Source organism: Ranitomeya variabilis, chromosome 5 (assembly GCF_051348905.1).
Source record: "Ranitomeya variabilis isolate aRanVar5 chromosome 5, aRanVar5.hap1, whole genome shotgun sequence".
In the NCBI taxonomy this organism is placed as follows: domain Eukaryota; kingdom Metazoa; phylum Chordata; class Amphibia; order Anura; family Dendrobatidae; genus Ranitomeya; species Ranitomeya variabilis.
The window spans coordinates 273,849,880-274,132,717 of NC_135236.1; the positions used below are offsets into that span (position 1 = coordinate 273,849,880).

A 282,838-nucleotide genomic window follows, 5' to 3' on the forward strand; every position below is an offset into this window, starting at 1 on the left:
TTAAAAACAGCACCCCTAACATATTGAATACTGGAGTCAGGTAGTTTATTAACCCTTCAGGTGATGTTCAGGAATTAATGCAAAATGACATGACAGAAATGAAAATGTGTATTTTTACCACCTAAATGCCTCTAACTTCTGAACAGGTTACAACAGCCGTCAGATTCTAAGGCCGCTATTTGGTCATGAATTGCCATGGCAAACATCAGGACCACACAATCATGATCTGAGGGCACAGATTGGGATAAAGGGGAAGCCCCCACACTCTGTTAACCATTTATAATGATGTAGTCATTATTGACAGCAGCATCTAAGGGGTTAAAAAGATTTGGACGGTGCAAACACTGATCGTGGCTGATGCAGCAAGTTGTCAGCTATAGTGTACAGCCGACAGCTGCTGGATTGTCACCTGTATGGGGAGGCTATTCTCTTATATCTCAGGTCAGTTAAAAGATGTATTGGCGGTCATTAAGGGGTTAACAAACTCAAAAAATATGAGCACAATTGCCATGAAATAATGATACTTAGATATGTATAATGTGTAAGTGGAGACGTTCTAGTCGCACTGTGATATTGGCATGATTTCTGTATTGCTTCTTCGATTTGTATGATCCACTTTCCTGAACATGCCTGCTTGTAGACCTGCAAGTTCAGAGCTCAGTGTACATTCCCGGTGAATATGCTTTTTGCCTTAATGCTCTATCCTGTACACTTTTATCTGAACACTGATATGGATGTGCAAGCTGTAGTTAGAAGTCACATGAAGAACATATAATTTGCTGCGTGTGAATAATCGTGACCTTCACAGACTCCGCACACTTCTTCAGTGGTTAGGAGAACATTATCAAGAACCTGGGCAGTAACACGTCACTGCAGGGTCAGACTAGACACGAGCTTTGTATATGATGTGCAGAACTATGGCATCATTAAGGCCCACACAGAAATGCACAGGAGAGGATACAGTAACCTACCATTCACAAAGATAAATGACTGCTCCAAGCTCATACTACAGCAATAAATCATGATTATCATTTATGGTGCAATAATATGCACAGAGGTTAAGATATGGTTAAAACGGTTTGTGTTCTTAGTGTGGTTTTAAGACTCCGTAATTGACTCCATAGTCTTCATAGCAAAACCTCTAGTAATTACAGCCAAAGTTTCTAAACTACGATTGGTTGCAGTAGAATCGGTCATGCTACTTGTCAGTGCCCATTTTGATAATATTGTTCAGCTACTCTAATAGATGATTATTTTGTTTCTCAGAATTTGGGGGGGATATGTAGCTCGAAAGAGCACAAATACAACTCTGGTTTCTGGAATTGAGGATTTTTTTTCTACACCACTTCTACCAAAGGGAATAGGTCTGACCTGCAGGACCAGAAGCAGCCCATGGACAAGAATGGCACTTTTTGTAACTAATAAAAAAATTATATTTTTTTTCATAATTGTATACAATATTTTTTGACCACTAGAAATCTGTCTTTAAATAAATCATCTTGCTTTTTTTTTTATCTAAGAACTTAGCTCTCTTTATTATCTTCTCTTCTTTAGGTGCTACATTGCAAAAAAATTAGAAGCTACAAAACTGATGAAAATAAAATAAAAATGACAAACTTTCAGAACATCAGTCGTGAACAATTCCTGTGGATGTGGCAACACTGACTCACCTTAATTTTTTATACATTTTTTACTCATGATAACTAGTCCAGCTCTATTATAAATTTACCAGGCAGCAATCAGTTGTGAATTTGAGGTTCTCCTTCAAAAAGCAGCAATGAAAAAATCTAATCTACTTATAAAACCATAAAAGAACCTTCAGTTCATGGCAGCATAATACTTCTAACTCCAGAATTTTCTAAAAGGCTTTTTCCACTTTTAAAAATGTGGACACCAAACGTTTCTAGTACTGTATAGTCAGAAACAAACAGCTAGTACTCACCCTCCCTGGGTCCAGAGCCGGCTGTACTGCTCCGGTCTCAGGGTCGCAGCTTGGCTGATGTAGAAGCCACGAGCCACTATACTCAGTGGTTGGTTGCAGTGATTATGTGAGTGGTCAATGTGACATACCACTGCAGCCAAATCACTGAGTATTTTTAGTGGAAAACAATGATTTAACTGTGGTCTCAAACTTACAGAGAGTGACAGAGCTTCACCCTCAGGTCATCACTTTTTCCCATGGAACCCTTAGATTAGGATGACTTCGGGAGACCTGACAGATTAACTATTTATACATGGGTAGCAAATATTGTTTCCCTTTTTGCTATTTCAATTCAGACTCCTATTAATAACAAAAAAAAACGCTAGCTGAATTCAATTTTTCTTACAGATCTTATGCAACTTGCTATACACATGAAAGTAAAAAAAAACAAAACAAACAACAAAAACACAAAAGATGTTGAAATGCAAACTTCATCCATACCATAAAAATCAACATTGAAGGAAAGGTCTTAAAGAAAATGTATCATCAGATAATTATGTAATGTTTAAAGTTAGATTTTCTTAAAATATATTTTAGTTTTTCAAAATTCGCACGTCGTTACCTATAATAAAAATAATCTTAAAATTTTGCAGTTTTCACTGAAGTCACTGTGACTCACAACAGAAAAACACTTTCTGTTGTACAGCAGTCATCTCAGGCTCATTATGGGTATGATTTCAATGACCGGTATAACCTATGTTTTAGGCATCTCAGAAGCCATCATTTAGAATAGGTCATGATGATAGCTCGCCGCCTGCACAATGTCCTCTGCTCAGATCACAGAACCAGTCTAGAACACTCTCTAATAAAAGTCAATGTGACATCTCAAGACTATAGTACACGTGGCTGCTGTGAAGCATACAAGTGCTTCTCACACAATTAGATTATCAAAAAGTTAATTTGTTAGTTTTTCAATACAAAAAGTGAAACTCATTATACAGAGTCATTACAAACAGAGTGATCTATTTCAAGTGTTTATTTCTGTTAATGTTGATGATTATGGCTTACAGCCAATGAAAACACAAAAGTCATTATCTCAGTAAATTAGAATACTTTATAACACCAGCTTGAAAAATGATTTTAAAATCCGAATTGTTGGCCTACTGAAATGTATGTTCAGTAAATGCACTCAGTACTTGGTCGGGGCTCCTTTTGCATCAATTACTGAGTGGCATGGAGACGATCAGCCTGTGGCACTGCTGAAGCCCAGGTCGCTTTGAGAGCAGCCTTCAGCTCGTCTGCATTGTTGAGTCTGGTGTCTCTCATCTCCCTCCTGACAACACCCCATAGATTCTCTATGAGGTTAAGAACAGGTGAGTTTGTTGACCAATCAAGCACAGTGATACTGTTGTTTTTACACCAGGTATTGGTACTTTTGGCAGTGTGGACAGGTGCCAAGTCCTTCACACTGGACCTCAAACAGCTTGGATTGTGGCCTCTCCACTCTTCCTCCAGACTCTGGGACCTTGATTACCAAATGAAATGCAAAATTTACTTTCATCTTAAAGGGCCACTGTCACCCCCTCCAGCCGTTATAAACTAAAAGAGCCACCTTGTACAGCAGTAATGCTGCAGTCTAACAAGGTGACTCTTAGTTTTTGCTTCTGTTATTCCCTCAATAAAGCGTTTTATAATTTTCCCTAAATACCTGACTTTGTACCTGGAGGCAGGTCTGAAGCCTCCTCTGTGAAGCGCCCAACTGCCGTCACTCATCTCTTCTGGGGCGATGGTCGCCGCCCCCTGCGAGCTGTTTCTTCTTAAATCCGGCGCCTGCGCTGTGCGTGCCTGCCTGGGGCAGGCGCAGTGTTCATTGGCCGTCATAGCTCAGATGCCGGGTGCCTGACTGCGCCTGTGCGGGCAGTGCGGCCACCCTGTTACTGAATCCCCTCCCCGCACTGTGTTATTCATTATGCACAGTGCGGGGCTGGGATTCCTGGGCAGATTCCTGCACAGACCGACGCTGGAAGGCGGGGAACCTGGGGGAGCGTCTGACAAGCGCACTGCGCATGCCCAGGAATCCCAGCCCCACACTGGGCGTAATTAGCTTGCAGAATGCTAGCGTTTTCCAAGCGATCTGTAACCTGATTTGACAGGTTGGTCACGCTTAGTGTTTGACAAGTGTGACCAACTTTTTACTATTGATGCTGCTATGCAGCATCAATAGTAAAAAGATCTAATGTTAAAAATAATAATAAAAAAAAAAAGTTATTCTCACCTTCCGACGTCACCCGATGATCTCAGCGGTGCGCGCGGTGGCTGGGATGCTGTGTGCGAAGGACCTGGGATGACGTCACGGTCACGTGACCACGACGTCATCACTGGTCCTTCGCACACAGCATCCCAGCCACCGCGTGCACCGCTGAGAGGCAGGAGGACTCCAGGGGCCATCGGAAGGTGAGTATATCATGATTTTTTATTTTAATTCTTTTTTTTTTTTTTTTTAAACAATTATATGGTTCCCAGGGCCTGGAGGAGAGTCTCCTCTCCTCCACCCTGGGTACCATCCGCACATGATCCGCTTACTTCCCGCATGGTGGGCATAGCCCCCGCAAATTAATGAACATGCTGCGTTTTTTTCCGGAATGCGTTTCCGCTCAGGAAAAAAACGCAGCATGTGCACAAAAAAATGCGGATTGCATTCTTTTAATAGGATGCTTAATGTGTTTTTTTTCGCGGTTTTATCGCATTTTTATAGCGAAAAAAAAAACGTGGAAAATCCAGAACGTGTGCACACAGCCTAAGGGACTTTTTTAAATGCTTAGGAAGCCTTTGCATGTGGTTTTGCTAATTATTCTAATTTACTGAGATAATGACTTTTGGGTTTTCAATGGCAGTAAGCCATAATCATCAACATTAACAGAAATAAACACTTGAAATAGATCACTCTGTTTGTAATGACTCTATATAATATATGAGTTTTACTTCTTGGATTGAAGAATTGAAAGAAATTAACTTTTTGATGATATTCTAATTTTGTGAGAAGCACCCGTATGTTGAAATACAAGATGGCTGCCCACATAATCAGGTAGAAAAAAATATAAAAAAATAACAACTACAAAACAGAAAATAAAAAGAAAAAAAATATATATGTTTCAGTATCTGGTTTAAATAATAAAAAAGTAAAGATGATACATTTCCTTTAAGCCAATACTATGGCACAGTTTTCAATGATGTTCTTAAAAATAATGAAATAACATTTCTTAACAGCATAAAGTGAAAAAAATGAACAATGTAGTTTTGAAAAACTCTTGTGCTACCATTAATCACAACTACAAAAAAACACAATAATTTAAAAGAACAATGTGAACTAAAAATGTAATAAAAGCTATGATGTCACACAACACAATGAGTTACAAAGCATTCCTATCATGATAAAAATCCTGCTGAGATACTTGAACAACGGGACACAATTTGTTTTATTTCCTACAGATTCTTTCAAATGTTTCTAAAATGTGGAGCTAAAGAATACATTGGTTAATGTTTTTGAAACTGTCAAATTATGGGAAAAAACTAAAATTCTTGATAAGTAAATTAAAACCTCTTTAGAAACAGATACTTATTTGAGAAGACCACCCTACTATCTAGCCTGGAAATTTCTGGGGCAGATTTTCAGTTCCATCATGTACCATGCAATTTGGCATTTATATAGAGAAGATCGTTTATCTAAAAAATAAACCAACAACATTTTTTCAATGCAATGTGGGTGGTTGCCTTAAAGGGGATCTATCATCAGTTTTTGCTACCCCATCTGAGAGAGCAGCTCGGGCTGATACACTGATTCAAACCTATTTTATTTGATGCAGATCTAGAAGTTCTCTGAATGCGGAGTTCTGTATAACCCTGCCAACACCACTGATTGGCAGCTTTCTAAGTACACTGTGCATAGGCAGAAGGCTGCTAATTAGTGGGGAGGTGAGGTTATACAGAGCTCATGAAAAAGGAGGACTACATGGCAGCAGGTTTACTAGTCCTCTAGTGAAAATCTCTTGATGATAAAACTGTGATTTAATCAAATCTACTGCAGCCCAGTAAGTTACACATTACCGGAATCAGGGTCTCTGTCTCTACATCATGCTACCCCTACTCTCAGATTAGGTGGCAAAAACTGGTGACTTTGAAAATGCTTCACTTCAATATAAAACAACAAAAATACTGGGTGCAAACAAGCATATGAGTAAGTTCACACTAGGCGTTTTTGCTTTTTTTTTTTTCTGCAGCAAAACCTGATTGGCAGGAAAGAAGCTGTGGCAAAAACACAGGTTTTGGTGCGTTTTTCTTCCATTGGATTTGATGGACTAAAAACTCTGAAAGAAGTGACATGCTCCATGTCCAAAAAAACATGCAAAGCACAAAATACTGATGACAAAAAAAGCAAAGATGTGAGCATAAGATTTCCAAAATCTCATAGACATAGCTGGTACTGTAGGACACAGCTGGAAATTAGCATAAAAATAAGCAGCAAAAACGCCTAGTGTGAACTTAGCCTAAAATGAAATGGATTCATGAAAGGTCAAGCCTATGCATAAACTGTATTATTATTCCATTTTAGCTATTTTCATGTGTGGATATTTGGAGCAACTTGACAAAAAAATATGACATCGAAAGATAGTGGGACACCACAAGTAAATTGGGCTGGCAGAGTAAAGAGATGCTTTGCTGGTAAAGGCGTCTTGTAATGGGTGAAACTGTAGGACCTGGATTGGACTGAAGATTTAACATTTTCATTAAGGAGTTAGATTTTCTCTAATTTAAAGTAAACGTCTGTCCTTTTATCAAAATCAAAAATGGTTGATCAGGATCAGAAGGTAAAGTGCATGGAAACAGAAGACTGTAACCTGTCTGTACCAATTTATGGCCAGTGTTTTTGCCACACACTAGACCTGCTTGTGATCGGTACTGCTGTGTACTGCTAAAAAGTATCATGTCTGCAAGCAAGAAGAAGCATAAAGTGGATTATTGCTAAAATAATAACGTTTTTGAGAAGACTGCAGACAAAGAAACTACTTCTTCCATGCTCATTTCCCAGCTGCCTTGTACATTTTTCAACTGGTATGAGGACAGGATGATAAGGAAGAAGCTGCAGACGCTTCATTCTTTCAAAGCATCACAAGGGTCTGGACAAACACCCGGAATTCCAAGTCCAAGTTCTCAGTTCAGTTTGCTGCATCCACTACTATTTTCCTGCAGTGCTCAATTAATTGGCATTAGGTTCTCAAACAAACCAGATCTGCACAAAGGTCCCTGGGAATAAGAGGTCCCGCCTCACACCAGATGTAGTCTGGAGCTGATGTTTTGTCATGCAGGCCCATTTACTGTGGCTTCGGGATTCAGGGTAAGATCCTCATGACTGTAAGATGAAAAAAAAAATTAGCAACCATAGCAACTTTTCTACTGAAATCCTATAAAGAAAAAACAAATGGTCCGTTATCTAGTCTTGGTGTTGAAGATTTGTTATAGCACCCACCTGCCTTTTGTAACATCTTCTTAGTGTGATGATCCGTATTGACTAAGGGTACTGTCACACAGTGCAATTTTGATCGCTACGACGGTACGATTCGTGACGTTCTAGCGATATCGTTACGATATCGCAGTGTCTGACACGCAGCAGCGATCAGGGATCCTGCTGAGAATCGTACGTCGTAGCAGATCGTTTGGAACTTTCTTTCGTCGCTTGATCACCCGCTGACATCGCTGGATCGTTGTGTGTGACACCGATCCAGCGATGTGTTCGCTTGTAACCAGGGTAAACATCGGGTAACTAAGCGCAGGGCCGCGCTTAGTAACCCGATGTTTACCCTGGTTACCAGCGTAAACATAAAAAAAACAAACAGTACATACTTACATTCCGGTGTCTGTCCTCCGGCGTCTCAGCTTCTCTGCACTGTGAGCGCCTGCCGGCCGGAAAGCGAGCACAGCGGTGACGTCACCGCTCTGCTTTCCGGCTATGGCGCTTACACAGTGCAGAGAAGCAGAACGCCGGGGGACAGACACCGGAATGTAAGTATGTACTGTTTGTTTTTTTTACGTTTACGCTGGTAACCAGGGTAAACATCGGGTTACTAAGCGCGGCCCTGCGCTTAGTAACCCGATGTTTACCCTGGTTACCCGGGGACTTCGGCATCGCTCCAGCGCCGTGATTGCAAAGTGTGACCGCAGTCTACGACGCTGGAGCGATAATCATACGACGCTGCGACGTCACGGATCGTGCCGTCGTAGCGATCAAAATTGCACTGTGTGACAGTACCCTAACATGCACAATGCCACCCATGTACAAGAGGATATGGGTGGGGGGGACTGAGCATTTGTGACCACTTTCATTAAAGGAAGAACACTTGAGCCTCATGACTTGGGACTCAAGTTGTGCGAGGAGCAAATGTCAGGCCATGTACAGAGCTAAATTTCAATAATCAGCCAATTCTCTGGACTGATTTTCCACTAGGAGCCACCATATTGTCCAGTAACTGCTGTCAAAACCTAACATGCACATGATAAAAACTGTTTCCCAAGAAAAAGCTAATTATGCAAATTGTCTCTTCACAGAGGAAGAGGACTAGCACTCTAGTGCCACCTATTAGAAGTAGCAATCCTACAAGTCAATGGAGACCCTTTAATGAGCAACCAGACAACCCCACATGTACTAATGCTGGCTAAGGGTACCGTCTCACATTGGCACTTTGGTCGCTACGACAGCACGATCCGCGACGTTCCAGCGATATACATACGATCTCGCTGTGTCTGACACGCAGCAGCGATCAGGGACCCCGCTGAGAATCGTACGTCATAGCAGATCGTTTGAAACTTCATTTCATCGCTGGATCACCCGCTGACATCGCTGCATCGGCGTGTGTGACGCCGATGCAGCGATGTCTTCACTGGTAACCAGGGTAAATATCGGGTTACTAAGCGCAGGGCCGCGCTTAGTAACCCGATGTTTACCCTGGTTACCATTGTAAATGTAAAAAAAAAAAAAACACTACATACTTACATTCCGGTGCCCGGCGTCCGCTTCCCTGCACTCCTCCTGCATCCTGTGTCAGCGCCGGCCGGCCGTACATCAGAGCACAGCGGTGACGTCACCGCTCTGCTTTACGGCCGCGCTTACACAGGATGCAGGAGTAGTGCAGGGAAGCGGACACCCGGGGACGTGACAGGCACCGGAATGCGAGTGTGTTTTTTTTTTTTTACATTTACAATGGTAACCAGGGTAAACATCGGGTTACTAAGCGCGGCCCTGCGCTTAGTAACCCGATGTTTACCCTGGTTACCCGGGGACTTCGGCATCGTTGGTCGCTGGAGAGCTGTCTGTGTGACAGCTCTCCAGCGACCACACAACGACTTTCCAACGATCACGGCCAGGTCGTATCGCTGGTCGTGATCGTTGGAAAGTTGCAGAGTGTGACAGTACCCTAACAGATGTAAATCATTCAGCTGCGGCGATGAAGACTAAATCTCCGAGCACTAAAAAATACTCGGAGGACCCCCGAGCGTGCTCGGGAAATCTCGAGTACCGAGTATATTCGCTCATCACTAGCCAATACTAAACTTATTTACACTTATAACTATATTCATATTTTACTGGTTTCCATTATAAGCAGATTTTAAAAAAACAAACAAAAAAAAACATTTTTTTTATAGTTATGAGTGAACATGCTGGGATAAGGTGTTATCTGAGCATGCTCGGTTGCTAACAGAGTTCTTCAGCGTGCTCGAATAATATGTTAGACTCCCTGCACCGGCATGTCCCACAGCTGCCTAACAAATAGACCATCCCTGCATGTGTTGAAGCTGTCGAACAGCTGCGAGACATGCAGCCATGAGGACTCGAACATATATTTTTCAAGCACGCCGAAGACACTGTTAGCACACGAGCATGCTCAGATAACACCTTATCCCAGCACGTTCGCTCATAACTAATTTTTTAACAATGCAAGATATGAGGGATAATAACACCACCATTGCAGAGGTTGCACAAGGATTATGAACAATGCAATATTATGACGACATGAAATCTGCTAGTTCCTTCTTAATGGATGTACTGTATCCATCATGACTTTGCTGGTTCTGTCTATAGTCCCATAGACTTACTCCTCAAAATTACTTAAGTATATATCTTTTGTTTTTTTATTTATACAAATTTTTACACTTACCTTTTCTCTTTACAAGGGCCTTGTGAATTTGGGCAAGTTGTAATCAACTTCTGCTCCTGTGATTCCTCTTCACCACTGGCATTACAAGGGTGTTTCTCATTTGCACATTTGGAATCAGCAATAGTCAACTGATCAATGACTAGAGTGTCAGGGTTACTGTGGAAGTAGAAGGTACCGACAATAAATTTTTCCAATTGTGAGAAATAATGTTTATTCAATAAAATCAAAATGAACCAATGCAAATGACTCAAAGGGAAATTATTTATTTACAACCTCATCTGTAACTATACTACAACATATAAATGTAGGTATGACAGCGTGGTATGTAATATCCATGAAAAGGGGAAAAAAAACAGTCTTAGAAATAGTTCAGTGTTTGGTGGTACATGGGAATCATCAAACAATAACATTTCAAGTTTCTATTTTTTTTTTAATACAGTTTCACATGGAATACCCTATTAATTTTATTCTTTGAGCTATTATTTCCATGTGGAATCCTAACAATTCTACTTTTTAAGAACGGGGTGTACAATAAAAAGCATTTGTGTACTAATCACCAAGGCTGTGGAGTCAGAAGAAAATGGACTGACTCCTAAAATATATAATACATTGGGTACAGTAGTACAATGCAGGATGTGCTGTACATTTTTTCACAATAATTTGTTAAAGTTATAAAATGTCCTATAAATGTCTGTTCTGTTTCTGATCTAAGGATCTCGGCTTTTAGTGGAGATGAATCTGTTCTGCACTTTATGTCCATGCTCAGTAGTGACCAGGGCTGTGGGGTCGGAGTCGAGGGGTCGGAGTCGGGAGTCAGTGAAATTGAGGAGTCAGAGGCTTGACTTATCGACTCCACAGCCCTGCTAATCACACCTATTTTATTTTTGAAGATCTTTTTTTACTATATTTAGAGATGACTACTAACATGTTTATTCTAGATTTATTATGTATTACCACACGACTATAGGATGAGACAATATGCCCTATGTCAGTGTGACACAGGATGTTGATAGGACAGACTTTATGTACAGACAGTACTGGGGTCTATTCTACTTCCCAGGGGCCGACACCTAAGTGGGTCATTAGGAAACCTGAATGAAGATGGAGGTTTCCTTTCATCATTCAGTAGTCACTTTTGTCTGTGGAAAACAAAAGGGTAAACAACCAAGAAGTGAACTTCCTCCGATCCAACTGTTCGAGAAGAAGATATACGGTCACTTGATGGCTCACCATCCAGGGCGACACGATACCCATACTGCTTTATTCTGCATGTCTCTGGATGATAAGTACTCTAATGGCCATTGTTAAAAAAAAAAAAAAGTGTTAAGGCGTTAAACCACCATTCCAGCGTTGGAGGAGTACCACCACCGTCTGCTCACTACCCCTAGTAAAATATCAGCCGCAATCTTCTGCTCTTCACGGCACCGCTTCTGTCCCATTCCAGAGACTGGTGAGTGCAGCTTCTTACTGGCCAGATGTCCGACCTGACAAGCTCTCAATGCAAGTCTTCTGGCTCTCATAGACTTACATGGAGAAGTAACTCCCCGCTTGCCCAGAAAACACTGGAGTGATCCAGTCAAGCACAAATAACAGGAGATGATGATAGTGACCCAGAGAGTAGCAGACGACAGCAACTGGTAAGTATTTTACTACGGGTAGGAAGCAAGCATTAGTAAGATCACTCCGGCGGTACAATAATAAAAAAAAGAGGGAGTTGTGTTGTGTTTTTTAAAAAAAACTATAACATTCCCTCAATTCTGCAGTACAAAATCCTTTTAAATGTATTGTGCTGTTTGCTGCTGATTGTCCACAACATTTTAATGTGACCTGATACAATTTATTTCATACAAATTACCAAAAAAATGATTCCCTACAAATTACCCAACATAATGTCCTGAGAAAATGATACATATAAAAATTATGTTGCTGTGCTATGAAAATAATGCAAACCTGCAATACAATATAGGAACATACAGTAGTTGTGCACATTGCTAATCTTATAAATCAGGCCATGACAAGGATCATCTAATTTCAGTAAAGAATACATTTAAGTCATTTCTGTAAGACAGCGTGGTGTGACATTTCACAAAACCTAGCTGCTCCTCTTATTTATTCCATGCCGACCATGCAAAGCAGTGCAAACAAAGTGAAATCTACGGTGCATGCAATGCAAGCAGACTAACGTTCAGCACGCTTCAAACGCTTGTCAGGAGAAGGGAGAATCTCAGCTTCATCTCATAACGTTATAATGAGCTATCAAACTAAGGGTAGATAAAGAACCCCAATCCCCTGTAGTCCCAAGAACCACTTCATGTTTGCCTCGGTGCTGCGCTCGGTGTAAGATGGAAATCCACAAGAATACAAGGCAGTGAATGTGGCTTGTAAAACTATGTTTTTTCCCTCATCAGCCTACACCCAGATTGGAATACTAAAATCAGGTTTCTAGAAATGTGTGCAACAGCTACCCCCATCATTCTTTAATGGAAGCAGATTGGAAATACCAGGATTCTTTTCAGACCTGACCACACTGAGCAATCAAAAGAGAAGGGCTATTGAAAGGAAGAGCCCAAATGTTACAGAAATTCAAAGTTTAGTTCAAGAAATCAATCCTCTTTGCACCCACCACTCCACGAATTAGTTATTCAATCTAGCCAACAAAATCCATTAAAGGGCAAGAGACAGTTCTCTTGACATTTTCTAAAACGCACCTAATAGAGACATACCGTACTTTGACAACTAAGAATCTCTGGTTTAACAAAGTCAACAATTGATTTTTTTTTTTGCCAGAATTCTTTACCAATAACATCCTTATGATGAAGCATGGTGGTGACAGCCCCGTGCTTTGTGTATGTTGTTTTAACTGCAGGAACTGCGAACCTCATCAAGATCAATGGAAAATGACTGAACATAATATAGAGATCCTTGATAAAAAAAAATGCTACAGTTTGTTCTCAACCTAGACTAGAAAGAAGATTCATCTTAAAATGGACACTGGTTCAAGATGATCACCACACATTTAGATAAATACCTTGAGGGGTCTAATTTCCAAATAGGGTCACTTATGTGGGGTTTCCACTGTTTAGACACATCAAGGGTTCTCAAAATGGCATCCGCTCTCGATTCCAGACAATTTTGAAGTCCAAAAGTCAAATGGTGCTCCATCCCTTCTGAGCCCTGCCGTGCACCCTAACAATAGTTTTCCCCTAGGGTTGATAGAATAGCTTAGGATAACTCCTTATCCGAATAGTTATAGCGCTTACTGAATAGCTGCCTCGGATACCTGGAGCGCTCCCCATAATCAGCTGTTCGGCGCCGTAGCTGCATGTGTCGCGGCTGAGAGAGCCCAACACACAGACTCTCCATGCACGTGTGTGACTGTCACACAGCCGCGACACATGCAGCTGATATCCGGGTTACCGAGGCAGCTATTCTGGAAGCGCTATAGCTAGTCGGATAAGGAGTTATCCGAAGCTATTCGATCAACCCTATTTTCCCCCACTTATGAGTTATGGGCATATTCAGGAGAAATAGCACAACAAATTGTATGGTAAATTTTCTCCTGTTACCCGTTAGAAAGCTAAATTTGGAGCTAAAGCAACATTTTTGTGGGAAAAGTAACATTTTCATTTTTTCCTTCCCTACTTCTTTAATTTCTGTTAAGCACCTGAAGGATTAATAAACTTCTTGAATGTGGTTTTGAACACATTTAGGGGCGCAGTTTTTAAAATGGTGTCACTTTTGGGTATTTTCTGTCACATAGGGCCTGAAATCTACTTCAAATGGGATGTGGTCCATAAAAAGTTGGCTTTGTAAGTTTTGTTGGAAAAACAAGAAATACGGTAGCTGATAAACTTTTAACCCTTCCAAATTCCTAACAAAAAAAAATATGTTTAAAAAATGATGCTGATGTAAAGGAGACATGTGGGAAATTATATTTACTAAGTATTTATTGTATGATATAACTCTCTGGTTTAAGGGTGCACAAATTTAACGTTTTTTAACGTTTGAAAATTGTGAAATGTTCAACATTTTCGCCAAAATTCCAATACTTTCACAGATAAACACAAAAATATTGGCCTAAATTTACAATTAGCAAGAAGTGCGTGTCATGAAAAAAAAATAAATAATGTGAGAATCACTGAGATACGTTGAAGCTTTCTAGAGTTATTACCTCATGAAGTAACAATGGTCAGAATCAGAATTGTAAAATTTGGCCTGGTGAGGAAGGTGAAAACAGGCTGGGGGTGAAGGGGTTAAACCCAAAATGTAAAAAGTTAGTTCCTTGTTGCTCTAAACGTTCCCACAAACCCTGAAAAATGGCAAGAAAAGCTTGGTTATGTTACCCTGTGTAAGCCAGAGTGCAAGAAGGGTGCTGGGGAAAGCTGAGTAGCGCATGTGCTAGAGTGCAGCTCAGTACAGGCTTCTCACTGGCCTATCAATACAGCGAATGATGGCAGTGAAAAGTGTGGTGTGGATGTGAGAACTGGCTTTGGGGCGCACTTAGCTCATTGTCAGCGTATTATGATAGGTAACTGACTGAACGAGTAAGTGAGGGAAGAGTAGCATCTGAGGCATGTGTTTTGCGAGCGAGTGCTGTCCGTGGCAAGTTGGTGGCGACGGGAGTGGTGATCCTGACAGGGGCCATGCATGATGGATGACCAGTGGCTTCAGCCTATCCAGCTCCCCCGAATTGACAGGTCTCTCACACACATAAGTTCGTTCATTTAGGAGAGCGGGTGGGCTGAAGCTGACGAGGATGTTTAAAACCAACATATGTAATAATTGTAAAAACGTATTTAAAAAAAAGTAGTAAAGATTACGTTAAACATTTCTTTGTCTAATTCACAACATATACCGTAATTACAGCATGCTGGCCTGGAATCCACTTCCATTTTGAACAAACCAGTCCATAAATATTATTAATTACATAGTGTAATGTAGTAGAGTAGATTTATTAGATGTAGTAGTAGAGTAGATTTATTAGAACTATTAAATACAACAGTTTAAAAATACAGAAATAATATTGGAGTAACTTGTAAATTGGATCAGATATTTTAAAAATATGCAGGTTTCTTAATAATTATCCTAAAGTCATAAAATATAATCTACACTTGCTATTTACAGGCATAAATTTAAAGGGAACCTGTTAGCAGGTTTTCCCTATTTAATTTGAGAGTAGCATAATATAGGGCAAGAGAGCCTGATTCCAAAGAATGGGATCCCTGCTCACACAAGCACCAGTCTGGCAGTGATATTCCCTAGGTGATAAAACCTTCATTGTAAAGTAAACAACAGAACACAGCAAAATAGGGATTTTTGTGTACTCACCGTAAAATCCTTTTCTCCGAGCCCCTCATTGGGGACACAGGACCATGGGTGCATGCTGCTGCCACTAGGAGGCTGACATTAAGTAAATACAAAAAGGGTTAGCTCTTCCTCTGCAGTATACACCACCCACTGGCTCCGGATAGAACCAGTTCAGTGACCAAGCAGTAAGAGATTAACAAAAATTAACCGTAGGTACAACATGTCAAAACTATAACACTCATCATAGGCAACAGGGCCAAAAAGGGTGGGTGCTGTGTCCCCCAATGAGTGGCTCGGAGAAAAGGATTTTACGGTGAGTACACCAAAATCCCTATTTCTCCATCTCCACATTGGGGGACACAGGACCGTGGGACGTCCCAAAGAAGTCCCTGGGTGGGAAATAACATCATAACAGAGTAAACTCACGGCCCCAGCTGTCTAAAGGTGTGCTACCGCTGCCTGCAAAATTTGTCTACCCAGGCCACATCTGCAGATGCCGGAGTATGGAAATTATAATGCTTTGAGAAAGTATGCAGGCTAGACCAGGTCACAGCTTTGCAAACCTGTGCAGACGCTTGATGTCGAATGGCCCATGAAGCACCCACTGACCGACTGGACCGTGCCTTGATCCCTGCTTGAATAGGCTTGCCTCTGACGCGGTCAGCTTCTTGAATAGCCGACTGAATCCATCTGGCTATTGTCGACTTAGAAGCGGCCGATCCCTTCCGGTGTCCCGCAGGGAGCACGAACAGGGCATCCGTCTGGCGAAAGGATGCCGTCCTAGACATGCACTTTCTGAGAGCCCTCACAAGATCCAAGGAGTGAAGAGCTTTCTCCACGCGGTGCGCCGGGGCAGAACAAAATGAAGGAAGCACAATATCCTTAAGGTGGAAGGAAGACACCACCTTTGGAAGAAAGGGTGGAGACGGCCTGAGGACCACTATGTCTAGGTGGAATGTGAGAATAGGAGCTCAAAAGGAAAGATCAGCCAACTCCGAGACTCTTCTGATCGAAGTAATGGCGACAAGAAAGGCTACCTTCCATGAGAGGAGAGATAGAGAGCTGTCCTGCAACAGCTTAAAGGGAGATTCCTGCAGGACACTTAGGACCAGATTAAGGTCCCAAGCCTCTAGAGGTGCTCTATAGGGAGGTACCACGTGGGGGACTCCCTGAAAGAACGTTCTCACCTGGGGTTTGGAAGCAATCTTACGCTGGAAAAGGACGGACAAGGCTGAGACCTGCCCCGTGAGGGAGCTCGGCGATAGCCTCAAGTCCAGACCGGATTTAAGAAATTCCAAGATGGTGGGAATGTTGAAAACTAGCAGAGGGCGATCTCTGCTTCTGCACCATTCAAAAAAGATTTTCCAAGTCCAATGATAGATGCGCAATGACACAGGGTTTCGAGAATTGATCAAGGTGGAAACTACTTTGCTGGAAAAACCCGCTTGGGTCAGAACCCAGGATTCAACGGCTGAGCCGTCAAACACAGGGCCCCTGAGTTCTGGTGGTAAATCGGACCCTGAGAAAGCAGATCTGGACGATATGGGAGTCACCAAGGAACGTCTGCGATCAGTTGGACGAGCTCCGTGTACCATGCTCGGCGAGGCCAATCCGGAGCAATGAGGATCACCGGCACCCCTCCGCCTTGATCTTCCTGATGACCTTTGGAAACAAGGGCAAGGGAGGAAACAGGTAAGGAAGACAAAAATGACTCCTGGGAAGGAACAGTGCGTCCACTCCGATTGCTCTCGGGTCTCGGGACCGGGCCAGAAACTGAGGTACCTTGGCATTGAACTAGGAAGCCATCAGGTCTACGTCCGGAGTACCCCAATGAAGGCAGATCTGCTGGAAAATGTCTTGATGGAAAGACCACTCTCCCGAGGCAAGGCCTTGATGGCTTAGGAAGTCCGCGGTCCAGTTTTCCACACCTGTAATGTGAACGGCCGATATGACTGAGTGATTCCTTTCGGCCCAGCGAAGAATGTGTTCCACCTCGTGCATTGCAGCCTTGCTGCGAGTGCCCCCCTGATGATTGATATAGGCCACAGCCGTGGCATTGTCCGAATGGATACGGATGGGGCGGCCTGCTAGGAGATGATGGAACCGCCGCAGGGATAGCCAAATCACACGGATCTCCAGGACATTGATGGGAAGGCGAGACTCCTGAGGAGACCAGCTCCCCTGGGCAGTGTGATTATGAAAAACAGCTCCCCAGCCAAGGAGTCTGGAATCGGTAGTGACCCCCAGCCAATGGACTGGGAGGAAGGACTTCCCTTGGAGGAGGGAGGCCCGGAGAGTCCATCACTGGAGTGCCTGTTTGATCCAAGGGGTCAGTCAACATGGTTGATAAAGGGAAAATGACCTTTTATCCTATGCATCCAACAGTGCGTGCTTTAGGGGACGAAGATGCAGTTGCGCAAACGGAATTGCTTCCATTGCGGCTACCATCTTCCCGAGAATCCTCATGCCGAAACGCATGGAACAGGGAAACGGTTGACAGAGCGTCCAGACCACTTTTTGAAGAGCTAAGACCCTGTACCAAGGGAGAATCACCAACCCTCGGGAAGTGTCCAGATTCATGCCCAGGAAGGAGATCGGCTGAGCTGGGACGGGAGAAGAATTTTTAAGGTTAATTAACCAGCCCAGCCGAGAAAGAGTATCCAAAGATATGCAGACACACTCCTCGCAGGCTTGGAAAGATGGGCCTTTGACCAGTTAGTCGTCTAAATAGGGAAGGACGACTAGGCCCCGAGAGTGTAGGATGGCCATGACAGCCGCCATGACCTTTGTGAAGACTCTGGGGGCGGTGGCGAGGCCAAAGGGTAAGGCCGTGAACTGAAAATGTTCTTCACGGACAGCAAAGCGAAGGACCCTTTGGTGAGAAGGGAAGATTGGAATGTGAAGATACGCATCCCGTATGTCGATGGAGGCTAGGAACTCTACTTATTCCATCGAGGCGATGACGGAACGAAGGGACTCCATCCTGAAATGCCGGACTCTGACAAATCTGTTTAAAAGCTTTAGATCCAGGATGGGTCTGATTGTACCATCTTTCTTGGAGACCGTGAACAGATTTGAATGAAAACCTTGGACCCTTTCGTTCTCTGGGACCGGGGTAACACCGTCTCAGCGGAGTGACTCGATGGCCTGGAAAAAGGCCCGAGCTCTCGTTCGCGCTTCGGGAGGCCGAGAGGCAAAAAAACGGGTTGGAGGGGGGAGGAAAATTCGATTTTGTATCCGGAGGACACCAGATCCCTGACCCACTTGTCGTGAACGACTACTCTAGTGAGCCACCTACTCTGCTGGTGTCGTCCGGACAATGTTGCGAGTCATTTAGTTGAGGATTTTTGGGGGTCTGGATCCCCTAGATCTGGACTGCATGGGGCAGCCCTTCCACGAGCGGTTGGGCTTGTACGAGGACTGTGGACTTTTGTCTCTGACACTGGGACGCCCTGAACTGGGGTAACTGGCCGTGGAGGACCACCCGTAATTGCTGCGAAAGGACCGAAAACGAGTCGGCAGCTGTCGGCGGATTGGTTGCCTAATTCTCTGCTGGCGAAGGGATTTACTCTTCCAGCCTGTAGCATCCGGAATCAGTTGGTCCAGCTTTTTGCCGAATTAGCGACCACTGAGATAGGGAAGGGACATTAAGGACTTTTTAGATGCAGAGTCCGCTCGCCAGATTCTCAGGCATAGCGCCCTTGTAATCGCTACTGCGTTTGAAGGTGTAAGTGCAGAGCAATTAGCCGCATCCAGGGAAGCATTTACTAAATAATCACCAGCCAAAGAAATTTGAATGCACAGAAAAAAGAGAGAAAAAAATGCGAGGCTGCACTCACCAATCTTCATTTGCAGGTGTATTTATTAAGAAGAATCTTCACGGCATCGGGGGTGAGTACATGCAGGGGAATGTGCAAGCGGAACGACGGCCGTTTCGCACCTGTCCGGCGCTTCAACGGGTTCCAGGAACCCGTTGAAGCGCCGGACAGGTGCGAAACGGCCGTCGTTCCGCTTGCACATTCCCCTGCATGTACTCACCCCCGATGCCGTGAAGATTCTTCTTAATAAATACACCTGCAAATGAAGATTGGTGAGTGCAGCCTCGCATTTTTTTCTCTCTTTATTCTGTGCATTACATTGATAGTCTCTGAGGCCTTATGCACCCGACATCTAAGGACCAGCTGTGACCGACAAAGTTCTTAATTCATGCGGTGGTGCGGGTGATTGCTTTTTTCTGTTTTCTCCCAAAGAAATTTGAATGGCCAACATCATTATCTCGGAGGGGAGATCACTCTTCTGTATGGCCTTATGCAGGGAATCTGCCCACTAAGTCACGGCTTTGGCTACCCAGGTACCTGCAAAGGAGGGAAAAAGTGCCGAGCCTGATCCCTCAAAAACCGAACGAGCGAGGCCATCAATCAGGCGATCTGTGGGATCTTTAATAGAGGATCCATCCGGCAGGGACAGAAGAATCTTGGAAGACAAAGGGGATACGGGAGGATCCACTGGAGGGGATTCTGTCCATTGTTTGCGGAGGTCAGGAGAGAAGGGATATTTGGTTTCCAGAGATCTATGTTGCTGAACTATGTCCTGGAACACAGGGTGATTGGCAAACACCCTATGAGGACGTTTGGTCCTTTTAAAGGACACTGCATTATCCGTGAGGGAAGTAGAAGGCTCTTCTTCGACCTGCAGTGACTGGTTGACGGTCTTAATGAGACGATCCACAGTAGCCTGATAACCTGGTGACTCTAGATCAAGGGGCCCATCAGACTCCGAATCAGAGTCATGATAGCTATAGGCACCTGGAGAGGGAGAGCGAGAAGCAGAGCTAACGGACGCCGGGGCACTGGAGGGCCCGGGGGACGAGCTATGTAGTCCCTTCCTAGATGCCTGTTTGTGTCTTAAAAGAGAACGGCCCTTGCAGGCTGATGGTTCCCCTGCTGTAGGGGAATTCTGAGACAGACAGATTAGTGGTCCTGCTCCTGGAGGGATCCTGAAGGGACTCAATCACCTTAGTTAAAGAAGCCATAGATTGCGATAGTGACAAGGCCCACTCAGGGGGACTGGTCACCGTGGGTTCGGTCGTGGTGGGGGGCTCCAAAGCGCATTTAAGGTCGCAAGCGTGACACAGCGGAGCAGTATGCCCATTTGGTAGCGCAACCTGACAGGAGGTGCAAGAAGTGAAAAAACACTGTTTTAGATGACTTTTTGAAGGGTTTAGATAGAGACATGCTGTATCCCTGTTGACTCCCGAAATACTGCACTTTGTGCTGTAAAGTCAGCGTGGCACTTTGTCTGCGGCTGTAAGGAAATCAGAGCACTTTGTGTGCTGCTGTAAGGGAGGCAGAGCACTTTGTGCGGCTGAGAAAAGTGGATCTGCGGGCAGTGTGGCAGAGCACTTACCCAGGTCCTGTGCTCCTGCGTCCCCAGCAGTGCAGCGGTCTTATAGCGGCAGCGTGGTGTTCTTTGGTCCTTAGGGGGGCTGAAGATGGCCGCAGAGATTAGGAAGGGAACTTCTCGCAGTGTACGAGAAGCGCCGAGCCGGTGGGTGGGACCTCGGGCGTGACACGTGCTGTGGGTGGAGCTTTTCAGCCTGCGGCCTAGTCGAAGCCGGGGACTAAATAAGCGGTGCCCGGCCGGGCCCATGACGCGCTCGGGAGAACCCCCCCTCCCGAAACTCACTGCCGAAGCCTGGGAGGATCAAGGAGCAGAGCTTCCGCTCTGCTGGAATTCAGTAATGCGAGGAGGACGGTGCAGGAACCCTCCATCCACCATCCCCTTTGGGGGAGGTGGAGAGGGACCATCCAGCTCCATGCAGAGCCGCTGTACATTCAGTGGTGGTGCAGCGGGAGCAGCCGGACGCCATGGGGAGGGAGCCTCTGTGTATGCTAAGGGTTCGCTCCCCTGAGATTTCATAGGGCTGTGTCTGGCCGTGGCCTGGCTCAGAAGGGGGTACTTGGAGGCGACACTCCGTGTTCCCATCTGTTGCTGGTGCGGGGAGATCGGCGCCCTGAAGGGAACCATCGCCCCTAAAATAGCTCAGACCTGGCATCTCACGTCGCAGGAGAGGGTACGGGGAGGCGACACTTGCCGTGCTCGCCTGTTGATGTTTGGGGCAGATCGGCCCCTAGAAAGGGTCCGTCGCCCCAGTCTTCCTCTTGCGCAAAAAGGTTTAAAAAAAAATATAAAAATAAAGTATGGTCTGAATAGCAGACCCAGTGTGCCTCCTACGGACACTAAGCATGAAGTGGTTCTATCCGGAGCCAGTAGGTGGTGTATACTGCAGAGGATCTAATCCTTTTTGTATTTACTTAGTGTCAGCCTCCTAGTGGCAGCAGCATACACCCACGGTCCTGTGTCCCCCAATGTGGTGATGGAGAAATAAGTGACACCTTGCTGAAATCTGTGTTTCAGCCCCTATCTCCAGCTGTCTTTAAATTACATAGCAAAAACCTGCTGACAGATTCCCTTTAACGGGAACCTGTCACCCCCATCCACCCCCCCCCCCAGTCGTTTCACACTAATAGAGCCACCTTGTGCAGCAGTAACGCTGCATTCTGACAAGGTGGCTCTTTAAGTTCTGGGTGCTGTAACTTGAGAAATAATCAGTTTTATAATTTGTCTGAAGTACCTGGTCCTCAGTCAAGTGGGCCGGTGTTTCCCCCCTGCTTCAGACAGCACACTGCTGTCACTCACATCTTCTTGGCGCCGGGCGCCGCCTCCTCCTCACCGCTGTTTTCCAAAGTAGCTGGCGCCTGCGCTCTTTTCCCCTGCCTGGTGCAGGCGCAGTGAGCGCTGGCCGTCTTTCCTCATATGCAGCCCAGCTGACTGCGCCTGCGCGGCCGCCCTGCCTGTGAATCCCAGACCCGCAGTGACTTATGATTTATTCACATTGCGGGACTGGGAATCACAGGCAGGGCGGCCGTGCAGGCACAGTCAGCTGGGCTGCATATGAGGACAGACGGCCAGCGCTCACTGCGCCTGCACCAGGCAGGGGATAAGAGCGCAGGCGCCGGCTACTTTTGAAAACAGCGGTGAGGAGGAGGCGGCGCCCGGCGCCAAGAAGATGTGAGTGACAGCAGTGTGCTGTCTGAAGCAGGCGGCGCCCAGCACCAAGAAGATGTGAGTGACAGCAGTGTGCTGTCTGAAGCAGGGGGCAAACGCCGGCCCACCTGACTGAGGACCAGGTACTTCAGACAAATTATAAAACTGATTATTTCTCAAGTTACAGCACCCAGAACTAAAAGAGCCACCTTGTCAGAATGCAGCATTACTGCTGCACAAGGTGGCCCTTTTAGTTTGAAACGACTGGAGGGGGGTGACAGGTTCCCTTTAACCCCTTTCTGACCTCGGACAGGATAGTACGTCTGAGGTCAGATCCCCTGCTGTGATGTGGGCTCCGGCGGTGAGCCCACATCAAAGCTGCGACATGTCAGCTGTTTTGTACAGCTGACATGTGTGCGCAATAGCGACGAGTGGAGTCGCGATCCACCCGCCGCTATTAACTAGTTAAATGCCGCTGTCAAATGCTGACAGCGGCATTAAACTACCGCTTCCGGCCATGCGGCCGGAAATGCGTGCATCGGGGGGTCAGCGATGCGTCGGCATAGTAACCAGAGGTCTCCTTGAGACCTCTATGGTTGCTGATGCCGGTTTGCTGTGAGCACCACCCTGTGGTCGGCGCTCATAGCAAGCCTGTAATTCAGCTACATAGGAGCGATCTGATGATCGCTGCTATGTAGAAGAGCCGATCAGGCTATGCCAGCTTCTAGCTTCCCATGGAGGCTATTGAAGCATGGCAAAAGTAAAAAAAAAAATGTTTAAAAAAATATGAAATAAATAAAAAAGTTTAAATCACCTGCCTTTCGCCCCATTCAAAATAAAATAATAAAAATAAAATCAAATATACACATATTTGGTATCGCCGTGTTCAGAATCGCCCGATTGATTAAAAAAAAGGACTAACCTGATCGCTAAACGGTGCAGCAAGAAAAAAAATTAGAAATGCCAGAATTACGTTTTTTGGGTCGCCACGACATTGCTTTAAAATGTAGCAACGGGCGATCAAAAGAACGGATCTGCACCAAAATGGTATCACTAAAAATGTCAGCTCGGCACGCAAAAAATAAGCCCTCACCCGACCCCAGATCACGAAAAATGGAGACGCTACGGGTATCGGAAAATAGCGCAATTTTTGTTTATTTTTAGCAAAGTTTGGAATTTTTTTTCACCACTTAGATAAACAATAACCTAGACATGTTTGCTGTCTATGAACTCGTAATGACCTGGAGAATCATAATGGCAGGTCAGTTTTAGCATTTAGTGAACCTAGCAAAAAAGACAAACAAAAAACACGCATGGGATTGCACTTTTTTTTGCAATTTCACCGCACTTGGAATTTTTTTTCCTATTTTCTACTACACGACATGGTAAAACCAATGATGTCAACTCGTCCCGCAAAAAATAAGCCCTCAAATGGCCATTTTTATTTGACGGAAAAATAAAAAGGTTATGGCTCTGGGAAGGAGGGGAGCGAAAAACGAACATGGAAAAACGGAAAATCCCAAGGTCATGAAGGGGTTAAAAAGGGTTTTCCCACTAAGTAGATTTTAATTATTAGATCGTGGAATTAAATTAAGATCCAAAATTGGATATGTTAAAAAATTTTCCCGTGCTGAGATAATCTTACAAATGTGCCCCTGTAGTGTACTGTGCAACGGCTGTGTCTGTCAGAACATACCACAGCTCCGGGGCAATAAAGAAAGCAAAAGAGTATACGGACAGGATAGCAGGGGATCACAGCTGCTAAGTTTTGTGTCTTAAAACATTTCCCAGCCTGTTTAAAAACACAATCAGCAAATACTTTAACTTACCGAAATAATCAGCTCTGATCCCATGCTGTTCTGTCTGCATACTCTGTTTTGTTTACTCAGTGAGGAGAGCAGTCTGTCTTTCATTACATATTTCACACAGGAGAGTCTGCTATCCTGATCTTACCGGAGAGCTAAGCCCGATTACAACTAACACTTCTTCAGCCTCCATCACACAGGCAGCCAGCATGATATTTATTTGTAATGAGAAAAGGTTCTGCTCTAGTCCCCTATCCCCACACTCGCTGCTTGTGAAATGGAGGCTGAAAAAGTGTTAGCAGTAATATGACACATATTTGTTCCAGAACTGACAGCACTATGAGAGTACAGTTGCAGATGGGTTTGTAATGAGACAAAAGTTCAGCTCTGCTGTACTATGCAATTATAACCACACACAGCTTTGCAATGAGATCATTGTCTAACTAGTAAAGCCCCCTTTCATTTAAAATAAATTATAATAGCAGATTCTCTGTGTGATCAAAGTCCCACCCATAGAACTTAACAGCCCATTTACATATTAAGAAAATCAGAGATTGCTCTGGGATAAGTCATTAATTTCAGATATCAAAATATCGTTTTACTCCACTTCCCATAACCTGCAAGCTATATGGATGGCTTAGGAGGGTTGATTCTACTGACAGATTTCCTTTAACCTTCCAAAAATCCTTGATTAATTAAAAGGGAACTGTAATTTCAACAAACCTTGCGTAAATCAAAAGTACATGAAAATATAAGAAACTTTGTGATGTATCCTTATCCCCAGAATATTCTGCTTCTTTCTCTACTTATGACCCACTTGTTCCTATCCCCCCTGCCTCCTGAGTTTGCCATTCATTTAAAAAAAAAAATGCCTACTCAAATCCAGCTTGGTCAATGGGATATCAGGTTAAGGAAAAGGGAGACACAGAAAAATAGTGCTGAGCTTTCTATCAAAAGTCTTTTACTTCACCCAAAGCAGGAATCACATCTACACTGCTTAGGACTGCTGTATAATTTCCTCCATGCTGCTGTTTCTCTCTGCATGTGATAACTAAAAAATGAAGAACAGGAATCAGTCTCTGTGTTGTGCATGGCAGCGATCGTAGCAGCTAGTTTCCTCCCACAAGCTCAGAGCTAATTGCAAATTAAAAGATTCAGCCTACAAAGGGGGAAATTGGTGAAAATGCCAGATACAAAACAAAGTTGTAAAATAAGGTGTCCCTCCTCATTTACATAAAGTGTCAAATGTATCTGCAGGAAGTACCGTATTTTTCGGACTATAAGACACTTCGGACCATAAGGCGTACCAAGGTTTTAGAGGAGGAAATTAGAAAAAAAATTGAAGCAAAAAATGTGGTCAATTCTGTACTTAATATCTCCTATCCTGGTATATATGGTCCCCTCATCCCCATCCTGGTATGCATGGCCCCATCATCCCTATCCTGGTATACATGTGGCCCCATCATCCCTATCCCTGGTATACATGACCCTCTCATCCCAATCCTTGTATATATAGTCCCCCTCATCCCCATCCTGGTATGCATGACCCCCCCCAATCCTGGTATGCACGGCCCGCTCACCCCTATCCTGGTATACATGACTCTCTCATCCCAATCCTGGTATATATAGTCCCCTCATCCCCATCCTGGTATGCATGACCCCCCCATCCCCAATCCTGTTATGCTCGGCCCCTTCACCCCTATCCTGGTATGCATGGTCTCCTCATCCCTAGCCTGCTGCCGGCTCCTGCCTCCTGTGGGCCGCTGCTGACGCTCCACCACCTCCAGGTACATCCGGACTATAAGACAGACCCGTTTTATTTTTATTTTTTAGGAAAAAAGTGCTTCTCACAGTCCGAAAAATACGGCAATCTTATCCAAGATACACAACATACGCGCTGTATAAACTGTGCTAAAAAGGACTCAAAACACCAAATGGTATCATTTAAATTGCAGTGCATTCTATTCCCGTAATACAATGCACCCAAGCAAATAATAGATAGATGAAAACACACCTCTTCAGGAAAGCCTACAGCCTGCACTGACCCCTCATCACTACCAAAGCTACCACCTCACCAACACCGGAGCTCCTGCAACCCCCAACCTACTGTCTCCTTCCCCATAATCCTGCAGAATGTAAGCCTGCAAGGGCAGGGTCCTCGCCCCTCTGTATCAGTCTGTCATGATATCTGTAACTTGTATGTAACCCCTTCTCATGTACAGCACCATGGAATCAATGGTGCTATATAAATAAATAATAATAATAAGAGAAAATCAACTAAAATTAAACCGATTTAAGTACAATGTCCAAAATATTGACCTATCCTCAGAATAGGTGTTCAATATCGGATCAGTGGGGAGAACAACACCTAGCACTCCCCCGATTCACCAGCGGCCAGTTGTAAACAATGAATGGAGTGGAACATCACTGCTCCATCACACTGTTTAGTGGTTGTGGCTGGGTACTGCAAGTCAGCTAATATTCAATGATAGGAGCTGAGCTGTAGTACTTGGCAGTGGTCACTGAACAGTGTGATGGTGCTTCATTCGGCAGCATGGTGGCTCAGTGGATAGCACTGCAGCCTTGCAGTGTTGGAGTCCTGGGTTCAAATCCCCGTGTTTGTGTAGGTTTTCTTCGGGTTCTCCGGTTTCCTTCCACACTCCCAAATAAATACTGATAGAAAATCTAGACTGTGAGCCCTAATGGGCAAAGTGCCAATAATGTCTGTAAAACCCTGTCAAATTAACGGTGCTATATAAGTGACTAAAATAAATAAATAAATAATGTGCAATATCTACATCCGGTCACTGCTGGAAATTATACCAGCTGATTGGTGGGAGTGCCAGGTGTCAGGCCCTAACCAATACTAAAGATACATCATCAATAACAAGGTTGCGGAAACCCACTGTGCTCACAAATGAATGCAAAAATGATATCATAAAATGAAAGCAATACTGTATAATAATCATGTATCTGACAACAATGGGTTGATGCGTAGGATAAGTGGCGAGTCGTTTACACAGTATAATGAGAGTTCTCCATGCATTTTAATGAGAGTGGTTAAAATAAATGAGACTCTCCCTGCTCCTTTGGGTGTTTGAGGTGCTTGAATCCTTTCTGGCATGCTGTACATACCCTGCAGGTGTAAAGATTCTGAGCAGTAACCACAACAGGAGAGAAGACAAGGGAGAAGGATAGGGTATGATACAAAAGAAAAGGTAGAGGAAACAGTAAAATAAATTGTGAGGAAGTGTCTGTACAAAATAGAATGACTTATATGTATGAAACTCATGTTTACAAGTGAAAATGATCTGTAAACCACAAACCTATAATTCATGATTGAAACTGGCACACGAATATAAAGTACTAACAATACAGAGAGGATATCTTTCACCAAAGTCCTATTAGCTCTCACTGTTGCTATACTAAAAGGGTTCGTCCACTACTCAGAGGACCACTTCTGAATCCCATGTTTTCCCCCAGCGGCTGGCGCCGTTTCAGTGTTGCTAGCACTGGCGCTCCCAAAGACCATATGACATTATTATGTCATGTGATCTCTGCAACCAGTTGATATCCAGATTGATATCCAAAGCTGCAGCTGCTCTATCAATTTCCCCAGATGTCTTGATTTGTCTGTAGGTGGGGAGAGTGAAGCCAGTGCTAATTGGCCGCAGTGATCGCATGACATGAAAAGTGATCCCAGAAGAGTGAGTGCCGACACCGCTGGAATTGTGCCGGTAACGGAGGTGAGTATAAGTGTTATCATTTTTACTGGGCGGGGGGGGGGGGGGGGGAGAATTAGGAATTCAGAAGGGGTTGTCTGATTTGCATACTCAGACCCTGCAGGACATCAGTCCTGCTGCAGATTTTCATAGCCGATTTCACCTTTTGCCGTGAAAAATCTCTGTCAAAATCTGCGACTAACAGAAATAAGTCATGTGTGTTTCCTTCCTAAACTACACGTGTTATAGGTTTTGCTTATTAATAGAGCAATACCTTTTTCCCCACATCCAAACATATGTATTTACCTACTAAACGTAGCCTTCTCATTCTTGGTGTCCATGGTGAGTCTGATAGTTTCATGTCCTGCTCCAGTGCTTATGGTTTCAGTAATAATATGGTTTTTGTCATCTTCTTCACTGTCAGAGCCACCAGAGGAGCTGCTATCTGAACCAATTACTGGGGCCTTCCTGGCAACACAAACATTCCATACACAGGGGGATGTGGCACTGACTGTTGAGGCAAAAAAATAAAATCATGTAAATTAATGGTTAAGATGACACTTTTAATATCTTTCAGTTTAATCTCACTATGGTAGCAAACTAAAGTATTGTGAGCAGGGAAGCCTTAGCGTACATGCACACGTTAAGTATTTAGTACAGACATTTTTACATCTCTGGCAGGAAAAACAATGTATAATACGTCAGTTTTTGCCACTTTTCTGGTGCGTTTTTGATTATTTTTACAGGCATTTTTGGGTGCAGATTTTTCCCCACTCATTAATAAGAGTGACACTTTACATCTCCTAAAATTACAATTGATTTCAATTATAATTAAAAGGAAAACACAAAAATACCTCTATAATGTAAATAAACATAAAAAACACACATACAATTTTTGAGTGTATAATCAACTAGTTTCAACAGTGTGGTACATAATACAGATAGCAGACTGCTGCATAACATACTTCGGTAACCGCTTTACCCCCAGAGGTGGTTTGTACATTAATGACCGGGCCAATTTTTACAATTCTGACCACCTTCACTTTATGGGGTTATAACTCTGCAGAGCTTCAACGGATCCTGGTGATTCGGAGACTGCTTTTTCGTGACATACTGTACTTCATTATAGCGGTAAAGTTTTTCTTTGATATGCGTTTGTAAAGAAAAAAAAAAAAAAAAAAAAAAAGGGAAATTTTGGAAAATTTTTGTAATTTCCAACTTTTAATTTTAATGCCCTTAAACCACGGTGATATGTCACACAATATAGTTTAAATAAGTAACATTTCCCACATGTCTACTTTACATCAGTACAATTTTGTAACCCACATTTTTTTTTGTTAGGACGTTATAAGGGTTAAAAGTTGACCATCGATTTCTCATTTTTACAACAAAATTTACAAAACCATTTTATTTCTTTTTTAGTGACCTTTGAGGGGTCTATATGATAGAAAATACCCAAAAGTGACACCGTTCTAAAAACTGCACCCCTCAAGGTGCTCAAAACCACATTCAAGAAGTTTATTAACCCTTCAGGTGCTTCACAGAAATTTTTGGAATGTGGGGGGGGGGGGGAATTAACATTTACCTTTTTTTTCACAAAACAGTTACTTCAGGACCAATTTTTTTTTTTTTTACAATGGTAACAGGAAAAAATGGAAGAGAAGGAGCGTCATATGACTCTTTGAATGCAAAATTTGCTGGAACAATTGGCGGAGCCTCTGATGTGCCTAAACAGTGAAAATCCCCCACAAGCAACCCCATTTTTGGAAACCAGACCCCTCAAGGAATGTATTTAGATGTGTGGTGAGCACCTTGAACCCCCAAGGTGCTTCACAGAAGTTTAAAACGTTGAGCAGCAAAAATAAAAAAAAAACAACTCTCATTTTCCTCACAAATATGTTTTTAGCACAAAATATTGCATTTTCATAAGGGTAACAGGAAAAATTGCACCATACAATTTGTTGTGCAATTTTTCTTGAGTATGCCGATACCCCATATGCGGGGGAATACTACTTTTGAGGCACAGTGCAAAGCTCAGAAGGGAAGAGGCACCATATTGGAGTTCAGATTTTCCTCGAATGGTTTGAGGGTGCCATGTCATATTGGCAGAGCCCCTGAGGTGCCAGAACAACAGAATTCACTCATTTCACCTCACATTTCATCCGTTTATCGCCGGGTCCTTCGCTGTGCATTTTTTCGCCGGACAGAAAAAACATTCTTCTGTACGTTTTTCCGGCCGCCGGAAAACGAATTTTTTCGATGGATCCGGCAAAAAACGGATGAAACGTGAGGCCATCTGTCGCAACCCGGCACTAATACAAGTCTATAAGAAAAAAAAAACGGATCCGGCAGCAACTTTTGCCAGATCCGTTTTTTTCAAAATTCGCCAGATTGTGCCTGACGGCAAAACACTGATGTGTGAAAGGGCCTAAGTAGTAGTGTACAGCCACATATGGGGTATTGCCAAGTTCAGTAGAAATTGTGGGACAAATTTTGGTGCCATTTTTACCTAATTCTTGTGTGAAAATGTAGTTATTTTACATAGCCATATTTTGAGAGCTATAATGTTTCCATATTTCGGCTCACAAAGTCATGTGACAGCTTGTATTTTGCGGAATGAGTTTACGTTTTTATTGGTACTATTTTCAGTCCCATGACGTTTTTTGATTGGTTTCTATTCTGATTTTTGTGGAGGAAGAATGAACAAAAACCAGCAATTCAGGATTTTTTTTTTCCATTTTGTGTGTTCTATAATTGATAAGGAAACTTTATTCTTTGGGTCAGTACGATTACAGCAATATCACATTCATATTTTTTTTATGCTTTGTTGCTTTTACAAAAACGTTTATAGAAAAAATTATTTTTGCATTGCTTTATTCTGAGAGTTATAACTTTACTTTTGATGGTTCTGTATGGCAGCTTGTTTTTTGTAGGACAAAATGACGTTTTCAGCGTTAATATTTTTATTTGCATTTGTCTTTTTGATCACGTCATATTCCATTTTTTTCTAGCAGTATAATGATAAAACATAGTTTGCTACTTTTTTGGGTGTGGTTTTTTTTTACGGCGTTCACTGAAGGGGTTAACTAGTGTGACGGTTTTATCGGGTTGTGCTACAAAATGTGTTCTTTTTTTTGCTTGTTTAAATTACTTTACATACAATTGTGTATTTATTAGTGTAATTTTTGTATAATTGTTATGTAATTTTTTTTTACTTAGTCCCTTTATGGGACTTTCACTTTTTTTTTTTACTTCGATTGCAGGTATATTGCATTGCAATGCACCAGCATTGCAGTGCATTATACCTATACTGAAAGCTTCTGATACCATGCTGTGAGTATGGTCTCAGAAGCTTTCCATAGATTGGTGACCCGGGGATCATCATGACAACGATTGGGCCCCCGTGATGATGTAGCAAAGGCACTGATCTGAAGGCAGAGGGAACTCCTGCCCCTCTGCTGAATGTTCCGATTGCGTATTTAGGGGTTTAACAACCAGGGGCAGTGCTGACACCGCTCCTATAAGTGTCCATGTACAGGTCCTTCTCAAAAAATTAGCATATAGTGTTACATTTCATTATTTACCATAATGTAATGATTACAATTAAACTTTCATATATTATAGATTCATTATCCACCAACTGAAATTTGTCAGGTCTTTTATTGTTTTAATACTGATGATTTTGGCATACAACTCCTGATAACCCAAAAAACCTGTCTCAATAAATTAGCATATTTCACCCGTCCAATCAAATAAAAGTGTTTTTTAATAACAAACAAAAAAACCATCAAATAATAATGTTCAGTTATGCACTCAATACTTGGTCGGGAATCCTTTGGCAGAAATGACTGCTTCAATGCGGCGTGGCATGGAGGCAATCAGCCTGTGACACTGCTGAGATGTTATGGAGGCCCAGGATGCTTCAATAGCAGCCTTAAGCTCATCCAGAGTGTTGGGTCTTGCGTCTCTCAACTTTCTCTTCACAATATCCCACAGATTCTCTATGGGGTTCAGGTCAGGAGAGTTGGCAGGCCAATTGAGCACAGTAATACCATGGTCAGTAAACCATTTACCAGTGGTTTTGGCACTGTGAGCAGGTGCCAGGTCGTGCTGAAAAATGAAATCTTCATCTCCATAAAGCATTTCAGCCGATGGACCCTGCCCTTGATGAAACACAGTGGACCAACACCAGCAGCTGACATGGCACCCCACACCATCACTGACTGTGGGTACTTGACACTGGACTTCAGGCATTTTGGCATTTCCTTCTCCCCAGTCTTCCTCCAGACTCTGGCACCTTGATTTCCGAATGACATGCAAAATTTGCTTTCATCAGAAAAAAGTACTTGGGACCACTTAGCAACAGTCCAGTGCTGCTTCTCTGTAGCCCAGGTCAGGCGCTTCTGCCGCTGTTTATGGTTCAAAAGTGGCTTTACCTGGGGAATGCGGCACCTGTAGCCCATTTCCTGCACACGCCTGTGCACGGTGGCTCTGGATGTTTCCACACCAGACTCAGTCCACTGCTTCCTCAGGTTCCCCAAGGTCTGGAATCGGTCCTTCTCCACAATCTTCCTCAGGGTCCGGTCACCTCTTCTCGTTGTACAGCGTTTTCTGCCACATTGTTTCCTTCCAACAGACTTACCATTGAGGTGCCTTGATACAGCACTCTGGGAACAGCCTATTTGTTGAGAAATTTCTTTCTGGGTCTTACCCTCTTGCTTGAGGGTGTCAATGATGGCCTTCTTGACATCTGTCAGGTCGCTAGTCTTACCCATGATGGGGGTTTTGAGTAATGAACCAGGCAGGGAGTTTGTAAAAGCCTCAGGTATCTTTTGCATGTGTTTAGAGTTAATTAGTTGATTCAGAAGATTAGGGTAATAGGTCGTTTAGAGAACCTTTTCTTGATATGCTAATTTATTGAGACAAGTTTTTTGGGTTATCAGGAGTTGTATGCCAAAATCATCAGTATTAAAACAATAAAAGACCTGACAAATTTCAGTTGGTGGATAATGAATCTATAATATATGAAAGTTTAATTGTAATCATTACATTATGGTAAATAATGAAATTTAACACTATATGCTAATTTTTTGAGAAGGACCTGTATATAGCCAATATTATTCTTTACACTGTGATTACTTGTACATGGCAAAGTAGAAACAATTTTAGGAATATGCATACTCACAGAATTTGTCTTGACTCTGCTTGCTATGTCCCTCAGAGGCACTGCTTTCAGTATCCACTGGTGAACTACACCGAGGACCAGATTCAGAACTATGAAGAGAAGTAGTGATGTGTGAGAGACATCTTTGTATAGTATCTGTTATTTTTAAATTAAAAATATTAAGAATACTAGACTTTTTTGTTGAAATTTTGGCAATAGCATAACCACTAAATGTCGATGGAAAAGTACTTCAAGTTACAATACTGCCTTATGTTTAACTAGATGTTTCCAGCCAGCTAACGCTCGGCACGCTCATTGCTATCTAATTAACGCTGCTGGTGATTAAACTAAAGTAAATAATGACAACATTTAATAGCGCTTACGCAGGTGGTAAATTAACTTAAAATGAAGTTAATAACAATAGTGTGATGATGTGTTGGGGGCGGGATTATTTGTGGTAATGGGGGGGCGGGATTGTGTGTGGTGATATGGTGGGGGGGTGGGATTATGTGTGGTAATGTGGTGGGGGGTGGGATTATGTGTGGTAATGTGGTGGAGGGGCGGGATTGTGTGTGTGGTGGGGGGCCTGGATTATGTGTGGTGATGTGGTGAGGGGGCGGGATTGTGTGTGGAGATATGGTGGGGGGGTGGGATTATGTGTGATGTGGGGGGGGGCGGGATTATGTGTGGTAATGTGGTGGAGGGGCGGGATTGTGTGTGTGGTGGGGGGCCTGGATTATGTGTGGTGATGTGGTGGGGGGGCGGGATTGTGTGTGGTAAATTTTTTAGTGTGATGATGTGATGGGGGCGGGATTATGTGTCGTAATGTGGTGGGGGGCGGGATTGTTTGGTAATGTGGTGGGGGCGGGATTTTGTGTGGTAATGTGGTGGGGGCGGGATTATGTGTGGTAATGTGGTGGGGACGGGATTATCTGTAGTAATGTGGTGGGGGGGCGGGATTATGTGTGGTAATGTGGTGGGGGGCCTGGATTATGTGTGGTGAGGGGGCTGGATTATGTGTGGTAATGTGGTGGGGGGGTGGGATTATCTGTGGTAATGTGGTGGGGGGCAGGATTATGTGTGGTAATGTGATGGGGCGGGATTATTTGTGGTAATGGGGGGGCGGGATTGTGTGTGGTGATATGGTGGGGGGGTGGGATTATGTGTGGTAATGTGGTGGGGGGTGGGATTATGTGTGGTAATGTGGTGGAGGGGCGGGATTGTGTGTGTGGTGGGGGGCCTGGATTATGTGTGGTGATGTGGTGAGGGGGCGGGATTGTGTGTGGTGATATGGTGGGGGGTGGGATTATGTGTGATGTGGGGGGGCGGGATTATGTGTGGTAATGTGGTGGAGGGGCGGGATTGTGTGTGTGGTGGGGGGCCTAGATTATGTGTGGTGATGTAGTGGGGGGGCGGGATTGTGTGTGGTAAATTTTTTAGTGTGATGATGTGATGGGGGCGGGATTGTTTGGTAATGTGGTGGGGGCGGGATTTTGTGTGGTAATGTGGTGGGGGCGGGATTATGTGTGGTAATGTGGTGGGGACGGGATTATCTGTAGTAATGTGGTGGGGGGGCGGGATTATGTGTGGTAATGTGGTGGGGGGCCTGGATTATGTGTGGTGATGTGGTGGAGGGGCGGGATTATGTGTGGTAATGTGGTGGGGGGGCTGGATTATGTGTGGTAATGTGGTGGGGGGGTGGGATTATCTGTGGTAATGTGGTGGGGGGCAGGATTATGTGTGGTAATGTGATGGGGCGGGATTATTTGTGGTAATGTGGTGGGGGGCGGGATTGTGTGTGGTAATGTGGTGGGGGGCGGGATTATCTCTGGTAATGTATGTGGTGGGGTCGGGATTATGTGTGGTAATGTGGTGGGGGGCGGGATCAGGGTCGGCGTCAGCACCCGGCGCACCCGGGCTTGTGCCGGGGCCCTGGCGAGACAGGGGGGCCCACTCACGCTGTCATAGAGATCCATCTGGCCGTTCAATATGTGCTGGCACAAGCATCTTCTCAGTCAGTGCAGGGCCAGGCACATAGGGGTTAAAAACGCAGCCAGCATGACCTTGTGGGCGGAGAGAGCACGTTCTCCTGCTCTGCTCTCCCGCCCGCCCCTCGCTGTCTGCTGAACTTATCAGATTCAGGCAGATTCTAGAGGAGCTCCTACCCGCCCTGATTGAGTGCGATGTACCGCTGTATTCTGACAGTCTGGGTGACCTGGCGCGGCCACAGCTGATATACTGTATATTATATACTTCAGCAGCCGCCCAGGCCCCCAGCACCTGTCCTGTATATGTATATACTGTATCTATACAGCCTGTATGACAGTATATATAATATATATACAGGACAGGTGCTGGGGGCCTGGGCTGGGCGGCTGTTGAAATATATACACTGCACAGTACCATCACTCCCAGGATATATACACTGCACAGTACCGCTCCCCCTGTATAAATACACTGCACAGTACCACTCCTATCCTGTATATATACACTGCACAGTACCACTCCCCTCCTGTCCTGTATATATACACTGCACAGTACCACTCCTCCTGTATATACACTGCACAGTACCACTCCTCCTGTGTATATATGCTGCACAGTACCACTCCTCCTGTCCTGTATATATACACTGCACAGTACCACTCCTCCTGTCCTGTATATATACACTGCACAGTACTACTCCTCCTGTCCTGTATATATATATATATATACTGCACAGTACCACACCTCCTGTCCTGTATATATATACACTGCACAGTACTACTCCTCCTGTCCTGTATATATACACTGCACAGTACCACTCCTCCTGTCCTGTATATATACACTGCACAGTACCACTTCTCCTGTCCTGTATATATACACTGCACAGTACCACTCCTCCTGTCCTGTATATATACACTGAACAGTACCACTCCTATCCTGTATATATACACTGCATAGTACCACTTCTCCTGCATATATACACTGCACAGTACCACTCCTCCTGTCCTGTATATACACTGCACAGTACCGCTCCTCCTGTCCTGTATATATACACTGCACAGTACCACTCCTCCTGTCCTGTATATATACACTGCACAGTACCACTCCTATCCTGTATATATACACTGCATAGTACCACTTCTCCTGCATATATACACTGCACAGTACCACTCCTCCTGTCCTGTATATATACACTGCAGAATTTGCAATAGCTATCACTCATGTAAGAAGTGAAATCTGGCATTGTACTATACCTATATTTCTCTGCTGTATCTGGGCATCATGAATCATGGTATGTGTTAAAGGGGGGGGCCCACTGAGACTCTTTCGCCCGGGGCCCTCAAAAACCTGGAGCCGGCCCTGGGCGGGATTATCTGTAGTAATGTGGTGGGGGGCGGGATTTAGTGTGATGATGTGGTGGGGGCGGGATTATGTGTGGTAATGTGGTGGGGGGCGGGGTTGTGTGTGGTAATGTGGTGGGGGGCGGGATTATGTGTGGCAATGTGGTGGGGGGCGGGATTATCTGTAGTAATGTGGTGGGGGGGCGGGATTTAGTGTGATGATGTGTTGGGGGCGCGGGATTATGTGTGGTGATGTGGTGGTGGGATTGTGTGTGGTGATGTGGTGGCGGGATTATGTGTGGTGATGTGGTGGGTGGGCGGGATTATGTGTGGTGATGTGGTGGGTGGGATTATGTGTGGTGATGTGGTGGGTGGGATTATGTGTGGTGATGTGGTGGGTGGGCGGGATTATGTGTGGTGATGTGGTGGGATTATGTGTGGTGATGTGGTGGGGGGGCAGGATTATGTGTGGTAATGTGGTGGGGGGCCTGGATTATGTGTGGTGATGTGGTGGGGGGCGGGATTATGTGTGGTAATGTGGTGGGGGGCCTGGATTATGTCATCTCTTGGCATCACAGACTTGGCCCTTTCCTGGATCTCGTCATATCTGACAGACCGGACATTCAGTGTCTCCCTCCCCCACACCACCTCCTCACCTCGCCCCTTGTCAGTCGGTGTTCCTCAAGGCTCTGTTCTAGGACCCCTACTCTTCTCCAGCTACACCTTCGGTCTGGGACAGCTCATAGAATCCCACGGTATGCAGTACCATCTCTATGCTGACAACACGCAGATCTACCTATCCGGACCTGACCTCACCTCCTTACTCACCAAAATCCCACACTGTCTGTCTGCTATTTCAGCCTTCTTTTCTTCTCGCTTTCTACAACTGAACATGGACAAAACAGAATTCATCATCTTTCCCCCATCTCACTCTACCCCTCCACCAGACCTATCCATCAATGTCAACGACTGCTCACTTTCCCCAGTCGCACACGCCCGATGCCTCGGGGTGAACCTCGACTCTGCCCTCTCTTTCAAGCCACATATCCAAGCCCTTGCCTCCTCCTGCAGCCTCAAACTCAAAAACATTTCCCGGATCCGCGCATTCCTTGACCGCGACACCGCAAAAACACTAGTGCATGCCCTTATCTCCCGCCTCGACTACTGCAACCTCCTACTCTCTGGACTCCCCTCTAGCACTCTGGCACCACTCCAATCCATCCTACACTCTGCTGCCCGAATAATCTACCTGTCTCCCCGCTATTCCCCAGCCTCCCCCCTATGCCAAGCCCTTCACTGGCTTCCTATCGCCCAGAGACTCCAGTTCAAAACCCTCACAATGACCTACAAAGCCATCCACAACTTATCTCCTCCATACATCTGTGACATGATCTCCCGGTACCTACCAACACGCAACCTCCGATCCTCTCAAGACCTCCTTCTCTACTCCCCTCTCATCTCTTGTGTGGTAATGTGGTGGGAGGGCGGGATTATGTGGTGGGGGGCCTGGATTGTGTGTGGTGATGTGGTGGGGGGCCTGGATTATGTGTGGTGATGTGGTGGGGGGCGGGATTGTGTGTGGTAATGTGGTGGGGGGCTGGATTATGTGTGGTAATGTGGTGGGGGGCGGGATTGTGTGTAATAATGTGGTGGGGGGGCGGGATTATTTGTGGTAATGTGGTGGGGGGGCTGGATTGTGTGTGGTGATGTGGTGGGCGGGTGGGATTATATGTGGTGATGTGGTGTGGGGGCGGGATTATGTGTGGTAATGTGGTGGAGGGGCGGGATTATATGTGGTAATGGGGTGGTGGGGGCGGGATTATGTGTCGTGATGTGTTGGGGGGGCGGGATTGTGTGGTGATGTGTTGGGGGGCGGGATTATGTGTGGTGATGTGCTGGGGGGGCGGGATTATGTGTGGTGATGGGGCGGGATTTGTGGGGGGCAGGATTGTGTGTGGTGATGTGGTGCGGATTGTGTGTGGTAATGTGGGGGGGTGGGATTATATGTGGTAATGTGGTGGGGGGCAGGATTGTGTGTGGTAATGTGGTGGAGGGGCGGGATTATCTGTGGTAATGTGGTGGGGGGCGGGATTATCTGTGGTAATGTGGTGGGGGGCGGGATTATGTGTGGTAATGTGGTGGGGGGCAGGATTATGTGTGGTAATGTGGTGGGGGCAGGATTGTGTGTGATAATGGGGTGGGGGGCAGGATTGTGTGTGGTGATGCGGTGGGGGCGGAGCTACTGTGCAGGGGGCGGGATTAGCGAGTAATCACGATGCCTCATATATATAGATGTAAAATACATTTTCTAATTAACATTGAGGCATCCTTAATTTTTTCCCCATATGCTTCTAAAATAGGCTGGTAGGCTCCTTGAGCCTTACATCACCCCTCAGAGGTGAGAGCACTTCACAGAAACAAGGGCCATTAAAATCAGAAAACCTAGATAAAAAATTAATAACTGCATCATTTCTCCAGTTGATCTGAACAATTAAGGTTAAACAGTATTTTATCTGTCTATACAGACGAACTATAGATTTCAGTAAATCATAGGTTTCTAGGGGAAACACAACACTCTGTACAGTTTACTCTTGCATGGGAGAAAGTCATTGTAAAATAGCCTAGCGCTTAAACCTTTGCAAACTTTAAAGGGACAGCCCATCTTTGATCACAATATTAATTGAAATTCTTTTCAAATCTCTATAGTGGAAGAAGCTCATTTTCTTGAAACTAATCTCCCAACTGACATAGAATGCAATGATACAATTCTACCACTATGGAGAGCGTACTGCATACTGTTTACTATTGGGTTTAATGAACGAAGTATGGATTAAGCTCCTAAACACTTCCTATGGCTGCAGCAGGCAACTAGACGATATCTGTCAGCGGAAGTGGGTGCTACTTGCCACAGTAATATCGTAATATCTGTTATAATGATCTTATGAGTCCTGATGACTGCACGGAGCTATACACCGCCATCCTCTAGCCATGCACCAGAGTAACATCCAATACTGGCAGTTTAACTGCTTAGATACTGAGGTCAATAGCACCTGTGGGATCATAGGTGTTTGACAGAGGTAGGAGGCACCCTCTGCCTATCTCTAACAGACCCCCTACACTGCAATTACTGGGTGGTGATTGGTTATTATGGCAGCCTTGCAGAAGTGTGACCTAAGATGTTGCCTGTCAGTAAAGCACAGACAGGGTATAATGCTTTAGATTTTTGTATATTCCAAAGCATTTTAGAATTGATTAAACAATCACTGGATCAATTCTTGCAGGATGAAAAAAGAAAGTAAAATAAAATTCAACACATTTTCATAAATATACCCCCTCCCCCCAAAAAAACACCACTTCAAATAATTGTTTTTAAATGGTTCATAATTTTTTAAAAAAATACATATTTGATACAGCTGCAATCCACGAAACCCATGGATGGAAGACAAATTATTACTTGACGCACTATGTAAAAAACAAAAAGGCAATATGCTTTTATTTTTCATAAGTCATATGCACCCCAAAATGCTGCTATTACAAAACAACTCATCATGCAGAAGAGAAGCACTCATATAGCTATATTGATGGAAAATTAAAAACTTTAGTCTTTTGGAATGTTAATATGGAAAAATGAAGACATTTCTAAAACCAAAACCCCTTGCTTAGTTGTGTAACTGCTGAAGAAAACTTTAAATCCGGTCATATCTTACCATGGCATCGCATGCCAATCCTCCTTCCCCCACCCGCACCAAAGGATGGTTGGTGTGTAAAATCAGCACTAGACACTTAACTCTCCATACTTCTTAAGATGGGGGCAGTCAGGCGATTAACTTACATGACCGCTTCCCTGGCAGCATCCACTTCTGCTCAAGTATTGGAAGTATTCAGCACTACTGATGAGCGAACGTGCTCGTATAAGGTGTTCTCGGAGTGTGGGGAAAGAGTAATCTAATGGCCTCATTTGCAAAGATTGTTTCCTGAACAACATACCAACAAAATGGTTGAAAGTCTGTAAACTTAGCCCATCCTTTTTCTTCAGTAGTGGATGTTTCTGGAGCAGGTGCATCCCACACACTGGAACCTACATCCAATGCTACACAAGGAGTAGGTGGTTTGGAGTTTACATGCTCATCAAACACGGCCGTCCATCCAGTCTCTTCAAATGAGAATAAAAGTTAAATAAATTAGAAAAACACTGTAAGCATTCTAGAAATAATTTAGATTTAACCATATTGCTGCCAAGATATTTTATGACATTATGCACCTTTGGTGGTCAAGACAATTTTTGCACTTTTGACGAGTACAAATAAAATAAAGTTATTTAGGTGTCACTGTAAAATCTCTTTCTTGTAGCCTTTGTTGGAAGACACAGGAAGCAAGGTTACACGCTGACACCTGGAGGCTGACACTAAGGACGCAGTCAGACGGCCATATAATTCAGACAGAGACCGGAACATAGTGCACGGACTGGCTGGCTGCTCTCTCAACTCGAGCATGACAGCTTCATAGAAATACATGAAGCGGTCACACTTGGCTCCGGAGAGCCACTGGTCAGTGCAAGCATTGCAGTGTGATCTCGGTCCAATTTCTAAGATATTATTATACTAGATGGTGGCTGGATTCTAATGCATCGGGTATTCTAGAATAAGTATGTACAGGGGTTGAACAAAATAATGGAAACACCTAATGGTTTGGCATCATAATCTTCGAACATGTGATAAACATGCAAACCGTGACATATTTTTTGCCTTCCCCTGGATCAACATGTTAGGGCATGTTAGGTTAGGCTATGGGTTGAACTAGATGGACTTACAGTCTTCCTTCAACCTTAATAACTATGTAACTATATGGTAATGTTTTGTAGTTGATTATTTGTGTTATGTGATATGTGTATGTTAATTAACTGTTTGTTTTGCATAATTGTAAGAACATTGATGAGAACCTGATACCAATGGCAGACCTCTCGGATTTTCAAAGAGGCCAAATTGTTGGTGCTTGTATGGCAGGCGCTAGCGTAACAGAAAGTGCCCAAATGCTTGGCGTGTCAAGAGTTACTGTCTCCAAAGTAATGACTGCGTTTGAAAGAGAAGGAAAGACATCCGCAGCAAAGCACAGGTCTGGCCAAAAGTCAAAGTTGACTGAGAGACACTGTCGGACTCTAAAGCAAATTGTGAGAGAGGATCACAATACCACGGCTCCGAAAATCACTGCTGAGCTCAATGAACACCTACAGAACACAGTTTCCACAAAAACTGTTCGTCAGGAGCTGCACAAATCTGGATTCCACAGAAGAGCTGCAATTAGAAAACCGCTGCTCTCAATGACAAATGTTTCCAAGCGTTTAGAGTGGTGTAGAAACCTCCAGAATTGGTCCCTCGAGCAGTGGAAACATGTGATATTCTCAGACGAATCATCGTTTACCCTATTTCTGACCTCCGGCCGAGTGTACGTTTGGAGACAGCCGAAAGAAGCATTCCATCCAGACTGCCTTCTCCCAACCATAAATCATGGCGGAGGTTCTGTGATGATCTGGGGTGCTATTTCGTGGAGATCCGCCGGGCCAATGATATCCCTTCATGGAAGAATTAACAGCCGAGATTATTTAGGCATTTTGGGCCACCAAGTGCATCCAATGGTTCAAGCACTGTTCCCGGAGGGGAACGCCATCTTTCAGGATGAAAATGCACCAATTCATACAGCTAGAATCGTTAAAGCATGGCACGAGGAACATTCTAATGAAGTTGAGCATTTCATCTGACCCCCACAATCCCCAGTCCTCAACATTATTGAGCATTTATGGTCGATTTTAGAGATTCAAGTTAGACGTCGATTTCCGCCGCCATCGGCGCTCAAAGAACAGGAGGGTGTTTTAACTGCAGAATGGGCTAAAATTCCTTTGGAAACAATTCACACCTCAATTCATACCTTGTATGAATCCAAACCTCGGAAATTGAGGCTGTAATCGCAGCAAAAGGTGGACCTACACCATATTAAACTAACTTTTGTTGATGTTTCCAGGTGTTTCCATTATTTTGTGCAACCCCTGTATGTACGTCACGCTTAGCACAGCCACGTAGTATATAGCACAGCCACGTAGTATATACTGTAACACAGCCACATAGTATATAGCACAGCCACGTAGTATATAGCACAGCCACGTAGTATATAGCACAGCCACGTAGTATATAGCACAGCCACGTAGTATATAGCACAGCCACGTAGTATATAGCACAGCCACATAGTATAAAGCACAGCCACATAGTATATAGCACAGCCACATAGTATATAGCACAGCCACATAGCGTGGGTTTCCTCCGGGCACTCCGGTTTCCTCCCACATTCCAAAGACATACTGATAGGGAATTTAGATTGTGAGCCCCATCGGGGACAGCGATGATAATGTGTACAAACTGTAAAGCGCTGCGTAATATGTTAGCGCTATATAAAAATAAAGATTATTATTATTATTATAGTATATAGCACAGCCACATAGTATATAGCACAGCCACATAGTATATAGCACAGCCACATAGTATATAGCACAGCCACATAGTATATAGAAGCCACATAGTATATAGCACAGCCCACGTAATATATAGCATAGCCCACGTAATATATAGCACAGCCTACGTAATATATAGCACAGCCCACGCAGTATATAACACAGGCCACGTAGTATATAACACAGCCCATGCAGTATAAAACACAGCCCACGTAGTATATAGCAGTGTGGGCACCATATCCCTGTTAAAAAAAAAAATTTTTAAATAAAAAATAGTTATATGCTCACCCTCCGGCGTCCAGCAAAGCTGTGCCGATGCGCGCGATGCTGCAGCCAGCTTCCATTCCCAGTGATGCATTGTGTAATTACCCAGATGACTTAGCGGTCATCTGGGTAATTTCGCAATGCATCACTGGGAACGGAAGCTGGCGGCAGCATCGAGTGCATCAGTGGACGGCGGAAGGTGAGAATAGCACAATTTTTTTATTATTTTTAACATTATATCTTTTTGCTATTGATGCTGCATAGGCAGCATCAATAGTAAAAAGTTGGTCCGGGATGGGGCGACACATTGGCACTGACTGGAGGGGAGTAGGGAGGGGGCACTGACTGGAGGAGAGTAGGGAGGGGACAATTCGCGGCCGGACTAAGTCTGTCGCTGATTCAGTGACGTGGGATTTCCGTTGTAGAAAAACAGACGGAAGTACCCCTTAGACAATTATATAGATAGATTGATTACCTTAGCAATTTATAATTTTGTATCCATTTTTGGGGGGTTTTGGTAAAAGTAGAGAATGGATTTTAACTGATGTTCTAATAAGTCTCTAATTACATGTTCACTTTGTGGTTCATATTTTCATGTGCTGAATTACCATGATGATGGCTACTTCATTTCCTTTCTGCGGACATCCCCACTATCATCATTGGCGACTTCAACATACCCATTGACACTTCCCTCTCAGCTGCCACTAAACTTCTATCTCTCACTTCCTTCTTCCGCCTCACTCAATGGTCTTCTGCAGCCACTCACAAAGATGGTCACACACTGGACTTCATCTTCACCCGCCTATGCTCCCTATCTAACCTCTCTAACTCACCTCTTCCTTTTTCTGACCACAACCTACTCACATTCTCTTGCCTCTCCACTCCTTGTCTACAATCCCCACCCCACAAACTTGCACACCCTCGCAGAAATCTTAAACACCTTGATCTACACTCACTCTCTGAATCCCTCCTCCCTCTCACAGACATAAGTTCCCTACACAATACGGATGACCCTGCCGCTTTATATAACACCATAAAAACTGTACCTTTGGAATATCTTGCCCCTCTCACACATACCAAAGCTCGCAAAATCAACAGACAGCCCTGGCACACCAGCCTGACCAAAGAACTGAGGCGAGCTTCCAGGGCTGCTGAGCGGAGATGGAAAAGATCCCACTCCAACGAGCACTTCATAGCATTCAAACAGTCCCTCAGTACTTTCAAGACCACACTCGCCACAGCAAAAGAAACCTACTTCTCATCTCTCATATCCTCCTTGTCTCACAACCCTAAACAGTTATTCAACACCTTCAATTATCTCCTCCGTCCCCAGCACCCCTTCGCTCCCCACTCATCTCAGCTGAAGACTTTGCCTCATTTTTCAAGCAGAAGATTGAGAATATCAGAGACAGTTTTAGTCGACAACTCCCAGAGCCCTTCCTCCCAACTACCCAGCCCTCCACCTCCAAAACCAACTTCTTCACCATTACAGAAGGTCGACTCTCCACTCTACTCTCAAGATCGCATCTCACCACCTGTGCACTTGACCCAATCCCTTCCCACTTCATCCCAAACCTCGCCACAGTCTTCATCCTAACCCTAACCCATCTCTTCAACCTATCACTAGCAACTGGTGTTTTCCCCCACAAGCTTTAAGCATGCCTCAAAAACACCTATCCTCAAAAAGCCCTCTCTTGACCCATCCTCTGTATCTAGCTATCGCCCTATATCACTTCTCCCCTATGCCTACTACTAAACTACTGGAACAACATGTCCATCCTGAACTGTCCTCCCATATATCTTCCTGCTCCCTCTTCAACCACTTACAATCAGGCTTCCCGTCACACCACTCCACTGAAACTGCCCTAACTAAGGTCACCAATGACCAATTAACCGCCAAGAGCAAGCGACACTACTCTATCCTTCTCCTCCTGGACCTGTCCTCTGCCTTTTGACACAGTGGACCATTCCCTGCTGCTGCGGACCCTCTCATTCCTTGGCATCACAGACTTGGCTCTATCCTGGATCTCGTCATACCTAACTGACCGGACATTCAGCGTCTCCCACTCACACACCACCTCCTCACCTCGCCCCCTATCTATTGTAGTCCCGCAAGGTTCAGTTCTAGGGCCCCTGCTCTTCTCCATTTACACTTTTGGCCTAGGACAGCTCATAGAATCTCACGGTTTTCAGTATCATCTCTATGCTGACGACACACAGATCTACATCTCTGTACCAGATATCACCACCTTACTAACCAGAATTCCTCAATGTCTATCTGCTGTTTCATCCTTCTTCTCCGCTAGATTTCTAAAACTTAACATGGACAAAACAGAATTCATCGTCTTTTCCCCATCTCACGCGACCCCCCCAACGAACCTATCCATTACAGTAAAATGCTGCCCACTCTCCCCAGTCCCACAAGCTCGTTGTCTCGGGGTAATCCTTGACACTGATCTCTCCTTCAAACCACATATCCAAGCCCTTTCCACTTCCTGTCGCCTTCAACTCAAAAATATTTCACGGATCCGTACATTCCTAAACCAAGAGTCTGCAAAAACCCTAGTCCATGCCCTCATCATCTCCCGCATCGACTACTGTAACCTCCTGCTCTGTGGCCTCCCCTCTAACACTCTCGTACCCCTCCAATCTACTCTAAACTCAGCTGCCCGGCTAATCCACCTGTCCCCCCGCTATTCCCCGGCCTCTCCCCTCTGTCAATCCCTTCACTGGCTCTCCATTACCCAGAGACTCCAGTACAAAAGCCTAACCATGACATACAAAGCCATCCACAACCTGTCTCCTCCATACATCTGTGACCTCGTCTCTCGGTACTTTCCTGCACGCAACCTCCGATCCTCACAAGATCTCCTTCTCTACTCCCTTCTTATCTCCTCTTCCCAAAATCACATACAAGATATCTCTCGCGCATCACCCCTACTCTGGAACTCTCTACCACAACATATCAGACTCTCACCTACCATCGAAACCTTCAAAAAGAACCTGAAGACCCACCTCTTCTGACAAGCCTACAACCTGCAGTAACCACCGATCGACCAAACCAGTGCACGACCAGCTCTATCCTCACCTACTGTATCCTCACCCATCCATTGTAGATTGTGAGCCCTCGTGGGCAGGGTCCTCTCTCCTCCTGTACCAGTTGTGACTTGTATTGTTCAACATTATTGTACTTGTTTTTATTATGTATACCCCTCCTCACATGTAAAGCGCCATAAAATAAATGGCACTATAATAATAAATAATAATAATAATAATTTACTTTGTGTTACCCTATAAAATGTTACACTACAGTTCTATTCCATTATTTATGAAAGCCTGGGATGGGCTGAAATGTCTAAGGGTATGTGCACACGTTGCAGATTTGCCTGTGGAATTTTCTGTGCAGATTCTTCCTCTCTTGGGAGAAAACACAGGTGAAAATCCGCACGGATTTAATGCGTTTTTTATGCATTTTTGATGTGGATTTTCATGCGGATTTGTAAGCTAAATAAAGATATACTAGTTAAGGAGAAAAAAAAAGAATTGTGATGTCATTTCTTTGCCCAACTTCTTTTACATACTCCATTGAAAAATAATGTTTACACACACAGATAGATACATAGATGATAGATACATAGATACACAGATGATAGATACATACATAGATTAGATATGGATAGATATATCTATAGATAGATAGATATATCTATACATAGATATAGATAGATAATACCAAGCACGATGTTTAGAAATAAACATAATAAAATGGTACATAAAGAGTTAAATAAAGAGACAGACACACACACACACAAAATCTGCATTAGGCTGGGGTCACACTTGCGAGAAACTCGCACGAGTCTCGCACCTCAGTACCCGGCACTGCCAACGGCACTCGGACCTGAGCGTTCAGCTTCACAGAAATACCTGCAGCTGCACACTCCGGTCCCAAGTGCCACCGGTAGTGATGGGTACTGAGGTGCTAGACACGTGCGAGTTTCTCGCAAGTATGACCCTGGAGGTAAACACAATATCTGTTTAATTTTTTAAAAAAAATTGGAAAAAAAATGGCGTGGGCTCCCGAGCAATTTTCTGCACCAGAGAGGGAAAGCCAGCGACTGGGGGCTGATGTTTATAGCCTAGGAAGGGGGTAATACCCATGGATCTACCCAGGCTTTGAATATCAGCCCGCAGCTGTATATTTAGCCTTTACTGGGTATTAAGATAGGGTGACCCCCCACCCCTCAAAAAAAAAACACGTGGGGTCCCCCTATAATAGCCAGAAAAGACTATGCAGACAGCTGCGGGTTGATATTCATAGTCTAGGAAGGGGCCATGGGTATGGCTACAAACACCAGCTCACAGCTGCCCCAGAAATGGCGCATCTCTAAGATGCGCCAATTCCGGCACTTAGTCTCTCTCTTCCCACTGCCCTATAGCAGTGGCATATGGGGTAAAATTTGTGGGGTTGATGTCACCTTTGTATTGTAAGGTGACATTAAGACGGCTTAGTAATGGAGAAGTGTCAATAAGACACCTATCCATTACTAATCCTATAGTTTTTAAGGGGTTAAATAAACACAGCCAGAATAACGTACCGACATATTCCGCAGCACTTTACATTTTAGAGGGAACTTGTACATACAATAGACATTACAGCATAACAAACACATAGATCAAAACAGATACCAAGAGGAATGAGGGCCCTGCTCGCAAGCTTACAATCTAATGAGAAAAAATGGGAGACATGAGAGGTGGATGGTAACAATTGCTTTAGTTGTTCGGACCAGCCATAGTGTAAGATACGGGTGTTCATGTAATGCTGCATGAACCGGTTATCAGCCGAAGTATGTAACAATACAGACACAGAGGGCTATTAAATGCATGAAGCATGTGAGAACATGATTCGAGGAACCTGGTTATGGTAAAAAAAAAAATTTTGAATGGGCAACAAAGGGATAGTTAGGTAAATGCGTTGAGACGATAGGCCAGTCTGAACAAATGCGTTTTTAGGGCACGCTTAAAACTGCGGGGATTGGGGATTAATCGTATTAACCTGGGTAGTGCATTCCAAAGAATTGGAGCAGCACGTTAATAGTCTTGGAGATGGGAGGTTCTGATTATTGAGGATGTTAACCTCAGGTCATTAGCAGAATGTAGGGCACGGGTAGGGTGGTAGACTGAGACAAGGGAGGAGATGTAGGGCGGTGCTGAGCCATGGAGTGCTTTGTGGGCGAGGGTAATAAGTTTGTACTGGATTCTGGAGTGGATGGGTAACCAGTGTAATGACTGGCACAAGGTAGAGGCATCGGTGTAACAATTGGTGAGGAATATGATCCTGGATGCAGCATTCAAGACAGATTGGAGCGGGGAGAGTTTGGTAAGAGGGAGACCGATTAGTAGAGAGATACAATAGTCCAGATGAGAATGAATGAGTGAAACAGTAAGAGTTTTTGCAGAGTCGAAAGTAAGAAAGGGTCGAATTCTAGAAATGTTTTTGAGGTGCAGATAACAAGAGCGAGCCAGTGATCAGATGTGGGGGGTGAATGAAAGCTCAGAATCAAGTATGACCCCAAGGCAGCGGGCATGTTGCTGGGGAGCAATGGTGGAACCACACACGGAAATGGCAATGTCGGGCATAGGTACATTAGTAGAGGGAGGAAACGCAATGAGTTCAGTTTTTGACAGGTTCAGTTTCAGGTAGAGGGAGGACATGATGTTAGAGGCAGCGGTAAGACAATCACTGATGTTTTCTAAAAAGGCAGGCATGATATCAGGAGAAGAAGTGTATAATTGGGTGTCATCTGCATAGAGATGGTACTGGAAACCAAATCAACTGACTGTTTGACCAATAAGGGCAATATACAAAGAGAAGAGACGGGGGCCTAGAACCGATCCTTGAGGAAAGTCAACAGTAAGGGGAAGATGAGAGGAGGAGCCAGCAAAAGATACAGTGAAGGAGCGGTCAGAGAGATAGGAGGAGAACCAGTGTTTAATGAAATAAAACACCAAACACAGTTTCCCATCTTTATTATACTCCTAATCCATGCGACGCCCTTGGTCTCCTGTAAAAAAAAAAAATAATAATAAACCAACAGTATACTCCCTGTTTCGACGTTATCCACGATGATCTTCCCTGTAGAACAGTCACATCAGGAGATGTGACCGCTGTACAGGGCATCCAGTAACACACTGACCGGAGATAATGACTCCTGCAGTGTTATAACTGAGGGTTCACTGGAGTTCATGCTCTCACTTTACGGCACTGCTGCGTGAGAATTTTCCCACGCAGCAGTACCGCAAGTGACAGCATGAACTAAGGTGACTTCTGACAGTGGAGTGATCGGCAGGAGGATACCTGCCATCACTGTATCACCAAAGGTCACATCACCTGATGTGACAGCTCTACACGGGAGATTGTCGTGGAACACTCGTTATTAAATGGATTACGTCAGAATACTGTTGGTTTATTATTATTAAATGGATTACGTCAGAATACTGTTGGTTTATTATTATTTATTTATTTTTTTTTACAGGTGATCGAGGGAGTCGGGGATTAGCTGTATGGGGAGTATGTACTGTATTTTTTTTTACACTTGAATACAGTAGTCGGATGATGGGAATACTACTGTCCCATCATCGGCTAGCTGTCACTGTAGAAGGCATAGCCGGATGGGACTAGTAGTCCCATCGGACGATGCCTGCCTACATACAGACCCACACAGCCCCGCAGACCCCCGCACACTCACACAGATACACAGACACCCGCACACAGACACACACGTCTTCTCCGCGCACACACACTGTTCCTCCTCCTGATCTGCAGCATTTCTCGCACGCAACCCCGCAGCAAAACCGGAGATCTTTTTAAACCTGCAGTTTTGCTGCGAATTTGACTGAGTCAATGGTAGTCAATAGGTGAAGAAACACTGCAGATCTGCAAATGAATTGACATGCTGCGGAAAATAAAACGCTGCAAATCCACGCTGATTTTTTCCGTATCATGTGCACACCAATTCTCAATTTCCCACTGACTAACATTGGTAGTGAACTACACTGCAGATTTGATGCAATTCCACTCGTGCGGAAATGCATCAAAATCTGCAAAGTGTGCACATAGCCTAATAGGATTTCTACATATATACTGGACTAAAAGAATTTCATTTCACATGTGAGTGCCGGGATCATCTTCAGTTATTGAAACTTCTCTCCACGAGATCCAGAAGCAATACAGGTTGCCAACCCAACCCCATCTTTATTCCGATTTATAAAGCTGTCTGACTCGATCCTTAGAAATATATTTTAGAAAAAAGCTGACTCCTCCTTACCAAGCTACATCTGGACAGTAAACACCCAGTTATTCGGTTAGTGGTAAAGCATTAGGAGGGGCAAAACCAAGACCACCCTCCTAACCAAAAGTGGGCGTGCTGTGCCTCCCTAAAGAAGGCAACAAGGTTTTACAGTGAGAAATATTCACTTCTTGGTTGCTTCAATAGAGGACACCAGAACCTTCCTAAAGCTGTCCCAGGGGTTGGAAAACAGACACCAGTACTGCAGTAGGAAGAATAGCAATCTCTCAGGTCACAAGCTCTCAGGTCACCACAAGAGCACCTGCCGGTTGTACCACCCTCCTGCTAAGACTTGCATCCCTAAACGCAAAAAGTAAGAGCTCCACAACCATGTGGATAAAATACTTAATAGCAGTTCTATAGAATACAAGTAGCAACACCACCTGGAGGTGTAAGACCAAGGAGGCTTCTACCTTGAGAGTGCAGAAGCCTGTGCGATGGTAGGGGAGCCCTATCTTAGCATGATCTTTCGCACTGACAAATTGAAACTAGAGAACAATGGTGGCCCTATAGGCGGTGTGATATCTGCCAGCTCATACCAGGATGACCACAAGGCAACTGAACATCCTAACAGAACTGTGAGAGACAGGTAGAGCTGCACAGCTCTGACTACATCATATTGTGTAAGAACCTCTCTGAGAGATGAAGGACCTAAAAAAGGAGGGCAATCTCCTCATTGAGGTGAAAGGCGGAGAATCACACTAAGGCAAAAAGAGGGAACAGAATGCAAGACTAATCTGTCCCGAAAAAGGAGAGACAGTTGAGATCCCCCTTCAGAGCATCGCCTGATGAAAGAGATCCCTAGAGAAGACTGAAGGGCACCATAATGGGCTCTCCGAGATCAAAAGGACACTAATACAATAAACCCGAGTACACCCTGCAGTCATGATGTATGGCTTATAAGTTAAGTTTCGATGAACCAGGATAGCTAAGGCAGGACACTGGCCATTGAGAGACAACCCTGGCTTAAGGTGCCTAGGGGCACCTGCAACAAAGAATGGGAGTTCTGGACTCAATCTGAAGAATTGTGAGCATGACAAGGATTCAACATCTTGGTGGGGAGGGAGAATCCTGCCCAAACAGGGAAAGACAAAAATTTCCCTGGAATGTAGATCAGCCCAGCCCTCCGCCTTGACCTGTTACCTACTGGGGCAAACTCAAACTATAGTGGAGGAAGTAGGTTTCTGAGGAGAGCATCAGAGATGTAATAGCTCCAAATACCTTGCCAGTCGACTTAACATAACAGAGCAGGGTCGGACTGCCCACCGGAGAACCGGAGGATCCTCCGGTGGGCCCAGGCACTGACATCTGCTGGCACACAGGTTTGGCAGCTACCTTGGGCCCCTGCTGCCTCAAGGGCCCCAGCGGCACACTAAGCAACCCGTGAGTGAGGGAAGGGGGAGCAGCGGGTCACAGAGGCAGGAGTAGGCTGCTGAGGCTAACCCTGTGCCCGCTACTAAAGAGAAATGAATATTCACTGCTTTCCACGCCCATTTCTCTTTAGCAGTGGCACATCTGATCAGCCTTAGGAAGCCGGCTAACACTGCCTGCTATTAAAGAAGAATACTACTCACTGCCACCCAGGCTGGTCTTAGAAGCAGTTTTGGGCTGCCTCATGCTTTAGACATGCTGCTCCTTTAAATGTAAATGATCGGGCTTCATTCCTCTACAGAAGACAGGCCTCTCTCACACTGCCGGCATGAGAGGAGTGCCTGGGAGACATCGGAATCACTAACATGCCAGTAGAGCAGTAACTGGGAGCCGCAAACTAAAGAGAGGTGAGAAAACTGTTTGTGTTACTATATCCACTGCTTTCTTGGTCAGTGGTAGTAATGGCTGCACAGACAGGGAGACTGCTCGTCAGTGGTGATAAGCTGATTTAGTTCATGACGTCTGTTACTGCTGGAGAGGAGACTGGTGCATGTGCGCCATTACTAGCCTCACTAGCAGTCGGAAAAGTACAGAACAGCTGTAAGGAAACCTTGTTTGTTTCTGTCCCTTCCGCGTACCTCCCAACCGTCCCGGATCCCGCGGGACTGTCCTGATTTTGACAGTCAGCCCCGGGATCCCGGGAGGGACATTAGTTGTCCCGCACTACGTGCCTTGGGTGGGGACAATGCAGGGGGCGGCCCCTGAGTAACTTAGGTTTGTGGCTGTTTTTTTTTTTTTTTATAAAAGCTGGGTCACCTCCCCACCGACCCCGCCCCCTGTGCGGCGCTGCGCTAGCTGCCACGCTGACGGAGAGAGGCTGAGAGCCAGCAGCGATCAAGATGAGAGGTCAGCGACTCACTACCCTCCTGTGTGTGCACGGAGCTCCGGCTTCTCCTGCTCTTATCTGCTATCCCGGCAGAGAAGGAGAGACGGGGGAGGTGCCGGGACAGTGCAGAGATGTGAGCAGCCGGAGAAACTGAAGAGCTGCATATGGACATCAGCCGCCCCTGCACCACAGAGGAGAGTGTGTGTGTGTGTGTGTGTGAGATGCTGCATGTGTGTGTGTCTGATGCTGCATGTGTGTGTGTGTCTGATGCTGCATGTGTGTGTGTGTCTGATGCTGCATGTGTGTGTCTGATGCTGCATGTGTGTGTGTGATGCTGCATGTGTGTGTGTGTGAGATGCTGCATGTGTGTGTGTCATGTGTGTATGAGGTATCTGGTGTGTATGTGATGGCTGCGTGTGTGTGATGGGTGTGTGTGATGGCTGCGTGTGTGTGTGTGATGGCTGCGTGTGTGTGTGTGATGGCTGCGTGTGTGTGTGTGATGGCTGCGTGTGTGTGTGTGATGGCTGCGTGTGTGTGTGATGGCTGCGTGTGTGTGTGTGATGGCTGCGTGTGTGTGTGATGGCTGCGTGTGTGTGTGTGATGGCTGCGTGTGTGATGCATTTGTGTCAAAGCTGCATGTGTTTGTGAGCTGCGTTTGTGATGCTGCGTGTGTATGTGTGATACTGCGTGTGTATGTGATACTGCATGTGTGTGTGTGATGCTGCATGTGTGTGAGCTGCGTGCGTGTGTGAGCGTCATGTGTGTTCATTATACAGTATGGAGCGTCATGTGTGGTCATTATACAGTATGGAGCATCATGTGTGGTCATTATACGGTATGGAGCACTGTGTGGCCATATTTTTTTGTTTATAATTATTGTATATGAAACAGTGTAATCAGCAGTGCTAAATGGGTGTGGTTGGGACGTGGATATGGGTGTGACTAATTATGAATGGGTGTGGTCAGGGACGTGGCCTAAAATTTGCCGCGGCGCGCTTTGCGCGCCGCAAACTTTGTCCCTCTTTCCCAGCTTCAAAAGTTGGGAGGTATGCTTCCGGTGTCTGGCATCACCTCACTACACTGCAGTGCCCTGAGGAGGAGAGCAGCTATGTTCAGACTGTAAGGGAGGGAGCCATAAATCCTTCACCCCTCTCTCAGATAAGCAGAACATGTGGCCAGGAAGCCTTGTCCAATCGCTTCCAGAACAGCAAAATTGCTATGGATTCAATAGAAAGTTTTCTAAAGGGTGATTGTGTTCACTATCTAACTTCTATGTGAGAAATTGTATAATTTATTGGCGTTGGTCAAAACTTGAACCTATCCAGGGGTCCAATTATAATAATGCGATTATTGGCGTCCAGCCCCCACACCACTGATCTGCTGTTATTTGGGTCCGCTATAGTGATGAAGGTAGCTGCAATAGTCGTTCCATTGAATGTGTAGCAGCCACTGCTGGGTACAACAGACCAGCTCTTATAGCTGCAGCCGTTTTGCAGTACCCGGCAGCGCCTGCTACACAGCATCTCCCCCATTCAGCGGGTCTATGGAAAGTGTTTACATATTGCTGCCAACAGTTGGTCGGCATGGGAATCTGACCACAAACAACATAATATTGATGAATAGCTCATCACTGTATTTTGAGCAGACAGCTCCTTTAGTTGTATCGGCATCAGCTGCAGGGGTGTAAGTGATGGTGGGCTGCATTATATTCTATGTGGGGGCTGCATTATATTCTATGTGGGGGTTGCATTATACTATATGAGGGCTCCATTATATTCTCTGGGGGGGAATTATACTCTATGAGGGGGCTACATTATATTCGATGAGGTGGGCTGCTTTATATTCTATGAGGGGGCTACATTCTATTCTATGAGGGGGGCTACCCCAACCAGTGCTATATCATTACAACGTGTACTACCTTATATTATACCCTGATATTAGCGTGTTTTACGGTACAATCGGTGGTCTTGTATTTATTTCTATTTTCTATGTAGCTACATTGTGGGCCCAAAGAATGATTTTCTCTGGTGGGCCCAAGGTGCTCCAGTCCGACGCTGTAACAGAGGTTGATCGTCTGAACATACTGCCTTAGCTCTTCAATGAGATGGACCAGGCCAGCACTCCCCTTGGAAGTGGAAAGATGGAAACACTGCTAGTATTCTCTAAACCAGCCATCAAGGACTGTAGGTAAAAAAAACTAGAATAAGGTGCAGAACGTCTTAGGGACTAAGATTGTCAAATTCTTTAAACTACGTACTGATCTAGCCACCTCAGAGGGAGGCTTCAATTACCACTTAATGTGTATAAAAGTGGTGTCCTACTCAGGGACAATGCCTCCACAAGTGCAGAGAATCAGGGGGACGCCCTCAAAATATGAAGCCCAATGGCAAGAACGTCAGACTGTCAAGTGGATACGGGGTGACCCAACTCTAAGGATCAGGATGCGACAATCTTGGCGTTTCTGACCAATGGTCTAAGATAACACGAACAAAAGGACTCCTACGGGCTGAAGAAGCCTATATGAATGTTAGCTGCCTGCATCCTGCACTGCAAAGCAAAAAAAGACTATCTGAGTGAGGCAGTCACCTCTGCCTCCAGAATTACAGAAAATGTTCCTGCTAAAGGTTGGAATCATTAAAAGGCGGCTATCCTGTGAAAAAGTTTAGCCACTGCAAACGTCTTCTGTAAAACAAAAGAAAGACAGCACAGTGGCTCAGTGCTTAGCACTGCAGCGCTGTAGTTCTGGGTTCAGATCCCACCAAGGACAACATCTGTAAGGAGTTTGTATGTTATTCCCGTGTTTGCGCGAGTTTCCTCCACGTTCTCGGGTTTCCTCCCACACGCCAATGACATACCGATAAGGAATTGTGAGCCCCAATGTTGACAGTGCTGTTGAATTAATGGAGCTATACAAGTTAGTAAAAGCTAAACTAAATAATTGGGTGTTGCCTGCACATGTTTAGCCTGCTGGGGAAAAGTCAGTTTTCTTTTTTTTTTTTAATAAGATGTATTCTTACCATCAGCCTCCAGATGGCAGCATATAACCCATAGTTCCTGTGTCCCTTACAGCGAACCTGTCAGCAGGATTGTGCACAGTAACCTACAGACAGTGTCAGGTCGGCGCTGTTATACTGATTACAATGATACTTTGAATGATGAAATCCATCTTGTGGTTGTTGTTTAATCCTTATTTGTTGTTTTCAGTTAATGAGAATCTGGTGCTTAATGGGGGGCCCCTTTATGTGGTGCTTACATATGCATCTGTATGGGCTTGTTTATGACAGGTCACTGATTCTTCAGTGACCTGCCCCCTATTTTACATACTGCATATAATATTGGGTAGTTATAAAAAAAAATGTGTTATGAAAATGGCACTGGCACCTGTGCTGTAGAATGATACAAGCCTAATATGCATATGTGCATTTATGATTTAGGGTATGTGCACACGTTCAGGATTTTTTGCGTTTTTTCACGATAAAAATGCATACATATGCATCCTATCATTTAGAATGCATTCCGCAATTTTTGTGCACATGATGCGTTTTTTTCCACCAAAAAAACACATCGCGGTAAAAAAAAAACAGCATGTTCATTAATTTTGCGGATTTTTCGTGTAAAAACCGCATGCGGATTTCTGGCAGAAATGTCCGTTTTTTGTCAGGATATTTCTGCAAGAAATCCTGAACGTGTGCACATACCCTTAGTCATATAGCATTGTGGAATTAAAAAAAAATTATCTTCATCAAAATGGTGTCGCTGTTCCGATAGATGCTACTGCACAAGCGCCGCCGCCATTTTGTTGAGGAAAAAAAATAGTTTCCATCAAGATGGCGCCGGCTCATTAGCATCAGAACGCGTTAGATGCTAGAGAGAATAAATTAGCACGGCGCAGTAGCATCTATCGATGATTGGATCCATCAAAATGGAGAAGGCTGTGCCTGCGTAGTAGCATCTATCTCCAGTAAAATGGCGTAGGTGTTTGCGCAGCTGCATCTATCAGAACACAATACATGTTACTGTGCAGGCACCGCCACCATTTTGATGAAGAAATAGTATTGCAGGGGAAAAAAAATATCTTCATCGAAATGGCGGTAGCGCTTGTGCAGTAGCATCTATTGAAACGCGCAGGCGCCGCCGCCATTTTGATGAAGATATCCCTCCCACAATACTATATGACTAAATCATAAATGCATATATGCATATTAGGCATTGTATCATGCTACAGAGCTGGCGCCATTTTGATGAATGTTAAAAAAATGTATGTAACCACACAATATGTATGTATGTAAAATAGGGGTCAGTTCACTGAAGGGTCATTGACCTGTAATAAGCCCATACAGATGAATATGAGAGCAGCGCACCACATGAAGACCCCCGCACAGGCCGCCCCGGAGCACAAGAATTTCACCAACAGAAAACTACAAATAAAGATTAAACAATCACAAGATGGATTTCATCAACCAAGGTATCATTTTAATCAGCACAACAGAGCCAACCTCACAGTATCTGTAGTTTACTGAGCAAAATCCTGCTGACAGGGTCCCTTTAATAAAGTCACTGAGAAATATAAATTACAAAAAAAGAAATTGAAATTAAACCCAAAAAACGACATCTTCCCTGAATTTAGACATCTGGCATATTGTCAAAATGCCTCTCAGCATTTTATACATGCAGGGACCCGCATGTAATTTTACGTCAAAGTGAGATTTTTTGTAAAAGATGCATAAACATTGATATTACTGGCCAAAAGTCTGACTCAAACAGGAAATTAGATACACAACACCTAATTCTTAAAATACAATATGTGCTGAATCCATATACACCGCCTGGGCATTTGTATAAATTTTATATATCCTTATAAATTCATCAGAATTAGACAATTTTTAAAATTTTAAGAAGCTTTCGGATATCTATTTTTTTGTGGTCTATGAGAAGCGAATATATTAGAAGCCCCATACAAATTGCCCATTTTAAAAAGCCCACTCCTTAAAGTATTTAAAAGTAATAATTAGAAAGTTTGTTAAAAGGAACCTGTCAGCAGAATTGTGCTCCGTAACCTACAGACACTGTCAGGTCAGAGCCATGGCCAGTGCGAACAGGAGGGGCTACAGCAGGCATCTCCCCAACTGGAAAATATCTGACAGTTGGCCATTTACTCGAAGCTTTGCTGACGGATCGGTAGAGCACCCTAACTAGTGCAGTATAATAAGGACCAAACCCCACCCTAGCCAATACAGTCCAAAGATAGCGCCACTCAATGCTGGCAAAGGCTTTGGCAGCATCGATGTCTAAAACTGCCCTACTCCCAGTATCATTTGATCTTACTAAAGGCCTCAGATTAATTGCAGTGGATTAATTGTATTGGGCATAAAGCCTGGCCTGTCTTCCTGGATCACATCAGAGAGAACTTATATCAATCTATTGGTCAGGACTTTAGCTATAGATTTAATATCCCCTGTGAGGAGGGAGACTGGTAAATAGGAATCGGGCTCAGCTGATTCATCCCCGGCTTCAATATTAACACTATTATTAAAGGCAGGGCAGATTTTTAATCTGGAAGTAAACAAAAGAAGGACAGCAAGCAGAGAACTTGAAAACCGCGAGGAGCGGTTACAGAAATTTTTATTATAAACCTGTCTAACATTACAGAAAATGTAAATATTTTAATGACACAGTTAACATTTGTAATGAATAAAATATGAAGTTTCAGCTTTTACCTTCTGATGTTGTACCTTCTCTATTTGTGGGAGGACTACTACTGATTGGGCTAAGATTCTGAGGTGTTTCTGCATTATTACATCCTCCCTGTCCATTGTCATCTGTTGCGGGGCTGCTCTCTGGCTCTCCATTTTCTAAGTCACTGCGTGATGAGTCTTCAGAAGACTGTGATACTCCAAACCTGCAACTTAAAAATCAGATCAATGAATAAAGAGAGGGGTAAAAACACCAGCCACTTTACTGATGTCTCTACCTTGTCCCAGTCATTGCACTGGATGATCATTCTCTACAGAATATAATACAAACTTATCTCTATCACCCACAAAGCTCTCCATAGTATTGTACCACCCTGTATCTCCGCCGTCATCTCTGTCTGTCAACCTACCCGCTCTGCCCCCCATTTTTTGACAACAAGCCCTGCTAAAGCAGACAGATGTGGGATGGTATTCTCAGGCTGATAAGGGGCCATGGATATTGCCCCACCCCCCCCAGTCTAAAAACAGCCGCCCAAAAAAGGCACATCTATTAGATGTGCCAATTCTGGCACTTTGCCCGGCTCTCCCCACTGGCGGTGGCAAGTGGGGTTGATGTCACTTTTGTCACCATTCTCACAATGATCTGCAGTGAATTCACTGAGCTCAACTACGGTGAGCTCACTGACTTTTTCTCACAGTGCTGGGGTGCTTGATGAGGTCACCGCTGCTTACTGATGCTGTGCTTGCAACAGCTCATTCACCATTGGTTCTCAGCCTGGATGCTCGCATATTGGCACTGTCCACGTTAAAAACTTTTTCTCCCCAGACATGGATTACAGCGTGAGACAGAAGGACGGAGAGGTGAGGGATATGGCTGTTTTTTATTTTGGTTTTATTACAGGAGACGAGGGCTTCAATAGAATGGGCATTAGGTAAGTACAACTGTGCTTGTTATTTTTAAATAAAAAAGGATAAGTGTGTTTTGTTTTTATTTCAAATAAAATACTTTATTCTGGCTTTGTATTTATTTACAATGCAACTATAGGATTAATAAATGGATAGGCGTCTTATAGACACCTCTCCATTGCTAAGCCATGGGCTTGATGTCACCAGACAATATAAAGGTAACATCAACCCCACTAATATGAACCTCACTTGCCACCACCACAGGGCAAGTGGGAAATGTCAGGCAAATTGCCAGAATTGGTGCATCTAATAGATGTGCCTTTTTTGGGCAGCTGCTGGTTGGTATTTTTAGGCTGTGTGGGGGGGAAGAGTAATATCCATGACCCCTTACCGGACTAAGAATACTAGCCCCCAGCAATCTGCTTTAGCAAAGCTGGTTGTCAAAAATTAGGGGGGACTTCACGCCGTTTTTGTTTCATTATTTACATTTATTTAAAAAATTTAAAGAAAAACAGCATGGGTACCCTCTATTCTTGATAACCAGCTTTGCTGAAGCTGACAGCTGAGGGTTGCAGCCCACAGCTGTCAGTTTTGCCTGACTAGTTATCAAAAATATAGGGGAATCCACAACGTTTTTATTTATTTATAGCAGACTTCAGCACCCGGCACCGGGGAGCCGTGCGAACTGTACCGCTGATTCCCAGGTACCAGCACATGTCGCACTGAAGACACACGAATGTCATCAGTGTGAACATGTGAGGGATGTTTTGTGGACAGTGCTGCTGCTAAAAAACAGACATGTCAGCGTGTTTTGCCCATGGACATATGGTCCGTGGAAACACACTGACATGTGCACAGACTCATTCACTTGAATGGGTCTACGTGTGTAAGTGAATCTGCTACATGTGAAAACTGTCACCATATGCACTGGACAAACAGACATCTGAAAGAGCCCTTAGCCAATCAGAATCAGATCTCACGTATCCTATTTTCTTGAAGATTTCTCCTTCATTTGCTAAAGACACAGTGTATTATACATACCAGAAATCTAAGCACTGGAAGATGACTCTACAAGTCAACTGCTATACCAATACAATAAGCAATACTGCAAAATATTCTATTGTTTTCATGTGTACAAGCTGTGGAATAGCCAAATTAAATACATAAAATTATATTAAAGAAGACCAGGTCAAAACATGCATGATTTTCCTTTTATTTTCTTCCCGCAGCTAAACTCTACCTAATCTGTACCATAAATAGAGCCAATCAACACAGTCATTAGAGAGGAGGAGATGAGCATCTGATACATACTATTAACCCCTTCATGACCTTGGGATTTTCTGTTTTTCCATGTTCGTTTTTCGCTCCCCTCCTTCCCAGAGCCATAACTTTTTTATTTCTCCGTCCATATGGCCATATGAGGGCTTATTTTTTGCGGGACGAGTTGTACTTTTGAACGACATCATTGGTTTTACCATGTCGTGTACTTGAAAACGGGAAAAAAATTCCAAGTGCGGTGAAATTGCAAAAAAAGTGCAATCCCACACTTGTTTTTTGTTTGGCTTTTTTGATAGGCTCACTAAATGCTAAAACTGACCTGCCATTATGATTCTCCAGGTCATTACGAGTTCATAGACACCTAATATGAGTAGGTTCTAGTTTGTCTAAGTGGTGAAAAAAATTCCAAACTTTGCTAAAAAAAAAAAAAAAAAAAAAAAAAAAAATTTCCGATATCTGTAGCGTTTCCATTTTTCATGATCTGGGGTCGGTTGAGGGCTTATTTTTTGCGTGACGAGCTGGCGTTTTTAATACCATTTTGGTGCAGATACGCTCTTTTGATCGCCCGTTATTGCTTTTTAATGCAATGTCGCGGCGACCAAAAAAAACGTAATTCTGGCGTTTTGAATTTTTTTCTCGCTACGCTGTTTTGCGATCAGGTTAATGCTTTTTTTTTATTGATAGATCGGGCGATTCTGAACGCAGCGATACCAAATATGTGTAGATTTGACTTTTTATTAATTGATTTATTTTGAATGGGGCGAAAGGGGAGTGATTTAAACTTTTATATTTTTTTTATTTTTTTCACATTTTTTTTTTACTTTTTTTTTTAACTTTTGCCATGCCGATCTTATGTTCGCTGCTATGTAGGAGAAAATCAGGTGTGCTGTGAGTGCCGACCACAGGGTGGCGCTCACAGCTACCGTGCATCAGTAACCATAGAAGTCTCAAGGACCTCTATGGCTACAATGGAGAAGCATCGCCGACCTCCGATCATGTGACGGGGGTCGGCGATGCGCTCATTTCCGGCCGCCCGGCCGGAAGCGGTAGTTAAATGCCGCTGTCGGCGTTTGACAGCGGCATTTAACTAGTTAATAGGCGCGGGCAGATCGCGATTCTGCCCGCGCCTATTACGGGCACATGTCAGCTGTTCAAAACAGCTGACATGTCCCGGCTTTGATGCGGGCTCCGGCGGTGAGCCCGCATCAAAGCAGGGCTTCTGACCTCGGACGTACTATCCCATCCGAGGTCAGAAAGGGGTTAAAACAATATGAATAGACAGGTTGAAATAGAGCCCATCAGATCACCTTTTCCTCCAAAACAAGATGTAGGGGACCAATTGGGCTGTTCAATAGAGCAGACATGTCTGCAGAAAATATCAGGTCTAAGATCAGCTCTAGATTAATAACTTATTTAATCGAAATACTTGTATAGGTTTCATTCTAAAATATACTATGACATAGTGATACCTGAAAGGCATCAACATATGAAATCAAGCAGAAAGGAAAAGTTGGCAGAATGAGGGAATAGGGTAACTGATAAGTTTTCTACTTACCGAGTTCTAGACTTAACCTGTGTGCCATAACCAATCTCCTTTTCTTCCCAAATATCCTCTTCTTCATCATCAAACTGCTGAATACGTTCATTGCAGCAAGCTTCAAATAGGGCAGCATTAGGCTTAAATAAAAAAACACAATTATTTGCGACAACTTCCACTATTTAACTATATATTTCAACACACAAATTTATATTCAATATTCTATATATTTTAGTTTGTTTCCTGTTTATAATATTTATAGTTCTGCTTCAAAAATGTCATCTCTCAGCACACATAGTGATGGCTAATCTTTAAGGGTACCATCACACAGTGCAATTTTGATCGCTACAACGGCACGATTCGTGACGTTCCAGCGATGCATTTACGATATCGCTGTGTCTGACACGCTACTGCGATCCGGATCCCCGCTGAGAATCGTACGTCGTAGCAGATCGTTTGAAACTTTCTTTCGTCGTCTAGTGTCCCGCTGTGGCGGCATGATTGCATTGTGTGACACAGGTTGTATACGTTGTGCGCACAGTAACCAACGGCTTCTACATCGCAAATACGTCATGAAATTATCGCTCCAGCGCTGTGTATTGCAACGTGTGACCGCAGTATACGACGCTGGGGCGATACTTATACGACGCTGCAACGTCACGAATCATGCCGTCGTAGCGATGAAAATGGCACTGTGTGACGGTACCCTAATTCTAAAGGGATCAGCTTTATCATCAGCTTTTAAAGGGAATCTGTCACCTAAATTTGTAATGCTGTAGATAAGCCCCCGATGCAACCTGAAAGATGAGAAAAACAAGTTAGATTATACTCACCCAGGGGCGGTCCGGGTCTGATTGGTGTCGCAGGTCTGGGTCCGGCGCCTCCTATCTTCATACGATGTCGTCCTCTTCCTTGCTGCTGTTGCGGCTCCTGCGCAGGCGTACTTTGTCTGCCCTGTTGAGGGCAGAGCAAAGCACTGCAGTGCGCAGGCGCCGGGAAAGGCCAGAGAGGCCCAGCGCCTGTGCACTGCAGTACTTTACGCTGCCCTCAACAGGGCAAATCAGTACGCCTGCGCAGGAGCCGCAACAGAAAGAGGATGATGAGATCGGATTAAGATGGGAGGCGCCGTACCCGGACCGCGACGCCCATCGGACCCGAACCACACCGGACCGCCCCTAGGTGAGTATAATCGAACTTGTTTTTCTTATCTTTTCAGGTTACATCGGGGGCTTATCTACAGCATTACTGCGGTGGCCACAGTTTATAGGGCCAAAATTAGGTGACAGATTCCCTTTAACATAAAGGGGTAATCCCATCTCCAAGATCCAATATGTAGTAAATGCAATAATAGTAATATTAGCAAATACCTCCAATTAGAAATGTGGTATAGGTTTTCTGATTCACTATGTCTCTTTCATCATGAGCAGGCATGGCAGGACCTTAGGTATCAGTGACCGACAGCCATTACTGTATGCACACTTATAAAGGAAGCTGTCAGTCACTGGACCAAAAATCCCAGATGAGCAGATCATTAAATGATGAAAACACAGGGTATTCAGAATCTTTTCTCAAAAAAAATATATACACTAGTGTATGAGCCTAGTTTTTCAGCACATTTTTTTGTGCTGAAAATGCCCCCTCGGCTGTACGAGTCATTGTCCCAGAAAGACGTGGAGGAGCAGCTGGTCAGAGAGGCAGGAGCCAGCGGCTGCGGCTAAAGCCTGTGCCCGCTGCTAAAGAGAAATGAATATTCATTTTTCTTATAGCGCACAAAGTTACAGCCGCAGCCACCGGCTTCCAGCACACAGCCTACTTACCTTCCCTGCACGCCCTCGCTGCATCTCGTTTCGATGTCAGTAGCTCTTCTGGCTGAGCGATCACGTCTCCCCGCTCATTAAAGTAATGAATATTCACCTCTCTCCACTCCCATAGGCGTGGAGTGAATATTCATGACCTTAATGAGCGGGGACAGGTGATCGCTCGGCTGAAAGAGCTACTGGCACCGGAACGAGATGCAGCGAGGCCGCACAGGGAAGGTAAGTAGGATGTGTTTTTTGTTTTTTTTTATGGGAACCATGCATACAAGGATAGGGATGGGGAGCCATGCATACAAGGATAGGGGATAAAAAGCCATGCATACAAGGATGGGGATAAGGAGCCATGCATGCACCGACAGGGAGCCATGCATACAAGGACGGGGAGCCATGCATACAAGAATGGGGAGCCATGCATACAAGGACGGGGAACCATGCATACAAGGACAGGGATGAGGGGACAATGCATACCCGGCTTATACTTGAGTCAAAAAGTTTTCCCGGTTTTTCTTGGCAAAATTAGGTGCCTCTAATTAGGCTTATACTCTGTTCGATTTATACTCGAGTATATACGGTATCCATCTACTCCACTCCCCCTATTTTATAACATGATGCAACCAAACTGCACTGCACTTTCATGGTGACAGATTCTGCTTAAATGCTGTTAATAGGATCAGAGCAGCAGCTTAGGCAAGATGGCTGCCCAATTTTCATATATAACAAAATATAAAAAGAAAAACAAACATTACAACAAATATATGTTTTACTGTCTGTTTTAAACAGTTAAAAAATCTAGGTGATGAATTCCCTTTAAGTTCCGGAAGTTACATATGTTAGTCTTACAGAAATACCCCTGGCTTATCTTTTATTTAAGATTAATTTTCTTTTAATTTATTATATTTTCCATTATAGGTAGCATTGGGAAAAGGCAGCTATGATGTATTTATGCTCAACTGTGTAAAATGTAATGCTGGATATGATATAAACCTACATATTCAAACAAATGTGAACATAAATAATTATGCAATGAGGCAAAAAATAAGATCTAAAAAATTAAAATATCTAGAATTTTTTGCATTAATTGCCGAAAGTGTTTGGATTATTACATGTATAACCAAGACGTAATTAATCCTAGAAAAATGAAAAGTAAATGAAGGAAATGCTTACAGGTCTTTGGATACAAAAACACAGAGTAAATACTTATGGGCATGAAGAATGAACAACATTATACGAGATGAATCCATGGAACTTACATTTTCGTCCTCAGCTTCTAGATTAAAATTAATTTCAGTGATTCGATCAAAAGGAGCACTGAAAAAAAATAAGGGAGTTTCAACTTTAACATGGCCTCATCAAAATTATTTCATTAGACAATGAATGCTGAGAAAAAAAGAAAAGAAAATGAAGGCAATTTATGTGATTCAAAATGCTGGCCACAATGGGAACCAGTTTATAAACTCATTCAAGTACTAGGGTGTATCAGAACAGCAGTAAAGATTAGCCAGAAGCAAATCCACATGAGATATTTAGACAATCTGCTGCAGGTTATTACATGGATTCTATATACAACACTATCCAGTAAAGATATATATTGTGCAGACCTTTCTTTTCTTAACATAAACCATAAGAATGAACTGGTGACCGTTGTTTGGCATCTTGTAAAGGTTTCCGATTTATATACTGTATATGCTGGGAGCTATTTTTGTTGCATACGTCAAAAAGGGTCATTAATGTGATGTGAAAATGGCATTAGCGCTTTCCAAAGAAAGGTCAGAGGACATGAAATGGTTCAAAACGGAAAAAGTACATATTTTCTCACAACACGTGAATGGGGAATAAAATTCTCCTTTCACTTATTTATACGTCAGATTTATCATATATTCTGTCCAGATTTAGGAACACAATTGATACCTAAATCTGGTTAGGATTCACAACGTGTCAACTCGGAATAAAGGTTATCGTGAATGAAGGAGCGAGAATTAAAATCTAAACAGGATGACAATGTCTGAATGAACGAGCAAAACTCTTGATCACTGGGTGGAATGATCTTGTATGCTGCAACAACGGCAGCCTGTGCACACTGAACGATCTATTACTGCGTAGTGCACATTTGAAGAGTGGTCTGCCTGTGTAGATGATCAGTTTAAAAGAATAAAGGCCTGATTCATCCAGACCGGCGTTCTTCACACCAGTCTTGATGAGGAAGTGTGCTAGAGTCAGACTCTCCTGATTCATGAAGAGGCAAATGCCTTTTCATGAATCAGGAGCGTTGGCCGATGGCTGTGCATCTCAGTGTGTGCTGCACCACTAATCCTACTCCAGTCTCTGCTGGAATAAGATCTATGGCACTGCATCTGCCGCCGATAGTTATGAATTTAATGCTCGGCGGTTGTCATACCCCCACTCCATCCACTTTGTTGGAGACTGAAAAAAAATTGCGCGAGAGTGACAAAAGTCACAAAATTTTAGCGCAACCTTAAGTCGTGCCAATATTATGTAACTTTTCAAAAGTTTTTATGCCAGTTTCGAAATAGCTGCACTTTTCATGCCTAAAAATTACCACTGCAGGCGAAGATAATGTTTTTTTTTTACGTTAACTCCTAACTATCTTTATAACATGTGTGGAAAATTGCTAAACTTTAGCTTTCAGTTGTCACACACAACTCAGATTGACCTTCTTCAGTTTTACTGACATGTGACTTAAGAAATGACACAATATGATGATAAGAAAGTGAATTACTTAATGTTGTCTTCCTGCTCTGCAAATTCTTCATCGTTGAAACCAAACTGGTCAACAAAGTTAGAAGTCATCTGCTGAACTTGGTAGTCTGAAAAAGCCTGAATTCCAGAAATCAGCATCAAATCCAAAAGGTTAACAAGGGAACAATTTGAAATGAGTTTTAAAAAAAACACAGCAACAACAAATATTATTTTCAAAAAGCGCAATGATAGTTTGCACACTAAAACCGACATTAACCAGATTAACTACTGACCTGCTGCACAGACAACTCATTAGGAAAAGCACCATCAATATCTTCATCTTCACTGGATGAGCGTAGATGATGGGTGTTTACCTATAATGCATTTAAATATACCGGGTCATTTTATATTGTGACTGAATCGCATTATGCCTCTTCTGTGGCAAAGAAAAAACACTGAAAAAAGGATGAAAGTAGCACATACAAACCCAATTCCCACATATGTAACATATATTATGATTATCTGAACATAGAACACAATACAGTATACTACGCAGACAATAAATATGTGATGCAAGTAATGGTATGGTAACTGTACCAGGTCCACAGTGTTCCTTCTGTTTGTTTCAGTCAATGTCTCCTCAACAAAGGTTTCCCACCTCCCCCTGCAGTCCTCTGGGAGTCCTAGGAAGATAAATGGGGAGAAGAGTTAAATAAAACCCAATGTTACTAAATGTTTATCCCACCTACAATATGTGTTTGATAAAATACAATAATTCCTTAGCATAAAAATATTGTCATTCAAGTCAAATGAAACGCTTTGAACCATGATTGATAGCCTTTGCTGTATGACTCTGCATTTACAGAAGACTGTCCCTAATTAAGTAGGACCTCCCACTGGATTCCGAAGTATGAGATGAGGAATATCTTAAGGCTAAGGGCACACATTGCAGAATTGCCGCGGATATCCATGGGATATCTGATTGGTGGGTGCGCAACTTCCGACAAAACTCCCGATCTGCTGTACCCAATGCATGCTGCTGCAAGAAGTACTGCTTTGCGGAGCTGCACATCTCCGTCAACTGTATAATGGCACAGCCTGGTACTGCACATACGCACGCTATTAGAATCAATAAAAGGAGGATGTTAACTAAGTGGCCCCTATACCATTGACAGACCTGTGCAATGCAGCTTTTCAGTTGAGCACATCCAGCCACTGCTTGCGTAGATAACAACTGATCAGGTGTCGCATCTCCACTGATCAGATATTCATGACCTATCCTAATATAGGCCATCAATGTAAAAGCCCCGGTTAACCCCTTTAATGGTGTGGATGGGGTTAGAGCTGCAGCAGATAAAGTAAGTCCGGTAAGTGACACAACCCAATGTCCTTATTTTATGTTGCCCTCAGAATGGAAAGTATAAACCTGGTGACAGATTCCCCTAAATGGCAGTGTATTATTGTGACATGTCTGCTGGGATATTACACCAAATGGCACAAATAAAAATTGGACTGTGTACATACAATGTTACCTGTAATAAAGTCACTGATCCGTATTTGAATAGGACCTTTCTCCATATTCTGTACAACTGCATTTGCAATACGAGTTAAGTGACCCATGTTTCCTCTCCTCATTCCACCCTCTGCCCTGCATACGAATACAGTGGAATGGTCAGTTCCAAAACTAGCATACACAGATGCAAAGGAAATACATTTGTCTCTTAATTCATAGGGTAACCGTAAAGAATTCTGAAGAAAAATAAATGCATAAAAACACTATGCAAGTAATATTCACACGGCAAGAATTATAGTACCATGCATCATGGAAACGGACAATAATAGAACGACAGAATTGATCCTGCATGGAAGTATAATTTATGCTTATGGTAAGTTGTGACACAATTGCTGGTACTCACTGAATCTTATCATTTGTTTCCCATGCATCCAATATTCTTTGAACCAAGCAGCACTCCTGAAAAAGCTGGAACAGGTAGAAATCTGTCACATTATGTGATGACATTCTAGACATGGCAGTAGCAACAATAAAAGAATAGCTGTTACCGAGCAGAGTATTTTACAATGAATATTCTGACTTACATGTGGAACCATAAGATCCTCCTGCTCAGGTACTAAAGTCTCTGCATTTTCAGTGCTGACGTTAGGAGCCTCCAAGTTTGCTTTCTCCTCCACAGCATCATAACTTTTTCCACTATGCAGAGAGTGGGAGAGGATTGCTGCTATGCACATCTCCACCTGGATGTGTAGAAAGTTATTCCAAGTGTACCTAAAAAATAAGTCCTAGAGGATATATGGAAGTGAGAATTTAGATACTTCATTTTATGCAGCATTATTTAGGAGACATAAGTTCCCTGTTACTAAGTTGAAGAAAAGGGGGAGGGGGTTGCTAACAGAAAAAAAAACTTTAAAAACATACATTTGTTAGATATGCATTAAAATACCAAAAAATAATCGAATAACATGTATATAAAACATGTGAAAATCCAAGATAAAGAAGAAAGGGCGCCTACGTGATGCAAGCCCTAATCTGATATCTGGCAATACCAGGGTGCACCAAATCACCCTTCAAGCTTTGCCCTTAACAACAGAACTACCTAACCAGGGAGGTTGGCACCTGAATACACCAGCAATGCTGGCGGTCCCAGTCCTCGAAGGCTGACCCTATACTGCTTTATATTGCCCTATTAAAGTCACATGTATAGTATTGATACAATAGGTATTATAGGCAGTAATTCAACAATATAAACCTTAAAGACCCCTTTAAGTAACTTAATAAATAGTAGTAGATGATAAAGATAGGCAGATGTGCTCACAATCACAGCTCTGCACCCCACTCTCCCCAGGCTTCTACAACCAATCCTCTCTTATTGATATTTATCCCTTATCGCCTTAATTCGTGCTATTTTACCTTTTCTATATGGACTTTGAACATTCCATAATTGCATAATTCCTTTACATTCTGATGTTCAGCTGTTTTCTATATGGTTTTCCTTGACCAATGTTGCCACTATTTTGGTATGATTACATACAGATCTACATTGGGAATTCTGACCTGTGCACATGCTCCTGAGCCTATTCTATATATCTATATATATATTGTCTAAGGGGTACTTCCGTCCGTCTGTCTGTCTGTAATGGAAATCCCGCATCGCTGATTGGTCTCGCCAGCTGCCTGTCATGGCCTATGCAGCATCAATAGTAAAAAGATCTAATGTTAAAAATAATAAAAAAACAAAAAACCTGCTATTCTCACCCTCCGTCGTCCGACGTTGCGCTCGCGCCTGCCGCCATCTTCCGTTCCCAGAGATGCATTGCGAAATTACCCAGAAGAATTAGCGAGACCACTAAGTCATCTGGGTAATTTCGCAATGCATCCTGGGAACAGAAGATGGAGGCAGCCGCGCGCGCATCGCCAGAGCTTCGCTGGATCCCGGCGGGTGAGTATAGAACTATTTTTTATTTCAATTATTTTATTATTTTTTTAACAGGGATGTGGTGCCCACACTGCTAAATACTACGTGGGCTGTGTTATATACCGCGTGGCTGCTATATACTACGTGACCACTGTTATATACTGCGAGGGCTGCGTTATATACTACATGGCTGCTATATACTACGTGGGCAGTGTTATATACCGCGTGGCTGCTATATACTACATGGGCAGTGTTACATACTGCGTGGGCTGTGTGATATACTGCGTGGGCTGTGCTATATACTACGTGCCCGGTGTTATATACTGCGTCGCCTGTGCTATATACTACGTTGCCTGTGTGCCTGTGTTATATACTGCGTGGCTGCTATATACTGCATAGGCTGTGTTATATAGTACGTGGGCTGTGTTATATACTGTTTGGGCTGTTATACACTGTGTGGCCACTGTTATATACTGCGTGGCTTGTATTAACGAATCGGCTATTCCACAATATGTATGTATGTATGTATATAGCAGCCACATAGTATATGGCACAGGCCACGTAGTATTTGTCTGCTATATACTACATGGCTCCTATATACTACGTGGCCTGTGCTATACACTATGTGGCTGCTATATACACACATACATACATATTCTAGCATACCCGATGCGTTACAATCGGGCCACCATCTAGTATTTTATATTGAGTTCTGGGCGAGTGTGGTCACTCCCATTTTCATCTTGTTTTATCTTATTGTCTCTTATAAACCTTGATAAAGATTATTGTTATTATTTTGCTTCCATTGTTTTTCGGACTCTTAGGGTATGTGTCCACGTTCAGTTTTGCTTCAGGCTTTGGTCAGGATTTTTTGCAAGTAAAATCCTGACCAAAAATGCACCTGAGGTCACTGGCAGGTCACCCTTCGGTGTTCCTGCGTGTTTTGCTCATTGTAGCAACATGCTGCGTTCTTAAAAAACGCACCGCATGTGCGTTTTCGCAGGAAAAACGCATGCGTTTTTTCCTGCACAATGGAGACGGGATTTCATTAAATCCCCTCCACTATGCTGTAACATCTGGACGCTGCATTTTTGACGCTGCGGCTCAGCGCTGCGTCAAAAACGCAGCGTTTCCTGAACATAGACACATACCCTTAGACAGTTAAGACGTTGCAAACAAAACAAAAACTTTTTAAAAGGCTGCAAGAGTAAGGCCGGCGTCACACTAGCGAGTTTTACGGACGTAAGAGAGCAGAAAATATGTCCGTAAAACTCGCCAAACAAACGGCACAATTATTCTCAATGGGGCTGCTCCTATCAGCCGTATATTACGGTTCAGAATTATACGGCTTTCTACGGCTGTACAAAATCGCAGCATGCTGCATTTGTCAGCGTATTGCGCAAAAAAACGCCAATGAAAGTCTATGGGGGCGAGAAAAATCTGGATTCCACACGGACCAGCAGTGTGACTTGCGAGAAATATGCAGCGGTGTTAGTGAAAAGCCGGTAATTCAATTGCTGGCTTTTCATTTCTCCTTCCCAAACCCGACAGGATATGAGACATGGTTTACATACAGTAAACCATCTCATATCCCCTTTTTTTTTGCATATTCCACACTACTAATGTTAGTAGTGTGTATGTGCAAAATTTCAGCGCTGTAGCTGCTGAAATAAAGGGTTAAATCGCGGAAAAAATTGGCGTGGGCTCCCGCGCAATTTTCTCCGCCAGAGCGGTAAAGCCAGTGACTGAGGGCAGATATTAATAGCCAGGAGAGGGTCCATGGTTATTGGCCCCCCCGTGGCTAAAAACATCTGCCCCCAGCCACCCCAGAAAAGGCACATCTGGAAGATGCGCCTATTCTGGCACTTGGCCACTCTCTTCCCACTCCCGTGTAGCGGTGGGATATGGGGTAATGAAGGGTTAATGCCACCTTGCTATTGTAAGGTGACATTAAGCCAGATTAATAATGGAGAGGCGTCAATTATGTCACCTATGTATTATTAATCCAATTGTCTGAAAGGGTTAAAACACACACACACACATTATTAAAAATTATTTTAATGAAATAAACACACAGGTTGTTTTAATATTTTATTGCTCTCTCAATCCACCTAAGACCCTCGCTTGGCAAAAAAATAAACCCACAATATACATACCCTCTGATGTACCGTCACGTCCCACGAGGTAATCCATCTGAAGGGGTTAAAATATTTTACAAGCAGGAGCCCTGCTAATGCAGCTGTGCTCGTGCTTGTAAGCCCCGGCGAATGAAGGAAATGTAGGTCAATTACCTATAGTTACCTTCAGTCGCGGTGATGCGCCCCCTGCAGGTTGTCCTCATGAACTGCAGCCTGGGAACTTTTTCCCACGCTCCAGGTCATATGAGGACATCCACCAGGGGGCACATCACCGCGATTGAAGGTAACTATAGGTAATTGACCTACATTTCCTTCATTCGCCGGGGCTTACAAGCACGAGCACAGCTGCATTAGCAGGGCTCCTGCTTGTAAAATATTTTAACCCCTTCAGATGGATTACCTCGTGGGACGCGACGGTTCATCAGAGGGTATGTATATTGTGGGTTTATTTTTTTGCCAAGCGAGGGTCTTAGGTGGATTGAGAGAGCAATAAAATATTAAAACAACCTGTGTGTTTATTTCATTAAAATAATTTTTAATAATGTGTGTGTGTGTTTTTTAACCCTTTCAGACAATTGGATTAATAATGGATAGGTGACATAATTGACGCCTCTCCATTATTAATCTGGCTTAATGTCACCTTACAATAGCAAGGTGGCATTAACCCTTCATTACCCCATATCCCACCGCTACACGGGAGTGGGAAGAGAGTGGCCAAGTGCCAGAATAGGCGCATCTTCCAGATGTGCCTTTTCTGGGGTGGCAGATTTTTTTAGCCACGGGGGGCCAATAACCATGGACCCTCTCCTGGCTATTAATATCTGCCGTCAGTCACTGGCTTTACCACTCTGGCGGAGAAAATTGCGTGGGAGCCCACGCCAATTTTTTCCGCCATTTAACCCTTTATTTTAGCAGCTACAGCGCCCAAATTTTGCACATACACACTACTAACATTAGTAGTGTGGAATATGAAAAAAAATGGGGATATGAGATGGTTTACTGTAAGTAAACCATGTCTCATATCATGTCGGGTTTGTGAAGGAGAAATGAAAAGCCGGCAATTGAATTACCGGCTTTTCACAGATATCGCGCTGAATTAAATATAAATACATAATTTATATATATGTGTCTCAATGACATATATATATATATATATATATATATATATATATACTGTATATATGTTTTCCCGAACATTTGAGCACATAAATCCATTAGATGTCTGTTTTGCAAGCCTGCGAGAAAATATCGCAGTACGGATGCCATACGGATTACATACGGAGGATGCCATGCGCAAAATACGCTGACACACCCGGCCTACGGAGGACATACGGATCACTATTTTGGGAACATTTCTCCATATTACGGCCATAAAAAACGGACCGTATTGTCTTACGCCGAGTGTGACTCCAGCCTAAGAGTTGTCTCATCATGAACAGCATGTTGCCTGTCACTGTGTATTTAACCCCTTAACCCTGGGTGGTTTGCACGTCAATGACCTAATGGGCCAATTTTTACAATTCTGACCACTGTCCCTTTATGAGGTTATAACTCTGGAACGCTTTAACGGATCCTCATGATTCTGAGATTGTTTTCTCGTGACATATTGTACTTCATGATAGTGGTAACATTTATTTGATACTACCTGTGTTTATTTGTGAAAAAAATGGAAATTTGGAGAAAATTTCACAATTTTCCAACTTTGAATTTTTATGCTCTTAAATCACAGAGATATGTCACACAAAATACTTAATAAGTAACATTTCCCACATGTCTACTTTACATCAGCACTATTTTGGAACCAAATTTTTTTTTGTAAGGGAGTTAGAAGGGTTAAAAGTTGACCAGCAATTTCTCATTTTTACAACATTTTTTTTTTTTTTTTAGGGACCACATCACATTTCAAGTCACTTTGAGGGGTCTATATGATAGAAAATACCCAAGTGTGACACCATACTGAAAACTGCACCCATCAAGGTGCTCAAAACCACATTCAAGAAGTTTATTAACCCTTCAGGTATTTCAAAGGAATTTTTGGAATGTTTAAAAAAAAAATGAACATTTAACTTTTTTTCACAAAAAATTTACTTCAGCTCCAATTTGTTTTATTTTACCAAGGGTAACAGGAGAAATTGGACCCCAAACGTTGTTGTACAATTTGTCCTGAGTACGCTGATACCCCATATGTAGGGATAAACCATTTGACTTTTCAATGCAAAATTGACTGGAATTGAGATAGGACACCATGTCGCGTTTGGAGAGCCCCTGATGGGCCTAAACATTGAAACCCCCCACAAGTGACACCATTTTGGAAAGTAGACCCCCTAAGGAACTTATCTAGATGTGTGGTGAGCACTTTGACCCACCAAGTGGTTCACAGAAGTTTATAATGTAGAGCTGTAAAAATAAAAATCATATTTTTCCACAAAAATTATCTTTTCGCCAACAGTTTTGTATTTTCCCAAGGGTAACAGGAGAAATTGGACCCGAAAGGTTGTTGTCCAATTTGTCCTGAGTACGCTGATACCCCATATGTGGAGGGGGAACCACCGTTTGGGCACATGGCAGAGCTCGGAAGGGAAGGAGCACCGTTTGGAATGCAGACTTAGATGGATTGGTCTGCAGGCGTCACATTGCATTTGCAGAGCCCCTGATGTACCTAAACAGTAGAAACCCCCCACAAGTGACCCCATATTGGAAACTAGACCCCCCAAGGAACTTACCTAGATGTGTTGTGAGAACTTTGAACCCCCAAGTGTTTCACTACAGTTTATAAACCAGAGCCGTGAAAATAAAAAAATCATTTTTTTCCCACAAAAATGATTTTTCAGCCCCTCAAATTTTTATTTTACCAAGGGTAATTAGAGAAATTGGACCCCAAAAGTTGTTGTCCAATTTGTCCTGAGTACGCTGATACCCCATATGTTGGGGTAAACCCCTGTTTTGGCGCACGGGAGAGCTCGGAAGGGAAGGAACACTGCTTTACTTTCGCAATGCAGAAATGGCTGGAATTGAGATCGGACGCCATGCCGCGTTTGGAGAGCCCCTGATGTTCCTAAACAGTGGAAAACCCCCAATTCTAACTGAAACCCTAACCCAAACACACCTCTAACCCTAATCCCAACTCTAACCATAACCCTAACCACACCCCTAACCCGAACATGCCCCTTACCCTAACCACACCCCTAACCCCAACACACCCCTAACCCTAATCCTAACCCTAACCACACCCCTAACTCCAACACACCCCTAACCCTAATCCCAACCATAACCCTAACCACACCCCTAACCCTAATCCCAACCCTAATCCCAACCGTAAATGTAATCCAAACCCTAACCCTAACTTTAGCCCCAACCCTAACTTTAGCCCTAACCCTAATTGGAAAATGAAAATAAATTCATTTTGTAAATTTTATTATTTTTCCCTAACTAAGGGGGTGATGAAGGGGGGTTTGATTTACTTTTATAGCGGGTTTTTTAGCGGATTTTTATTATTGGCAGCCGTCACACACTAAAAGACGCTTATTATTGCAAAAAAATAGTTTTTGCGTCTCCACATTTTGAGAGCTATAATTTTTCCATATTTTGGTGCACAGTCATGTGAGGTCTTATTTTTTCCGGGACGAGTTGACGTTTTTATTGGTACCATTTTCGGACACGTGACATTTTTTGATCGCTTTTTATTCCGATTTTTGTGAGGCAGAATGACCAAAAACCAGCTATTCATCAATTTCTTTTTTTTTTGGGGGGGGGGGGGTTTATACCGTTCCACGTTTGATAAAATTGATAAAGCAGTTTTATTTTTCGGGTCAGTACGATTACAGCGATACCTCATTTACATCACTTTTTTATGTTTTGGCGCTTTTATACGATAAAAACAATTTTATATAAAAAATAATTAAATTTGCATCGCTTTATTCTGAGGACTATAACTTTTTTATTTTTTCGCTGATGATTCTGTATCACGGCTCGTTTTTTGCAGGACAAGATGACGTTTTCAGCGGTACCATGGTTATTTATATCCGTCTTTTTGATCGTGTGTTATTCCACTTTTTGTTTGGCGGTAGGTTAATTAAGCGTTGTTTTTGCCTCAGGGATTTTTTTTTTACGGTGTTCACTGAAGGGGTTAACTAGTGGGACAGTGTTATAGTTTGGGTCGTTACGGATGCGGTGATACTAAATATGTGTACTTTTATTGTTTTTTTTTTATTTAGATAAAGAAATTTATTTATTGGAACAATTTTTTTTCCATTATTTAGGAATTTATTTATTTATTTTTTTACACATGTGAAAATTTTTTTTTTACTTTGTCCCAGTGTGTGACATCACAGTATAGTGTCAGATCGCTGATCTGACACTTTGCGAAGCACTGTGTCAGATCAGCGATCTGACAGGCAGTGCTCCAGGCGTGACGGCGCCTGCTCTAAGCAGGCTCTTCCGAGCAACCTCCCTGCAGGACCCGGAAGAAGCCCATTTTGGATCCAGGGCCTGCATGGAGGAGGACATAGGAGACCCTGAGGGTCTCAGGGAAGCACGCAGGGAGCCCTCTCCCTGTGCGATGCTTCCTTATGCCGCCGGAACGCTGCAATCATGTTTGATCGCAGTGTTTCGGGGGTTAATGTGCCGGGAGCGGTCTGTGACGGCTCCTGGCGCATAGTGCCGGATGTCAGCTGTAATAATCAGCTGACACTCGGTGTCACTTATAACCTTCTATCCCGTGCCTGGGAATTATGTCCCAGGTCACCTCGACGGGATAGTACGTCATATGGGATTAAGGGGTTAATGCACTCTACTAAAGAAAAGACTTAAAAACTTTTTTTAAAAAACATTTCACAAAAAAGCTTTTTCCCAACATATTCCATTGTAAAACGTATCTTTTAACCCCTTAGTGCGGTCTTGAGAAAGAGGTGAAACGCGCGTCGGTGGCGGCGAGACACGTTTCCTGACTTGGTAACAGGGTAAGCATGTATAAGAGCATGGGGTCCCGGGTTTTAAATGGCATAGCGCGCATACTACTATTGCCATTGGGATACAATGATCCTTACTATTGGTTGACCTGGGTGTTTTTCCCTGCGGCACTTGAGCACTTTATCCATTGGCAATGATTTTGTTTTAAGTCTGGACACTATTGTTTCTGTTTTTATTACCTGATCCTAGTCTTTTATTAAGTGTTGTTTGTTACTTTAATAAATTTATATTTTGGTTATATATTTTTTGGACTGTGCTCCAATTTTTTCATATGTTGGATTTTCTCCTTTATAGTTGCCTGCTCCGGCAGCACCACACACTCCTCTTCCATATACAATTGGAAATACTTGATCCCGAGAGAAATTGCACTAATTGCAATAAAGCATATTGTATACACAGCCTACTTCTTGTGCACCACACTTTTCTCCTTTAGACCTCGTTCACACGTTATTTGGTCAGTATTTTTACCTCAGTATTTGTAAGCTAAAACCTGGAGTAAAACAATCAGAGGAAAAGTATATTAGAAACACGTCACCGCTTCTGTATTTTTCTCCCACTCTTGGTTTTGGCTTATAAATACTGAGGTAAAATACTGACCAAATACTGAACGTGTGAATGTGGCCTCCACCTGCAGCGCCTCACTCTTCTCTATACACAGCAGCACCTCACTTCTCTCATTTTCCCATCACGCCTCTCCTTTTACCCCTCACACCTATCATTTTCCGATCACTTCTCTCATTTTCCCCCTCACTCCTCTCATTTTCTCATCACGCCTCTCATTTTCCCCTCACTCCTCTTTTTCCCTCACTCATTTTCCCCCTCACTCCTCTCATTTTCACCTCATGCCTCTCATTTCGACCTCACGCCTCTCATTTTCACCTCACGCCTCTCATTTTCACACTTCTCTCTTCGCCTCACATGTGCACAGCAACTGCCTGTTATGAGTACAGCGGTGTATTCCATGAGGCTCCTCCCTTTCCCTTGACATCATGCCTCACAGGAGCAACTCCATTCTAGACACGACGGAGCTAGATGTGGCCTGTGCCTGCTGTGCATTGATACTCTGAAGGCAGTGGCCCTGATTGTAGCTCGCAGCGACTGGGACGACACAGTCAGCGAGTTTTGCATGGTGGCTTTCGAGGTGAATGTGTCTCCGCCCGTGTGCGCTAACAAAGTGGCACAGGAACAATTTTTTTTTATATTTTTTTTTAACACATCCATTTGTGGAATTTATTTTTACTAATATTTTTTATTACTAAAGTGTATTTTGTTCATGGGACAACCCTTTTAAATCCTCAAACGATAGCCCCCCCACCCCCCAATGCACATTAGAGGACAGTTGTCCAAACCTGCTGATTTTACCAGAACTGGTTGACCATCTGATGCATATCGGGGCCTCCGGACACAATCAAGTGATGAAGTCAGGGAGGGCGATGATTGGGTAATTGAATTTCAACAAAGGCTACTTTTGTTATCAGCATAAATGGCTGCAGTTTTCTCCACTCTTCCCATTGTAAACATATCAACACTAGGACAAAATGAGTTGGGAAGGATAGCGGTCTCATGAATGAACACTCTTTTCTCATATCAAATCTTCCTTTACATTTATGAGCAAACACATTGGCCCTGGGCAAGTTATTTTATTATTTTTCCAAAACCTGATATAAACAAAGACATGTACAAGAACAGCAAAAGCATGATCCTTACTGGAGGGACGTCACATGCATTGTTGTCAGTATAAAAAATAAAATAAAAGATGCAAGCATAACAAAAACATTTACCTCTATTCATAACAAATATATTATTCTCTTGACAGCATAACATAAAAATAATAATGAATAATTCTCAGAAACTTACAAGTAATAGATCCATGGTCCGGAGTCTGCAGAGCTCCTGGTTAATACTGGACGTATTGGCTTGAAGCAAGGCAGCAATGAGGCGAGTAGTGTGAAGACGGGCATTTCCCAAAGGTTCTTCCAAAATACCAATGGTGGTCAAGATAGATTCTTTCTGCATTAACAAAAAAAATGTTTGATCTTTTTGTAAACTACATTTTGTAGATCATAAGAATTTGAGGTTTCAAAAATGTATTTTTCTTCTTTAGAAATCAGTGAACAATTCTTCCAAAATTTGCGTAAAAAACACTGGCGAACATGCCTTGCATTACATTTTTGGTGCTTTTTTTACGTGTTTGACAAGGGGGGCCTGGTCTAAATGGAAAAATGCTGTGGTGTATACAGAAGGGGACATAGATTGGAATGTGCCCGTGTGCAAAAATTCTGTCGCAAATTATTGGTGCAAAATAAGACAACCAAGAGATGGTGTAAACGTAGACTAGACAGCCAAAAGATGAGCCAAATTTATAAACATTTGGACTGATTTACAAAAGCAGTTTAGCTTTCAGACAGTTTACACATGGACTGCACTGTTTTTTAATGAGGTAGATTCCTGAAAATGATTTTAGACTGTTAGAGAAAACTCCTGGTTTAATTAGTTTGTGAAACAACCAATCCCATACCAAATGATGTATAGGACAAAGAAGAGATCCCAACAAGAAGAAGCTGGCGGCGAAACGCGTGTCGGGGTGAGGGGACGCCACGAGCACCATCACGATCTACTTGGTAACTATCTTTCTTACACTATTATCGTCTGGAACATCTAGATGGGTTGTTATGGAGACAATGTGATTATTTATTGTGACATGTCTCCTGTGTATCTTTGTGTTACGATACACAAGGCTATTTCCTTCTTTTAATTTCTCCTGGCCACATCCTAACGGTGTACAGAATAGGTGATACTATTTCATGGATTTCTTGTCTCTCAAAGGGGTCCCAACATATAATTATGGACATTATATAGTCTAGCATGTATTGATATTATGACTGCACATAATATGCGCACATTACGGCACAATACTATTACTTTATACCATCAATTCAGTTGTGGTTATGTATAGCAATTTGTTGCATCCTGCATGACCCTCTTTATTGGGAATTTGATAATTTTATTGTGATGTGCTCTAGCGTCCTCTAGCATTTTGCTTTTTTATTACATTGCTTTTACGGCGTAATTAATAAAATTTGACTTTTTTATTATAATGGCTGGGATCTCTTCTTTGTCCTATACATCATTTGGTATGGGATTGGTTGTTTCATTATGATGAAGTGCCCGTAGCACAATTGGACATATGTTGATCCACTTAATTAGTTTGTGCCAGAATTCTTTTTTAAATCAAATATTTTTTCTTGAAAAAAATCCAGATACCAATTTTCCATCTTTCAAATAACATAAATGACACAATAATTCCATAGTATAAAATGTAGACAAAGCAACAACTTCAATTTCCTAACCCACCCTAAACCCAGATCCCAACATTCCAGAGAGCACCATTTTCATTTTTAGATCAGTTCTAGAATAGCGGAGTATAAAATCAGTAGAAGGGGGAGAAGAAGGAAAACAGATAACTAACAATTAAGGGATAGAATATACATACTACATACATACATACAACGTACCACATACATACAACATACATACATACTACATACATACATCCATACAACATACATACGACATACATACAACATACTACATCCATACTACATACATACTACATACATACATACTACATACATACTACATACACACATACTACATACATACAACATAATACATACATACAACATACATACTACATAGATACTACATACATACTACATACAGTACATTCATACATTACATACAATACATACATACAGTAAATATAACAGAGTACATACTCACCATCACTTGTCACTTTGTTTCCCAAAGCCAGTGTCATCTGTAAAAAATATAAAAATAACAAACAAACAATATACTCCCTGATCCGCAGAAATCCACGAGTGTCCCATGGAGAACGGCAGCACCAGCTGCTCTCTAGGGGCTCCAGGAATACAATGACGGGAGGAAGGTATCCTTCCGCACTGTATTCCTCCGCCACTGTAAAAAATTAGTCCCTAGTCTCACTTTTGGCATTGCTGTGTGAGAAATTTTCCCACGCAGCAATTGCCATAAAGTGAGACTCTGAACTCTAGTAACTTCTCAGTGATGCACTGCAGGAGCCATTGTCTCCTGTCAGTGCGTCACTGAAGGTCCTATAGAGCAGTGACATCACCCGATGTCACTGTTCTATAGGGGAGATCGTCGTGGGACACTCGTTATTAATTGGACTACGGTGGAAAGGGAGTATACGATTTATTATTTTACGTTTTTTGCAGGCGCTGAAGTATGGTAAGTGTGGTTAAATGAAGAATATTAAAATACTTTTTTCCTAATGTGTGTACGTTTTATTATTGGATTAATAATGGATAGTCGTCAAATTGACGCTTCATTATTAACCCGGCTTAATGTCACCTTACAATAGCAAGGTGGCAAAAAACCCTTATTACCCCATATCCCACCGCTACACGGGAGTGGGAAGAGAGGGGCTAAGTGCCAGAATTAGCACATCTTACAGATGTGCCATTTCTGGGGCGGCTGAAAACTGGTATTTGTAGCCGGGGGGGGCAATATTCATGGCCCCTCTCTAGGCTATGAAAATCAGCCCACAGCTGTCTGCGTAGCCTTTCTGGCTATAAAATATAGGGGGACCCCACGTCATTTTTTTGGGGTCCCCCTATTTTAATAGCCAGTAAAGGCTACGCAGACAGCGGCGGGCTGATATTCATAGCCCGGGAGGGACCATGGGTATTAACCCCTTCCCAGGCTACAAATATTGGCCCCTGGCCATCGGCTTTCCCCCACTGGCGCAGAAAATTGCGCGGGAGCCCACGGCTTTTTTTTCCATTTTTTTTATTTTAATTAAACGCTCATTCAGGCCTCTTTCATACTTGGTCGGTACAGGTCCGCCGCTATACTTATCTCTAAACTATACGCCAACCTTATTTCTCCCTCCACTCATTTCAAACCGTTATATCTATCCTCATGGGAAGCAGAACTTAACTTGTCTTTGTCTCCTCGAGAGACAAGACAGGTTCTGGGTAATTCACATGGTTTTTCAAGATGTGTTTTGTTACAGGAAAACGCCTTTAAAATCCTTTCACGCTGGTGTAGAACCCCTGAAAGACTCCACCACCTAGGCCTGTCTGATTCCCCACTCTGTTGGAGATGTTTGAAGTCGGTGGGCTCCTTTTTCCAAATCTTTTGGCAGTGTCCAATAATCTCTAAATACTGGGATGAGATATTTAAGTTCCTCCGCTGGATGGGTATAATTAAAAATTTTTTAACTCCCCAAGAAGTCCTGCCGTCGCTCCCCACAAACTCTTATAACCCTAAGGCCGGGTTCACTTTGCGTTAAATCCGTCCTTTAGACGGACTACGTTATACCGCGGCATAACACAGTCCGTTAACGCCGCCATTGAATCCAATGTCAGACGCATCGCTAGCGCACGCCCACAATGGGCGAGCGCTAGCGATGTGCCGTTATTGAGTGACGGACCCCGAGACGCGGGCTGCAGCGTTTCCGGGTCCGTCACCGCTAGCGCAGATAGAGCTAGCAGATGCCTTATCTGCGCTAGCACGCTGCCATACCGGCACTTGCGTTAACAGCACCGCCGTTAACGTATGTGTTGAACGGGCTGCTGTTAACGCAATGTGAACCCAGCCTTAGAAACATGACCTGCTTCCTCTGTTTGGTAGCCACAGCAAAACACCTGATTTCATTACATTGGAGACAAACGTCTCCCCCTACATTGAGTGAATGGGTAAACAAAGTCCATGATATAAGTAGGATGGAAGAATTGTCCAGTTGGGAATCACGTACACATGAAAAATTCCTTCCCTGGCAAAGCTTTTCATCTTCTCCCACATGACTCTACCATACGCACCTCTCCCTGTAATCCGACCTTTTGCGCTATTTTGTGTTGCCCTAGAGCCGCGGTGATTGGACCCGAGCTCTAAGTTAGTTACTACATTTCAACTTAGTCTTCATTATACTCTCTACTACTCGCCATGGTTTTTGTCTCGATTATCATTGCCTCAAACGTTCTAATTTGTCTCAACTCTGTAAACGTTCCGGATTTCTTGTTCCTGATCTCTTGAGCTACACATATTAGTTTACTTGTGCCATATTTTATACCTGAAAGTTGTGTTTTTTAGTTAAACATATTTACGGACTTACATCTCTTGTTCTTTCCATTTATCGGCGGGTCTGCTCAATCTCGCTGTTCCATTATCGTGATTTTTTTTTGGAGATGTAAGTTCTTATATGCTATTCTCTTTATAATTTTGAAAATTCTAAATACAGAATTTAAAAAATAAATAAATTAAAAAAATTACCGTATTTTCTGGTGTATAAGACGACTGGGCGTATAAGACGACCCCCAACTTTTCCATATAAAATATGGAATTTGGGATATGCCCGCTGTATAAGACTGGGGTCATCTTATACGCCCAGTCATCTTATACAGCGTGTGGTTCCCAGGGTCTGAAGGAGAGGAGACTCTCCTTCAGGCCCTGGGATCCATATTCATGTTAAAAATAAAGAATAAAAATAAAAAATATGTATATACTCACCCTTCCGAGAAGCCTGGCTCTCACCGGTGTAAGCGTCTGCCTCCGTTCCTAAGAATTGCAGCATGAAGGACCCTCGATGATGTCACGGTCAGGTGACTGGCCTGTGATTGGTCCGTGACCGCTCATGTGACCAGTCACCTGACCGTGACGTCATCGAAGGTCCTTCACGCTGTGCAATTCTTAGGAACGGAGGCAGACGCTTACACCGGTGAGAGCCAGGCTTCTCGGAGGGGTGAGTATATACATATTTTTTATTTTTATTCTTTATTTTTAACATGAATATGGATCCCAGGGCCTGAAGGAGAGTCTCCTCTCCTTCAGACCCTGGGAACATCCAGGATCGCTGCCTGCACACGCCGTACCCGGCGTATAAGACGACCCCCGACTTTTGGGACAATTTTTAGGGGTTAAAAAGTCGTCTTATACGCCGGAAAATACGGTAGGTCACAATTGGCAACAATTGCAACATTACTGGACTACAATCCTTGACCGGAATACAATTCTTACACTGGCACATAACCGTTAAACAATGTGCCACATACATTAAGAATTACACAAATCTTAATGATTTTGGTGCATCTTACTGAAGTAACATCTTTATCAAGACTGGAGCCAAGGCTGAGGCCAAAGTTTCATCACCTATTAGTTGGCTTACTTGGACCAAGTACATTGTGCCAAATTGTGGTGCATAGGATTACAATTTAGGCCATGCCCCTTACTTCCAACGCTCTTCAATATGCTATGCCCCTTGTTTCTAAAACATACAATGGCTTGCAAAAGTAATCATCCCCTTATATTTTTACCTATTTTGCTACATTAAAACCTGTGTTTAACCCCCTTCTGACCTCGGACGGGATAGTACGTCCGAGGTCAAAAGCCCCGGTGAGCCCGCATCAAAGCCGGGACATGTCAGCTGTTTTGAACAGGTGACACTTGCCCGCAATAGCGGCGGGTGAAATCGTGATTCACCCGCCGCTATTAACTAGTTAAATGCCGCTGTCAAACGCAGAGAGCGGCATTTAACTACCGCTTCCGGCCGCGATGCGTCACATGATCGGGGGTCAACGATGCCTCTGCATTGTAACTGATCCCCGCTAGCTGTGAGCGCCACCCTGAGGTCGGCGCTCATAGCACACCTGCATTTCTGCTGCATCTGATGATCACTGCTATGTAGCAGAGCCGATCCAGTTGTGCCAGCTGCTAGCCTCCCATGGAGGCTATTGAAGCATGGCCAAAGTAAAAAAAAAAAAGTAAAAAAAAAATGTGAAAAAAATAAAAAAATGTAAAAGTTTAAATCAATAAAAAAAAATCAAACCTACACATATTTGGTATCGCCGCGTTCAGATTTGCCCGATCTATCAATAAAGAAAAGCATTAACATGATCGCTAAACGGCGTAGCGAGAAAAAAATAAAAAACGCCAGAATTACGTCTTTTTGGTCGCCGTGACATTGCATTAAAATGCAATAACGGGCGATCAAAAGAACGTATCTGTACAAAAGTGGTATAAATAAAAATGTCAGCTTGGAAGGCAAAAAATAAGCCCTCACCCGACCCCATATCACAAAAAATGGAGACGCTACGGGTATCGGAAAATGGCGCAATTTGTGGGGTTTTTTTAAGCAAAGTTTGGAATTTTTTTTCACCACTTAGATAAAATGTAACCTAGTCATATTTGGCGTCTACGAACTCGTAATGACCTGGAAAATCATAATATCAAGTCAGTTTTACAATTTAGTGAACCTAGCAAAAAAGCCAAACAAAAAACAAATGTGGGATTGCAAATTTTTTGTAATTTCACCGCAATTTTTTTCCAGTTTTCTAGTACACGACATGCTAAAACCAATGATGTCGTTCAAAAGTACAACTCGTCCTGCAAAAAATAAGCCCTCACATGGCCATATTGATGGAAAAAAATAAAAGTTATGGCTCTGGGAAGGAGGGGAGCGAAAAACGAACACAGAAAAATGGAAAATCCCAAGGTCATGAAGGGGTTAAATATTTTGTAATCGGATATGTGTAAGATACATCAGCATTAAATAGTCTAAGTTGGTGAAGTAAAGCGAGAAAAATATAGGCATAAATTACATTCATGGAATTAAATAACTAAAAATTGTAGTGAAAACTTTTGCAAGCCACTTTATAATAAATATAGTGATAGGTGAGAAGGACATTATTTTTTTTTTTTGCAAAAATTAAAGGGGTTGTTTGCTACTTGAACAACCACCTTCTTGAATACTATATTCACCCGTGTAACATAAAAACACCATATACAGATCTCCTGTTATGGAGCCATTCCAGCAATGTTGGTGCCAGGACTCATGTGACATTGTTATGACATATGAGACCCACAGCCAATCCGCTGCCTCTAAAGGAATGCAACGATCAAACCTTCCCAAGACATCCTATTTCAGAATGTGTTGTCTATTTTAGGACACATTTCTGGCATAGTAGCTTAGTGAATCAGCTCCAATGTTTTAAAGGTTTTCTAATTGTCACAAAGTTGCCCAGATATGTGCATTTTGTAGGGCACACGGGGCGGTGGAGTCAGTAAGCCAAACCTCCGACTCCTCAATTCCCATGACACAGACTCCAACTCCGACTCCCTCATACATGGCTCATGTTTAAGTGATAAATTTACTGTAGTAAAATGGTAACATCAGACTTTTAATCTTTATAATGATACAATAATCAAGCCATTTAGATAGAACATAAAATATATTTATTAGATTACAACTTTAGAACAAAAATTTGCATATTTACAATGTATTATACACTCTGCAGTAAGTAGAAAAAAACAGTTTTCAATAAAAACGTACTGAATAGCATTTGTGCAGTCTATGAATTTGTTCTGAGAAATAGTATCGCCTCCATCAGATCCTCCTTCATAGATGACCTCAAATCTGACCTAATTATTTTAAGGCTAGAGAACAACCTCTGTACACTAACTTGGGTTGGTGGCAAAGCAGTAACCACATGGGCAACGTCTCTAACAATTTCAGGGTATAAAGGAATTGCCTCGTGCACAGTCAGTTTTGATGAACGACTGAACTCTTCTACTTCTTTGAGAGAGAGTGAAAAATTTTGCTGAAATATGGTCAATCTGTTTTCTATGGGAGTGGAATCTTTTTTCCCTGCAGCAATGCTTTGCCTGCTCCATGTCGTCCAAAAACGGCAGCAGCAGCACTGGCAGGACCCGAGTCCTCTTGCTCTTGGCCGTCCTGTAGCCCACTCATCCTAACTGCTATCAGAGCTTCTTTTCCTTTAGTAAGCTGTTGATCATCCAGCATTATACGATGACTCGTATCCACATAAACAGCTGCCAGAAGAATTTTATTTTCTAATAGCAGTGTCTCTCTCGATTTCATTGAAGCAGCAATGCCATCTGCGATTAAACCTCCTCTTTGGGACAGGCAAAACAACAAGTTCTTTCACTCCTTTATAAAAATGCCATGAGTTAAATCCTCAGCTTGTAACTTTTTAGTCACTGTAAATGGGTGAAGCAATTCCTTCAATTCAGCCACCTGTGTCCATTGACCTTCATGTAGTGTTACCTGAGGGTTGGCCATATCTACAAGGAAGGGTTTCAGCTCAAGCAATCGCTCATTCATTAAATAGGTGTGGCCCCACCGAGGGGCTTGATCCACAATTGCCCCTTTTCCAGCACGTTTCTTCAAGATGGAATCAATTTTAGGGGTTCTGGCAGCAATAGCCAATTTCCTCACTTTGCTAATCAGAGTCCCAGCATGTCCCTCTTGCAGAGTATCCCTTATTGCCAACTGCAGCGTGTGCACAATACTGCGCTTGTGAGGAATAGGAAAGAGGTGTGAAGGAGCTTCAACAAGATCAACTAATTGTAAACAATCATTTTGCTGTTCTTCTGTAATAATATGTTTGTTCCTCCGTTATGGGAACAGGACTGTGGCCTTCCATCTCCAACATACTGAAGGTGAAATGTTCTTCTAGCTGCTGTTCACCTTCATTATTCTCATTCATCAGTGTAACTGTACTTATCATGTTTGAAGCATTATCAGTTACAATAGCAAGAACCTGTTCTTTTTTGAGTTCATAATCTTGCAAAACTTTTTCCACTAAGGTCTGGAGAAACAGGCTGCTGTGATGAGCTTTAGTATCTTTTACTGCCAGTGTCTTAGTAACAATTTTTTTGTTGTCACAAACATATCGAACGTTGATAGCAAAATAGTTCACTCTGTGACGTGTGCAGGCATCCATTTTAAGAAATACAAAGCGTCTCTTGAGAGTCTTTTTAAGATCTTCCTTTTGGTTAAGGGCTTCTTCAATCACTAATTTTCTAAAACTTTCTCTTTCCAGAAAAACACCAAGTTTGAGAGCCATTTCTCCACTAAGAGCTGTAAAAGCTGGTTGTGCAAATAATGATAATGCTAGACTGTCCTTCACAACAAGCTCGATGAGCTGTCTTTTAAACACATCTGCTGTTATTGTTACAGTAACTCTGTCACTTACAAAATATCTTGTAACTGACGTTTGAGACACTCTTTCCTCCTCCTTTGCCTGATGGGAAGTGCTGGTCTCTGGTTTCTTGGTGCTGCTGTGATCTTTTTCAATCACAGCTTTGTAAACTTCTGGGTGGCAGTGTTTTAAATGTCTTTTTAGATTGGAAGTTCTTGAAGGAGCATTTTTACCACTGCCTGAGTATGCAATGATTTTGTCATTACAGCATTTGTTTTCATCTGGGTCACTTATACACTGACACACAAAATGTTTATTATCTTGAGTCACTGTGAAATGCTCAAATACAGCTGACTTCATAAGATGCTTCTTAGACATTTTGTAATTATGTAAATTCGCTCTCAAAATAATTTTGTCCTGTAAAAAAATAAGTATATTGTAATTCTTGCAAGAATAGAGAATCATGCACTGTATAATTTGGGATAGAAATAAAACAATCTGCATAAATCAATAGGACAGATGATATGTATAAAGTTTTTGGGATAGAAATAAAACAATCTGCATAAATCAATAGGACAGATGATATGTATAAAGTTTGAAAAATGTGTTTTTAAATAGCTAAACAGCTCACTAAATGCTTCACATCATATTTCTTCACAGTCTACGAAGAGGGGAGAAGGGAGGGAACATGTTTGTGCTGAATCACATTCCAGAACACACACACACACACACACACACACACAAATATATAGGTCTTCACTGATCCTGTTACTGTATTTCTGAATTTGAGATGTTAGGAAAACGAGATTTTTGTGTACTCACCGTAAAATCTCTTTCTCTTAGCCTCTAATTGGGGGACACAGGACCATGGATGTTATGCTGCTGTCCACTAGGAGGCGACACTATGCATAATCTGAAAAAGATTAACCGTGGCTCCTCCTCTGCAGTATACACCCCTGGACGGCGTCAGCCTTCTCCAGTTTTGTGCAAAAGCAGTAGGAGGAACGTAACATGAATAACATAGACCTGTCTATAAGAAGGCCACTATGTACGAGCTCAAAGAACAATATGAGAACTCAACAGTAACAACGGCCCGTAAAGGGCAACAGGGTGGGAGCTGTGTCCCCCAATTAGAGGCTAAGAGAAAGAGATTTTACGGTGAGTACACAAAAATCTCCTTTACTCTGTCGCCTCATTGGGGGACACAGGACCATGGGACGTCCCAAAGCAGTCCCTGGGTGGGAAGCAATGGACGAATATTGTGCAGACAGGCCCCTATACTTGGGGCACTGCCGCCTGCAGAACACATCTACCCAGGCTCGCGTCCGCTGAGGACTGGGTATGAACCCTGTAGTGTTTCGTAAACGAGTGTGGGCTAGTCCAAGTGGCCGCCTTACACACTTGGTGTGCCGAAGCCTGGTGCCGAATGGCCCAGGAGGCCCCTACCGCCCGTGTAGAGTGTGCCGTAATACCGGCTGGAAGAGGAGAATTCTTAAGGCGGTAGGCCTCTTGTATGGTGGATGTGATCTACCTGGAAAGGGTAGCTTTGGAAGCTGGCAGACCCTTGTGGGCACCTTCCGGAAGAAGGAAAAGAGAATCAGACCTCCGGAAGGACGCAGTCCTAGACACATATATACACAATGCCCTGACAAGGTCAAGCGCATGCAGAGCCTTCTCCACTCTATGAACCGGGACCGGACAAAGGGAAGGCAGAGACATTTCCTCATTGAGGTGGAAGTTGGACACAACCTTCGGAAGGAAGGATGGGACCGTACGGAGAAATACCTTGTCCTGGTGAAAAACCAGGAAGGGCAGTCTGCAGGAGAGTGATGTCAGTTCAGACACCCTGCGTAGCGAGGAGATTGCCACCAGGAAAAAACCCTTCTGGGAGAGAAGGCGGAGCGGGACCTCCTTAAGGGGTTCGAAGTGTGGTTCCTGCAATGCTGTCAGGACCAGGTTGAGGTCCCACGTTTCTAGTGGTCGTCTGTAGGGGGAACCAATCGGGGAAAAAAAAACCTGAAGAAAAGTCCTTACTTGCGGCTTGGTAGCAATGCGCCTTTGAAAAAGCACTGAGAGGGCTGACACCTGGCTCTTAGGCGAGCCCAGGGACAGCCTGGCCTCCAGATACGATTGGAGAAAAAAACAGGTAGTTTGGGGAGGGAAGAAGGGAATGGGGTCTGGCTGCGAGATTCGCACCAGGTAAAGAGAACCTTCCAGGTACGGCCATAGATCTTGGCAGAGGCTGGCTTCCGTGCCCTGATCATGGTCCTAATGACGTCCGTTGAGAGCCCTGCCTGGGTTAGAACCCAGGTTTCAAGGACCACGCCGTCAAATTGAGAGCCTCTGAGTTCTGGTGGTAGAAAGGGCCTTGTGATAGAAGATCCGGGCGGTCAGGGAGGCGCCAGGGGGAGTCTGCTGAAAGTTGTACGACGTCGGCGTACCATGTACGTCTGGGCCAGACCGGTGCAATTAAGATGGTTGGAACTCCCTTCCAACTTGATCTTCCTCACCACTCTGGATAACAGGGGGAGAGGTGGAAAAAATGTACAGAAGCTGGAACTGGGTCCAGTCCTGATCCAGAGAGTCTGCTCCGAGCGACCGCAGATCGTGTGTTCTGGCCATGAAGTTGGAGACCTTGGCATTGAAGTGGGATGCCATTAGGTCCACATCCGGGGTCCCCCAGCTATGGCAGATCTGGCGAAACATTTCGGGATGGAGAGACCACTCCCTCGAATCTATTCCTTGTCGTCTGAGGAAGTCTGCTTCCCAGTTGTCCACACCCGGAATGTGGACCGCCGAGAGAACCGAGCCTGTGTCCTCCACCCAGTGGGGGATATGACACTTATCGCATCGCCTGGGTACTGCGTGTCCCCCCTTGGTGATTCAAATATGCTACAGTTGTGGCATTGTCCGATTGTATTCTGATGTGAGAGGCTGCCAGTAAGTGAATGAAGGCCCTCAATGCCAGGAGGATGGCACGAATTTCCAAGATGTTGATGGGCATGGTCGCTTCCACTGGGGACCACTTGCCCTGTGCCCTGTGGTGTAGGTGCACTGCACCCCAACCCGTCAGGCTCGCATCGGTGGTCAGAACCTTCCGTTGACCTGTGAGAAAGGATTTCCCCTTTGCTAGCAAGGTTGGCTCGAGCAACCAGTGCAGGGACCGACTGGTTGACTACATTAGCTGGGATTCGCTGTCGAGAGAAGGATTCCTGTCCCAGGACTTGAGAATGGCTAGTTGGATAGGCGTGAGGTAAAACTGGGCAAATGGGACCGCTTCTACTGCTGCCCCCATCCTGCCGAGGACTATCATGGCAAACCGGAGAGATCGAGGGGGTTTGCGAAGGAGGGTGCGAACTCCTAGGCGGAGAGCCAGTGCCTTGTCCCTGGGAAAGAGCACTAGACCCCTGGAGGTGTTGCATAGCATTCCCAGGAAGGTCAGAGGTCCAGGTATGGAACGACTACTATGCCTCTGGAGTGCAGGACGTCGTGGCTGCCATGACCTTGGTAAACACTCTGGGAGCTGTGGCGAGTCCGAACGGGAGAGCCACAAACTGGTAGTGGTCCTGGTCGATTGGGAACCTGAGAAAACTCTGATGAGCAGGTGCAATTGGTATATGCAGGTATGCGTCTTGTATATCTATGAAGGCGAGATATTCTCTCTTCTCCATGGACGCAATGATGGACCGAAGGGATTCCAGCGGAAGTGAAGAAACCGAACATATTGGTTGAATTGTTTTAGGTCCAGTATGGGCCGTACGCTGCCTCCTTTCTTGGGGACTACGAATAGATTGGAGTAGAACCCTCGGAAGCACACGGCCGCGGGAACCGGTACTATGATTCCTGCTTGAAGAAGCGAGGAAACCGCTTGCTGGAAGGCACGAGCCTTGGCTGGCGGTTTTGGGGGAACAGAGAGGAAGAATCGGTTCGGTGAGTTGGAAGTTGAACTCTTATCTTGTATCCGGAAGACACTAGTTCCCTGACCCACGTGTCTTCTGTAATAGGCAGCCAGACTTGATGAAAGAGCAAAAGTCGGCCGCCTACGGGCGTGGTGTCTTCCGGGGTCCGTGAGTCATGAGGAGGAAAAAGTCTGAGGTTTTCCTCCTTTGGGCTTTGACTGGCCTGCTTTTAACTGCCAGGTCTTGTCCGACCTTTGCGTCGACCGCGAGTTGTCCCTATGTGGGGAACGGTTACGATTTTGTGCTGGACGCGAGACGGACCAGCCTGAGGAATTCCGAAAGGATCGGAATCGGGTTTGTTACACTTCTTGTAAGTGCGTATAGGTTTCAGTTGAGGGAGAGCGGTACTCTTACCCCCGGTGGCGTTGGATATCATTGTGTCCAACTTTTCACCGAAAAGTCACCCACTGAGATACGGGAGGTGCGTGAGGGACTTCTTTGAGGCTGCGTCCACTTTCCATTCCGCAGCCAGAGGATACGCTGAATCGTGATGGCGTTTGATGCTATCCCCGCTGTGCCCCTTGCTGAATCCAGAGCAGCATGAAGCATGTAATCTGCTACAACTGCTATTTGAACCGCTTGGTCCGACAGCTCAGGAGCAGATGCTTGGAGACCAGCTTGTAAATTTTTGGCCCAAGCCAGGACAGCCTTGGCAGCACAAACTGAAACGAACGCGGGAGCCAGGGAGGCCCCTGCCGCCTCGAAAATTGAACGAGCCATGCGTTCTACCTGCCGGTCTGCTGCGTCCCTGAGGGTTGAGCTATCTGGCAGTGAAAAGAGGGTCTGTGCTGCTAGTCTAGAGACTGAGGGTCCACTTCGGGTGGATCTGTCCATTCCTTGGTGTCGTCCTGTGGGAAAAGGTACCTTGCCTCCAGATATTTGCGATTAGCGAATTTTTTCTCAGGCTGTGAGAGCTGCTTTTTAAGGATCGCTTTAAACTCTGGGTGGTTAGAGAAAACCTTATGCGGCTTCAGAGGTCCTTCAAAGGAAATCTTGTGTTCTGGGGCCTCTGGTGGTAGATTAGAAATGTCCAGCACCCGATGATGGAAAGATTATGTCCTCAACTAGCGCTCTATTGCTAGGGGGGATTGGGATCAGGGACCCCTCCTTTTCCCTGTCTGAGTCGGAGTCACAGATGCCTTCCGAATCCTGAGTATCACTGAGGCGTCCCCTGCTGGGTGAGCTGGGGAGGAGGCCTTCTCTGGTCGGGGATAGAGATCTGCATTGTCTGCCCCTGGAAGGGGACGGTCTAGATGACCTGGAACTATGGTGTCTCTCCCTAGAAGGGGATGACCGTGTACTATGGGATGACGCAGATGGACTTGACCTATGGGTCCGCTTGCGTCCTGACCTAGATGTGGATGTTCCAGGGTCGTTCTGTTCCTGAGTCAAGCTCTCCCTTTGCTGGGTAACAGTCATAGCCGAGGCATCACTCTGCAGAGCCTGAAGCAATGTGGAGGTTTGTTATCTATAGACTGCATCATAGATTGCGACCTCTGAGTGACCCATTCCGGCGTGGCATTAGACACCAAGGCATTGGCAGGTGCTTCTTGGGGCTCTGACGCAGTAGTCTGGATGCAGTCCTGGCAGTGCGTTACGTGCTGCCACTGGGGAGAGCGGTCCTGCAGGCTGTGCAGAATGCATAATAGCAGTCCTGCCTGGTTCTCTTGGACCTTGAGCCCGGCATAGTGCACAGAGTGCAGAAGGGCTGGCTATGCAGAGGACCTTACAGGGGTAGCTATGCAGAGGACCCTATAGGGGAGCCTTATAGGGAAAATGGATTCACAGCCGAGTAAAACAACCCAGCTGTGATCTTACCCCACCAGTTTGCCCCTAGGTCCAGCGCTGAAGATCCACAGTCCTGTGCCCTCGGAGACTGGCTGGCCTGGTCCTGCTAACCGGGAGATGCAGGGTTAATCCTTGCTGCAGTAGAAATGGGGCAGGGGGAGAAGGGGGCGGAGAGCTGAGAAAAAGGCAGCAAAGCTGTGTAAAAACGCGCCCTTTCTGTCTCGATCCACTCCCTCTATGACACTGTAGAGTGTCATATTTGTCATCCGGGGGGCGGGCCGGGGGGCGGAGAGGAGGCGGCGGCTTCAGTTAGGCCGAAGCCGGGGCCTAAATTAGATGCCTGATGCCCAGAAAGGCTCCAGGCCAGCGTGGCAGTCTGGGAGGGGATCAGATCTGAACCGGACCCTCCCGAATTTAAAAGCAATATAGCGGTGGGGCTATAAGCAGAAGGGGGGGCCCTGTGAGGGGTCCCCCTGATGCAGTATAGAGCTGGTGCTGCCACAGAGACAGGGGCACGGGGAGCCCTTGTCTCTATTGTGCCATGCCTGCCTGCACTCCCCCCGGCTCAGACAGGAGCCCGCAGCTGGGCTGGGGTTCCTGGATGCAGGCGCAGTGTGCTGGCCCATTGCCGGGAGCTGCAGAATGCTGCCTGTACAGGCCCTACCTGAGGCGTCTCAACCTAATGCCCCCAGAGGGGGATTAGGGAGGGTGCTGTTGTCACCTTCAGGGGCCTTAATCCTCGCCTCGTCCTCAACCCAGAAACCAAGAGGAATTGGGGAAGGAGGGGGGGGGGGTGTCTCGACTTCGAACCAGCACCCGAGGGACTGGGGAAGGGGCAACATGGGGAATAGCCATCTCTACTTCAACCTGGCACCCCGTAATAGGGGGCCGTGGAAGGAGCCATGCCGGGAGTCTCACAGGAGACCCACTTTTCTTCATCTATAATCCGTCGGAAAAAAACGGAGTAAAAAATCTTAGGTGTGCCTCCTATGCGACACTAAGCAAAAACTGGAGAAGGCTGACGCCGTCCAGGGGTGTATACTGCAGAGGAGGAGCCACGGTTAATCTTTTTCAGATTATGCATAGTGTCGCCTCCTAGTGGACAGCAGCATTCCTGTGTCCCCCAATGAGGCGACAGAGTAACATTTTTTCCCCTTATATTCTATGTATAGTGTATATAAGTCATCAGAGCAGCTAATTTCTCCAAACATAAGCTAAGAGGACAAACAAACTAAAACATCAAGCATACAGAGACAACATATACTGGACTATTGATTTATGCAGTTTATTGAAAGTTTAGATATGCCTTAGGAAGTACTTATCTTCTTTAATCCTGCTTTCCTGTTCACTCCAGAAATTCTGAGATGAATGTATGCTTTCCTTCCCTGTGTGTTTATTTTTTCCCCTTATCTGTAGAGGAGGAGCTTCACTACTTACCATGAACGTAAATTGCAGCACAAATTCATCTCAACTAAAAGTCTAGACCTTAGATCAGGAATAGGACAGACATTTATAGGACATTTCATAACGTTCATAAATTCTTATTAAAAAAATATTCCCCACAAACTGCATTGAACTACTGTACACAATTTATTATATATTTTAGGAGTCGGAGTCGGTCCATTTTATACTGACTCCAACTCCAACAAAATGGGCTCCGACTCCACGACTCTGACTACACAGTCCTGAGGGCAGATATTGACTACACACACAAAAACACTCACCTTAGGAGGGTGCTGCAACAAATGGTGAAAATCCTTCAGACGCGATTCTATGCCCTGAAGAACACTGCTACAGACCACTGCAGCCGGCCTCTCATATCCCTGAGGAAGAGAATCTAAAAGAGGATCCACACTACAGACAGAAAAACAAAAGTACTGAGATCCATTGCAGTAGCAGTAAATCAAGTGACCATCCTACAAATGTAACTGAAATGCATATTAGCTTCCACTCTGTAACAGATGGGTGTGCCTAGTTTGGCTGGTAACTCGGTGTAAAAGTCTTTAAAGCGTATCTGTCACCAGATTGAACAAGATTAACTGAATACATTTTTTAAACAGATCTCTTAGACCTGATGAGGTTGGTGTACTTATATTGAAAAGGTCAGAATGGCTGTATAATTTTTTTTTTAATGTTTTTTTTTAATGTTTATACTCAATTTCCACGCATCTGGTGTAAGAGATCTATTTCATAATAGTATGTAGCTTGTATTGTGAAATCTGGTGACACATCCAAATTAAAAGGATGGACATTGACCTAAAGCATAGCCACATTTAGATGGTGCTGGAGAAACAGTTAGTCTTTCTGGGGGAAGCTATATTGCCTATTTTTTCCCAAGACACATTTCCCTAGATCTCTGCCAGGAAAATCAGCACCGATATAGATGGGACTGGTGGACTTTTGTATAAACATATATGGAATACTAAGCATATAACTGAGAAATTAAAAACTGCACCATATTATATTTAGCTGGAGGAATCGGCTGACACACTATCAACTTGTTTATGACAGTACACACATTAAAAGATATCTAGAGTGGCAAACCTTGGTCTTCTGGTTTCCAGTAAGGTCAGTAAAATTTGGGTTCCACACACAACACAGCTCTCCGTTGGCTCTTCATTAAACATGTTGTGCAAAAGTTGCTCTACACACTGTTGTCTGTAGATACAAAAAGAACCCGCAGTGTTACATAAGAAAAACACTTAAAAAGGTCGGCAATGTATGGGGATTAATATTTATAACATATATATCCAAACAAAGCAAAAAGGAATAATGAAGGAACATTAAACCAAAAATAAAGGAATCATAAAATTAAACATGATATAAAGGTTACCCACACTGGTTGTCAATGTGAAGGATTTTCTGTATCAGACAAGTCTTGTAGAACAATGTGGCCAATCTGTAGTCAGATCTTTTGCACAATCAGGCTATTAACATGACAGACTTGGGCCTCTTTCACACTTCCTTTGTTTGGCATCCGTCGCAATCCTTCGTTGTGGGCAAAAAACGGATCCTGCAAATGTGCTCGCAGGATGCGTTTTTTGCCCATAGACTTGTATTAGCGACGGATCGCGACGGATGGCCACATGTCGCGTCCGTCGTGCGATGGATCCGTCGTGTTTTGGCGGACCGTCGTCACAAAAAAAAGTTCAAGGGAACTTTTTTTGTCAGTCGCGGCCGAAACTCCGCCCCCTCCTCCCCGGACTGCAGAATGGGCAGCGGATGCGTCGAAAAACTGCATCCGCTGCCCACGTCGTGCAAAACTGTCACAACGTCCGTCGGTACATCGGCCCGACGCATTGCGACGGACCCGTACTGACGGAAGTGTGAAAGAGGCCTAAGCTGGAAGATCAATGAGTTAAAAAAAAAAAGGATGAAACAACAAAACATGCTTGAAACACATGATCTGCCACAAATGTCCAATCATACCATATACATCTACTGTAGTTTCAGTTGGAAAATCCAACATCACACATCACATTGTCTTAAGGTGCTACAAAATCTCCAGAATATGGGTCCCCCCCATTCCATTCTAACCGATGTCCATCCTGCAGTGACAGGAGAGGTGGGGACACATACGCCAGCTGTATTTATTCACTGCTATGCTCCTTGTAGAAATGCCATAAATAAGTGTCTGAGAACCCCTTTAACAAAATCTATGTGGAGTTTACCTATTTGAAAGGGGTCAAACAAACGTAAATTCTGTTAAATTGGGCAACAGGTGCCTGGCACTCACGATTCAAGTGTTACCAGCAGAGGATCAGTCTCCAGTATCTCCTGCATCTGACTGCACTGATCTCTACTCAGGCGAATGAGATCACATAAGGTTTGGGATGCATTTGTCTGTCTCTGAAAAATGGAAGAAATGAAAGGAAGCACAATACAAATGCATGATCAATATCCAGAGTAATAAAGTGAATATCTTTACTGTAAAAAAAAAAAAAATTAAATCCACCTCATAACAGATTTTTTAGTTTAGAGTGTCAATATGGTCAATATCGAACTGGGCATGTCACCCCACCGCACACCCTCCACCTAAGACATGACCATCTGGTGCCCATTTGTTGTCACTGCAACCAACTGAAAGCCCCTGATTCTGCCATTTTTGTATCCTACATGGACAATACACTGATAATCGTGTTGTGTATTGTACCAACAATGTAACAAGTGACGGGAGGCTAAAAAAATAGTTTGAAATAGTTAATTTTAAAAAATCACTGGCCTTTTCCACACTGTAAACAAAAAAAATGAAAAATATAATGGCACTGGCGAGTTCCATTAACCCCTTCACATCGAAGCCTGTTTTCACCTAAGTGACAGGGCCAATTTTTACAATTCTGACCATTGTCACTTTATGAGGTAATAACTCTGAAACGCTTCAACAGATCCTGGTGATTCAGAGACTGTTTTCTCGTGACATATTGTATTTTATGATAGTGGCAAAATTTCTTTGATATTACTTGCGTTTATTTGTAACAAAAACGGAAATTTGGTGAAAATTTAGAAAATTTTGCAATTTTCAAACTCTGAATTTTTATACCCTTGCATTAGAGACTCATATCGCACAAATTAGTTAATAAATAACATTTCCCACATATAACCTAGAAAAGATTTCCGTGGCCAAAATTGAAGTTAACCCCTTAGGCCTATCATTTTAACCGACAATTGCTCAAAAGAACAGCAAATGGGTCCTTATGCTAATAATAATATATAGCAAAAAACGATAGCCCTATACCATAGAACATATATTTATTTTATAGGTCCCAAAATAATTATAAGGGGGTTTTTTGAATAGATAAATATATATTTTATTAAATATAAATCATACAAAATTAGGACAAAAACAAAAGATAATCGATGAGATACAGCTAAAAGATCGCCAATACCAACGCTGACTGGCCCCTACCTTTAGACACTCTGAAACTTCTTCTTAGCTGATCCAGGCGCAGACGCACTCTGAGCATGCACCGGCCGGGTGTTGGGGGAGGCTTGGGTGCATTGCCTCGGTGATGGGAGGTGATGACGTACGTCCTCCCTCCCATCGCTGGTGCCGCGCGCCGGGCCGCCCCCTCACGGGGCGAGGCATCATGTTCGACAGTGCGCCGATTCGCTGATTGGATCTCACGCTTCAGATACATATACCCATGACTCTTAGCTTTTAACCACGCCTCCTGACGAAGCCGTGGGCAGTGAAATGTGCGTCGAGGCATTGCGTGTCCTACGGACACAGCGGCACACAAGGAACACCATGTCCCAAAGTAAAATAATATGAACCGTTACCTTTACTATTAGACTTTGGACTTCACCAATTGCCAGTATGATGTTATCGCTACCGCTGGGCCACATTAGGTGATCATTTGAAATAGAGAGCACCAGTTATTAATAATCATAGTGGCTTACAGCTCCCTTAACCCAGCTAACTGCGAGGATTTTTTTACATCCTATTTAGACTATCCGACCCTGGGTTTAATTTATTGCCAGTAAGATGTTATCGCTATTGCTGGGCTATATTGGGTGATTGCTTGAAATAGAAAGCACCAGTCACTAATTATCATAATAGTATACAGCTCCCTTAACCCAGCTAGTGGCCAGGATCTTTTATACCCAGTTTAGTACATATGGCAAGCTTGTTATTGGTCCCTTCTGCCCATTGTCTTAAATATTATATGCCGCTGTGCCCAATGGGACAGGTTCATTTCTCTTATTGCTAGTACCTATATTGTCATCTTGTTGGTATTGGCGATCTTTTAGCTGTATCTCATCGATTATCTTTTGTTTTTGTCCTAATTTTGTATGATTTATATTTAATAAAATTTATGTTTATCTATTCAAAAAAAACCCTTCTAATTATTTTGTGACCTATAAAATAAAATAAAATATATATATGTTCTATGGTATAGGGCTAACGTTTTTTGCTATATATTATTATTAGCATAAGGACCCATTTGCTGCTCTTTTGCGCAATTGTCGGTTAAAACATTTCCCACATGTCTACTTTACATCAGCACAATTTTGGAACCCAATTTTTTTTTTTTTTTAGGCAGTTATAAGGGTTAAAAGTTAAACAGCGATTTCTCATTTTTTCAACAAACTTTACAAAACCATTTTTTTTAGGGACCACATCACATTTGAAGTCACTTTGAGGGGCTTATATGATTTAAAATACCCAAAAGTGACACCATTCTAAAAACTACACCCCTCAAGGTACTCAAAACCACATTCAAGAAGTTTATTAACCCTTCAGGTGCTTCACAGGAATTAACGGAATGTGGAAGGAAAAAATGAACATTTAACTTTTTTTTCACATAATGATCTTTTAGCAACAATTTTTTTTTATTTTCACAAGGGTAAACGGAGAAAATGGACCACTAAAGTTGTTGTGCAATTTCTCCTGAATACACTGATACCCCATATGTGGGGGAAAACCACTGTTTGGGCGCACGGCAGGGCTCGGAAGGGAAGGAGCGCCGTTTGACTTTTTCAAACCAAAATTGGCTGGAATTGAGATTGAACGCCATGTCGCGTTTGGAGAGCCCCTGATGTGCCTAAACAGTGGAAAACCGCCACAAGTGACCCATTTTGGAAACTAGACCCTTCAAGGAACTTATCTAGCTATGTGGTGAGCACTTTGAACCCCCAGGTGCTTCACAGAAGTTTAGAACGTAGAGGCGTGAAAATAAAAAATCCAATTTTTTCCCCAAAAATGATTTTTTAGCAACAATTTTTTTTGTTATCTTCACAAGTGTAAGAAGAGAAAATGGACCACTAAAGTTGTTGTGCAATTTGTCCTGAATACACTGATACCCCATAGGTGGGGGAAAAAGACTGTTCGGGCGCACGGCAGGGCTTGGAAGGGAAGGAGCAGCATTTGACTTTTTCAAACCAAAATTGGCTGGAATTGAGATCGGACACCATGTCGCGTTTGGAGAGCCCCTGATGTACCTAAACAGTGGAAAACCGCCACAAGTGACCACATTTTGGAAACTAGACCCTTCAAGGAACTTATCTAGCTATGTGGTGAGCACTTTGAACCCCCAGGTGCTTCACAGAAGTTTAGAGCGTAAAGGCGTGAAAATAAAAAAAATCACATTTTTTCCCCAAAAATGATCTTTTAGCAACAATTTTTTGATCTTCACAAGTGTAAAAAGAAAAAATGGACCACTAAAGTTGTTGTGCAATTTGTCCTGAATACACTGATACCCCATAGGTGGGGGAAAACCACTGTTTGGGCGCACGGCAGGGCTCGGAAAGGAAGGAGCGCCATTTGACTTTTTCAAACCAAAATTGGCTGGAATTGAGATTGGACACCATGTCGCGTTTGGAGAGCCCCTGATGTACCTAAACAGTGGAAAACCGCCACAAGTGACCCCATTTTGGAAACTAGACCCTTCAAGGAACTTATCTAGCTATGTGGTGAGCACCGGAACCTCCAAGTGCCTCACCAAAAATTATAACGTTGAGTCGTGAAAAAAAATAAAACACATTTTTTCCACAAAAATGATCTTTTAGCTACATTTTTTTAATTTTCCCAAGGGTTATAGGAGAAAATAGACAGAAAAAGATGTTGTGCAATTTTTCACGAGTACGCCGATACCCCATATGTGGGGAAAAACCACCGTTTGGGCACACGTCGGGGCTCGGAATAGAATAAGTGACGTTTTGGATTGCAGACTTTGATAGAATGGTCTGCGGGCGTCATGTTGCATTTGCAGAGCCCCTGATGTGCCTAAACAGTGAAAATCCTCCACAAGTGACCCCATTTTGGAAACTACACACCTGAAGGAATTTATCTAGAGGCATAGTTTTATAGTATTGATTATAATTCTTTTGGTTTTACTGGTGTATGAATTTATAATGTGGCGGTATGTGTATGATGTGCGGGGTACATCAGATAAAAGTGTGTTGTGTCAACAGGGTATAAACTAATTTTATTAATTTGTGGACGTGTGGTATGCTTTGAAGCAATCCTTAATGCAAAGGCCAGGTTTCTCAGGGCAGGTTTCACAATGGTAATTTGTGTCCTTTCGGATTCCCCTCTTGGAACATACTCTGCACCGTTTTTGTGATTGTCCTGTCCTCGCTGTTTGGGGAACCTGTCCTGGGAAATGTTGACCTGGGACAAAACGGGCACTATCAGATTCAGAAGTACTGGGGCCCTCACCTCCCTGAGTGCCAAACATTAGGGCCTTGATGACTACCTCCTGAAACTGAAGGAAGGTCCCCCCCGTATTGCCTGTAGATCGGAACAGCACAAAAGCATTGTACATTGCCATCTGTACAATGTGCACGGCCAATTTTTTGTACCATACGTAAGCTTTTCGCATGGCACTGTATGGTTTGAGGACCTGATCTGAGAGATCCACACCCCCCATGTACCGACTGTAATCCAGGATACAATCTGGCTTTGGGACTTGTGTTGCGGTCCCACCATGGTGTATGGTGGTCAGGATAAGGACATCCCTTTTGTCCTTAAACTTGACGACCAGCATGTTTTCGCTGCATTGGGCTCTGCTTTCCCCTTTTCTCAGCATTTGCCCAATTAGTGGCTTAGGGAGGCCTCGCTGATTTTTTCGCACGGTGCCACATGCAGCTGTACCTCTGGCAGAGAGGGCCTTGAAGAGTGGGACGCTGGTGTAAAAGTTATCAATGTAGAGGTGATAACCCTTTATCCAGCAGTGGGTGCAGCAATTCTCACACAATTTTCCCACTCACCCCCAGGATGGGGGGGCATTCAGGGGGGTTAATCTGGGTGTCCTTCCCCTCGTAGACCCTAAATCTATGGGTGTACCCTGAGGTACTCTCGCACAGTTTGTACAGCTTTATTCTGTACCTGGACCTCTTACTGGGCAGGTACTGTCAGAATTTTAGCCTCCCTCTGAAGTAAAAGAGAGAGTCATCAATAGCGATGTCCCTCTGGGGTGTGTACTCCTCAGCAAATTTTCTGCTGACGTGTTCAATCACTGGCCGAATTTTATATAGACGGTTAAAGTTTGGATCGTCTCGAGGAGGACACTGTGCATTATCACTAAAATGCTAAAACTTTTGGATCCCTTCAAATCGTGTCCTTTTCATGGCCATGCGGAATACCGGTGTACTGTAGAGAATGTCAGTACTCCAGTATTGCCGAAGCTTTGGCTTTTAGATTATGCCCATATGCAGCACAATTCCCCAAAATGTCATAATCTCTGCTGCATTTACGGGGGTCCATCTGGAGTGTGATGACGTGGGATTTTGGCTGAAAAATTGTTGGGCATACAGGTTCGTCTGGGCCACCACTGAAAAAGAATTTGAAGAAGTCAATTTCAGTGAGGCCAGTGGTGTCAAACTGGATTCCTGAGCTGCTGCTGAAATCCGGAATGACAGGCTAAAAATTTTCAGGGGGTGCAATCCATACGGCATCGATTGCTGCAGGAGTTGCCTGGGTCCTATCCTAGGGCGCCTTGTTGGGGGTCTTTCCTCACCAGATGAGGAGGAGGAGGATGAGGAGGAGGAATAGAGGAATGTGGGATCTTCCTCACTGGCTGTATCCGTGTCGGACACAAGGATCTCGTAAGCCTCCTCTGGTGAATAGCGCCTTGTTGACGAATGGGCCATTTTTATTATTTTCCCAAACCCTGGGGATGTGTGTGTAAGTGGTGCTTTTACACGTGTAATGTGTGGGGCTTGTGCATAGGGTACTCTTTATTATAACCAATCAGAATGTAGAAGAAACAAGAAAAAAAAAAATGAAAAGAAAAATCAGATGTAAAAAAATAAGTTTGTATAAAAAAAAGTATACATTTACCCTACGCAACTAAATCTTTTTTTTTTGCTAAAGAAAAAACGAATGCCACTAACAGTGTGACGTACGATCCCCTAATGAACGCGCTAAAAATTAGACGACGCAACTATTCTTTTTACAAAAGAAAAGCGAACGCCACTAACAGTGTGATGTACGCTCCCCTAATGCACTCGCTAAAAATTAGGCGACACAACTAATTATTCTTTTTACAAAAGAAAAGCGAACACCACTAACGGTGTGACGTACGCTCCCCTAATGCACTAGAGATTATCCAGCAATAGCAGATTTTTTTATGCAAAAAAGACGCTACCTCCCTACCTATAAAACTACTCTGTACGATTTTTTTTTTCTAAAAGATGATCGGTCGTCACTAACGCTGTAACGCCGGCTACACTAACACGCTACCACTAAACTACTCTGCACAATTATTTTTTTCTCTAAAAATAAGACCGGTCGTCAATAACGCTGTGACACCAGCTAATCTACGTCTAAAACTACACTGTACTAACTACTACTATTATTTTTTTGTAAAAACGTCGCTTAGCCTGCGATGTCCGCTACGCTAACTAGCTAAAAAAAGAAAAATTCCTGTGGCGCAGTCTCTGATCAGCAGCGATACTGATCCAAGAGCTGCGGACACAGGAAGAGCACGAATGCTCTGCACGGGATGCCGCGCACAGGAAAAAAGCGCGCTAAAAATTGAATTGGAGGGGGGAGGGGGGTACTGGAACAGGGATGGGGGGACGTCACCAAACACTGACGCCGGCTACTCTACCTTGTTACGTCTAAAACTACACTGTACTAACTACTATTATTTTTTTTCTAAAAAAAAAAAAAAAAACGGACGTCGCTTTGACTCCGAAGTCCTGTGGCGCAGTCTCTGATCAGCAGCGATGCTGATCAGAGCGCTGCGGACACAGGAAGAGCACAAATGCTCTGTGCAGGACGCCGCTCACAGGAAAAAAAGCGCAAAAAAACTGGGGAAAAAATTCAATTGGAGGGTGGGGGAGGGGGTACTGGACCAGGGATGGGGGGATGGGAAAGGGGTGGGGGAGGTGCTGCTACTGCGATCACAGACCTCACACAGCAGGCAGATGGCAGCAGAGAGCACACAGCACAGCAGGAAGCTGGAGCTGGACGCTGAAGATGGAGGCAGGAGATCGCAGGGACGATCGCACTTGCCACCAATGGAATCTTTTCTCAGGCTAGACAGAGGGGCTTAGACCACTGCTCTGCACGCCAAATCTGAGGTAAAGATGGCGTGCAGGGCGGTGATCCCTATTTTAAACTAACCCCTTTGGCGCTGATTGGCTAGAAGCTATTGTTCAGCCAATCAGCGCCTGAGGTGACGTGGTGATCACCCCACCTACTGTGACGGCTGTGATTGGTGCAACGTCACACAGCACCAATCACAGCCTGTCACATGCTTTTTTTTTTAACTTTATTGTCATGTCGCTGTGATTGGCTGGTCAGAATTGACCAGCCAATCACAGCGATCGCCAAAGTGGGGGGGCGCTGCAGCCCCCCGGGGCTACATGCAGAGATGGTCTGTTGTCAGGGACAGCAGCCATCGGAACCCGATCACCGTGCGATGCCACGCGGTGACCGGAAAATGGCGGCGCCGTACTAGTACTGCGGCTGGCACAAATGCAGTGCCCGCAGCGCTATACTAGTACGGCGCATGGCACGAAGGGGTTAATCCTGCACAATGAGTGTTGTAAAAAAAAAAACAACAACAGAATTGTTGTTTCTCTGTCACCTACAGCTGCCAAAAATTTATGAAACACAATCAAAAAGTCATATGTAGCCCAAGATGGTAGCAATCAACCCTACAGCCCATTCCCATAAAACAAACACAGCTCCATCGTTCAAAAAGTAAATGTTACACAAGTCTCAGAACAGGGTGACACAAATAGCTTTTAACCCCTTAGTGACAGAGCCAATTTGGTACTTAATGACCGAGCCAATTTTTACAATTCTGACCAGTGTCACTTTATGAGGTTATAACTCTGGAACGCTTTATCGGATCCCGCTGATTCTGAGATTGTTTTTTCGTGACATGTTGTACTTCAAGTTAGTGGTAACATTTCTTCGATATTACTTGCGATTATTTATGAAAAAAATGGAAATATGGCGAAAATTTTTAAAATTTTGCAATTTTCAAACTTTGTATTTTTATGCCCTTAAATCAGAGAGATATGTCACAAAAAATAGTTAATAAATAACATTTCTCACATGTCTACTTTACATCAGCACAATTTTGGAAACAATTTTTTTTTTTGTTAGGGAGTTATAAGGGTTAAAAGTTGACCAGCAATTTCTCATTTTTACAACACCATGTTTTTTTTAGGGACCACATCACCTTTGAAGTGATTTTGAGGGGTCTATATGATAGAAAATAACCAAGTGTGACACCATTCTAAAAACTGCACCCCTCAAGCTGCTCAAAACCACATTCAAGAAGTTTATTAACCCTTTACGTACTTCACAGGAACTAAAACAATGTGGAAGAAAAAAATTAACATTTTACTTTTTTTTGCAAACATTTTACTTCAGAACCATTTTTTTTAATTTTCACAAGTGTAAAAACAGAAATTTAACCACAAATTTTGTTGTGCAATTTTTCCTGAGTACGCCGATACCCCATATGTGGAGGTAAACCACTGTTTGGGCGCACCGCAGAGCTTGGAACTGAAGGAGCACCGTTTGACTGTTTCAATGCAGAATTGGCTGGAATTGAGATCGGACGCCATGTCGCGTTTGGAGAGCCCCTAATGTGCCTAAACAGTGGAAACCCCCCACAAGTGACACCATTTTGGAAACTAGACCCCCCAAGGAACTTATCTAGATGTGTGGTGAGCACTTTGAACCCCCAAGTGCTTCACAGAAGTTTATAACGTAGAGCCGTGAAAATAAAAAATCGCATTTGTTTTCACAAAAATGATTTTTTCGCCCACAAATTCTTATTTTCACAAGGGTAACAGGAGAAATTAGACCACAAAAGTTGTTGTGCAATTTCTCCTGAGTACGTCGATACCCCATATGTGGAGGTAAACCACTGTTTGGGCGCACCGCAGAGCTTGGAAGTGAAGGAGCACCGTTTGACTTTTTCAATGCAGAATTGGCTGGAATTGAGATCGGATGCCATGTCGCGTTTGGAGAGTCCCTGATGTGCCTAAACAGTGGAAACCCCCCACAAGTGATACCATTTTGGAAACTAGACCCCCCAAGGAACTTATCTAGATGTGTGGTGAGCACTTTGAACCCCCAAGTGCTTCACAGAAGTTTATAACGTAGAGCCGTGAAAATAAAAAATCTCATTTTTTCTACAAAAATGATCTTTTTGCCCCCAAATTTTTATTTTCACAAGGGTAACAGGAGAAATTAGACCACAAAAGTTGTTGTGCGATTTCTCCTGAGTACGTCGATACCCCATATATGGGGGTAAACCACTGTTTGGGCGCACCGCAGAGCTTGGAAGAGAAGGAGTGTCGTTTTACTTTTTCAATGTAGAATTGGCTGGAATTGAGATCGGACGCCATGTCACGTTTGGAGAGCCGCTGATGTGCCTAAACAGTAGAGACCCCCCACATATGACACCATTTTGGAAACTAGACCCCTTAAGGAACTTATCTAGATGTGTGGTGAGCACTTTAAACCCCCAGGTGCTTCACAGAAGTTTATAACGTAGAGCCGTGAAAATAAAAAAATCGCATTTTTTCTACAAAAATGATCTTTTTGCCTCCAAATTTTTATTTTACCAAGGGTAACAGGAGAAAATGGACCCCAGAAGCTGTTGTACAATTTGTCTTGAGTACGCCGACACCCCATATGTGGGGGTAAACCACTGTTTGGGCGCATGGCTGAGCTCGGAAGCAAAGGAGCGCCATTTGACTTTTCAATGCAAAATTGACTGGAATTGAGATCGGACGCCATGTCGCGTTTGGAGAGCCCCTGATGTGCCTAAACAGCAGAAACCCCCCAAAAGTGACCCCATTTTGGAAACTAGACCCCCCATGGAACTTATCTAGATGTGTAGTGAGAACTTTGAATGCCCAAGTGCATCACAGAAGTTTATAATGCAGAGTCGTGAAAATAAAAAATATATATTTTTTAACAATAAAGATTTTTTAGCCCCCAAGTTTTTATTTTCACAAGGGTAACAAGAGAAATTGGACCCCAAAAGTTGTTGTCCAATTTGTCCTGAGTATGCTGGTACCCCATATGTGGGGGTAAACCACTGTTTGGGCGCACGGCAGAGCTCGGAAGGGAAGGAGCGCCATTTTGCAATGCAGACTTTGATAGAATTGTCTGCGGGCGTTATGTTGCGTTTGCAGACCCCTAATGTACCTAAACAGTAGAAACCCCCACAAGTGACCAAATTTTGGAAACTAGACCCCCTAAGGAACTTATCTAGATATGTGGTGAGAACTTTGAAAGCTCAAGTGCTTCACAGAAATTTATAATGCAGAGTAGTGAAAATAAAAAAAAATATTTTTTTCCAACAAAAAAGATTTTTAGCCCCCAAGTTTTTATTTTCACAAGGGTAACAGGAGAAATTGGACCCCAAAAGTTGTTGTCCAATTTATCCCGAGTACGCTGATGCCCCATATGTGGGGGTAAACCACTGTTTGGGCGCACGGCAGAGCTCAGAAGGGAGGGAGTACCATTTGACTTTTTTAGCGCAAAATTGGCTGTCGTGTTTGGAGACCCCCTGATGTACCTAAACAGTGGAAACCCCCCAATTCTAACTCCAACCCTAACCCCAACACAGCCCTAACCCTAATCTCAACCCGATCCATAATCCTAATCACAACCCTAACGATAATCACAACCCTAACCCCAAAACAGCCCTCATCTCAACCCTAACCATAACCCTAATCAAAACCCTAAATCCAACACACCCCTAACCCTAATCCCAACCCTAACCCTAATCCCAACCCTAATCCCAAACGTAACACTAATCCCAACCCTAATCCAAACCCTAACCCTAATCCCAACTCTAACCCTAACTTTAGCCCCAACCCTAACTTTAGCCCCAACCCTAACCATAACTTTAGCCCCCGTCGTCACAAAAAAAGTTCAATGTAACCTTTTTTTTGTACGTCGCGTCCGCCATTTCCGCGGATGCGTGGCCGTAACTCTGCCCCCTCCTCCCCAGGACATAGACTGGGCAGCGGATGCGTTGAAAAACTGCATCCGCTGCCCACGTTGTGCACAATTTTCACAACGTGTGTCGGTACATCGGGCCGACGCATTGCGACCGCCCCGTACCGACGCAAGTGTGAAAGAAGCCTTAGGCTACTTTCAGACATAGCGCATTTTTGAGCGCTATTTTGCGGGCGCTTTTCAAAAATGCGCAATGTCATTTTCGTCTGCCGGCAAAGTGAATGAGAAATTCACTTTGCCGTTCAGACACACCGCAAAAAAACGCGGCGCTTTTGTCTGCAAACACGCCGGCGTAAAAAGAATTGACATGTCAATTCTTTACGCAGCGGCGTGTCTGCGTATCCCCCTAGGGCCCCATATTACCTTCCACACACAGCGCCTTTGTCCTGGGTGTCGGCGTCTTTGTACGGAGGGGTTGACACCCAGGACCGGACGTGACGTCGGACAGGAAGAGGGAAGCCCCCGCCCCCCAGTGAAGCAGCATGGAGTCCTTCTGTGTGTGTGTGTGTGCGTGTGTGTGCGTGTGTGTGCGTGTGTGTGTCCCCATGCGACGCTAGTGCCACCATTGTGCTAAGTCGCCGTATGGGACTACTACTCCCATCCGGTATTAGGATGGGAGAGTTGTCCCTGTGTCCGGCGACTTAGCACAATTGTAAAGTTACACAAAACACCTACACACAATACACATACATGACACACAGTACATACAACATATAACACAGAGTATATACTCACCAACAGCACACTTGTAGGCGAAGCCCTCGATCCTCCAGGAAAAAATCCAAAAATAATAAACCAAATTCATACTCCCTGTCCGCAGAATCCATAAAACGAGTGTCCCACGCCGATCGGCTGCTCTCCGGCGATACACTGCCAGGAGCGAAGCTCCTAGCAGTGTATCGCGTACTGTTCCGGAGTTCAATGACTCCGGCGTCTCGGTTAACAGCAGTACAGCTGCGTTGAACTTTCCCACGCAGCACTGCCGTTAAGCGAGAGTGCCGGGGTCAATGACCGCCGGTAAACTCGCTCGCGCATGCGCAGTGACACACCGACAGGAACTATGGCTCCTGTCAGTGTGTTGCTGCAGCCGTGGAGAGCAGACATATCTCTGGATGTGTCTGTTCTCCATGGAAAATCTTGATACGTGGCACTTAAATATGTGGCAATTAAATACGTGACACTTATACGTGATACGTGTCACTTAAATACGTGGCACTGAAATACGTGATACGTGGCACTTTGATACGTGGCACGTGTCACTTAAATACGTGGCACGTGGCACTGAAATATGTGGCACGTGGCACTTTGATACGTGGCACGTGTCTCTTAAATACGTGGCACGTGGCACTGAAAGATGTGGCACGTGGCACTTTGATACGTGGCACGTGGCACTTTGATACGTGGCACGTGGCACTGAAATATGTGGCACGTGGCACTTTGATACGTGGCACGTGGCACTTTGATACGTGGCACGTGGCACTTTGATACGTGGCACGTGGCACTTTGATACGTGGCACGTGGCACTTTGATACGTGGCACGTGGCACTTTGATACATGGCACTGAAATATGTGGCACGTGGCACTTTGATACGTGGCACGTGTCACTTAAATACGTGGCACGTGGCACTGAAATATGTGGGACACGTCGCACAAAAAAGTTACATGTAGTTTTTTTTGTGTCGACGGTCCGCCGAAGCACGACGCATCCGTCGCACGACGGATGCGACATGTGGCAATCCGTCGCAATGCGTCGCTAATGCAAGCCAATGGAGAAAAAACGCATCCTGCAAGCACTTTTGCAGGATGCGTTTTTTCTCCAACGACGCATTGCGACGGAAGCCAAAAAACGCTAGTGTGAAAGTAGCCTAACCCTAACCCTAGCCCTAACCCTAAATTTAGCCCCAACCCTAACCCTAACCCTAACTCTAACCCTAACCCTAATTTTAGCCCCAACTTGTCTTCTCCTGCCGGCCGGCAGATGGCAGCAGATGGCGGGCGCACTGCGCATGCGCCCGCCATGATGAAAAAGCCGGCTGGCAGGAGAAGACAGAAGAGGACCCAGGGACCCCGGGTGAGTATGATAGGGTCCCCGAATCCCCCTATTTCTCTGTCCTCTGATGTGCGATCACATCAGAGGACAGAGAAATAACTGATCGCTTTTTTTTTTTTTTGCGGTCGCCGGTAAACTGTTAATTACCGGCGATCGCAAAGCAGGGGTCGGTGCAAATCGACCCCGATCATGTTCTTTGGGGTCTCGGCTACCCCCGGCAGCCGAGACCCCAAAGAACATCCGGGTGCCGGGCGGCGGGCGCACTGCGCGTGCGCCCGCCATTTTTTCCCGGAAAAAAGATGGCGGCGCCCATGGGGAGACACGAGGAGCACCGGGGGAGGTAGGTAAGTATTGGGGGGCTATTGGGGGCCATCGGGGACCACATTTCTCTGTCCTCCGATGTGCGATCACATCGGAGGACAGAGAAATTAAACGGCAAATCGCGTTTTGTTTTTTTTTGTTGCGACCGCCGGTAAACGGTTAATTACCGGCGATCGCAACTCGGGGGTCGGTAAAAACCCCCCGAATCATGTTCTCTGGGGTCTCGGCTACCCTCGGCAACCGAGACCCCAGAGAAAATCCGACTCTGGGGGGCGCTATTCACTTTTTCCACAGCGCCGTTAATTAACGGCGCTGTGGTTTAAGTACCCTTAGCGGCCGCCGTTAAAAGGCGTATCGGCGGTCGTTAAGGGGTTAAGTTATTTTTAAAAAGCAGCAAAATATAAACAAAAACTACGTAAATTTTGAATCAACTGAAGTACTGACCCACAGAACAAATGTAAACATTTAAACATATCATTATTACCACACAGTGAACACGGTAAAAAAAAAAAAAAAAAGCGCCAAGCAACAATAGCCACATTGCATTTTTTTTTTTTTTTTCAATACACCAACAAAAAACACAAAGATTGTTTTTCAGTACATCAGCAAATTAAATGATGTCAATTAAAACTACAACTTTTCCCAGTAAACACCATAAAATGTTGGCGAGCAAGTAAAGTTATGGCTCTGTGGCTTATATGGAGTAATGAAATAAAGAAAAAAATATATACAGTGGCATGTAAAAGTTTAGGCACCACTGGTCAAAATTACTGTTATTGTGAACCGTTAAGCAAGTTAAAGATAAAATGATCTCTAAAAGGCCTAAAGTTAAAGATGACACATTTCCTTTGTATTTTAGGCAAAAAGGGGCCAACGCAAAAGTTTAGGCACCCTTGAAGATTTGTGTGCTCAGATAGCACTGACCATGGCTTCAGGCCTTAATTAGCCTGATAGGGTCATGGCTTGTTCATTATCATCGTTAGGAAAGCCCAGGTGATGCAAATTTCCCAGCTTCATAAAATCCCTGCCTTCTCTAACCTTGTGCCAAAAGCCAGCAGCCATGGGTTCTTCTAAGCAGCTACCTAGCATTCTGAAAATAAAAATGGTGGAGTCCCACAAAGCAGGAGGCTACAAGAAGATAGCAAAGCGTTTTCAAGTTGCTCCTTCCTAAGTTCGAGATGTAATTAAGAAATGGCAGTTAACAGGTACAGTAGAGGTCAAGATAAAGTCTGGAAGACAAAGCAAAATGTCAGTGAGAGCTGCTCGTGGGATTGCTAGAGGCAAATCAGTAACTCCGCTTAACTGCAAAAGATCTTCAGAAAGATTTAGCAGACTCAGGAGTTGTGGTACATTGTTCTACTGTTCAGAGACACCTGTACAAATATGGCCTCCATGGAAAAGTCATCAGAAGAAAACCTCTCCTACGTCCTCACCATAAAATTCAGGTTCGGAATTATGCAAAAGAACATCTAAACAAGCCTGATGTATTCTGGAAACAAGTCCTGTGGGCCGAATAGGTTAAAATAGAACTCCTAGGCCACAATGATCAAAGGTATGTGTGGAGAAAAAAGGCACAGAATTTCAGGAAAAGAATATCTCGAAAACCATTGACCATGGGGGTCGATCAATCATGTTTTGGGGCTGTGTTGCAGCCAATGGCATGGGGAACATTTCACCAACAGAGGGAAAAATGGATTCAATGAAATTTCAACAAATTCTTGATGCAAACATAACACCATATGTAAAAAAAAAAAAAAAAAAAGAAAAAAAAAAAAGCTGAAGTTGAAAACAGTATGGCTTCTACAAATGGATAATGATCCTAAACACACGACAAAATCCACAATAGATTACCTCAACAGGTGCAAGCTGAAGGTTTTACAATGGTCCTCACAGTCCCCTCTTCTGAACATCATTGAAATTCTGTGGCTAGACCTCAAAATGGAGTATGCAAGACGTCCCAGGAATCTCACAGAACTGGAATAATGTTCCAAGGATGACTGGATGAAAAGCCCTCAAAAAATAACTGAAAGTCTTTTGGCTGGCTACAAAAAGTATTTACAAGCTGTGATACTTTCAAAAGGGGTGTACTATTAGGTACTAACCATGCAGGATGCCTAAACTTTTCATCAGCCCGCTTTCCTTTTTGTAATTTTTCAAACGTAAAAGATGAAAATATTTTTGTTTTGCCTAAAATACAAAGGAAATGTAAAATCTTTAACTTTAGGCCTTTTAGAGATCATTTAAGCTTCAATTTGCTTAGCTGTTCACAATAACTGTCATTTTGACCAGGGGTACCCAAACTTATACACGCCACTGTATGTATATGAGATCTATATAGATAATATTTATTTTTTTATCCACTCAGTTACATAGCGCCATTAATTCCACAGAGCTTTACACACATAATAGGCACTGTGAGCCCCAATGAAGACAATCTAGATTCCCTATCAGTATGTCTTTGGAGTGTAGGAGGAAACCGGAGAACTCAGGAGAATACTGTTGCAAACACAGGGAGAACATACAAACTCCTTGCGGATGTGGGATTTGAACCCAAGATCTCAGCGCTGCAAAGCAAGAGTTTTAACCACTATAATATGAGTACATAGATAATATACACAGTAGGTGAAATAAGTATTGAACACATCACACTTTTTCTAAGCAGATATATTTCTAAAGGTGCTATTGAAATGAAATTCTCACCAGATGTCGGTGACAACACATCCAATCCACACAGGCAAATAAATCAAACCACAAACGCCTCTTGTATATAGAAACTAGTCACATACATTTATCAGGTGTGATTTTGACTCATTCTTCCACACAAACAGTCTTCAAGTCCTGAAGGATCCATGTGCTCCTTCTATGAACTCTGAGCTTTAGTTCCTTCTTTAAATTGTCTATTGGATTCAGGTCAGGTGATTGGCTGGGCCATTGTAGATTTTCTCTCTCTGAAACTAATTGAATTTTTTTAGCTGTGTGTTTGGGATCATTGTCTTGCTGAAATATCCATTCTCATTTCATCTTCATCATCCTGGTAGATGGCAGCAGATTTTTTTTTCATCAAGAATGTCTTGGTACATTTGTCTATTCATCCTTCCTTCAATCACAAGAAGTTTGCCAGTACTGTATGCTTAAAAATAGCCCCACACCATGATGTTTCCACCTTCAAACTTCACTGTTGGTATGGTGTTTTTGACGTTGAATGTATGGACTATTACCTGCCAAACATATGTGTATTATGGCATCCAAAAGTTCAATTTTGGTTTAATCTGATCAGACTATATTCTCCCAGTATTTCACATTATTGTCTAAATGTTGTTGAGGAAATTTTAAGGCTATGTGCACACGTAAGAAAAGAGGTGCAGAATTTTCTGCACAAAATCTGCATCTCCTGGCAGAATCCGCAGCTGCGTTTTTTATGTGTTTTTTATGCGTTTTTAGTGCGTTTTTTGTGCAGATTTTATTTCTATAATGGAGGGGTGCAGAAACGCTGCAGAACTGCACAAAAGAAGTGACATGCACTTCTTTGAAATCTGCAGCGTTTCTGCGCAGATTTTTCTGCACCATGTGCACAGCTTCTTTTTTTTTTCACATTGATTTACATTGTACTGTAAATCACAGTGCAGTTCTGCAGCGTTTCTGCTGCAGAAAAATCTGCTGCAGATCTGCACCAATTCTGCACTAAATCTGCATCATGTGCACATACCCTAAATGCACTTGAACATGCTTTTTGTTAAGCAATGAAGTCTTGCGTGGTGAGCCTGCATACAGGCCATGGAGGTTGAATGCACATTACTTATTGTTTTTTTTAAGCAATTGTATTTGCTGATTGTGAGTTTTTCTGTAGATGTCCACAGGTGGTCCTTGGCTCTTGGACAACTCTTCTGATAATTCTTTTCTCTCTACTGTCTGCAATCTTGCGGGGAGCACCTAGTCGTGGCTGGTTCATGGTGAAATTATGATCTTTCCACTTCAGATTATACAATGTTCACTGGAACATTCAGTAGTTTAGAAATTCTTCTGTAACCAACGCCATCAGTGTGTTTTGCATCAATAAGGTTGCGAAGGCTTTGACACAGTTCACTGGTTTTACCCATCATGAGAGGTTTCTTGTGTGGCACCTTGCTAATGAGACATCTTTTTATAGGCCATCAGTTGAATCAGCTGATATTTTTCACTAAATGGAAGGACTGATTTCGAATTACCGATAGATTTCACTTGGCGTCATGACTTTCCATGGCTCGCTTTTTGCATCTCTCGTTATTCATGTGCTCAATACTTTTTCAGGTCACTTCTCATTTGTACAAATAAATGAATTTATGGACATCTAAGTTTTCATATCTACGCATGCGTGGATGGGACAGGTTGTTACCGACATGAGGAATTCATGTCAATAGCGCCTTTAGAAATATTTACGTAGAACACTGGTGACGTGTTCAATACTTACTTCACCCGGTGTGTGTGTGTGTGTGTGTGTGTGTGTGTGTGTGTGTGTGTGTGTGTGTGTGTGTGTGTGTGTGTGTATGTATGTATGTATATATACATATATTCTGAACCATCAAGAGTAATCGAAAGTTGGTCGGCAAGTGAAACTCAATTTTTTTTCTACACAGACGGCAGCTCTTCACTCCTAGAACTATGCTGTATTGACATTTCAATAGCTGCTTCAATACATCAATACTCACATCTTCCTCCTGACTGCAATGAAGAAGGTCTATCAATCTCTGAATAAGTCTTTCTTCATTTAACCACTAGAACAACAAAGAAAAGTTTGAAATATATGAACTTACTGGATTGTAATACAAAAGCGACAAAAATCGCCTTGGTAAAAAACTATAGTTACAAGAAAAACAACTGCCAGACAACTGTGGGGTGTTTGGAACAGAACGTTAGTTTCTTTAATAGCCCATTTTTAAATAAAATAGGGATTTTTGTGTACTCACCGTAAATTCCTTTTCTCCGAGCCATTCATTGGGGGACACAGACCGTGGGAGTATGCTGCTGCAACTAGGAGGCTAACACTAAGTGATACAAAGAAAGTTAGCTCCTCCCCTGCAGTATACACCCTCCTGCTGGCTCTCAGCTAACCAGTTCGGTTCAAAAGCAGTAGGAGATCAATAACAACATATGAGCGTATAGCATGTCACATTATATATGAGAGTATAGTATGTCAAATTATAAAACAAGCACAAGCTAAAAACAGGGTGGGAGCTGTGTCCCCCAATGAATGGCTCGGAGAAAAGGATTTTACGGTGAGTACACAAAAATCCCTATTTATTCTTCGCCTTATTGGGGGACACAGACCGTGGGACGTCCCAAAGCAGTCCCTGGCTGGGGACAACATCAGATCAGGCCCTGTGTAACCACTACTTACAAATGCGCCACCGCGGCCTGCAGAGTCCGCCTGCCCAGACTAACATCTGTGAAAGTCTGGGAATTATAGTGCTTGAATGCATGCGGACTGGATGAACCCACATGCTTGCAGGCATGCTTTGTAGACGCCTGGTGCCTAGAACCCAAGAAACCTCGATAGTCAGGGAGATAGGCTGACATCTAACACGGAAGGACTCCTGGATGGTGTAACGAATTCACCAGGCTAACATGGCCGATGAAACGGCTAAACCCCTTCTGTAACCATCAGGAAGCCTTCTTCTTACCATCAGGAAGCCCAAATAAAGCGTCCAACCTTCGGAAGGACGCCGTCCTTGAGACGTACCTACTCAGAGCACTCACTTCGTCCAGAATAGGGGGAACCCATTCCGTTTTGTGGACTGGTGCCGAAAGAGATGATGGAACAACGAGAGTAGTCAGGATGACGAGATCGCAGACAAAAAAAAGGGCGACCTTCCCTGATAGTAAAGTCTGTCGGGTTAAAAAGGAGTCTACTGTAAGACTCCCAGGACCATTAAGGTCCCAAAGATCTAACGGTATGCGATAGGGAAGAACCACATATGAAAACTCCCTGCGAGGAAGTCTCTACTTCCAGTTTTGTGCAAAAAGACGGAAAAACGAAAAAAACCTGATGTGGTCAGTGCGGATCTCCCATGATCACTGGGGCCTTTCCTGCTTCCGAAAGGCTCTCGGAAGTAGTGGAAGAGGGGTTATGGAAACTGGTACCATAGAAGAACCAGAGCATGCACTGCGATGGCTTTCGGATCTCGAGGCCGAACTATGAACTAGAGTACATTGGCATTCAGTCTCGACGCCATCCGACCTACATCTGGAGTGCTCCACAGAAGGCAGATCTGATGGAAGACTTCCGGGTGAAGTTCCCACTCACTTTAGGCGGGACCCTGAAGGCGTCTGCCATCCAGAGTTCTACTCCTGGGATGTGTAGTGTTGAGATCACCTGAATGATAGATCTCGGCCCATGAGAAAATGTGAGGTACCTCGACCATGACACCTGAACGTGGGTACCTGCTAGATTATTGACGTATGGCACAGCCGTGGCATCATCTGATTGTATTCGGATGGGGTGACCCGCCAGAAGGCAGTGGACCTGCTGTAGAATTAGCCGTACCGTTCGGATCCCCAGAACAATGATCAGAAGAGGACTGACATCAGTAGTCACTAATAACCATTGAACCGGGAGAAAGGATCTCCCCTGGATGAGGAAGGAGCTCAGAGACTACCCTCTGAAAGCCTGTTTGACCTGCAGAAAACGAGAGGAGCGAAGGAAACCGCTTTCATTGTCGTCACCATTTTCCCTCGGAACCCTTCCAACAAATCGAATGGAATGAAAGGATGAGTGAACAAGTGCGTGAGCTCCCTGTTGAAAGGCCACGGCCTTGTCTTAAGGGAGAATTACCAACCTTCTGGAAGTGTCCAGGATCATCCTCAAAAAGGATATCTGCTGGGCTGGAAATGAGGAAAAACTTGTCTAAGATTAGCTGCCAGCCCAGGTGAGAAAGGGTATCGCAAGAGACAGACGACTCAGCGCAGTCCTGGAAGAGCAGCTAATAAGTCGACCAGCTAGGGCAGGACGACCATGCCTCTAGGGTGCAAGAGGAACAGGACAGCAGCCATAACCCCTGCGAACACTCTGGATGCGGTAGCAAAGCTGAAGGACAAGGTCGTGATTTGAAAATGCTGCTCGCGAATGGAAAAGCGGAGGAATTCTTGAAGAGGGAAAAAATAGGAATGTAAAGGCAAGCATCCCGAATGTCGGTGGATGCCAGAAACTCCACCTTTTTCCGTTGAAGTAGTGGCTGAGCGGAGGAACTCCATCCGAAGAAGGGGGACCTTGTCAAGCTGGGTAGAAGTTTGAGGTCCAGGATCGGTCTTACTTTTCGGTCCCCTTTTTGGAACCAAGATCCCTTAGATCTAGACTGTCCTGGTCAACTCATCTACTGCTGGTTGGGTCTATAGGAAACATGCAATCCTTTGTTCCAGCGTGGGGAACGCTCCCAACTTCTCAAAGAAATAACAGATCACCCTGGTAAGGGAGTGATGTCAGAGGCTTTTTGAACGCACTGTACACTAACATGCTCTGAGCTATAAAGTCCTTCTGAGTGTAATGGCATTTGCTGCTGACAGCGAAGCGCAAGTAGCCGCAGCCGAGAGGCGTGAAGCAGCTAGTCTCCCACTCAAGAAATTTGATTGACCAGCTGCACTGTCTTCGGGAAAAGGTTACTGTTGTGAATCAAGGAAGTTAAGGTCTCCGACCAGGAGACCATTGCTGTAGCAACCTATGCGGCGGCTAAGGAAGGGTAGAGCGCTGAACCCGAGGCCGCAAGATGGAACGAACCAGATTTGCTATCTGACAGATTCTACCCGGATAATCTGCCAAGTGGCAGAATGCGCGGCTGCATGCGGAAGGTCAGGAAAATACATCTCTTGCAATCGCCGCTCTCTTTTGACGGTGTGGAGTTAAAATGATGAACCCTCAATCCACCATCCTCTTAACAGGGAAGTGGAGAGGGATCGTCCGCCTTCTTGCATCATCTGCTAAATAGTGGTGATGCAGAGGGGGATGTTCGGACGCCAAAAAGGGTGCCTCTGTACATCCACAGAGTTCAGGTCCCCGGGTGGACAGAGCTGGTTGTCCGGCGTTAGGCCTGGCTGCAGAAGAGGATACATAGAGGCGACCCTCCGTGTGCTCGTCTATTGATGGTGTGAGGAGATCGGTGCCCCTTAAAAGGACCCGTCACCCCTAAGAATCAGACCAAGCATGGCATCTCACGTCTTAGGTGGGTATACGTGTAGGGGACACCCCACATGTTTGCGTATTGCCTGAAAAAGGATACCGCGCTTGCAGAGGCTTCTGTCCAGTGAATCGCTTATCCGGACGCTCCCTGTTTGGGTGAATGGCAAATGCTCTGCTGGGAGTTTAGTCTCCTTATGAGGGACACTGCATGATCTAGAGTAGAACCGAAGTCCTCGTCAATCTACAGAGATTGGTTGAGGATATAAATAGGCTAATCCAACCTTTTCTGAAGCTCTGGCGAGTCCAGAACCAAGGCAATATCCGATCCATATTCAGAGTCTTGTTCTCAGCAAATAATTGGTGAGGGATCAGGAAATGAAACTTCCGTTTTCTAGACGCCTGTACGTTTCTAGAATACTTGCGGCCCCTGCTAGCCGACGGCTCGCATGAAAGAGAGGAACCATCTATATATCGGTCCTGCGAGCACTCCGAGCCACAGAGAGTTCATGGAGGGATTCCATCTCTTGGTCAGAGAATCCATGGGTTGCGGCAGTGACGAAGCCCACTCAGGGAACTAGGTACTCTGGGATAAGCTGGGATCGGCGGCGGAGTGCTCCTGAGCTCATTTAGGGTGACCGGCTTCGGCCTGGTCATGTGACTTTAAGACAGGGAATATTGGTCATGAGCCTTTAAGACCAGGGAATACTGGTCAAGTGCCTTTAAGACCAGGGAATACTGGTCATGTGCCTTTAAGATCAGGAAATACTGGACATGTGCCTTTAAGACCAGGAAATACTGGTCATGTACCTTTAAGACCAGGGAATACTGGTCATGTGCCATTAAGACCAAGGAATACAGGTCATGTGCCTTTAAGACCAGGGAATACTGTTCATGTGCCTTTAACCTCTTTCTGACCTCGGACGGGATAGTACGTCCGAGGTCAGATACCGTGCTTTGATGCAGGGCTCCGGTGGTGAGCCCGAATCAAAGCCAGGACACGTCAGCTGTTTTGAACAGCTGACATGTGCCCGCAATAGCGGCAGGTGAAATCGCGATTCCCCGGCCGCTATTAACTAGTTAAATGCCGCTGTCAAACGCAGACAGCGGCATTTAACCGGCGCTTCCAGCAGGGCAGCCGGAAATGAGCGCATCGCTAAGCCCCATCACATGATCGGGGGGTCAGCGATGCTTCTGCATTGTAACCATAGAGGTCCTTGAAACCTCTATGGTTACTGATCGCCGGTAGCTGTGAGCGCCACCCTGTGGTCGGTGCTCATAGCACACCTGCATTTCTGCTACATAGCAGCGATCTGATGATCGCTGCTATGTAGCAGAGCCGATCGCGTTGTGCCAGCTTCTAGCCTCCCATGGAGGCTATTGAAGCATGGCAAAAGTAAAAAAAAAAAAAGTGAAAAAAAAATGTGAAAAATATAAAAAAATATAAAAGTGTAAATCACCCCCCTTTCGCCCCAATCAAAATAAATCAATTAAAAAAAAATCAAACCTACACATATTTGGTATCGCCGTGTTCAGAATCGCCCGATCTATCAATTAAAAAAACCATTAACCTGATCGCTAAACAGCGTAGCGAGAAAAAAATTCTAAACGCCAGAATTACATTTTTTTGGTCGCCGTGACATTGCATTAAAATGCAATAACAGGCGATCAAAAGAACGTATCTGTACCGAAATGGTATCATTAAAAACGCCAGCTCGGCACGCAAAAAATAAGCCCTCAACCGACCCCAGATCATGAAAAATGAAGACGCTACGAGTATCGGAAAATGGCGTTTTTTGTGTGTTTTTTTTTTGCAAAGTTTGGAATTTTCTTTTCACCACTTAGATAAAAAAATAACCTAGTCATGTTAGGTGTCTATGAACTCGTACTGACCTGGAGAATCATAGTGGCAGGTCAGTTTTAGCATTTAGTGAACCTAGCAAAAAAGCCAAACAAAACAACAAGTGTGAGACTGCACTTTTTTTGCAATTTCACCGCACTTGGAATTTTTTTCCCATTTTCTAGTACATGACATGGTAAAACCAATGATGTCGTTCAAAAGTACAACTCGTCCCGCAAAAAATAAGCCCTCACATGGCCAAATTGACGCGAAAATAAAAAAGTTATGGCTCTGGGAAGTTATGGCTCAGCTCAGGCATGGCATCCCACGTCGCAGGAGAGGATACGGAGATGCGACACTCTCCATGCTCGCCTGTTGATGTTTCGGGGAGATCAGAGCCTTGAAAGGATCCGTCGCCCCTTCATTGTAAAAAGTAAAATCAAAAATGTAAAAGGTAAAAATAAAATAATAAAGAGTTTTGGGTCTGAATAGCAGACCCATCCGTGTGCCTCCTACAGACACTAAGCAAGAACTGGTTAGCTGAGAGCCAGCACGAGGGTGTATACTGCAGGGGAGGAGCGAACTTTCTTTGTATCGCTTAGTGTCAGCCTCCTAGTGGCAGCAGCAGCATACACCCCACGATCTGTGTCCCCCAATGAGGAGAAGGAGACATAGTCTTGCTTATAAAAAAATATACACAAACCTCTCGCAATTCCAGTGATGTCAGTGCCGGGTTTGCAGTGGCTCACATTGCTTTGTTATGCCATGTAAACCCTTAAACCAATCAACGACCATTATTTGGCTGCTGTTCTCTTACTTTCACTGGACGAACACAGAGCACAGCAGCCCAATAGCTGCAGCTGACTGGCTATATGGCTCATGTGGAATAAAATAACAAGTGCCCTGGACAGACTCACCGGTAATATAAGCGGAATAGTGCCGGTGTGGGAGATGAGTATATTTTATTTTTACCTCATTTAAAAAGGTGTTGTAGTGGAAAACTCCTTTAATGTTTTATTTTCTTTTTTTTGGTGACAATAACACTGCTAAGTATCCACCTAAAATCTCCCCATCATCACATTAAGGCTATGTGCACACGTCCGGAATTGCCGAGGAAATTTCCGTGGCAATTCCGGAACTCCCTGCGGCGGGAAAAAGGGATGCGGAATTGGCATGTGTTTTCCCACTAAACACTAGCGTTATGCAAGCGTAATTAGCTTGCAGAATGCTAGCGTTTTCCAAGCGATCTGTAGCATCGCTTGGAAAACTGATTGACAGGTTGGTCACACTTGTTAAACATGGTGTTTGACAAGTGTGACCAACTTTTTACTATTGATGCTGCCTATGCAGCATCAATAGTAAAAAGATCCAATGGTAAAATTAATTAAAAAAATAATAAATCGTGATATCCTCACCTTCCGGCGTCCCCCGCAGTCTTCTTGCTCCTCTCGATGCTCACGTTCCCAGTAATGCCTAGCGGCAATGACCCCAGAGAAAGTAGCGGTCTCGCGAGACCCACGTCATCACAGGTCATTGCCACAAGGCATTATTGGGAACGGGAGCATCGCAAGGAGCGGGAAGACTGCCGGGGAGGCCGGAAGGTGAGAATATCATGATTTTGTATTTTAATTCTTTAAAAAAAAAAAAATTATTTTTTTTATTTTTAACAATTATATGGTTTCCCAGGGCCTGGAGGAGAGTCTCCTTTCCTCCACCATGGGTACCAACCGCACATGATCCGCTTACTTCCCGCATGGTGGGCATAGCCACATGCGGAAAGTAAGCTGATCAATGCATTCCTATGTGTGCGGAATCCCCGCGATTCCGCACAAAGAATGAACATGCTGCATTTTTTTCCGGAATGCGATTCCGCCATGGAAAAAAAAGCAGTATGTGCACAAAAAATGCAGAATGCATTCTAATAATAGGGTGCTTAATGTGTGCGGGGTTTTTTCGCGGTTTTATTGCGTTTTTACAGCGAAAAAAATGCAAAAATTCCTGAACGTGTGCACATAGCCTTAAGATTAGGCTTTCACATTTATCCCATTTTGATACATGTGGCTAACAGGTCTCACGTTTAGCACTTCTTGTCTGAGTGGAGCCGGCTCCACACAACTGATGAGACGAAGTAGAAGGTCCATCATAGCTGAAGTACCAATGTGCTCCAGCACCAGTGTAAGGAATTTCTCCTTTTTCCTCAGAAATCCGATTACCTAAAAGAAACAAAGTTAAAAGCAAAGTTAAGTAAAAGGTTTTTATGGGAAAACTACAAGAGGCTCTCATGATGGATCCTTTGTAAAAAGTTTCAATATATGAAAACAATGAAAGCAGCAGCTTTAATAGACCTACTGGTACTTTATGGAGCACAAGGACCCACATTATTCAGAAAAATTATACATTATTCTGAAACAAGAAGGTTTCCGTGAAAATATGAATGGGATAGAGAAAGCTGGGTAACTTTAGAATTTGGAAAATACTATCAAACATGGTGCATGAAGGCGTTAAAGATGTAAGATATCCTTCCTACTCCCTCCACTGTCGCCTCGCAAGCGGCATAGATGGCCTGGCTACATTAACAGCTACTTATTTGCTGCAGCACATCAGAACATACTACATATCAACTGCTGACAATATTTAGCCTGATTTCTATTGTAAACCATATACCATATGTAAACAGGGAAGATAAAATATTGACAAATTGTCTGAAGACAATCAGCCTTTTAGCTTCAAGAGTTATCCCAGAATTCCATAAGTATTTTTCACAAAGTCCATGCTCTAATAACTATGAAGCAATCCAAAGATCATCTCAGAAAAAAATCTCTAGTACACGGAATTGCTGTTTTTCACTGAGTAAAGCCAAAGTTTTCATGTTCCACCTATTCTACTAGAGAAATGCTGTATATACACTAAGCAGAATTGGGGGGTTACACATTACTAATGGTAAACATTAGCAGCAATTTCTCACTTGTTCAGTTTTCCTTGCAATCAGATTTCCGATGGTCTTGCTGAAGAAGCTGGCCAGCAGAGGATTGAGTGGGGGCTCTTGCTGTAGAAAATCATAAAGGATGTCCAAGAGGTGCTCATCCTCACCTAGCTTATCATTAATCTGTGGCACATCACAGGTGAGCAACTCACAGGCTATGTTTGGGTACCTACAAGAAGATAACATGTGCTAAATAAAAAAAGAGAGATCATTATGTAAATACAGCAGAAATTGGTTTTCCGGAATAAGTTGGGTATAAGTTTCTCAGTCCCATCAGCTTAAACCTGGTGATAAATATTAATAAACTCAGGTGTTAATCACCCTTCTCAGATACAGTGCTGATTTTCCGACACTGCTCCGGTATTTGTTGACAAGCTGCATAGGTAACATGCCAATTACAGCGCAAATAATCAATGCAGCCAATCACTGGTCTCAGCTGTTTTGTCAATGTAGCCAGCATGAGCCGCTAAGTCCAGTCATTAGCTGCAGCAGTCACGTGTGCAGTAGTCATGGAGTCTGCAGATTACCGGGCCCAGTCATAATTAGCTGCAGCTGTCATGTGTGCAATAATCATGTGTACAGTAGTCGTGCTCTCACCGATGTGGCCTCTCAACAATCATTGAGAGCAGCAGCTGAGCTTTGAAGCTGGAGCAAGGGAAGGTGAATAACAACAATTTTCACAAGAAGAATTTTTTTTATATGTTTATACAGTGGGGAAAATAAGTATTTGATACATTGCCGATTTTGCAAGTTTTCCCACCTAAATAGAATGGAGAAATCTGTAATTTTTATTGCAAGTACACTTCACCTGTGAAAGACAGCATTTAAAAAAGTTCCCAAAATTCACATTGTATGATTTTAACATAATTCACTTTTTTTTTTTTATACAATAGAAAAACAGAACTTAATATTTTGTACAGAAACCTTTGTATGCATTTTCAGAGTTCAGACATTTCCTGTAGTTCTTGACCAAGTTTGCACACACTGCAGCAGAGATTTTGTCCCACTCCTCTATGTAGATCTTCTCCAGATCTTTCAGGTTTTGGGGCTGCCGCTGGGCAACATTGAGTTTCCCTCCAAAACTGTTCTATTGGGTTTAGGTCTGGAGACTGGCTAGGCTACTCCAGGACCTTGAAATGCTTCTTACAGAGCCATTTCTTAGTTGCTTTGGCTGTGTGTTTCGGGTCAATGTCATGCTGGAAGACACAGCCACGTCCTATCTACAATGCTCTTACTGAGGGGAGAAGGTTGTTGGCCAAAATGTCGCGATACATGACCTCATCCATCCTCCCTTAAATACAGTGCAGTTGTCTTGTCCACTTTGCAGAAAAGCACCCACAAAATATGATGTTTCCCCCACCATACTTTACGGTTGGGATGGTGTTCTTGGGGTTGTACTCATCCTTCCTTCTTCCTCCAAACACGGTGAGTGGAGCTGATACCGAAAAGTTCTATTTTGGTCTCATCTCACCACATGACCTTCTCAGATGCCTCCGCTGGATCATCCAGATGGCCATTGGGGAATTTCAAATGGGCCTTGATATGTGCTGGCATGAGCAGGGGGACATTGCGTACCCTGCAGGATTTTAACTCATGACGGCGTAGTATGTCACTAATGGTAATGATTGACACTGTGGTCCTAGCTCTATTCAGGTCATTGACCATGTCCTCTATTGTTTTGGTCTGATTACAGACTTTTCTCAGAATCATCCTTACCCCACGAGGTGAGATTTTGCATGGAGCCCTAGACCAAGGAAGATTGACAATCAACTTGTGTTTCTTCCATTTTCTAATAACTGAGCCAACAATTGTTGCCTTCTCATCAAGCTGCTTGCCTATTGTCCTGTAACCCATCCCAGCCTTGTCTACAATTGTGTCCTTGGTGTCCTTAGACAGCTCTTTGCTCTTGGCCATGTTGAAGAGGTTGGCGTGTGACTGATTGAGTGTGTGGACAGGTGTATTTTATACAGGTAATGAGTTCAAACAGGTGCAACTAAAGGGAAGGTGCCACCAGTTTTCTTGTAGTTTGTTTTTTTGTGAAATTAAGCTTAAAATAGTAAATAAAATGTATTAATGCAACGTTTGCACTGTTTGCAAACATTTCTATATGAAAAATATTATATATTTTCTTAGAAATATATATATTGACCACTAGGGGGAGCATTTTCCGTTTTAGACCTCAAGAGGCTATAGTAAGACTTACCAGCTTTACTGTTAGCTGGAAAATTGGGGCAGTAACTGCTGACATCACCATTTCCCTCCCCTTTTGGGTGGTCTATTATCCCTGGGTCAGAATGAAGAGCAGCATCACAGGGCAGAGCCATTTTGTGTAAGACTGCCCTGTGATCTGCTATCACCAGCAGTTACTGCATCAGAAACACAGCTACAGAGTTTACAGAAGAGCAGAACACAGTGGGCTCAGCAGCATGGTGGACTGGAGGAAGAGTGAAGACATGTGGTGTGTATGGAGCAGCATTATCTGAGCAGAGCTGTCTGTGACTCATCCATCAGTAAGATAAGAAGGAGATCCAGGTCTGCAGTGAATGGCCAGGCATTGTGGAGGGAGGGGAGAGATACATTGGTATGGCTGAGAAAGAATGATGGGAGAGAGACATGTAGAATGATGAGTGAGACACTTGGAGCGTGATGGGAAGAGAGATACACATGGAACAGCAGGGGTTAGACACATGGAGCGTGATGGGGAGAGAGAGATACACATGGAACAGCAGGGGTTAGACACATGGAGCGTGATGGGGAGAGAGAGATACACATGGAACAGCAGGGGTGAGACACATGGAGCGTGATGGGGAGAGAGACATGTAGTATGATGAGTGAGACACATGGAGCGTGATGGGGAGAGAACTACACATGGAATAGCAGGGGTGAGACACGGAGCGTGATGGGGAGAGAGATACATGGAATAGCAGGGGTGAGACACATGGAGCGTGATGAGGAGAGAGACATGTAGTATGATGAGAGACATATGGAGTGTGATGGAGAGAGATACACATGGAATAGCAGGGGTGAGACATGGAGCGTGATGGAGGGAGAGATACACATGGAATAGCAGGGGTGAGACACTTGGATGATTTTGATGCGTTTCCGCAGCGTTTTTGGATGCGCGGAATTGCATCAAATCCGCAGTGTAATGCACAACCAATGTTAGTCAATGGGAAATTGAGAATTGTTGTGCACATGCTGCTGAAAAATACGTGCGGATCTGCAGCATTTCTGCACCCATTGACTACCATTGAGTTAGGCAAATCCGCAGCAAAACAGCAGGTGTAAAAATCTGAGGTTTTGCTGCGGAGTTGCGTGCGATAAACGCTGCGGAGGAGGAAGAGTGTGTGGGCGGAGACTGTGAACTGTGAATATGTGCGTGTCTGTGTGCGGGTGTCTGTGTGTATCTGCGTGTGTGTGCGGGAACAGGGAGTATACTGCTGTTTTTTGTTTTTTTTTCAGGAGATTGAGGGTGTTACACGGTTAGCTGACTAAGGCTAGTTTCACACTAGCGTTTGCATGAGCTGCGGACTTCCTCCATGAAGCCCCGCCTTCGGCCGCACCTCTAGCTCCGCCTACTTCTGCATGCGGCCGGCTTGCGGGCTGTGTACCTATCTTTAACATTAGGTATGCAGGTCGTGCTGCAGTATGCGGATGCTTCCGCATGCGTCGTTTTGACGATGCGGCAAAAAATTGAAATTGCTACAAGCTGCGTTTACGCTGGTCGCTGCATCGTCAAAACGACGCATGCGGAAGCATCCGCATACTGCCGCACGACCTGCGTACCTAATGTTACAGATAGGTACACAGGCCGCAAGCCGGCCGCATGCAGAAGTAGGCGGAGCTAGTGGTGGAGGTGCGGCCGAGGGCGGGGCTTCACGGAGGAAGTCCGCAGCCCTCCGCAGCTCATGCAAACGCTAGTGTGAAACTAGCCTAATAAAGATGAGAAAGTGTGTAGTGTTTTATTTCATTAAAATACTTTATTCTGGCTGTGTGTTTAGGTAACCCCTTAACAACTATAGGATTAGTAATGGATAGGTGTCTTATTGATGCCTCTCCATTACTAAGCCGGCTTGATGTCATCTTACAATACAAAGGTGACATTAACCCCACAAATATTACCCATATGACACCTCTACAGGGTAGTGGGAAGAGAGAGGCTAAGTGCCGGAATTGGCGCATCTTAGAGATGCACCATTTCAGGGGTGGCTATGAGCTGGTGTTTGTAGCCGGGGAAGGGGGTGGGTGCAATATCTATGGCCTCTTCTTAGGCTATTAACATCAGCCCGCAGCTGTCTGCATAGCCTTTTCTGGTTATTAATTATAGGGGGACCCCACGTTGATTTTTGGGGGGTCCCCCTATTTTAATAGCCAGTAAAGGATAAATATACAGCTGCGGGCTGATATTCATAGCCTGGGAAGATTCATGGGTATTAACCCCTTCCTAGGCTATAAACCATATAGTTCTCACATAATACCGCCATATAGTTCTCATATAATACCATCATATAGATCACACATACCGCCACAGTATTCTCATATAATACCGCCATATACTTCTCACATAATACCGCCATATAGATCACACATAATACCATTATATAGATCACACACAACACCATGTAGATCACACATAAAACAACCATATAATTGTCACATAATAATGCCACATAGAACACACATAATCCCACAATTAGTCCATGAGCCAAGAACCAAATTTGACGATATCGGTACCAAGCGGAGTGACTAATTCTCTTTGGTATTTTTAGGTAGATGCATGTCTGTAGTTTATTTTTTGATATGATAGCCCTTACATATACGTAGCTTATTAACCCCTTCAGCCCTAGGCCTATTTGTACCCAAGTGCCTAAGCCAATCTGACCTGTGCCACTTCATGGGCTAATAACTTTGGAACGCTTTCACCTATCCAAGCCATTCTGAGATTGTTTTCTCGTGACATATTGTACTTCACGTCAGTGCTAAATGGGAGTCAATATATTTTACCTTTCTATATAAAAAAATGCTAAATATTCGGAAATTTTGGAAAAATCGGCAATTTTTTAACTTTGAAATTCTCTGCTTTTTACAAAAATACTGATACCCCCCATAATAGTTATTAATTTACACTCCCCACATGTTTACTTCATATTGGCATCATTTTGAAAATGAAACCTTATTGTTTTACGACGTAATAGGGCTTATAGTTTTATGCGCAATTTTTCACATTTACAGCAAAACCCACTTTTCAAAGGACCAAGTCACTTCTGAAGTCACTTTAAGGGGCTTACATAACAGAAACCACCCATAAATTACCCCATTTTGCAAACTACACCCCTCAAGCTGTTCAAAACTCATTTTTAAAAACTGTTAACCCTTTAGGTGTTCCACAGGAATTTTAGCAGAATGAAGGCGAAATTTCAAAATTTCATTTTTTTTCCAGATATTACATTGTAATCCAATTTTACCTGCAACCTAGCAAGGGTTAACGGCAAACCCAAACTTGGTTACCCTAATTCTGCAGTTTATAGAAACACCCCACATGTACTCGTAAACTAAAGTATGGGCACACAGCACAGCTCAACACGGAAGGAGCGCTATGTGGTTTTTGGGTGGCGGATTCACTGGAAGAAATCTAGGGGGCCATGTCACATTTGAAGGCTGCCTGAGGTACCCCCACAGTGGAAACCCCAAAAAGTGACCCTATTTTGGAAACTACACCCCCAAGGAATCTTTTAGGGGGTATAGTGACCACTTTGACCCAACCAGTGTTTCACAGTAGTTGGAAACACTTGGTTGAGAAAATGGAAAAAGTGCATTTTTTACATGAAGGTGTCATTTTAGGCTCATTTTTTTATTTTTAAGAGGTGTACCAGCAAAAAATGCACCCCACTATTTGTTCACCAATCTCTCCCGAACACAACAACACCCGATATGTTGTCGTACACTGCAGTATTGGGGAACGGCAGGCCTCGGAAGGGAAGGAGCGCCAAATGACTTTTGGAGTGCAAATTTTACTGGAAGAAATCTAGGGGGCTATGTCACATTTGAAGACACCCTGAGGTGCCCCAACACACGCACACACACTGACACATACACGTTCTGTGCTGAACAGGACTCTCCGGTCTTCTCTGCAGAGCTCCTATCTCCCTCTGTAGAGGCTGACACCTCCCAGATGATACCATGGTGTTTTGCCTATGACAAGGTCAACTATGCCCGATACCTAACCTATTACTATGCCACAATGTCTCGGCTGCCCATAGAACACCCAGAGGTCCATGAATACTTCATGCAAGGTGGCTTTTCGGTCCAGATCGGTAGCAAGAATCCTTTTGGACGAATTCCTGTGGACCAGACCATTGAAGAGACAATCAACAAAGACACCCAGACACCAGGGGGCACAAAAGGCTTCAGCCTCAAAGTTGGAGCTGTTTCCAGGTTCTACCTGACATCAGAGTACCGCAGTATGTACTTGAGGCAGCTGAGGGCCCTGGTAGGCCAACAATATACTGACTTCAGCCATTCAGACCTACAGGTGTCTAGGATTAGAAGAGATGAAGCCGATGTCCAATCTTTCGTTCAACTGCTGGAGACAGGTTGGGTGAACCCCTTCAACAAAGAGCATAATGGTGAACTTATCAGTTTGTCAACAGCGACTGTAGCACCACCAGATGTAGCCAAAGACCTTCAAGGGGCATACAGTATAGGAGAGGATGCATATCAAACATTCAAGGATGAGCGTTTGGGTACCGATAAGCCAACTACATTGTTTCATGACAAGATGACGAAGAACAAACTTAAAACGTTCTCTAACATCCAAATGAAGACACGCAGACAAGGTCTTGGCAAGGAGGTAATTTTGAAGGCTGACAGAAACCTATTTGGCCAGATGATACTTGTAGCTGAGAACAGAAAGCTACAAATGAGTGATGTCTTGACTCATCCCCTGGGTCCATTGCCATGGGCACTTGCCAATGGTGATGGGTCTATCCGCAAGACCAACAAGGCTGCCCTCGCAAGGGAGTTGGAGAGGAATGCTCGTCCTGCAGAAGTGATCCCCGAGCCCTCTGCAACCATCATTGATGGGATGAGCCTGGTTCAGAAACTGAAGGGAAACAATGCAACATTTGGCCAGCTAGCAGGCACAGCAATGAGTCGCGCTATCCATGAGGGTGCTAAGAGCAAGCGCATTGATATTGTCTTTGACGTCTACAAGGAGACATCCATCAAAGATACAGAAAGAGTCAACAGATATGAAGGCACAGGGATCCATTTCAAGAACATTCAACATGGGCACAACATCCAGCAGTGGAAAAAGCTTCTAAGTAGTTCCTCCAACAAGGCAAGTCTCATAAAGTTTCTGGTAGAAGAATGGAAGGCGAAACACCACAGGGAGAAGCTTGAGGAGAAGGAGCTGTATGTCACATGTGAGCAGCTCTGCTTTAAGATCACCAAAGAACAGTGGGAAGAGGCTGCTGACCTTAAGTCAAATCAAGAAGAAGCAGACACACGCCTCCTTCTCCATGCTCTTCATGCAGCAGAATCTGGTTACAAGTCGGTCATCATCACTTCGGAGGATACTGATGTCATGGTCCTGTGTCTGGGCATGTGCCACAAAATCCCATCCCACCTGTTCCAGAAATGCGGTACACAGAACCGGACAAGATTCCTGGATATCACCACTCTGAGCCGAACATTGGGAGGCAGCGTATGTGATTCATTGATTGGCATGCATGCATTTACAGGCTGTGACACCGTCAGTGCATTCGCTGGCCGTGGGAAGATGACGACACTCAAGCAGTTGAAGATGAACAAGACATACCAGGATGCCTTTCAGGAAGTTGGTCGTTCATGGGAAGTGTCTACCGAACTTTTTGAGAAGTTACAGGAAATCACCTGCCACATGTACCTGCCAACTACCCAAACAACTGAGGTAAACAGGCTCCGTTATCAGCTGTTCTGTGCCAGACGTGGAGTGGTAGAGTCAAGTCAACTCCCTCCTTGCCAGGACTGCCTTTTCATGCATGCACTGCGTGCAAACTACCAGGCTGCGATCTGGAGGAGAAGTCTGCAGAGCCAGCCATGGGTTGCAAACCCAACAGACTGCGGTTGGATGATAGATAACGACGGAAAGCTTGTTGTCAAGTGGATGCAAGGGGCACCAGCACCAGAAGCTATTATACAGCTACTGTCCTGCAAGTGTGTGCGGTCATGTGAACTTCCTCAGTGTACTTGCCTCAGCAATGGCCTGAAGTGCACAGACATGTGCAGATTACAGACATGCCAGAACAAGGGTACTGAAGACGAGCCAGTAGAACAACAGTCAGATTCAGAGTCCGATGTTGAAGATATTATGGAGTAACATATATATATATATATATATATATATATATATATATATATATATATATATATATATATATATATATATATATATATATATATATATATATATATATATGCACATGACATGTTCAGTGTGTATTTACATAACTTGGATTAAATTTTGTTACAAATACTACATCTAGTCACTCCGGGTGGTACCGATATCGTCATATTTGGTTCTTGGCTCATGCTAAAATTCCTGTGGAACACCTAAAGGGTTAACAGTTTTTAAAAATGAGTTTTGAACAGCTTGAGGGGTGTAGTTTGCAAAATGGGGTAATTTATGGGTGGTTTCTGTTATGTAAGCCCCTTAAAGTGACTTCAGAAGTGACTTGGTCCTTTGAAAAGTGGGTTTTGCTGTAAATGTGAAAAATTGCGCATAAAACTATAAGCCCTATTACGTCGTAAAACAATAAGGTTTCATTTTCAAAATGATGCCAATATGAAGTAAACATGTGGGGAGTGTAAATTAATAACTATTATGGGGGGTATCAGTATTTTTGTAAAAAGCAGAGAATTTCAAAGTTAAAAAATTGCCGATTTTTCCAAAATTTCCGAATATTTAGCATTTTTTTATATAGAAAGGTAAAATATATTGACTCCCATTTAGCACTGACGTGAAGTACAATATGTCACGAGAAAACAGTCTCAGAATGGCTTGGATAGGTGAAAGCGTTCCAAAGTTATTAGCCCATGAAGTGGCACAGGTCAGATTGGCTTAGGCACTTGGGTACAAATAGGCCTAGGGCTGAAGGGGTTAATAAGCTACGTATATGTAAGGGCTATCATATCAAAAAATAAACTACAGACATGCATCTACCTAAAAATACCAAAGAAAATTAGTCACTCCGGGTGGTACCGATATCTGGCCCGGCTCATGGACTAAATATAGTTATCATAGTCATATATTTTTTACATTATTCCACCACACTGATCAAACATAATACCACCATAAAGATCACATATAATACCGTCATATAGATCACACATAATACTTGTCCGCATCAAGTGTAGTCTATATGACAGTACTATGTAAAAAATATATATGGTGGCATCATGTGTGATCTATATGGCAGTATTATGTAATAAGTATATATGGCGGTATAATGTGTGGTCTTTATGGGAGTATTATGTGATAAATAGATATGGCAGCATTATGCGTGATCCATATGGCAGTGTGCTGGTCTATGGGGGGGTCACAGAGAGAGAGATATACGGTGGAGGGAGCAGAGTATTTCAGGAGAGCAGTGTGCTGGTTTATGAGGGGAGTGTGCGCACGCTGACACTCACACGCTGACACACACGCACAGAACTGTATACTTAGCCTTTACTGGCTATTAAAATGGGGGACCCCAAACAAAAAAAATTATGTGGGGTCCCCCTATAATAACCAGCAAAGGTTATGCAAACAGCTGCGGGATATTAATAGCCTAGGAAGGGGGCATGAATATTGCCCCCCAGGCTAAAAACCATCAGCTCTCAGCCGCCCCAGAAATGGCGCATCTATTAGATGCGTCTTTTCTGGCACTTTGCCCGGCTCTTCCCACTTGCCCTGTAGCGGTGGCAAGTTGGTTTCATATTTGTGGGGTTGATGTCACCTTTCTATTGTCAGGTGACATCAAACCCACAGCTTATGAGACACCTATCCTTTACTAATCCTATAGTTGTATTGTAAATAAAGACACAGCCCAAAGAAAGTCCTTTCTTAATCTTAATTAAACTATACTTAACGAACGCATAATCCCCGAATCCCTCCTCCTTGTCACAAATATTCCTCACCTGCCCGCCGAGAAGATAATCCATAATGTCCCACGACGATCCTGATCACTTTGAGAGCAGTCACATCAGTGATATGACTGCTCTCAAAGACAGCCGGCGATAGACTGATAGGATGAGATCGCCCCCTGCAGTGGATCACTGCACCACCGTGAGTATAATTTTTTTTTATTTTTATGTGAATGTGTATGTAATGTAACATTTTTTTTTTTTTTTTAAACTGTGAGCACAGGTAGCGGCAGATGATACTACTCTCCCATCAGACATAGCCCAATGGGAGCAGTAGTCTCATCGGTCCGCGCCTGCTTTTTTACCGCAAGTCACCGCTGCAGGTCACAGTCAGCTGCGGAATCACACTGACATCTGCCAGCATGATCCCGCAGCGCTGTGACCGACAGTACCGGCGGTAGCGTTACCGCAGGTGACAGTCACAGCTGTGGGGGTCACGCTGACATGCGACAGCATGACCCCCGCAGCTCCTGTTATGGCAAGCACTGAGCTGTGTGTGCAATGAGGAAAGACATGCAGGGAGAGAGGAGTGCATAAGAGCAAGAGCGAACAGGCACAGGGGGATGGAGAGCACACATGGGGAGAGAGACACAGTCACCTCCAGGGTCACACAGGGAAGATATATAGGGGAAGGAGCAGGGTGACTGCAGCACAGAGTATTTCAGGAGAGCAGTGTGCTGGCCTATGGCAGATCACAGAAGAGATATATGGGGGAAGGGTATGTGATCACTGTTGTGTGCACACTACTTCTCTCCTATTTTGTAACTAACATTCTTGCCATCCCCCCCTTCCCCCACCTTAATCCCTGTCCTGTCAGCTCTCCTGCTCTCTCTCCAGGTGTCAGCTCCCTCTCTGCAGGCTGTGAATGCAGCTTACTGGAGATGACAGGGACTGTGTGTGAGGAGGCAGAGAAAGAGCAGGAGAAGCACACAGGGCAGCGTGTGAGAGCAGAGGATATCTGCTCAGGACGCAGAGTGCAGTGCCCGGAGTACAGAGGAGCACGGAGGTAAATCACCCGCACTCCCCACTCTCCATCCTCCGGCTCCAGTAAGCGCTTCTCTCCTGTGATAGAGAGTAAGTGGAGCTCGGCAGATAGCACTGAGCTATAATAAAATGGCGGCTAGTCACACCTACAGAAGTGAATTGTGCAGCCCACAGAGGCGTGCCCAGCTCACTGATAATGCTGCTGCAATGTTAGAGACAGGAGATAATAGACCGGCGCTGACCCTATGTCCATGGGGTGCCATAATATGACACTGTTAGTGTCGTGCTATTGCTGTGAAACCAAGATGTCAGCCCCCAGTGCCTTCTTTAAACTCATATAACACACGAAATCTGTTTCACATGCATTTAAAACTTGGTTATAGCAGCATGTTATGCTACATTACAGTGATTTATTAATGATCTACAAACGCGGTACCTTCCCTTTAATACAGGTAAAAAGTCCAGACTAGGAGGACTTATTAAAGAAAAAAAATAACAGGTCTGTGAGAGCCAGAATTCTTGCTGGTTAGTAGGTGATTAAATACTTATTTCATGCAATAAAACGCAATTTAATTATTTAAAAATCATACAATGTGATTTCTGTTTTTATTTTTAGATTCTGTCTCTCACAGTTAAAGTGTAACTACGATAAAAATTACAGACCTCTCAATTCTTTGAAGGTGGGAAAATGTGCAACATTGGCAGCATCAAATGCTTATTTTCCCCACTGTACCTATAAGAAAAAAAATAAAGGCAGCAAAGACAGACATAGGGACTGTTTTCTAAATAAATGACAAAGAATCAGAAATTATATAAATAATAACAAAATTAAAAAGCACAGTGTGACTCCCTCAAAAGCAATCAGTGTACAGTATATAGTATAGTATATAGTGTAAAAGGATATGGTAAAAGTTAATCTATTAAAGGTGATTTTGGAATAAAAATAAGTTATTGTATGAAAATAATATCAGAAATGTGCCCTCCTGTGTATTGTGTAATGGCTGTGTCTCAGCGTGCAGGAACATGGTCAGATTATACCACATCTCCTGGGAAGGGAGCAAAAAAGTATACAGACAGGACAGCAGAGGATCACAACTACCGTATATACTCGAGTATAAGCCGACCCGAGTATAAGCCGACCCCCCTAATTTTGCCACAAAAAACTGGGAAAACTTATTGACTCGAGTATAAGCCTAGGGTGGAAAATGCAACAGGTACCGGTGAATTTCAAAATTAGAAATAGATACTCCATACCATTCATTATGGCCCCATAGATGCTCCACATAAAGCTGTGCCATATATAATGCTCTGCACCGTTGCCCCATAGCTGTGCCATATATATAATGCTCTGCACCGTTGCCCCATAGCTGTGCCATATATATAATGCTCTGCACCGTTGCCCCATAGCTGTGCCATATATATAATGCTCTGCACCGTTGCCCCATAGCTGTGCCATATAGTGCTCTGCACCGTTGCCCCATAGCTGTGCCATATAGTGCTCTGCACCGTTGCCCCATAGCTGTGCCATATAGTGCTCTGCACCGTTGCCTCATAGCTGTGCCATATAGTGCTCTGCACCGTTGCCCCATAGCTGTGCCATATAGTGCTCTGCACTGTTGCCCCATAGCTGTGCCATATAGTGCTCTGCACCATTGCCCCATAGCTGTGCCATATAGTACTCTGCACCGTTGCCCCATAGCTCTGCCATATAGTGCTCTGCATCGTTGCCCCATAGCTCTGCCATATAGTGCTCTGCATCGTTGCCCCATAGCTCTGCCATATAGTGCTCTGCACCGTTGCCCCATAGCTTTGCCATATAGTGGTCTGCACCATTGCCCCATAGATGCTCCACATAAATCTGTGCTGCTGCTGCTGCAATAAAAAAAAAAAAAAACACACTCACCTGTCTTGCTTGCAGCTCCTCGGCGATATCTTCCCGGCGTCTCTCCGCACTGACTGATCAGGCAGAGGGCGGCGCGCACACTATATGCGTCATCGCGCCCTCTGACCTGCACAGTCAGTGCGGAGAGACGCCGGGAAGATGGCGCGACGCCCGGCGTGTGGAACGCGGACAGGTGAATATGCGATACTTACCTGCTCCCGGCGTCCCGCTCCTTCCCCCTGCCTGTCTTCGGTGCCGCAGCCTCTTTCTCTATCAGCGGTCACCGGCACCGCTTCATTAGAGAAATGAATAGGCGGCTCCACCCCTATGGGAGGTGGAGCAGCCTATTCATTTCTCTAATGAGCGGTCCCACGTGACCGCTCAGGGGAAGAGGCTGCGGCACCCGGAGACAGTGGGACGTGCAGGGGGGGCGCCAGGAGCCCCGGAAGCAGGTAAGTATATGACAGTGCTCACCCGCCGACCCCACCACCAATCATGACTCGGGTATAAGCCGAGAGGGGCACTTTCAGCCCAAAAATTTGGGCTGAAAATCTCGGCTTATACTCGAGTATATACGGTAATGCTTTCCCTGAGTTTAAAAACAGTATTATTATTATTCAAAGATCGATAGATTAAAATGTACTTTGTTCATGAGAAAAACCCCTTTTAAATGCTTTCTTCTCTATAGTTTTGACATAGGGAAATCCAAGAATCTTTCAATTATTGTTTGAGGGATTTTCATTTATTCTTCCTTGACAAATTCTTTCAGTTCCGTGAGATTCCTGGGTCGTCTTGCATGCACTGCTATTTTGAGGTATAGCCACAGATTTTCAATGGTATTCAGATCAGGAGCCCGTGAGGGCCAATGTATAACCTTCTGCTTGCGCCTTTTAAGGTAGTCTGTTGTGGATTTCGACGTAGTTTTAGAATCATTACAAAGGTCAACAAAAAAAAAATTTTTTTTCTGGTGTCCAAAATATTTTAATGAATTTGGGGTATTTTTGGGGTGCTGATTCTGAATATGCTATCAGTTTTGCCAGATTGGCTCAAGTTTTTGAGATTTTTGGTATCTTATTTATAGCACTTGTTGGTAAATGCGACGCATCATCTCATTAATTTCTTTGGATTAGTACTTGAACTGAGCAGTTCTCAATATAGTTTTGTGTTAATTAGTGTTCTAAAAGTTTGTTCATAGCTTGATTTTTGCACTAACTTTATGTTGTTGTCTGTTTTCCAGTGAAAAGCATGAACTCATCAAGAAGAAGTTGTCTTAACGATCCAGACTCATTCTGTTACATTTGTGGTGAATACACACTGCCAAAACATAGAAGAAACATAACAGACTTCGTAAAAAAAGTGTATTTTGCCTATTTTGGGGTTATGCTTGGGGACCAAGACAAGTTTTGGGCACCACACATAGTGTGCAAAGCATGTATCGAATTATTACGAAAATGGAGCAAAGGACAAAGAAAAAGCTTCAAATTTGGTGTTCCAATGGTGTGGAGAGAGCCAAAAAATCATCATGATGACTGTTATTTATGGTAAACACAGGTGCAGGCACATCTTCACAATGAGGGACAGGCCTTCTTGCAGATTCCATGTTACTCCCATTTTCGTTTCTTATGCTTATTGAATCCTTGCACTTGCACTGCACAGAAATAACAGTCATCATGATGATTTTTTGGCTCTCTCCACACCATTGGAACACAAAATTTGAAGCTTTTTCTTTGTCCTTTGCTCCATTTTCGTAATAATTCGATACATGCTTTGCACACTATGTGTGGTGCCCAAAACTTGTCTTGGTCCCCAAGCATAACCCCAAAATAGGCAAAATACACTTTTTTTACGAAGTCTGTTATGTTTCTTCTATGTTTTGGCAGTGTGTATTCACCACAAATGTAACAGAATGAGTCTGGATCGTTAAGACAACTTCTTCTTGATGAGTTCATGCTTTTCACTGGAAAACAGACAACAACATAAAGTTAGTGCAAAAATCAAGCTATGAACAAACTTTTAGAACACTAATTAACACAAAACTATATTGAGAACTGCTCAGTTCAAGTACTAATCCAAAGAAATTAATGAGATGATGCGTCGCATTTACCAACAAGTGCTATAAATAAGATACCAAAAATCTCAAAAACTTGAGCCAATCTGGCAAAACTGATGACATATTCAGAATCAGCACCCCAAAAATACCCTAAATTCGATGAAATATCTTTGGCACCAAAAATGCTGTTGACCAGTGTTATTAGTGATGGGCAAACCCGAAAAGTAAAGTTTGGGGTCTGTACTGAACACCTAGTGTTCGTGCACGGACCCCGAACACAGACTTCTCCAGGACGCCATGTTACTGTACAGGTTTGGTACCCCGAACATCGTCTGTTTCCCATGCTGTCATCTGTGTGACGGCATGAGAAACAATGGCGGCTCTAGATTGGCGGTAAGTTTGCTACCGCCGGTCATAGCGTTGCGGTTCCCGCGCTGTCAGATGATAGCAAGTGAGCCATCAGATGTGTGCGACTGGCGGTAAAAAGGTTCCCGCCGGTCACAGGTGTCAGCTGATAAGAGTACTACTCTCATCATACTACAACACCAGCTCTCGCCGACTGCAGCGAGTGAGTCTTATAAGTGCCGGCACCTGTGCAATAAATAAATACATTTTTTTAAAAAATGATGTGGGGTCTCTTCTAATTTTGATAACCAGTGTGGACACTGGCCCTCCCCAGCCTAAAAATAGCAACCCGCAGCTGTCCCAGAAAAAAATTATTTCTCTCCCCCCCCCCCCCCCCAAAAAAAAAAATAAAAAATAAAAAAAGAAATATATTTTTTTTTTGAGGGAGGTTAATTTTTTTTTTTACTGAAACAGCGAAAAGCGTGCCACCCTATCTTTTCTAATGAGACTGCACCTTATTTCTTATTCAAGTGAATAGGAGGGATCTAATTACCAAAACTGCTCAAGATGTTCCAATTACAATATTTAAATATATGAACAGAGAATACAGAACTCTTTCTAATGATCTTTAAACAACTAATGTACAACAATGACTAGGGAATATCATTTATGGCTAGAAAAATGGGTTCATCAGCGATTTTTTACTGTACAAGCAGTGATGACACACAGATCTACATCTCTGGACCAGATATCACCACCCTATTAACCAGAATCCCTCAATGTCTGTCCGCTATTTCATCCTTTTTCTCCACTAGATTTCTAAAACTTAACATAGACAAAACAGAATTCACTGTCTTTCCCCCATCTCACGCGACCCCCCCAACGAACCTATCCATTACAGTAAACGGCTGCCCACTCTCCCCAGTCCCACAAGCTCGCTGCCTCGGGGTAACCCTTGACACTGATCTCTCCTTCAAACCGCATATCCAAGCCCTTTCCATTTCCTGCCGCCTTCAACTCAAAAATATTTCACGGATTCATACATTCCTAAACCAAGAATCTGCAAAAACCCTAATCCATGCCCTCATCATCTCCCGCCTCGACTACTGTAACCTCCTGCTCTGTGGCCTCCACTCTAACACTCTCGCACCCCTCCAATCTATTCTAAACTCAGCTGCCCGACTAATCCACCTGTCCCCCCCGCTATTCCCTGGCCTCTACCCTCTGTCAATCCCTTCACTGGCTCCCCATTACCCAGAGACTCCAGTACAAAAGCCTAACCATGACATACAAGGCCATCCACAACCTGTGTCCTCCATACATCTGTGACCTCGTCTCCCGGTACTTACCTGCACGCAACCTCCGATCCTCACAAGATCTCCTTCTCTACTCCCCTCTTATCTCCTCTTCCCACAATCGCATACAAGATTTCTCTCGCGCATCACCCCTACTCTGGAACTCTCTACCACAACATATCAGACTTTCACCTACCATCGAAACCTTCAAAAAGAACCTGAAGACCTACCTCTTCCGACAAGCCTACAACCTGCAGTAACCACCGATCGACCAAACCACTGCACGACCAGCTCTATCCTCACCTACTGTATACTCACCCATCCCTTGTAGATTTTGAGCCCTAGCGGGCAGGGTCCTTTTCTCCTCCTGTACCAGCTGTGACTTGTATTAAGATTATTGTACTTGTTTTTATTATGTATACCCCTCCTCACATGTAAAGTGCCATGGAATAAATGGCGCTATAATAATAAATAATAATAATAATAACTACGCCTATGCCTTACAATATTGTGATGATTGACTTACCTAACAAGTTCAAGGAGGGCCTTGATGATTTTTTTTAATAATATAATCTTACAGGCTCTTCACACAAGATTCTGGAATGGACCATTGATCCAGACAAGTAGTCTGATTGCCATATGTGGAGTAGGGAAGACATTTTTCTTCTTATATGGGATAACTACGTAGCATCTGTCTCATGGGGTTTTTGCCTTTCTTTGGATCAACACATTAGCATTACAAGATGAACTCTATGAACTTGTGTCTTTCTTCAACCTTAACTATAAAACTGTGTAGAACTTCTAAAAAATACCGTACTTCATCACACAAAATATATAAAAAATGATTTCCAAGCAGAAAAAAAAAAAAAAACATAATTCACTCTTAAAAGCTAGTCACACACAGCCTGAAAGAGGGTTCCCCTGGCAGTGACCTAGTGGCTATTGTTTTGTGTTATAATTGTATCCCACCGAAAGCTTCAGAATACTTATAATACTTACAATGGTTTATTTCTCATAGTAAAAAGATTTTTCTCAGAATAAATCACTTTGGAGCAGATTTAATAATACATTTTTTAAAGAGATTCTATTAGCATAAAATGACTGTTGAAGCACAGCTAGGTCCCTGAAAATGGGCCGCGCTTGGTTTGAACTGTCATTTTCTTCTGACAGATAGCTTATAAAACTAGATATACCAAATTTGTCATCACACTGGCACATGCAGAACTATAAATTCTGTCTAACCTTAGTTCTCCTACTTTTGGTGTATTTATCTGTAACGTAGGTGACGCATCAGTCGTGCCTTACTATTTTACTCACTTAAAGCGGACTTTCTCGTCCAGATCATCAGGAGGCTGTTGTGTGATGAGCTGCACAAGCTGCTCCATGCATTGTGGCTGACACAGAAAGTCCAGGAGCCGCTGGTTCTGAGCCTTACACTCCTGGAGCAGGTCATCTTCGTCCATTAATTCTAGGAGAGTAACATCCTCCTTTTCCAGGAGCTTGTCCACATGTGAACTTGTGTTGAGGTCGAACTTCCAGAACATGGTAGCAAAGTACTCCTGACTGTTTGAAGTTACAGTAAAGAATAAAATTACACCAAGTTGCTTATAATTAATCCCAGAAACACCACACATTATAGGATACATACCTTCCCTAATGTGCTTATGCAACTTAGATTACATTTAAAGAGAACATTTCACCAGTTTGACCATGCTAAACAGGCCACATCATGGAACAGTGGCTTCAAAGCTTGAAAAAAATATTTTTCTGTTTTGTTTTTTGTTTTTTTATTTAATTTCTCCTCTCCATTGTGGAGATACTAACTTGTAAAGTTTAGGTTATAATTTATGATAAGACCAACCAGGTGTTAACAGAGATTCCTCTATTCGAATGTCAACTTTTCCCCATGAATGACTTTGACCAATCATAAATGTCACGTATAAACATTAATTTTGTATATCAGAGACATGTATATCTCACACTGCTACTGTGGATGGAAGGGCTTGGTGGGGGAGGCATGCAGGGAAAGTGTAGGGTATTGTCTGCATAGGGCCAGCTGTGGACTGCCGTTGTCAGGGCGGGAGTATTGGGGTGACTAGGGCCATTGTATTAATAATAGGGCTCAGTAGGGCCATCTCCAAGCTCCTCTCATAATGGTGGACACGTCTCTGCAAGACTATGTCTGCATAAGGACCCCATCCCCCTGGACATTGAGGGTATGTGCACACGTTGCGGATTTCATTGCGGATTTTTCAGCGCGGATTCTGCAGAATCCACAGGTAAAACGGTCTGTGTTTTACCTGCGGATTTTTTGCAGATTTTGTGCGGATTTCGCCTGCGTTTTTACACCTGCGGATTCCTATTATGCAATAGGTGTAAAACACTGCGAAATCCGCACAAAGAATTGAAATGCTGCAGAAAATAAACTACTGCGTTTCTGCACGGAATTTTCCACAGCATGTGCACTGCGGATTTGGTTTTCCATAGGCTTACATGGTACTGTACAACGCATGGAAAACTGCTGCGGATCCGCAGAGCCAAATCCGCTGCGGATCCACAGCCAAATCCGCAACGTGTGCACAGACCCTGACAATTGGTGGGATGGTTTTATTTTTTTACTATTTCACATTTAAGTCACTAATGGCAGAACAAATGTTAGCTGTCCACTGTCACTCTTTTCTTGAATAGCCTTTCATTTGACATTGGTGACGGTTTTTGTCATATATTTGTCCATCAATGTGGATTGGACATTTTGGTTTTCACCTGTTTGATATGGGTAATTTTATTGTGTATGAATTTCCAATTTAATATATTCTCTGATTAAATGCTATGTTTTATAATTTACTTACATTCTGCTGATCAACGTTATCTGTATTATACTGACCAAACAGAAAAGTCATGTGTAAACATTCATCTTTTATATCAGAGACATGTATAGCTCACACTGCTACTGGGGTTGTAAGAGGGCTTGTTCACATAACATGTGTTGTTTTGGCATCCATCAGTAGAACACAGAAAAAAGTATGGAATAGTAGACTGCTATTCCATCCCACAGAGTCCAGGGCAAAAAAAAAAGACACGCTAAACATCTAAGTTTTTGAACATAGCAGCCTGTAGGCGACAGATGCCACTGTATGGCATTTGGAAGAGGGAATTTGTCAGCAGGATTACACCCCCAAACTATTAATATACGGTAAGCATGTAGCCTTTTCATAGACAATCCCAGCAATACCTTTACATGGCCATTCCTTCCTCCATTACGGAGAGATCAACGTTTGAATTAATATGCAAATGAAGAACTATGGTAGATCTACAGCTCTATTCCCAGCCCAGCGCCGCCTCCTCCTGCCAGATGGACAGCCTCTAAGCTGTGTGACTTCAGGCAGTGAAGCCATTAGTCATGCAGGAGGAAGCAGTGCTGGGAGAGAAATAGAGCTGGAGTGACAGAGGCTTCAGATCTACAGATTTTCTTCCTCAATTGCATGTTAATTCAAATGCTGATTTCTCAGTGACAGAGGAATGGCCTGTCTAGGTAAGAGTATTGCTGAACTTGCCTTTAAAAGAGCTACATGCACATATAAATAGTTTAGGGTGTGAAATCCTGCTGACAGATTCCCTTTAAGCAGATAAGTGATGAGTTTTCGAATAGCTTTCAAAAAGATGCCATCAGAGACAATTTGTGCTCGAGTATAGGATATAATCTTTTAATTGATTTCTCATGGAAAGCTATTGAAAAGTTAATGCTGTATCTATTGAATGACTACCATTATAGTCTGAGGGTAACGGATGATCGCTATATCCCAGCCTATGATTTTCCCAGCATAAATGTCAACTGGAAACCAAAAAAAGGTGACGTGAACATAGCCTTACAGCACATCAGAGCTGGCGCCCAGAATACAGGATAAGAAAGATTTATTAATCTGCTCTTCATCTCTCGGGGAATAGCAAACTACAGAAAAGCAACAAGACCATAGCTGTAGATGCATTGTAGAGTTTTCTTAATAGCTGGAGCTCGCTGACAGGCCCTTTCACATACACAGATTAACATTAATACCATTAATAATACCAACAACATTCATACCAATTAATAACACAATAATCAATCAGAGAAAATCATACAATTAATGACATAATAAAAGTGTAGTTTATCAGAAAAAGAAAATAAATTACTATTTTTATTTCCTAATAACTGGAACATGTAACAATAGATCCTGGCCCTCCTCCACACATCCTCAAACTCATTTCTAACCCCCGGCCACGATCCTCTACACGTTTTCCCAACCATGATAACCTCATACCCATTCATCCAGCCCCCACTCCCCCTACCTGGAGCACTATGGAACGCACGCTCCGTCTGCAACAAACTGCCATTTATCCATGACCTCTTCATCACCAACAAACTCTCCTTCCTCAGCATCACTGAAACCTGGCTCACCCCCTCTGACTCAGCCTCTCTGGCTGCACTTTCCTATGGTGGATTCCACCTCTCTCACACCCCTAGCCCCAGCACCAAACGTGGTGGAGGAGTTGGCTTGCTCTTGTCCACCACCTGCTCCTTTACTCCAATCCCACTACCACCCTCCACTACTCTTCCTTCGTTTGAGGTGCACTCCGTCCGCATCTATTCCCCCTCCAACCTCCAGCTGGCTGTTATCTACCGCCCCCCAGAACTAGCCATCTCCACCTTTCTCGACCACTTCACCACCTGGCTATTTCATTTCCTCTCTGCTGACATCCCCACTATCATCATGGGTGACTTTAATATCCCCATTGACACTTCCACCTCAGCTGCCTCTAAATTTTTATCACTTACTGCCTCCTTCGGCTTCACTCAGTGGTCTTCTGCGGCCACTCACAAAGATGGCCACATACTAGACCTTATCTTTACCCGCTTCTGTTCCCTCACTAACTCACCCTTCCCCGTCTGACCACAACCTACTGACATTCTCTTCCCTCTCCTCTCCACAAACTCACTCCGCAACCCCCACTCCACAAACTCACTCACCCTCTCAGAAATCTCAAACACCTCAATTTACATTCACTCTCAGAGTCCCTTCTCCCTCTTACAGACATAGCTTCCCTTCATGACACAGATGCTGCTGCCACTTTTTAAAACACTATAATAACAGCAACACTCGACTGACCAGCCTGACCAAAGAACTGAGACGGGCTTCCAGGGTCAATGAGCGGAGATCGAAGAGATCCCACCCTGCCGAGCACTTCATTGCATACAAGCAGTCCCTCGCCAGCTTCAAGTCCACGCTCACTGCCGCAAAACAAACTTATGTCTCATCTCTCATATCCTCCCTGTCTCACAACCCTAAACAGCTTTTCAACACTTTCAATTCTCTACTCCGTCAACCAGCACCTCCTCCCTCCCATCTCATTTCTGCTGAATACTGCCTGTTTCTTTAAACAGAAGATCGATATGATCAAAGAAAGCTTTGGCCCGCAGTGCCCAATGCCCCTCTTAGCTGCTCAACCCTTTTCCTCCAAAACCAGCTTCTCCACCATGACAGAAGATCAGCTCTCCACCCTCCTGTCAAGATCACATCTCATCACTTGCACGCTTGATCCGCTCCCATCCCACCTCATCCCTAACCTCACCACCGTCTTCATCCCAACCCTAATACACCTCTTCAACCTCTCACTCACAACTGGTGTCTTCCCCTCATCCTTCAAACATGCAAGATCACACCCATCCTCAAAAAGCCCTCCCTCAACCCATCCTCTGTGTCTTGCCATCGCCCGATATCTCTTCTCCCTTATGCCTCAAAACTACTGGAACAGCATGTCCATCTTGAACTGTCCTCCCACCTCTCCTCCTGCTCCCTCTTTGACTGGTTACAACCTGGCTTCCGACCCCATCACTCAACTGAAACTGCCCTAACTAAAGTCACCAATGACCTACTAACAGCCAAGAGCAAGCGACACTACTCTGTCCTCCTTCTCCTGGACCTGTATTCTGCCTTTGACACTGTGGACCATTCCCTCCTGCTACAGATTCTATCATCTCTTGGCATCACAGACTTGGCCCTATCCTGGATCTCATCATATCTGACAGACCGAACTTTCAGTGTCTCCCTCTCCCACTCAACCTCCTCACCTCGCCCCTTGTCTGTCGGCGTCCCTCAAGGCTCAGTTCTAGGACCCCTACTCTTCTCCATCTACACCTTCGGCCTGGGACAGCTCATAGAATCCCACGGTTTGCAGTATCATCTCTACGCCGATGACACGCAGATCTACCTATCCGGACCGGACCTCACCTCCTTACTCACCAAAATCCCACACTGTCTGTCTGCTATCTCGGCCTTCTTTTATGCTCGCTTTCTAAAACTGAACATGGACAAAACAGAATTCATCATCTTTCCCCCATCTCACTCTACCCCTCCACCAGACCTATTCATCAAGGTCAATGGCTGCTCACTTTCCAGTCCCACATGCTCGGTGCCTCGGATTGATCCTCGACTCTGCCCTCTCTTTCAAGCCACATATCCAATCCCTTGCCTCCTCCTGCCGTCTCAAACTCAAAAAAATTTCCCAGATCCGCGCATTCCTTGACCACAAAACCACAAAAACACTAGTGCATGCCCTTATCTCCCGCCTTGACTACTGCAACCTCCTACTCTCTGGTCTCCCCTCTAGCACTCTGGCACCACTCCAATCCATCCTAAACTCTGCTGCCCGACTAATCTACCGGTCTCCCCCCTATGCCAAGCCCTTCACTGGCTTCCTATCGTCCAGCGACTCCAATTCAAAACCCTTACTATGACATACAAAGCCATCCACAACCAGTCTTCTCCATACATCTGTGACATGGTCTCCCGGTACTTACCTACACGCAACCTTCGATCCTCACAAGATCTCCTTCGCTACTCCCCTTTTATCTCTTCTTCCCACAACAGCATTCAAGACTTCTCCCGTGCTTCCCCCATACTTTGGAACGCTCTACCCTAACACATCAGACTCTCGCCTACCATAGAAACCTTCAAAAAGAACCTGAAGACTCACCTTTTCTGACAAGCCTACAGCCTGCAGTGATCCTCAACCTACTGAACAGCCGCACAACCAGCTCTACCCTCTCCTAGTGTATCCTCACCCATCATCCCTTGGAGACTGTGAGCCCTTGTGGGCAGGGTCCTCCCTCCTTCTGTACCTGTTAGTGCCTTGTTTTTTGCTCATGCTTATTGTATTTGTCTATATTTGCCCATTTTCACAAGTAAAACGCCATGGAACAAATGGCGCAATAAATATTTATAATAATAATACCGTATATACTCGAGTATATGCTGAGAATTTCAGCCCAATTTTTTAGGCTAAAATTGCCCCTCTCGGCTTATACTAGGAGTCATTCCCAGGGGTTGGTAGGGGAGAGGGAGCAGCAGCTGTCTAATAATACTCACCTGCTCCGGGCGCGGTCCCTGCAGGTCCCTGATTCTCCGGGCGCTGACAGCTTCTTCCTGTATTGAGAGGTCACATGGTACCGCCATTACAGTAATGAATATGGACCCGACTCCACTCCCATAGGGGTGGAGCCGCATATTCATTACTGTAATGAGCGGTACCATGTGACCGCTCAATACAGGAAGCTGCCGGCGCCCGGAGAACCAGGGACCTGCAGGGACCGCGCCAGGAGCAGGTGAGTATAACGGGGGCATATTCACTTGTCCCACGTTCCACCGTCGGCGCCACTCCGTCTTCCTCGTCCTCTGCAGTGACGCTTAGGTCAGAGGGCGCGATGGCGCGATGACGCGATTAGTGTGCGCGCCGCCCCCTACCTGAACAGTCAGTGCAGAGGACGAAGAAGACACAGTGACGCTCAGTGGTGGAACGGGAAAGGTGAGTATAGCAAGTGCCTGGGGCCTGAGCGACGAGAGGCGAGTGTGATTTTTTTTTTTTTTTTATGGCAGCAACAGCATATGGGGCAAATATCTCTATGGAGCATCTTATGGGGCCATGTGCAGCGTTACATGGGGCAAATATTTCTATGGAGCATCTTATGGGGCCATAATCAGCATTTGTGCAGCATTATATGGGGGCAAATATCTCTATGGAGCATCTTATGGGGCCATAATCTGCATTTGTGCAGCACTGTATGGGGCAAATGTCTCTATGGAGCATCTTATAGGGTTATAATCAATATTTGTGCAGTATTATATGGGGCATTTTTTAACATGGAGCATCTTATGAGGCATTATATGGGGTGTATTTTGTATGGAGCATTATATGGGGCCCATCATGAACTGTATGGAGCATTATATGGGGCTCCTGATTCAATATGGATATTCAAAAACACAACCTACTGATGTCTCAATTAATTTTACTTTTATTGGTACGTATTTTTATTTTTGACATTTACCGGTAGCTGCTGCATTTTCCACCCTAGGCTTATACTCGAGTCATTAATCCCTTCATGACCTTGGGATTTTCCATTTTTCCGTGTTCGTTTTTCGCTCCCTTCCTTCCCAGAGCCATAACTTTTTTATTTTTCCGTCAATTTGGCCATGTGAGGGCTTATTTTTTGCGAGACGAGATGTACTTTTGAACGACATCATTGGTTTTACCATGTCGTGTACTAGAAAATGGGAAAAAAATTCCAAGTGCGGTGAAATTGCAAAAAAAGTGCAGTCCCACACTTGTTTTTTTGTTTGGCTTTTTTGCTAGGTTCACTAAATGCTAAAACTGACCTGCCGTTATGATTCTCCAGGTCAGTACGAGTTCATAGACACCTAACATGACTAGGTTATTTTTTTATCTAAGTGGTGAAAAAAATTTTTTCATGATCTGGGGTCGGTTGGGGGCTTATTTTTTGTGTGCCAAGCTGGCGTTTTTAATGATACCATTTCGGTGTAGATACGTTCTTTTGATCGCCCGTTATTGCATTTTAATGCAATGTCGCAGCGACCAAAAAAATGTAATTCTGGCGTTTCGAATTTTTTATCGCTACGCCGTTTAGCGATCAGGTTAATGCTTTTTTTTATTGATAGATCGGGCGATTCTGAACGCGGCGATACCAAATATGTGTAGGTTTGATTTTTTTTATTGATTTATTTTGATTGGGGCGAAAGGGGGGTGATTTAAACTTTTATATTTTTTATTTTTTTCACATTTTTTTTTTTTTTTTTTTTTTTACTTTTGCCATGCTTCAATAGCCTCCATGGGAGGCTAGAAGCTGGCACAACGCGATCGGCACTGCTACATAGCAGCGATCATCAGATCGCTGCTATGCAGCAGAAATGCAGGTGTGCTATGAGCGCCAACCACAGGGTGGCGCTCACAGCTGCCGGCGATCAGTAACCATAGAGGTCTCAAGGACCTCTATGGTTACAATGCAGAAGCATCGCTGACGCCTGATCATGTAACGGGGTCAGCGATGCGCTCATTTCCGGCCGCAAGCGCCGGTTAAATGCCGCTGTCTGCGTTTGACAGCGGCATTTAACTAGTTAATAGCGGCGGGTGAATCACGATTTCATCCGCCGCTATTGCGGGCACATGTCAGCTGTTCAAAACAGCTGACATGTCCCGGCTTTGATGCGGGCTCACCGCAGAGCCCTGCATCAAAAGCGCGGTATCTGACCTCGGACGTACTATCCCGTCCGAGGTCAGAAAGAGGTTAAGTTTTTTGTGGCAAAATTAGGGGTCTCGGCTTAAACTCGAGTATATACGGTAATAATAATAGTGGACTACACATCGATCAAATGTTCGTTCAGGAGAGCCAGCGATTGTAATAAGGTTTGTTAATAAGATTGCAATGTGAAAATGCAAGTTCATTGTGCATTTGGAAATATATACTTTGCAATTTACATATTTGATAAACACAAATGAAAAGGGAGTAAAGTGCAACATACCTCAAAAAAGACACAGATGGTAAGGTCTCAAAGGAGGTGTAATATGTGACCATACACACACATTTGTGCTTAGAATAGAGCCACCATAACCAGAACAATTCATATGAGCGCAGATGTCCTGTAAAAATATAAAAAATATACTGTTTTAGAAAAAAAAGATAAAATATAATAAAATTTTAAGTGAAGAAAATTATAAAAAATAAGTAAACAAATTACAGTATACGCATCAGAATGGAATCAAGACTACAAGTTCTGAACAGACTGCAAAGACTGTCCAGAAAAAAATTGTAAAAATCTCATTGAGATTCTACATTTTCTAAACGCATTTTTGGGGCACAGAACTTCAGTGTACCATGGCCACTGAACTTACACAATGCTCGCATCACATATTGACAAGGTTGTGTGGGAACTGCATTCCACTAGTGCACGTGGCAAGGGGTTTAGGTAGTTTGTTTAAAGCACCACTCTAGCATTTGTTTTATATTTCACCACTGGAGTGGTGCTACTAATCTAAGTTCCTTGCCCTAGTAATATACTTGTCAACCATGGTCTTCAGCTTTTCACGATGCCGCTCCGGTCCAGATCTGCCATCTTGTGATCACTACTTCTGACTGAATGGAAGGAAGTCAGAGGTAACAGTCACAAGCTCTCAGCGTAAGTCTATGACAGCTAGAACAAGGCTCTCATAGACTTACAGTGAGAGCTTGTGACATTGAGTTGTGATTTCCAGATCGCCCGGCAAACAAACTGGAGCGATCCGGCAGGTTACAAAATGATGAAGACTGATGGGAGCCACGTCGATAACAGAGAAAGACAACAGCTGGTAAGTAGGAGACTAGTGGCAGGGAACTTAGATTAGTGGCACCACTCCAGCGTTGCAATTGAAAAAAAAAAAAAAAACTGGTGTGGTGCTTTATATAATATTGACTTAAAATAATTAATCTTCTATTTTATCTATGCATAGTAATGCAAAAAGCAGTACAGGTATACTATCAGCTTTGCTAGAACACCAAGAATAGTGGCCATTAGATAATTGAAAAACGAGCAGATTTATGTGAGTCAAATCAACTAGTGAGTATGTGGCCACCCGAATGCACCAACACATTATTCCCCTCTTCCCATTGTAAGTACCTACACTCTCAGCCAAGCATCCTTATATATACAGGTGGAATATCTATCAGTCAAACAAGCTCTCACCAACAGTGGAATAGCCCAACTCTGCTAATGACATTTAATGTAGATGAGCTCTCCATGATTGCAAAAGAGCATGTACATTTTGGGGTTAAAAAGCTGGGAATGGAGCTCAGTGGCCTGAGGTAACCTATATGATGTCACATCTGGTCACTCAACCTCCGCTCCCAAGCAGCTCATTCACCAGTGGTTTTCAGCTGGGACGGTCACATCTATGCACCGTCCAGGTTGAAAACTGTATATCCCCCAGATATGGATTTCGGCGTGGGACACAGCGACGGACAAGTATGGGTATATTGTTGTTTTTTTATTTTACTTTTATTACAGGAGATTGAGGGAGTCGCAGTAAGTATGGTTTCATTAAGAATAATAAAAGGTGTCTGTGTCATTTTTTTCAAATAAAAGTCTTTATTCTGGCTGTGTCTTTATTCAACATTACAACTATAGAATTAGTAATGGATAGGTGTCTTATAGACACTTCTCAATTAGTAAGCCGTGGGCTTGATGTCACCGGTGACATCAACCCCACAACTAGTACTCCATCGCTACAGGGCAAGTGGGAAGAGTCGGGCAAAGCGCCAGAATTGGCGCATCTAATAGATGTGCCTTTTCTGGGCAGTTGCGGGCTGCTATTTTTAGGCTGGGGGGGTCAATATCCATGGCCCCTTACCAGCCTGAGAATACCAGCCCCCAGCTGTGAGCTTTAGCAAGGCAGGTTGTCAAAAATAGGGGGGACCCCACACCGTTTTTTTTTAATTATTTATTTAAATAATTAAAAAATATGACGTGGGGACCCCTCTATTCTTGATATCCAACCTTGCTGAAGCTGAGACCTGAGGGCTGCAGCCCCCAACTGTGAGTTTTGTCTGAATGGTTATCAAAAATAGGGGGAAACCCACGCCGTTTTTTTTTTTAAATTACCTTATTTATTTACAGCGCAGGAGCCGCAGATGAATACTCCCATCCGCTGCTCCTGCTGTCACTGTTATTAGCAGCAGCAGCAGGGGTAGGCTGATGGGACTAATAGTCCCATCAGCCGCCGCCTGCTGTCTCTTTTATTACTTAAATGTAACTCTCATCATTCTCCCCTGCTCGCGCCAAGAATAGGGGAGAATAATGAGAGCCGTGTTCAGCACCCGGGGCCGGGGAAGAGCGCTTCCTGTAACGCTTCTTCCCTGGCGCCAGTCCGTGTGGTACTGATGCGGCACATGCATGCCTCACGTGTGCCGCAAGTATTACACAAACGGACACTGACATCTCCGGTACCGGAAATATCAGGACCTTATAGCGGCTTTTTATGTTTGGCTGCTGTCACACACTAAAAGACTTTTTTATTGCAAAAAAAAAATTGTTTTTGCATCCCAATATATTAAGAGCTATAATTTTTTCATATTTTGGCTGACAGAGTCATATGAGGTCTCGTTTTTTGTGGGACGAGTTGACGTTTTTATTGGTACCATGTTTGGGCACATGACATTTTTTGATTGCTTTCTTTTCCGATTTTTGGGAGGCAGAATGAACAAAAACCAGCAATTCATAAATTTCTTTTTTTGGGGGGCGTTTATACCGTTCCATGTGTGGTAAAATTGATAAGGCAATTTTATTCTTCGGGCTAGTACGATTACAGCGATACCTCATTTATATCATTTTTTTATGTTTTGGTGCTTTTATACAATAAAAACTATTTTATATAAAAAATAATTATTTTTGCATCCCTTTATTCTAAGGCTGGGTTCACACTACGTTAGAGCAGCCCGTTCAACACATATGTTAAACGGGCTGCTGTAACGCAAGTGCCGACTTGGCACCATCGCTAGCGCAGATAGAGCATTTGCTAGCTCTATCTGCGCTAGCAGTGACGGACCCGGAAACGCTGCAGCCCACGTCTCAGGGTCCGTCACTCAATGACGGCACACCCCTAGCGCACGCCCATTGTGGGCATGCGCTAGTGATGCGTCCGACATAGGAATTAATGGCGGCCGTTAGGACTACGTTACACCTCGTTTATGCCGAGGTGTAATGTAACGTAGTCCGTCTAACGATCGGGTTCAACGCAGTGTGAACCAAGCTTAAAAGCTATAACTTTTTTATTTTTCCGCTGATGGAGGTGTATGGGGGCTTGTTTTATGTGGGACAAGATGACGCTTTCAGCGGTACCAGGATTATTTATATCCGTGTTTTGATCGCATGTTACTCCACTTTTTGTTTGGCGGTATGACAATAAAGCATTGTTTTTTTGCTTGTTTGTTTATGGTGTTCACTAAAGGGGTTAACTAGTGGGACAGTTTTATAGGACGGATCATTATGGATACGGCGAAACCAAATATGTGTACTTTTATTGTTTAGATTTTTTTTCATTCAAATATTTATTTAGTGATAGAATAAATATTGATTTTTATTTTTTATTTTTATATATATATTTTTACAATTTAAATTTTTTTTTTACTTTATTCTAACTTTTACACTTTGTCCCACTATCGGACAATCATTTTTTGCAGGCTGATAGCTTCTATATCATGCAGATGAAGCAGCATCTGCATACTACAGAAGCAGTCAGCGCTGCACTGACAAGGAGAGATTTCCTGATCATGCACTGCGCATGACCAGGAAGTTTCTTAGCTCTGGTAACCCGGATGTCGTCATGACAACATCAGGTTACCATGGGAGCGATCGGTACCCCAAGTCACACTGCGGGGTCTACGATGCAAAAGCAGAGGGGCTGCCAGCCCCTGCGCCGGCTTCCGAAATGTTGTGATCGTGTTCGATCACAGTATTTCGGGGATTAAAGTGCCGGGAGTGGTCACAGACCGCTCCTGGCACCTAGTGCCAGGTGTCAGCTGTGAGAATCAGCTGACACCCGGCCGCGATCGGCTGCACACCCCCCACGTGTGCGCGGCTGATCACGATGACGTACTATTCCGTCCATGGGAAGTAAGACCCAGGTCACATGGACGGAATAGTATGTCGGATGGCAAAGAGGGGTTAATGTTGAAAAACACCTGGGGGGTCAGTGCGAACCACCCTCCTAAGTCATCTGTATGGGCACGTAGATCAGAGAGAGTTGAATAACATGATACACTGACTTCAACAAATGATTTTAGGGTTTCATGCACAGCTTTGACTTGATGCTGAGAGAGCTCTATTTTGCTTGTATTACAAGAAGATACAATGCTGTGTCAGATCCCACAATGTAACAGATCCTGTGCCCAACAAATCTAGCAGTTTATCACCACCCTAAAGGGGCAGGGTTAGACAGGGAGAACCCTCCCCTCATAACTGCACCAGACTTATAATTGTGTGCCTGGTATATTCTCTGATCCCTACTATTATACAAAGAGCACAAGATTTCTTGCATCATTTTCAGTAATTGGAGGGTATGCCTGTCATATTCTGTGGTCCTTACATGGGCCATACTTTAATGACTGATCTGCTTCACCATGATAATACAGCAACTTTAAATAGTATGTATTTAATAGAAATTCTTAATAAAGACCAGTGAACCTCCAAATTCTGCTATCAATAGAAACCCTAAAATATTCATAATACAGAGTCCAACCTCAATTTTCTCCTATGCATGAAAATACAGCATCATAGAACCAGACAAGCCGTGAGTACACGTGCGTTTGGTACATGCTAACACGTCTATTTTCTGATCATACTAATCTTACTCACACTGCCTTCAAATCATATGATCTTATCAAGTTATGAGGCATCAGAAAGAAAAATATCACATGTCGTGCTTGTGAACAAACATGCGGCAGAATGGAAGGTGTCACTGTTCTGTGTAAACAGTTGGATCTGGTACGCATGATTCTTTTCTAATACTAGGATGAAGACACTTTGCGGTCATGGATAAAGCATTGTTCGGTCTCAAAAGTTGGCAGCAAAGTGAAAAACGATACAATGCATAAAAACAAAGTTTAGGATCTCACACACAGACACTTTTTTCCAAAATTATTTTAATGCTCTGAAGAAAAAAACAACAATATGAATTTCAAACAATTTTTTGTAGTATTTTTATAAGCATTTCTGGTGGATGTTTTTTTATTTTAAACTTTCCACTGATTTTTATAAAAAAAAAAAAAAAAAAAGGTATTTATTAAATGTCACAGAAATTACAATAATTGTTCAGCATAGTGGACTGTATGGTCAGATGGACGAATTATCTAGCACAACTCACTAGTGGAAAGAAGATGTAGAATGGGAAAAAGGCGCACTACATTATACAACAGGCAAAAGCCAAAATAGCGTAATGCTATGTTCACGCTTTGCGTTTTTGCAGCGCTTTTTTATGTAAAATTTGCAGATGCATTTCACAGAACCATCAAAGTCAATGAGATTTCAGAAATCTCATGCACACACCTTGTTTTTTTTGCCTGTTTTGTCACAAGAGCTTGTTTTTTTTGCAAAATACAGCATGCCACTTGTTTCAGCATTTATGCACCCATTGAAAGCAATGATTAGTGCAAAAACTAAGCAAATAAAATGCAGGTATCAGGTCTTGCTGCATTTTTGGTGCAAAAACCTGATGAAGTTTAATCAGATTTTTTTTTTATGCACTAAACTTTATCAGCATGCACAAGAGACAAATGTATCCTGACAAAACAGCAGTAAAAAACATAACAAAAACTAAGCAAAAAACAACGCAGTAAAAAATAAGCAAAACCTGCTTTTTATAAGCAGCTTAAACGTAGCTTAAATTTGGCATAAAAAAGCTGCAAAAACACAAAATGTGAACATAGCCTAAGGCTATGTTTCTACTATGTCCTTTTTGTAGGTTTTTGATGTTGCAGGTTTTCTGCACCATTTCTGCATTCATTAAGTAAAATAGGTTAAGAATATTTTCTCAAAATTACACAGAATGGAAAAAAAATAAGAGCTCTGTGTGAAAATGGCCTAAAACTGGATACATGCCGTGTCTCCACGTGTAAAGGAGCAGTTGGGAAAATAAGTATTTGATACAGTGTCAATTTTACAAGATTTCCCACCTACAAAGAATGGTGAGATCTGTAATTTTTATCATAGGTACACTTCACGTGTGAAAGACAAAATCTAAAAATAAAGACCAGAAAATCACTTTGTATGATTTTTAAATAATTAAATTGCATTTTATTGCATGAAATAAGTATTTGATCACCTACTAACCAGCAAGAATTCTGGCTCTCACAGACCTATTACTTTTCTTTAAAGGGAACCTATAAATTGTTTTGGCTGATATAAGATGAGGCCACTGCCTTTAAAGGGAACCTGTCACCCCCCAAAATCGAAGGTGAGCTAGCCCACCAGCATCAGGGGCTCGTCTACAGCATTCTATAATGCTGTAGATTAGCCCCCGATGTATCCTGAAAGAGGAAAAAAAGAGGTTAGATTATACTCACCCAGGGGCAGTCCCGCTGCGGTCCGGTCCGATGCAGTGTGCAGGCGCTGGGCCTCTGCGACCTTTCCCGGCGTCTGCGCACTGCAGTACTTTGCTATGCTGTCAACAGGACAGACAAAGTACGCCTGCGCCAGAGCCGCAGCACAAAAACAAGAAGAGGACGTCATCGTAAGAATATGGGAGGCCCCGGACCGGACTGCGACGCCCATCGGAACGCACCGCAGCGGGACCGCCCCTGGGTGAGTGTAATCTAACCTCTTTTTCTCATCTTTCAGGATACATCGGGGGCTTATCTACAGCATTACAGAATGCTGTAGATAAGCCTCTGATGCTGGTGGGCTTAGCTCACCTTCGATTTTGGGGGTGACAGCTTCCCTTTAAGGGCTGATATACAACATTCTATAATGCTGTAGATAAGCCCCCGGTCCGACCTGAAATATAAGAAAAATAAGTTTTATTATACTCACTCGCGGGGCGGTCCGGTCCAATGGGTGCCTCCCATCTTCTTGTGATGCAGCCCTCCTGCTTGATTCACAGGCTCCCCGGCATTGCGCTCCTGCGCAGGCCTACTTATCTACAGCAAAGTACTGCAGTGCGCTGGGCTTCTCTGACCTTTTCCAATGCCTGCGCACTGTAGTACTTTACGCATGCGCCATCTCCGGTGGCCATTTTCCCAGAGTCCACAGCATTAGAAAGTATGGAAGGTGCAGTCACAAAATGTTGCTGGAGCCCCCGAACAACTGAACACCTCGTCGTATCACACTGGGGTCCACAGCCATGGCCCAATTCCTGCTGCCACCAAACACTCTGTCCTACAAGTCTGGGGTCCGCAGCATTTCCTGCCTCCACCAACAGCAACCCTGCCACCTGGGACCCCGTGCCACCATCGCTCCACAGGTAAGCTACCGCAAAAGTGGACCTTATACTTATGACCATGTGATTTCAGTTTTTCTTTAATAAATTTGCAAAAATTTCTACATTTCTGTTTTTTTCAGTCAAGATGGGGTGCAGAGTGTAAATTAATGAGAAAAAAATGAACTTTTTTGTATTTACCAAATGGCTGCAATGAAACAAAGAGTGAAAAATTTAAAGGGGTCTGAATATTTTCTGTACCCACTGTACACATATTACATCTGCATACAGGTGCATGTGTATGCCGTACTGTTCTAGAGTGACCCATCGGTAAAATTACATAGTAACATAGTTAGCAAGGTCGAAAAAAGACATTTGTCCTTCCAGTTCAGCCTATATTCCGTCAGAATAAATCCCCAGATCTACGTCCTTCTAAAGAACCTAATAACTGTAAGATACAATATTGTTACGCTCCAGGAAAACCAAAAGCAAACACAAAATCGACAAAGAAGCCAATAATATTTAGGTGAAAAATAAATCATAACTTTATTGTTCAAGAATTTAGTGAACGGGGGAAGAAAACACTATACTTACGGGTGCTTCTCACAAAGTTAGAATATCATCAAAAAGTTAATTTATTTCAGTTCTTCAATACAAAAAGTGAAACTCATTATTATTTAGAGCCATTACAGAGTGATCTATTTCAAGTGTTTATTTCTGTTAATGTTGATGATTATGGCTTACAGCCAATGAAAACCCAAAAGTCATTTTCTCAGTAAACTAAAATACTTTATAACACCAGCTTGAAAAATGATTTTAAAATCCGAAATGATGTACAACCCATTACTGAATTTATATACCCAAGAGTGTCTTATCTTTATACCCATTAATTGTGGTTATTCATACTCACCACTTGGATTAAACACCTGCATTTTTTTGGTTGTTTTCACCCGTGCACCAAATTCTTGATCAATAAAGTTGTGATTTATTTTTATTTTATTTTGGTTTTCACAGTGTCAAATGTAGAGAAAAATTCTGTAGTAGCAGGAAGTTGCTAAAGAGATTTCATCCAGATAATAGTCTAAGGCTCGAACACACGAGCTTATAACACGGCCAAGAGCAGTGCAAGGTCTTGCTAGGCACAGCGTGATCAAGCGACAATGAAGCGCGTTACTGTCATTATCCAACTCCTATGAATAGCGGTCATTTTACTGCTATTCAATCGCTGGAGATAAATTCGGGCAACGTGGATTATGGTGGAGTATCGTGTGAACAGGTTTGGTAATAAACTGGTGAACGAGGGACTGTCTCTTCCGTTTATATCTGTCTTTTTCTGTCTTTCAGGTATCCATTTCTGGAATACTTCAAATTTGGTGGATTACTTCGGACCTGCATGGGAATTTTTTTATTTTTAATAAATTTGTGAACAAGGAATAGTGTGGGGGAGTCCTTTATTCAAAAAAAATAATTTTTTTCTGTGTGTGTTCTAATTTTTAATTATTGGGATCGTAATGGGGGTGTCTGATTGACCCCTCTTCATTACTAACCCCATGGCTTGATGGAAAATGTGATTTTTGACAAATCACACCTGTCATCAACCCCAACTACCATTACCCAATAGCCACCGCACCAGAAAAATAGGGAAGAGCCAGGAGAAGCACCAGAATTGATGCATCTAATGTGATGCGCCTCTTCAGGGGTTGCTGGGGGCTGGTATTTTTAGGCTAGGAAGGGCCCAATATCCATAGACCTTCCCAGCCTGATAATATAAGCCCACAGATGTCTGCTTTACCTCTGCTGGTTATCAAAAATAGGGGGATCCCCTAGATTTTATTCCCCTCCCAGCTCTTGGTTCGAATATGATTGAACTATTAAACCAAACTATCTCCCCTGAGGACATAGAATTGGCTATTCAGCAATTGAAAGTTAACAAAAAACCTGGCCCAGACGGATTTACGACCCTATATTATAAAAAATATGCCCCACTTCTAATCCCCCATCTTACCAACTATTTTAATTCCATGAAAGACGGTACTAAACCAGGAGGAGCCTCTTTGATAGCAGCTGTATCTATGATACCAAAGCCCAATTCCGATCAACTACTATGGTCCAATTATAGACCAATATCCCTTATCAATATAGATCTTAAAATACTAGCTAAAATATTATCTCGGCGTATAAATTCGGGCCTGGGTGCCTTGATACATAGTGATCAGGTGGGTTTTGTTCCTAACAGACAAGCATCAGACAATATAAGAAGGGTCTCATCTGTTGCACCACTGCAAACAACGTAATATACCAAGCATGCTATTATCGCTTGATATCAAAAAAAGCCTTCGATTCTATTTCTTGGCCTTATCTGTTTGCGGTCCTACAAAGATAGGGATTCCCTGATCACTTCCTTTCATGAATTCATGCCCTCTACAGTTCCCCTTCGGAATATGTAAGGTACAATGGCTTTTCCTCCACACGCTTTTCCATTAAAAGAGGCACTCGCCAAGGCTGTCCCTTATCACCTTTATTATTTCTTTTGGCATTTGAACCCCTAGCTATACATCTTCGACTCAACTCTGATATATCAGTCCCCTATAAACTTTTTTGTTCGCTGATGACATGCTGCTTCTTTTAACAACACCCCAGTCATCCCTGCCAGCCCTACTTCAAACTCATAACAACTTTCAGCATATTTCTGGCCTACAAATTAATCCCTCTAAATCCTATGCTATGAATATATCTCTTCCCTCTTCAACGGTCGCAAAACTAAAACATGACTTTCCGTTTCAATGGACCACAAATCGTTTGGACTACCTGGGAGTGAAACTAACTCCGGACTACGACCCCCTATATGCTGCTAATTACCCCTACATGCTCCGTAAAATTCATTCAATACTTCAGTCTTGGGGTAAATTGCACCTCTCCTGGCTTGGCCGAGTACGTGCATTAAAGATGACCATCCTTCCTAAACTGCTCTATTTATTTCGAGTTCTGCCGGTCTCGGTCCCTTCCCATTATCTTAAAATAGCTCAACGACCAGTTAATACCTTCGTTTGGAGGGGTGGCATCCCCAGAGTAAATAGAGCTACCCTTTACCGGCACCATCTAAATGGAGGTTTAGGGGTACCAAACCTTTCTAAATATTATCAAGCAGCCCAGCTGGGTCAATAGACCCTATACCACGCCTATTCTGAACCCCCTTTGTGGCTCGCCCTGGAGGCCTCTGAATTCTACTTGAACACCCTTGACACAATATTATGGATCCTCCCAACTCAACGTAGGAATATTTCAAATCCCATTCTAGTTCACTCACTTAAACTTTGGGACTCGCTGAAATATTCCTCGCAATTAATATCACCATTCCTGCCCTTGGCCCCCCTCTGGAGTAATACCCAGTTTCTCCCGGGGGTAAAGTCCCTCAGGAACTTTCGCTTATGGGTCGCGGCGGGAGTATCCAGAGTACATCATCTTTTCAATGTTGATGGGATTATTCCCTTTTCGGTCCTGTGTGAAATATATCATCTCTCTCCCCCCCCGGAGAAATATTTCGCTATCTGCAGCTTTTTGTCCAATCTTTATTAAAAAATTCCACCCCTCCATACTCCTTCACTCCCTTTGCACAGAGATGCCGCCAAAATCCACATGCCCCTGGCATTATATCTCTCCTCTATTCACACATCAACTCCCCATCTCATAGGCGCTGCCTTGGTTATACATCTCGCTGGGAGTCAGATTTTGGCTCTATCTTATCAGACTCAGAATGGTCTCAAATTTGGTCCTCCTCTACTGGAGGAATGTTAAATACCCTCATGTTGGAAACAAATTACAAAGTACTAACTAGATGGTACTAACTAGATGGTACCTGACCCCAGCTAAAGTGGCAAAGGCAGTCGCTAATTATTCTCCAAATTGCTTTAGAGGATGCAATTCCACGGGAGATATGCTTCATACTTGGTGGCTATGCCCAATTGTACGCAGATTATGGACCAGGGTATATCACCTGATCCTTTCCATAACAAACATCAAAAAAAAAAAAAACCCTTGGGAAGCACTATTAAACAAGCGTATTCCCAATATTCCTAAACATTCTCGAGTCCTCATTTCATTCATATTCTTAGCAGCCAAACAAACCATAGCATCATCTTGGAAAAAAACAAACTTAGACTTATCTACGGTTAAATCGCGTCTTTCTTGGTACATGATAAACGAAAAACTATCGGCCATACTCACAGACAAAGTTGGCAAATTTGAGCGTATTTGGCTTCCATGGGCAGAATATGCAAATCATACCCCATTTGCTATACCAGTATTTCACCTGACTAATCCTGACCCTCAGAACTCTGATTGAATTTCTAACAAGAACTGGACCTATCGTATTTCATTCTCGGGTCCCTTAATCCCCCCCCCTCCCCCCTCCTCCTCCCTTTCCAATGCCTCCCCATTCCGTCGTTTGTTTGTTTGTGTATTTGTTAAATGGGTATTTCCCCTTCTTTACATATTGCAATGTATGATTATATTACAGTTTTTCCTTTGTACAATATATGCAAACTTCAATAAAAATTTATTGTTCAAAAAAAAAAAAAAATAGGGGGAACCCCAAGACTTTTTCTTAATTATTAGGTTATTCAAGGCTAAACACTCTTTAGTGCCACATGAAAGGCATTAAAGAGTGCAAGTTTAATGTGAAACTGTCAGCAGGATTTTGCTATCATTCTCTCATGCAGATGCTACATACAAATGACTCAGCTCAAATTCTGCTGTGAGCGTAATCAGAGTTTCATTTTACGGTGATTCCTTCCTCTTGAATCTGAGAATCAGATCAGAGGTGCGAAGATAAAGAACTTGTGTATGAAGATGGGAGAACTTGTGTTTTCCATGCACCCATAGTCTTGTATAGGTGCGCGCCATCCGATATATACAGTCAACTGTAGCACGAAGCTGTTTTTGTTTTCTCATTCCGTGTTGGCATGAGGAAAAAAAAAACAAGTTGGCGTTTCTCCATAGTATAACCTTGGAGCGAGTGATATCCGATTATACATCGGATACCTCTAGCCTGAGTTAGACACTGGCTACTCACCAGTGTGAGTAATGTGATTGGCTAATTCGAAACACAACCACATCCCCAATTATTCACACTTAAAGTGAACTTGTCAGCAGGATTTTGCTAAGTAACCTATAGATACTGTCAGGTTGTCAGTATTATACTGATTAAAATGATATATGGGGTGAAGAAATCCATCTTGTGATTCATATGTAATCAGCCTTAGAAGTTTGCAGCTAATGAGATGCCTGCGCTCTGAGGCAGGACTGTAGGCAGAGTTTCATGTTACTGATCTAAGCCAGAGAAACCAAGGAGAGGCCTGCCCACAGACCGCCCCAAAGCACAAACATGTTCCTCATGAGAGAGAGACTGCTTGTGCTTCCAGGTGGCCTGTGAGCAGGTCTCTTCCTGGTTTCTTGGACTAAAGGCCCCGTCTCACACAGCGACGCTGCAGCGATACAGACAACGATGCTGATCGCTGCAGCGTCGCTGTGTGGTCGCTGTGTGGTCGCTGGGGAGCTGTCACACAGACAGCTCTCTCCAGCGACCAACGATCAGGGGAACGACTTCGGCATCGTTGAAACTGTCTTCAACGATGCCGAAGTCCCCCTGCAGCACCCGGGTAACCAGGGTAAACATCGGGTTACTAAGCGCAGGGCCGCGCTTAGTAACCCGATGTTTACCCTGGTTACCAAAAAAAACAAACACTACATACTCACCATCTGTTGCCCGTCAGGTCCCTTGCCGTCTGCTTCCTGCTCTGACTGAGCCGCCGTACAGTGAGAGCAGAGCGCAGCGGTGACGTCACTGCTGTGCTCTCACTTTACGGCGGCTCAGTCAGAGGAGGAAGCAGACGCCAAGGGACCTGACGGGCAACAGATAGTGAGTATGTACTGTTTGGTTTTTTTTACATTTACGCTGGTAACCAGGGTAAACATCGGGTTACTAAGCGCGGCCCTGCGCTTAGTAACCCGATGTTTACCCTGGTTACCAGTGAAGACATCGCTGGATCGGTGTCACACACACCGATTCAGCGATGTCAGCGGGACCTCAACGACCAAAAAACGGTCCAGGCCATTCCGACACGACCAGCGATCTCGCAGCAGGGGCCTGATCGCTGGTACGTGTCACACATAGCGAGATCGCTACTGAGGTCGCTGTTGCGTCACAAAACTAGTGACTCAGCAGCGATCTCGCTAGCGATCTCGCTATGTGAGACAGGGCCTTTAGAGCTACCTTCTTGTCTGACAGCTTCTTTGTTGTGTGACTTCAAGCAAAGAAGTTGTAAATCAAGCAGGAAAATGCAGTGCAGAAAACAAAGCAGTAGTGACAGAGGCTTGAGAAGTGCTTACACACATAGAATACCTATTGATTCAAACAGTGATTTCTCAGGAAAGGTAAGGTAAAGTTATTGCTGGACGTGTCTGTGCAACACCATAATATACAAACTGTGTCTGTGCAACACCATAATAAACAATTAGAAATGGTCTCAAAAAGAGGAAGAAAGTAGAAGAGGAACTCTAACCACCCATGGTACATCTGGGAAAAAGCAATTCACATCAATTTCATAATAGTGGTTATATGGACACAACCTCAGAGAAGCTAATGAAGAGTAAATGATTGCCATATGTATCCCAGTAAAGATGTGTAAATCAATATCTAATACATTGCTTACCCATGATGCCAGAGTTGGAGAGTTCTCCTTGCTGCCCTGACACGCGTTTTACGTCCCCTTGAGAAAGCAACACGAGAAAAGCGCGTTGGGACACAAAGGAGGACTTTCTACCTCTGACATAACGAGAAGCTATATATTAGATATTCATTTGTGCATCTTCACTATGCGATACATATGGCAATCATTTACTCTTCGTAGACGTCTCTGAGGTTGTGTCCATATAACCACTATTATAAAATTGATATGAATTCCTTTTTCACTGATGTACTATGGGTGATTGGAGTTATACTCTTATACTTTCTTCCTTCTTAGGAGACCATTTCTAATTGTAGGAAAGAAAAAACTGACCACTTTTGACATGTCCTCTTTGAAGTCATATCTTACTGCAATTAAACTAAAAATAAAATTCAATAAAAAACAGTGTGTCTATGTTTTATTGCATTTTGTGTTTTTCAGTTTTTTGCACCTTTCATGTTAATAAACACTGCAGCCAGATTTTACTTATATACTGCATTTTTTTCTTTTGTTAGTTGTGTTTTGTCTAAAACCTAGCATAATCTGGGTACGGTTAGTTAGTGGGGGGGGGGGGGGTTTCTACAGGACTTAAAAAAAAAAATTAAAGTTTGTCAGCAAATAGAAATGTAAAAATGTTATTATAAAAAAAATGTGTGGGATTTTTAGGTTAAGTTCAAGCAAAGCTAAAACACAGATTTTCTGCTGCATATTCGCTTGTGAAAATCCATTACATTTTAAAGTGCCAGCAAAAGTGCATGAGATTGTGATACTGAGATCTAGATCTGCAGCATGTCAGTTTATCCTGCGGATGTAGGTGGAAATTTCAGTTCTTGTTGTGCAAAGGGTCAAATGTACAGCTCTCTTGCTTGTTCTTCGCAATCATATCCAGCGATAAATGCAACTGGAGACATCAATGCAGCATTTCAGCAGTTGGATGTCTGCAGAGAAGATGCCTCATGAAAAGGAAGCCTTAGGCTACTTTCACATTAGCGTCGTGTGACGTACGTCGCAATGCGTCGTTTTGGAAAAAAAAAGCATCCTGCAAAGTTGCCCGCAGGATGCGTTTTTTCTCCATAGACTTGCATTAGCGACACATTGCGACGTATGGCCACACATCGCATCCGTCATGTGACGGATGCGTCGTGTTTTGGCGGACCGTCAGCACAAGAAAAGTTCCATGTAACTTTTTTTGTGCTTCGCGTCCGCAGCCGAAACTCCGCCCCCTCCTCCCCGGACATTACAATGGGGCAGCGGATGCGTTGAAAAACTGCATCCGCTGCCCCCGTTGTGCATTTATTTCACAAAGTGCGTCGGTACATCGGGCCAACGCATGGCGACGGGCCCGTACCGACGCAAGTGTGAAAGTAGCCTTACAAGCTGTTGGGATATATGCACACGTCTTTTAGACTTAATTTCTCCATTGTCCCATGTTCATCAGACTGCACTTTTTAAAAGTGAAAAAAAGATGGAACATATGCATAGCAAGTAGTTTTGACATTACACCACAGATGTTCAATCTTTTAGACATTATTTTAGGCAGATTCCAAGCAAAATCAGCCTGAAATAGACGTTATATGTACATACTCTTAAAATGCAGAAAAATAACTATTAATATATCCATTTCTACAGAATTACCTCCCTTTAATGGTTTGCTTTCCCCATTGCTTTTATGTTTTAGAAACAACTATGCTTTGTGAACCCACTCAGATCTTCATAAATTCCTAATTTGCCACTTCACAGCTGATGCCTTTAGACTTCCGCAAGCAGAACCTTTTAAAAATGCATCTTAAGTCCTCCCTCTCATAGCAAATTGAACAGATTTTATTCAAAGCTCCTAGCTTACTTAGAAGATCAATACACGTAAACATCCACAGCATGGAAAGTCTATCAAAAGTTCCCTTTACTGAGCCACAGAGTACCGGGGGGGCTTTCTGCAAGATGTGCCACCTTATGAGCAGTTTTATGGGTTTATTCCCACCCGAAAACTATAGTAGCTCAATTATATTGTATCAGATCGACTTTTTTTTTATTTTATTTTATTGTTTATTTTTTTACATGAAAAAGTATGTTGGGCTACATCCGATGTAGAGCGAAATCGCCCAGCTGTAGCACATTTCTACATATAACTATACCCCATAGAAGTCTCTGTATTACCCAGGACTCATTCACACTTTCCTATAACAGATTCAAATTAAAGGGAACCTGTCACCCCGTTTTTTCAGTATGAGATAAAAATACCGTTAAATAGGGCCTGAGCTGTGCTTTACAATAGTGTATTTTTTGTCCCCTGATTGCCCACCTATGCTGCCGAAATACCTTACAAAAGTCGCCGTTTTCGCCTGTCAATCACGCTGGTCTGGTCAAAAGGGCGTGGTTAAATCTGTGCTATTCCCCTGGTCATCGGTGGGGAACTCGGCTTCAGGAAAATTTCCTGAAGCCCCGTCAAGCAGAGCACTCCATCTGCGCATGCGCGGCCTTAGGAAGATGGCCGCCCCCACCGATAACCAGGGGAATAGCACAGATCGTGCTCTTTTTCGGCCATTGCGCAGTGCATTCGGCTGCTGTGCATGCGCGAACCACTACGCCAACGCCAGGAAGATAAGCAAGAGGTGGGGGAGAAACAGCGATTTAACCACGCCCTTTTGACCAGACCAGCGTGATTGACAGGCGAAAATGGCGACTTTTGTAAGGTATTTCGGCAGCATAGGTGGGCAATCGGGACAAAAAATACACTATTCTAAAGCACAGCTCAGGCCCTATTTAACGGTATTTTTATCTCATACTGAAAAAACGGGGTGACAGGTTCCCTTTAATTCTGTTAGTTTCCACTTTTTATGTGCAAGACATTTTTTCTCATTAATACACAAGAGTATTTTGTAGAGTTGTAGAGTAGATTGCAAAGATATGTAACATGCGTTTTTAAAAACTCAGTTCTCATGTTTGTTCTGTGTTTTTATTATTTGCAGTTTGGCAATATGATACAGAAAAAAAAACGGAACACATTACAAAAATGGACAACTCCTAGCAAAATATATACAGTATATAAAGACAAAAAAAACAAAAACAATATGACAATGACAGAACCGAAAAGAAAAGAATGCATGGTGCTTTACTGCAAATTGGTTCAGTTTGAATGCAGAAACCAAATTATAGACCACGGTGAAACCCCCATGTCTGATTATTCTGAGAAGGAACACCACTTCCCATAAGGCCCCATTCAGACGTTCGTGTTGAATGTACAAGTTCTATCCATATTTTTAATGGACACCGCACGTACCGCTTATAACCTATGATGCTAGGCACATGTCTGTTTTTTTTCTACATGCACCGTGAGTCAGTGAAAAACTCACTCAGACATGTCCTTTTTTTCCAATATCAAGTCTATGAGGCATGAAAAACAAGTACAGTACACAGATGACATCCCCAAGTCCCAAAACAACAGAAAGTCCCGGTGTCACGGGGTTACCGCGGCAGAGAGGAGCCAGAAGACCACAGCGTCTGATTGCTGCTACTACTGCACTAAATAGAGGCACTTCACTTTCTTTTTAAACTATGTAAATTTCTTTTGGAAGTACAGGGATTAACCCTCCGTCAGGGGCAACTGATGTGACAGGCGCAGCTCACTTAGTTTCATTTCTCTATTTTCAGTGGTTTGTCTGGGAAACACCATCCTCCCAGTACCTTCCTAACTTTTAGGGCTTGTTCACACTGTGCTTTTTTTGCTGCGGATTTTTCAGCTGCGGATTTGTAAAACCCGCAGTGCAAAACGGCGGTGGTTTTCCCTGCGGTTTTTTGTGCGGTTTCTACTGCGGATTCCACTGCGGGTTTCCAACTGCACTTTCCTATTGGTGCAGGTGGAAAACCGCTGCGGAATCCGCAGAAAGAATTGACATGCTACTTCTTTTTTTCCGCAGAAAATCAGCGCGGATTTTCATGCGGAAAAACGCAAAGTGGGCACAGCGGTTTTTGTTTTCCATAGGGTAACATTGTATTGTACCCTGCATGGAAAACTGCTGCGGATCCGCAGCAAAAACCGCAAAGTGTGAACATAGCCTAAAGGCTGTGTGAAACCTGAGAAGCCTCTTGTGCTGCAGAGCTGCAGATCAGATATCAGTGTTTTGGCTTCTCAGGCTCATTGCCCCTGAACGCGTCACACATTTGACGATTAGAATTTGCTGTTTTTATTCATCCCAATTGTGTTTTTAGCTTGTTTTATGAATAGCTAGTGCTAAATTTGTGGATTTGTCATAAAAGGTTTTGTTAGAAATAAGATTGTGCTTCTCAGGCACATTGCGCCCTAACACATATTCTCTCTCTTGCTTCAGCTTTTCTTCTGAAATGGCGAGGAGAATATTTGACTTGTCCAATGCCCTTCATGTTGAGCAAGTGCAAAATATACTGATTGATGATGAGACAGACCCCTTACAGCTAGAAGATTTAGGGGAAGAAAGTGACATTGCTTCAGAAGATGATGTGGAAGAATGTCCAGATGTGTCTGATACAGGTCAAGATGAAGAGAGTGAGGAGGATGCTCAAGACATAGAAACATATTACTTTTCTGGTTATTAAACATTTTTTTTTACACCTGATTATATGTATTCTCATTTATTATATTCCTATTAAGGTAACTGATCACTTTTAGAGCATTGAAATTTTTAAAAAAGGAAAATATAGCCAATTTTCTAGCCTGTGCCGGACAGGCGCAATGCCCCTAAACTCGTTATGAAACATATTGCCCCTGACGGAGGGTTAATCTGCCATGTTGCCAATGCTCTCAGCTGAGCATAATAATAATCTGGGCCCTGACTGACACACATCGTCAGAGAATAGCTTATGCTACATGGCTGGGAGGATAGTAGTTGGTAGCTAATAGAGTAGGTGTTTGGTGGATTTATCTGTGACTATTACTTGGATTTGAGATTGTGATAATTCCCTTTCTTCTCCTACTTTGGTTTTACCCTATCCTTCACTTCCCGATGCATTCCTCTGTTATATGTGAATGTTTATTTGTATACCTGGTATTTTCCGCTTCCCCTGTTTGTGTTACCTTGTTCGTCTTGTTGGTTTACTATGGTGCACTGCCACTTCCCTCTTCCCTGGGTGGGGGAAGTTTACAGACGGAGGGCGGATTCAGGAGATCAGGCAAGGTATGTGGCCCAGGCATCTTCACCTTCAGAAGTAACCTGGGGAACAGGGCGAGCTAGGGTGCCCCCTAGAGTTAGGGACAAGGAAGGAGCCCCAGGTCACCCGATAACAGTCGTGACACATGGCCTATGATAACTGGGTACAATAAATCCTGGACCACGCCAACCACATGGGACTCAGTACCGCGGGCCATCTCAATGACAACTCTGGCCACCGGATAGTCTTTAGTTTGCACGTGAAGCAGCGAATTCCCACCTTCTTCCCAGGCATCAATTGGAGAGGGAGAAGCTTGGGGCCCCTCACCGGGTGGACAGTCCACACTGCAAGCTAGATTTGCATAGAGTGAACACTGGCGTCCCATGCTACAGTCCATTTGCTTGGTTGTCAGGAGATATGGGCAGCTTCAGTTGTGCTCCAAAGTTTACAAACCCAGACGTTTTGCTTTCTTAGCCTTTATTCACAGAATATGAGTGATAACACAAAATTTTTTCTCCACTCAAGGGTAGTGGTTGGGTGAAGCCATTTATTGTTAAACTACTGTGTTTTCTCTTTTTAAATCATAATAACAACACAAAACATCCAAATGACCCAAATGATACCAAATATGTGTATGTTTGATTTTATTTTTAATGGAGCGAAAGGGGGGGTGATTTGAACTTTTATATATTTTTTTTTATATATTTTTAAAAACATTTTTTTTTTTTTTACTTTTGGCATGCTTCAATAGTCTCCATAGGAGACTAGAAGCTGCCACAACCCGATCGGCTCTGCTACATAGAGGCGATGATCAGATCGCCTATATAGCAGATCACTTGCTATGAGCGCCGACCACTGGGTGGCGTTCACAGCAAGCCAGCACTGACAACCATAGAGGTCTCCAGGAGACCTCAGGCTGTCATGCTAACACACCGGTTACCCGCGATCATGTGCGGGGGTCACCGGTGTGCATATTTCCGGCGCGATAGCCGGAAGCGCTTGTTAAATGCCGCTGTCTGAGCTTGACAGTGGCATGTAACTGATTAATAGCCGCGGATGGATCACGATTCCACCCGCAGCTATTGCTGGCATGTCAGCTGTTCAAAACAGCTGACATGTCCCTGGAAAGATGTGGGCTCACCGCCGGAGCCCACATCCAAGGGAGGGAGTTCGACATCGGCGTAAATGTACGCCCGATGTTGGAAAGGGGTTAATCACTATTTTTGTGCACTGAGAGTTTTCTTAGGTGTTATTTTAGATTTTCTAGTAAACGCAATTTTTTAAAGTGTTATATGTTCACACCTTTAGGCTGAAGTCACACTCAGCGTAAGACAATACGGTCTGTTTTTTACGGCCGTAATACGGAGAAATGTTCCCAAAATAGTGATCCGTATGTCCTCCGTAGGCAGGGTGTGTCAGCGTATTTTGCGCATGGCATCCTCCGCATGTAATCCGTATGGCATCCGTACAGCGATATTTTCTCGCAGGCTTGCAAAACCGACATCTAATGGATTTATGTGCTCAAATGTTCGGTAAAACATATATACAGTATATATATATATATATATATATATATATATATATATATATATATATATATATATATATATATATATCCAAGCAAAAGATACGAAAAAATAGCGGCACTACCCTAGTCGGGTCAATATCGCAAACTCACCACTGCGGGAACAACGATGGTCTCTGTGCTGCAAAACACCGTATTAACTGCGGGGTGCTCCTTCAGGGAAAACAGTCTTTGAATTCAGAAGAAGTCCATAAGAAATGATGAGGGCACTCACCGCATAGAATATACGAAAGTTCCTTTATTGAAGATAAAACATCCAGACAACGGTCATGGCCGGGGGAGAGGCAACTCGTGCGAGCAGGGGTGGACAACGGCCGTTTCGCGCTGTCTTGCGCTTCAACGGGTCGAATTGTGGCAGGCATCTGATAGCGGATATAGTGTGCCGGCCAGACACACCCCGTGAATCAGGACCTCCCACAATCTAAGAGATACACATACAAATCTATATAAAAAGCATTAAAATCAATCAAAGAGTACAAATGAATCACTAGACAGATCATTCCACAATGAGAAAACGCTGAACCAACAAAATGATATAGCAAACATGCGTTTATCACATCCAAACGACATAATATCGGCAGAATGAATGAAAGCCGCATCCGCGGACTTCGGCAATGGAATTTGAACGTCCCACTTCTACAACGGTAGTGCGCACTGGCCACATCGCTAGGTATTCTTGCGCCACCTACAGGAATATAGACATGTCTACCCTGTCATTGAAACCAAGTGGACCCATAGCGTTGCTGCGCAAGATCCACCTGGCCTCACATCTCAGGAGAAGATTGTCCAGATCACCGCCTTGTGCCGGCAGTGTCACCTTTTCAACACCTGCAAAGGTAAGGCAATTAGTGAGACCTCCGTGCACTTCTCTTACATGTGCGATAAAGCGCGGTACTCCTTTACCAGACGTCACTGTTTTGCAATGCTCTTTAAAGCGAATATATAGCGGACGAATAGTTTTACCAATGTAAAAATACTTACACGGGCAGAACATAACGTAGACAACGTGATCGGTTTTACAGGTTATAAAATCGTTAACTACATGCGAGACGGCTCCTATACGCAGGAGACGATCTGTCAGATGCTGTGGACAAACGGAACAATGCCCACATTTGAAATTACCTTTCGGGGTCATACTTAGTAGCCAGTTTATGCTTGGTTTTGTCACACGATTCCTGACTAATCTGTCTCGCAATCTGGCACTCCTCCTATTAGCTATTATGGGACCTCTTGACGCTATCTCTGTCAATTCTTTGTCTCTTTCTAAAAGGTGCCAATTCTTTTTGATTGCCAGTCTGATCTGTTGGTCCATACTACCATATTTAAAACAGAAATTAAATCTTTTAACATTTCTCTGTTTCTGACCAGATTCAATTTTGTTCAATGGGGTCGACCTTTCGTTTTTGGCTCTACTCAAGGCCGATGCTAGCAATCCCTCCGGATATCCTCTATCTTCAAACCTTTTTTTCATTTCAATAGCCTGGCGATCAAAACCTTCCTCAGTGTTATTGACCCTACTTGTTCTTAAAAACTGACTGTAGGGTACAGCACGTTTGGTATGCGGCGGGTGGTAACTATTAAAGTGCATCAGTGTATTGGCTGCGATAGGTTTTCTAAACAAAGAGGTGCATACCTTGCTGTCTTTTATCTCCACCAGTACGTCCAGAAATTCAAGTCGCAAACCCCCAAACAACGAAGTAAAGGTCATATTCATGTCATTACTCAGATTAAGGTATCTCACAAACGCCTGAAAAGTTTGTTCGGTACCATCCCAGATAATCACTATGTCATCGACATACCTGCGGAAAAACTTAATATGCCGCAAAAAAACATTACTTTCCGAATAGACATATTTCTCCTCAAAACAACCTAGGAACAAATTCGCAAAAGTACAAGCTGCCGGGGTCCCCATCGCGGTACCTTCCTTCTGTAAGTACCAGTCATCCAGAAATGTGAAAACGTTATGGGTCAAAACGAAATCTAAACTCTCACAAATGAAACTGATAAATTTATCGCTTTTATCCGTTGTACCCAAAATAGTTCTTATTGTTTCAACCCCCATAGACTGCGGAATCCTGGTGTACAGGCTTTCCACGTCAATCGACGCTAACGAAAAGCCCTCCTGCCAGACAAAACCTTGTATACTTGTCAAAAAAGAGTTGGTGTCTTTCAGATATGAGGGAATGCTCTGAAGCATGGGGCGTAATAGCCAATCAATGTACTGGGATAGGGGCTCAGTGAGCGACCCTATCCCAGACACGATGGGACGACCGGGGGGACAATTAACATTTTTATGTACCTTAGGGATGTGGTACCAATGGGGCTTTGTGGGGAACCCCGGCAGCAGCTTCTCAGCCTTCTTCTGCGAAATTGTTCCTTGTTCGACATGTTTTCTAAGAAGGGATCTCAAATGACCTCTGTATTTCTGTAACGGATTACTGGGGAGTCGTTGGTACACCGTCGCATCTGACAGTTGTCTTTTAGCTTCACTAATATAATAATCTTTAGAAAGTAAGACGATCTTGCCCCCCTTGTCAGCTGCTCTGACTACAGTATCTTCCCACGATCTGATCTCTTGTAGCGCTTTTTCTTCTTTTTTCGTGATGTTACTGGTAGCTTTATGGTATACCAAAGCTTCTACGTCTTTCAAGACTTGCGCTTCAAACAGATCGATTAGATTGCCAGGGGACACAACGGGCATGAATCTCGAGGGGACGCCTCCTCTAAAGGGAGCTCCCCCACTAGCTTCCCCATTCTGGTCTTTACTCGGTTCTTCTACCAAACCTAACAGCAATTCTGCATCCTCTCTTACATCAGCTAAAGCTCCTGTCCCTGCCATAAACCCTAGTGGGCCAATCCTACAAGGGATGTCACCTTCCATGGTGTCTACAGTACCGCCTTTATTGACAAAATTTTTAAAAAGATGAATTTTTCTAACAGATTTAAATAAATCAATCTTAAACTCTGTGAGGTCAAAGTCCTCTGGGACGCTATAATTCAGACCCTTAGATAGCAAATTTAAATGGTCAGATGTCAAAACATGGCTAGTCAGATTAATAACCATTTCTTCTGTTCTGCCGGTTAATACTTCTTTGTCCAGGCCACGTGTCTCCGTTTCCGCTGTTTTCTTTGCTCTCCTCCAATGTCTTTTTCTTCCGCCCCTCCGGGTCTTGGCCCTAAAGGGGTCGATGCTCCTGTGACTTCTATGTCAGTGGTTGGAAGAACTTCAAGAGAACTCATCATGGCGCTTGCACTATCACTAAGGCTGGATTCAGACTCAGTGGTAAGGTAGTCTCTATTGCGGTTCCTGTTGTTCGGACCCGATTTCTTTTTCCACTGCGGTATATTCCTATTTCTACCACTGTATCCATTAGAGACATTCCATGAAAAAATTCTGCCGGTATCGAAATCAGCCTTGTCGCGTATGTACTTATCTCTCTTTCTCTGTTTGATGTTGGCTTGGATGGGTATAAGTCTGCTTTCCAATTTCTTTTGGCAGACACCCCACTGACTTTCAGAAAATCTTGTTTTCAGTTCCTCTTGTGTTTTGTTCAGATCAGCACTTACGGTCTCATAATTTTTCAAATTAGTTTTTAAGACCAGTGACAATAAGTCCTGAGAACACTTCAACATAATACTTTCCCATTCAGAGCGGAATGACGCGTCTTCATTATGTTGGGAAATCTGTTTCCAGACTCTGAGTCCCCTCGGAACTCTTCCACTCTCACAATAGGACTTAAGAGATTTGTTGGTCCAAAACAATTTGATTTCTCTTTCAGCTAGGTTAGTCATTTTGTACTCTAACGCCTTTGTACTTAAAGAGCGTATCTCATCCACCTGCTCGCACTCTTTGAAATAATTGTCCACATCCACCCGGCCAGCTTGCAATCCTGTTCTGGGAACAGCAGCTGTGAGTTCCATCTGTTCCATAATTAAATAAATAAATGAAGAAACTCGCAATGAAAGTGCAAAAAAGTCCGTCTCCACAGGGTGTGCTCAGCTAAAATAAGTGTAACAATAAAGTCCAAGCAAAAGATACGAAAAAATAGCGGCACTACCCTAGTCGGGTCAATATCGCAAACTCACCACTGCGGGAACAACGATGGTCTCTGTGCTGCAAAACACCGTATTAACTGCGGGGTGCTCCTTCAGGGAAAACAGTCTTTGAATTCAGAAGAAGTCCATAAGAAATGATGAGGGCACTCACCGCATAGAATATACGAAAGTTCCTTTATTGAAGATAAAACATCCAGACAACGGTCATGGCCGGGGGAGAGGCAACTCGTGCGAGCAGGGGTGGACAACGGCCGTTTCGCGCTGTCTTGCGCTTCAACGGGTCGAATTGTGGCAGGCATCTGATAGCGGATATAGTGTGCCGGCCAGACACACCCCGTGAATCAGGACCTCCCACAATCTAAGAGATACACATACAAATCTATATAAAAAGCATTAAAATCAATCAAAGAGTACAAATGAATCACTAGACAGATCATTCCACAATGAGAAAACGCTGAACCAACAAAATGAGACGGACTTTTTTGCACTTTCATTGCGAGTTTCTTCATTTATTTATTTAATTATGGAACAGATGGAACTCACAGCTGCTGTTCCCAGAACAGGATTGCAAGCTGGCCGGGTGGATGTGGACAATTATTTCAAAGAGTGCGAGCAGGTGGATGAGATACGCTCTTTAAGTACAAAGGCGTTAGAGTACAAAATGACTAACCTAGCTGAAAGAGAAATCAAATTGTTTTGGACCAACAAATCTCTTAAGTCCTATTGTGAGAGTGGAAGAGTTCCGAGGGGACTCAGAGTCTGGAAACAGATTTCCCAACATAATGAAGACGCGTCATTCCGCTCTGAATGGGAAAGTATTATGTTGAAGTGTTCTCAGGACTTATTGTCACTGGTCTTAAAAACTAATTTGAAAAATTATGAGACCGTAAGTGCTGATCTGAACAAAACACAAGAGGAACTGAAAACAAGATTTTCTGAAAGTCAGTGGGGTGTCTGCCAAAAGAAATTGGAAAGCAGACTTATACCCATCCAAGCCAACATCAAACAGAGAAAGAGAGATAAGTACATACGCGACAAGGCTGATTTCGATACCGGCAGAATTTTTTCATGGAATGTCTCTAATGGATACAGTGGTAGAAATAGGAATATACCGCAGTGGAAAAAGAAATCGGGTCCGAACAACAGGAACCGCAATAGAGACTACCTTACCACTGAGTCTGAATCCAGCCTTAGTGATAGTGCAAGCGCCATGATGAGTTCTCTTGAAGTTCTTCCAACCACTGACATAGAAGTCACAGGAGCATCGACCCCTTTAGGGCCAAGACCCGGAGGGGCGGAAGAAAAAGACATTGGAGGAGAGCAAAGAAAACAGCGGAAACGGAGACACGTGGCCTGGACAAAGAAGTATTAACCGGCAGAACAGAAGAAATGGTTATTAATCTGACTAGCCATGTTTTGACATCTGACCATTTAAATTTGCTATCTAAGGGTCTGAATTATAGCGTCCCAGAGGACTTTGACCTCACAGAGTTTAAGATTGATTTATTTAAATCTGTTAGAAAAATTCATCTTTTTAAAAATTTTGTCAATAAAGGCGGTACTGTAGACACCATGGAAGGTGACATCCCTTGTAGGATTGGCCCACTAGGGTTTATGGCAGGGACAGGAGCTTTAGCTGATGTAAGAGAGGATGCAGAATTGCTGTTAGGTTTGGTAGAAGAACCGAGTAAAGACCAGAATGGGGAAGCTAGTGGGGGAGCTCCCTTTAGAGGAGGCGTCCCCTCGAGATTCATGCCCGTTGTGTCCCCTGGCAATCTAATCGATCTGTTTGAAGCGCAAGTCTTGAAAGACGTAGAAGCTTTGGTATACCATAAAGCTACCAGTAACATCACGAAAAAAGAAGAAAAAGCGCTACAAGAGATCAGATCGTGGGAAGATACTGTAGTCAGAGCAGCTGACAAGGGGGGCAAGATCGTCTTACTTTCTAAAGATTATTATATTAGTGAAGCTAAAAGACAACTGTCAGATGCGACGGTGTACCAACGACTCCCCAGTAATCCGTTACAGAAATACAGAGGTCATTTGAGATCCCTTCTTAGAAAACATGTCGAACAAGGAACAATTTCGCAGAAGAAGGCTGAGAAGCTGCTGCCGGGGTTCCCCACAAAGCCCCATTGGTACCACATCCCTAAGGTACATAAAAATGTTAATTGTCCCCCCGGTCGTCCCATCGTGTCTGGGATAGGGTCGCTCACTGAGCCCCTATCCCAGTACATTGATTGGCTATTACGCCCCATGCTTCAGAGCATTCCCTCATATCTGAAAGACACCAACTCTTTTTTGACAAGTATACAAGGTTTTGTCTGGCAGGAGGGCTTTTCGTTAGCGTCGATTGACGTGGAAAGCCTGTACACCAGGATTCCGCAGTCTATGGGGGTTGAAACAATAAGAACTATTTTGGGTACAACGGATAAAAGCGATAAATTTATCAGTTTCATTTGTGAGAGTTTAGATTTCGTTTTGACCCATAACGTTTTCACATTTCTGGATGACTGGTACTTACAGAAGGAAGGTACCGCGATGGGGACCCCGGCAGCTTGTACTTTTGCGAATTTGTTCCTAGGTTGTTTTGAGGAGAAATATGTCTATTCGGAAAGTAATGTTTTTTTGCGGCATATTAAGTTTTTCCGCAGGTATGTCGATGACATAGTGATTATCTGGGATGGTACCGAACAAACTTTTCAGGCGTTTGTGAGATACCTTAATCTGAGTAATGACATGAATATGACCTTTACTTCGTTGTTTGGGGGTTTGCGACTTGAATTTCTGGACGTACTGGTGGAGATAAAAGACAGCAAGGTATGCACCTCTTTGTTTAGAAAACCTATCGCAGCCAATACACTGATGCACTTTAATAGTTACCACCCGCCGCATACCAAACGTGCTGTACCCTACAGTCAGTTTTTAAGAACAAGTAGGGTCAATCACACTGAGGAAGGTTTTGATCGCCAGGCTATTGAAATGAAAAAAAGGTTTGAAGATAGAGGATATCCGGAGGGATTGCTAGCATCGGCCTTGAGTAGAGCCAAAAACGAAAGGTCGACCCCATTGAACAAAATTGAATCTGGTCAGAAACAGAGAAATGTTAAAAGATTTAATTTCTGTTTTAAATATGGTAGTATGGACCAACAGATCAGACTGGCAATCAAAAAGAATTGGCACCTTTTAGAAAGAGACAAAGAATTGACAGAGATAGCGTCAAGAGGTCCCATAATAGCTAATAGGAGGAGTGCCAGATTGCGAGACAGATTAGTCAGGAATCGTGTGACAAAACCAAGCATAAACTGGCTACTAAGTATGACCCCGAAAGGTAATTTCAAATGTGGGCATTGTTCCGTTTGTCCACAGCATCTGACAGATCGTCTCCTGCGTATAGGAGCCGTCTCGCATGTAGTTAACGATTTTATAACCTGTAAAACCGATCACGTTGTCTACGTTATGTTCTGCCCGTGTAAGTATTTTTACATTGGTAAAACTATTCGTCCGCTATATATTCGCTTTAAAGAGCATTGCAAAACAGTGACGTCTGGTAAAGGAGTACCGCGCTTTATCGCACATGTAAGAGAAGTGCACGGAGGTCTCACTAATTGCCTTACCTTTGCAGGTGTTGAAAAGGTGACACTGCCGGCACAAGGCGGTGATCTGGACAATCTTCTCCTGAGATGTGAGGCCAGGTGGATCTTGCGCAGCAACGCTATGGGTCCACTTGGTTTCAATGACAGGGTAGACATGTCTATATTCCTGTAGGTGGCGCAAGAATACCTAGCGATGTGGCCAGTGCGCACTACCGTTGTAGAAGTGGGACGTTCAAATTCCATTGCCGAAGTCCGCGGATGCGGCTTTCATTCATTCTGCCGATATTATGTCGTTTGGATGTGATAAACGCATGTTTGCTATATCATTTTGTTGGTTCAGCGTTTTCTCATTGTGGAATGATCTGTCTAGTGATTCATTTGTACTCTTTGATTGATTTTAATGCTTTTTATATAGATTTGTATGTGTATCTCTTAGATTGTGGGAGGTCCTGATTCACGGGGTGTGTCTGGCCGGCACACTATATCCGCTATCAGATGCCTGCCACAATTCGACCCGTTGAAGCGCAAGACAGCGCGAAACGGCCGTTGTCCACCCCTGCTCGCACGAGTTGCCTCTCCCCCGGCCATGACCGTTGTCTGGATGTTTTATCTTCAATAAAGGAACTTTCGTATATTCTATGCGGTGAGTGCCCTCATCATTTCTTATGGACTTCTTCTGAATATATATATATATATATATATATATATGTCATTGAGACACATATATATATTCTGTATTTATATTTAATTCAGCGCGATATCTGTGAAAAGCCGGTAATTCAATTGCCGGCTTTTCATTTCTCCTTCCCCAACCCGACAGGATATGAGACATGGTTTACATACAGTAAACCATCTCATATCCCCCTTTTTTTGCATATTCCACACTACTGTTAGTAGTGTGTATGTGCAAAATTTGGGCGCTGTAGCTTGTAAAATAAAGGGTTAAATGGCGGAAAAAATTAGCGTGGGCTCCCGCGCAATTTTCTCCGCCAGAGTGGTAAAAGCCAGTGACTGAGGGCAGATATTAATAGCATAGAGAGGGTCCATGGTTATTGGCCCCCCCTGGCTACAAACATCTGCCCCCAGCCACCCCAGAAAAGGCACATCTGGAAGATGCGCCTATTCTGGCACTTGGCCACTCTCTTCCCACTCCCGTGTAGCGGTGGGATATGGGGTAATGAAAGGTTAATGCCACCTTGCTATTGTAAGGTGACATTAAGCCAGATTAATAATGGAGAGGCGTCAATTATGACACCTATCCATTATTAATCCAATTGTTTGAAAGGGTTAAAAAACACACACACGATTAAAAAGTATTTTAATGAAATAAACACACCGGTTGTTTTAATATTTTATTGCTCTCTCAATCCATTTGAAGCCCCTCGCTTGGCAAAATAATAAACCCACAATATACATACCCTCTGAAGAACTGTCAGGTCCCACGAGGTAATCATCTGAAGGGGTTAAAATATTTTACAGGCAGGAGCCCTGCTAATGCAGCTGTGCTCGTGCCTGTAAGCCCCGGCGAATGAAGGAAATGTAGGTCAATGACCTATAGTTACCTTCATTCGCGGTGATGCGCCCCCTGGTGGATGTCCTCCTGAACTGCAGCCTGGGAACTTTTTCCCACGCTCCAGGTCATATTATCCCTTTATTTTAGCAGCTACAGCGCCCAAATTTGGCACATACACACTACTAACATTAGTAGTGTGGAATATGCAAAAAAAGGGGGGATATGACATGGTTTACTGTATGTAAACCATGTCTCATATCCTGTCGGGTTGGGGAAGGAGAAATGAAAAGCCGGCAATTGAATTACTGGCTTTTCACTAACACCGCTGCGTATTTCTCGCAAGTCACACTGCTGGTCCGTGTGGAATCCGTATTTTTCTCGCCCCCATAGACTTTCATTGGCGTATTATTTGCGCAATACGCTGACAAACGCAGCATGCTGCGATTTACTACGGCTGTAGAAAGCCGTATAATACGTCGCCGTAATATACGGCTGATAGGACCAGACCCATTGAGAATAATTGTGCCGTTTGTTTGGCGAGTTTTACGGACGTATTTTCTGCGCTCTTACGTCCGTAAAACTCGCTAGTGTGACTCCAGCCTTAGTCCCTTATTATTATTTATACCTTCCTAGCATTTAAAGGGAACCTGTCAGCAGTTTTGGACAATATAAGATACGGCCACTGCCTTTCAGGGCTTATCTACAGCATTCCATAATGCTGTAGATAAGCCCCGGGTCTGAACTGAAAGATAAGAAAAATATGCTTTATTATGCTCAGCCGGAGTGGGGGGGGGGACGGTCCGGTCCGATGGGTGTCGCAAGTCTGGATCCGGAGCCTCCCATCTTCTTGCGATGCCGCCCTCCTGATGCTTCATCGCTCCCCGACATCGTGCCCCTGCGCAGGTGTACTTATGTGCAGTAAAGGGCAGAGTAAAGTACTGCAGTGCGCAGGTGCTGGGCCTCTTTGACCTTTCCCAGCGCCTGCGCACTGCAGTACTTTACTCTGCCCTCAACAGGGCGGATAAGTACACCTGCACAGGAGCGCGATGCTAGGGAGAAGGCTGAGTAATTTTCCTCTGTACTCCTCCTACTCTACATATGTTCAATCAACTTAGCACTAAACATGTCTAATTAACCCTTTACAGAACTTTATGGGGTGGTGCATTTTCCTAGGTTGATTATCACTTAAGCTAACACCATAAATGAAACGTACCTACCCTCCAGTACTTTTCCAGTCACATTGTCACAAAGTCTATGGATGGGCAAAAAAAAAATTGGATTCCATATGTAAAGGATCTGTTTGTTTCGGATACCTGTACAGTAACATATGTGTTCTGGTGTTTTTTGAGGTATCCCCTACGGTAATTTTTGCCTTTTTATTTATATGTACGGTATGTGTTTTAACAATTTATTAATAAATATTGTTTTTATTATTATTTTGGGATCTCTTCCTTTTCTCACACATATCTATATGTGAGATTTAGTTGTTGCATTGATGTGAAGTGCCCTGGATTTAGTGGGATATATGTTGTGTTGTTTCGGATACAAGGCAAATCTTTAACATAGGAAAATGTACCGGTAAATAGTCTGATAAATTATTAATAGCTGCTGTAAAAAAAAAAAAGGATTGCACGCGGACGACAAGTGAGAAAAAAATCAGTGTTTTTCTGGATGAAATTAACAATTTTTTATACAGTTGTGCAAAATTGGCCTCAGGGAGATGCAGTTTCTTTCTGCTGCCTACACTGATACATTATGGCTTATGGATTTGCATGCTAAAACAGTATTACCGAGAAAGGATTCAATGGAATGAAGAATTTCTGCTCTGAGAAATATTAAATTTGTTACAGATTTATAGCCTAAGGAGACAAAAAATCAGTTTCTTCTCCAACAAAAGTAAGTAGAGGTCTTTTAGTCAAAGTACAATAGAAAGCCTAAACATGCTTTTAAATGTATTATAGCATGAGAAAATTATTCCAGTCACAGAAAGTGATGGGATATCACAAATTATCCTAAATTCTCATGATCAGTGGGGATCTCAGCAGTTGGATCCCAACCAATCACATCAGACCTAAAAAAAATGCTGTAGAAAAAAACTACATATAGCCTCAAAGGCGGTGTCTGGTCACACAATACTGTAAGGAGAACACTGGATGTATGAATCCCGGCTCCCCCACCAAATAGCTGTTATAAGCTCCAGCAATGGCCAGATATAAACATATCGAATTAAGTTGCACTGCGCAGCTCCATTCAATGAATAACAGCTGCTGCTGGTTGCTGAAGAACAGATTTGGAGCTGTTATGTAATACCAAGCAGGCTGTTATACCAGCTGATCAGTGGGGAAGCAGATACTCAGATTCCCATCAATCTGGTATTGATGACCTATCCATCTCCACATATTTATATGGTCAAAGTCATGTCCTAATGTGAAAAGTCTGCGTGTGGACAAATGTTTCTAAGTCCTCATCTGTGTGGAAAGACTTGAATAAGTGTAGATCACCCATCAGTAATTCCTTTTCATCTTAAAGGGGTCGTGTTAGGCTTTGTGACTTGTGTGTGCTGTACTATAATGATGCCCTTTTCTCCCCAGTTTGATCAGGTGATTGAATATATGTGATCTGCATACTTGTCTTCACATGCTCTCTAGACATGGTTGTTTTTTCTCAATAGTAGTGTATTGAGAGAAGCTGGGTAAAACCACTCAGCATGTGACCGCTGGTATGCAAATCGCATTTACATCTGACCCATACAGGGGATAGAGGGGAATTGTAGAAGTCTGCGCATCACACACAGATAAAAGGGACTACAGACATTTGTCCCAAGTCCAAACAACCCCTATAAAGGGGTTTTGTGTTCTCAAAGTAATGGCATGTAACTAGAATATGCCATTGCTAAATAATTGGGTACTGTCCAAACTCAAAGATGCCTTTCAATTCAGATTCCAGTTGTGAAACAGCGCTGGTGTAGTGTTTTTTTTTTTCCACTTTTAGTGGCCTTTTTAGAAGAGATGATTTTCAGTGCACAAGTATTGCCCGCAAGGGCAGGGTCCTCGCCCCTCTGTATCAGTCTGTAATTATTAGTTTGCTTACTGTAAGTGATATCTGTAATTTGTATGCAACCCCTTCTCATGTACAGCACCATGGAATCAATGGTGCTATATAAATAAATAATAATAATAATTGCCTGTTCAATCGGGTGATCTGATTTAAATACAAGCATAGATATTATAGTCTATTGCTCCATTCCCTGACAGCAAGCGGCTTGGATGGTAAACATATCATTCATTCCCTGAACTGAACTATCCTGCATGACTATTGCTCCATTCCCTGACAGCAAGCGGCTTGGATGGTAAACATATCATTCATTCCCTGAACTGAACTATCCTGCATGTCTATTGCTCCATTCCCTGACAGCAAGCGGCTTGGATGGTAAACATATCATTCATTCCCTGAACTGAACTATCCTGCATGTCCATTGCTCCATTCCCTGACAGCAAGCGGCTTGGATGGTATCTGATTCATTCTATCTTCAGCATTGAATCCAGCATATAGCTATATATGTTAGTCATCTTATTATGCATTTGTTTGTGTTTATAGATATTTAACTCACTTTTGCTTGTCCCTATGTAGAGAGATCACATAACTTTTTCAAAGGGGTTTATGATCCATGCAGACCTGGACATTTGTTTATCTGATCACTACATTTATTGTGTCCTGCTGTCTCAACTGAGTTAGATTGATTGGTAACAAGAGGGGGAGAAACACCCTTTTCCAAAAAAAAAAAAATGAGATCTAAGAGCTAGCCTTCTATAAATGTGGACATAACTTGGGGATGCATTCATGCAGGGGTGCATTCGTGCACCATTATTCGTGTACTTTTTTTCAAAGTATATATTTTTTTCTAAGTATGACGCAGTTATAACATGGCAGAAAGACAGAGCAGGAGACAGGTAAGACAATCTAAACCTACTCCCTATTCACTTGTAACAGAACAAATACACACCATATGTATCTGTATATTCTATATCCTAGCTGCTGCACTCACTCACCGCCCTTGCATAAACTCTTTAAACTCCATCCATATCGGCCCCTCTGTCCTGGCCTCTCCTATGTATAGCACTCATGCTCTGTTCACATTGCTTAACAGCGCAGATCCATTCAGTCCCACCATCCAACACAAAAGACGCTCTCACAAATCAATTAACCATCTGCTCACTCTTTCTATCCTCCTTCTCCTAGTCGCTGGAGACATCTCTCCAAACCCCGGCCCCCCATGTTATAGCCAGTCAAACCTCCCAACTGCTACACCCAGAAACCCCTCTAACCTTATTAATATTCCATGCATGCCTTCTGTCTCTTTCAATTGTGCACTTTGGAATTCTCGCTCTGTGTGTAATAAACTCTCCTTCACCCATGATTACTTCCTTTCTAAGGCTCTTAATCTCCTGGCTCTTACTGAAACCTGGATCCAGCAGTCAGACACCACCGCTGCTGCTGCTCTCTCCTATGGTGGACTACACTTTTCTCATACCCCAAGATCAGACAACCGAGCAGGTGGAGGTGTTGGGCTGCTCCTTTCACCCAAATGTACCTTCCAAGTTATCCCCCAAGTACCCTCACTTGTATTCCCTTCCTTTGAGGTCCATGCTGTCAGACTCTACGTCCCCTTCTCCATGCGAGTGGCGGTGGTGTATCGTCCTCCTGGCCCCTCTCATCAGTTCCTGGATCACTTTGCCACCTGGCTTCCACACTTTCTCTCCTGTGACACCCCCACCCTTATCATGGGTGATTTCAACATCCCCATTGCTTCTCCCCTTTCCCCGTCTGCTTCTCACCTTTTATCTCTAACCTCCTCTTTCGGCCTCTCGCAGCATACTAACTCTCCAACGCATGAAGATGGAAACTCCCTTGACTTGGTCTTCTCCCGACTTTGCTCAGTGGGTCATTCCATGTCAAGTGAACCAATGATTTTTACCACTATATTTTTAATTCTTTTGAGATTTTGGTATTTGGTAATAGTTTGTCAGAGAATGCAAGATGTGAAGAAAAAAAAATTCTAGATTTTTTTTTTATTTTTTATTGATTTTCAAAGTTCGGAAAAAGTGCAAATTTCGGTGTTGCCTGCCCTTACATTTCTCCCCATAACTCAGGCTAGAAAAGAGATAGAGAAACAAAATAAACACCATTCTACTCAGAACTGTACAGGCTTTCACCAGATATGTCACAAGAGTATCTTTGATAATAATTTACCTATGCGAACGCAAGCGCAAAACTTTAAAACCCATTTCCGAAAAAAACGTTTAATTTAGATATTTCAAAAACTGCACATGTGCCTGTTATGCTCCTAGCCACTTCTGCACCAAAATACAAGCTGGGATCGTGATGGGATCATATTTTACAAAATAAAACTATTACAGTGTCAGTTCAAAAATCTTGATTTCAGGTCTGTTCAGCCTGTGGTGTAGAAGTGTGGGGTCTAGATTTACCAAATAATCCATGATTGTTAGCTATTCCTGTATTATTTTATTATGTTAGAGTCAGAAGCAGGAGAGGACAGAGGAGAAAGCTTTGTTAGGGCCAAACCTGAGATTGAACAGGGGTAGACGGTGACTGCAGAGCAGATGACAGGCCGGCAGCTCCAGCCTCCACAGACCGTATTCACACCAAATCTTATCACCCAGGCAACTCCTCAAATGGAGGGAGAAAAATACTCTTAACATCCAGTTCATGTATTGTACAAACCAGGACTACGGGGAGGAAGAGAGTTTGTGAAAACCTTGGTTACAGGAAGCGGAAAGGGGACTCGGCAATACCACACTGTCATCCCATGTAGTGGAAATAAAGACAGTGACGTCCATGAAGTGGTAGAAGGCGGCACAAGATCGGCAATGGATGCCACAACTGGCGATGTGACCTGTGAATATGATCAGCGCTGGCGGCTACTGGACTCTCCAAAGATTGTGAAAATGAAGACGGAGAAGTGACTCTTCTGCACCTTCTGGTCCAGCGCCGTCCTTTGTGTATCCAAGAAAACCAGACATTGTAAAAGTGAACAAAAATCAGACATAACTCAGGTGGAGCCGAGCACCATGACAGGCCGCACATACTCTGACACAGAAGGAAACGGCCATTACTAGTGAGCGCTTATGGGCAAGATGACATTTCACCCACTAGAAGGGACACATTGATGATAGAAGACCAGTGTAAAAACCTACTATTGTTTGATTAGTTCATATTTTATAGTACGAGGATTTAACTAGTGGACTATTCTTCTTAAACACTTCAGAAATGACATGTTTAGTGATATAGTAGAAAAAAAATTGTTCCATGTATAAATAGGTGGTAGAAATATTGGTTATTTTAATCTTGTTTTTAACATATAATCAGGATGAGACTGTATTTAGAAAACCACACTTGAGGATGTGATCACGTTTTTTCTTTTGGCTTGTTCAATGAATTCAGGTTGAAAATGCTGAGCAAGTTGTGTTATGATGATTAAGATGTATTTATTCTGGCACTTCGGTATTTGTTTTTCGTGTTTCTTTATTGTTACATATAAATGCTGAATGCAATAAGTTGTAATTTGAAAAGAAAAAGGGAAGAAGCTCACACAAACATAAAATCAGATGATTCAAGGCTTAAAAAAAAATACAAATTTGATAGGTCCCAAGTTGAATCCCTGTACAAATATAAACAAGGACACAAGTAACACACATGCATGTTTTCACAATTTTAAAACATACGTTTTTTTCAGAATTGCGCATCAAAATGTTTAATTTGATTTCTCCAAAACAAAATATAAAGAAACATAGTCTTGTGACATATCAAATTAAAGCCGGTACCGTTCTGAGAAAAATGATGCCTCTCCCACCTCTATATCTTAATCATAGCCCGAGATATGATAAAAAATGTAAAGCCATACCAGGCCAAAATCAGCGCTTTTTTAAAACTTTAAAAATCTGTAAAAAATTAACTGATGAAGAAAAAAATTCTAAACTTTTAATTTGTAATTAACTAAAGTTGTACTTCATAAAAACAAAAAATAAAAAAAATCTAAAGACGTCAGGTAAAAAAAATATTCATATTTGGATCACTTGATATGGAATGACCCCAGTGGATGATTTCACAAACACCCCTCTCCCGCTCTCTGACCACAACCTTCTTTCATTCTCTATCAAGAACTGCCATCCCGCTCAGGTCACCCCCACTTTGCACACTTATAGAAACATACAGGCCATTAACACCCAGAAACTTATGAAGAACTTGCAGTCCTCATTGGCCCCAATCTCCTCCATCTCATGTCCTGATTCTGCTCTGAACCATTACAATGAAACCCTGCAAAGTGCCCTGGATGAAGCTGCTCCTCCTATACATAGAGCAACTCGACACAGACGGCGACAACCGTGGCACACGCTGCAAACACGCTTCCTGCAGCGATGCTCCAGGTGCGCCGAACGTCTGTGGAGAAAATCTAATCTACCTGAAGATTTCATCCATTATAAGTTCATGCTAAAAACATACAACTCTGCCCTTCACCTCTCCAAACAAACCTATTTCAACACCCTCATCACCTCACTGTCCAATAACCCTAAACGTCTCTTCGACACTTTCCAGTCCCTACTCAACCCAAGAGAGCAGGCCCCAACCACAGATCTCCGCGCTGACGATCTGGCCAATTACTTCAAAGAAAAAATTGACCACATTCGACAGGAAATCATCTCCCAATCTCTTCATACCAGGCACTGTCCTCCCTCCCCCACTGCATCTAGTTCACTCTCTGACTTTGAACCAGTTACTGAAGAAGAAGTAAGCAGGCTCCTTGCATCTTGTCGCCCGACCACTTGCACCAGTGACCCCATTCCGTCACATCTCCTCCAGTCCCTTTCCCCGGCTGTCACCTCTCACATAACAAAAATATTCAACCTTTCCCTCACTTCCGGTATTTTTCCCTCCTCATTTAAGCATGCCATCATACATTCATTACTTAAAAAACCCTCCCTCGACCAAAACTGTGCCGCTAATTATAGACCTGTCTCTAATCTTCCCTTCATCTCTAAACTCCTGGAACGCCTGGTCCACTCCCGTCTTACCCGCTATCTCTCAGATAACTCTCTTCTCGACCCTCTTCAATCTGGCTTCCGCTCTTTACACTCTACTGAAACTGCCCTCACTAAAGTCTCTAATGACCTACTAACAGCTAAATCTAATGGTCACTACTCCATGCTAATTCTATTGGATCTCTCCGCAGCATTCGACACTGTGGATCATCAGCTCCTCCTCACTATGCTCCGCTCCATCGGCATCAAGGACACCGTTCTCTCTTGGTTCTCCTCCTATCTCTCTGACCGATCCTTTACTGTATGTTTTGCTGGTTCCTCCTCCTCTCACCTTCCCCTTACTGTTGGGGTTCCTCAAGGATCAGTCCTAGGCCCCCTCCTCTTCTCTTTGTATACTGCCCCTATTGGACAAACTATCAGTAGATTTGGGTTCCAGTACCATCTCTATGCTGATGACACCCAATTATACACCTCTTCTCCTGCTTTCACTCCGACCTTCTTAGAAAACACCAGTGATTGTCTTACCGCTGTCTCTAACATCATGTCCTCCCTCTATCTGAAACTGAACCTGTCAAAAACTGAACTCCTCGTGTTCTCTCCCTCTACTAACCTACCTTTGCCTGACATTGCCATCTCCGTGTGCGGTTCAATCATTACTCCAAAGCAACATGCCCGCTGCCTTGGGGTCATCCTTGATTCCGAGCTTTCATTCACCCCCCACATCCGATCACTGGCTCGCTCTTCTTATCTGCATCTCAAAAACATTTCTAGAATTCGCCCTTTTCTTACTTTCGACTCTGCAAAAACTCTTACTGTTTCTCTTATTCATTCCCGTCTGGACTATTGTAACTCTCTACTAATCGGCCTCCCTCTTACCAAACTCTCCCCGCTCCAATCTGTCCTGAATGCTGCTGCCAGGATCATATTCCTCACCAACCGTTAACACCGATGCCTCTACCTTGTGCCAGTCATTACACTGGCTACCCATCCACTCCAGAATCCAGTACAAAACTACTACCCTCATCCACAAAGCACTCCATGGCTCAGCACCACCCTACATCTCCTCTCTGGTCTCAGTCTACCACCCTACCCGTGCCCTCCGCTCCGCTAATGACCTCAGGTTAGCATCCTCAATAATCAGAACCTCCCACTCCCGTCTCCAAGACTTTACACGTGCTGCGCCGATTCTTTGGAATGCACTACCTAGGTTAATACGATTAATCCCCAATCCCCACAGTTTTAAGCGTGCCCTAAAAACGCATTTGTTCAGACTGGCCTACCGCCTCAACGCATTAACCTAACTATCCCTGTGTGGCCTATTAAAAATAGAAAAAAAAACCAAAACACATAATCAGGTTCCTTGCATCGTGTTCTCATACACTTTATGCAGTTAATAGCCCTCTGTGTCTGTACTGCTACATACTTAGGCTGTTAACTGGTTCATGCAGCTTTACATGAACACCCGAGCCTTACACTATGGCTGGTCCAAATAACTAAAGCAATTGTTACCATCCACCTCTCGTGTCTCCCCTTTTCCTCATAGTTTGTAAGCTTGCGAGCAGGGCCCTCATTCCTCCTGGTATCTATTTTGAACTGTGATTTCTGTTATGCTGTAATGTCTATTGTCTGTACAAGTCCCCTCTATAAGTTGTAAAGCGCTGCGGAATATGTTGGCGCTATATAAATAAAAATTATTATTATTATTATTATAGTTATCGGCAGCACATTACACTGTAATCAGGATATGTGCTGCCGATAGCGGACTGCATATACGGACAGAACAATGGTATTAGTGACAATTATACCCCCATCATTGCTCATTGGCCTCTATAAACAAGCCCCAAAAAAGCGTGCTAAATGACTTGTATAGTCAATAGGCAACCGTTACTGGCCTAAAATAGGCCAATGGAAATAGACCATTAAACCTCCCTGCAGAGCAAAACATCAGGTCACCAGATTATGCAGGCAAGTTTAGCCAACTCAATTCACAGCACTGAAAACAATGACACTGCAGGAACATATATGGGTTCCGGAGGTCAGATCCACCCCCCACCCCCCCATTATGAAGTGACGGCATATTTTAGTGATATTCCATCACTTTAGAGAATGCAATTACTTCTGTTATTAACAAACTACATATGCATGCTCTGTTTCACCTGTGGCCCAAGAATTTCTTATCTAATATATAATTGTCTAAGGGTCACTTCCGTCTGTCTGTCTGTCCTTCTGTCTGTCACGGAAATCCCAAGTCGCTGATTGGTCGTGGCTGTTTTGCCGCACAGTCCGGCGGCAAAATGGCCGCTCCTTCCTCCCCGCGGTCAGTGCCGGTTCCATAATCCCCTCCAGTCAGCACTCACACAGGGTTAATGGCAGCGCTAACGGACCGCGTTATGCCGTGGTGTAACGCACTCCGTTAACGCTGCTATTAACCCTGTGTGACCAACTTTTTACTATTGATGCTGCCTACGCAGCATCAATAGTAAAAAGATCTAATGTTAAAAATAATTAAAAAAATAAAAAATCGTTATATACTCACCGTCCGTCGCCCCCTCGGGTCCAGAACAGGCCTTCCCCGCTCCTTGCGACGCTCCGGTGACCGCTCCATGCATTGCGATCTCGCGAGATCGCTACGTCATCATCTCGCGAGACCGCAATGTACTCTTGAGACCGGAGCGCGCGAGGAGCATCGATAACCGCTTCGCCTGGATTCGGGGGCCAACGGAAGGTGAGTATATAACTATTTGTAATTTTAATTCTTTTTTTAAAAAGGGATATGATGCCCACATTGCTATACACTATGTGGGCTGTGCGATATACTGCGTGGGCTGTGCGATATCCTGCGTGGGCTGTGCGATATCCTGCGTGGGCTGTGCGATATCCTGCGTGGGCTGTGCGATATCCTGCGTGGGCTGTGCGATATCCTGCGTGGGCTGTGCTATATACTGCGTGGGCTGTGCGATATCCTGCGTGGGCTGTGCTATATCCTGCGTGGGCTGTGCTATATACTGCGTGGGCTGTGCTATATACTGCGTGGGCTGTGCTATATACTGCGTGGGCTGTGCTATATACTGCGTGGGCTGTGCTATATACTGCGTGGGCTGTGCTATATACTGCGTGGGCTGTGCTATATACTGCGTGGGCTGTGCAATGTACTACGTGGGCTGTGCAATGTACTACGTGGGCTGTGCAATGTACTACGTGGGCTGTGCAATGTACTACGTGGCCTGTGCAATGTACTACGTGGCCTGTGCAATGTACTACGTGGCCTCTGCAATGTACTACGGTGCCTGTGCAATATACTACAGGGGCTGTGCAATATACTACAGGGGCTGTGCAATATACTACGTGGGCTGTGCAATATACTACGTGGCTGTGCTATATACTATGTGGGCTGTTATACACTACGTTGGCTGTGTTATACACTACGTGGCCTGTGTGTCATACACTACGTGGCCTGTGTTATACACTACGTGGCCTGTGTTATACACTACGTGGCCTGTGTTATACACTACGTGCGTGGGCTGTTATATACTCCGTAGGCTGTGTTATATACTACGTGGCAGTGCTATATACTCCGTGGGCTGTGCTATATACTCCGTGGCTGTGCAATATACTATGTGGGCTGTGCAATATACTGCGTGGGCTGTGCGATATACTGCGTGGGCTGTGCGATATACTATGGTGGCTGTGCTATATACTACGTGGGCTGTGTTATACACTACGTGGCCTGTGTTATACACTACGTGGCCTGTTATACACTACGTGGCCTGTGTTATATACTACATGGCCTGTGTTATATACTGCGTGCGTGGGCTGTTATATACTACGTGGCTGTGTTATATGCTATGTGGGCTGTTACTCACTCCGTGGGCTGTGGTATATACCAAGTGGCTGTGCTATATACTCCGTGGGCTGTTTTATATACTACGTGGCTGTGCTATAAACTCCGTGGGCTGTGCTATATACTACGTGGCTGTGCAATATACTACGTGGCTGTGCAATATACTATGTGGGCTGTTATATTATACTATGTGGGCTCTTATATACTATGTGGCTGTGCTATATACTACGTGGCCGGCCGCGAACAATCAGCGACTACGTGCGTGGGCTGTTATATACTACGTGGCTGTGCTATATACTCCGTGGCTGTGCAATATACTATGTGGGCTGTGCGATATACTGCGTGGGCTGTGCGATATACTGCGTGGGCTGTGCGATATACTACGTGGGCTGTGCGATATACTACGTGGGCTGTGCTATATACTACGTGGCCTGTGTTATACACTACGTGGCCTGTGTTATACACTACGTGGCCTGTTATACACTACGTGGCCTGTGTTATATACTGCGTGCGTGGGCTGTTATATACTACGTGGCTGTGCTGTGCTATATACTCCGTAGGCTGTGTTATATACTCCGTGGGCTGTGCTATATACTACGTGGGCTGTGCGATATACTACGTGGGCTGTGCGATATACTACGTGGGCTGTGCGATATACTACGTGGGCTGTGCGATATACTGCGTGGGCTGTGCGATATACTGCGTGGGCTGTGCGATATACTGCGTGGGCTGTGCGATATACTGCGTGGGCTGTGCGATATACTGCGTGGGCTGTGCGATATACTGCGTGGGCTGTGCGATATACTGCGTGGGCTGTGCGATATACTGCGTGGGCTGTGCGATATACTGCGTGGGCTGTGCGATATACTGCGTGGGCTGTGCGATATACTGCGTGGGCTGTGCGATATACTGCGTGGGCTGTGCGATATACTGCGTGGGCTGTGCGATATACTGCGTGGGCTGTGCGATATACTGCGTGGGCTGTGCGATATACTGCGTGGGCTGTGCGATATACTGCGTGGGCTGTGCAATATACTGCGTGGGCTGTGCGATATACTGCGTGGGCTGTGCTATATACTGCGTGGGCTGTGCTATATACTGCGTGGGCTGTGCTATATACTGCGTGGGCTGTACAATATACTGCGTGGACTGTGCTATATACTACGTGGGCTGTGCAATATACTACGTGGCCTGTGCAATATACTACGTGGCCTGTGCAATATACTACGTGGCCTGTGCTATATACTACGTGGGCTGTGCTATATACTACGTGGGCTGTGCTATATACTACGTGGGCTGTTATACACTACGTGGCCTGTGTTATACACTACGTGGCCTGTGTTATATACTACATGGCCTGTTATATACTGCGTGCGTGGGCTGTTATATACTACGTACGTGGGCTGTTATATACTACGTGGCTGTGTTATATGCTATGTGGGCTCTTACTCACTCCGTGGGCTGTGGTATATACCAAGTGGCTGTGCTATATACTCCGTGGGCTGTGTTATATACTACGTGGCTGTGCTATAAACTCCGTGGGCTGTGCTATATACTACGTGGCTGTGCAATATACTATGTGGGCTGTTATATACTATGTGGCTGTGCTATATACTACGTGGCCGGCCGCGAACAATCAGCGACAGGCGCAGTCCGGCCGCGAATTGGCGCGGGATTTGAACCACGCTTCGCTAATTGGTCGCAGCCGGCTGAATCCTGTGTATTCAATGTATTAATCTAAAATCTTCATAAATAAACTACATGCATATTCTAGAATACCCGATGCGTTAGAATCGGGCTACTATCTAGTTATTGATAACTGTCTGAGTTGTCCCGATTGAGCGTTTTATTAATTTTTTATATACGGTATCTCCTATACTAAAATACTAGGGTGAGAGGGTCTAGAAGTCTCAGTCCCTGCAGAGAAGTTCAATACATAAGAACCATCCAAGCTCCACCACTTCACTACAAAGAACAGGGACTGGAAAGCATGTGCATTAGTAAGCACACAAAGCTGTCAGCCCCCTAAACCAGCCAGCAGGTAGGTAGTCAGCAGGTTTATACCTGCACCAACAAGTAGACAGTGAGCAGCTCACTCTGTGCACCGGCAGTGTCAGGTCAGTGTGTGCACCACTAATGAGTGGGGGGTCAGTTCGCATCTCTGCTTCAGGAAAATGGCCGCCGCGATCTCCATCTGCGCACGCGCGGCATCCCGCGGCCATTTTCCTGAAGCCCCGGGCAGCAGAGCGCTCGATCTGCGGACGCGCGGCCACAGGAAGATGGCCGCCCCCACCGATCACCAGGGGAATAGCGCAGATCGCGCTCTTTTCCCTCCCCTGTGCAGTGGATTCTGGACTTGGGCATGCGCACACCACTACGCCACCAACGGAAAACTAAGCAAGATCTGGGGGAAGACACCACGCCCATCTGACCAGACCAGCCTGACTGACAGGCGAAAACGGCTACTTTGGTAACGTATTTCGGCAGCATAGGTGGGGATCGGGGTCCACAAAATACACTATTGTAATGCACAGCTCAGGCCCTATTTAACAGTGATTTTATCTCATACGGAAAAAACGGGGTGACAGGTTCCCTTTAACCTGCAGCTTTGGGGCTAATCTGCAGGTTAACAGCGTTATGCTATTGGGAGAAAATGAACTTTATTCCCCCAGAAATGTTCGTCTTCCAGTCACGGGGGCTGCGCCAATGCAGGTTCAGTCACCGCTCTGAGTATATAGAGCAGGTGCTATAACCGCACCTCTGGCCATGACTAACTGTGGCCCTAATTCTGAGCCACTGTTATATACAGTGACTGAACACCAAACACTGCCGGGAGGAATAAAGCTCATTTTCTCCCAACAGCATTTGGCCAAGTAGGGGCTTGGGCAGGTTAACCCCTTCACCCCCAAAGATTTTTCTAGTTTTTTCGTCTTTCGCTCCCCTTCTTCCCAGAGTCATAACATTTATATTTTTCCGTCAATACGGCCATGTGGGGGCTTATTGTTTGCGGGACGAGTTGTACTTTTGAACCATACCATTGGTTTTACCATGTCGTTTAACAGAAAACAGGAAAAAAATTCCAAGTGCGATGAAATTGAAAACAAAGTGCAATCCCACACTTGTTTTTGGCTAGGTTCAGTAAATGCTAAAACTTACCTGCCCGTATGATTCTCCAGGTCGTTATGAGTTCATAGACACCAAACATGTCTAGGTTCTCTTTTATCTAAGAGGTGAAAAAAAATTCCAAACTTTGCTAAAAAAAAAAATAAAAAAAATAAATTTGCGCAATTTTCCAATAACGGTAACGTCTCCATTTTTCGTGAGAGCTTATTTTTAGAATGCCGAGCTGACGTTTTTAACCCCTTTACCCCCAAGGGTGGTTTGCACGTTAATGACTGGGCCAATTTTTAAAATTCTGACTAATGTCCCTTTATGAAGTTAGAACTCTTGAGCGCTTCAACGGATCCTGAAGATTCTGACACTGTTTTCTAGAGACATATTGTACTTCATGATAGTGGTAAAATTTATTTGATATTACCTGCGTTTTTTTGTGAAAAACACAGAAAATTTTGAAAATGTCACTATTTTCCAACTTTGAATTTTTATGCCCTTAAATCACAGAGATATGTCACACAAAATACTTACAGGAAAGATATATATCTTGGTACCGTGTTAGCCAGTAGATAGAAAAATATTTAGAATTGAGAGTCCTCAGTGGTTGATACCTTTTAATGGCTAACTGAAAAGATGGTAAATTGCAAGCTTTCGAGACTACACAGGTCTCTTCATCAGGCAAAGACTAAAAGAAATTCTGAAGAATCACATATTTATGCACAACATAGCACAGAAAAAAAAAACATGGATAAGACAGGTGACATGAAGCAGAATTACCATGAGTGATAAGCAGTTATGTGCATAAATATTGGGCCAGTTCTTAGATAAGGAATGTTTTATTGTCCTCTGATTGGGGTCTGGTTCTGTTGTGATGACCCCACATGGTCTGAGGGGCAAGTTCCTTAGTTGATGTAAAAAGACATAAATCCATGCGACACATTCATTCCTGCAGTGAGACTGTCAAAGGTCATCATCAGCTTATATTCCCAGACTCTTCTGCCTCTCTTAGATTTGAAGCTACCTTTTAACACAAGTAATTTCATGTACATAATGTTATGATTTGGGAGACAAAAATGTATTGCCACAGGTAGATCCAGTCTTTTTTCTCTTATTGTGTGGCGGTGAGAATTCATTCTTGTTCTAAGCTTTTGCCCTGTCTCCCCCACATACAGACCCCCAGTTGGACATTTAGTACAAATAATTAGGGATACCACATTAGAAGGCCCAATATTTATGGACATAACTGCTTATCACTCATGGTAATTCTGCTACATGTCACCTGTCTTATCCATGTTTTTTTTGTTTTGTTTTTCTGTGCTATGTTGTGCATAAATATGTGATTCTTCAGAATTTCTTTTAGTCTTTACCTGATGAAGAGACCTGTGTAGTCTCGAAAGCTTGCAATTTGTTACCATCTTTTCAGTTAGCCATTAAATGGTATCAACCACTGAGGACTCTCAATTCTAAATATATTTCTACAAAAAACTTAATAAGTAACATTACCCACATGTCTAGTTTACATCAGCACAATTTTGGAACCAAAATATTTTTTTGTTAGGGAGTTATAAGGGTTAAAAGTTGACCAGCAATTTCTCATTTTTACAGCATCATTTTTTTTAGGGACCACATCTCATTTGAAGTCACTTTGAGGGGTCTATATGATAGAAAATACCCAAGTGTGACACCATTCTGAAAACTGCACCCATCAAGGTGCTCAAAACCACATTCAAGAAGTTTATTAACCCTTCAGGTGTTTCACAGGAATTTTTGGAATGTTTAAAAACATAAAAATGAACATTTAACTTTTTCACAAAAAATGTACTTCAGCTCCAATTTGTTTTATTTTACCAAGGGTAACAGGAGAAATTGGACCCCAAAAGTTGTTGTCCTATTTGTCTTGAGTACGCCTATACCCCATATGTGGAGGGGGAACCACTGTCTGGGCGCATGGCAGAGCTCGGAAGGGAAGGAGCGCCATTTGGAATGCAGACTTAGATGGATTGGTCTGCAGGCATCACATTGCATTTGCAGAGCCCCTGATGTACCTAAACAGTAGAACCCCCCCACAAGTGACCCCATATTGGAAACTAGACCCCGCAAGGAACTTATCTAGATGTGTTGTGAGAACTTTGAACCCCCAAGTGTTTCACTACAGTTTATAACGCAGTGTTAGGGCTAGCGGAACGCACCGAGGAAAATAGTTTTTGTTATTGGTGCGTTCGCAGCCCGGGGTCCACCGTGCAGGAGAACCTGCAGCTAGACAAATGGCAGCACAATATGGCGGTATTGGCTAGCTCGGTTAACTCACAGAGCAGCCGTGAAAGCAAAGCTCTGCGCCCTGTTAACTTCACAGGAGCACAGGCTAACTACCCAAGAGAGAGCAGTCAGTGGTCATGCATGCACACAAAACTCCTCGCCGGAGGTGCCAGCATTCTAGGGGCTTATTTCAGCCAGGTCCCTGAACACAATCACACATGACCACACTGGCGCAAAGCACATAATTTAGAAAGACAATAGCGCATGGCCGTGCGGCCATGCGAGCCTTTTATAGCTGCAGCCCAAACAGGACCTTCCAAGAAAGACCAATGAGAAGCTGCCGCAAAACCTGAGCACCTTCAGGACCTTGCTGCAGTATCCAAGCATGTGACCCTCGATCTCCAATGAGAGATCTTACCCTGGGCATGCTCAGAAGGAGAAAAGCAAGACTTAGTCCCAAAAGCGTCTGCTCGCCGCTGCCCAGCACTGACTACAATAGCAGAAGCTGGAAGAGCAGCAGTTAGGCTAGGGTCACATTGCGTTTATGGCTGAGCGCTAAAGGACAGCGTTGCACGGGGAAATTAACGCCGTGCAACGCGTCCGTTAGCGCTCCCATTGCCCGCAATGTTAAAGCGCATTGCTAGCGCGTGTCATTTTCGGCATGCGCTAGCGATGTGCCGGTCTTTTGTAGCGCGCCTCGGACGCTGCTTGCAGCGTCCGCAGTGCGCCCGAGGTCCGTTCCCCGCTCTCGCAGATCGGGGATCTGCGCTAGCGGGGACGTTTAACGCGACCCCGAAAAAGACATTGCGTTAGCGCAATCCGCTAGCGCTTAGCGCTAAACAGATTGCCCTAACGCAATGTGACCCTAGCCTAATCCTCCTCACAAGAGTCAGATTGAGCGAGACGCTGAGACCGACGTCTCCGCTGAGCAGCCTCCACTGCGGCAGGAGAAGAATGGGAGACCGCAGCGGAGATGGCCCGAGATTCCCCCTGTGCAGAGGCGGGAACTCGAACCCCAACACGCAGAGCTGTGAAAATAAAAAATCATTTTTTTTCCCACAAAAATGATTTTTTAGCCAAATTTTTATTTTCCCAAGGGTAACAAGAGAAATTGGTCCCCAAAAGTTGTTGTCCAATTTGTCCTGAGTACGCTGATACCCCATATGTTGGGGTAAACCCGTTTGGGCGCACGGGAGAGCTCGGAAGGGAAGGAGCACTGTTTTACTTTTTCAATGCAGAATTGCAGAGTCGCGTTTGGAGAGCCCCTGATGTGCCTAAACAGTGGAAACCCCCCAATTCTAACTGAAACCCTAACCCAAACACACCCCTAACCATAACCCTAACCCAAACACGCCCCTAACCCTAATCCCAACCACACCCCTAACCCCAACACACCCCTAACCCTAATCCCAACCCTAACCATATCCCTAACCACACCCCTAACCCGAACACGCCCCTAACCCCAACCACACCCCTAACCTTAACACACCCCTAACCCCAACACACCCCTAACCCTAATCCCAACCATAACCCTAACCACACACCTAACCCTAATCCCAACCGTAAATGTAATCCTAACCCTAACTTTAGCCCCAACCCTAACTTTAGCCCCAACCCTAACTTTAGCCCCAACCCTAATGGGAAAATGGAAATACATTTTTTTTATTTTATTATTTTTCCCTAACTAAGGGGGTGATGAAGGGGGGTTTGATTTACTATTTACAGCAGGTTTTTAGCGGATTTTTATGACTGGCAGCTGTCACACACTAAAAGAAGCTTTTTATTGCAAAAAATAGTTTTTGCGTCTCCACATTTTGAGAGCTATAATTTTTCCATATTTTGGTCCACAGAGTCATGTGAGGTCTTGTTTTTTGCGGGACGAGTTGACGTTTTTATTGGTACCATTTTCGGGGACGTGACATTTTTTGATCGCTTTTTATTCCGATTTTTGTGAGGAAGAATGATCAAAAACCAGCTATGGCTGGCCTGGCTTGAGAAAGGCTCATTTGTAGCCGAAACGTCGCCCAGACATGTGGGTGATTAAAATCCTGCACATTTTTCCACTGAAACAATGGAGTGCTGCCTCTTTCTTGGAATTCTATGAAGTTTGGTTAATCATTAGACAGATTGTCCAGGGGCCTTGTACCCGAAGATAAGTATTTAAACTGTGCTGTTCCTTTTTTTGTATTATATATATATATATATATATATATATATATATATAATATATATGTATTACACAGATAGAAGAAAAGCTGGCAATTCACGTGCCATCACTGCAGGAGCAGACAGGACAGAAGAGATGGATTACATACAGTAAATACAAATAGAATAGGTAGATATATAGATGTCTGTGACAAACACAATTAGTACAGTGTATGTGCAGCTTACTGTACGTGTATTTAATTAAGGCTGGTTTCACACTTGCGTTTTTGTAAGCTGCGTTTTAGCGCTAAAAAACGCAAAAAAAGCATGCGTTTTTTTTCCTATACTTATCATTAAAAATGCATGCGTTTTTTCACGGCAAAAAAATGCATTGCTGTCTATGTAAACGCATGCGTTTTTAAGCACATGCATTTGTTTGCGTTAAACGCATGCGTTTTTATAGAAAAACACAAGAAAACACAAAAAAAAAACAAGAAAACCCTAACCCTAACCATAGGGATCCAAACCCTAACCCTAAGGTTAGGATCCCTAGTAACCCTAGGGATCCTAACTCTAACCCTAACCATAGGGATCCAAACCCTAACCCTAACCCTAAGGTTAGGATCCCTAGTAACCCTAGGGATCCTAACCCTAACCCTAGGGATCCTAACCCTAACCCTAACCATAGGGATCCAAACCCTAACCCTAACCCTAAGGTTAGGATCCCTAGTAACCCTAGGGATCCTAACCCTAACTCTAGGGATCCTAACCCTAACCCTTAGGGTTAGGATCCTAACCCTTAGGGTTAGGTTTAGGATCCCTAGGGTAACGGTTAGGGTTAGGATCCCTAGTAACCCTAGGAATACTAACCCTCACCCTAGGGATCCTAACCCTAACCCTTAGGGTTAGGATCCTAACCCTTAGGGTTAGGGTTAGGATCCCTAGGGTTATGGTTAGGGGTAGGGTTTGGATCCCTATGGTTAGGGGTAGGGTTAGGTTTAGGATCCCAAGGGTTATGGTTAGGGGTAGGGTTAGGATCCCAAGGGTTATGGTTAGGGTTAGGGTTTGGATCCCAAGGGTCATGGTTAGGGTTTGGATCCCTATGGTTAGGGTTAGGGTTTGGATCCCTTTATCACCTTGATGGTGGGGGGTGGCTTATCAGTGACCTGGTGACCAGGACATTCTAATAAAAAGCTACCCCTAACCCTAGGGATCCTAACCCTAACCCTAGCTAATTCTATTAATAGTGTGTTTTCTAGTTGATTTTGATGATTGGCAGCTGTCACACACTTCTCAGCATGCGTTTCAAAAACGCAAACGCGGGAAAAAACGCATGTAAACGCGGGAAAACGCCGCGTTTTGCCGCGGTTTTTTTTTTGCTGCAAAAACGCATGCGTCTAAAAAACGCACCGTTTGCATGCGTTTTTTCACCACATGCGTTTTTTTTTTTTAAACGCTGCAGATCAAAACGCAAGTGTGAAACCAGCCTTATAAAAGATTTTTCGGAATAAAATGGCGGGGGCTCCAGCGCAATTTTCGGAACCAGCAAAGGGAAAACCGACGGCTGGGGGCAGATGTATAGCCTGGGAAGGGGGTGATACCCATGGAGCATCCCTGGCTATTAATATCAGCTCACAGCTGTATACTAAGCCTTTACTGGCTATTAAAATGGTGAACCCCCCAAAAAAATGATATGGGGGTCCTCCTATAATTAATAACCAGCAAAGGCTATGCAGACAGCTGTCGGCTGATATTAATAGCCTAGGAAGGGACCATGGACACTGCCCCCCCCCCCCCCCCAAGGCTACAAACATCAGCTCTCAGCTGCCCCTGAAAAGGCACATCTCTAATATGTGCCAATTCTGGCACTTAGCCTCTCTCTTCCCACTTGCCCTGTAGCAGTGGCAAGTGGGGTGATAGTTGGGGGGCTGATGTCCCCGTCAGGGGACATCAAGCCCCGAGGTTAGTAATGGAGAAGCGTCAATAAGACGCCCCCATTACTAACCCCATAGTCACATTGTAAGAAAACACAGACACCCAGGAAAAAGTCCTTTAATTGAAAGAAAGACACAGACTCCTTTAATATTCTTAATTAAACCATACTTACAACCTTGCCTATTCCCCCGATGTCCTCGGCATCTGCATAAGAGGTTAAAAAAAAAAAACAACAATATTCCTCAACTTTCCGCAGAGTTGCTTTTAATCCATTTTCCCACAACAGGTCCAGCTCTGCTACATCTAGATGGCACGCTGCATGATGCGATCATGCAGCCTATCATCCAGCACTGAGCACAGTGTGTCTGTGTGAACTGCTATTCACTGTCTGAGGGAATCGCGAGCATGAGAAAGTTTTCCTGCTCGTGGTGCCGTCAGACAAGCAATAAAAGTTTACAGCCAATGAACTCATTTCACCTATATGATGTCGGCGCGAGCGCCGCGCTGACGTCAGAAAAGCGAAGCGAGTTCATTGGCCGTGAACTTTTTTCTGGGTGTCTGTGTTTTTTTACAAAGTGACTATGGGGTTAGTAATGGGGGCGTCTTATTGACGCCTCTCCATTACTAACCTCAGGGCTAGGTGTCACCTAACGGTGACATCAACCCCCCCAATTATCACCCCACTGGCCACCGCTACAGGTCAAGTGGGAAGAGCGAGGCTAAGTGCCAGAATTGGCGCATCTTAGAGATGTGCCTTTTCTGGGACTACTGAGAGCTGATGTTTTAGCCTGGGGGGGCAGTATTCATGGCCCCTTCCTAGACTATTAATATCAGCCAGCAGATGTCTGCATAGGCTTTGCTGGTTATTAATTACTAGATGGTGGCCCGATTCTAACGCATCGGGTATTCTAGAATATGTAAGTAGTTTATTTATGAAGATTTCAGAATAATGCAATGAATACACAGGATTTGGCCGGCCGAGCGCGACCAATTAGCGAAGCGTGGTTCAAATCCTGTGCCAATTCGAGGCCGACTGCGTCTGTCGCTGACTGTTCACAGCCGGCCGCAACCAATCAGTGAAGGCAAGGGCCAGCTCCAGGTTTTTGAGTGCCCTGGGCGAATGAGTCTCACAGCCCACGTAGCATATAACACAGCCCACGTAGTATATAGCACAGCCACGTAGTATATTGCACAGCCACGTAGTATATAACACAGCCCACGCAGTATATAACACAGCCCACGCAGTATATAACACAGCCCACGCAGTATATAACACAGCCCACGCAGTATATAACACAGCCCACGCAGTATATAACACAGCCCACGCAGTATATAACACAGCCCACGCAGTATATAACACAGCCCACGCAGTATATAACACAGCCCACGCAGTATATAACACAGCCCACGCAGTATATAACACAGCCCACGCAGTATATAACACAGCCCACGCAGTATATAACACAGCCCACGCAGTATATAACACAGCCCACGCAGTATATAACACAGCCCACGCAGTATATAACACAGCCCACGCAGTATATAACACAGCCCACGCAGTATATAACACAGCCCACGCAGTATATAACACAGCCCACGCAGTATATAACACAGCCCACGCAGTATATAACACAGCCCACGCAGTATATAACACAGCCCACGCAGTATATAACACAGCCCACGCAGTATATAACACAGCCCACGCAGTATATAACACAGCCCACGCAGTATATAACACAGCCCACGCAGTATATAACACAGCCCACGCAGTATATAACACAGCCCACGCAGTATATAACACAGCCCACGCAGTATATAACACAGCCCACGCAGTATATAACACAGCCCACGCAGTATATAACACAGCCCACGCAGTATATAACACAGCCCACGCAGTATATAACACAGCCCACGCAGTATATAACACAGCCCACGCAGTATATAACACAGCCCACGCAGTATATAACACAGCCCACGCAGTATATAACACAGCCCACGCAGTATATAACACAGCCCACGCAGTATATAACACAGCCCACGCAGTATATAACACAGCCCACGCAGTATATAACACAGCCCACGCAGTATATAACACAGCCCACGCAGTATATAACACAGCCCACGCAGTATATAACACAGCCCACGCAGTATATAACACAGCCCACGCAGTATATAACACAGCCCACGCAGTATATAACACAGCCCACGCAGTATATAACACAGCCCACGCAGTATATAACACAGCCCACGCAGTATATAACACAGCCCACGCAGTATATAACACAGCCCACGCAGTATATAACACAGCCCACGCAGTATATAACACAGCCCACGCAGTATATAACACAGCCCACGCAGTATATAACACAGCCCACGCAGTATATAACACAGCCCACGCAGTATAAAGCAATGTGGGAACCATATCCCTGTTAAAAAAAGAATTAAAATAAAAAATAGTTATATACGCACCTTCCAGCGGCCTCCGGATCCAGCCCAGGGCTTTAGCGATGCTCACCACGACGCTCCGTTCCCAGTAATGCCTTGCGGCAATAACCCGTGATCATGTAGCGGTCTCGCGAGACCGCTACGTCTTCTGGGGTCATTGCCGCAATGCATTCTTGGGACCGGAGCATCTCAAGGAGCGGGAAAGGCTGGCGCGGACGCCGGAAGGTGAGAATACAATGATTTTTTTTTTATTATTATTTTACATTACATGTTTGTACTATTGATGCTGCATAGGCAGCATCAATAGTAAAATGTTGGTCACACTTACAGGGTTAATGGCAGCGTTAACGGACTGCTAAAAAGCTATGTGGGCGCTGACTGGAGGGGAGTATGGAGGGGGCACTGACTGGAGGGGAGTAGGGATTCACGGCCGGACTGTGACTGTCACTGATTGGTCGCGCCCAGCTGGCCGTGACCAATCAGCGACGCGGGATTTCCGTTACAAACAGACAGAAGTGGACCTTAGACAATTATATATATACTAAATAGCGGCCCGAATCTAACGCATCGGGTGTTCTAGAATATGTATGTATGTATATAGCAGCCACATAGTATATAGCACAGGCCACGTAGTATATAGGAGCCATGTAGTATATAGCAGACAAATACTACGTGGCCTGTGCTATATACTATGTGGCTGCCATATACATACATACATACATACATATTGTAGAATACCCGATGCGTTAATACAGGCCACGCAGTATATAACACAGCCCAAACAGTATATAACACAGCCCACGCAGTATATAGCAGCCACGCAGTATATAACACAGGCAATGTAGTATATAACACAGGCCACGCAGTATATAACACAGGGCACTTAGTATATAGCACAGCCCACGCAGTATATCACACAGCCCACGCAGTATATCACACAGCCCACGTAGTATATAGCAGCCACGCGGTATATAAAACAGCCCATGCAGTATTTAGCAGTGTGGGCACCATATCCCTGTTAAAAAAAAAATAATTAAAATACAAAATATATACTCACCCGCCGGGATCCAGCGGAGCTCTGGCGATGCGGGCGCGGCTGCCGCCATCTTCCGTTCCCAGGATGCATTGCGAAATTACCCAGATGACTTAGCGGTCTCGCGAGACCGCCAAGTCTTCTGGGTAATTTCGCAATGCATCTCTGGGAATGGCAGATGGCGGCAGGCGCGAGCGCATCGTCGGACGACGGAAGGTGAGAATAGCAGGGGGTTTTTTTAATTATTTTTAACATTACATCTTTTTACTCTTGATGCTGCATAGGCAGTATCAATAGTAAAAAGTTGGGGACACACAGGGTTAATAGCAGCGGTAACGGAGTGTGTTACCCGCGGCATAACGCGGTCCGTTACCGCTGGCATTAACCCTGTGTGAGCGGTGACTGGAGGGGAGTATGGAGCGGGTGCCGGGCACTGACTGCAGGGGAGTAGGGAGGGACTGATCGGACTGTGCCCGTCGCTGATTGGTCGCGGCAGCCATGACAGGCAGCTGGCGAGACCAATCAGCGACGCGGGATTTCCGTTACGGAAGTTGCAGACAGACAGACGGAAGTACCCCTTAGACAATTATATATATATATAAAGGGAGCCCATGTCATTTTTTTGGGGGGTCCCCCATTTTAATAGCCATTAAAGCTAATTATACAGCTGTGAGCTGATATTAACAACCTGGGAAGCTCCATGGGTATAACCCCCTTCCCAGGCTATAAACAACTACCTCCAGCCGTCGGCTTTCCTTCTGCTGGTTCCGAAAAGTGCATGGGAGCCTCCGTCATTTTTTCCCGAAAAATAATCTTATTAAATACATGTACAGTAAGCTGCACACACACTGTACTAATTGTATTTGTCACAGACATCTATATATCTACCTATTATATTTGTATTTACTGTGTGTAATCCATCTCTTCTTTCCTGTCAGCTCCTGCAGTGATTTTACAGTACATGGCACTTGAATTGCCGACTTTTCTTCTATGTAATATATACATACACATATATATATATGTGTGTGTGTCACTGACATCTATCTATCTATACACACACACACACACAGTGTGTCCGTAAAGTCATGGTGCACTTTTGACCAGTCACAGGGTCCATTTATAGTTTACATTTTGGCGCCTGTAGAGGCTATATGGGATAGCTACCTAAGGAGCCCTAATAAATCTGTGTGTGCGTGTGCTCGACAATTACACCTAAGCAAGACTACAGTTCACAAGGTGTTAAAGAAATGTCTCTGTTTTACGGGGTACAAATAGCGGCTGTTGCACGCTATCAAAGCAGAGGATAGACCCAAACGATGCGCGTTTGCTACAGATATGCTTCATGAGATCGACAATGATGCAAGATTTTTGCAGAAGATTGTGTTTAGCGATGGGGTGACCTACCATATCTGTGGACATGTTCATCGACATAACGTCCGAATATGGGCTGCTGAACATCCTCGTGCCTATGTTGAATGCAAACGTAACACCCCTAAAGTGAACGTGTGGTGTGGTCTGAAGCATGATAAGGTGACGGCAAACACGTATCTTGACATGTTGGAATTGTATATAGAGCCACTTTCCAGATGATGTCATCTTTCAATAGGACGGCGCTCCTCCACACTACGCCACCATAGTTTGGGAGTTTCTGGATAGAACATTCCCCTGGCGGTGGATAGGCAGGGGTTCTGTCAAGCCATGGCCACCACGATCCCCGGATCTGACGCCCTTAGACTTTTACTTTTGGGGTTATGTAAAGCAACATGTGTACATTGAACGTATCAACGACATTAATCACTTAAAACAGAGAATCACAGACGTTATTAACTCTGTTACACCAGACGTCCTTACCCGTGGTGTGGCAAGAACTTCACTATCGTTTGGATGTGTGTAGGGCAACAAATGGAGCCCACATCGAACTGCACTGAATAGGTATGAAACCGGGAGATTTTTCCTTATATTTGGAGCAAATCTCTATCGTTTTTGTTGCTTTCCAGTGACTGGTCAAAAGTGCACCACGACTTTAAGGACAGTGTGTGTGTGTGTGTGTGTGTGTGTGTGTGTGTGTGTTCTATTCTATTCTAACCTGTCAGTGTGATTTTACTGTACGCGCACATGGATTGACGGCTTTTCAAAGGACACCAGTGTGTAAAAATCGGACAGCACTCGCATGGTCCGAGTGTTGTGCAATTTTTTTTTTCTCGCACCCATAGGCTTGCATTGACGAGTCTCGGTGACAATCGCAGCACCCTCCGATTTTACAGGCACGCTGAATACGCCTGAGGAAAAAAAATGGTGATGTGAGCTGCCCCACACTGGTCCGAGTGCTATGCGATGTTTTCTCGTCCGTATTCTACAGTAGTGTGACTCCGGCCTTATACACTGACTACTCACCAGTGTGAACGAACAGTAATGTGATTGGCTAATTCTGAACACAACCACATCCCCAATTATAAGAGGGTGTTCACATTTAAGCAAGCGCATTACTTTAGTTTTGCTACATTTATTTCCCCTTCAAAATGATTTCAGTTTATTTTTCGATGGATTTGAGCAGCTTATAGGTGACATTAAGATAGAAAAAGTTCTGAAATGATTGCTCTTGGTATGATTTCTTTTACAAGACAAAACCAGGATTTTAACAGGGGTGTGTAGTATTTTTATATCTACTGTATGTGTACTAGTAGTGAGTACCCACAACTGTCATTCCCCACAAGTCAGTACAGTCACCTGCAGCGAGTCAGTTCAAGCCCGTACCAGTGGCGAGTAGCAGCACAGTAACGGAGAGTGGCGGCTCAGTACGCGCACCAGCAGCGAGTCAGCGCGCGCGCTAATGGAGAGCGGACAGTCAGCGCGCGCGCTAATGGAGAGCGGACAGTCAGCCCGCGCGCTAATGGAGAGCGGCCAGTCAGCACGCGCGCTAATGGAGAGCGGCCAGTCAGCCCGCGCGCTAATGGAGAGCGGACAGTCAGCCCGCGCGCTAATGGAGAGCGGACAGTCAGCCCGCGCGCTAATGGAGAGCGGACAGTCAGCCCGCGCGCTAATGGAGAGCGGACAGTCAGCCCGCGCGCTAATGGAGAGCGGACAGTCAGCACGCGCGCTAATGGAGAGCGGACAGTCAGCACGCGCGCTAATGGAGAGCGGCCAGTCAGCACGCGCGCTAATGGACAGCGGCCAGTCAGCACGCGCGCTAATGGACAGCGGCCAGTCAGCACGCGCGCTAATGGAGAGCGGACAGTCAGCACGCGCGCTAATGGAGAGCGGACAGTCAGCACGCGCGCTAATGGAGAGCGGACAGTCAGCACGCGCGCTAATGGAGAGCGGACAGTCAGCACGCGCGCTAATGGAGAGCGGACAGTCAGCACGCGCGCTAATGGAGAGCGGACAGTCAGCACGTGCGCTAATGGAGAGTGGTGGGCACAGACAGGTGTCACACAGGACATCACCTCATAGTTATGTGCAGCGCCCCTGGCACTAGCATACTGCCCACTGTGAGGGGCACAACAGCCATGACGGAACAGTCACTATTTCACGCTTTATGCACTGGAGGAGCCCTCCGCTGACGACCCATTATGGCGGCGCTGACATAAATACCGTACACTGGAAAGAAGACACATACGGGGAAGCGGCAGCTGCTCGGCCTCGCCGGAACTTTATACCACGGGCTGCAGGTTCCGTGTGCCACAATGCTTCTCCGCAGGTAAAGGGAGCGTCCGAGGACGTGTAATGCAGCCGGGTGGGCTTCCCAGGCTGTGCTGAAAGAAGTACAAGGGAAGATCCCCTGGTCACTCAGTACGGCTCGGTACTACTCTCACTGGCCGAGATTCTCTCAGTCACCGGCCGCAAGATGGCGGACACGGGGGAGGCGCCACATCACGGGGAAGAGCGGAGGGGACCACGGAGGGGGCTGTGATCTGAGGAGCTGTCCGTGCAGAGTCTGTAGGCACCGGCTGCACCCGGGAGAGGCGCACTGGTATCTCTGGCACAGAGCAGAGGGGGTAGGGACTACAACGGTAAATGCTAGAGTGTATGGGCTCCTTCCAGGTGTGACGTCATTTCCGGGGGCGTGTCCTATCGGGAGGGGGCGTGTTCTCCAAGGCGGCAAAGGAAAGCAGCATGACAGCTTGTGGACGCCATGGAGGTCAGTGGTTTCAGGGTGAAAAATGCTACTTGCCGATCGCTATTCGCTATTGGGGGGAGGCCCTGTGGTGGTCGACCTACTTGTCTGTGTGGGGAGTGACCCGTGGTGGGATTTTGGGGGCCTCCGCTGCTGCTGGCTATTGTGGGGGACCCCTGTGGTGGGGTTTTGGTGGGCTCCGCTGCTGCTGGCTATTGTGGGGGACCCCTGTGGTGGGGTTTTGGTGGGCTCCGCTGCTGCTGGCTATTGTGGGGGACCGCTGTGGTGGGGTTTTGGTGGGCTCCGCTGCTGCTGGCTATTGTGGGGGACCGCTGTGGTAGGATTTTGGGGGGCTCCGCTGCTGCTGGCTATTGTGGGGGACCCCTGTGGTGGGATTTTGGGGGGCTCCGCTGCTGCTGGCTATTGTGGGGCACCCCTGTGGTGGGGTTTTGGTGGGCTCCGCTGCTGCTGGCTATTGTGGGGGACCGCTGTGGTAGGATTTTGGGGGGCTCCGCTGCTGCTGGCTATTGTGGGGGACCGCTGCGGTGGGATTTTGGGGGACTCCGCTGCTGCTGGCTATTGTGGGGGACCGCTGCGGTGGGATTTTGGGGGGCTCCGCTGCTGCTGGCTATTGTGGGGCACCCCTGTGGTGGGGTTTTGGTGGGCTCCGCTGCTGCTGGCTATTGTGGGGGACCCCTGTGGTGGGGTTTTGGTGGGCTCCGCTGCTGCTGGCTATTGTGGGGGATCCCTGCGGTGGGATTTTGGTGGGCTCCGCTGCTGCTGGCTATTGTGGGGGACCCCTGTGGTGGGATTTTGGGGGGCTCCGCTGCTGCTGGCTATTGTGGGGGACCGCTGCGGACCGGATTCAAGTTAGTCTGCAGTTAGCTATTAGATATTAGTTAGTTATTCGATTTTCCATGCATGGTGAATTATACATAGAGTGGATATTGTTTGGGTAAAATTTTGATCAGGACTTTGAGATGTTTATTTTGACTACTTGTGGTCCTGGGTTATTCACATAAATCGCTTATGTCGCACATAATCAAACGCACTCAACCGTACATAAGTTCAATTTGAAAACAGGTACCCTTGACCACTAGTATTTAAAATGACCAGCTCAATGTCCTGAACAATATTTGCCAAAAAAAAATCAAGTCTATGTGTAGTTCAGAAATTATTCACGTAAATCGCTTATGTCGCGAATAAACAAACGCACTCAATCGTACGTAAGTTCAATTTGAAAATAGGTACCCTGGACCACTAGCACTCAAAATGACCAGCTCAATGTCCTGAACAATATTTGCCCCCAAAAATATCAACACTATGTGTAGTTCAGAAGTTATTCACGTAAATCGCTTATGTCGCACATAATCGTACTCAATCTAACAAATTTTTCCCCAAAAATGCAGAACTCTATGTATTTTAGAAGAATTATACAAAATATGCTAACTACACATGTGAAACATTTTATCGGTACCTCACTGTTTGCTATCATAACTTACTTGAAGTTTCCATAAGGGCTTAACCCACTAATCTATGTTTAATTCAAGGGTTGTTGAACAGATGCTAAGTTTGTGTGTGAAATTACACTTAATAAAGTTTTATGTCATCAAATTATTTATATGTAATTGTATCGTCATTCTTAACCTTTTTTTAACTTTACATAGTGGTTCTTGTGTAGACATGGGGGTCAGTGGGTGCTGTCGTCCGCTTTCCCGACCGCCTTTACAAAGACAGCATGGACCATGGCTCATCCCAACTGAACGCCCGACCTCCTCAACAGTGGGTGGATCACTACTCATACAACACAGGGTGAGGGAATCACAATATTAAGACTTTCTTGGATCTCCAAATAATTAATGGCATATATCACACAACCAGCAAAACACAAAATGTAACAGGCAACAGTTTCTCACCCTTCCACTGGCTCACCAGGGATTATAATATCCATTCATCAGAGCTTAAAGGGCTACTTACTCCAAGCCAGCAGCACCCCGCTTTCGGCGGGCGCCCACCGAGTATAATGCCAGATTTAGGAAGCTGACTGAGTACCGCAAATTCTGTAGTCAGGTGACTGGATTGTCCCAAGCTGTATACCATCCTTATGTAGTCTTTGATCTCTCATCCGAATCCTTGCATTCGATGCTGAAGTCCATGTAGTCTTATAATCCATGTTCGGTTATAGCCTGCCAATCGGATCCGCAGATCAAAAGTTGGTACCATGCAGCAAGTGTGACTTGGTCACTGGACAGTCCTTCTTTACCCCTGAGCTCTCAATTCAGACTTGGGGCTTCATGATTGGTGGAATAAGAGTGTGCTAGATTGGCTAGATTCCAAGCCGCAAACATAATATCCCTAGTACTAATGGTGTCTAACAGAGATGAGATAGGGTACTGTCAAACAGTGCCATTTTCATCGCTACGACGGTACGATTCGTGACGTTCTAGCGATATCGTTACGATATCACAGTGTCTGACACGCAGCAGCGATCAGGGACCCTGCTGAGAATCGTACGTCGTAGCAGATCGTTTGGAACTTTCTTTCGTCGCTTGATCACCCGCTGACATCGCTGGATCGTTGTGACACCGATCCAGCGATGTGTTCGCTTGTAACCAGGGTAAACATCGGGTAACTAAGCGCAGGGCCGCGCTTAGTAACCCGATGTTTACCCTGGTTACCAGCGTAAACGTAAAAAAAACAAACAGTACATACTCACATTCCGGTGTCTGTCCTCCGGCGTCTCAGCTTCTCTGAGATGTTTACCCTGGTTACCCGGGGACTTCGGCATCGCTCCAGCGCCGTGATTGCAAAGTGTGACCGCAGTCTACGACGCTGCAGCGATAATCATACGACGCTGCGACGTCACGGATCGTGCCGTCGTAGCGATGAAAATGGCACTGTGTGACAGTACCCATAGAGTCAGCTAATTTACATAGAATCGAGCAATACAATGAAAGGTTAGCATAATTGATTTATCCGAGTCTGTGACCTTACCTGGCAAAGGTAATTACATTAGTCAACAGGAACTGTAAACCTAGACTCCTTAGGGTACCGTCTCACATAACGATTTACCAACGATCACGACCAGCAATACGACCTGGCCGTGATCGTTGGTAAGTGGTTGTGTGGTCGCTGGGGAGCTGTCACACAGACAGCTCTCCAGCGACCAACGATGCCGAAGGCCCCCGGGTAACCAGGGTAAACATCGGGTTACTAAGCGCAGGGCCGCGCTTAGTAACCCGATGTTTACCGTGGTTACGAGCGTAAAAGTAAAAAAAAACCAAACAGTACATTCTTACATTCCGGTGTCTGTCCCCCGGCGTTCTGCTTCTCTGCACTGTAACAACCTCACAAGAATGAAGTATAAACAAGCTCAAAAGAAATTTTATAAAAAACTAAAGTTTATTAAATACACCACTAAAATTACAACAAATTACAAATATTAATAAATAATAAAGTACTATAGAGTGCTTAAAGTATTGGGTACAGGTGCACCAAAAATACACGCAAGGTGTCACATTATGGAAAGAAGGAAGAAAATGGAGGGTATAGTCACATGAGTACTGATCTCAGTAAAAACCAATTTTGGCTCATATGACTGTTAGTCTTAATACAGAAACCCACCACTACACTATATTGCCAAAAACCCTATGCAACGGTCCAGTGACCAAAAAATTCTCCAAATGCAGGGGGGACCATTCATCTCCTACTTAAATCTTACCCTTTTCCTTCTCCATAATGACGACACACGCCCCTACGCGCGTTTCGCCCACTGCTTCGTCTGGGGGCCCGCATGGTGTCTATGTCTCCCAATATCCTGCTTTTATATCACTCATCGCCACTAATTAGCGGCGCGTGCTGCTGACAAATCCGGGCGCCTATTGCCGCATCATCTCATGCGCCAACATGGCGGTGCGGGTCACCGGGAAATCTTTTTTACATTCAAGGACCGGTTCTTCCTGCAAAAACGGGGGACCGCGATGGGGGCGGCTTGTGCGCCCTCCTATGCAAACCTCTTTCTCGGTTTTTGGGAGAGGGGTTTGTTTTGGGATGGTGCGCAAGCCGCTCCCCAAGTCCTTGGATGGTTTCGTTTTATTGACGACATCCTGTTCATCTGGCAAGGTTCTGTTACAGATTTAGAAACATTCATGGTGGGTTTGAATCGCAATGAATCCAACATCAGACTGATGTATACATATGACAAAAAAAGGGTCTCCTTCCTTGACGTGGAGCTCAGAGTGCAGGAGGATGGATCGATACATACTGATATGTATCGTAAGGAAACATCTGTAAATGCTTTATTACATGCATCCTCTGCACATCTGGGCTCCACGATCAATGCTATACCAACCAGTCAGTTCCTCCGGGCTCGTAGAATCTGCACCACAGATGCGTTGTTTGAGGGACAGGCCAGTGACCTTGGGCAGAGGTTTAGAGATCGTGGTTATAGCAACAGGAGCATTAAGAAGGGCTACGGAAGAGCCAAAAATACTAAAAGAGCGGACCTTTTGGCTCCACAGGAAGGAAGTGTAGGGAAGAAGAAGAAAAAAGTAGGAGATATGGGTGTACGATTCATCTCTACTTATAACCAGCAATGGGACCTTATGAGAACCATCTTGAAGAAACATTGGTCGGTCCTTCTAACTGACCCAGTTTTGAATAAACATCTGACTCCGGTACCCCTTATGACAGCTAGGAGAGGCCGTAATTTAAGGGATATTCTTGTTGCAAGCCACTATATTTCAAAATCTACCCCCCTTTTTGGTATCAAGGATAGGAGAAAAGGTTTCTTTCCTTGTGGAGACTGTTTAGCATGTAAGAACCATATGAGGTGCACGTCCTTCGCATCATCGAGCGGCCTCAAGACATTTGAAATCAGGGAATATATCACGTGCACGACTACCCATGTCGTATATTACGCCATGTGTAGTTGTGGCCTGATATACATAGGACTCACCTCACGTGAGTTACGGGTTAGAACTTGTGAACACGTGAGAGACATTGAGGCCGCTCGTGATGAGGATGACGTGGAGTCTCTTAAAACAATCCCCAGACATTTCAAGCTTAAACATAACTGCAACTCTAAAGAATTGAAAGTCTGGGGAATTGATTGTGTTTACATGGGGAGTAGAGGTGGTGACGCTGTAAGGATCCTTATGCAAAAGGAATGCAGATGGATAGTAAACCTTAATACAATGGTTCCATTTGGACTGAATGAGCAATTAAGTTTTTCATCATTTCTGTAGTTTTGGGTCGTCTCTGGATTCTGAATCACTGTTTTTACATATATTTTTATCCTGTTTTTAACTTGTTTCTCTTGTTTGTTTCTTTTTGTAGTTATTCAGTATTATAATAAATTATGAATTATTGTTACTCATACGCTTCTTCGAAAAAATTCCATCTGGATGTGGATCCCGGAGTCTTCTTCCCTCATATCGATGGATGGAACTTTTTAAATTTGCACCATGTCACTTTATTATTAATATATGTGTGTATATATATTTTCACTATGTAATAGGTATATATATCTTTTATATGTGATGGACATATATGTTCATCACAATAATCACTATTGTATGTCTTATATTGTATTGATTGTTGCAACACTTATTTGTGTGTATCTTATTTCGCACTTTGTCACTTTAATTTTGTCACTATGTATTGGCATTTTTTATATATTATGGGTTATGTATGTGATGAACATACATGTCCATCTTATTAATTATTAATTATCACTAGATTGTATTCTCATATGGATTGATTTTTTTATATTTGAGATATGTATGGACTATAATAATTGTAATAATTATTACTACTACACTAATCTTATTTTGGGTTTAATATTTAATCTATTGGGATGAGTCCTTGTTAGATATCTATACTTATAGTGAATTTAACTCACGTTAGGTGATATTCCATCGATATTGTGAGGGCTACAGGATAGATCCGGGTAGTTGAACAGATTCACGCCGCAGCAGCAGCATTGGGCATTGTAGATGAAGGGGCTGCCACTAGTGCGCATGCTCCTGACACGGGCAATGGCCGCGGCATTTTCTCCGGCGCCTATTAATGACGTGTGCGGGCCACTGACGTCATCCGGGATTTCCCGGTGACTCGCACCGTCATGTTGGCGCATGAGATGATGCGGCAATAGGCGCCCGGATTTGTCAGCAGCACGCGCCGCTAATTAGTGGCGATGAGTGATATAAAAGCAGGATATTGGGAGACATAGACACCATGCGGGCCCCCAGACGAAGCAGTGGGCGAAACGCGCGTAGGGGCGTGTGTCGTCATTATGGAGAAGGAAAAGGGTAAGATTTAAGTAGGAGATGAATGGTCCCCCCTGCATTTGGAGAATTTTTTGGTCACTGGACCGTTGCATAGGGTTTTTGGCAATATAGTGTAGTGGTGGGTTTCTGTATTAAGACTAACAGTCATATGAGCCAAAATTGGTTTTTACTGAGATCAGTACTCATGTGACTATACCCTCCATTTTCTTCCTTCTTTCCATAATGTGACACCTTGCGTGTATTTTTGGTGCACCTGTACCCAATACTTTAAGCACTCTATAGTACTTTATTATTTATTAATATTTGTAATTTGTTGTAATTTTAGTGGTGTATTTAATAAACTTTAGTTTTTTATAAAATTTCTTTTGAGCTTGTTTATACTTCATTCTTGTGAGGTTGTTACAGTGCAGAGAAGCAGAACGCCGGGGGACAGACACCGGAATGTAAGAATGTACTGTTTGGTTTTTTTTTACTTTTACGCTCGTAACCACGGTAAACATCGGGTTACTAAGCGCGGCCCTGCGCTTAGTAACCCGATGTTTACCCTGGTTACCCGGGGGCCTTCGGCATCGTTGGTCGCTGGAGAGCTGTCTGTGTGACAGCTCCCCAGCGACCACACAACCACTTACCAACGATCACGGCCAGGTCGTATTGCTGGTCGTGATCGTTGGTAAATCGTTATGTGAGACGGTACCCTAAGGAGTCTAGGTTTACAGTTCCTGTTGACTAATGTAATTACCTTTGCCAGGTAAGGTCACAGACTCGGATAAATCAATTATGCTAACCTTTCATTGTATTGCTCGATTCTATGTAAATTAGCTGACTCTATGGGTACTGTCACACAGTGCCATTTTCATCGCTACGACGGCACGATCCGTGACGTCGCAGCGTCGTATGATTATCGCTGCAGCGTCGTAGACTGCGGTCACACTTTGCAATCACGGCGCTGGAGCGATGCCGAAGTCCCCGGGTAACCAGGGTAAACATCTCAGAGAAGCTGAGACGCCGGAGGACAGACACCGGAATGTGAGTATGTACTGTTTGTTTTTTTTACGTTTACGCTGGTAACCAGGGTAAACATCGGGTTACTAAGCGCGGCCCTGCGCTTAGTTACCCGATGTTTACCCTGGTTACAAGCGAACACATCGCTGGATCGGTGTCACAACGATCCAGCGATGTCAGCGGGTGATCAAGCGACGAAAGAAAGTTCCAAACGATCTGCTACGACGTACGATTCTCAGCAGGGTCCCTGATCGCTGCTGCGTGTCAGACACTGCGATATCGTAACGATATCGCTAGAACGTCACGAATCGTACCGTCGTAGCGATGAAAATGGCACTGTTTGACAGTACCCTATCTCATCTCTGTTAGACACCATTAGTACTAGGGATATTATGTTTGCGGCTTGGAATCTAGCCAATCTAGCACACTCTTATTCCACCAATCATGAAGCCCCAAGTCTGAATTGAGAGCTCAGGGGTAAAGAAGGACTGTCCAGTGACCAAGTCACACTTGCTGCATGGTACCAATTTTTGATCTGCGGATCCGATTGGCAGGCTATAACCGAACATGGATTATAAGACTACATGGACTTCAGCATCGAATGCAAGGATTCGGATGAGAGATCAAAGACTACATAAGGATGGTATACAGCTTGGGACAATCCAGTCACCTGACTACAGAATTTGCGGTACTCAGTCAGCTTCCTAAATCTGGCATTATACTCGGTGGGCGCCCGCCGAAAGCGGGGTGCTGCTGGCTTGGAGTAAGTAGCCCTTTAAGCTCTGATGAATGGATATTATAATCCCTGGTGAGCCAGTGGAAGGGTGAGAAACTGTTGCCTGTTACATTTTGTGTTTTGCTGGTTGTGTGATATATGCCATTAATTATTTGGAGATCCAAGAAAGTCTTAATATTGTGATTCCCTCACCCTGTGTTGTATGAGTAGTGATCCACCCACTGTTGAGGAGGTCGGGCGTTCAGTTGGGATGAGCCATGGTCCATGCTGTCTTTGTAAAGGCGGTCGGGAAAGCGGACGACAGCACCCACTGACCCCCATGTCTACACAAGAACCACTATGTAAAGTTAAAAAAAGGTTAAGAATGACGATACAATTACATATAAATAATTTGATGACATAAAACTTTATTAAGTGTAATTTCACACACAAACTTAGCATCTGTTCAACAACCCTTGAATTAAACATAGATTAGTGGGTTAAGCCCTTATGGAAACTTCAAGTAAGTTATGATAGCAAACAGTGAGGTACCGATAAAATGTTTCACATGTGTAGTTAGCATATTTTGTATAATTCTTCTAAAATACATAGAGTTCTGCATTTTTGGGGAAAAATTTGTTAGATTGAGTACGATTGATTATGTGCGACATAAGCGATTTACGTGAATAACTTCTGAACTACACATAGTGTTGATATTTTTGGGGGCAAATATTGTTCAGGACATTGAGCTGGTCATTTTGAGTGCTAGTAGTCCAGGGTACCTATTTTCAAATTGAACTTACGTACGATTGAGTGCGTTTGTTTATTCGCGACATAAGGGATTTACGTGTATAGCTTCTGAACTACACATAGACTTGATATTTTTTTGGGGAAATATTGTTCAGGACATTGATATGTTCATTTTGAGTACTAGTGGTCCAGGGTACCTATTTTCAAATTGAACTTACGTACGATTGAGTGCGTTTGTTTATTCGCGACATAAACGATTTACGTGAATAATTTCTAAACTACACAGAGTTGATATTTTTTTTTTGAAATATTGTTCAGGACATTGATATGTTCATTTTGAGTACTAGTGGTCAAGGGTACCTCTTTTCAAATTGAACTTACGTACGATTCAGTGCGTTTGTTTATTCGCGACATAAGCGATTTACGTGAATAACTTCTGAACTACACATAGAGTTGATATTTTTGAGGGCAAATATTGTTCAGGACATTGAGCTGGTCATTTTGAGTGCTAGTAGTCCAGGGTACCTATTTTCAAATTGAACTTACGTACGATTGAGTGCGTTTGTTTATTCGCGACATAAGCGATTTACGTGAATAACTTCTGAACTACACATAGAGTTGATATTTTTGAGGGCAAATATTGTTCAGGACATTGAGCTGGTCATTTTGAGTGCTAGTAGTCCAGGGTACCTATTTTCAAATTGAACTTACGTACGATTGAGTGCGTTTGTTTATTCGCAACATAAGCGATTTACGTGAATAACTTCTGAACTACACATAGAGTTGATATTTTTGGGGGCAAATATTGTTCAGGACATTGAGCTGGTCATTTTAAATACTAGTGGTCAAGGGTACCTGTTTTCAAATTGAACTTACGTTTGATTGAGTGCGTTTGTTTATTCGCGACATAAGCGATTTACGTGAATAACTTCTGAACTACACATAGACTTGATATTTTTGGGGGCAAATATTGTTCAGGACATTGAGCTGGTCATTTTAAATACTAGTGGTCAAGGGTACCTGTTTTCAAATTGAACTTACGTACGATTGAGTGCGTTTGTTTATTCGCGACATAAGCGATTTACGTGAATAACTTCTGAACTACACATAGAGTTGATATTTTTGGGGGCAAATATTGTTCAGGACATTGAGCTGGTCATTTTGAGTGCTAGTAGTTCAGGGTACCTCTTTTCAAATTGAACTTACGTTTGATTGAGTGCGTTTGTTTATTCGCGACATAAGGGATTTACGTGAATAACTTCTGAACTACACATAGAGTTGATATTTTTTTTGGTAAATATTGTTCAGGACATTGAGCTGGTCATTTTGAGTGCTAGTAGTCCAGGGTACCTGTTTTCAAATTGAACTTACGTACGATTGAGTGCGTTTGTTTATTCGCGACATAAGCGATTTACGTGAATAACTTCTGAACTACACATAGAGTTGATATTTTTGGGGGCAAATATTGTTCAGGACATTGAGCTGGTCATTTTGAGTGCTAGTAGTCCAGGGTACCTATTTTCAAATTGAACTTACGTACGATTGAGTGCGTTTGTTTATTCGCGACATAGCGATTTACGTGAATAATTTCTGAACTACACATAGAGTTGATTTTTTTTTTTGGAAATATTGTTCAGGACATTGATATGTTCATTTTGAGTACTAGTGGTCAAGGGTACCTCTTTTCAAATTGAACTTACGTTTGATTGAGTGCGTTTGTTTATTCGCGACATAAGCGATTTACGTGAATAACTTCTGAACTACACACAGACTTGATATTTTTTGGGGCAAATATTGTTCAGGACATTGAGCTGGTCATTTTGAGTGCTAGTAGTTCAGGGTACCTCTTTTCAAATTGAACTTACGTTTGATTGAGTGCGTTTGTTTATTCGCGACATAAGGGATTTACGTGAATAACTTCTGAAATACACATAGAGTTGATTTTTTTTGGTAAATATTGTTCAGGACATTGAGCTGGTCATTTTAAATACTAGTGGTCAAGGGTACCTGTTTTCAAATTGAACTTACGTACGATTGAGTGCGTTTGTTTATTCGCGACATAAGCGATTTACATGAATAACTTCTGAACTACAGATAGACTTGATATTTTTTGGGGCAAATATTGTTCAGGACATTGAGCTGGTCATTTTGAGTGCTAGTAGTTCAGGGTACCTCTTTTCAAATTGAACTTACGTTTGATTGAGTGCGTTTGTTTATTCGCGACATAAGGGATTTACGTGAATAACTTCTGAACTACACATAGAGTTGATATTTTTGGGGGCAAATATTGTTCAGGACATTGAGCTGGTCATTTTGAGTGCTAGTAGTTCAGGGTACCTCTTTTCAAATTGAACTTACGTACGATTGAGTGCGTTTGTTTATTCGCGACATAAGCGATTTACGTGAATAACTTCTGAACTACACATAGAGTTGATATTTTTTTTTTGAAATATTGTTCAGGACATTGAGCTGGTCATTTTAAATACTAGTGGTCAAGGGTACCTATTTTCAAATTGAACTTATGTACGGTTGAGTGCGTTTGATTATGTGCGACATAAGCGATTTATGTGAATAACCCAGGACCACAAGTAGTCAAAATAAACATCTCAAAGTCCTGATCAAAATTTTACCCAAACAATATCCACTCTATGTATAATTCACCATGCATGGAAAATCGAATAGCTAACTAATATCTAATATCTAACTGCCATACATGAAAATCGAATAACTAACTAATATCTAATAGCTAACTGCAGACTAACTTGAATCCGGTCGCTGCGGTGTGGTTTTTGGGGGCTCCGCTGCTGCTGGCTATTGTGGGGGACCGCTGCGGTGTGGTTTTGGGGGGCTCCGCTGCTGCTGGCTATTGTGGGGGACCGCTGCGGTGTGGTTTTGGGGGGCTCCGCTGCTGCTGGCTATTGTGGGGGACCCCTGTGGTGGGGTTTTGGGGGGCTCCGCTGCTGCTGGCTATTGTGGGGGACCCCTGCGGTGGGATTTTGGTGGGCTCCGCTGCTGCTGGCTATTGTGGGGGATCCCTGCGGTGGGATTTGGGGGGGCTCCGCTGCTGCTGGCTATTGTGGGGGACCGCTGCGGTGTGGTTCTGGGGGGCTCCGCTGCTGCTGGCTATTGTGGGGGACCGCTGCGGTGTGGTTTTGGGGGGCTCCGCTGCTGCTGGCTATTGTGGGGGACCGCTGCGGTGTGGTTTTGGGGGGCTCCGCTGCTGCTGGCTATTGTGGGGGACCCCTGCGGTGGGATTTTGGTGGGCTCCGCTGCTGCTGGCTATTGTGGGGGACCCCTGCGGTGGGATTTTGGGGGGCTCCGCTGCTTCTGGCTATTGTGGGGGACCCCTGCGGTGGGATTTTGGGGGGCTCCGCTGCTGCTGGCTATTGTGGGGGACCGCTGCGGTGTGGTTTTGGGGGGTTCCACTGCTGCTGGCTATTGTGGGGGACCCCTGCGGTGGGATTTTGGTGGGCTCCGCTGCTGCTGGCTATTGTGGGGGACCCCTGCGGTGGGATTTTGGGGGGCTCCGCTGCTTCTGGCTATTGTGGGGGACCCCTGCGGTGGGATTTTGGGGGCTCCGCTGCTGCTGGCTATTGTGGGGGATCCCTGCGGTGGGATTTTGGGGGGCTCCGCTGCTTCTGGCTATTGTGGGGGACCCCTGTGGTGGGATTTTGGGGGGCTCCGCTGCTGGCTATTGTGGGGGACCCCTGCGGTGGGATTTTGGGGGGCTCGGCTGCTGCTGGCTATTGTGGGGGACCCCTGCGGTGGGATTTTGGGAGGCTCCGCTGCTGCTGGCTATTGTGGGGGACCCCTGTGGTGGGATTTTGTGGGGGGGGGGGACTGCTGCTGGCTGTTGTGGTGGACTTCTGTGGTAGGCGACCTGCTTGTGTGAGGGGGGCTGCAGGCTATTGGGGGACCCCTGACCTGCTTGTGGGGGGGCGACCTGCTGCATGCTATTGGGGGGTGACCCATTTTAGTGGGGGGTGACCTGCTTGTGGGGGGGGGACCTGCTGCTGGCATTTGGGGGGACCCCTGTGGTGGGATTTAGGGGTGACCTGCTGCTTATGGTGTGACTTGTTTGGGGTGTTAGACCTGCTGCTGGCTATTGGGGTGACCCCTATGGTGGGACCCCTGTGGTGTGATTTGGGGGCGACCTGCGTGCGGGGGACCCCTTTTAGTGAGGGTGACCTGCTTATGGTTGGGTTTGGGGAGGCAACCTGCTTGTTGCGGGACCCCTTTTAGTGGGGGCGACCTGCTTGTGGAGGGGTGACCTGCTGATGGCTATTGATGGGCCCCTGTGGTGGGGTTTGGGGGTGACCTGCTGGCTATTGAGGGGGACCCCTGTGGTGGGGTTTGGAGGTGACTTGCTGCTTACGGGGTGGACCCCTTTTAGTGGGGTCGACCTGCTGCTGGCTATTGGGGAGACCCTGGTGGTGGGGTTTGAGGGCGACATGCTAGTGGTCGGGTTTTGGGAGGGCGTGACCTGCTGTCTATTGGGGGGGACCCTTGTGGTGGATGTGGGGGGAGACCTGCTGCAAGCTATTGGGGGACCCCTGTGGTGGGATGTGGGGGTGACCTGCTTGTGGTGGGATGTGGGGAGGCGACCTGCATGTGAGGGGTGACCTGCTGCAGGCTATTTGGGGGACCCCTGTGGTGAGATTTGAGGGCGACCTGCTTGTGGGGAGGCGACCTGCTTGTCGTTGAATGTGGGGAGGCGACCTGCTTGTCGTTGAATGTGGGGAGGCGACCTGCTTGTCGTTGAATGTGGGGAGGCGACCTGCTTGTCGTTGACTGTGGGGAGGCGACCTGCTTGTCGTTGACTGTGGGGAGGCGACCTGCTTGTCGTTGACTGTGGGGAGGCGACCTGCTTGTCGTTGAATGTGGGGAGGCGACCTGCTTGTCGTTGAATGTGGGGAGGCGACCTGCTTGTCGTTGAATGTGGGGAGGCGACCTGCTTGTCGTTGAATGTGGGGAGGCGACCTGCTTGTCGTTGAATGTGGGGAGGCGACCTGCTTGTCGTTGAATGTGGGGAGGCGACCTGCTTGTCGTTGAATGTGGGGAGGCGACCTGCTTGTCGTTGAATGTGGGGAGGGGACCTGCTTGTCGTTGAATGTGGGGAGGCGACCTGCTTGTCGTGGAATGTGGGGAGGCGACCTGCTGCTGGCTATTGGGGGGATCCCGTGGTTGGATTTGGGGACGACCTGCTGCTTACTGGGGGATCCCTTTTATTGGGGGGCGACCTGCTTATGGGTTGGGTTTGGGGGGGGGGGGCTGAAGAGGGTTTGAGCTGGGTGGGGGGTGGACATCGAAGGGGGTGTGTGCTGGGTGGGGGGGTCCACGTCCGATGGGTGTTGGACGTCCGATGGGGGTTTGTGGGGGTTGGACGTCCGAAGGGGGTGTGTGCTGGGTGGGGGGGTCCATGTCCGATGGGGGTTTGTGCTGGGTGGGGGGGGTCCACTTCTGATGGGGGTTTCTGCTGGGTGGGGGGTCTGCATCTGGGGGTTTCTGCTGGGTGGGGGGTTCCGCGTCCGGTGGGGGTTGTACGTCCGATGGGGGTTGTACGTCCGATGGGGGTTGGACGTCCGATGGGGGTTTGTGGGGGTTGGACGTCCGATGAGAGTTTAAGCTGGGGTGGCGTTCGATTGGAGGGGGTGTCTGATGGGATTTATGGTTGGGGCAGGGGGCGTCATATTTGGATTTACGCTTGAGGGGAGGGAATGTCTGGTGGGCTTTGGATTTATCCTGTGGGGTCCGCTGGTTAATGTGAGGTGGATGTTTCTGACTGGGGGAGCGAGGTTATGCTGTGTGGCCCGCTGGTTAATGTGAGGTGGAGGTTTCTGACTGGGGGAGCGAGGTTATGCTGTGTGGCCATCTGGTTGATGTGGGGGGGGGGGGGGGCTAATGCTTCATTGGGGTACACAAAAAAAATATGAGTGTATGCTGCTTATGCTATGCAAAAAAAAAATGTAGGTATTTCCCTGTAGAGGAGGCCACACCACCAACTGGCACGAAGCTAATCCTTTTTAGCTTAATGTCAGTAGGAGGCAGACATGGGTCTGGACCACCCAGCCCAGTTTCTGACTTAGGTTTTGGGGGGTTTTTTTATTAACGATTTTCCTTTTTCTTTTTTTTTCCAGATACGGCTTTTGAGGGCGACAGTGGAATTGTCACTCTAATCTCCCACCTAGAATTGTCACTACCGTATCATCTGTGGTCTACGAGGCAAGGCCCTAACACATCAAGAGTGTTTGTGGTTCCCCAGAGGACGGTCCATGCCACGAATCCCCCTACCCTCTGGCCCCCCCAGAGCCAGATAGAGTAGGGAGGGAAGACGAATCCGTTATGTGCCAGCCGCCGAAAGGTCTGCGTCCAGGTTATTCCATGCCCATCTTCATCATCGGTCTGTGAAGAATGATGTGTGATCTTCAGGACACATATATCCTACCAGGCAGTGAGTGGGCTACTTAAAAAAAAAAAAAAAAAATGGAAAGGACAGGACAAGTATGTCCTAGTTTGCCCCTGAGCAATATGGACGTCTCCTGGGGAAACCTTCCTATTCATGCAGCCTCCATGTTTTCCAGAGGCTCCTGTGACCCTGCTCTTAAAATATCCAGGCTTCGGTCAAGGCCTTCTCTGGTGGCCGGTCCACACCGCCAGTGCCCTGAACAATCATGCACGCCAACTTTCTAGTGTGTCCTACTCTGCACCTATCAGTTTAAGAGTACTTCGCTTCTGCAACAGAGGACTAAAGTCTGCCTCCCAAGAGATCTGCTGTTCAATTTTGGTTGTTTTGGAAATGTTCTGTCCAAAAAACCGACGGGACAACTCTCCGACCCGCCAGGAAAAGACGAGACCTTCCTTTAGGCCAACCCCCTCCTGGCATCCATGAACCCACCAGCACTGGTCTGCTAGGCCTGGATCTAGCAGACTCTCTTCGACATGATGGGGCGTTCCCACCTAGGATGTTTCTCAGGGTCGGCTGCCGTGTCCTTCACAATTCAAGGCCGGTATTATGATCTCTGGTCTGGGACACCGAAACCTCAGACATCGGAGGCAGGCCTGGGGGGAACAGAGCCACATACCAAACCGACAGTCCAGCCCGCATGCACCAACAGCATATTACAGTTTTAAAATACTGTAGAAATGCATAAAATGAAACAAGCAAAGGCATAAAGTTATTCAATGCAAAAAAAATGCAGTTTTATAAAATTAGAAATGTTTCTATATCTAATGGTAAAATGATATTTATCCAGTATTTCTATAAGTAAAAGTCTGAGATTTCTGTGGGAAATGGTCATTTGTTCCTCTTAAACCAGTTCTGAATGTAAATAAAACATTGCTCTGATGAAGTCTCCACATTGTATTTTAGCCTTTCATTTCATGCATAGGGTAGGACAAGCCCATGATGTATCTGTGTAACACATGTAAGGTGCTATAATAACAGCCTTAGGCTGGTTTCACATTAGCGTTCGGCAGGGCTGCGGATGGCAGCCTTCTTCCTCCGTTAAGGCTACTTTCACACTAACGTCGCTTGCTCTACGTCTCAATGCGTTGTTTTGGAGAAAAAACGCGTCCTGCAAAGTTGCCTGCATGATGCGTTTTTTCTCCATAGACTTTCATTAGCAACACATTGGGACGGATTGCCACACGTCGCATCCGTCATGCGACAGATGCGTCGTGTTTTGGCGGACCGTCGGCACAAAAAAAGTTCCATGTAACGGTTTTTTGTGCGTCGAGTCCGCCATTTTCGACCGCGCATGCGTGGCCGAAACTCTGCCCCCTCCTCCCTGGAACTCACAATGGGCCACGGATGCGTTGTAAAACTGCCTCCGCTGCCCACGTTGTTCTACATAAAACACACTGTCCGTCAGGCCGACGGTTTGCGACGGCCCGTACCGACTGACTAGTGTGAAAGTAGCCTAAGCCCTGCTCACTGCCACAACTCTTCATTCAGTTCCGCCTACGTCTGCATGCGTCCTGCATACCCTATCTTTAACATTGGGTATGCAGACCAAGCGGATGCCTCCACATGCGTTGTTTTAACGCTGCGCCGACTGCAATAAAATGCAACATGTTGCGTTCGACGCAGTTCAGCGCATCTTCAAAATGAGGCATGCCTGCGTACCCAATGTTAGATGGGGGACGCATGCAGACTTAGGCGGAGCTGAAGGAAGAGGCGCAGCAGTGGGCGAGGCTTAATGGAGGAAGAAGGCTGCTGAACGCTGGTGTGAAACCTGCCTGAGACAGGTAAGCCACCTTTGAAACAATGTTCACGTGTACAAGCTCTTAGCCCCTTTGTGGCGGGGCCAATTTTTTAAAATCTGACCAGTGTCACTTTATATAGTAATAACTCTGGAATGCTTCAACATCCCATTGATTTTGAGATTATTTTTTTTTTTCGTGTTATATTAGACTTTATGATAATGGTAAACTTGAGTTGATATGTTTTGCTTTATTTTGTAAAAAATCAGAAATTTTACAAATTTTAAAAAATATAAATTTTTAATGATTTTCCCTTTAAGGCCGGAGTCACACTAGAGAGGAATACGGACGAGTGCTATGCGAGAAAAAAATCGCATAGCACTCAGACCAATGTTAATCTCCCATCACTTTTTTTTCACGGCCGTGTATGTGCAAGTAAAATTGCAGTATGCTGTGATTTGCACCGTATATCAGCCGAGACTCGCCAATGAAAGTCTATTTGTGCAAGAAAAACTCGCACCACACGGGCCATCAGTGTGACTTGCGAGAAATACGCAACGGTGTCCTTTGAAAGGCCGACAATTCAGGTGCAGTGTACAGTAAAATCACACTGACAGGTTACAATAGAATAGACATATACACACAGTATAGGTGTATATAAAATCTAAAGAGATACACTACAGACCAAAAGTTTGGACACACCTCATTTAAAGATTTTTTCTGTATTTTCATGACTATGAAAATTGTACATTCACACTGAAGGCATCAAAACTATGAATTAACACATGTGGAATTATATACTTAATTTCAGTTGTTTCACACTTTTTTGTTATGTCTTATATTCTAGGTTCTTCAAAGTAGCCACCTTTTTCTTTGATGACTGCTTTGCACACTCTTGGCATTCTCTTGATGAGCTGCAAGAGGTAGTCACTGGGAATGATTTTCACTTCACAGGTGTGCCCTGTCAGGTTTAATAAGTGGGATTTCTTGCCTTATAAATGGGTTTGGGACCATCAGTTGTGTTGTGCAGAAGTCTGGTGGATACACAGCTGATAGTCCTACTGAATAGACTGTTAGCTGCTTTTTTCCTGCCATAATACAAATTCTAAGTAAAGAAAAACGAATGGCCATCATTACTTTAAGAAATGAAGGTCAGTCAGTCCGAAAAATTGGGAAAACTTTGAAAGTGTCCCCAAGTGCAGTGGCAAAAACCACCAAGCGCTACTAAGAAACTGGCTCACATGAGGACCGCCCCAGGAAAGGAATACCAAGAGTCACCTCTGCTTCTGAGGATGTTTATCCAAGTCACCAGCCTCAGAAATCGCAGGTTACCAGCAGCTCAGATTAGAGACCAGGTCAATGCCACACAGAGTTCTAGCAGCAGACACATCTCTACAACAACTGTTAGGGCTTGTTTCCATTTGCGAGAAACACATCCGTATCTCGCATGTGGAAACCAAGCTGTGGCGCCGGCATTTTGGAGCGGAGCGTGCAGCTCCATGTGTTCCTATGCGGCCGCACGCTCCGCTCTGGAGTGCCGGTGCTACAGCTTGGTTTCCACATGCGAGATACGGACGTGTTTCTCGCAAATGGAAACAAGCCCTTAAGAGGAGACTTTGTGCAGCAGGCCTTCATGGTAAAATAGCTGCTAGGAAACCACTGCTAAGGACAGGCAACAAGCAGAAGATACTTGTTTGGGCTAAATAACGCAAGGAATGGACATTAGACCAGTGGAAACCTGTGCTTTGGTCAGATGAGTCCAAATTTGAGATCTTTGGTTTCAACCACCGTGTCTTTGTACACAGAAAAGGTGAACGGATGGACTCTAAATGCCTGGTTTCCACCGTGAAGCATGGAGGAGGAGGTGTGATGGTGTGGGGGGCTTTGCTGGTGACACTGTTGGGGATTTATTCAAAACTGAAGGCATACTGAACCAGCATGGCTACCACAGCATCTTGCAGCGGCATGCTATTCCATCCGGTTTGCGTTGAGTTGGACCATCATTTATTTTTCAACAGGACAATGACCCCAAACACACCTCCAGGCTGTGTAAGGGCTATTTGACAAGAAGGAGAGTGATGGGGTGCTACGCCAGATGACCTGGCCTCCACAGTCACCAGACCTGAACCCAATTGAGATGGTTTGGGGTGAGCTGGACCGCAGAGTGAAGGCAAAAGGGCCAACAAGTGCTAAGCATCTCTGGGAACTCCTTCAAGATTGTTGGAAGACCATTCCCAGTGACTACCTCTTGAAGCTCATCAAGAGAATGCCAAGAGTGTGCAAAGCAGTCATCAAAGCAAAACGTGGCTACTTTGAAAAACCTAGAATATAAGACATATTTTCAGTTGCCTTACACTTTTATTAAGTATATAATTCCACATAGTTTTGATGCCTTCAGTGTGAATGTACAGTTTTCATAGTCATGAAAATACAGAAAAATCTTTAAATGAGGTGTGTCTAAACATTTGGTCTGTACTGTCTGTGTGTATGTGTGTGTGTGTGTGTGTGTGTGTGTGTATATATGTGTATGTATGTCACGCTCGCGCCCTGACTGGAAGGCGTGAGCACGCGGGGGTATGTGTGGCCCCACTGTGCCACAGACCAAACCTCCCTGGAAGGGGCGTAACTAAGTAGCTTCCTAGGTGTTCGCTGGAGCCTCTGATGGTGAGGTCAGACTTGTGCAATAGGAAGCTACCAGGTACCACTCCAGGGTGGAGTCTGGTTGTGGCTGCTGATCCCACCGGGGAACGGAACATAGACAAGCAAGCGGGCACGGATGGCACATAGGCAGGCAGACGGGTACAACAGGAACACAGGCAGGCGGGCACGGCTGGCTCTCAGGTAGGCAGGCGGGCACGGATGGCACATAGGCAGGCAGACGGGTACAACAGGAACACAGGCAGGCGGGCACGGCTGGCTCTCTGGTAGGCAAGCAGGCACGGCTGGCTCTCTGGCAGGACTGGTGGACAGGACTGGTACACTGGAAGAACCGGTAGGGACTGGTCTGCAGGCAGGTAAGTAGAACGGGTAAGAACCTGTTCAGACACGAGGACCTAGGAATAAGTAGATAAAGACCGCAAGAGTGGATGCAGAGCGAAAGCACAGGAGCTAGAGCCAAGTGCAGACAGGCAGGAGGCGGAGCCAAGAGCAGGCGGCGGAGCCAAGTGCAGACAGGCAGGAGGTGGAGCCAAGAGCGGAGGCGCTGGAGGCGGAGCCAAGAGCGGAGGCGCTGGAGGCGGAGCCAAGAGCGGAGGCGGAGCCAAGAGCGGAGGCGCTGGAGGCGGAGCCAAGAGCGGAGGCGCTGGAGGCGGAGCCAAGAGCGGAGGCGCTGGAGGCGGAGCCAAGAGCGGAGGCGGAGCCAGGTAGAACCGCAAGGAGCGGAGCCAGGTAGAACCGCAAGGAGCGGAGCCAGGTAGAACCGCAAGGAGCGGAGCCAGGTAGAACCGCAAGGAGCGGAGCCAGGTAGAACCGCAAGGAGCGGAGCCAGGTAGAACCGCAAGGAGCGGAGAGGTGCTGCGGGAGGGGTCTCTGCAGCAAAGCTGAGCTGAGCCACAAAGAATGTGGAGAGAAGCTGCAGCAAGGGATAACTGCAACAGCAGAAGATAAGCAGAGTACAAAGGAGCAGAAACGCAGAAGTGAGGAGCAGTGGTAAAGTAACAAAGGTTCAGAGCAGGCAGAGCTGCAAGAGTGCGGAGTGAAAGCAGACTGAGAATACAAGGAAAGACAACAGGGAAGGAAGCCAAAGACTAGGAGACCGAGGTAAGACTAAGTGCAGACAAGGCAATGGAACAAGACACAAGGACAAAGACACTGGGACCAGGATATACTGCCTCCTGGTGGGCGGACAACAAGACCAAGGAAATAACACAGAGAATCCTCCAGAGAGGGAGTAACTCAGAGCAAGGCCAGGCAAACTCAGAAGCAAGACACTAACTGAGCTAACACATTGCACAGGCCCAGAACACTGGGTGAAGCTGCACTATATACTGGAGGCCTCTTGGTAATTGGTCAGGAACAGATTGGACAGATGCACCTGATTGCTATAAGAACCAGAGAGTTCAGGCGCTGCCCCTCTATACACAGAACCATGAAGCATGCAGAGAGCAGAGACACAGAACATGGAGCTGGCAAGAAACAGAAACCACATCATGACCTGGAGCAGTGGGTAAGATAGTGTGAGAGATGCGAGGCCATGACGTGATGCCAGCAGAGTTGTTACAGTACCCCCCCCTTTACGGCCCCTCTTCTTCAAGCCCGCCAGAATAACTTGAAGAAGGATGGGAGCACACATAGTCCAGGCCAACATGACATCTTCAGGGTAGAAGGCGGCAGGAGAGTCACCAGGTATCTCAGAAAACAAAGTCTCTTTGTGCTCTGCAGGGTTAGCTTCATCAGAAATCTCGGATAGGAAAGTCTCATTGTACCCAATAGGGTTAGCTTTCTCAAAGGACTGGACCATTTCCTCAGGGTAGACAAGAAGCAGGGACTTGGAAGATACCGATTTGTTATCTTCACCAGCCGGCCACATGGAAGCTGAAGGAATACTGACAGGATACACCTTCTGCCCGATATCCAGAGACAAACTTTCAGATAGCAGAGATGTTCTAGAGTACTGAACACAGGAAAAGTCACTAGAGATGAATGTGGAGAGCATCAGCTCCACCGGGTCAGAGAAGAATTGAGGTGAACAAACTTCTGTTTTGAAATCTTCACCAGCCGGCCACAAGGACGCAGAAGGTATAAACATAGGAACCATCTTCTGCCCGTTATCCAGAAGAAATCGTCCAAGCGGCGGGGATGTTCCTAGGAATGGAATACAGGTAAAGTCATTGGAGATGTGTGGAGAGATAGTCACCGCTTCCCCATCTTCGGTGACATTAGCACATCTTGACTCGACGACTAAGTGTTTACTGGTATAGTCGCTGGAGATGTGTGGAGATATAGTCACCGTTTCCCCATCTTCGGTGACGTCAGCACAGCTTGACTCGACGACTAGCAGACCAGCAGAAGAAGATGTCACTGCTGAGTGTCTTTGACGCATGGGAACCAGACACTTCTCAAGACTGGGTAAGTTCAAACGAAGCACCTTACTGCAACTCTTGACCAGAGCGGGTGGTAGAGTCCTTGGCTTAGAATGACCCATGGGCATAACAGACAGCATATGGAAAACAAACTTCTTCGTGTATAAGGCTCCAACTTGGAGCTGTAGTTGTCCTTGCAGGACTAGACTGCTCTTTAGCAGGGTTCGGCCATTATCAGGTAACGCCCACACTGGGTTCTGGAGCTGAAGAACGGAGACCATACACCGACTCCATATGACAGGCGGCTTAGACACACCAAAGCTCCCAGAAGGCAGAGAAACAGTCATTAACTTAGATGGAGAGGAAGTACTCTCGCCAGGGGCAGCCTCTCCAACTGGCCCGAGGTTTTGGAGCTTAAGATCCCCTGGACAGAGGCCATCCAGGTGTTCCTCACAACAGCAGCGACATTGTATGCCCTTCTTATGGCTGATTTCAGGCTGCTGCTTTGCCAGCCCACTCTCATCAACCTTCTTAGGCTTCACACAGGTTGCTGCTTTAACGGGTAGAGGAACAGGAGGGTCACAGACGGTCATGGCTTGACGTGGGGGTTTCTTCACGGGTTTCGCCCGTCTGGAGCGCCTCTCGGATCTAGATGGGGAAGACTTAACAGGAGCAGCAGGACAAGGCTTGTCAAAGACTTTACGGAAGGCCACTAGGAAGGCCCCTAGGTTCATGACAATAGGATCCCCTGCTTCCCAGAGGGGAGTTATCCATATTAGAGCATCTTCGGCCAGGTAGGACATGATGTAACCCACCTTGACCCAGTCAGAGGGGAAACAAGCTGCATTCTGCAGGATGTAGCGTAAGCACTTCTTCAGGAACCCCTGGCATTCTTCAGGATTCCCATAGAACCTAGGTGGGTCAGCTGGGTAGTGCTCCTCCTCATAGGCCTGAAGTTGCTTGAAGAGAGCATTAGAGACAATAATTGGGTCAGAGGTCTCTTCAATCTGAACCACCCTTGGTGGAACAAATTTTTCAGGTTGCTCATACGGGCAGGAAAAAAGTTCATCATGCTCTGCGAGCGGTAGGACATGGGATACAGCGGAGGCCATGGCCTGTGCAAACTGTCACGCTCGCGCCCTGACTGGAAGGCGTGAGCACGCGGGGGTATGTGTGGCCCCACTGTGCCACAGACCAAACCTCCCTGGAAGGGGCGTAACTAAGTAGCTTCCTAGGTGTTCGCTGGAGCCTCTGATGGTGAGGTCAGACTTGTGCAATAGGAAGCTAGCAGGTACCACTCCAGGGTGGAGTCTGGTTGTGGCTGCTGATCCCACCGGGGAACGGAACATAGACAAGCAAGCGGGCACGGATGGCACATAGGCAGGCAGACGGGTACAACAGGAACACAGGCAGGCGGGCACGGCTGGCTCTCAGGTAGGCAGGCGGGCACGGATGGCACATAGGCAGGCAGACGGGTACAACAGGAACACAGGCAGGCGGGCACGGCTGGCTCTCTGGTAGGCAAGCAGGCACGGCTGGCTCTCTGGCAGGACTGGTGGACAGGACTGGTACACTGGAAGAACCGGTAGGGACTGGTCTGCAGGCAGGTAAGTAGAACGGGTAAGAACCTGTTCAGACACGAGGACCTAGGAATAAGTAGATAAAGACCGCAAGAGTGGATGCAGAGCGAAAGCACAGGAGCTAGAGCCAAGTGCAGACAGGCAGGAGGCGGAGCCAAGAGCAGGCGGCGGAGCCAAGTGCAGACAGGCAGGAGGCGGAGCCAAGAGCTGAGGCGCTGGAGGCGGAGCCAAGAGCGGAGGCGCTGGAGGCGGAGCCAAGAGCGGAGGCGCTGGAGGCGGAGCCAAGAGCGGAGGCGCTGGAGGCGGAGCCAAGAGCGGAGGCGCTGGAGGCGGAGCCAAGAGCGGAGGCGCTGGAGGCGGAGCCAAGAGCGGAGGCGCTGGAGGCGGAGCCAAGAGCGGAGGCGCTGGAGGCGGAGCCAGGTAGAACCGCAAGGAGCGGAGCCAGGTAGAACCGCAAGGAGCGGAGCCAGGTAGAACCGCAAGGAGCGGAGCCAGGTAGAACCGCAAGGAGCGGAGCCAGGTAGAACCGCAAGGAGCGGAGAGGTGCTGCGGGAGGGGTCTCTGCAGCAAAGCTGAGCTGAGCCACAAAGAATGTGGAGAGAAGCTGCAGCAAGGGATAACTGCAACAGCAGAAGATAAGCAGAGTACAAAGGAGCAGAAACGCAGAAGTGAGGAGCAGTGGTAAAGTAACAAAGGTTCAGAGCAGGCAGAGCTGCAAGAGTGCGGAGTGAAAGCAGACTGAGAATACAAGGAAAGACAACAGGGAAGGAAGCCAAAGACTAGGAGACCGAGGTAAGACTAAGTGCAGACAAGGCAATGGAACAAGACACAAGGACAAAGACACTGGGACCAGGATATACTGCCTCCTGGTGGGCGGACAACAAGACCAAGGAAATAACACAGAGAATCCTCCAGAGAGGGAGTAACTCAGAGCAAGGCCAGGCAAACTCAGAAGCAAGACACTAACTGAGCTAACACATTGCACAGGCCCAGAACACTGGGTGAAGCTGCACTATATACTGGAGGCCTCTTGGTAATTGGTCAGGAACAGATTGGACAGATGCACCTGATTGCTATAAGAACCAGAGAGTTCAGGCGCTGCCCCTCTATACACAGAACCATGAAGCATGCAGAGAGCAGAGACACAGAACATGGAGCTGGCAAGAAACAGAAACCACATCATGACCTGGAGCAGTGGGTAAGATAGTGTGAGAGATGCGAGGCCATGACGTGATGCCAGCAGAGTTGTTACAATGTATATATATATTATAATATATCACACGGACAGCGGAATAGCTGATAGTTAATTTGTCGGCTTCTGTTAAATCATTGCAGAGGCTGACAGGATAGGAGACATGGTTTACATACAGTAAACCATTGCAGAACAGTTAGACTTATATAGGTCAGTGACTAATACGGTTAGTAGTGTGTGTGTGTGTGTGTGTGTGTGTGTGTGTGTGTGTGTGTGTGTAAAATTTGGGGCCTGTATGTATTTAATAATTTTTTCACTGAAAAAACTGGCGTGGGCTCCCGCACAATTTTCTGTGCCACAGAGGGAAAGCCAGTGACTGAGGACAGATATTATAGCCTAGAGAGGGACCATGGTTATTGCCACCCCAGAAAAGGTGCATCTGTAAGATGCGCCAATTCTGGCACTCAGCCTCTGTCTTCTCACTGCCCTGTAGCGGTGGCATATGGGGTAATAAGGGGTTAATGTCACCTTTGTATTGTAAGGTGACATTAGGCCAGCTTAGTAATGGAGAGATGTCTGATAGATGCCTCTCCATTACTAACCTGTGGGCTTGATGTTACTTGACAATAAAAAAGTGACATCAACCGCACAATTATGAACCCCTCTGCTACAGGGCAAGTGGGAAGAGCAAGGCTAAGTGCCAGAACTGGCACATCTATAAGATGCGCCATTTCTGCGACGGCTGAGAGCTGATGGTTTTTAGCCTGTGGGGCTGCCAATATCCATGGCCTCTTCACAGGCTTATATATTAATAGCCTGGGAACCTTTATGGTTATTGGCTCCTTTCCAGAATAGTAACATCAGCTGTCAGCATTCCCACTGCTGGTTATGAAAATTATGCGGGAGCCCATGCAGGTTTTATTTTTTGAAAAATAAACATATTGCATTTCACGCAGGTTTCTTAGTTGTTTTTTTTACAGCATATGTAGGTTAATTATGTTAATGCTCCTACATGGGTGTGTGTGTGTCTTTAGTTAATATTAATGAGGGTATCTCATGAAGAGTTTGAATAAGGAAATGCATCAAATTCCTTTATTTATTTATTTTTTTTAATATATCTTTATTTAGCGCTCACGATTTACAGAAACGCATCAAATCCGCATAAAAAAGTACAGAATTTCCACTGCGTTTTCTGCTAAGAGACGCACTAACCATGCAGACATTTCCTCAAGCAAATGTGCAACGTGCGCACATAGCCTTAACCATTATGCGTCCATATTCATTAATGAGCAGAACCACGTGACCGCTGAACACAGGAAGAGCTGCCCGGAGACCATCGGACATGCAGGGACCGTGCCAGGAGCAGGTGAGTATGTGACAGCCGCCGCTTCCCCGCCGACAATGACTCGAGTATGAGCCGAGAGGATCTTTCTGCCCAAAAAAATTTCGGCTTATACGCGAGTACGGTACAGCACTCTAGAAGGGTGTGTATAAGGGCATATAGGTGCTGGTGGTACTATATATGGGGAAAACCTGGTGACAGGTTCCCTTTAAGAAACCTATGGAACTAGGTTAAAATTAGCATTTTTTTGGATGGTGAAAAACTTGTAATTTAAATATTGATGGTGGCTGAACTGCAGGTGGTCTGTGTCGCTTCATAAGTTTAAGGCCGGGGTCACACTAGCGTAGAATACGGACGAGCGCTATGTGAGAAAGCATCGCATGGCACTCGGACCAGTGTTAATCTATGGAGCAGATCACATCTGTGATTATTTTTTCATGCCAAATCAGCATACGAGAACAATCGCAGCATATATACCTGACAGGGGCCCATACAGTCTATATCTACAATAATATATACCTGACAGGGGCCCATACATTCTGATATCATCAGTAATATATACCTGACAGGGGCCCATACATTCTGATATCATCACTAATATATACCTGACAGGAGCCCATACATTCTGATATCATCACTAATATATACCTGACAGGGGCCCATACATTCTGATATCATCACTAATATATACCTGACAGGAGCCCATACATTCTGATATCATCACTAATATATACCTGACAGGAGCCCATACATTCTGATATCATCACTAATATATACCTGACAGGGGCCCATACATTCTGATATCATCACTAATATATACCTGACAGGGGCCCATACATTCTGATATCATCACTAATATATACCTGACAGGAGCCCATACATTCTGATATCATCACTAATATATACCTGACAGGGGCCCATACATTCTGATATCATCACTAATATATACCTGACAGGGGCTTATACATTCTGATATCATCACTAATATATACCTGACAGGGGCCCATACATTCTGATATCATCAGTAATATATACCTGACAGGAGCCCATACATTCTGATACCATCACTAAATATATACCTGACAGGGGCCCATACATTCTGATATCATCACTAATATATACCTGACAGGGGTCCATACATTCTGATATCATCACTAATATATACCTGACAGAGGCCCATACATTCTGATAACATCAGTAATATATACCTGACAGGGGCCCATACATTCTGATATCACTAATATATACCTGACAGGAGCCCACACATTCTGATATCATCACTAATATATACCTGACAGGAGCCCACACATTCTGATACCATCACTAATATATACCTGACAGGGGCCCATACATTCTGATATCATCACTAATATATACCTGACAGGAGCCCACACATTCTGATACCATCACTAATATATACCTGACAGGGGCCCATACATTCTGATATCATCACTAATATACACCTGACAGGAGCCCATACATTCTGATATCATCACTAATATATACCTGACAGGGGCCCATACATTCTGATATCATCACTAATATATACCTGACAGGGGCCCATACATTCTGATATCATCACTAATATATACCTGACAGGGGCCCATACATTCTGATATCATCACTAATATATACCTGACAGGAGCCCATACATTCTGATATCATCACTAATATACACCTGACAGGGGCTTATACATTCTGATATCATCACTAATATATACCTGACAGGGGCCCATACATTCTGATATCATCACTAATATATACCTGACAGGGGTCCATACATTCTGATATCATCACTAATATATACCTGACAGGGGCCCATACATTCTGATATCATCAGTAATATATACCTGCCGGGGCCCATACATTCTGATAACATCACTAATATATACCTGACGGAGCCCATACATTCTGATACCATCACTAATATATACCTGACAGGGGCCCATACATTCTGATACCATCACTAATATATACCTGACAGGGGCCCATACATTCTGATACCATCACTAATATATACCTGACAGGGGTCCATACATTCTGATATCATCACTAATATATACCTGACAGGGGCCCATACATTCTGATATCATCAGTAATATATACCTGCCAGGGCCCATACATTCTGATAACATCACTAATATATACCTGACGGAGCCCATACATTCTGATATCATCACTAATATATACCTGACAGGGGCCCATACATTCTGATACCATCACTAATATATACCTGACAGGGGCTCATACATTCTGATATCACTAATATATACCTGACAGGAGCCCATATATTCTGATACCATCACTAATATATACCTGACAGGAGCCCATACATTCTGATATCATCAGTAATATATATACCTGACAGGGGCCCATACATTCCGATATCATCACTAATATATACCTGACAGGGGCCCATACATTCTGATAACATCACTAATATATACCTGACGGAGCCCATACATTCTGATATCATCACTAATATATACCTGACAGGGGCCCATACATTCTGATACCATCACTAATATATACCTGACAGGGGCTCATACATTCTGATATCACTAATATATACCTGACAGGAGCCCATATATTCTGATACAATCACTAATATATACCTGACAGGAGCCCATACATTCTGATATCATCAGTAATATATATACCTGACGGGGCCCATACATTCCGATATCATCACTAATATATCTGACAGGGGCCCATACATTCTGATACATCACTAATATAAATACCTGACAGGGGCCATACATTCTGATATCATCACTAATATATACCTGACAGGAGCCCATACATTCTGATATCATCACTAATATATATACCTGACAGGAGCCCATGCATTCTGATATCATCAGTAATATATACCTGACAGGGGCCCATACATTCTGATATCATCACTAATATACACCTGACAGGGGCCCATACATTCTGATATTATCACTAATATACACCTGACAGGAGCCCATACATTCTGATATTATCACTAATATACACCTGACAGGAGCCCACACATTCTGATACCGTCAATGATATATATACCTGATAGGAGCCCATACATTCTGATATCATCACTTATATATACCTGACAGGAGCCCGTACAGTCTACCTACGGTAATATATACCTGACAGGAGCCTGTACAGTCTATATCTACAATAATATATACCTGACAGGAGCCCATACAGTCTATATCTACAATACTATATACCTGACAGGAGCCTGTACAGTCTGTATCTACAATAATATATACCTGACAGGAGCCCGTACAGTCTGTATCTACAATAATATATATCTGACAGGAGTCCGTACAGTCTGTATCTACAATAATATATACCTGACAGGAGCCCGTACAGTCTGTATCTACAATAATATATACCTGACAGGAGCCCGTACAGTCTGTATCTACAATAATATATACCTGACAGGAGCCCGTACAGTCTGTATCTACAATAATATATATCTGACAGGAGTCCGTACAGTCTGTATCTACAATAATATATACCTGACAGGAGCCCGTACAGTCTGTATCTACAATAATATATACCTGACAGGAGCCCGTACAGTCTGTATCTACAATAATATATACCTGACAGGAGCCTGTACAGTCTGTATCTACAATAATATATACCTGACAGGAGCCCGTACAGTCTGTATCTACAATAATATATACCTGACAGGAGCCCATACAGTCTATATCTACAATAATATATACCTGACAGGAGCCCGTACAGTCTGTATCTACAATAATATATATCTGACAGGAGCCCATACAGTCTATATCTACAATAATATATACCTGACAGGAGTCCGTACAGTCTATAGCTACAATAATATATATCTGACAGGAGTCCGTACAGTCTATATCTACAATAATATATATCTGACAGGAGTCCGTACAGTCTGTATCTATAATAATATATATCTGACAGGAGTCCGTACAGTCTATATCTACAATAATATATATCTGACAGGAGTCCGTACAGTCTATAGCTACAATAATATATACCTGACAGGAGCCCGTACAGTCTGTATCTACAATAATATATATCTGACAGGAGTCCGTACAGTCTGTATCTACAATAATATATACCTGACAGGAGTCCGTACAGTCTATATCTACAATAATATATATCTGACAGGAGCCTGTACAGTCTGTATCTACAATAATATATACCTGACAGGAGCCCATACAGTCTATATCTACAATAATATATACCTGACAGGAGCCCGTACAGTCTGTATCTACAATAATATATACCTGACAGGAGCCCGTACAGTCTATATCTACAATAATATATACCTGACAGGAGCCCGTACAGTCTATATCTACAATAATATATGCCTGAAAGGAGTCTGTACAGTCTATATCTACAATAATATATACCAGGAAGGAGCCCATACACTCTAGCATCTTCAATAATGAGCCGGCTAGAGTGTGTGGGCTGCAGTCAGGCACCTGGAAGGAGCCCATACACTCTAGCATCTTCAGTAATGAGCCGGCTAGAGTGTGTGGGCTGCAGTCAGGACCTGGAAGGAGCCCATACACTCTAGCATCTTTAGTAGTGAGCCGGCTAGAGTGTATGGGCTGCAGTCAGGCACCAGGAAGGAGCCCATACAGTCTAGCATCTTCAGTAGTGAGCCGGCTAGAGTGTATGGGCTGCAGTCAGGCACCTGGAAGGAGCCCATACACTCTAGCATCTTCAGTAGTGAGCCGGCTAGAGTGTATGGGCTGCAGTCAGGCACCTGGAAGGAGCCCATACACTCTAGCATCTTCAGTAGTGAGCCGGCTAGAGTGTATGGGCTGCAGTCAGGCACCTGGAAGGAGCCCATACACTCTAGCATCTTCAGTAATGAGCCGGCTAGAGTGTATGGGCTGCAGTCAGGCACCTGGAAGGAGCCCATACACTCTAGCATCTTCAGTAATGAGCTGGCTAGAGTGTATGGCCTGCAGTCAGGACCTGGAAGGAGCCCATACACTCTAGCATCTTTAGTAGTGAGCCGGCTAGAGTGTATGGGCTGCAGTCAGGCACCTGGAAGGAGCCCATACACTCTAGCATCTTCAGTAGTGAGCCGGCTAGAGTGTATGGGCTGCAGTCAGGGAACCAGGAAGGAGCCCACACACTCTAGCATCTTCACAGTGAGCCGGCTAGAGTGTATGGGCTGCAGTCAGGACCTGGAAGAAGCCCATACACTCTAGGCTCAACCGGACTACAACGGAGTTGATTTTTTTTTTTTTGAGGTAATGATGTCACCGGAAAGGGCGGGGCTTCCTTCAGGCCCGTGGAGACCCGATAGCAGGAAGCTACGTTGTCATGGGGCTGCTGGAGAGGAGGGAATGGGAAATGAGGGGCTGCCGCTGCACCATGGAGCCGGGCGAGGAGAGGACAGAGGGGCTGCACCATGGAGCCGGGCGAGGAGAGGACAGAGGGGCTGCACCATGGAGCCGGGCGAGGAGAGGACAGAGGGGCTGCACCATGGAGCCGGGCGAGGAGAGGACAGAGAGGGGCTGCACCATGGAGCCGGGCGAGGAGAGGACAGAGAAGCTGCACCATGGAGCCAGGCGAGGAGAGGACAGAGAAGCTGCACCATGGAGCCAGGCGAGGAGAGGACTGAGGGGCTGCACCATGGAGCCGTGCGAGGAGAGGACTGAGGGGCTGCACCATGGAGCCGGGCGAGGAGAGGACAGAGGGGCTGCACCATGGAGCCAGGCGAGGAGAGGACAGAGGGGCTGCACCATGGAGCCGGGCGAGGAGAGGACAGAGGGGCTGCACCATGGAGCTGGGCGAGGAGAGGACAGAGAGGGGCTGCACCATGGAGCCGGGCGAGGAGAGGACAGAGAAGCTGCACCATGGAGCCAGGCGAGGAGAGGACAGAGGGGCTGCACCATGGAGCCGTGCGAGGAGAGGACTGAGGGGCTGCACCATGGAGCCGGGCGAGGAGAGGACTGAGGGGCTGCACCATGGAGCCGGGCGAGGAGAGGACAGAGAAGCTGCACCATGGAGCCGGGCGAGGAGAGGACAGAGGGGCTGCACCATGGAGCCGTGCGAGGAGAGGACTGAGGGGCTGCACCATGGAGCCGGGCGAGGAGAGGACTGAGGGGCTGCACCATGGAGCCGGGCGAGGAGAGGACTGAGGGGCTGCACCATGGAGCCGGGCGAGGAGAGGACTGAGGGGCTGCACCATGGAGCCGGGCGAGGAGAGGACAGAGGGGCTGCACCATGGAGTCGGGCGAGGAGAGGACTGAGGGGCTGCACCATGGAGCCGGGCGAGGAGAGGACAGAGGGGCTGCACCATGGAGCCGGGCGAGGAGAGGACAGAGGGGCTGCACCATGGAGCCGGGCGAGGAGAGGACAGAGGGGCTGCACCATGGAGTCGGGCGAGGAGAGGACAGAGGGGCTGCACCATGGAGCCGGGCGAGGAGAGGACAGAGGGGCTGCACCATGGAGCCGGGCGAGGAGAGGACAGAGGGGCTGCACCATGGAGCCAGGCGAGGAGAGGACAGAGGGGCTGCACCATGGAGCCGTGCGAGGAGAGGACTGAGGGGCTGCACCATGGAGCCGGGCGAGGAGAGGACTGAGGGGCTGCACCATGGAGCCGGGCGAGGGGAGGACTGAGGGGCTGCACCATGGAGCCGGGCGAGGAGAGGACAGAGAAGCTGCACCATGGAGCCGGGCGAGGAGAGGACAGAGGGGCTGCACCATGGAGCCGTGCGAGGAGAGGACTGAGGGGCTGCACCATGGAGCCGGGCGAGGAGAGGACTGAGGGGCTGCACCATGGAGCCGGGCGAGGAGAGGACTGAGGGGCTGCACCATGGAGCCGGGCGAGGAGAGGACAGAGGGGCTGCACCATGGAGCCGGGCGAGGAGAGGACAGAGGGGTGCACCATGGAGCCGTGCGAGGAGAGGACTGAGGGGCTGCACCATGGAGCCGGGCGAGGAGAGGACAGAGGGGCTGCACCATGGAGCCGGGCGAGGAGAGGACAGAGAAGCTGCACCATGGAGCCGGGCGAGGAGAGGACAGAGGGGCTGCACCATGGAGCCGGGCAAGGAGAGGACTGAGGGGCTGCACCATGGAGCCGGGCGAGGGGAGGACTGAGGGGCTGCACCATGGAGCCGGGCGAGGAGAGGACAGAGAAGCTGCACCATGGAGCCGGGCGAGGAGAGGACAGAGGGGCTGCACCATGGAGCCGTGCGAGGAGAGGACTGAGGGGCTGCACCATGGAGCCGTGCGAGGAGAGGACTGAGGGGCTGCACCATGGAGCCGGGCGAGGAGAGGAATGAGGGGCTGCACCATGGAGCCGGGCGAGGAGAGGACTGAGGGGCTGCACCATGGAGCCGGGCGAGGAGAGGACTGAGGGGCTGCACCATGGAGCCGGGCGAGGAGAGGACTGAGGGGCTGCACCATGGAGCCGGGCGAGGAGAGGACTGAGGGGCTGCACCATGGAGCCGGGCGAGGAGAGGACTGAGGGGCTGCACCATGGAGCCGGGCGAGGCGAGGACAGAGGGGTGCACCATGGAGTCGGGCGAGGAGAGGACTGCGGGGCTGCACCATGGAGCCGGGCGAGGAGAGGACAGAGGGGCTGCACCATGGAGCCGGGCGAGGAGAGGACAGAGGGGTGCACCATGGAGCCGTGCGAGGAGAGGACTGAGGGGCTGCACCATGGAGCCGGGCGAGGAGAGGACAGAGGGGCTGCACCATGGAGCCGGGCGAGGAGAGGACTGAGGGGCTGCACCATGGAGCCGGGCGAGGAGAGGACAGAGGGGCTGCACCATGGAGCCGTGCGAGGAGAGGACAGAGAAGCTGCACCATGGAGTCGGGCGAGGAGAGGACAGAGGGGCTGCACCATGGAGCCGTGCGAGGAGAGGACTGAGGGGCTGCACCATGGAGCCGGGCAAGGAGAGGACTGAGGGGCTGCACCATGGAGCCGGGCGAGGAGAGGACTGAGGGGCTGCACCATGGAGCCGGGCGAGGAGAGGACAGAGGGGCTGCACCATGGAGCCGGGCGAGGAGAGGACAGAGGGGCTGCACCATGGAGCCGGGCGAGGAGAGGACAGAGGGGCTGCACCATGGAGCCGGGCGAGGAGAGGACTGAGGGGCTGCACCATGGAGCCGGGCGAGGAGAGGACAGAGGGGCTGCACCATGGAGCCGGGCGAGGAGAGGACAGAGGGGCTGCACCATGGAGCCGGGCGAGGAGAGGACAGAGGGGCTGCACCATGGAGCCGGGCGAGGAGAGGACTGAGGGGCTGCACCATGGAGCCGGGCGAGGAGAGGACAGAGGGGCTGCACCATGGAGCCGTGCGAGGAGAGGACAGAGAAGCTGCACCATGGAGCCGGGCGAGGAGAGGACAGAGGGGCTGCACCATGGAGCCGTGCGAGGAGAGGACTGAGGGGCTGCAGCATGGAGCCGGGCGAGGAGAGGACTGAGGGGCTGCACCATGGAGCCGTGCGAGGAGAGGACTGAGGGGTTGCAGTTGCACCATGTACAAATGGGAATGAGGACACAGGACTCAGTGTGAGTGATCTGATGATGTATTTTGGAAAGGTTTGATGTTACTTGAGGAGGCTGTGTGCGGAAAAGGGCATGATGAGGGCATTCGTGGAGAAGGGGGGATGATGAGGAGCTGCGTGGAGAAGAGAGGATGATGATGAGGGGATGCGTGGATAAGTGGGATGGCGATGAGGGGCTGTGTGGAGTAGAGGGGTTTCGATGAGGGACTGCGCAGAGTAGAGGGGTGACAATGAGGGGCTGCGTGGAGTAGAGGGGCTGCGCGGAGTAGAGGGGTGACAAGGGGCTGTGCGGAGTAGAGGGGTGACAATGAGTGGCTGCGCGGAGTAAGGGAAGGTGGGATGATGGGCTCTGCAGAGATGATGACGATGAGGGGCTTTGCGGAGATGGGATAATGATGAGCATTGCATGGTGGCTGCGAGGGCAAGTGGGTGCTGTGTCAGGAAGAAAGTAATGTCACTTTTGTTTGGCTGCATCCTTTGCAGCTACATGGGGAAGGAGGTAATTTCAGCCACATGAGGCTGGGGGCTGCGTGGTGAAGTGAATGATGTTACTCTCGTGTGGTGAAGGGGCTGCTTAATGTCACTTGTGTTGGTCTGGATGCCTGCATGGAGAAGAGTGATGTTATTTGCATGGGGGTGCATGCGTGGAGAAGGGAGTGATGTTACTTGCATGAGGCTGCATACTGGGTGCATGTGTGGAGAAGGGAGTGATGTTACTTGCATGGGGCTGCATGCTGCGGGTCTGATTTATGAAGGGGGGCAATGTCAGTTGCGTGGGGCTCTATGCCAGGCGGCTGCTCGGGGTTGGGAGTGATGTATCTTGGGTGGGGCTGCATGTGATTGGGTGGGCTGTGCAGGGAGAGAGTTGGTTTCACATGCATATGAGGGGGTGTTTGGTCTACATAGGGAAGTGGGTGATGTCAGTTACATCATGGGGCTGGGGGGAGAAGAGGGTGATGTCACTCGTGTGCTTTTTGCCTTTATCATCCCTTATCTCTAACAATGCTCAATTCCACAGATTGATTTGTAAAGTTCATTGTTATACATTTGTATGTAGATATATAATGCCTTTAAATCTTTTTCTCCTTTTTGTTAGGCTTATTTCTATATGTGTTTTAATAAAACTGATTGGGAACTATGGGTTGAATTTTCATTTCTATAATTATATTGTTTACAGTCAATGATTTATTATGGTTTTCCAATGTGACGATAAAAATGTTTTGCCTGTCTGTGACCTCTTTGATAAGCTGTCCTGAAAAAATTAAAGGAAACCTGTCACTAGGTTTGGCCGATATAAGATACGGCCACCGTCTTTCAGGGCTTATATACAGCATTCTATAATGCTGTAGATAAGCCACCGATCCAACCTGAAAGATAAGAAAAATAAGTTTTATTATACTCACCCGGGGGGCGGTCCGGTCCAATGGGTGTCGCAGGTCTGGGTTCAGCGCCTCCCATCTTATGATCGCTGCGCACTGCAGTACTTTGCTCTGCCCTCAACAGGGCAGATAAGTACGCCTGCACAGGAGCGCAATGCCGGGGAGCCATGAAGCAACAGGAGGGCGGCATCGCAAGAAGTTGTGAGGCGCCGGACCGTTCCCCTGAGTGAGTATAATAAAACTTATTTTTCTTTCAGGTTGGATCGGGGGCTTATCTACAGTATTATAGAATGCTGTAGATAAGCCCTGAAAATCAGAGGCCTCATTTTATATTGGCCGAACCTGGTGACAGGTTCACTTTAAGTCAAGTTGGCATCACTACCAGCATTCCAATATATAGTGGAGGAGGCCATCCTGCCAGTGTGAAATACAGTGCAAGAGAAGGAAGCCACTGGCTCCTTTTCCCACTATTCGGCCCAAGCGATGGTGACAGCAGAAGTGATGATTGTTGTGAATTCTGTTTGTGGGCTCCCCCGGTGGTGTTTTATGGTAGTGCCACTTATTTGCCTTCTTCTATCCTTGATCACCTGTTGACACCCATTAGGGGAGTTTCCTATTTAAGGCTGCTTGGCTGCTGGTCTGATGCCGGCTAACAATGTATCAGTAGCATTCTGTTGCATTCTCCTGCTTCAAGATCCTGTTCAGCTAAGTTGAATTTTGTTTCTAGTTTATTCTATTTTTGTCCAGCTATTTGCAATGTGACTCTCTGTAGCTGGAAGCTCTCGTGGACTGGAATTGCCACTCCAGTGGCATGAGTTGTCACTGGAGTTTTAACCCCTTCACCCCCAAGGGTGGTTTGCACGTTAATGACCGGGCCAATTTTTACAATTCTGACCACTGTCCCTTTATGAGGCTATAACTCTGGAACGCTTTGACGGATCTTGGCGATTCTGACATTGTTTTCTCGTGACATATTGTACTTCATGTTAGTGGTAAAATTTATTCGATATAACTTGCATTTATTTGTGAAAAAAACGAATATTTGGCGAAAATTTTGAAAATTTCGCAATTTTCCAACTTTGAATTTTTATGCCCTTAAATCACAGACATATGTCACGCAAAATACTTAATAAGTAACATTTCCCACATGTCTACTTTACATCAGTACAATTTTGGAACCAAAATTTTTTTTTGTGACGGAGTTATAAGGGTTAAAAGTTGACCAGCAATTTCTCATTTTTACAACACCATTTTTTTTTAGGGACCACATCTCATTTGAAGTCATTTTGAGGGGTCTATATGATAGAAAATACTCAAGTGTGACACCATTCTAAAAACTGCACCCCTCAAGGTGCTCAAAACCACATTCAAGAAGTTTATTAACCCTTCAGGTGTTTCACAGGAATTTTTTGAATGTTTAAATAAAAATGAGCATTTAACTTTTTTTCACACACAATTTATTTCAGCTCCAATTTGTTTTATTTTACCAAGGGTAACAGGAGAAAATGGACCCCCAAAGTTGTTGTACAATTTGTCCTGAGTACGCTGATACCCCATATGTGAGGGTAAACCACTGTTTGGGCGTATGGCAGAGCTCGGAAGGAAAGGAGCGCCATTTGACTTTTCAATGCAAAATTGACTGGAATTGAGATGGGACGCCATGTTGCGTTTGGAGAGCCCCTGATGTGCCTAAACACTGAAACCCCCTACAAGTGACACCATTTTGGAAAGTAGACCCCCTAAGGAACTTATCTTGATGTGTGGTGAGCACTTTGACCCACCAAGTGCTTCACAGAAGTTTATAATGCAGAGCCGTAAAAATAAAAAATCATATTTTTTCACAAAAATGATCTTTTTGCCCCCAATTTTTTATTTTCCCAAGGGTAAGAGAAGAAATTGGACCCCAAAAAATGTTGTGCAATTTGTCCTGAGTACGATGATACCCCATATGTGGGTGTAAACCATTGTTTGGGCGCATGGCAGAGCTTGGAAGGGAAGGAGCGCCATTTGACTTTTCAATGCAAAATTGACTGGAATTGAGATGGGACGCCATGTTGCGTTTGGAGAGCCCCTGATGTGCCTAAACATTGAAACTCCCTACAAGTGACACCATTTTGGAAAGTAGACCCCCTAAGGAACTTATCTAGATGTGTGGTGAGCACTTTGACCCACCAAGTGCTTCACAGAAGTTTATAATGCAGAGCCGTAAAAATAAAAAATCATATTTTTTCACAAAAATGATCTTTTCGCCCCCAATTTTTTATTTTCCCAAGGGTAAGAGAAGAAATTGGACCCCAAAAAATGTTGTGCAATTTGTCCTGAGTACGCTGATACCCCATATGTGGGTGTAAACCATTGTTTGGGCGCATGGCAGAGCTTGGAAGGGAAGGAGCGCCATTTGACTTTTCAATGCAAAATTGACTGGAATTGAGATGGGACGCCATGTTGCGTTTGGAGAGCCCCTGATGTGCCTAAACACTGAAACCCCCTACAAGTGACACCATTTTGGAAAGTAGACCCCCTAAGGAACTTATCTTGATGTGTGGTGAGCACTTTGACCCACCAAGTGCTTCACAGAAGTTTATAATGCAGAGCCGTAAAAATAAAAAATCATATTTTTTCACAAAAATGATCTTTTCGCCCCCAATTTTTTATTTTCCCAAGGGTAAGAGAAGAAATTGGACCCCAAAAAATGTTGTGCAATTTGTCCTGAGTACGCTGATACCCCATATGTGGGTGTAAACCATTGTTTGGGCGCATGGCAGAGCTTGGAAGGGAAGGAGCGCCATTTGACTTTTCAATGCAAAATTGACTGGAATTGAGATGGGACGCCATGTTGCGTTTGGAGAGCCCCTGATGTGCCTAAACATTGAAACTCCCTACAAGTGACACCATTTTGGAAAGTAGACCCCCTAAGGAACTTATCTAGATGTGTGGTGAGCACTTTGACCCACCAAGTGCTTCACAGAAGTTTATAATGCAGAGCCGTAAAAATAAAAAATCATATTTTTTCACAAAAATGATCTTTTTGCCCCCAATTTTTTATTTTCCCAAGGGTAAGAGAAGAAATTGGACCCCAAAAAATGTTGTGCAATTTGTCCTGAGTACGCTGATACCCCATATGTGGGTGTAAACCATTGTTTGGGCGCATGGCAGAGCTTGGAAGGGAAGGAGCGCCATTTGACTTTTCAATGCAAAATTGACTGGAATTGAGATGGGACGCCATGTTGCGTTTGGAGAGCCCCTGATGTGCCTAAACACTGAAACCCCCTACAAGTGACACCATTTTGGAAAGTAGACCCCCTAAGGAACTTATCTTGATGTGTGGTGAGCACTTTGACCCACCAAGTGCTTCACAGAAGTTTATAATGCAGAGCCGTAAAAATAAAAAATCATATTTTTTCACAAAAATGATCTTTTCGCCCCCAATTTTTTATTTTCCCAAGGGTAAGAGAAGAAATTGGACCCCAAAAAATGTTGTGCAATTTGTCCTGAGTACGCTGATACCCCATATGTGGGTGTAAACCATTGTTTGGGCGCATGGCAGAGCTTGGAAGGGAAGGAGCGCCATTTGACTTTTCAATGCAAAATTGACTGGAATTGAGATGGGACGCCATGTTGCGTTTGGAGAGCCCCTGATGTGCCTAAACATTGAAACTCCCTACAAGTGACACCATTTTGGAAAGTAGACCCCCTAAGGAACTTATCTAGATGTGTTTTGAGAGCTTTGAACCCCCAAGTGTTTCACTACAGATTATAACGCAGAGCCGTGAAAATAATTTTTATTTTTTTTCTCAAAAATGATTTTTTAGCACCCAGCTTTGTATTTTTACAAGGGTAACAGAATAAATTGGACCCCAAAATTTGTTTTCCAATTTGTCCTGAGTACGCTGATACCCCATATGTGGGGGGGAACCACTGTTTGGGCGCATGACAGAGCTCGGAAGGGAAGGAGCGCCATTTGGAATGCAGACTTAAATGGATTGGTCAGCAGCCGTCACGTTGCATTTGCAGAGCCCCTGATGTACCCAAACAGTACAAACCCCCCACAAGTGACCCCATATTGGAAACTAGACCTCCCAAAGAACTTATCTAGATGTGTTTTGAGAACTTTGAACCCCCAAGTGTTTCACTAAAGTTTATAGCGCAAAGCCGTGAAAATAAAAATTCTTTTTTTTTTTCACAAAAATGATTTTTTAGCCCCCAGTTTTGTATTTTCACAAGGGTAACAGGATAAATTAGACCCCAAAAGTTGTTGTCCAATTTGTCCTGAGTACGCTGATACCCCATATGTGGGGGGGAACCACTGTTTGGGTGCATGACAGAGCTCGGAAGGGAAGGAGCGCCATTTGGAATGCAGCCTTAAATGGATTGGTCTGCAGGCGTCACGTTGCATTTGCAGAGCCCCTGATGTACCCAAACAGTACAAACCCCCCACAAGTGACCCCATATTGGAAACTAGACCTCCCAAGGAACTTATCTAGATGTGTTGTGAGAACTTTGAACCCCCAAGTGTTTCACTACAGTTTATAACGCAGAGCCGTGAAAATAAAACATCTTTTTTTTCCCACAAAAATGATTTTTAGCCCCCCAAATTTTTATTTTCCTAAGGATAACAAGAGAACTTGGACCCCAGAAGTTGTTGTTCAATTTGTCCCGAGTACGCTGATAACACATATGTTGGGGTAAACCCCTTTTTGGGCGCACGGGAGAGCTCGGAAGGGAAGGAGCACTGTTTTACTTTTTCAACACAGAATTGGCTGGAATTGAGATTGGACGCCATGTCGCGCTTGTAGAGCCCCTGATGTGCCTGGACAGTGGAAACTCCCCAATTCTACCTGAAACCCTAACCCAAACACACCCCTAACCCTAATCCCAACGGTAACCCTAACCACACCCCTAGCCCTGACACACCCATAATTCTAATCCCAACCCTAATCCAAACGTAAATGTAATCCAAACCCTAACCCTAACTTTAGCCCCAACCCTAACTTTAGCCCCAACCCTAACTTTACCTCCAACCCTAGCCCTAACCCTAACCCTACCCCTAACCCTAACCCTAAACGTGACTGAAATACGTGGCACTGAAATACGTGGCACTGAAATACGTGGCACTGAAATACGTGGCACTGAAATACGTGGCACTGAAATACGTGGCACTGAAATACGTGGCACTGAAATACGTGATACGTGGCACTTAAATACGTGGCACTGAAACACGTGGCACTGAAATACGTGATACGTGGCACTGAAATACGTGGCACTGAAATACGTGGCACTGAAATACGTGGCACTGAAATACGTGGCACTGAAATACGTGGCACTGAAATACGTGGCACTGAAATACGTGGCACTGAAATACGTGGCACTGAAATACGTGGCACTGAAATACGTGGCACTGAAATATGTGATACGTGGCACTGATACGTGGCACTGATACGTGGCACTGAAATACGTGGCACTGAAATACGTGGCACTGAAATACGTGGCACTGAAATACGTGGCACGTGGCACTGAAATACGTGGCACTGAAATACGTGGCACTGAAATACGTGATACGTGGCACTTAAATACGTGGCACTGAAACACGTGGCACTGAAATACGTGATACGTGGCACTGAAATACGTGGCACTGAAATACGTGGCACTGAAATACGTGGCACTGAAATACGTGGCACTGAAATACGTGGCACTGAAATACGTGGCACTGAAATACGTGGCACTGAAATACGTGGTACTAAAATATGTGGCACTGAAATACGTGATACGTGGCACTGAAATACGTGATACGTGGCACTGAAATATGTGATACGTGGCACTGAAATACGTGGCACTGAAACACGTGGCACTGAAATACGTGGCACTGAAATACGTGGCACTATGACTGTCAGAAAATGTTCATTAAACGGTTAGGGGTGAGGTTAGGGGTAGAGTTAGGGTTAGGGTTTGGATCCCTTTATCACCTTGATGGTGGTGGGTGGCTTTTCAGTGTGTTTAAATGCATGCGTTTTTAACGCAAACAAACGCATGTGCTTAAAAACGCAAGAAAATACTGCAGGTTGTATTTCTGAAAATGAACGCATGCAGAAAAAAAACGCATGCGTTTGAAAACGCGACCAAACGCGTACAAAAAAACCGCATGCGTTTTCAATGTTAAATATAGGGAAAAAATGCATGCGTTTTTTGTGCAAAAAACGCTGCAGACAAAAACGCAAGTGTGAAACCAGCGACGCTTTTTATAGCAAAAAAGTTTTTGCGTCTCCACATTTTGAGACCTATAATTTTTCCACATTTTGCTCCACAGAGTCATGTGAGGTCTTGTTTTTTGCGGGACGAGTTGACGTTTTTATTGGTAACATTTTCGGACACGTGACCGTTTTTGATCGCTTTTTATTCCGATTTTTGTGAGGCAGAATGACCAAAAACCAGCTATTCATGAATTTCTTTTGGGGGAGGCGTTTATACCGTTCCGCGTTTGGTAAAATTGATAAAGCAGTTTTATTCTTCGGGTCAGTACGATTACAGCGATATCTCATTTATATCATTTTTTTATGTTTTGGCGCTTTTATACGATAAAAACTAAAATATAGAAAAAATAATTATTTTCGTATCGCTTTATTCTCAGGACTATAACTTTTTTATTTTTTTGCTGATAATGTTGTATGGCGGCTTGTTTTTTGCGGGACAAGATGACGTTTTCAGCGGTACCATGGATATTTATATCAGTCTTTTTGATCGCGTGTTATTCCACTTTTTGTTCGGCGGTATGGTAATAAAGCGTTGTTTTTTGCCTCGTTTTTTTTTTTTTTTTCTTACGGTGTTTACTGAAGGGGTTAACTAGTGGGGCAGTTTTATAGGTTGGGTCGTTACGGACGCGGCGATACTAAATATGTGTACTTTTATTGTTTTGTTTTTTTTTATTTAGATAAAGAAATGTATTTATGGGAATAATATATTTTTTTTTATTATTATTTATTTAGGATTTTTTTTTTTTTTTTTTTTACACATGTGGAAAATTTTTTTTTTAACTTTTTTACTTTGTCCCAGGGGGGGACATCACAGATCATTGATCTGGCAGTGTGCACAGCACTCTGCCAGATCGACGATCTGCTGTGCAGGGCTGCAGGCTTACCAAGTGTCTGCTCTGAGCAGACACTCGGTAAGCCACCTCCTTCCCTGCAGGACCCGGATGCCGCGGCCATCTTGGATCCGGGACCTGCAGCCAGGAAGGAGGTAGGAGACCCTCGCAGCAACGCGATCACATCGCGTTGCTCCGGGGGTCTCAGGGAAGCCCGCAGGGAGCCCCCTCCCTGCGCGATGCTTCCCTATACCGCCGGTACACTGCGATCATGTTTGATCGCGGTGTGCCGGGGGTTAATGTGCCGGGGGCGGTCCGTGACCGCTCCTGGCACATAGTGCCGGATGTCAGCTGCGATATGCAGCTGACACCCGGCCGCGATCGGCCGCGCTCCCCCCGTGAGCGCCGCTGATCGGTGATGACGTACTATCCCGTCGGCGGTCATACGGGCCCACCCCACCTCGACGGGATAGTACGTCAAATGTCGGGAAGGGGTTAAAGTAATTTCAGGATGGTGTTTTTGAGCAGTGTTTTGAAGTTGACCGTGAAGTAACTCTTTCCTGTACTTCTGCTATCTAGTAAGCGGACCTCACTGTGCTAAATCTGCTGTTCATCCTACGTATGTCTTTTCCTCTTGACTCACCGTCAATATCTGTGGGGGGCTGCTATCTCCTTTTGGGGTTCATCTCTGGAGGTAAGGCAGGCCTGTATATTCCTCTGATAGGGGTAGTTAGATCTCCGGCTGGCGCGTGGTGTCTAGGGCATCGTAGGAAACACTCCCCGGCTACTTCCAGTGTCGTGTCAGGTTCAGGTCATGGTCACTTTAGTTCCCATCACCCGAGAGCTAGTCCGTTGTTATTTTGATTTCCCTGCCATTGGGAAAATCATAACAGTTTGGCCGGCCCACATGTGTTAAAACTATGCACTAAAGCAGGAAAGGATATGAAAAGGTTTTTTTTCCTTCTGTGTTTGGAAAGTGCACCTTAGTGCTTATTTGTACTCCTTGCTTAAACTGCAGTCTTCAGCCTTTTTTTTTTTTCCTGTCCTCTTAATCTCTGAATGGCTTTGGTTACACCTGTTTGAATCATGGATCCACAGAGTTTGGTTGCAGGTCTGAATAACCTGGCTACAAAGGTCCAGAACTTACAAGATTTTGTTATACGTGCTCCAATGTCTGAACCTAAGATCCCTATGCCTGAATTTTTTACCGGAGACAGATCCCGTTTTTTGAATTTCAGAGAGAATTGTAAATTGTTTTTGTCTCTGAAATCTCACTCTGCTGGTGATCCTGCGCAACAGGTTAAAATTGTTATTTCTCTATTGCGGGGTGACCCACAAAGTTGGGCATTTGCATTGTCGCCAGGGGATCCTGCGTTATTAAATGTAGATGCGTTTTTTCTGGCTTTGGGGTTGCTTTATGAAGAACCTAATTTAGAGATTTTGGCTGAGAAAGCCTTGATAGCTCTTTCCCAAGGGCAAGATGAAGCTGAGATATACTGCCAAAAATTTCGTAAATGGTCGGTGCTTACTAAATGGAATGAGTGCGCTCTAGCAGCTAATTTCAGAGAAGGTCTCTCTGATGCCGTGAAGGATGTCATGGTGGGGTTCCCTGTGCCTACAGGTCTGAATGATGCCATGAAATTGGCTATCCAGATTGATCGGCGTTTACGGGAGCGCAAATCTGTGCACCATATGGTGGTATCTTCTGAGCAAAAATCTGTGCACCATATGGCGGTATCTTTTGAGCAAAGACCTGTGCACCATATGGCGGTATCTTCTGAGCAAAAACCTGTGCACCATATGGCGGTATCTTCTGAGCAAAAACCTGTGCATCATTTGGCGGTGACCTCTGAAAAGGCACCAGAGCATATGCAATGCGATAGTGTATTGTCTAGAGGCGAACGACAGAATTACAGGCGCAAAAATGGGTTGTGCTTCTATTGTGGAGATCCAGCTCATGTTACATCAGCATGCTCTAAACGCATAAAGAAGGTTGATAAAAAGGTTGATAAATCTTTTTCTATGGGTACCTTGCAGTCTAAATTTCTTTTGTCCGTGACATTGATTTGTACTTTATCATCTGTTACTGTGGATGCTTATGTGGATTCTGGCGCCGCTCTGAGTCTCATGGATTGGTCCTTTGCCAAGCGTTGTGGGTTTGATTTAGAGCCTCTGGAGGTTTCTATTCCCTTAAAGGGTATTGATTCTACACCTTTGGCTAGCAATAAACCACAATATTGGACACAAGTGACTATGCATCTGTCCCCAGACCATCAGGAGATTATTCGTTTCTTTGTGTTATATAATCTACATGACGTATTAGTACTTGGATTACCATGGTTACAAATTCATAATCCAGTCTTGGACTGGAGATCAATGTCTGTGCTGAGCTGCGGATGTCGGGGGATTCATGGGGATGCACCTTTGGTTCCCATTTCTTCATCTACTCCCTCTGAGATCCCAGCATTTCTGTCAGATTTTTATGATGTCTTTCAGGAGCCTAAGACTGATTCTCTCCCCCCTCACAGAGAGTGTGACTGCGCTATTGAGTTGATTCCCGGTAGTAAATTTCCTAAGGGTCGCTTGTTTAATTTGTCTGTACCTGAACATACTGCTATGCGGGAGTATATCAGAGAATCTTTGGAAAAGGGTCATATTCGCCCCTCTTTGTCTCCACTAGGGGCAGGGTTTTTCTTTGTGGGTAAAAAGGATGGTTCATTGAGACCTTGTATCGACTATCGACTTCTGAATAAGATTACAGTTAAATACCAGTACCCGTTACCTTTACTGACTGATCTTTTTGCTCGCATAAAGGGGGCGAAGTGGTTCACTAAGATCGATCTACGTGGTGCGTATAATTTGGTGCGGATTAAGCAGGGGGATGAGTGGAAGAGCGCATTTAATACGCCTGAAGGCCATTTTGAGTATTTGGTAATGCCTTTCGGTCTCGCGAATGCCCCTTCCGTTTTTCAGTCCTTTATGCACGATATTTTCCGTGAATATCTGGATAAATTTATGATTGTGTATTTGGATGATATTTTGATTTTTTCGGAGGACTGGGAATCTCATGTTCAACAGGTCAGGAGAGTTTTTCAGGTTTTACGAGCTAATTCTCTATTTGTGAAGGGCTCAAAGTGTATTTTTGGGGTTCAGAGAATTTCCTTTTTGGGATATATTTTTTCCCCTTCATCTATGGAGATGGACCCTGTTAAGGTTCAGGCTATTTGTGATTGGGTACAACCTACTTCTCTAAAGAGTCTTCAGAAATTCTTGGGATTTGCTAATTTCTATCGCCGATTCATAGCGGGTTTTTCTGCCATTGCTAAACCTTTCACTGATTTGACCAAGAAGGGTGCTGATGTTGCCAATTGGTCCTCTGCGGCTGTGGAGGCCTTTCGGGAGCTTAAGCGCCGCTTTTCTTCTGCTCCTGTGTTGCGCCAGCCTGATGTTTCGCTCCCGTTCCAGGTTGAAGTATATGCTTCCGAGATCGGAGCAGGTGCAGTTTTGTCGCAGAAAGGTCCTGACTGCTCAGTGATGAGACCATGTGCGTTTTTCTCTCGAAAGTTTTCGCCCGCTGAGCGAAATTATGATGTTGGAAATCGGGAGCTCTTGGCCATGAAGTGGGCATTTGAGGAGTGGCGTCATTGGCTTGAGGGTGCTAGACACCAGGTGGTGGTCTTGACTGACCACAAAAATCTAATTTATCTTGAGTCAGCCAGGCGTCTGAATCCTAGACAGGCGCGCTGGTCGTTGTTTTTCTCTCGATTTAACTTTGTGGTTTCATATCTGCCTGGGTCTAAGAATGTGAGGGCGGATGCCCTCTCTAGGAGTTTTGAGCCTGACTCGCCTGGTGATTCCGAACCTACTGGCATCCTGAAGGATGGGGTGATATTGTCAGCTGTCTCCCCAGACCTGCGGCGCTCTTTGCAGGAGTTTCAGGTGGATAGGCCTGATCGCTGTCCGCCTGGTAGACTGTTTGTCCCTGATGACTGGACCAGTAGAGTTATTTCGGAGGTTCACTCTTCCGCGTTGGCAGGTCATCCTGGAATTTTTGGCACCAGGGATCTGGTGTCTAGGTCCTTCTGGTGGCCTTCCTTGTCTCGAGATGTACGTATTTTTGTGCAGTCTTGTGATGTTTGTGCTCGGGCTAAGCCCTGCTGTTCCCGGGCCAGCGGGTTGTTGTTGCCCTTGCCTATTCCTAAGAGGCCTTGGACGCACATCTCTATGGACTTTATTTCTGACCTTCCTGTTTCTCGTAGGATGTCCGTCATCTGGGTGGTGTGTGACCGTTTTTCCAAGATGGTTCACTTGGTACCTTTGCCCAAATTGCCCTCCTCCTCTGAGCTGGTCCCTCTATTTTTTCAGAATGTTGTGCGTTTGCATGGTATTCCTGAGAATATAGTGTCTGACAGGGGTACTCAGTTTGTGTCTAGATTTTGGCGGGCGTTCTGTGCCAGGATGGGCATCGACTTGTCTTTTTCGTCTGCATTCCATCCTCAGACTAATGGCCAGACTGAGCGTACTAATCAGACCTTGGAGACTTACTTGAGGTGTTTTGTGTCCGCTGATCAGGACGATTGGCTTGATTTTTTGCCATTGGCAGAGTTTGCCCTTAACAATCGGGCCAGTTCTGCCACTTTGGTTTCTCCATTTTTTTGTAATTCAGGGTTTCACCCTCGCTTTTCGTCCGGTCAATTGGAGTCTTCGGATTGTCCTGGAGTAGATGCTGTGGTTGATAGAATGCATCAGATTTGGGGACAGGTTGTGGACAATCTGAAGTTGTCCCAGGAGAAGACTCAACAGTTCACTAATCGTCATCGGCGTGTCGGTCCTCGTCTTTGTGTTGGGGACCTGGTTTGGTTGTCTTCTCGATTTGTTCCTATGAAGGTCTCGTCTCCTAAGTTTAAGCCTCGGTTTATCGGCCCTTATAGGATTCTGGAGGTTCTCAATCCTGTGTCCTTTCGTTTGGACCTCCCAGCATCTTTTACTATTCATAATGTTTTTCATCGGTCATTGTTGCGGAGGTATGAGGTGCCGGTTGTTCCGTCTGCTGATCCTCCTGCTCCTGTGCTGGTTGAGGGTGAGTTGGAGTATGTGGTGGAAAAGATCTTGGACTCCCGTGTTTCCAGACGGAAACTTCAGTATCTGGTTAAGTGGAAAGGCTATGGTCAGGAGGATAATTCTTGGGTGACAGCATCTGATGTTCATGCTCCTGATTTGGTTCGTGCATTTCGTAGTGCTCATCCAGATCGCCCTGGTGGTTCTGGTGAGGGTTCGGTGCCCCCTCCTTAAGGGGAGGGTACTGTTGTGAATTCTGTTTGTGGGCTCCCCCGGTGGTGTTTTATGGTAGTGCCACTTATTTGCCTTCTTCTATCCTTGATCACCTGTTGACACCCATTAGGGGAGTTTCCTATTTAAGGCTGCTTGGCTGCTGGTCTGATGCCGGCTAACAATGTATCAGTAGCATTCTGTTGCATTCTCCTGCTTCAAGATCCTGTTCAGCTAAGTTGAATTTTGTTTCTAGTTTATTCTATTTTTGTCCAGCTATTTGCAATGTGACTCTCTGTAGCTGGAAGCTCTCGTGGACTGGAATTGCCACTCCAGTGGCATGAGTTGTCACTGGAGTTTTAAAGTAATTTCAGGATGGTGTTTTTGAGCAGTGTTTTGAAGTTGACCGTGAAGTAACTCTTTCCTGTACTTCTGCTATCTAGTAAGCGGACCTCACTGTGCTAAATCTGCTGTTCATCCTACGTATGTCTTTTCCTCTTGACTCACCGTCAATATCTGTGGGGGGCTGCTATCTCCTTTTGGGGTTCATCTCTGGAGGTAAGGCAGGCCTGTATATTCCTCTGATAGGGGTAGTTAGATCTCCGGCTGGCGCGTGGTGTCTAGGGCATCGTAGGAAACACTCCCCGGCTACTTCCAGTGTCGTGTCAGGTTCAGGTCACGGTCACTTTAGTTCCCATCACCCGAGAGCTAGTCCGTTGTTATTTTGATTTCCCTGCCATTGGGAAAATCATAACAGATGATGTCACTACATCGCGTCGCCTGCGCAAAGCATCGGTGCACACAGGAAAGACTGGAGCAGAGTGCTGGGGAGAATGGGAGCATGGTTAGTTTTTTGTGTGTGTTTTTTTTATGTGTGGATACTCGGGGGCTGTGTAAGGACTCATACTGTATATAAGGTGCTATGTTTGGGGACATTATACTGTAGGTGGGAGGGCTGTGGGAACATGTTTCTGTGTGTGTGGGGGAAGCTATTTATCAAGGTACAATGGCTGAATAACAGGCTTATATGATTTATAAAAAGAGAATTCTAAGCTGTTGATTCGCTGCTATAAGGATAGAAATTACAAAAATGCCTATCAACGTAGCAGCGAGTCAGCGAAATGAATTCTGCTCAGTATTAAATAAGTTGTCCTCTACTTGGACAACTTGTCATACCCCTCGCTTGACCCCCATACAATAATAAAGCTTATACTCACTTCTTGTGCTGGCGCCGTTCCCGCAGTGTTAACTTGTGGTCCTGGGCTCCCATGCTGTTGTGATACCAGCTCCCTAACAGTGCTGGTATCGCTGTCCCCTCCGCCTGTTTGAATTGAGCATGAAGAGGAAGTCTGAGACCAGCAGCAGCGTAGACTTCCTCTTCATGTTCGCTTTGTCCGAAGGCGGAGACTGTGACGCCAGCGCTGGTTGGGCGCCAGTGTCACAACAACTGCACAGGAGCCCCAGGAAAGCTAGTGCTGACACTGCGGGAATGACGCTGGCATGGAAGGTGAGTGTAGGCTTTATTATTTTATGGGGGCCTATTTTGATCAAGAATGGGTTGTCCAAGTCGTAGACAACCCCTTTAAGTGATACAAATCATATAAAATAATTATATTACTATTGAGCAAAATTAATTTCAGCCCTCTACAACACTCAGTCTCATGTAGTCCCTCGGGAAAATAAATTGACCACCCCTGGTATACATACGACTAAAATTTCACTATGATTCAAAACTACCTTATAGCATGCTTGCATGCATGAATAGAGAGAACTTGTTTTCATCAGATAACCCCTTTATCACCTATCCACGTGACTGGTGGTGTGCAATAGCTGGGACCTGCACTGATAGGCAGAATAGGGCACCTTTATTTCTTTTACAACCCCTGGCAAAAATTATGGAATCACCGGCCTTGGAGGATGTTCATACAGTTTAATTTTGTAGAAAAAAAAGCAGATCAGACATGGCACAAAACTAAAGTGATTTCGAATGGCAACTTTCTGGCTTTAAGAAACACTAAAAGAAATCAAGAACAAAAAATGTGGTAGTCAGTAATGGTTACTTTATTTAACCAAGCATAGGGAAAAAAAATATGGAATAACTCAATTCTGAGGAACAAATTATGGAATCACCTTGTAAATTTTCATACCCAGAAATAACACCTGCATCAATTTAGATCTCGTTATTCTGCATCTAAAAAGGAGTGATTACACCTTGGAGAGCTGTTCCACCAAGTGGACTGACATGAATCATGGCTCCAACACAAGAGATGTCAATTGAAACAAAGGAGAGGATTATCAAACTCTTAAAAGAGGGTAAATCATCATGCAATGTTGCAAAAGGTGTTGGTTGTTCACAGTCAGCTGTGTCTAAAATCTGTACCAAATACAAACAACATGGGAAGGTTGTTAAAGGCAAACATATTGGTAGACCAAGGAAGACCTCAAAGCATCAAGACCGGAAACTTAAAGCAATATGTCTCCAAAACAGGAAATGCACAATAAAACAAATGAGGAACGAATGGGTGGAAACTGGAGTCAACGTCTGTGACCAAACTGTAAGAAACCGCCTAAAGGAAATGGGATTTACATACAGAAAAGCTAAATGAAAGCCATCATTGACACCTAAACAAAAAAAAAACAAGGTCACAATGGGCTAAGGAAAAGCAATCGTGGACTGTGGATGACTGGATGAAAGTCATTCAGTGATGAATCGGGAATCTGCATTGGGCAAGGTGATGATGCTGGAACTTTTGTTTGGTGCTGTTCCAATGAGATTTATAAAGATGACTGTCTGAAGAGAACATGCAAATTTCCACAGTCATTGATGATATGGGGCTGCATGTCAGGTAAAGGCACTGGGGAGATGGCTGTCATTACATCTTCAATAAATGCACAAGTTTACGTTGATATTTTGGACACTTTTCTTATCCCATCAACTGAAAGGATGTTTGGGGATGATGAAATCATTTTTCAAGATGATAATACATCCTGCCATAGAGCAAAAACTGTGAAAACATTCCTTGAAAAAAGACACATAAGGTCAATGTCATGGCCTGCAAATAGTCCGGATCTCAATCCAATTGAAAATCTTTGGTGGTAGTTGAAGAAAATGGTCCATGACATGGCTCTAACCTGCAAAGTTGATCTGGCAACAGCAATCAGAGAAAGTTGGAGCCAGATTGATGCAGAGTACTGTTTGATACTCATTAAGTCCATGCCTCAGAGACTGCAAGCTGTTATAAAAGCCAGAGGTGGTGCAACAAAGTACTAGTGATGTTTTGGAGTGCTTTTTTGTTTATTTCATGATTCCATAATTTTTTTCCTCAGAATTGAGTGATTTCATAATTTTTCCCCTATGCTTGGTTAAAAAAAAAAGTAACCATTACTGACTACCACATTTTTTGTTCTTGATTTCTTTTAATGTTTCTTAAAGCCAGAAAGTTGCCATTTGAAATGACTTTAGTTTTGTGCCATGTCTGTGATCTGCTTTTTTTCTACAAAATTAAACAACTGATTGAACATCCTCCAAGGCCGGAGATTCCATAATTTTTGCCAGGGGTTGTAGAACAGAGCAAAAGTACACATGATCAGTCTGAACTCCAATCTTGTTTTATGGGACTGCTGAGTGCTGCACTCGATTTTTTTTTTTTTTACAGCAGTCCCATTGAGAAAGAATGGAACAGTAGTCGGGCATCCAACCAGCCACTCAATTTTGTAACAAGGATAGAAGTTCCGAATTTTGCCGATCGGTGTAGGTCCCAATGGTTGCACATTCATTTATCAGCAAGTTATCACTAGAGATGAGCGAACCCAAACTTTGGGTCATCGCAACATTGCATTAAAACACAATAATGGACAATCAAAAATAAGCTATCACATAGCCCCAGATCACGAAAAATTGAGACGCTACGGGTCGCAGAAAATGATGCAATTTTTTTTATTTTTTTTAAGCAAAATGGATTTTTTTTGTTTCACTTAAATAAAAAAGGAACCTATACATCAGGGGTCCCCAACCTTTCTTACCTTGAGAGCCACATTCCGCTATGAAAGTTGGTCGAGAGCCACAATGCAGATAGTCATAGAAAAATCTAGAGAAGGCACAAATAATAACATGCAGATTTTCACTTTCACTCTATCCTTATGTATTTTACATTATTGTTATGCAAATTGCTTAGTCAAAGAGGACTTGAACTCTAGTGCCACCTATTGGAAGTAGCAATCTTAAAAGTCAATACCCTTTAACAGTCCCATAAGATGCTTCGTATATTATTGGCCCCATATACTGCTCCATATAGAATTGGCCCCATTAAGAAGCTCCATATAGAATTGGCCCCATAAGATGCTTCATATTAAATTGGCTCCATATAGAATTGGCCCCATTAAGAAGCTCCATATAGAATTGGCCCCATAAGAAGCTCCATATTAAATTGGCCCTATTAAGAAGCTCCATATAGAATTGGCCCCATAAGATGCTCCATATAGAATTGGCCCCATAAGATGCTCCATATAGAATTGGCCCCATTAACCCCTTCCCGACCCATGACGCCACGTAGGCGTCATGAAAACCCGTGCCAATCCGACCCATGACGCCTATGTGGCGTCATGGAATGATCGCGTCCCTGCAGATCGGGTGAAAGGGTTAACTCCAATTTCACCCGATCTGCAGGGACAGGGGGAGTGGTACTTCAGCCCAGGGGGGGGTGGCTTCACCCCCCCCGTGGCTACGATCGCTCCGATTGGCTGTTGAAAGTGAAACAGCCAATCAGAGCGATTTGTAATATTTCACCTAAAAAACTGGTGAAATATTACAATCCAGCCATGGCCGATGCTGCAATATCATCGGCCATGGCTGGAAACACTGATGTGAGCCCCCCCACCCCACCAATCGCCCCTCCAAGCCACCGATCTGTCCCGTAGTCCCCTCCGTCCTGTGCTCCGCTCCCCCCTGCTCCTATGCCACCCCCCCGTGCTCCGACGCCCCCCCCCCCCCCCGTGCCCCGATCTCCCCCCCCCCCTTATACTTACCGAGGCTCCCGGTGTCGGTCCGTCTTCTCCATGGGCGCCGCCATCTTCCAAAATGGCGGGCGCATGCTCAGTGCGCCCGCTGAATCGGCCGGATTCGTTACAAGTACATTTTGATCGCTGTGGTAGGTTCTATTACAGCGATCAAAATAAAAAAAATAATAAATAAACCTCCCCTTTATCACCCCCATAGGTAGGGACAATAATAAAATAAAATATTTTTTTTCTTTTTCCACTAGGGTTAGGGTTAGAACTAGGGTTAGAACTAGGGGTAGGGGTAGGGTTAGGGTTATGGCATGTGCACACAGTGCGGATTTGGCTGCGGATCCGCAGCGGATTGGCCGCTGCGAATTCGTAGCAGTTTTCCATCAGGTTTACAGTACCATGTACACCTATGGAAAACCAAATCCGCTGTGCCCATGGTGCGGAAAATTCCGTGCAGAAACGCTGCGTGTCAATTCTTTGTGCGGATTCCACAGCATTTTACACCTGTTCCTCAATAGGAATCCGCAGGTGAAATCCACACAAAAAAACACTGGAAATCCGCTGTAAATCCGCAGGTAAAACGCAGTGCCTTTTACCTGCAGATTTTTCAAAAATCGTGCGGAAAAATCTCACACGAATCTGCAACGTGGGCACATAGCCTTAGAGTTAGGGTTGCAATTAGGGCTAGGGTTGGAAATAGGGTTAAGATTAGGCTTGTGGTTAGGGTTACGGATAGGGTTAGGGGTGTGTTGGGGTTACAGTTGTGGTTAGGGTTGGGATTAGGGTTAGGGTTAGGGTTGGAATTAGGGTTACGGGTGTGTTGGGGTTAGGGTTGTGGTTAGGGGTGTGTTGGGGTTAGGGTTGTGATTAGGGTTATGGCTACAGTTGGGATTAGGATTAGGGGTGTGTTGGGGTTAGTGTTGAAGTTAGAATTGAGGGGTTTCCACTGTTTAAGCACATCAGGGGTCTCCAAACGCAACATGGCGCCACCATTGATTCCAGCCAATCTTGCGTTCAAAAAGTCAAATGGTGCTCCCTCCCTTCCAAGCCCCAACGTGCGCCCAAACAGTGGTTTACCCCCACATTTGGGGTACCAGCATACTCAGGACAAACTGGGCAACAACTGTTGGGGTCCAATTTCTCCTGTTACCCTTGCAAAAATAAAAAAATACTTGCTAAAACATAATTTTTGAAGAAAGAACAATTATTTTTTATTTTCACGGCTCTGCGTTATAAACTTCTGTGAAGCACTTGGGGGTTGAAAGTGCTCACCACACATCTAGATAAGTTCCTTCGGGGGTCTAGTTTCCAAAATGGGGTCACTTGTGGGGTGTTTCTACTGTTTAGGCACATCAGGGGCTCTGCAAATGCAATGTGACGCCCGCAGACCATTCCATCAAAGTCTGCATTTCAATTGTCACTACTTCCCTTCCGAGCCCTGACGTGTGCCCAAACAGTGGTTTACCCCCACATATGGGGTATCAGCGTACTCACAACAAACTGGGCAACAAATATTGGGGTCCAATTTCTCCTGTTACCCTTGAGAAAATAAAAAATTGCTTGCTAAAACATCTTTTTTGAGGAAAGAAAAATGATTTTTTATTTTCACGGCTCTGCGTTGTAAACTTCTGTGAAGCACTTGGGGGTTGAACGTGCTCACCACACATCTAGATAAGTTCCTTAGGGGGTCTAGTTTCCAAAATGGGGTCACTTGTTGGGGTTTCTACTGTTTAGGCATATCAGGGGCTCTGCAAACGTAACATGATGCCCGCAGACCATTCCATCAAAGTCTGCATTCCAAAACGTCACTACTTCCCTTCCGAGCCCCGGCATGTGCCCAAACCGTGGTTTACCCCCACATATGGGGTATCAGCGTACTCAGGAGAAACTGGACAACAACTTTTGGGGTCAAATTTCTCCTGTTACCCTTGCAAAAATAAAAAATTCTGGGCTAAAAAAATATTTTTGAGGAAAGGAAACACATTATTTTCACGGCTCTGCGTTATAAACTTCTGTGAAGCACTTGGGGGTTCAACGTGCTCACCACACATCTAGATAAGTTCCCTTGGGGGTCTAGTTTCCAAAATGGAGTCACTTGTGGGGAGTTCCTACTGTTTAGGCACATCAGGGGCTCTGCAAACGCAACCTGACGCCCGCAGAGCATTCCATCAAAGTCTGCATTTCAAAACGTCACTACTTCCCTTCCGAACCCCGACGTGTGCCAAAACAGTGGTTTACCCCCACATATGGGGTATCGGCGTACTCAGGAGAAACTGGACAACAACTTTTGGGGTCTAATTTCTCCTGTTACCCTTGGGAAAATAAAAAATTGTGGGCTAAAAAATCATTTTTGAGAAAAGAAAAATTATTTTTTATTTTCATGGCTCTGCGTTATAAACTTCTGTGAAGCACTTGGGGGTTCAAAGTGCTCACCACACATCTAGATAAGTTCCCTTGGGGGTCTAGTTTCCAAAATGGAGTCACTTGTGGGGAGTTCCTACTGTTTAGGCACATCAGGGGCTCTGCAAACGCAACCTGACGCCCGCAGAGCATTCCATCAAAGTCTGCATTTCAAAACGTCACTACTTCCCTTCCGAACCCCGACGTGTGCCAAAACAGTGGTTTACCCCCACATATGGGGTATCAGCGTACTCAGGAGAAACTGGACAACAACTTTTGGGGTCCAATTTCTCCTGTTACCCTTGGGAAAATAAAAAATTGTGGGCTAAAAAATCATTTTTGAGAAAAGAAAAATTATTTTTTATTTTCATGGCTCTGCGTTATAAACTTCTGTGAAGCACTTGGGGGTTCAAAGTGCTCACCACACATCTAGATTAGTTCCTTGGGAGGTCTAGTTTCCAAAATGGGGTCACTTGTGCAGGAGCTCCAATGTTTAGGCACACAGGGGCTCTCCAAACGCGACATGGTGTCCGCTAATGATTGGAGCTAATTTTCCATTCAGAAAGCCAAATGGCGTGCCTTCCCTTCCGAGCCCTGCCGTGCGCCCAAACAGTGGTTTACCCCCACATATGGGGTATCATCGTACTCAGGACAAACTGGACAACAACATTTGGGGTCCAATTTCTCCTATTACCCTTGGGAAAATAAAAAATTCTGGGTTAAAAAACATTTTTGAGGAAAGAAAAATTATTTTTTATTTTCACGGCTCTGCGTTATAAACTTCTGTGAAGCACCTGGGGGTTATAAGTGCTCACTATGCATCTAGATAAGTTCCTTGGGGGGTCTAGTTTCCAAAATGGGGTCACTTGTGGGAGCGCTCCAATGTTTAGGCACACAGGGGCTCTCCAAACGTGACATGGTGTCTGCTAGCGATGGAGATAATTTTTCATTCAAAAAGTCAAATGGCGCTCCTTCCCTTCCGAGCCTTACCATGTCCCCAAACAGTGGTTTACCCCCACATGTGAGGTATCGGTGTACTCAGGAGAAATTTTACAACAAATTTTAGGATCCATTTTATCCTGTTGCCCATGTGAAAATGAAAAAATTGAGGCTAAAATATTTTTTTTGTGAAAAAAAAGTACTGTTTCATTTTTACGGATAAATTTGTGAAGCACCTGGGGGTTTAAAGTGCTCACTATGCTTCTAGATAAGTTCCTTGGGGGGTCTAGTTTCCAAAATGGGGTCACTTGTAGGGGAGCTCCAATGTTTAGGCACACGGGGGCTCTCCAAAGGCGACATGGTGTCCGCTAAAGATTGGAGCCAATTTTTCATTGAAAAAGTCAAATGGCGCTCCTTCCCTTCCGAGCCCTGCCGTGCGCCCAAACAGTGGTTTACCCCCACATATGAGGTATCAGCGTACTCAGGACAAATTGGACAACAACGTTCGTGGTCCAGTTTCTCCTTTTACCCTTGGGAAAATAAATAAATTTTCGCTAAAAGATCATTTTTGTGACTAAAAAGTTAAATGTTCATTTTTTACTTCCATGTTGCTTCTGCTGCAGTGAAACACCTGAAGGGTTAATAAACTTCTTGAATGTGGTTTTGAGCACCTTGAGGGGTGCAGTTTTTAGAATGGTGTCACTTTTGGGTATTTTCAGCCATATAGAACCCTGAAACTGACTTCAAATGTGAGGTGGTCCCTAAAAAAAATGGTTTTGGAAATTGTGTTGTAAACATGAGAAATCACTGGTCAAATTTTAACCCTTATAACTTCCTAGCAAAAAAAAAATTTGTTTCCAAAATTGTGCTGATGTAAAGTAGACATGTGGGAAATGTTATTTATTAACTATTTTGTGTCACATAACTCTCTGGTTTAACAGAATAAAAATTCAAAATGTGAAAATTGCGAAATTTTCAAAATTTTTGCCAAATTTCCATTTTTTTCACAAATAAACTCAGAAATTATCGACCTAAATTTACCAGTAACATGAAGCCCAATATGTCACGAAAAAACAATCTCAGAATCGCTAGGATCCGTTAAAGTGTTCCTGAGTTATTACCTCATAAAGGGACACTGGTCAGAATTGCAAAAAACGGCAAGGTCATTAAGGCCAAAATAGGCTGGGTCATGAAGGGGTTAAAGGGAACCTGTCACCCCGGTTTTTCCGTATGAGATAAAAATACTGTTAAATAGGGCCTGAGCTGTGCATTACAATAGTGTATTTTGTGGACCCCGATTCCCCACCTATGCTGCCAAAATACGTTACCAAAGTAGCCGTTTTTGCCTGTCAATCAGGCTGGTCTGGTCAAAAGGGCATGGTGTCTTCCCCCAGATCTTGCTTAGTTTTCCGTTGGTGGCGTAGTGGTTTGCGCCTGCCCAAGGTCCCGAATCCACTGCACAGGGGAGTGAAAAAAGCGCGATGTGCGTTATTTCCCTGTTGATCGGTGGGGGCGGCCATCTTCCTTTGGCCGCGCGTGCGCACATGGAGCACTCTGCTGCCCGCGGCTTCAGGAAAATGGCCGCGGGATGCCGCGCGTGCACAGATGGAGATCGCGGCGGCCATTTTCCTGAAGCCGAGATGCGAATTCTGCTTCAGGAAAATGGCCGCCGCGATCTCCATCTGCGCACGCGCGGCATCCCGCGGCCATTTTCCTGAAGCCGCGGGCAGCAGAGCGCTCCATCTGCGCACGCGCGGCCAAAGGAAGATGGCCGCCCCCACCGATCAACAGGGAAATAACGCACATCGCGCTCTTTTCACTCCCCTGTGCAGTGGATTCGGGACCTTGGGCATGCGCAAACCACTACGCCACCAACGGAAAACTAAGCAAGATCTGGGGGAAGACACCACGCCCTTTTGACCAGACCAGCCTGATTGACAGGCGAAAACGGCTACTTTGGTAACGTATTTTGGCAGCATAGGTGGGGAATCGGGGTCCACAAAATACACTATTGTAATGCACAGCTCAGGCCCTATTTAACAGTATTTTTATCTCATACAGAAAAAACGGGGTGACAGGTTCCCTTTAAGAAGCTCCATATAGAATTGGCTCCATAAGATGTTCCATATAGAATTTGCCCCACTAAGAAGCTCATATAGAATTGGCCCCATTAAGAAGCTCCATATTAAATTGGCCCTATTAAGAAGATCCATATAGAATTGGCCCCATTAAGAAGCTCCATATAGAATTGGCCCAATAAGACGCTCCATATAGAACTGGCCCCATAAGATGCTCCATATACAGTAGCATTGAGCCCATTAAGAAGCTCCATATAGAATTGGCCCCATAAGAAGCTCCATATAGAATTGGCCCCATAAGATGCTCCATATTAAATTGGCCCCTTAAGATGCTCCCTATAGAATTGGCCCCATAAGATGCTCCATATAGAATTGACCCCATTAAGAAGCTCCATATAGAATTGTCCCCATAAGATGCTCCATATTAAATTGGCCCCTTAAGATGCTCCCTATAGAATTGGCCCCATAAGATGCTCCATATAGAATTGACCCCATTAAGAAGCTCCATTTAGAATTGGCCCCATAAGATGCTCCATATTAAATTGGCCCCTTAAGATGCTCCCTATAGAATTGGCCCCATAAGATGCCCCCTATAGACTTAGCCCCATATAATGCTCCATATATGGGCCCCTTCTGATGGTCCCTATATATTGCTCCAAATATTAAAAAAAAAATGAAAAACCTCTCGTTGCTTGTCGCTGCTCTGGACTCCTCAGCGTCTTCCTGCTCGCTGTGCTGTGACAGCTCAGGCAGAGGGCGCACACTGGTGACGTCATCGTGCCCTCTGACCTGAACATCACAGTCAGGATGGAAGACGCTGTAGCGCTGGAACCGGGAGAGGCAAGTATCACAAGGGCCGGGGCCCGGAGCAGGTGGGGGTGTCCACTCGCGCAGCCGGCACCATAGCAGGCGAGTGGGCCCCCCGCCTGCTCAGGGCCTGGGTGCTGACGCCGGCCCTGGGTGGGTATTACAGGCAGTGGGGCGGCTCCCTGGGGACTTCTTTTCTGTGACCGTCGGCGAGCCACATGTGGCTCGCGAGCTACGGGTTGGGGACCCCGCTATACATGTTTGGTATCTGCGAACTTGTAATGATCTGGAGAATCATAATGGCAGGTCAGTTTTAGCATTTGGTGAACATAGTTAAAAAAATATATATATATATTTGTTGAATTGCACTTTTTTGCAATTTCACCGCACTTGGATTTTTTTTCCTGTTTTCTAGTACACTATATGGTAAAGCTAATGGTGTCCCACAAAAAAAGAAGCCCTCAAATGGCCATATTGACAGAAAAATTAAAAAAGTTATGTCTCTGGGAAAAAGGGGAGCAAAAAACAAAACTGGAAAATGGCCTAAGGTGAAGGGTTAAATAAATAATTTTTAAAAAAATGACGTTTGGTCCCCCTCTTTTTTGATAACCAGCCAAGGGAAAGCAGACAGCTGTGGGCTTATATTATCAGGCTGGGAAGGTCCCAGGCTATTGGGCCTTTCCCAGCGTAAAAATACAAGCCTGCAGCCATCCCAGAATTCTGTAACTTTGCCCCAGCTCTTCCCAATTGTTCTGGTGGAATTGCAATCGGGGTAAGGCTGCAGTCACACTATAAGGCTGCTGTCACACTAGCAGTATTTGGTCAGTATTTTACATCAGTATTTGTAAGCCAAAGCCAGGAGTGGAACAATTAGAGGAAAAGTATAATAGAAACATATGCACCACTTCTGCATTTATCACCCACTCCTGGTTTTGGCTTGCAAATACTGATTAAAATACTGACCAAATACTGCTAGTGTGACTGCAGCCTTAGTATTTGGTCAGTATTTTACATCAGTATTGGAAGCCAAAACCAGGTGAGGAACAAATAGAGGAAAAGAATAACAGAAACACGTCACCACTTCTGTATTTATCACCCACTCCTGGTTTTGGCTTACAGATACTGATGTAAAATACTGACCAAATACTGCTAGTGTGATGGCAGCCTTATAGTTTCTGGTGTTGGCGTCAGCTTTGTAATGTTGGCTGGCATCAAGCCCTAGTGTTAGTAATGGAATGGTGTCTTTCAGAAACCTCCATTACTAACCCAGTAATAAAAAATAGGAATACACACACAGAAAAATTGCTTATTTTAAAAAACAAACCCCTACACCTCGTTCATCAATTAAAAAAAAAAAAACATGAAGGCCCAACGTAGTCCAAGTTGCCATCTCTCGCGAGACCCGACAGATCTGAACATCAGTGTAGTTACTGATGTCACCGCTATTCAAATCCTCCAGGAGAGCGCAACTCGGACTACGTTGGAGTTGCCAAGTCTCATAGAGGCCAGCATGGTTCAGCGACTCTGATGAGCGGTGTAGTTACTGATGTCACTGCTGTTCGGAGTCACTGGGTCTTGCGGGAGCTGACAACTTTGGTTCTGCACTGTGACCATAGGTCACTCCCGTTCATGTCTCACAAGCAATGCCGTTACTGAGTTGCTGAAGTCATCGCTCATGAGACCTGACCGGAAGTGACCTATGAAGCGTCATTAAGTTCGGAAAAAAATCACTGCACACATATAAGAAAAATGATGCTTCAGGTGAGTATTTGATGCTGATAGGTGAAGCGACAATTTAAAGACGTTTTGGCCAATGGAGTGGAGGATGCAGTGGAGGATGCAGGCACTCTTGTGTCTTTGCAGTGAATCACAAAGAGTGCCTGCATCCTCCACTGCGCCACCACTGACTCAAGCCTGTATTCCCTGAAGACCGGCTCCTCCTGAACCCATTGCTTACACTGGGCATTGACTTCACAGGGGCTTAATATGCTCTATGACATATTTCATTGCGGTGACATGCCTTACCCGGTTTTCCCATGATGCTTATTTGAAAAGGCGACTATATGATAAAGGCCATTAATTGGCCGAAACATCTTTAAATTGTCGCTTCACCTATCAGCATCAAATACTCACCTGAAGCATTTTTCTTGTACGTGTGATTTTTTTCTGAACTTATGCCTATGGGACCGTTGGTTCCCTTCACTAGCACCATTTTACAAAAAGTCGAGTGCTAACCATTTGTCTTTCCTATGAAGCGTCGTTCTCAGAAAGACACTCTATAGCAGAGGTCCCCAATCTTATGCCAAGCTCCAATGTTTCCTGTCTTACCCCCGTTCAGATCTGCTCTTGTCTGCAGGGCTACACACAAAAGTCACCATCTAGGGATCTACTCTTAACCGCTGTTTGCTATACCTGGTGTTAATGCACAGAACTGGCAGACAGCTGCGAGCCACATACCACAGACCCGCAAGCAACATGTGGCTCTCAAGCTAAAGGTTGGGGACCCCTGCTCTATAGGCTGCAATACAGAATCAGTGGAAACGCCATGGATTATGTCGTGGGGATTTAAAAAAAAAAATAATTGGTGAATGAGGGAGTGTTTCTCGTTTTTATTTATTTTCCTTTCTCTTTTCATGTCTTTCAGGTTCCCATTATTGGACATCTCGCTTATCTATCTAGCTAGCATCTTTATATAAGCTTGTTTTGTTTTTTGGGGCCAAATCGCTTAATCTAACATACAGTCAGGCGTTGACTGGCCCACAGGAGAATCCACTGGTGGGCCCCTGTGCAAGAGTGGGCCATCAACCTTTTATATGATCAGTATTTGGTGCTATATACTTGAATCACTATGTACAGACAAATGCAGCGTCTTATTACAGTAATTTAACAATCTACCCAGCTCATTGTTATATATATATTTGTGATTGAGTATAATGTCACATTGGTATGTAGTTGAAAAGTGGGGCCCTGGAGTTGGTAACTGGTGGGCTCTTGGCACTGCATACAGTATTTGCAGTATGTAAAAGATCATGTTAAAACGCATTGTATACGGATGGCATACACCACATATGTGAGGAAAAAAAATCACATACTCTGATTGTACTCGCATTACACACAATAAAAAAAAAACAAATTTCACTCAGACAACTCTCGAGGCTGGTCATGTGACTTCAGCTGAAGGTCCTCAAACACATGTGATAGCTGTCAGCGCTACAACTGTTTGGCTGGCAGCTATCTCCTGGCTATTACATACACAGAAGCACTTCGCCAAACGTTCTTGTGGTTTCTATTAGTAGATGTCAGACTCCTCTGACAGCAGCGGCTTATGTTCAGGGAGAACCAGAGGATCCTTTCCTCACATAAACTATCGAAGGAGAGTCAAGAGGCTCCCATACACATCAGATTTTAACCTAGCGACTTTAGTCTTATGTGCATGGAAACCTTAGTGTAACCTGTAGAATCAGGATTCAGAAGAATCTAGATTAGAGTGAACAATGGGCAGTGACTAATAGAATGGTATTTAACAGGGAGAAATGCAAGATTCTACATCTGGGCTAGAAAAGCGAAAATTACATCTATAGAATGGGAGAAGTAGAACTAAACAACAGCACATGTGAAAAAGACTTGGGCATACTAATAGCTCACAGACTTCACATGAGTCAACAGTGTGATGCAGCCGCAAAAAAGGCAAACACAGTTCTAGGATGTATTAAGAGAAGCATAGAGTCTAGATCACATGAAGTAATTATCCCCCTCTGACAATCCAGTTCTGGGCATCACATTTTAAAAAGACATTGAAAAGCTGGAGCAACTTCATAGAAGAGCTACCAGGATGGTGAGCCAACTGCAAAGTGTGTGTCCTATGAGTAACCCATGTTATGCCCACAGACGGGCACTGCTACTTACCACCCTTGTAGGGTATATTACACAGTGCCCCATGTTATACCCACAGACGGGCACTGCTCCTTACCACCCCTGTAGGGGATATTACACAGTTGCCCCATGTTATGCCAACAGACGGGCACTGCTCCTTACCACCCTTGTAGGGTATATTACATGGTGCTCCATGTTATGCCCACAGACTGGCATTGCTCCTTACCACCCAGGTAGGGTATAATACAGTGTCCCATGTTATGCCCACTGAGGGGCACTGCTACTTACCACCCCTGTAGGGTATATTACACAGTGCCCCATGCTATGCCCACAGACGGGCACTGCTTCTTACCACCCCTGTAGGGTATATTACACAGTGCCCCATGTTATGCCCACAGACGGGCACTGCTCCTTACCACCCCTGTAGGGTATATTACACAGTGTCCCATATGCCCACAGATGGGCACTGCTCCTTACCACCCCTGTAGGGTACATTACAAAGTGCCCCATATTATGCCAACAGACGGGCACTGCTCCTTACCACCCTTGTAGGGTATATTACACAGTGCCCCATGTTATGCCCACAGACGGGCACTGCTCCTTACCACCCTTGTAGGGTATATTACACAGTGCCCCATGTTATGCCCACAGAGTGGCACTGCTCCTTACCACCCCTGTAGGCTATATTACAGAGTGCCCCATGTTATGTCCACAGACTGGCACTGCTCCTTACCACCCCTGTAGGGTATATTACACAGTGTCCCATGTTATGCCCACAGACTGGCACTGCTCCTTACCACCCCTGTAGGCTATATTACACAGCGCCCCATGTTATGCCCACAGACGGGCACTGCTCCTTACCACCCCTGTAGGGTATATTACACAGTGCCCCATGTTATGCCCACAGACGGGCACTGCTTCTTATCACCCCTGTAGGGTATATTACACAGTGCCCCATGTTATGCCCACAGACTGGCACTGCTCCTTACCACCCCTGTAGGCACGGGCTGGCTGGCAATTTTCAGCCTGGGGGGCAATCACAAGGCAGTGGCCCTCGAGTTGCGGTGGCCCTCCTTTTCCCTGCTTATATCTGGCCACTGCATTAAAGTAGCAGAGATAACAGGCTTTAAAAACAGGCTGGTACACAGATATGGGAACTAAACGGAGCTTGCTGCATAGATATGGGAGCAGAATCGAGCTTACTCCAGAGATATGGAAACAGAACAGAGCTTACTACAGAGATATGTGAGCAGAACAGAGCTTACTACAGAGATATGGGAGCAGAACAGAGCTTACTATAGAGATATGGGAGCAGAACCGAACTTACTAGATTCAGAGATATGGGAGCCAAACCGAGCTTACTGCAAAGATATGGGAGCAGAACCGAGCTTACTACAGAGATATGGGAGCAGAACTGAGCTTACTGCAAGGATATGGGAGCAGAACCGAGCTTACTGCAGAGATATGGGAGCAGAACGGGGCTTACTACAGGGATATGGCAGCAGAAACGAGCTTACTACAGAGATAAGGGAGCAGAACCAAGCTTGCTACAGAGATAGGGGAACAGAACCAAGCTTACTACAGAGCTATGGGAGCAGAAACGAGCTTACTACAGAGATAAGGAAGCAGAAACGAGCTTACTACAGAGATATGGGAACACAATCGAGCTTACTACAGAGATATGGGAGCAGAACCGAGCTTACTGCAAAGATATGGGAGCAGAACCAAGCTTACTACAGAGATATGGGAGCAGAACTGAGCTTAGTGCAGAGAAATGGGAGCAGAACTGAGCTTACTACAGAGATAAGGGAGCAGACCCGAGCTTAATAAGTCTACTACATGGAACCAAGTCTGCTACATAGAAACTGGAGCAGAACTGAGATTACGACATACATACAGTACCATAATCTAGATTACTACATTGATAGAGTACCAGAACCAAGCTTACTGCTTAGATATGGTGCCATAACAGGGCTTACTTACAAACATACACACAACAATACAGCTACACAGTGCCTAGTACTATCACCACTACACAGAGAATACATAATATTATAATATCACCATTACCTCTACATGAAACTACATTCTATACAAAGACCAATGATGCCACCATACACTCCCTGACAGAAGTTAAGTCGCTTATCCATATTATGTAAATAAAAGCTTATAACCTGACGTTAAATTCATCCATTGGTTGTATAAGTTATTCTTTTGAAAGCTGAAACCCTCCAAAATGTGGTTTAGGTTAAGAAAATAAATTGTTATTAAAGCAGAAATATTGATCAGTTAATGGACACAGAATGGTCAGATTTTGGCAAGACAACATTTATTTTTATTGCCCACAGACAAATAATTAACTTAAAATACAAATATATGTTGCATAACATTGGTGAATGAAGTTGTGGTGCTCATCTAGATTCTTTGGTTTTGTCTTCCAAGCTTCCTCTTTCATCCTTCCCCAAACATGCTCAATGATGTTCATGTCTGGTGACTGGGCTGGCCAGTCCTTGAGCACCTTGATCTTTTTTGCCTGGAGGAACTTTGTTGTAGAGATGGATGTATGAGATGGAGCACCATCCTGCTGCAGAATTTGACCTCTTTTATGATTTGGAATATAAGAGGTAGCTAATACTTCTTGATATTTTAGGCTATTGATATTGCCTTCCACCTTGCAAATGTTTTGCACACCCCCATACTGAATGTAACCCCAGACCATGATCTTTCCACCACCAAATTTAACTGTCTTCTGGGTGTATTTTGGATCCATACGGGCTCCAGTAGGTCTCCTGCAGTGTTTGTGGCAGGCAGCTGTGGTGTAATTCTACTGAAGAGAAATCCACCTTCTGCCACTTTTCCAGTGTCCATCTATTTAGCAGGCTGTGGGAGTTTGCAAATGCCACACGGTTTTTTATTTGCCTTTTGTTTAGTGCTGGCTTCTGGGCACTGATTTGACCATGGAGGCCATTTTGAGACAGAATCCTACAAACTGTTCTAGTTGACACAGGGACTTGAGGTGACCAGACCTGTTGGAGCTCTGCTGCTGTGGAAGAGGGGCTTGCTTTGGATTTTCTAACCAACAAACATTCCTCCTGAGCAGTTGTCTTGCGGGGTTTGCCGGACCTGGGCTTGTCAAACACATCTCCAGTCTCTTCAAATCTTTTTTTTTAATTCTTTGTACTTGACACTGAGACACATTAAAAGTGCCCACCACCTCTGCAGTGGATCTGGTCTTCAGCCTCTTGATAATCCAGGCTTTGGTCGCAGGGTGGATTTTTGGCATGTTGTCAGAGCTTAAGTTGCAGTTCAAGTGGAGGTCTGGGGTGCTGGGTTTCTTTTTATACACACACACACTAAATAACCGATCATTTACTGAGCACAGGTGAGGATGTAAACTAGGATTGGGTGCATTATATGACCAGGTGACAAAACTTTTGTCTTGCTAAAATCTGACCATTCTGTGTCCATTAACTGATCAATATTTCTGCATTGATGTCAATTTATTTTCTTAACCTAAATCACATTTTAGAAGGTTTCAGCTTTCAAAAGAATAGTTTATACAACCAATGGATGAATTTAACATCAGGTTATAAGCTTTTATTTACATAGCATGGATAAGCGACATTACTTCTGTCAGGGAGTGTACACCTTTTACTACTACTACTACTACAATACTGATCATTAATTTTAAAAAAAGCACAATACTAAGTGCCATTGTATACAGGAACTCTGTATTTACGGTCAGTGTAAACATACTACAGTGATCGCTGGTGACATTATACACAGGAGATCTGTATAAGGTGTCAGTGTACAGGCAATACAGTGATCACCACTGCCAGTGACATTATACACAGGAGCTTTGTATATAGTATACAGTGTATAGTGTCAGTGTACAGGTAATACACTGACTCACTAGTGACGTCTCTAGCTGAAGTTCTTCATCTTTGCTCTTCATTTTCATCCAGCACAGACTGCCGTCACTTCTTTCAGCCAGGACTCGTCTCTGCATAAAATAACACAGTTACCTAGAGCACGGCTTCCAGACCACATTCCCCACTTTTTCCCTTTCTTCTACACCATGTTCCAAATTATTATGCAAATTATATTTTTCTCGGATTTTCCTAAATGGTCGGTGCAAATGACAGTCAGTCTAATAAAAGTCATCACCCGTTAGAGTATACATCGAATTTTATTGAAGAAACCTCCCAATGATAACAGTATAATCTCCAAAATGAATAAAAACTCAAAATGCACTGTTCCAAATTATTAGGCACAGTAGAATTTCTAAACATTTGATATGTTTTAAAGAACTGAAAATGCTCATTTGTGGAATTTGCAGCATTAGGAGGTCACATTCACTGAATAAAAAAGCTATTTAACTCCAAAACATCCTAACAGGCCAAGTCACATGTTACCATAGGAACCCTTCTTTGTTATCACCTTCACAATTCTCGCCTCCATTGAACTTGTGAGTATTTGGAGAGTTTCTGCTTGTATTTCTTTGCATGAAGTCAGAATCGCCTCCCAGAGCTGCTGTTTTGATGTTAATTGCCTCCCACCCTCATAGATCTTTTGCTTGATGATACTCCAAAGGTTCTGTATAGGGTTGAGGTCAGGGGAAGATGGCAATACCATGAGTTTATCTCCTTTTATGCCCATAGCAGCCAATGACTCAGAGGTATTCTTTGCAGCATGAGATGGTGCATTGACATGCATGAAGATGATTTTGCTCCTGAAGGCACAATTCTGATTTTTATACCATGGAAGAAAGTTGTCAGTTAGAAACTCTATATACTTTGCCGAGGTCATTTTCACACCTTCAGGAACCTTAAAGGGCCCTAAAACCATGATTCCGGCCCAAAACATGACTCCTCCATCTCCTTGCTGACGTTGCAGCCTTGTTGGGACATGGTGGCCATCCACCAACCATCCACTACTCCATCCATCTGGACCACCCAGGGTTGCTCGACACTCATCAGTAAACAAGACTGTTTGGAAATCAGTCTTCATGTGTGTCTGGGCCCACTGCAACCGTTTCTGCTTCTGAACACTTTAGGGGTGGCCGAATAGTAGGTTTATGCACCACAGCAAGTCTTTGAAGGATCCTACACCTTGAGGTTCGAGGGACTCCAGAGGCACCAGCAGCTTCAAATAACTGTTTGCTGCTTTGTAATGGTATTTTGGCAGCTGCTCTCTTTATCCAATGAATTTGTCTGGCAGAAACCTTCCTCATTATGCCTTTATCTGCATGAACTCTGTCTTTGCTCTGTTTCAGTCACAAATCTCTTCACAGATCACTTTTAAGTTTTCGTGAAATATCTAATGTTTTCCTACCTTGACCAAGGCATTGCACTATTTAATGCTTTTCAGCAGCAGAGAGATCCTTTTTATTTCCCATATTGCTTGAAACCTGTGGTCTGCTTAATAATGTGGAACATCATTTTTAAGTAGTTTTCCTTTAATTAGAATCACCTGGAAAACTAATGATCACATGTGTTTAAGATTGATTTTAGTGATCCATTGAGCCCTGAGACACAATACCATCCACGAGTTTATTTGAAAAACAAAACAATTAAATCTTTATGACACTTAAATCCAATTTGCATAATAATTTGGAACATGGTGTACACTAGACATCTGAATACAGAGGTGCACCCACAAACAATATATAATTGGTTATTATGCAACCTCATAGATTGTAAGCGTGCGAGCAGGGCCCTCATTCCTTTTGGTATCTGTTGATCTATGTGTTTATTGTTATGCTTAATGTCCATTGTCTGTACAAGTCCCCTCTAAAATGTAAAGTGTTGGCACTATAGAAATAAAATTATTATAATTATTATTATTAACCGACCATTCCAAATATAAATTATAATCCACCACTGTGCACCCACTAACTATAAATAGCCACTTTCCCCATTTAATATATAAATTAATTAGCACCTGTACTCTTTCCCCCAATTCATTACCAGTCACTTCATCCTCAACGCCCCCCACTATGTACCTACCACTCTAACCCTAACCCCGATTCATTATAGTTACATGCCCCTCCCGCCCCAATTCATTGTCATGTCTTTCTCTCACCCTCTATTCATTATCAACTGCTCTACCCCACATTCAATACATCATTTACTCCCCCACCCTTAAAATTCATTATTTGTTCTTCCCCTAGATCATCATTTGCTCTCCCCACCCCCTCTTCAATTGATCATTTGCTCTCCCCACCCCCACCTTCAATTAAATTGCTGTCCCCTGTCCCTCACACTGAATTTATAATTTTGCAGTCCCCCCACTTTAATTTGAAGTCCCCTTACTTCATTCATTGCAGTCCCCTATCACCCCCGCAATTCATCTGCAGTGCCCCTTCATCATTTGCAGCCCACTATCCCCCTTCCATTTCATCATGAGCAGTCCCACATCAGACACACTTCATCATGGGCAGTCCTGCAGTCCCCTTCTCCCACTTCATCATGTGCAGTCCCCTTACCCCCCCACTTCATCATGTGCAGTCACCTTACCCCCCCACTTCATCATGTGCAGTCACCCTTACCCCCCACTTCATGTGCATTCCATCTTACACTCCACTTTATCATGTGCAGTCCCAATTACCCCCCACTTCATGTGCAGATCACCTTACCCCCCACTTCATCATGTGCAGTCCCCTTTAACCCCCAATTCATCATGTGCAGTCCCCCTTACCCCCCAGTTCATCATGTGCAGTCCCCCTTACCCCCCACTTCATGTGCAGCCCCCCTTACCCCCCACTTCATGTGCAGCCCCACTCCCCCTTCATCATGCGCAATCCCCCTTACCCCCACATCATCATGTGCAGCCCCATTCCATCATGTACAACCCCACTCTCCCCACTTCATCATGTGCAGTCTCCTTTATCCACTAAACTATCATGTGCAGCCCCACTCCCCCTTCATCATGTGCAGCCCCACTCCATTATGTACAGCCCCACTCAACCTTCATCATGTGCAGCCCCACTTACCCCCTCACTCCATCATGTGCAGTCTCCTTTAACCCCCAAATTCCATCATGTGCAGTCTCCTTACACCCCCCACTTCATCACTTGCAGTTACCCACCATTAAATTTATTTTATAAAGAAAACAAAAAAGTTCTTCATACTTACCTCACCAGTCGCTCCCCTGCAGTGCCTCTCTGCTTCTAGCATCTGGGTCATGTCGGCGTGTGCGTGAGGACGCCATCGCGCATGCCCAACAGCTAACCTGGAAGTATAGAGAACATGAAGGGAGCAGTAGCTGCGCAGCCGTCAAGGTGACAGCCAAGCATAGCTCATGGCCCCAGCACAGACGTGTGCGCTGACTGTGATGCGGCTGTGTCTGCTGCCAGCTGCGTCACAGTACAGCAGACATAGCTGCGCACAATTTGCTGTGTGGCTGTAGCCACCACCAGGCAGCCGGCCCTGAACAGCTGCTGGGGGAGCGGCCCGGGGGGCATTTGCCTCTTTGCCACCTGGGCCAGTCAGCCCCTGCCTGTAGGGTATATTACACAGTGCCCCATGTTATGCCCACAGACGGGCACTGCTCCTTACCACCCCTGTAGGGTATATTACACAGCGTCCCATGTTATGCCCAAAGACTGGCACTGCTCCTTACCACCCCTGTAGGGTATATTACACAGTGCCCCGTGTTATGCCCACAGACGGGCACTGCTCCTTACCACCCCTGTAGGGTATATTACACAGCGTCCCATGTTATGCCCACAGACTGGCACTGCTCCTTACCACCCCTGTAGGGTATATTACACAGTGCCCCGTGTTATGCCCACAGACGGGCACTGCTCCTTACCACCCCTGTAGGGTATATTACACAGCGTCCCATGTTATGCCCACAGACTGGCACTGCTCCTTACCACCCCTGTAGGGTACACAGTGCCCCATGTTATGCCCACAGACTGGCACTGCTCCTTACCACCCCTGTAGGGTATATTACACAGTGCCCCGTGTTATGCCCACAGACGGGCACTGCTCCTTACCACCCCTGTAGGGTATATTACACAGTGCCCCGTGTTATGCCCACAGATGGGCACTGCTCCTTACCACCCCTGTAGGGTATATTACACAGTGCCCCGTGTTATGCCCACAGACGGGCACTGCTCCTTACCACCCCTGTAGGGTATATTACACAGTGCCCCTTGTTATGCCCACAGACGGGCACTGCTTCTTACCACCCCTGTAGGGTAAATTACACAGCGCCCCGTGTTATGCCCACAGACGGGCACTGCTTCTTACCACCCCTGTAGGGTATATTACACAGCGCCCCGTGTTATGCCCACAGACGGGCACTGCTTCTTACCACCCCTGTAGGGTATATTACACAGCGCCCCGTGTCATGCCCACAGACGGGCACTGCTCCTTACCACCCCTGTAGGGTATATTACACAGCGCCCCGTGTCATGCCCACAGACGGGCACTGCTCCTTACCACCCCTGTAGGGTATATTACACAGCGCCCCGTGTTATGCCCACAGACGGGCACTGCTCCTTACCACCCCTGTAGGGTATATTACACAGCGCCCCGTGTTATGCCCACAGAAGGGCACTGCTCCTTACCACCCCTGTAGGGTATATTACACAGCGCCCCGTGTTATGCCCACAGAAGGGCACTGCTCCTTACCACCCCTGTAGGGTATATTACACAGCGCCCCGTGTTATGCCCACAGACGGGCACTGCTCCTTACCACCCCTGTAGGGTATATTACACAGCGCCCCGTGTTATGCCCACAGAAGGGCACTGCTCCTTACCACCCCTGTAGGGTATATTACACAGTGCCCCGTGTTATGCCCACAGAAGGGCACTGCTCCTTACCACCCCTGTAGGGTATATTACACAGTGCCCCGTGTTATGCCCACAGAAGGGCACTGCTCCTTACCACCCCTGTAGGGTATATTACACAGTGCCCCGTGTTATGCCCACAGACGGGCACTGCTCCTTACCACCCCTGTAGGGTATATTACACAGCGCCCCGTGTTATGCCCACAGACGGGCACTGCTCCTTACCACCCCTGTAGGGTATATTACACAGCGCCCCGTGTTATGCCCACAGAAGGGCACTGCTCCTTACCACCCCTGTAGGGTATATTACACAGTGCCCCGTGTTATGCCCACAGACGGGCACTGCTCCTTACCACCCCTGTAGGGTATATTACACAGTGCCCCGTGTTATGCCCACAGACGGGCACTGCTCCTTACCACCCCTGTAGGGTATATTACACAGTGCCCCGTGTTATGCCCACAGAAGGGCACTGCTCCTTACCACCCCTGTAGGGTATATTACACAGTGCCCCGTGTTATGCCCACAGACGGGCACTGCTCCTTACCACCCCTGTAGGGTATATTACACAGTGCCCCGTGTTATGCCCACAGACGGGCACTGCTCCTTACCACCCCTGTAGGGTATATTACACAGTGCCCCGTGTTATGCCCACAGACGGGCACTGCTCCTTACCACCCCTGTAGGGTATATTACACAGTGCCCCGTGTTATGCCCACAGACGGGCACTG

At 44.7% G+C, this 282,838-nt stretch overlaps 1 protein-coding gene and 1 long non-coding RNA gene across 4 annotated transcripts; one reads left to right on the forward strand and one right to left on the reverse strand.

The window, feature by feature from the left end:
• Window positions 1-5,379: 5,379 nt before the first annotated feature.
• PPP6R2 (protein phosphatase 6 regulatory subunit 2) lies at window positions 5,380-209,775 on the reverse strand. Of its 3 annotated transcripts, none has more exons than XM_077264346.1 (24): window positions 209,373-209,775; window positions 150,915-151,032; window positions 142,384-142,629; window positions 124,326-124,512; window positions 123,436-123,573; window positions 116,063-116,128; window positions 97,793-97,905; window positions 96,601-96,714; window positions 95,781-95,910; window positions 79,185-79,337; window positions 68,888-69,088; window positions 68,707-68,771; window positions 68,323-68,438; window positions 67,388-67,473; window positions 67,084-67,164; window positions 66,831-66,928; window positions 65,344-65,401; window positions 62,295-62,416; window positions 58,580-58,767; window positions 40,484-40,649; window positions 33,195-33,283; window positions 28,316-28,520; window positions 10,129-10,284; window positions 5,380-7,328 (listed from the first exon to the last, which is right to left on the reverse strand). In XM_077264346.1, the coding sequence occupies exons 2-24, from the start codon at window positions 150,965-150,967 to the stop codon at window positions 7,277-7,279; spliced, it is 2,883 nt and encodes a 960-aa protein (XP_077120461.1). In that variant the 5' UTR covers window positions 150,968-151,032; window positions 209,373-209,775; the 3' UTR covers window positions 5,380-7,276. The 3 variants fall into 3 exon arrangements, with proteins under 3 accessions (XP_077120461.1, XP_077120463.1, XP_077120462.1); XM_077264348.1 differs by having other exon boundaries at window positions 58,580-58,761; window positions 209,373-209,758; XM_077264347.1 differs by having other exon boundaries at window positions 209,353-209,467.
• Window positions 209,767-225,983, forward strand: LOC143775791 (uncharacterized). Its single transcript, XR_013215706.1, has 2 exons — window positions 209,767-209,894; window positions 224,765-225,983. It is a non-coding gene; the product is annotated as an uncharacterized LOC143775791 (long non-coding RNA).
• Window positions 225,984-282,838: the final 56,855 nt, after the last annotated feature.

Coding starts and splice junctions, on each gene's coding strand:
- PPP6R2 (XM_077264346.1), bottom strand. CDS start 150,967: ATGGTCACATATTACACCTCCTTTGAGACCTTACCATCTGTGTCTTTT. Junction 95,911..96,600: donor CTGGAAACCAGAAGACCAAG/GTTTGCCACTCT, acceptor TTCTGTCTGTAG/TGTGGATCCTCTTTTAGATT. Junction 62,417..65,343: donor TAGAAGCTGAGGACGAAAAT/GTAAGTTCCATG, acceptor TTTTTATTTAAG/CCTAATGCTGCCCTATTTGA.